Below are 288,358 nucleotides of genomic sequence, written 5' to 3'. Positions count from 1 at the left end.
GTTAAAAATGTGCTCTGCATGTGGTGTCATGCGGTGTGTACAGCATGTGTTATTACAGTGGCGCTTGGGGGGGGGTTACTGACAATGTTGAAGTAGACGGGTGTGCGATTTTGTTATGGTACATAGAACAACGCATGTCTAATAGATAGCGGTCACGTGACTTTTCCCGCCATCTTTTTTCTCCATCAAAAACGGTAAAAAACACATTTAAATCTCCTTCTTCACAACCACTAGGTAAAATAATTTAATATGGCATTTTATAATCTATATATGACACACAGTTTGTTTGAATTGTTAAGATTGGTCACATGGTTTGGCCGCCAACAAAATCAGATAAGTCACGTGGTTTGGAAGCCATCTTGGATTTTCTTTAAAATTGAACAAACGTTTGGGCATTTGTCTCTTAAAGGTGCTTCACCCGATTTACTGGATGTTTTGATATTTAACATGTCTGGCCATAGCTTCATATGAAAAAAATAATATAATTTTGATCTGTCACGTGATTTGACCGCAATCTTGTGCAATTACATGTGTTGTGTCCGATTTGACTAAAATTGTGTATGTCAATTCTACTCCAGAGTCGCATTCTTTCCCCTGAATGTCAAATGGCTAGGTCGTGTGGCTACGCGCCCATGGGGTGGGGGCTTCTAACCTCATTAATATGCATAACTGTTATATCTTAAGCACTGTTGTAGTTAGGAAGATGAAACCTGCTGAATTATGATGACGTTAAACAAGAGATTTGAATAAAATTACAGATGACCATAAACGGTCATGTGAACTCATTAATATGCATAACTGCTATATCTTAAGCACTGTTGCAGAACGAGACATGCAACCAGTGATATAATGAAGGCATCAAAGAAAAGATGTAACTGACATAAGAGAATACCATTTATGATTATGTAACCTCATTAATATGCATTAGCACATGGCTCATTATTATTCTGAAAAGCACATTTTGATAACTAAACCAGGTAAATACATTAAACCAACTGTATGTTATTTTGACCTCATCAGACAGATCATTCAAACCATCCTAATGGCAATTCAGTGACATTGTCTGACGGGGATAGTTTTTTAGACAAATTGTTTATATCTGTTTATATATTTTCGAAAATTTGCCCCTCAAAAAGCGTTTCAGAGGGTCTAGATCTCAAATCGCGCCCCTCATGCAAAATTTCGTGCCACCGCCTCTGTAATTTCTCATATACAGAATCATTGTTGCTCTATCGTGCAGTGTTTACCGACGAAACAATCATAATATTATTACTTTACACATATAGTAACCGTCATTGGTGACGACACCGAATGGTCGTTTCTCTCCACCCAGGTCTTACCGCTACATACTTAAAAATTATTGAATTTCTGTCTTGATGAAAATATGGTAATAATTAAACGCACGTGAAAAGACTACATACCTGAAATTAAATTCAGTTGCCTTATGATCGTATTAGGAGAGAAAACATCAACCGCAAAGAAGCATGGCTCGGCACACCAAACTGAGTTTGATCCTATAATAAATTAAGGATCACTACGTACCTATATGAAGTTGTGTTACGGTTATACGATACTATATATTCAGCATTTCCCTTTACAGATTTCGAATAATTCAAATGAATCTGAATTAAATATATATTTTTTTAATTTAGAAATCTCATAAATATTTATAGGCGGTATTTCTAAACGGAAATCTGTCACGTGGGCGTTTAATTTGTGGTAATCTGTGAACCATTATACTCTACACCAGCTGCCTCGGTCAGTTAATTCAGCTTCGCTACCGGAAAATATACTCCATCATTGCTATATGCATGTACGTGTTATGTGTTCGCACAGCGGCCACTTTTGCGGGAAACAGGAAATTCCCCTAAGCGTGCACTTTCAGTTCTTCAGACAATGATGCCTGGTAAAGGAATCATAACTGACTAAAAGCCCGCGTCAGTTTCGGAATAAAAAAAAGTGTTTGTAATCACAATAACAATATATATTACTTTACATGACATTGAAACACAGCTGAACAAAAATAAAAGCTTGAACCACAGTCTCTCTAACTATGATAGAGGAGATGTGCTTGAAAATAATGTTTTTTATACATGTACCTGTCCATGTGGGTAAACTCTACGTTTGTACTGGGATGCCACACGTACAATGCAATACCAAGTTAAATTAACAAACATAATCACAACTGGCATAAATATACAATGGTTAACGATATATCTATTGCATGGGTGGTTCTTTTGGAAGAGGTGGAAACGGTTATGTAACAGGCATAGCGTGGAGGAACTCCAGTGTGGATTTGACACTGGTACTAGTATGGTGGTCAGTAACACCGTGGATATGTCAATTGCATAAGAAGATCACATCGAGTAAAACTTGGAATACATACACTTGTTGGCTACTTTGATAGCAATGGTGGTTCGGTAGTTAGGTGATTTCTGTAACTCTGTAAAACGTCGCTATGTTAGTACATGTAGTTGCTAACTTCTCTTGATGCAATCCAGAGTTAGTGGGACCAGCGCAATATAAACGTGATCCTGATAATTGGATTGTGTTTCCCGAGTTTTCAAATAATAGAAGCTGACATTTTTGGACTAACGTTATGTAATTGGAACAAAAGACAAAAGTATTAGATGGATTACAAAAGAGGCTATAGTTAATATGGGCAAATGATTTGTTTGAGCCATTGGTAAATTTCTGTAATTGATTTTGCTGTGACAATGTATACATGTATGAACAATTATGTGAATATGGTGTTGTGAGTTATAGGAAGTAGGTGATGTCTTAAGTCTATTGGTTATGTCATTTCAATCAAGAGGGGGAGGTTAAAGTACTTGATCGGAAAGACTGATTACATTTGTTTTTTGGCAATGAATGGCTTATTTGTACTTGACTGTGTCCCAACCCCACCCGATTTGGCCAGTTGCTATGAGACATCACTAGTTGACTAGTTGGAAGACAACCATGTAAAAATAGTGTGAATAAAATAATCGTTTGTAATGAACAAGGAAATAATAAAGTTCTTATTTTTTATCTTAACCAACAATAAACAACAAGTAAAATAATTGCCAAGTTTAGCAATAGGAAATACTGTAACAGGTTGAATTATCTCGCCTGGAGGAAAATAAAAAACAAGTGGTAAGGATTATATAATTGTAATGAATGATTTGAGTAAGGTGTTGAGTAGAGGAATGTTCAATAGGAAGAACATTGTTGAAATAGATAATGCTTTGGAAATGATTGTACTTTCCATAAATAAATCTTGAGTCACATTGTAAATACCTGGCGAGAGAATGCGGAAAGCACTACCATGCATTCAGGCATTCTTTCATTGAAGATAACACAGGTAATATGTACATTCATATTATAATGAGGTAAATTAGTGTGTCATGATTAAATATGGTACGATGTGCATAAAACGACTCATGGTGCAAAATCACATTAGTGTTGATGGAAGACCCAAATGATAGGTATCACCACCGACAACCAATTTGGTAGTAGTCATATTGCCGAATATACTATATCTTGTTGTTTTCAATAAGTATATGTGCAGCAACAATAAACTGTACAAAACCAGTAGTTAACTGTTTACAACATTGTACAAGACATACCTCTTTACTTTTAGGCTATTGTATGTTGGTGCAAAGTGACTATATGGAATGTAATTGTACTTCATAGGAACATCATTGATAATATCAATCTCATCAGACTGATATAACCCAGAAAAGTAATGAATTTATCACATGGCAATGGCAATGTGCCATCTGACATATAACCGGAGTGAATTGACCATGTGCAAAATTAGCATTGTTGGTTTGCATAAGACAGCCCACACACATGCTATAAGGAGTACAATCCTTGTATCACCAATGACAGGGCTGTAAATGAGTCAATATCAAACCAGAAACATGTAACTGCATGGACCTGTTTGTACAGAATACCAGTTCATTCCTCATTTATGTGGACCATGTTAAAAAATTCTCAAACCATTATGAGGCCAATGAGAAACAAATTTGGTGTTTCCAGTATTAGGGTAAAAAATAATGGGTAATTAGGCAGGAATTTTATTGTCTTAGATTTATTTTACATGTCTATACATGACAGTCTATACCAAATACAATCATTTTAAACAATTGTGTTTTTTTACATGATGATATTAATATCAATTTTTGTTCATTTTAGAAAAAGGTAACTCATTTCCATAAAAATAAAATTTAGCCTTAATAACAAATGACAACACATGTCATTGTTTAAGGTTGAGGTGAGTGGCATGAACTGTTTGTCGGTGGCACCATTTCAAGTATGGCAGCTGGCGACAGCAAAACGTTCACTGATATACATGTTTATGTAGACATCGGCGCAAGGAATTGACCCCTATCAGTTTTTGCCTAATAAATGACAGTTATTTACATTCCTGCTGTGGCCATTTACCTACAATAGCAAAATCACAAGCATGATAAGAGCATTTTTGATGTACATAATGCAGCTCTTGCTGTTTCTTGCGTGTGACAAAAATCCACCTAAATCACAAGAAAATTGTAGTGGGCCAAGCAATGGTCATTGAAAAATTAAGAATGAGTACAGCCAGCCATGCCAATGTGGTGAATGAAATGCAATTTCTTGCATGACTTTCTGCTCAATATTATACAGTGTGTGGTAGCCTATGCCGAATAATCAATGGCGTGGTCACAAATTAGCATGAATGATTAATCATGATCACATACTTCATATACATTATAACATTACATTAATGGACAAAGACTATAAATCATATCAATGCCCTAGACATGGCTACATCCGAGGTCATCATTTTGCCATTCTTGCAATTTCAGTATTGCTGGCTGCATAGACCAGACTATTAATGTACAAGTATTTACACATATATTTTGGTTTCATATGCTTTTTTATTGAGATGCATCGTGACAACCATGGCCGTGAAGGTCCGGTAGGTTGGGTAATTGTTACTAGTCGCACCGTGCATGTGCACATCACACAAATCATATGAGTTCACAGGCCATAGGCCTAGTAAATCGCTGTCATCATTTATGTACGATGCAATATTTGGCGATTTATTTTCGGCCATTAAATTCCCTGATTCATGACATCATGTGCCAATAAATCCTGAAAATGTGTCGTTTAGCGATGAGTCGTTTAGTTCAAAACATTGAATGATCATAGCATGGTGTGCAGAGTTTTAGAGGTAAAGCAATTGTTAAGAATATATTAAAATTTGTGGAAAAGGGCAAGAGCTCTTACCTTTAGTACAATGTCAGTACGGCGAAAGATGCGTGTACGCGTACTGTAGACAATTTCCATGACGCTGCATTGCATGCGTAGAGTCGACGTCAAGATTTTTGCGTATCAATTTTTCTGCACTTTTTTCAACAAATAATTCATTTTTTTCTTCTGGGAAAACGTCGTCAACCTTATTTTATTAACCTGAACTTTGTCCTGACAGCGCAAATTATACCCAAATAAGCGTCTTTGGTTTATTTCTGGCACCCAAAATTGATTCTCGGCTCAGTTCTAATTACGCGTTTAGGAATACCGGGTGATCCAAAATTGACCTCGCACGAAAATACTGCCGCCTACGGCGGGTCCCGGGATCACTGCGTCTAGTTGAAATTGGAGAGATACTGGATTGTTCGAGTTGCAAATATCGAGTTACGAAAACATCGAGTTACCACGCCTGCTTGTGCAAAACAACGACCAAATTATAACCTGATTTTCAGTTAAACTTCGAGTTACGAGAAAAGTAAATTGCTAATGTTATTCAACATCCACATTATTAACTCGAACTTTAATTAACAGTTATCCGAAATTCGAGTTACGGGCAACATAAATGTGTTGTCTTGTTTAACTTTTTAGGCAAATTCAACTCCAAGTTCGGTTAACAGATAATTTCGAGTTACTAAAAGTGTACGTTCAACAAAAACAAAAATATATATTGCCCGTAAGTTTTGCTAACGGTTAATTGAACATCGAGTTACAATTATGCTGTTACTGAGAACTGGAAATTCTCACATCGCATTTTAATTACAAACATTTATCTTATGGCAATCTCGACAGTGACAGCTACGTCACAGATCTTGAGAGACACAATATTATATGACTTTATTTATAATATGACAAACTAATATATATGCATCGCGGTACTATACATAAAGTAATTGACAAGTGGCTTTCGCGATTAGTGGCTAGTGTGGGTAGCTTTTGCTGTCACTGGTTCTTTCATATGAGTTGAGAATTAATGTTTTACGTGTCATGAACAACTGGTGAGCTGTTAATTTGTTCTGATGATTTGTGTAGTTGTTCTGGAATGAGTTCCTAAATAAGACCCATGCTCTGATATTGCCAATATTTTCTTACTTCGACCATAAACTATTTATAGAATGGGATTTGCATCACTTGTCATACTGCTTAATTAGTATTATAAGTAATTATTACTATTACTATAAGTAATGATCATATGGGTGTTGCAGAAGAAGAGTTGAATATTCTTTATTGAAATTAATACCAGTGATCCCAGTATAATTTTTTAATATAGAGAAAAAATTATAGTATGAAACAAATGTATAACTCACTTCAGCAATAAAGAAGCATATCTACATGTATATTTTTAAGTATTACTAATGGATTGCAATACAAAAAATTAAAACTGAAAGAATTTACAATATAAAATATTCCATCAGTATCACTTTAGTGCTGTGAATGTTCTGATATCATTTGCTTGAATTTGTAAACAATGAAAGATGTATATTAAAGGAGAAAATATGAACTATTTTTGATAAATTGAGATAATATGGCAAAGCGATCTGGTTTGATTGGAACGTCCATAGCTGTAATAGCTGCACCCATAGCAGCAATGAATAGATATAAATAAGTCTTGTCATGAGCAGAAATATTGCATGATTATTTGTATACAATGTAAATGCATTTTTAAAAAAATTAAATAGGAAATCTGCTTCCAACTCTTCATGATAGATAAATTGAGTTGGATAGTTAGGAAAGCATTAAAATATACACATTTATTTTTATTTCAAGTTTTTGATGAAGATATTTTTTTCTATCCCTAAATTGAAATAGGCGACAAATTTATGAAGGTGTATATGGTCATTGTTTTCAAATGACAAAACATGGAATACTTAGAGGTTGATTGTAGTAAGAATGTTGATATGGTTAAAAGTAGATAAGATGAGCATGCAGATAAGTTGTTTATTACTTATAGAATGAGATGCATATGGGATATGTAATAGGATGCAAAAATGATACACACTAAATTAGAAATGCAAGGAAGAGAAAATGTGTATAAGGTAACTGTATAGTTAATTAATGTCGTTATGCTGCCATCAATCTGTGGAGATAAACACTGGCAATAAAATTAAAAACGTATAAAAAAAAACATGAAATTAGTTTATGTGATGAAGAGTGAGCATGTACCAGATTCTGCAGGATTGAATTCTGCCAGGTCCAATGAATCCAAAGAACTATCTGATTGACTCACTTCTGAATTTGAAGAAGCATCACTTAAGTATCCGAAGTATCTGAGTGATGAAATTGGCAGAGTGCCTGGCAGCTGAGTTTGATAACAATCCGATTTGTTTGATTTGTCTGATTGAATTGTTCGATTGATTGTCAGAATGATTTTTTGGAGAGAAATGTGGTTGCTTTTATTTGATTAATGAAAATAGACCAAATTAACGACATATAAACAAATCAACAAATTCACACGATTAATTTGGGATAGATAATCCCGTAAAAATGAAAAGGGGCCGTGCCCGACATATGATGTTCATACTTAAGTCTCAAATAGTGTTAACAAAACGCTTCACAGTCTGGTGAAATTCACTGAATTCGCGAGATCATTTTGGGTGGGATACTTGGAGACATTTCCGCAGTACATCATGACTTAAACCACAGAGAGGAAAAACAGACATTTCTCCATCTGGTGATTTCGGTCTCTGCTCGCCACCTTGTGGTCATGAATTATCACAGAACGTTCGAAAATGTCAAGACGAAAGTAAAAACTGAATGTTGTAAAGGAAGACAACTTACCTGAAATAACAAAAGAAACTTAACACTGCATCTACGACAAAAATGAATGTTCGCTTAGAAAAAGACAATACAATAGAGAGTAATCTGGCGTGAATCAAGTTGATTTAAATATCATTTAATTGCAATAAAAGATTACAGAAATTCGCGTTTTATCACTGTTTTAGCTGATGAGCAACGTTCATTTTTGTCTTCCAATTAAAGATAGCGATTTCAATAAAGAGTGATAGTCCCACCGATGGAAACGGGTTTGTGTACCGTGATGTAAAATTTCCAGTAGACAAATAAAACTAGCAATAAACAAACACGTGATAACCTGACACGTGATCAGGTTTTCCACAGAGGGCATAAATGTTACGTGAATGTAAAGTTACAACAAAAATAAATGCAGTTCGAAAATTGGACAGTTACTTCTTTTAATGTATTATTTGATTACACACAACTAATATGCGTTCACTATGTTAGGCAATCAACAAAAATGTATTTGCGCCAAAGACGTTTAAGATCTTCACCTTTACATAGCATAAGCATACACTGGGCAAAATCGTTGGTATACGGCGGGTACATTAGCGTATTCGCACGCGTATATTTCCGATATTCGAAGATATACGTTGGTCGGCGCACACGTGCATTCAACGTATGTACGGGGAATACGCAACGTATATTCACACATTCGGAACATACTGATACGTAAATATACACAGCAGTATATTTACGCAGACCGGAAGTATACAGTGCGCACATTAACGTACACCTAATGCATAACAATGCTGTCTAACGTATTCCTACGTATACGTAGCGTATACGGTCACGCAATAAACCAGTGCACACAATTAACATCGGCGTAGATCTACGTATATTTTGCGTATACTCGGCATATTTAAAGCGCATGCTATTGGCTGATTTTTCAGGAACATTTGCATACAGGTCACATATTTTAGGTCATGCTTCATTTCCGGTTAATCATTCACGTAGTAATTTGGTTCTTGGGCGCCGCACGTGCTTGTATTTTTTCTAGGTACTAGTATTTTGTTTACAACAATACCTGTTACAGTCATATACTCGTAAAGATAAAGAAATGGTTATTGCCACACCCATGGCCATCCCAGTGATCAGACTTTTTTTTTTTATGAACACAGGACCAGCAACGAGGCATTAACCCTTTCTTTATCTGTAAGTTACAAGTGACTGTTCTCCCGTGACTTGCATCAGACTAGATCGCATACCTCGGGAAATTAAACGTGGGAGGTGATTCACAATGACATATTTGGCCACTCGATGTTCAACACAAGTAGGATCGGGGAAACGTGAACAGTTCATAATCGGAAATAACGTTTACAGTAGATCTACGGTCAACGATAACACATTGCAACTAATGCAATTTCGCGTTAATTAATATTGAGGAGTTGTTTTGGGGTAATTGCAAAGGAGGGAATAAAAGACATACATTTGTGATTCAAGTGATTTAGTATTTATTTGTAATAACAATACACACACTTACAAGTACACAAATCTTCCTCGACATACATAAATAAATCATATGGGGTCTTAATTCCAATTTAATTGAAGGTGAAAAATAAGTTCATTTAGTGGACTTCTTTAGCAGAAATAACGAAATTCAACAATTAATGCATTTAAAGTCAAGTAATTTATAAATTCAATGAAACAAAAGAAACAAGTCATTGTCAATGACACGTCCCCGTTCCGTTCATATTTGAGTGACATATACATTCAAAGCAGATCATGACCGAAATGCACCTGCATATGTACAACACATTGTGCTAAATCTGAACAAAATCCATCCATGCATGACTGAGATCCGGTTCTGGAATTGTGAAAATACGTGATTTTGATGCATTTTCGGCCTTAAAATGGCCATCATTCTGCTATTGTTAAGCAGATCATGAAACAAATGCACATATCTATTTGTGACATGATGTACCATGTGTGTGTGAAGTTTGAACTTGATCAATCCAGACATGTCTTGGATACGGATCCAGAACTGAATTCTTTAACAAAATGGCCGCCAGTCGGCCATTTTGAACTTGATCCGAAAAAAAAGACGTGCATCAAGGTCCTATTATGTTTAATGTATGTACCAAATTTGAACAAAATCCATCCATGCATGACTGAGATCCGGTTCTGGAATTGTGAAAATACGTGATTTTGATGCATTTTCGGCCTTAAAATGGCCATCATTCCGCTATTGTTAAGCAGATCATGAAACAAATGCACATATCTATTTGTGACATGATGTACCATGTGTGTGTGAAGTTTGAACTTGATCAATCCAGACATGTCTTGGATACGGATCCAGAACTGAATTCTTTAACAAAATGGCCGCCAGTCGGCCATTTCGAACTTGATCCGAAAAAAAAAGACGTGCATCAAGGTCCTATTATGCTTAATGTATGTACCAAATTTGAACAAAATCCATCCATGCATAACTGAGATACGGGTCCGGAATGGTAAAAATGTGCGATTTCAATGCATTTTCGGCCTTAAAGCGGCCCCCATTTGGCTATCGTTAATGAGATCATGAAACAAATGCACATACATATTTGTGACATGATGTACCTTGTGTGTGTGAAGTTTGAACTTGATCAATCCAGACATGTCTCGGATACGGATCCAGAACTGAATTCTTTAAAACAAAATGGCCGCCAGTCGGCTATTTCGAACTTGATGCGAAAAAAAAATGACGTGCATCAAGGTCCTATTATGTTTAATGTATGTACCAAATTTGAATGAAATCTGTCCATGCATAACTGAGATACGGGTCCGGAATGGTGAAAATGTGCGATTTCAATGCATTTTCGGCCTTAAAGCGGCCCCCATTTGGCTATCGTTAATGAGATCATGAAACAAATGCACATACATATTTGTGACATGATGTACCTTGTGTGTGTGAAGTTTGAACTTGATCAATCCAGACATGTCTCAGATACGGATCCAGAACTGAATTCTTTAAAACAAAATGGCCGCCAGTCGGCTATTTCGAACTTGATCCGAAAAAAAAATGACGTGCATCAAGGTCCTATTATGTTTAATGTATGTACCAAATTTGAATGAAATCCGTCCATGCATAACTGAGATCCGGGTCCGGAATGGTGAAAATGTGCGATTTCAATGCATTTTCGGCCTTAAAGTGGCCGCCATTTGGCTATCGTTAATGAGATCATGAAACAAATGCACATACATATTTGTGACATGATGTACCTTGTGTGTGTGAAGTTTGAACTCGATCAATCCAAGCATGTCTCAGATACGGATCCAGAACTGAATTCTTTAAAACAAAATGGCCGCCAGTCAGCCATTTCGAACCCGATCCAAAAAAAAAATGACGTGCATCAAGGTCCTATTATGTTTAATGTATGTACCAAATTTGAACAAAATCCGTCCATGCATAACTGAGATCCGGGTCCGGAATGGTGAAAATGTGTGATTTTGATGCATTTTCGGCCTTAAAATGGCCGCTATTCGGCTATCGTTAATCGGATCATGAAAAAAATGCATGTGCATATGTCCCATATAATGTGTGATGTATGAGTGAAGTTTGAACTTAATCGGTCCATGCATGTTCGAGATACAGGTGATCACGGACGCACGGACGCACGGACGCACGGACGCACACAGGGCAAAACATAAGTCCCCGTTTTCGGACTGCGTCCGAACGGGGACTAATAAAATTCCAGTTATAAGCTAAAAATATTGAAAGGGTTTGGGTTTGGGTAGGAATCAGAAAAAAATCACGCTGGTCATCAAAACTTAGGGCAATCACGTGGGGTTTGACAGATACATGGTGGTCCTACTTATTTCTGGAGCATGCGGATCGGTTGCCTCCTTGCCACTCGGTTGTCTTAATCCAAAATCAAGTCGTTCAGTGCCATGACCTGAATGTCGGAGACCTCACAATGAACATTCCTTTCCGATCTTCTTCGCCGTCTTCCTCATCTGACATCATAATGTCCACAACTTTCGTCACCATCTCCCACATCTCTTGTTCTTCCTCTTTAACTTCTTTTCCCGACATTCCGTCAGCTGCAATGATAGAAATGTTATTTATAACTAACACTATATTTATTATTACTGCTATTTTAACAAGCTTGAATAAAACGAATTCAAAATTATAAAAACTATAAATTAACACTTACTCATCTCCTCCTTGGTTCTTTATTTGTTTTTTCCAAGCTATATAAAACTAATCTCGTCTTTCTCTGTCATTTTCTGGTAACAGTACCTAATATAGAATATGTAACAGTTTAATTGAGATTTGTCAAGCAAATTTGAATAGGAAAAGGTGTTGTATTATAATGTTTGGTGACCTGGACAGTTTTTACTCAATATATTACCGACTCAACAGTGGGCAATGAGATTCAAACCTACCTCCCGCTCGAAATCAAAACGTGCTAATCATTGTAGTAATAACTTATGTATTTTATATTTAAAATTATAGGGGTGAAATATTTGTTAAGAAAACGCAAGCCAATCACCAAGAATAAAAAATGCACGCGAGCTGTAGCTGGAACAAACGTTGAAAAAATATAAATAAGACAGCGTGAAAAAAAATTAATTGCAATGGTCATATCCCGTGATTTCAAATGTTTGCCTCAAATATTATGCCACATAAAACTGTTGTTAAAATGCAAGTTGGTATGAAGTATTAGTTAGTGCTATATGACTACATCCACCCACACTTGCTTACAGGAAGTCAGTAGAAGACAAAAGATTTTGTTGTTAGTGTGGGGAAACGTTGGTCAGCGTGGGGGGGGGGGGGGGCAGAGGTGTTAATCCGAAAGTTCATTGTCTGTTCTTGTTTGTGATTGGTTCAGGCAACGTTTCGAGGATCGCGTCGTAGCTTCTTCGTTGGTAGTGGGAGCGTGTAAATGGCGAGAGCCGGGTTACCAGGAAAGTTGGGTTACCGCTATCGCCATTTATACACTACCATATTAAAACAAGAGACTGTATGCAAGTCTAACGCCCACTTTACACTAGCCTGTATCGGTTAATTGCTGAACAGCCTGAGCCCTTTGTCAATTTGAGTAGAGCCCTTTGAAAACAATGAAGGATCAGACAAAAGCATGGAACAACGGACATCATATGGTATAACCAGGCAAACATGAATTACTAGTAATTTGGGTGAAGAGGTCAATTAATTAGATCGGACATCAATTTTCGACTTTCGCATACTTACGTTTTTTCTGACACATAAAATAAAATTGCGTATATACAGGCTGTAATCAAAATCGATCCACTGAATACAAGTTATAATAGTTACAATGAAATGGTATGAACTAAGTGTGAAAAATTGAACAGTGACTTTTCTATGCGTGTTTGAAATGACACAGCTAGACACGCTACATCGACTGAAAGTTAAACACAACTTACACAAATACTGCAGGGTCAATCCGGACACGCTGATTTTCAGAACTTCTAAAAGGGTTGATATCATTCTCTTGTGGTGACTTGGTGTCGGTTTTTAAAATAGCACGCTTTTTTCTGTCTGTTTTGATGTAGCCATGACTTCCTTGCGCAAACGATTTACTGTTGTAACAAAAGATCGCATAATGTTGGTGATCCGAGATGCTTGAAGACTGTGGGCGAGATTTATCAAAACTTCCGAATAAACTTTGACTTGGTGAAGATGAGATAGGGATTGAGATCAGCCTGAACGCTGAACGTCAGACAATTGACAACTACGATGGAAATGGGACATCTTGTTCCTGGATTAATGCAACAATTACGTAACTGATTTCAAAAGGGCTCATCACTTCAGTCACGTTAGCGTATAGCATTTTGTTAGTAGGGGTGTGCGATTGCGAAATTCGACATTTCACAGTTTCATCATGTTCGATTATTATTTTATTTCCACCAGTAATATAGATATTTGTTATTTTACTATTCTGTACGTACTAAAAACGTAGTGTTTAATTTGTTAGTGACGACGGTTCCAACTCAGCCCATAATGATAACGTCCAACTAGTGTATTGCGCCCTCATTATTTTGGACAGTGTTCTACGGACGCCTGTTCGCGCAAAGAATTGTGAGACACTCTACCACAAAGATGAAATGAAAATATATACCCGAACGAGAGAATGCACCATTGGAGTATCTCTCACGTACACCATAGACTATGGAAAACGGAAAATTTCTAGTAAAATGTATTTAGGAATTCAAATGATAGTAAGAGACAAACATTTATTTAAATTTATAAATGAAACCTGATAACAAAATACAAGTTTACAGACAGATTCGGAAAAGGATCGTCGTGACCCAAGTATAAATAGGCTTCTAAACAATATGAATTATTTCTTTGCAATTCTCGCTGCAGTAAACAGTAGATGTATGTGGCTATGAATATCACTGCAGTAATTCAATGTTGTATTTATGACAATAATTAAAGTTAAAATTAAGATTTTGTTGAATAAAGGTACAAACAAAAATGAACCGGTAAACCGTTGCGCTGCTAAGCATGAATAATTAACTGATGTCAATCGATGTCACGTGAATGCACTAAAACATAAATCGTCAGTCTAGTTTTCACAAACATTTACACAGTTCCTAATATGTTGCCAAGTACCACATAGTAGGTTCAACCATAGACTGTCTATGGTTCAACGAAGACAATGAGAATTGTGTTCGCAAATCTGAAACGTCACTGCAAAGAGTACTAGCCAGAAATATCCATAGTTGTTTGAAATGAAAATGCGATGTTTAGCGTTGTTCACTGTATGTGTTCCGAGTGTATGTGGTGATATCACAGTCACTCTACTAGTAGAGTGACTGTGGTGATATAGATCGTATTCTGAAAATAACGCAACGTACGATGGTAAATGGAATATAAATGAAACTCCGTAATCAAACGATCCCTAGAAATGGCGATGACTGCAAATTCGACCAATTTTGTTACATGTGTCTCAGTGAGAATTCATTTCACTTTCTTGGTATGGACTTTGTGGCTATTCTTACCAAAATGCCGATCGGCCAACATTCACGTGTACGAGACCACAAGCCGGCCCCGAGAAACACGCACACGAATCGAATGGAAAGTATTTTAACACTCGCCAAAATATTCACACCTGTATTGTTCGCATTCATTCAGGCTTGCGAATGATATTGCAATTAATCAACGTATACTCTATTGTGCAATTTCCTGTCTTGTGTTCGAATTCACCAGTGTATAGTGAGACAAATGAAGACGTCACGTTAATATCAAAGCGATGGTACACTTCAGTCAGGAAATGTTTTTTTGTTTTATTTAGAAATTAGTAACAACCGTTTCTAAATTGTACCTGTACATAGCCATTTCTCAATTACATGTACTCGGCAAAACAGGAGACGTTTTTAGATCGATTCAAGACGCCATGCGAGTCGACAGTTCCGGTAACTATTTATTATAAGTACTGGCGGCCGCGATCCCAAATAAAACCGCACAGTATTCTCCACGTATGCGTAAATATACAGACTTCGTAAAACAACGTTAATTGTACTACGAGAATGCATGTAAAATACGTACGTATACGCTGCCTGCCACCCAAGGCGGGCATGTGTGAAAGAAACCATAAAAATACGTAGCGCATATGTACGTATATTCCACGATTTGTATACGTAATCATATCTGCGTATACTAAACGTATACCGTGAATATACACAAAATTTATATCTGCGTATACAATCGTATATCAACGATTTTGCCCAGTGATAGTTTTCACCCTCGCTTACTTGAAGTTAAATATGTTTGGGGTCAAAAGCATTATCGCCGCTGTAAATACTAATAGTCTCTCACTTATTGAGTATTATCACTGATCTTTTGTCGCCCAAGTAATTCACGTCCCAAATGTTGGTTTCTCGGGCGCTTTTAACCAATAAGCTATGGCTGCTTCAATAGTCGAGTTTTGGAAGCTTTTACAGCTGCTTTCTGTTGTTCCCACATCAATTGTCGCGGGCTGTGCTCTGGGAATTGTTCACTGATATTGTCACTGTGTTGGTCAATGAATTCACCAAAGGAACTGGACATGTTTCCATCAAGAGTTTCACCAGTGTTTATAATAGCGTTTTGAATTACCTCACAAAAATGTGATATTTATTTCTTTTCAGAATTTTTTTCTTATTTTTCCTGATGCTGTTTGTTTGTTTGTCAAATGGTCATTACGAGTTTTTTTCAGAACATGACAAGCCAGATTCTCGCAGATATATCTGCCTGGCAATGTTGACAGACAGTTCCAGAATATGTTATTAGCAATTGACACTTAATATGCCTTACGGTCACAAATGAACTTATTTTTGGATCTCTAAATATCCATCGATTAGTCTCATTCAGCTGCCACCTAATTCGCCTTTCTTGTTATATTAATGTCAATTAAATTCTTTGAATGGCTCCATTCCTAACATGTCAATGGGAGAATAAGACAAAATGTCTCACTCAAAATGTATCGTTCGTGATTTTATCCAATCTTAAATACAATTTTCAGTACTGGTATATTTAATCAAAGACACTAGAATATACAGGGACAAACAACTGCAGTCTTTTCTTCGACATTATGCCCCTTCGCGATTTAAATACGATTTCGAACGTTCGACATGCAAGATTAGGTTTGAATATACCTAGACAAGTTGCTTCACAGATATACACAGACTAAAGAAATTTTAATTACGTTTTTCTATGGATGATTTCCTAAACAGGGACATACCTGGAAAATAATCGATTACCAGTAGAACATGAACCAGTAGAACTTGAACATCATATTATCAAAAAGAGTTACAAATCTGCTCTACGCCACAGTCTTACCTAAACTATTTACATGAAATACTCGGAAATTGAGACGACGCAGGTTCCCAGTTGCTTTCTAATAGAACGTAACGCAAATAAAGTTATAGTTGTGCTATAATTAATTGCGAAAGATCATTTTATTCTCATTGATGTTTGCCGCAGATGCCTGTATTCTCTAGTGTGGTTGCTTTAATGTACTGATGTAAAATAGTTTACAATTCCTGAGACCACCTAGATACTAATTCGGGACAAATATAAGAAAGTAAGAGGTACACTTCTTGATAGATTACAGGGGGAGGACTGTGAACGCCTTCTTTGTATAACCGCGTTGATGAAACCACTAAATCCCAGGGATCAAGGAACAGTACACCAATACCACCAAATACGTAACGGGCCATCCTGTTCATATCGTAGAAAAGCCAGTTACTGCTGTGGACTGATCGCACAAGCTCGCGATTTTTCACTGGATGTGCTAATTTTATAATCACTTTTGTATTAGGACATCTTTCTCTCAGTCTCAACACTGCTAATTTAGCACGGTATATCCTCTCAAGGTACGCTCTTTCGGACCACAAGGCATAGTGATAAAAAAAGTTTAAGACCACCACGAGTTCTTTGGATCGACAGTCTTGTTGTCCAAATTTGTCAAGTAAGTCACTTTCTAGTATTCGCAATCGATCTGCTGTTTTTCCGATTCGTGGACACACGAAATTATTTTCGAGTCCTTCGTAATTAAATAACTCCTTGAATGAAGTAACTAACTGGCCAATAGTAGAGTCACCGCTGACTATAAATAACTTATTTTGTAGACATTTTGAGGCTTCGGGTTTTGTCCATTGCTGACTTCTACAAACAAGTGGAATGAACGTATATCTGTTTTTCCAGTAGCCATCAGTGATTGGAATCGGCATGTCAGGACCACATGGAGGAGGTTTTGGAGGTTGTATTGAAGAATCTAGAAAGTTGACAGTGGGAGACGTGTTTTAATTATTGCAATCTATTACCCAATATCGTGGTGGTGTTTAATAGAAAACAGACATCTCTTTATACATTTTCAGACTCCTATGCCGTCATATAACTTGTCTATTTGAAACAAAACATAATTTTTAGAATATTCAGAAGAAATTGTGGTGGCCCGATGCTATTCTAAAAGTCAATGACCATGCTTACAACCAAACGTTGTAAATTTAACCTCTATAAAAAACGCTATTATTATCAATTTAATACATTTTTAATTTAAACAGTCATTACAGAGTAATTCAATTGATGGCATAACATGTTTCTCTATGTATATTGTTATTTATTTAACTAATATTGTATTACTCGGCTAAGAACTAGAACATACATTGCCCGTTTTCAGTGAAACCAAACAATTAAAAACATGTTCGGAATGAATAAAACAGTGTCTTTGTGGTTGTAATCGCATTCATATTATCTCAGTATGGCCAAACACTTTGTACTAGACGTCACATTGACACAATTGCACTACTCTTTTCTAAATAATACTCTAACATAAACATTGGAAAAAGCAATTTGATTGTGATAGGTAGACGCAGCATTATGATAAGTGGTTGTCAGAACGACATATCAACATAGAATTATTCACGCCGGGCGTATTCATTCACGTTCATACCTCCACTACTCACCTGTAATCTTTATTTTCATTGGCATGCCTTCAAGAAGTGTGTTGTGGTACGGGCTGCATACATAAATTTAAAACAAATTATTAAAAACCGTTCAGAATAACACTAATGTAGTTGCTGTTATTTCAAATTAAGTGGTGTTTTCTGGTGCAAATAAGTAAATGAATGCAAGGTAGCGCAGTAAGATGGACAGATCTCGAGTACAGTCACTCGGGTAAGCCATAAACAGTAATCATTACAGTTCTATGGTGCAACTACTAAAAAATAATATTCCCCATTACCGGAAATAGGAGATATTATCATCAAATAGGAAGCAAACTGAAAAAGAGACAGCATCATGAATTTCCAGCTGTTGTTTCACTTGCATTTTCTTTCAGGAGTCAGACGGATCTCTGATTCATTGTCAGTCTAACACATATCAGAAATACTTACTCAATTCACATTTTACCAAATTTGTTATTACAAATACTAATATAATTACTAAAGAGGGACAATTGAATATTGTTTCGATATCTGACATGCAATGAGATGAAGGATACCGATTTGTTCAAGCTATGTAGATTCTGTAAAAAGAAGCATAGCATATAATACTCATAAACAAAATTTATAGTTTCTTGTTCAATAATTATTATATAATTATATAATTAATTATTATTATAACATATTGATACAAACTAATTGACGCTGCTGGTTGGATGAAAGCATCGTTCACAAATATATTATATTTTTTAACAATAAGCAAAACTAAATTGTTTCCCAGTGAATAACAAACACATTCACTTGAGGCTGGACATTGACGTTATCAATCCGATATAATATATTCAGGTGAGGCCTACCCATGTCACATGTTCATCAAATGTCACACTGTAGGGCCGCTGGCAGTGCTAGGAAACACGTCTTTTAAATGATAAAGTCCCGTTATTGTGCTTGCTTATTTGCATAACAGTGTGCGATTAATCTCTCATAACGGAATTTCCATTTACACTTCTTAGTGTTACAAAAGTTAGGCATAATTATTCTGCGATATTTGTGAAGAATTGTGTGTACAAAAGGAATCACAAACAGTATGTGATACTGTTAGGTAAGCTTAAAAATGAATTAGTGGCATTACCTTTGAAACATGTGGGCATCGTGCCTCATCACACTCGCGGCAAATTTATCTAAATCTTCGACGTACGAAATCATGTTCTTCAATTCCTCGCAACTGAACTGGTTGAGTTTATTGCAAATTAGCGAGGTTTTACCCAAGGAGTTTGTATTGACGTACTCGCATTTGTTAGACCAAACCCCTTCATTTGCCATAAAACATTGTGTTTCCCCAGATCGTGAACCATTTGTGTATTTTGCAGTGATGGGAAAGATCATTTCTTTTGTTTTTATCGCGTTTCTCAAAAATGTAATTGCTTCTCTCGTGAATTCAAGTGCGATGATCACCTCTGCAATTCCAGGCCATGGTGCATAGAAAAATACAGAGTAGGTTCCATTCCCATAGTCTGCCACACGACCTGCTGTACTTGCCGAAAACTGCCGATTCATCATGGTTGCCGTAAACGTGTCGCCACCCCTGTCTCGTTTACGACCATTTTCATCATATGTCTCGATAATAATATGTATGGATTGTCCCTTCTGTATTTTATCGTCATTTTTATAAAACATAACCCTGAAAAAGAATCACAGCAGTGTGAGTGAGAAATACATGACGTGTTTTTGAAAAATGTTTAAACAAAAGTATTATTGTAATATTTTTACAAGTCATATATTGCTACCGGCCATTTTTTAGAGACTGTGTGACTTATATAAAAAAAACTAGAAATGTATATTACATTTAAATGTTAAGAGAATATTCGCCATGATGGCGTACTAACCACTAAGTAAAGACAAATTATTTGAACAATATCGGTCAAAGTATGTCTTTGAATAATCGTCGTTGAATAATCATACTCGAAGGTGATAATATGTCATCCTTTATCGTTCCAGGGTTTGCTATTTTCTAATTCACTAATGACACCAACAAATGTCTCTGTCTAGTTATAAAGTTGTTATAATACTTTTTCAAAAAACAATTATATCATAGATTCTAAATTTGATTCATTCATTCCTATGACCCATACTTGACCATATTTTTTACCTTAATTTTTTCTCCTAAATTTTTTTATTATTTGATATGCCTAAAATTGTTCTGTATAAGCACGTGTTCGTAAAATGTTCCTTAAATTACTTCATGCGATAAATCCTCCAATTCGTGAACAATAACTAGTCCATATTTAATTTGCTCTAATTGTTTTTTTTTTATTTAGGCAACTCTTGTTTATGATTAGGGAGATGGCCTTTTCTACAATTACATTTGCTTATTCTTACTGTACCAGAAACATTAAACTTTGGATTTTGTTATTCATGTTTCAAGCCGTGAAGTTAAAAAGGGTAGATTAATTTTATTATCACTTGTACGCCAGCTGAAAAGTGTCCCAGAAAATATCTTTGTACAATCAAAATTTTTTATTACCTTGTTTGTTTCACCGATGTTAATCCCAGCGTACCATTTCCAATATCGAAATATTTCTCACTGTGAAATATATTGACGTTGTGTTCTCTGTTACTGTATTCCCAATCTAGCTCATTGACTACGCCGATCCACTCCATTCCAAAGCGGTTGTAATTATTGTAGGGAAATACTATTTTAGCTTCATCTGTTACAGGTTCCTTCCTGGTTGCATGTGGTTCAGTTGTAATATTTTTATGACGACTGTTTGTGTTATTATATGTGTATACACTAATCGTCGATAGGTTGTGTCCAGTGCCACTTACTGAAGATGCGTTAACGTCGTTCTTAAAAACAGCCTCACTATTATGTCTTTCACTAATGTTATTATAGTTGTAGACACGAATCGCCGATATGTTGTGCCCAATTCCATTCACTGAAGATGCGTTAACGTCATTCATCAATACAGCCTCATTGTTACGTCTTTCACTACATTTATGATCACTGTACATTGACATGTTCTTGCCACTAAATTCCTGATAATAACAATGTATATGTATATATATTGTATGTAGCTTTACAAAACAGTATGGATTAAAAAAATATATTGGAATATTTCAGGACATGTTCGTACTCACAGTAAACGATATCACAACACCAACAATTACCCCTGTTACGAAAGTAAAATACAATCGTATTGTCATCTTGTTTGGTTTGTTTTTCACTGATTTTTTCAGCGTATCTGGAAATGAACGAAATACACACTATGATTATTTTTTTACATAAAAAGCCAAGTGCACAAAAATAATGCTTTATGGTTATTTGCATTCTATGTTGGAATATAATAGTGTGTCTGTATTATGCTGTGTGCCTTGCATTGTACGCCTGCAACGGTAGACCTTTCAGCGTAAAATTAAACTATTCTCAATAGCATACATCAGCCGGTGATTGAATACAGTGGCACACTCTTCAATCTGAATGTTTGTCAACCCTCGAAATGCATTCGGGCATACAGCTCTAATTGATGTACGTATTTTTGTTATGGCAGAGAACATTGTTTTAGAAATCAACGTTTCTGCAAACATAAAAATCCTTGTATAAAACCCGCAATGCCAAAATACGAGTGCGAATTATCTTCACTGCTCGATGTATATATAATTACTGCACGCCAGTTCCAGGACGCATTTGTATTAAGAATGTTTTGGGGTGCTGTATCACATTTACAAATATTTTTAATGCTTTAAAGGTATTTCTATGTCCGAATTATATTCAAAATAAAGAATACCACCGCCAATTATACAGAATCCACACGATTGTTTGCGTGTGTCGTGGATTAGGCAAATTTTGTGGTATATCCACCTTCACTGGTGTTTTTTTTAGTATAATATATTTCATCCAAACTGTACAACCAAATGCACAGACATTTAGTTTGTAGTATGTATCAGCAATGCACAAACATCGCCAAGCCTGAGCGAATTAAACTCTACATTGTACTACAATACAGCTTTTGCTTGAACCCATGTGAAGCTGCTTGCAGCTTTAGCTTAAACCCTTCATTCCTCCCGTTCTTTCAGTCCATACAAAATGCGATGTACATGGTATGCAATACGATGTTGATGTGATGATTATTTTGATCGTTATAAACAGTATCAATAACATAATGGGTTAGCGTGTATTGACGACATTGTGTGGTTTGTATGCACTGGCATTACATTGTATGTAAGCAGTAGTCTGAGTCAGTGTTGTCCTCAGTATACTCTATCTGAAAAGCAAGAGATATGATTTTGGCGTCGTATTGGTGAATGTATAGCATGATAGAAGACGTCATGATATCGTTTGGATATTTAATTAAGCACCATATTTTAACCACAGAATACATACCGGTTATGCATGGCATTATAATCGCGATGATAGGACATTTATGTAATCGGAATATAGTGGGTGATAGGGACATTCCATTTAAACATAATAATAAGGTGTATGTGGTCATGTTAGACAAATATGTGTAAGGGATATGGTAAGAGTTGAACTTGGACATGAATTCATAGTATTTAACAGCAACACCTGCTCAAGCGACAGACGGCCATAGTGCGTCTACCATCGTCAATAGTAAGTCTGTTCTTGTTTTATTATAAGCAATCGTCATGAGAGCGACTACAGTGAGATAACATGTATATATAGCGAAGTTTCACAATGGCGTCCCGCAATGGTCGGTACAATTTTTTATTTTTTATTACATGATATGGTAAGCGTGACTGATAATTCAGTCATTGTCTACCCTGGAATATTATTTCAACAAATTAATGATAATAATTTAACTTCGAATGTTTGCATGGAGTAAGTTGTTCATCAACTCTTGCGTGGCGCCATGTGTGTCTTCCTGCTATGGTTAATTCAGTTCTCAGGTGGGTCAATAACACGCTCAGCTGCGCTAAGTCGCCAAACATTACATGTTACATGTTATGACGCCACTGGTGGGATTATTGTGTCGACATGTTAAATATATGCAGAGCGGATTTTAATAAAGAAGCTCCACTTTTTAAGGGAATAAGCAACATAATTGTATTTTTATATAACATTTAACATCAGTCTTGATTATACTTTTCGAGAAGTGGCGTGAATTATGCATAAATGAAAAAATAGATTAATTTGATTGATTAACATGAATACCATTTAGTATAGGAATTATTGGGAAAATTTGTTTTTGTTGAAATTTCCCTTTATTATTAGTTTTTTGGATTGGTTGTTATAGATCTAATAATTTTAAAAGGGCTGTGGTCGTCGCGCCACGTTCTGTTAGTTATCGGACTCATAACGACGTACACAACGCGTGTAAAAAACATTGTTTTTAGATAAAATTCGAACACGCGCTAGCTGGCTATGTACATCAGCTGACTGCCAATGCTGTCAAAGAAATATTACGTAAACATCACGTGTAAGAAGTGTCCCAGGATCTGGATGGTGCATGTCAACAATGGTCCGATGTTATTGAGTTAGTGGTGTCGACATTTAAGCGCGAGAATTGAGTTCCAGGCAATGATTCTGGTAAGGAATTAATGTTCAATACATACCTATATAGACACATATAAAGCTGCTGTTGAGGTAATACGATGATATACATTCAGCTTTTCCCCTAGGAGTTTTCAATAATTCAAATGAGTTAGGCGAGGTTACGAGAACGAAAAATGTGTAACGTGGGCGTCTACATGGTGTTAATCTGTTAACAGTTATACACCACCCCAGCTGCCTCGCCCAGTTAGTTCCGCTTCGCTACCAGTAAATATTTTCCACAATTGCTACATGCATGTATGTGGCATGCGTTCGCACAGTGACTACTTTCGCGGAAAACAGGAGTTTCCCTTTAGCGTGCACTTTCAGTTCCTCAGACAACGTTTCCAGATAAAGAAATCTTAACGGATTAAAAGCCTGTCGTCAGTCACGGTACAAACCCTTTAATAATAAAGAAACAGAAAAGCGAACAAAGTTTCAGAAAAAACTGTTTGTAATCACATTAACAATATTTAATACTTTTACAATAAATCTAATAAATATGACACCGTAAATTAGTTTCATGACATTGAAACACAGCTGAACAAAAATAAACGCTTGAACCACAGTCTCTCTAAATATTATAGAGGAGCTGTGCTTGAACACAATGATTTTCATACGTGTAACATGTGGGCAACCTCCATGTTTGTACTGGGATACCCCATGTGCAAAGTAACACAAAGTAAAATTAACAAACATAATCACAACTCGCACAAGAAAACTGGTGATGGTTGTGAAACATAACTGCCTCAGCACAAGACTGATGTGTAATGGAAAGGAATGTAAAGTGAAATGTATTGTAGTGTTAGCTCTGCGTAATTCACAATATTTCTTTTAACCTTCAGTGAAAGACAATGTTGGAGTTGACTTAAATGACTGGTAGAAGCAATATATTTTTCCCAGTTAGAATTACCAGACATGCAATCGAGGCATTGTGGGATATCGAAATATGAAATAAGCAAGTGACTTAGATATAGTTGGAATTGAAGCAAAGGATTAGCCTATTAATCCATGAAATATAGTCTCACATATCTGAACAAATCATCCTGTCTTATTGTGTGGGGGGGGGGGGGGTTGTCATGTACATAACATTTATAAAAAGCACAGTGCTGAGATTCACTTCGAGTATGCCTGAAATAAAATCTTACAATCGCAGGTGAGTTGTCAAGATGCTTGATGACAGTTGAAATGTACCGAGATTTAACAATTCCATGAGAACATCACGATGTTCTTTTAACACATAAAACGGGTGTGCATGAGTTTCGATACGCATACAAGGACCTGTATATATTTTGACAATAAACCCCTCCTTCACATTGTGCAAATACCTGAAACCTTCCTGACAGTAACATGTACATCGGTAATGTGATGGTGACACTTCAGTCGGTCCACAAATTCCATCAATAATGTTGGGCCACGACAAGCTTGTATTATGATATTGTAACATGGTCTGCAACAGGAGGTTTTAAAATGATGTCTATTCTACTCAAACCTTCACTGTTGGACACTTTCAAAAACAATGTCTCTTCAAGTGTAATCGTTGTACAAACCCGAATGAAAAGTTCGGAGTCACGGCGAATACTTTAGTCACCTCTCTAAAAACGTTTCAACCAGCCCAGGCCAATCATTAATGCGTGATGTAATCACTCTGGACAATGATATTGAACTTTGATAAAGCAGCGGGTTTCTCTTCATAACCTAGACAAGTATGTCCATTGTTTCACAATTGTTTCACTTATTACTCTCACCATGCAATTCCTCATAGTACTTTCGCAAACACAGCGACGATCACCAACATAAATACAAATAACCCTCGCTCCTGGGAGCTGAAGAATAAATGTACAATGATTAACAATATTTATTGCATAGGTGGGAGCACTGAAGACTGTTGATTTGGAAGAGGTGGAAATGATGTAACTTGGGGAACTCATAGGAACCGTAGCCGATGCAGTGTTTTTTTACGCTGGGATTGGAAGGTAGCCAGTAACACCATTGTATAAGGAGATTGCATCGAATAAAACTGGGGATACGTACATTTGTTGGCAATTGTGGTAGCAATGGGAATTCGGTAGTTGGCTGGTCTCTGTAATTTCCATTGTAAAGCGTCGACATGTCAGTACATTTAGTGGCTATAGTCTCCTAACGTAATCTTGTTTAACTAGTAGGGATGCTGAACTGTACGAGTAACGGACATCGAAATACAAACATCGAGTTACGAAAACATCGAGTTACAAAAATTACCAAAATATAACCTGAAATTCAATTAAAATTTACCAAACTTCGAGTTACGGAAATAATAAATTGCTAAAGTTATTTAACGTCCACATTTAGTAACTCGAACCTTAATTAACCGTTAACAAAACTTCGAGTAACAGGCAACATAAACGTTTTATGTTTCCGTAACTGGAAATTCGGTTGAAATTTGAGTTATTATATTGAACGTTAAACAAAGCAACACTATATATAAGAAATTGTAGTATGAAACAAATGTATAACTCATCCTCATCAATAAAATAAAGAAGCTATATAAATATATATATATTAATTATTATTATTGGATTGCAATACAAATTGCAATACAAATTATAATTGAAAGAAATTGTAATATAAAATATTCCATCATTGACACCTCAGTGCTGTGAATGTTTTGATGACATTTGCTTGAATCTGTAAACAATGAAAGATATGTAATTATGTAATAGAGAAGAAAACGTGACATTTATTTTGATAAATCAAGAAATATGGCAATGCGTTCTGGTTTGATTTAAGAGATAACAATTAGTGTGTTCAAGACTCTTTTGGATTAAATCCCCGAGGTCCGATGAATCCAAAGAATTATGTTATTGATTCAATACTTGCTGAATTTTAAGAAGCATCGCCCTTGATTGGAGCTGAATTTAGACAAGTATGCGAATATTACAGAAGTATATGATTTATGGAATTGGTAGAGTGACTAGCAGCTGAGTTTTGATAACTATAAGATTTGTTTGAATTGTATAATTCTGGCTTTTTTGAAGAGAAATGTGATTGTTTTTGTTTGATTTGGGAAAATAAAATGTGTTTGTGCTGAATCATATAAATGACCAAACAAACGAAATATCAAATCAACGAATTCACGCGATTTTGGGGAGGGATCCTGTGAGAAATTCCGGCAATACATGACTTGAAGTAATAGTTTGACGCCTTTCTGTAATGTATTGATTTTTCAAACACGTAAACGTTAATCAGGACAGTGCCCGACACATGGTGTCCATCCAGTGCTTAAATCAAGGGTGTTAAAACGGGCATTTCGCTTTGGTGGACATGGTGATATTCTAAAAAACATCTGGTGCTTAAACCTCAAATGAAAAAAAAACACGGACATTTCTTCGTTTGTTGAACATTGTGAAAATATATTTCGGCTTTTGCTCGTCACCAGGTGGTCTTATTCTAGAAACGTTCGAAAATGTTAAGACGAAAGTTAAAATTTGTTTATAAAGAATGACAAAACAAACTTGATACTGCTCTGCAGTCAGTGTTAAAAGGAATGTAGATCTCAAAAGAGAAAATATATTAAGACTGATTAAAGAAGGTTCGCTTGGAAAAAGAGTTGTGTGGCGTTCATCCAGTTGATACTAATATCTGTCGAATGCAATGGAAGATTCCAGAAATTCGAGTTTTATCACAGAGTAGGCCAATGAGAAACGTGCTTTTCGTCTACCATTTTATGATAAATAAAGAATGATGATAAAGGATGATACACTGTAAATCTAAGTGTTTTAAATTATGACAAATGTTTGTCCCCTCTTTAAAATCACTTTAAGGTAGAGATGCAGTTTACTTGACAGGTATTTTAATTAGTTAATTAGGAAACCAAGATGACCTCCCTTGTCCACAAAACTATATATTTTCGGAAAGCTTATTGTATGAATTTTAAAATGTTGTTAATATTTTTTTATGGACACTGTAGTTTGAAATATGCACAAAAATGTGCTTTTTTGGTCAAAAGTAATTTAAAAAAAATTAGCTTCTAAACCATGCTTCTTTTTCCTGTCAAAATTGGTTTAAGGGTACACCTGTCCACTATGAAGAAAGTGCCGTCTTGAAAACTGTCTACCAGTTGTCAATTTTGTAGGGTAGCAGCTCAAATTTCACTACTTCAAGTTTATGCGTAAATTAACACCCAGGCTAGTTGTCTGCACGATTGTTGTAACACTGTTCAACCAAAAACAATGCCCCGACGGCGTTTTGAAGATAAACACATTGTCAATCATTTGTGAAAATTTCAAACAAAAGGTCAAAGCGTCTAGGAGCTTTTTTTTAAAGTTCTGGGATGTGCACTAAAGAGAAGCTGAGATAATTGCTAATTTGCATAACAATTCACTCAGTAAGAAGTTTGCTAATGCTCATAATTAAAATGGCTGTAGCAGTTCAAAATTTAAATGTATTATCGTTTTGTTAAAATTTAAATATAGTGCATAATATGGAGATCCGTCATTTCTTTATTCACCATGTTTCTTTTCTATTATTTATGTACAGCCTTGCTAAATCTTGCTAAGCATTCAAAAGAGACAATGTTTGCACCTGTTATCTATATTTTAAAATCATTTTTTGAGTATGTTCCACTATTCACAATTCTACAAAATTTTAACAGTTTATAGCCAAGACTGTTTGGATAATAAAAAGCGAAAAAAAAAATTCACTCCCAAATGCCCACGAACCTGCATCTCTACCTTAAGTGATTTATAATTAAATACATTAAGTGTTTTTCTTAAAATCGCAAATGAATAATTTTACAACACTACTATTTTTGGGATAAAACATTTTTACTGTTTTTTGATAAAACATTCAAAGTATTCATTAGCTTGTCTCCATTTTACAAATACTTAAAGGTTTATAATATGCATAATTTCGAGAAGTGTATATTATGAAAACACTTTTATTGTAACATTTCAGGAATGTTTTTGCACATAACACATTATTCAAAATGTTTCTATTATACTAGACACACATTTTGCAAAGTGTTTCCACCAGGAACATGTATAAAAGTTTTGAATATCACAACACTTTTAAAAGAAATTTCACGAGACACACATTTTGGAAAGTGTTTCCACTAGCAATATGTATTAAAAATGTTTATCCTCGAAAAACTTTGAAAAGTTAAACACAAACTGAATATTAAGTGCTCGTAACAGAGACACATTATAAAATGTATTTTCACTGAAAGCATGGTAAAAAATCAATAACATTATAATTTTTGAAAAAGATATTATCAATCGCATGAAGAAGAGTCCTTGACTTATAAATGAATAAGTGTATAAGTGAAATTTAAACCTTTCGTGAACCTGTAGCTATAATACCCAATATTTGTGGTACATGTATTTTAAAACTATATTTACCTATTATACCAGAGTTCTTCTAGAGGACGAGGGGTTCTGAACCAACAACAACCTATATTAACAGGACAACATTAATTCCGAATATCAACAGTATCATCTTGTCCGCTCCGATCGTTTCTCTTAAAATCTGAAAACTAAAATATAATCAAATTCTCATGAGCAATATTTAATTAATTATCATTGTTTTTTGAACAATGTGATATTTAATTTGTGATAATGGTCGTTCACCAAAACCGTTAGGCCACGGGGTACTTAATTTACCACGTGTTCCGATTTCTAGTCGCAATTAGGTTGATAACACCATAAAGATTGGTGCTTAATATTTGCATAAAGTTGGATGCATTAATCCACAAATGTTCTATCAATAAACACTTCAGTGACACATTTATATCCCCTTTGAAAAATATGTATTTTTGTGTGTTCACAATGTGCTTAATTTTCATTAAAAAACGTTTTAATAACTCTTTAAAACACTTTTCTATAAAAACTAAAACACTACTGTTTTGATAGAAAATACAAGTGCTTTATGATATAATACACATGTTTTTAACCACAACGTGTGTTTTCAATTAAAACGGTGTGTTTTACTGAAAAACATTAAAATGCTTCCAAGATTTACAGTGTAGTCCCACCAATAGAAACTGGGTTGTGTCACATGATGTAAAATTCCCAGTTATGTAGACCAAGCAAAATAGTCTTGTTTATTGAAACACTTGAAATTTGTTCTAGTCAATCATATTCATAAAGTTTATAATGTGTTGTAAAATATATAATAGTGATTTTCACGATTTTTCTTAAAAGAGATTTTTTAATGAAATAGTATTCACCTTCCACTTTATTATTTATTATAAACACAATTCGCATATCCTGTTTCCTGTTATGCTCGATTGGGGAGAGACAATTTACCGCGACCCCAAACATATTTTACTTTTAGTAAGCGTGAGTGAAAACCGTGTTTATGCTATGAGAAAATGAATGTACAAATACATTTCTTTATTGTCCAACATGGCGAACGCAATTCAATACACGTGATTCTCCCGACTAAGGTTAAAATGTTCTAGTTGTCTCTGGTGTGGAAAAAGTCAAGGATATATAAAAATGGCGACAATGGGCAAAAACATTGTTACTGTAAAGGAGTTAATTATTCACTGGGTTTTAATTTTGCTTATTTCGCTGTCTGGAAAATATGGGCTAATTTAAAACCCAGTGAATATATAAAATTTAGCATAGAACACATTATCTAAATGATAAAACTGTGAATTTAAAACCCACTGAATATGCCTGAAATGGCAAATCAGCAAATTTTAAACCCAGTGAAAATTAGTCATTTTACAGTATTCAAAATACATTCCCGGCGTGTTAATGTTTGAATAAAAATGTATAATTTGTGTCTAATGTTGTCTAGGATACCTACGTAATTGGGATCAAAACGTTATCGGCAAGTTTCCAGGGACGGCATTGACGAGCACCAAAACGTAATAGAAGGCAAATAAAAAAGCGAAGCATAAAAACTGTTTCAAATCTTAGCATAAAGTACGGGACTACCGTACCCTCGACGGGAATGGAAATTACTCGCATTTGAGGGTGTCATAATAAGCAAGGGTGAAAAACGTGTTTATGCTATGAAAAAGTGAAGACATTGAACGTACATTATGTATTTTAGTACAATTTTTTTTTGATTGCGTAGTGCATTTAGGTGCATGTGCTGCAAGATAGAATGTAAATACCTAAAACAAATATTCCTTACATTAATAGAGAATTGCCAAATATTCTCCCGGTCTCTTGACATGCGATCTGCATGACCATAAACTTGTGTAAGCTGTCATTTTGTTTTACCCTTCTGAATTTCCGAGCATTTGGCTTAAGACTTCTCAGATTCTGAAATTCCAACACCACCGATAGAGCCTTCTCTAAAAGTGGATAATTTCCCATGATGCTTAGCACTTAGCTGCCGTGCCATGCATACGATTTTTTACGATTCCTATAAATTTGCATATCTCGACATTTCGCTTTCGAAAACAACATTTAATTATGTAAGACATGATGTCAGTACCAAAAGCAATCCTCTTGAATAATTAATAAATAAAACAAATTTGACTAAATTTAGAATATATTAAAACGTGCGATGCTTTAACATCCGAGAAGGTAACCTGATAAAGATCTCCGTCCAGCAATGCGTAATTCTCACTTTGCGACGAAATTCGAATCTTCGAGGGAGGTACATTTCCTTTCACTTTATGCACGTGACGTAATGTCAGATCGTCGTTTAATGGAATGTCAGAATGCCGCCTGTCGATGATATTAAAAACAAGTACCCCACGAAGATTAGGGGCTTGGCGAGTAGTAGTCACAGTCGTCATGCGTCGTCATGAGGTATTCTCTGAGGTGTACAATACATGTTAAAGTAACAAATATTTGTTGACACATAAATCGACCACGCATTATGATGTTAAAAAAGCTTGTCTAAGGGTACCTCGATCCGTTCACAGTGCCAGTTATAGGAACTGTTCTTCGTCGTGACGAAAACGACAATTGGCGATTCTAGTGTAATTCCTCTGAAGAAACACAATCGCTCCTAATTTTATGTATTGTATGTATGTATTGTTCAATTCCATGATTGACAAAAGATGACACAATGAATAAAGTTTTGCTAAACCTTCCGACTTGCTTGATTATTCTTGATTAAATCGACGCGTTGACAAATAAAGTAAAAGATTATTGCTTAAACTCTCGTGGCAAGAATACAAAATGTTTTATCATTAGTTCTTAATAAATGTGTAATGCACCACAGAGTGTACATTCTGCCGCATACTAGGCAAACGGGGTGACCGCCGAGTGTTGCAAAGATCGCTAATTTTCAATCGTGCATATATATATATATATTTAATATTATTTTGTCACAAATGCATGTTTTAGTAAATTCGAGTTTTAATAATGTTCAAATAATAGGAAACAATCTAAATGTACAAGTCATTGCTTAAAAACTGTTAAGATAACATTCCGTACTAGGGGTACTATGACGTCATATATACTGTGTAAGCAAATATTCCCGATCTATTATATGACGTGACCCATGGAATTGGCAGCCGATCGTGTTTCATTGCTCGCACCCGATAAGTGTTGTAATAAAAATGTTCAATTAACTCAGCAAATGCATTCAGTGTTTTCTGTCGATTTTCATTAATGCCCGGGGATCTTTCCACTAAAAGTCTGGCACGCATCTTAGGTACGTTAATTGACATCTTTAACTATCTAACTTCGTCACAGCAAAGTTTCATTGGAAACAAACACAAATACCACTTATTTAAGTTTCTTGATAACAGAAATTAAAATACGCTGTCTCTGTCTACGTCACATTCGTCACAGTGTTGCACGCTGCTTCTTTTTGGGGTCCATCAAGTGGTTGATTGGTTCATACGACCGTTTGAACCAATTCAATTAAGATATCTTAAGCTGAGTAATGCATCTAGCTATGAACACATAGCTGTTCCAGTACCTGATTAGAACTTATATAAATTTGGGGGGGGTCAAACCAGAAAAGGATGTGATATCATGTAAATCATATAAATAAATTATTATTATTATTATGACTATAATTTTTCATAAACAAAAATGCGGTATTCGTTAGATAAAAAATCATAATCACGCATGTGCATCGATTGTTATTGTACGTACCAAAAAACAAGTGCGCATGCATATAAGAGAATTTCATTGTTTTATCAAATGAATACTGAGATTTGTGCTACAAGAATAGCATTTTCATAATTAATTATAGTACAATGTATTTATTTATTTACATTCAGTTTCAGACAATTTTATAAATTACATGTTCTCAAAATACACGTCCATATTGCATCCATAGTTTCATTTGTTACGTAAATTAGTGCGAGCTTAACAATTATACAATCGTTGTCTATACTACACAGGCACTGTGTATAATTACATTTCCACCATCACTCCCCTCCCGCATGTGTGTATTCACAAACATAATTTTGAAAAACTTATTTAGCAATTCTCGTCGCAATTGTCATTAAGTTTGTTGTTGGGCATAAACAATCTTGCCCAATTATCCAAGCTATACAGTAAACAACACAAGAAAAATTATTTGTCTGTGAAAGACCAAGTTACCAATTTTTGAAGATCATTCTGAAAATTCATGGTGATGTTTTGTTGTCTTTTATTTATACTTATGAATAGAACTTAGAGGGCGGTGTTTCTCTATGACCTACGTATCATAGTCGTTAATATTAAAATGGAAGTCATCGCCCCTGCATTTATATCAGTTCTTATTTTATCACACTCGAATATTAATTTAATTTTAATAAATTATACTTAGATACCGCTAATTTAGTAATAATGAAACCAAGCAACAAACTTTATCATGCCAAAAGTGTACGACTGCACCGAGACTATTGGGATGCATTATAGGAGTGCCGTACGGTAATTGTTCCGCCAATTTTGGTGCATAATCATATATTTGTCAGGATTATACTTTGCGAGATAACTGTGAAATTTGACCTCGAGTGTATAGATTAAAGACACCTTTTGTTTTACTCCTAATTCAGTCAGTTTGGTTCATGGGAACTTGTATATTATATTCGGATAGATTTGCCATCACACGTTTAACAAATTGTATCAACACACCACCAACCCACATGCCACACCAACCACACCCACAGACGGTTATTTGAATAAAGTAATACTAACGATATTTCATTTGTGAACGCGCGGTTTAAGAACTCTGGACACACATACATACATATATTTTAGGTGAGCGCCGAAGGGGTGGACGGAATTAGGTATCAGATCAATTGAATAAGTAAACATTACTAAATAAATATTTGTATTATTTTGAAAACAGTATGAGGTTATAAGAGGATACTGCAAAGTATGCACGAAGGCAATACAGCTTGACCATCGACCAACACGTATCGGAGGTCGATGCAACCATGTACTGTCTTCTCTTAACCTTATTAATATACATCTTTTCCACCGAGGAATACATCATGGAAATGCCGAAATCCAAAATGTTCAGAAGAAATTTGGCAAACTCCTTATTGTGGGGTCCGGTCAAACCCTGGGGGCAGCCATGTTTATTTTTTATTATTAAAGGATGCTTACGCGCGTAATTGTTCCGTATTCATAATTCGTGTTTCCTAATATGGTAGGATGGAAATACCCAGTGCAATACCGCAAAATTACGGCACGCTGTAACTTGTGGCATTACGGTGACAGATGTATAATAATATATTTTATTGATATCATTTTTATTATTAATTAATGGTATGTATATAGTGGCACCGGCTTATTACAAAGTAAGTTCACTTATCTTCTTGTCTTCCATGTTCTTACTACTATACACCTATAAATCCATCTGAAATTCTTGCGAGAGTTCTGGTGTATCAGTTCCGATTTCCATTAACTTCTTGTGTCCAGTGGTACCAATTGTAGTTTAGTCATAATTTCTTGTTTCCAATAATGTTATGGTTTATCCAGTGTATATCTAAATGGTCTATCTATTTCTTTTGTTTGACCACATATACGAATAGCATGGGTTAAACAGAAGGAATGTGCACAGCACATCACTCCACCACCCCTAGCATTAGTGGTTTCTCCAACTTGCAGTACTTAGTATTTGCATATTACGTCACCACTCACAATTGTTATGGAGTTCACTAACCTCATCTTACGCATTACTGTAACGTTTTCTACAGCTTTGACACCTTTTAAAAGTTAGTATATAAGAACTGTTTTAGCTATGATTGTCGCCTTGATTTCAGTTTCAAGTATGTTGTGTAACACTGATGATATCCCAGTAATTTTAACCAAACTTGATTCACTTTATTGTACTTTATCTATTTGCTTTCATTTTTTCTGAATGCGTTAAGGTTGAAAACGATACCAACTTAAACAACACTAATCAGACGTTGTAACCTTTGTTTTTTACCTTTCCTTATTTCCCTTATTTCCTTATTCAGCATAGACTGAATATCCATCGATTAGTCTCATGTAGTTGACACCTATTTCGCCCTCCGTGTCATATCAATGTCAATATAATTTTCTTCGAATGGCTACACTCTTGACGTTGGAACATTTGAATGAGAACATGTATCGTTCAAAATAAATCGTTCGTGATTTTATGCAAAGCTTGGATACATTTTTTAGTAATGGTATATTTAATCTAAGACAATAGAACAAACAGGGACAGACAGCTGCAGTCTTTTCCTCAACACTATGACCCTTCGCGATTTAAATACGATTTCGAACGTTCAACATGCAAGATTAGGTTTGAATATACCTAGACAGGTTGCTTCACAGATATACACAGACTAAAGAAATTTTAAATTCTCTTTTCAATTGATGAATTCCTAAACAATGACATACCTGACAAATACACGATTACCAGTAGAACATGAACCAATAGAATTTTAACATCATGTTATCAAAAAGAGTTACAAATCTGCTCTACGCCCCACTTTCATCTAAACTATTTACATAAATTACTCGGAAATTGAGACGACGCAGGTTCCCAGATGCTTTCTAATAAAACGTAACGCAAACAAAAGTCATTTTATTTTCATTGATGTTTGCCGCAGATGCCCGTATTCTCTAGTGATGTAGCTTTAATCTACTGATGTAAAATAGTTTACAATTCCTGAGACCACCTAGATACTAATTCGGGACAAATATAAGAAAGTAAGAGGTACAATTCCTGATAGATTACAGGAGGAGGACTATGGACATCTTCTTTGTATAACCGCGTTGACGAGGCTACTAAATCCCAGAGATCAAGAAACCGTACTCCAATACCACCAAATACGTAACGGACCATTCTGTTCATATCGTAGAAAAGCCAGTTACTGCTGTGAACTGATCGCACAAGCTCACGATTTTTCACTGGATGTGCTAATTTTATAATCACTTTTGTATTGGGACATCTTTCTCTCAGTCTCAACACTGCTAATTTAGCACGGTATATCCTCTCAAGGTACGCTCTTGTTGACCACAAATTATAATGATAAGCAAAGTTTAAAACTACTACGAGTTCTTTGGATCGACAGTCTTGTTGTCCAAATTTGTCAAGTAAGTCACTCTCTAGTATTCGCACTCGATCTGCTACTGTTCCAATTCGTGGACACACAAAATTATTTTCAAATCCTTCGTAATTAAACAACTCCTTGAATGATGTAACTAACTGTCCAATAGTAGAGTCACCGCTGACTATAAATAACTTATTTTGTAGACACTTTGAGGCTTCGGGTTTTGTCCATTGCTGACTTCTACAAACAAGTGGAATGAACGTATCTCTGTTTTTCCAGTAGCCATCAGTGATTGGAATCGGCATGTCAGGACCACATGGAGGAGGTCTTGGAGGTGTTATTGCAGAATCTAGAAAGTTGACAATGGTAGACCTGTTTTAATTAATGCACTCTATCACACAATATTGAGGTGGTATTTAATAGATGACAAAATCTAATTACATGTCCCAGTTTCCTATCTCTTCATATAACAGAACAAACATATTTTTTAGAATATTCAGAAGAAATCATGGTGTTCCCAAACTAACTGTCCTTGTAGAATGCTATTCCAAAATTCAATGATAATGCTTACAACCAAACGTTGTAAAGTATTGTTGCATTTTTAATTTTAAACTGTCATTACAGAGTAATTTAATTTACTACTATCGTGACATGACGTGTTTATGTGTATATAATGCCAGTTATTTAACTAATATTTTATTCGACTAAGACCTAGAACATGCATTGTCCTTTTTGAATAAAACGGAACAATTAAAAAAAGTCGGAATGAACAAAACAGCTTCGTAGTGATTGTAATAATATATTTGTCAATCGCATTCATATTATCTCAGTATGACTATGTTAATACTATGCATAACCTTGAAATATTACTCTAACATAAACATTAGAAAATACTACTTGATTTTTTGATAAGCCAGAAGCAGCATTATGAAGAATGGTCGTCATGGCGACTATCAACATAAATGACGAGCATTTTAGAATGTTTACGATGTGTACGTATTCATTCACGTCGATAAATCCACTACTCACCTGTAATTGTTATTTTCATTGGCATGCCTTTAAGAAGTGTGTTGTGATACGGGCTGCATAAATAAATTTAAAACAAAATATGAAAACGTGTTCCGACTAACATGTAGTTGATGTAATTTAAAATTATGTGTTCTGATGCAAATAAGTAAATGAATGCAAGGTAGCGCCGTAAGATGGTCAGATCTACGGTACAGCCACTCAGGTAAGTCATTCTAGTACTATGGTGTGCAACTACTAGAAAACAGTATTCCTCAATACCGGAAATAAGAGATAATATCACTAAATACTGTACAAAACAAACTGAAAAAGAGACATGACATGCAACGAGATGAAGGAATCCGATTTATTAAAGCTATGTAGATTTCTGTAAAACGATACATAGCATATATCATTATTATTGAATATCACCAGACATTGACGTTATCAATCCGATATAATATATCCAGGCGAGGCCTACCCACGTAACGTGTTCATCAAATGTCACACTGTAGGGCCACTAGCAGCTGCTACGAAACACATCTTTTAAATGATAAAGTCCCGTTATTTTGCTTGCTTATTTGCATAACAGTGTGCAATTAATCTCTCGTAAAGACATTTCCATTTACACTTCATAGTGTTGCAAAAGTTATTCATAATTTTGCTGCGATATTTATGAAGAATTTTGTGTACAAATTGAATCACAAACAATTATGTGATACTGTTAGGCGAGCTTAAGAAAATGAAATAGTAACATTACCTTTGAAACATGTGGGCATCGTGACTCAACACACTCGTGGCAAATTCATCTAAATCCTTGGCGTAAGAAATCATGTTATTCAATTCCTCGCAACTGAACTGCCCAAGTTTATTGCAAATTAGCGAGGTTTTACCCAAAGAGTTCGTATTTACGTACTCGCATTTGTTAGACCAAACCCCTTCATTTGCCACAAAACATTGTGTTTCCCCGGATCGTGAACCATTTGTGTATATTGCAGTGATGGGTAAGATCATTTCTCTCGTTTTTACGGTGTTTTTCAAAAAGCTGATTGCTTCTCTCGTAAATTCAAGTGCGATGATCACCTCTGCAATTCCAGGCCATGGTGCATAGAAAAATACAGAGTAGGTTCCATTTCCATAGTCTGCCACACGGCCTGCTGTACTTGCCGAAAACTGCCGATTCATCATGGTTGCCGTAAACGTGTCGCCACCTCTGTCTCGTTTACGACCATTTTCATCATATGTCTCGACAATAATATGTATGGTTTGTCCCTTCTCTATTTTATCGTTATTTTTGTAAAACATAACCCTGAAAAAGAGTGAAAAACATGACGTGTTTCTGAAATATTTTTAAACTAATGCACTTTTTAAATATTTTTTCAAGTCATTGTTACCACCCAGTGTTTAGAGACTGTGTGAATTATAAACAACGTAATTGTATATTACACTTAAATGAATATTCGCCATGATAACGTAAAAACAAACTCGGTAGAAATGGTATAACCATCATAGCGACCAGTCAGCCATTTTGAATCGAATCATGAAGCTGACTGACGTGCATCAAAATCATCATATGTGGCGTCCATACCAAGTTTTCATCAAAACAACTAAAAGGCATGCATGACGGACGACACATTCAACTGTTGTTTTGAGAACTAAAATGGTCACATGCCAGTCGCCGAAATAAGAAATAAATAAACATTTATATGCATAATAATAATAACATTGTACTTTTGGAACAAAACCTAGATATTATACAACTTTCTATTTGGTGATTTTTAATGATGAATTTCGACAGTGATTATAAATGAAGAGAGATTTTCAAGTAATATTGCGCTAATAAAATGCATATAAATTAATTATGTTATTTGTTGTCATTATTTATGGTGCATTTAATGGTGACTACTATTGGTACAAATAATGTTTACTGCGTGTTTTTTAAGTAAGGTTTAATGATGATTGTAAATGGAAAGTGGATTGTTCAAGTAGTATAGCGGTAATGGAAAGATCGCTATAGTTTACTATATGTCTTTGTATTATTTATATTGCGTTTAATAGTTTAAGCGTTTATTTTTCATAAGTAAAAGTAATTTCAATATAAGAATGGCATGACAAATTTATGTACGTATGTATAACTCCATGTAATGAGAGTGTTACATTTTCGTTATTATAAAACTATTATTTGTTAACTAATCATACTCGAAGGTAATAATGTTTCATTCTTTAATTTCGTTCTAGCGTTTGTTATTTTCTAATTCACTAATGAAACCAAAAAAAGTCCCTGTCTAGTTATAAACTTGTTATAATGCTTCCTCAAAACCATGTATATTATAGATTCTAAATGTGTTTCATTGATTCCTATGAGTTGAGCTTATCATTGTAGTCTTTCTATTTTACTTGACAATTTCTTTAACCATATATTTTCTTTTCTCCTAATTTGTTTATTTTATAGGCCCACTTTGTGTCTGTATACGCACTTGCTCGTAAAATGTCCCTTTAATTATTTCATCCGATAAACCCTCCAATGCGTGAACAATAGCTAGTTAATATATAATTTGCATTGTTTTATTTTAAGCACTGGCCTTTTCTACTGTTATATTTTCTTATTCCCGCTTTATCAATTAAACATTACACTTTGAATTTTGTTATTTGTGTTTCTCAACGTTTTATTCAGTTTCAAGTCAAGAGCGGTAGATTAATTGAAATTATGTTATTATAATTTGTACGACACCTGATAAGTATACCTGTCGATATCGTTGTTCTATAAAAATCTTAAATTACCGTGTCTGATTCACTGATGTTAAACCCAAAGAACCATTTCCAATATCGAGATATTTCTCACTGTGAGATACGTTGATGTTGTGTTCTCTGTTAGTGTATTCCCAATCTAGCTCATTAACCACGCCGATCCACTCCATGCTAAAGCGGTTGTAGTCGTTGTAGGGACATAATATTTTAGTTTCATCTTTTACAGGTTCCTTACTTGTTGCCTGTTTATCAGTTGTAATATTTCCCTGGCGATTATTTGTGTTATTACACGTGTTCACAATAATTGTCGATATGTTGTGTCCAATGCCGCTCACTGAAGATGCGTTCACATCGTTCATTAATACAGCCTCAATATTACGTCCTTCACTTGTGTAGACACGAATCGTCGATATGTTGTGTCCATTCACTGAAGATGCGTTAACGTCACTCATCAATACAGTCTCACTGTTGCGCCTTTCACTGCATTTGTGATCATTGTACAATGGCATTATCTTGCCGCTAAATTCCTGATAATGTATATATATATATCGTATGTATTATTACTAAACAAGAAATAAATTTAAAACAAATTATTAAAAAAGCGTTCCGACTAACACTAATGTCACACAGTAGTTGATGTAATTTCAAATTAAGTATTCTCGTGCAAATAATAAACAAATGCAAGGTAGCGCCGTAAGATGGTCAGATCTAGGGTACAGCCACTCAGGTAAGTCATTATAGTACTATGGTGCAACTACTAGAAAATAATATTCCCCAATACCGGAAATAGAAGATAATATCATCAAATAGGAAACAAATTGAAAAAGAGACATGGCATTGTCAATTTCCAGCTCTTGTTTCACTTGTATTGCCTTTTGGAAACAGACAGATCTCTGATTCATTGTCAGTCTAATACAGTGGAGGTAACATTAAATACGAGAGCGATAAAGTAATAACTTGTAACTCGAGTTAAATATATTACATATTAATAAAATATTTTGCAATATGTCAGAACATATCAGTACTCACTGTAAACGATATTACAACACCAACAATTACCCCAATTACGAAAGTAAAAAATAATCGTATTGTCCTCATTGCTGGTTTGTCTTTTACTGATATGTTCATCGTATCTGCAAATAAACGAAATACACACAATGTCAGCATTCTTTATTTTATGTTTTTGTCATATTACCTTAGACCCTGCAAATGGGATGTGCATGGAGTCATGGAAAGAAACGGTTTGCATAGCCGTGTGATAACTGCCATGAGATGATTGACAGGTCATACTTGTTTTCAACTCTGGAAGGACAGTTGGAATTTACCAAGTGTGCTTGTGATCTACATAATAAAGGGTGTTTACAACTTTGAAAGGAGAATTGGAATCTACCATGTGTGATATTATTTAAATAACAAAGGATGTTTATGATCTACTGAGTTGCCTACGTGACACAGCTGTATCAAGATCACATTCTGATTGGCTCATATGGGAACCCAGGTGGTGTGACTGAATCATGCCTATAAATTGGAAAGACTGAAGACAGTTGGGGTCCATCATTTCAACTTGGTATCCCGTGTGTGCTGATACGATATTGTGTAACATGAGATACAAGCTACAACCCTCATTCTGTATGAACTGCTCTGCGATCTCCTGCTTTCAGCGGTTCCCTCCAGAATACCAGCGTTCCTCTGCAAGCAAGACTCCTCTATTTCATCGTTGCTGTATTGCAGAAGCCATTGACTGTCACCCACTTCCATATCCTGAATTGTGAGTTATCACCAATGTAATCTTCCTTAGGCAATCCCCCATTTTAGTGAATTTATTCATTGTATTTTTCTGTATTTTTCTAGTGGCTCACAACTGTCATCAGTCTAGCGTACTTATAGGCATAAATGGCCCAGATTCAGGACACACCACCTGGGTTTCCACATGAGCCAATCAGAATGTGCTCTTACTGGCTGCTGTCTCACAAGTCAGTAGATCGTAAACATCCTTTGTTATGTAAATCATAAGCACACCTGGTAGATTCCAATTGTCCTTTCAGAGTTGTAAACAAGTATGACTTGTCAATCACCTTTATCGCAGTTATCACACGGCTGTGAAGTTTCCCACGATTCCATGCACACTTCTATTTGCAGGGTTTGAGGTAATATGACAAAAACATGTAGTGTCATGCGGCGTGTGTACTGCGCGTATGATAACATTGGCGCTTTTTGGGATAGTCACATTGTTTAAGTATTACACGTATGCGCCGCTATTTTGACTTCCATTTTCACGGTCAAGTCGATCTTTTTTACCTTTAATTTTAACATTTTCAGCCATTTTTACACAAATTTAGGCCATTTCTGGCGACAACGCGTCCTCCTCGTCAATTTTTTTAGGACCGGTTTATCAATGGTAGCACTTTCTCATTTTAATATATATAAGCGAGCGCCATGAGAGCAACTACATCGAGATAACATGTATATACATTAGAAAATGTTTAAAAATATATATATATCCTGTGAGTTTTAAAATGGCGTTCCTCAATGGCCGGCACCAATTGTTTTTCTTTTTTTTATTACATAAAATGGAAAGCGTGACAGATAATTCAGACATTGTCTGCCCGGGAATAGTTTTTTTGACAAAATGTTAATATTTTAACTCCTAATGTTCATCAACAGTCATCATGTGGTTCTACCTGTTATGGTTAAGTCAGTTCTCATGTGGGTCAATAACCCACTCAGCTGAGCTCAGTCGCCAGACATTACATGTTACATATTAGGACGCCACTAATGGCATTATTGTGTCGACATGTTAAATATATACAGAGCGGATTTTATATGTTATATGGGAATAAGCAACATCATTGTTTTTCTTTATGAATGTTTGACTATTTAATTTAATATAATATACGTGTCAAAGTTCTGATCGCTCTATTCCGGGATACATTTAAGTACATTTAATTAGTTGAGAATGAGGTTACTGTTAACATAGGCAGATTTGGATTATACTTTGCGTGGAGTAGCATAAATCAGGCATGAATATGGCATAGATTAATTTTTCGAAAACATGAATACCATATAGTATAGGAATTATTGGGAAATTTGTTTCTGTGGAAATTTCCCTTTATTATTAGCTTCCCGGAGTGATAGTTATAGCTCTAATAAAGGGGTGGGGGTCTTCGCGCCGCGTTCTGTTCGATATGGGACTCATAGCGACTTACACAACGCGTGTAAAATACATTGTTTATTTACATGTAATTCGGACACGCGCTGCGCGACGACCACCGCCCTTTAACGACAAAAAAAACTTCGTCCCTCGTCATATCGTCCCTAGTTGATATCGCAGTCAATGTTGCCGAATAACTTACCGTTACATCGCTATTTTGCATTTATTATTACTATTACCACCCTATATGATGTAATAGGGTGTGTTTTTGTAAACTTCAAGGGATGGGTGTTTCTTTAAAATTCAGTTTCCCGGCTCGTGATTATCACCAAAAGTAGGGGCCATGCATACCCGGGTATAATTAATAAAATATATCAATGTCCTTCACTAGGAGGGAGCTAGGGTCTGCACTGACAAGGCTTGCCAGAACGATATTCTCTCCCAACATGATTCCCTCGCATTTCCATTTTTCGGTTTTTGGTTTGCACTGAAGTTCTGTATGAAATGCTATGTTAGCTACAGGTACCATGGACGCCAATAACCGTTGACATCGAAAGCTAGTTTGTCATATAAACAGATTGAAACATTGTTGCTCTTTGTAAAACTCGCGCAGTGTTTATCGACGAAACAATCATAATATTATTACTTTAAACTTACTGTAACCGTCATTGGTGACGACACCAAATAAAAATATGGTAATACTTGAGCGTGCGTGAAAAGACTACATACCTCCTGAATCACATACATTCTGAAATTAAATCCAGTTGTCTTATGATCGTATTAAGAGAGAAAACATCAACCGCAAACAAGCATGCCTCGAAACACATTTGATCCTAGCAAGGAATGGTCAATATATGCCGATATGGAGATAAATGTAGTTGTTGTTGTTACGATAATATACATTCACTCTTTCCTTCTTACTGATTTCAAATGATTCAAATGAGTCCGACTTAAATATTTTTTTAATTTAGGAATCTCATGAATATTTATAGGCGGTATTGCTAGAACGGAACATGTGTCACGTGGGTGTCAAAATTGTGTTAATCTGTGAACCGTTATTCCCTACCCCAGCTGCCTCGGACAGTTATTTCCGCTTCACTACCGTACAATAGACTCCATAATTGCTACAGGCATGCGCGTGTCATGGGTTCGAGCATGGGCAGTGGCCGCTTTTGTACAAAGCAGGAGCTTCCCCCGAAGTGTGCACTTTCAGTTACAACGTTTCCTGGTATAAAAGGAATCTTAACGTACTAAACGCATGTCGTCAGTCACGGTACACACCACCTAATAAACTATAAACGAGCTAAGTTTCAGGGGGGAAGTGTTTGTGTTAACATTAACAATGTGTAACAAGTGGGAAATTTGATTCCCTGAAATTCAAGCTGTTTCTGAACTTGGTTAGCCATGAGAGATCTTGTCCTTTGTTGATTAAAGTGGGGGAGTCATCACCTGCGCATGCGGTGTCGTTGTTTACAAACACACATTTACCCATGAGCCTAAAACATTAAAAAAACCTGCAGCCCCACGGACAAGTGGCAATCCTTTTTTTTAAAAAAAAACCTCATTTATTAGAATATCCGCATGAAGTTACACGTTATCATTACAGCAAGGAAAAATAATCATTTTTGTTGTCCAGGTTATACAATGGATTCTATAATTAATATATCATGAGTATTTTTGTAAAGTGTATCATTATGTATTATCGGTAAAATATGCACACCATTAAAATGATAAAACCCTCAAATGCAACCATAATACACATACAAATAAAGTGTTTTTGGATTAGTTAAAAATTTGTCAACATGCTGTGACATTATATTTAATTGGTGGTGGGAATTGCCAAGCCAGTTTATAAAATTGTGAACAAATATTTTTGTAAATAACACTGATCGTTAAATACACCTATTATTGTTGCTGATAGAATATTTTATATTGCAATTTCTTAATTTTATTTTGCTGTATTGCAAAACATTAGGTATATATATATATATAATAAAATCACTGTCTGTTATATAACATACATAACATGTGATATAGGATTACATACAGATTTATTTATTTCAATGCTGAGAAGTAATTATACATATGTTTCAAACTATAATTTCTAATCTATATTGGAAAATTGTTCTGCAGATTATTAATTTCAATAAACAGTATTTAACTATCTTCCTGCAACAGCAATAAGATCATTACTAATAGTATGTCACTAAGCAGTTTGACAAAAATGCGTGATGCAAAGCTCATTCTATAAATGGTCAAATATATCTCGGTCGAAGTACGAAACTAGGGGCAATATCAGATCACGGGTCTTATTTAGGAACTCCTGACAAAGCAACTGCACAAATTATAAGGTCAAATTAACAGCTCCTAAGGATGATATTCGCAGATTAACACGAGTTGTTAATGGTATCATAAAAATTAATTCTGAACTCTGGTGAAAGGACCAATTACTGTGACAAAGGCCTACTCACTGCGAAAGCACCTCACCGCGAAAGCCACTCACCGCGAAGCTACTACTTAATAAATGAAATAAATTTGACTAAATTTAGAATAATTTGAATACATGCGATGATTTACATCCGAGGAGTGAACCTGATAAAGATAGTCCGTCAACCAATACGTAATTCTTACTTCGTGGAGAAATTCGAGTCTACGAGGGAGACACATTCCCTTCACTTTATGCATAGACGCGTAACGTATTGTCAGATGGTCGTTTAATGGAATGTCAGAATGCCGCCTGTCACCGGCATTATTAAAAACAAGGACCACCCCCCCTAAAGATTATGGGCATAGCGTGTAGTAGTCCCAGTCGTCATGAAGCGTCGTGTTCGACGAGGTATCCACTGAGGCTTACAACACATGTTACAGTAACAAATACAAATATTTGTTGACACATAATTCGTCCGAGCACTATGATGTTTAAAAAAAGCTGGCCCAAGTGTACCTCGATCCGCCCACAGTGTCTGTCATTGTGGAGGAACTGTGCTCCACCGCGGCGAACACGGCAATTAACGATTCTAGTTGCTTTGACGAAACACAATCGTTTCAAATTTCATGTATTGTAACATTTCAGTTCCATGATTGGCAAAAGATGGCATAAATGATAAAGTTTTGATAATCCGTTCCGACCTGCTACATTATTCTGGATTAAATCAACACGTCGACAAATGTGCCAAATAATGAGTTTTTCTCGATACAGTAAAAGAATTTCACTCAAACGTTCGTGGCAAGAATACAATATGTGTTATTATTAGTCTGTAATTAATGTGTAATGCACCATATACAGTAGTTTACATTCTGTCGCATACTAGACAGACGGGGTGGTCGCTATTTTTTTTTCAATCGTGCTATATATATATATTTATTTAATATTATTTTGTCATAAATGTATGTTTTAGTTAATTCGCGTTTTAATAATGTTCATTTCAAAGGAAACAACCTCAGCGTACGAGTCATTGCTTAAAAACTGTTAAGATAAGATCCCGTACTAGGGGGTACTATGACGTCATATATACTGTGTAAGCAAATATTTCCGATCTACTAGTATTATATGACGCGACCCATGGAGTAGGCAGCCGATCGCGTTCCATTGCTCGTACCCCGATAAGTGTTGTAATAAGAATTTTCAATTAATTCAGTAAATGCATCCGATGTTTTCTGTCAATTTCCATTAACGGCCGGAGATTGTTCCACTGAAAGTCGCATCCTTGAATAAAAAAAATACCGCGTAATTAGTGGTAAATATTTTGCTCGAACACGTTAATTGACATCTTCAACTATATAGCTTCGTCACATCAAAACTTTATTGGAAAAAAATAACAAATAGTCCTTATTTAGGTTTCTCAATAGAAAAAATTAAATTACGGTTTCTCTTGCTACGCCACTTTCGTCACGTTCTGGCACGCTGCTTCTTTTTGGGATTCATCGGTTGGTTCATATGTTTGAAGCAATTCAATCAAGTATCTATGAATACATAGCTGTTTCATTGCCTGATTAGGACTTATAAAAATATAACGAAAAAAACCTAACCGGAAGAGGGGTGTCATGTCATAAAAATCATATTAAAAAAAATATTATTATGACTATGATTTATCATGAACAAAAATGCGGTATTCGTAAGATGAAAAATCATAATCACGCATGTGTATCGATTGTTATTGTACGTACCAAAAAACAAGTGCGCATGCGTATTAGAGAATTTCATTGTTTTATCGAATGAATACTGAGATTTGTTCTACAAGAATGGCATTTTCATGATTAATTATAGTACAATGTATTTATTTACATTCAGTATCAGACAATTTTACAAATTACATGTTCTTGTCCATATTGAATCTTTAATAACCTATACATGCATGAACACTACTTTTTTGAATTATTTAAATTAGTTTGAGATTAACAATTATAAAATCGTTGTATATACTATACAGGTAATGTCTGTATATGATTGCATTTCTATCACCTCTCCCCTCCCGCATGTGTTTATTCACCAAGATAATCTTCAAAACATTATTTAGCAATCTCGTCGCAGTTGTCATTAAGTGTGTTGTTGGCCAAAATCAATCTTGCGCAATTGTCATTCAGTGCCGGTCGTTGACCAAACTATACAGTAAACAGCAGCAGAACGATTATTTGGCTGTGAAAGTCAAAGTAGTGTAACAAAAGGGAAAAAATGCTTTTTAGAGATCATTCTGAAAATTCATGGTGATGTTTTGTCGATTAGAACTTAGAGGGCGGTGTTTCTGTACGGCCATATACATATCATAGTCGTTAATATTGAAATTCAAATGGAAGTCATCGCCCCTGCATCGCACTCGAATTTTAATTTTATTTTAATAAATTATATTTAGATACCGCTAATTTATTAAGAATTAAAAGCACCAACATGGTGGTTCTCCAAACAGTGTCATGACAAAAGCGTACGACTGCACCGAGACTATTGGGATGCATAATGAGAGTGACGTACGGTAATGTTTCCCTCCAATTCGATGACTTGAGTTGACTTTTGCGCTTAAAGGGTCAAAGGTTACGATAGCTTGATTCTACACATAGTTGCACATGTTTATTTCAGTTATATAAGCATGGCAGGATCACTCACACTAAAATACAATTACATATTTAACCTTCCTTTTAAGAACTAGATTTGAAAAACCGAGATTGCATGACGTCATAACCGCCTGCGTTATGTACATTTTTATTTCCATTGCATAAAAACCAAGTTATTGTTTTGAAAAACATGAATATATAAACAATTTAACATTCGTCACATTTTCTATATGACGGGTTTTCTTATGTTTAAAGGTTGGGGGCGCTGTTGTAATTTTCAGCTACGTGTGACATTTTTTTAAGATGGTTTTCCCGACACTCGTCACAGCGCAGCAGTGCAGTGTAGACTAATATTACCATTTTGAGAAACACGCTGCAAAGCATTTCAGCATTTGCGTGCGGTCAAAGGTCACTCTTAGATCAATTGTTGAAATTGAAAGTGGATAGTAAAGCAATCATTTTACGGATATCACTGAGTACGCGACGGGGATTTTCAACCGACTATCATCGATTCACGAAGGAGTTTAACATAAAAAAAACTGTCTCGGGACTTCGATAGTTTGCCGATACTCGTTACTCCAATAGGGTGTACATGTAAACACGCGTGACTCAGCGTCAGTTTGTGTAAAGAACTGCGGTGTGGCGGTCAACTCTCATCGCGTCTACTCGTGTCATTCGGATATACTATCCCTTCTCTCTCCACGCAGCCGTTCATAACCATAATCGGCAACTATCGGCGGGTACGGTATCAGCGCTGTGTAGTCAATTGATTTTTATTTCTACTACAAAGGAGCCAGGGGGATTTTTTTTACTGCTATATGCTGTGTAACGTCGTGCCCATTCATATCGCTGAATGCCCAGGAATTCACCGCACTGTGTGGTTTATGTAAACCTTAATACCGTTGTTATACGGATCGATCAACAACATTGACACACTCTCTCTCTTACTGCATATCGCGTTCTTGGCGTCATCGGGAACATGCCACCTCCAATATTGGAATCAATGGACTGTAGAAACGCAATTTTTACGTGTGTTCTGCTGCTCTTCGCATCGTACACCCCAGGTGAGTACACCATTTTCTAATCACGACGCTCTTTCTCAGCAGCAACGCCGATATATTTTGTTTGTTTTTTGGCTCTTGCTATTGTCGTTGAACAGACGTATATATTGTATTCGCATCAGTCCCCCACGTTGCACCGTCATTGTGTTTTTCAACCCTGCTCCAACCCAAGTTAAATAGGAATCTACGCAACCACTTGAAACAATGATCCGTGACTCGAAAAGGACGTCTTAAATTTAACACAACCACGTCTCGTTGTTAGAATAATCCTACTACTCTACTTCTATGCTCTGTTTTGTATCTAAACGAAAACGACGCACTTTACATGTCAATATTACACTGTTTTGTCACGGTTCTCACGTTCGTCTTTTCAAATTTGACTGCAAATATCATTTTGCTTAAGTTCGCTAAGACGATACTCTGAGATAGGGGTATGTTCTATTTGGGAGCCGAACTCATAATTATAATCTCTTTTTCATGGTTATATTAATAGTGTTCAACGTTTATAATGTGTTCAAGTTACGTAAATATATTCACCATTCAAAGCTTGTATTATTTTTTCTGTCAGCTTATGACCCCTTTTTTAACTTAATGTCGTGTATAATTTTGTGAAAACAAAATATTTTTATTTTTTTAATTATTTAAAAAAACATTCCTATACAAAATTAAATAAGTAGTTTTGAAGTGAATAGACATTTCTAGATTTTTGATGAAGAAGTCTCTAACCAAACCAGAGTCGTGTGTGTGAATGACGTTTGGAATATGGAAACTGCGGGTTTCTGCTACACAGTTATCTCTCAAGTAATCGCGCCCTGCACCCCCCCCCCCTCCCCAATCCGTACACAGCACTAAACGACTGTTCTACATTTGGTATTTACCCACCAAGTCGTGATGTAACTCGATGGATATTTAGACATTTTGGTCATATTAGTCGAGACTGAATAAAATGGCGACGCTGGTGACATACTCGGACAAAATACCACGGGTCACTGAAACCCGCAAATTTCGATTGACTCAAATGTGAATCGGAGAATCGAAAAACCGTTCTTGTATTCTATGTCATAATTTACAACGGAACACATGTAAAGCTCACACGCACCACTTCATTCATCAAATAACACTCGTCACATCGAAGTCAGTTGAATGCATTACTGGTGCGTCTGACATTTCAGCGGAAATCGGCATTTTGTGCACGAGTTAAATAGTCAGCAGCGATCATGATAATTACTTGATTAGATCTAAGTGGCAATGTACACTGTTCCTTGCAACATTGGACAATTAAAGCTGTCACGCGGAGCTTCCGCCCAAAGTGTGAGATGTACATGGTACTAGTACTCTCTTACGCCAGCCGCCTTCAGTTTGCAAACACAACGCCTACTCACGGCCACGCTGAAAGGGTTCACTGCAAGTCGCTATAGATTACAATGATTTTTATCGTGCAACCGACCAATTTGGGATTGTATTTGTTCTTTTATTAGTTGCTTATTGTGCAGTATTTTGATACCAGTATAGTGTATTCCATATTTATTCAGCGTGTGACGTCACAGATGATTCATTGGCACTACGAATACGGTGTACATTTGCTTTTACTTGCGGGGGGGGGGGGCTTTTCACGAAGGCTTCAATATTCCCGCCAATATCTAGGCAACGGTGAAACACCGAGGCCGCACATGAACTAAATTGACTACGATAGAAAGATTTAATAACATAGTTTGAACCGGACTAGATACTTTATTTACACTTCTAGCTAGGAAAGAATTAGTAAAAATAAAATTAATCCCAGGTAAAATAAAGTATTTTACAGTAATAGTATTGTATTTTCTCAGTTTATATGTGACAGTATTGAAATGTAATTCTTAGCTGCACGTATAAATATTATATATGAAATATGCGTTGGCAGATTAACACACATTTCAAATTGAATATAAAAAAAATCGAAATCCTCCACACGCGTACCAACACTAATACATGCATATAGGTTTCACGTCACACATGGTATCTGAGGGCGCGCGGGGTAACATACGTAAATGACATGACGTAATGTAATTTTGAACTATTTTCAGACGTCAATGCTTGTATATCAAACTCTTCTGTTAAATATGATAGTCAGAATAATCAAACTATTTCTAGGTTTCTTGTGGACTCTTACGATGTTGGGCCAATACGCCGCACCCGCACGCTCGCACTTATCAACTACAGAGTTGTGCAATAGTAGCTAAAGTCAGACTGTCAAACCACGGTGTGTTTTAGTGTTTGCAAGACTGTGATCTACGAACTAGCCCAACAAGATGGCGGATTTGACGACGTGCTCCGACGAACATGTCACGTGATATAAACAGGCCAATGGCACTGTGAAGAGAATTTCAATGAAAACCCGAAGGTTCTTGACTAACAGTTGTTCTGTAGATAGAGAATACTCGTAGTCTACTGAGGCTATTTTTCTGACGTCAAAGTGCTATTTGATTTTAAAACTCAAAACAGATTAATATTTGTCAGTCGTGTATACACCAATCGTTTTTATTTTGCGTAAAATAAAACAAAGTTATTCATGCCTTTACATTATCCGCTCAGAGTGTCTATTAGCGCCGTGAGCCGGAGATCACTACTCGCCTATTGTTTACGAACACATAGTACTAGTACATGACATTGACTGCGCTGAGTGAAATGCGGTGTTTATGTTTAGCTGTAACGTATACACGTGAAATGCGACACGTCTCCGTGTATGAGAAACCGGTGGAAATCAAAATAAACTCGTGGCAAGTTGAAGTGTATCGTACAGGGCGAAGAAAGACGACTCGTTGGGTCTTATTTCAATATTACTCACGCGTCGTTTCGTGGTTTAATGCTTCGCGTATCAAGGTTACACACTACCTTTAGAAGCTGCCATGTTTTCTGTTTCGAATATCACCTGTAGTGACAACATAGAGGGTTATGTTCAACATACATTCAACAGTTATGATGGCGAATGTAATCGTGGTTCCAGTGTCCCAGGCATGGCATGTAAGCCCTGATTTGGCCGGTACTTTTCTAAAAGCATTGCAGAGCTTTTTTGTTATTCTGTTCAGAACGTTGGAAACCCTCTAGCCACCGAGAACAATGCTATAAGGTAACGATATCACCAAATAACGATTATATTCATCCCGCTGCATTCGTTGTATTGGCTGGCGGAGTCTTGTGTCGTTTTTCCTAATCTTTCCAGAATTTGGTTGGGTTTTGAGGGGGTGAATTACGCGTATAGGTTGGACCCCCCCCCCCCCACGACTCACTTTCATTCGTTAGCCCCAGTAGTGCACTATATATGGTGCGACGTTTTGTCACGTTGATGGGAATCGGAGGGCAGTCCAACACTTTTGTTTTAGTTGGATGCATGCATATTACCTGGAAAGGAAATGAATGAATAATGTTGAGAGAAAATTGTAAATTATCTACAGCACCTGAAATGGTAATGAACATCGGCTCAAAACATTCATCTAAGCGAGTACCGTGTTGCAGTCTATGATCTCATTGAAGTTCTCTATTTTTTGTAAGCTATTTAGTTGTTGAAGTATCACGACATGTAACACTTGTCCCGAGGATTGTGTGTCCTGGCGTATCTGTGACCATAAATCCCTCTCGCACTTTTATGATTTGAGTTTAATCCAGATTCCACACTATACAATACGTGCTGGTGTGTGTTTTAGCTGTTTCCTGTCACAACCCCCCCCCCCTCTTCCAACAAACACACGCGACATTGGTGTGTTATAAAAGAAGTTACTCGGAGACCAGCGGAAGGAAACTAGCCGACACCTAGCCTGACAAGTTGTCACGGCAACTTGTCAGGCTCGCCGATACCGAGTAAGAAGAGAAACGCAAACTGTTTTAAATCAGCGTAAATAGCGTTTATTGGACAATTTTTAAGCCAAAATGTTTCTATTTTCTAGACAGGGTCGGCAGTAGTGGCAGACATGAGTTAAAGAAAGAGGTAATGCGAATACAATGAAATCGTCTGGGAGATTTAAATACATGTAACATATATTACCGTGACAGGAACCGGATTCAGCCACCCCCTCCCAGTTGGGTGACCTCATAATTTAAAAATAAGAATGGCGTCTTTTTTTTTTTAAAGCATACCTCCATGCTTACATGTACATGTACATTTGTAAAGATGCATTCTGTTCACATGATTTGTGTCATAATATGTGTCTGTATTGATTGCATCACATCGTGTCAGTGTGAGGCCCATGCGTGATATGACAGTTTAAATTGAAAGCCTGACGTGGCATAACATCTGCCATCACTGCGAGACAGAGTTAAAATGTATCCATGGGCAATCAAAAGCTCGGATATTCACACTGCTTATTTGTACCCGACTGCATAATACAGCGATCTCTTATTGTTGCATTCCAAATTATTCCAATCGTGTTTCGTATGTGTTACGATGACTCACTGCTGATCCGGACTCACGCCTCGGAGATTTCCGGAAGTTGTGACATAATATCCGGTTAGTGGTGATGCTCATCTTTTCGAACTGTCTTCCATATATGGTATTTTCTCAAAAAAATAGCTGGTAATTCTGTATTTGATCTTCGAAGAGCATGCACATCGTGACACACATTATATATTTGTATCGGCAATCACCCGTTTTTATTTCTTTCGAGTACAAATACCCCGGGATCCAATCGGTGGTGTTTTTTTCATTATTACCCACAGCGAAATGTCACAACTTTAATAGTTAGTTGCCACTGCGTCGGTGGCCATTTTGCCGATTTGAGCTAATTTACAATTTCGTTTTGCGTTCCACATATTGTAGTTTTTATGTTGGTATAGGTAGGACATATGATTGTTCTGCAATATCCGGTCTAAAACCTCATTCTACAGAATATACCCGACCCGGAAAAATCAAAACATTTAATTAATTAACATTTAATTTAGAGAAAACACTGACTGAGTCTTCCGGGTATGCCAGTTTCAGTCCATAAATTCGAAAAGATGCTATATCGATCTGTTCGATCATGGTTCGATTTGCCCCGTATGTGCTCGGTTCAGGTGGGAAAATAACAAGATCTTTCACTGCCAAACCCCTTTCTTGTTTTAAAAAGTACTCTCTTTTGGGTTTTCGCGGACTTCGAAAAATATACCTCTTTCTCCGCATTATCCCTTGACCAGCAAAGTGCCCCGCGGTTTGTACTTGTCCAAAGAATTCGCCAATAAAAGGTAGTCATAGCCAACCTATATTGTCCACGCTACATGTCACCATGGTGGCCAAATCAAAGTGTTGACCAGGCTGTCTTCACTCAACAGTCACTTAACCGTGACTAGACCGGGTTTTCTGTTATTTGCTGTTTCGCAAACCAAAAAGACAAATAAGGTCATTCGATTAACAATTGTTAAAGGTCCTCTGCTGTTGTAATGACAAGCACTATTGTTCTGAAGTCGATATTTGGTCCTATATTGTTCGCTATTGTTCTATTGTCAGAGACACAAACTGAAGTTCGAACGCACAGCGCAGTTGACATCCAGGTATTTTTACACCCACTAGTATCGTTGTTCTTTCGAAAACCATGATTACGTCGTACTCGAGTTCTTACTCATTAAGCTATCCAAACGATTTCATCTCGTTAACTTATAAAATTGATTGAAGTTCATCGAATAGTCAGATTTACAGAATCTATAAAGAATAGAATACTCATTTTGGCCAACATTCACCAAAAAACGTCTACGGAGTCCCTAATGATTTATTTGAAGGCTGTTCGACCAAAATTCACATGATGTAATCAATATTATTAATATCTAAATATATTTCATTTTGAGGGCGATGCTGCTTGACCTCATCGATAGCATTTCGTAATCAAAAACCGTCTGTATGACAGTCATTGACTTTTGACCTTAGACCTGGACCCCATACCGTTAAGTCAAGATATCATTGCATTCTCGATCGCTGAATATGTAAGTTCCGATTGTGCTGACATCCGAAACCGTTACAAGTATATTCCTAAGTCGCCACCATGCCGTGTTGGTGCGATGAGTAATTGGCATTTCGTCACATTCAATAATTTACAAATATTTAATTAATTAAAGCAATATCTTTACGTGAGAGTATTGAATTCGACGTTATCAATGTTCAGGGTTACTAAGAAACAGTCATTATAAGGGATCGACCATTTTTTTTCTGACGGGGGAGCTAGTTTAAAATTAAGAAAACTAAAACATTCAAGTTATCATGCACATTTGCCATTCTAATCAGAACAACGATGACTCCAGTGAAGAAACCAGCTGTCCAATCAGAATTAATCTTTCAACGTCACACATGTATGCAACTTCCGGGTCATCGATCTCTGCTTACTAAAGTTTAATAATACGAACTACAGTCTAGAAAATTATAATTGTGACAATTGTTTGTTTTTTCGTATTTTTTTCAATTTTAACCAAGACCCCTGGTCAATAGGAAACAATTATAGATAAATACAAAAAACACGAAATGATGCTGTACTAATCATATGATGGTGCCAAAAGACGCTCGGTCGCTTTAGTTACGAAGTCCGATTATATTTCAGATTATATTTGAACAACTTTATTCGATGTGACACAGGGACTGTGATTATTTTAATTTGGTTGAAGACTAGAAGTGATTTTTTCTCAAAAATTTAACTCGTGACTCGTGCCTATTTTCCCATTTAGCGTCTAGTTCCCATGCCTCTTTGCGGGGTTTATAACCGGAAGTTCGTCGACCCTCCGTTTACAAGTGTTAGTGTGTCATGTATTATTTTATGTGTCCCAAAATTTACTTTAATGTCATATTATAAGTATACTATCGCCCTACAAATCCATTCCCACCACAAACCATTTATATAAATATTTATTAATTCGACAATTTAATTTGACTTTCTACTGCGCATTCCCTTTGATAGGCCGGTTTATAAATATTTACAAACATTTCAAACAAAATGGTAATATTTAAGATTTTCGTGTGTATGAGACTACATCTATAGATTATGTTCTCAATTGTCCGTTATTTGTAAACATATTTTGCGTAATGATTCACGGTAAAATTCAACCTTGGATGCAAACGACCCCCGATATATCGTTGAGAACGACAGAGGCACAGGACTTGTTCTTCCTTCCCAGTATGTCTTCGAACAAATATAGATCTCAGACGTAAACTGCCGGCGAGATCTCGTTGAGAACGAGAGGATCACGAGACTTGTAGTGTTCCTTTCTCTCCCGTCATTCACTGTTAAAAACATGGTTATATAGACCTAATTAGCGGTGTAGCGAATATAAACGCGATAACAGGAGTAAAAGAAAAAATATTTGAATTTGCGTCTAATATCTATATTTGTTGAAGAACACATTGGAAAGAAAGAACAAGTCCCACCGTACGTCTCTCATTCTTAACGAGATGTGAATGTGTTCAATTGGATGTCCCTTGATTATCTTTATTTCATGGCATAAACTCACGACAATTAGTGAATGCATGTTATGCCTTCGACTAAATGCGCATATTTCGTGTACTGAATGTTATTATTACATGCTTTTATCCTCATTGATTGGGTTCATGTTGCCATTATATTAACAAGTTGTAATGTATTTTGAAAAAAATATCAATCAGTTAATCTATTGCGTAATTCATTTTGTAGTGAGGTTAAATGCACCATAAATCACCTATGATTCCCTGACAACTACCACGTGATTACTTCCGAACCAATCGAATAACTCGCATAAAGTTGTAGTGCTATCGTTTCCTCGCCTTCGTTCACGATAGCGCGGGTGCTACTCGCTATTATTGGAAGTTTCACAAAGCCGAAATATTATTGTTGTTGTTTCTCTTTTAGGTTTTAGTGATATAGTGAAATAGTGATTTTCTCACAATCCAATGCGCTCTTCCAATACATGTATGAGGTTTGATCTGGGCGCGACTTGCATTAATTACCGCCGGTGACTCGCCGGTGACTCCTTCAAGTTCATTCGATAAATCACCTAAAAACACCTAATTAAAGCTCAGTTTGTATTCGTTCATCTGTGCAACAGTCAAATTCGCCATCTTTGTTTATATGAGACCATATATCTCGCGCATGCGTGGCGCGATGACTATCGCCCTTTAAGTAATATTATGCGATTGTTAATTGTCGTAGTTTTAACTCTATAACTGCATCCTGTCTGATAAGGGTTTGTGCTCTCACCTAGCTAACACGGCAAAATTGAGCTTGGCGCTACCGCCGTTGTTTGCATAGAGAGGAAAAACTACGGGTTGAACATTTTCAACAATTGAAAAAAAAAATGCTTAGGAAACAATCTTGGAAACAAATCCTGCAGTGATCACTACACAAATTTGCACGCGTAAATCTTATTACTGTAAATTTTTCATAAGAACAAAATAAAAGTGTTGTTTTCTATTGGTTCACCCCTAATCACTAATTCACACGGCAACGTATTTTTTGAACTAAACTGTTTTCAATCACGGGAACAGTGGGCAAGTATCGTCTCACTCAGTGGCTCACGCTCTAGACAACAGTTGCATGTATATGGTCTTTTGACCAGGACTGTGAATTTACAACCCCAGTCAGTTTATACCATTGAACGATGATTTAATTTTAACTACGGCTGCATGTTGTGTTAGACACGGTGTTCTCGTCTCGTGGTTATAAATGGTAATATGAATATGTAAAAGAAACAAACTTTAAAGCGGGGGGATTGTCGCCTGCGCACGCGCGGGAATTGAGTTTTAAGCGACGATAACAACACACGCAAAAAACGCAAAGGCTCATGGGCTTGTCTGTAAACAATTACACGCTATGGCCATCTGACGCATGCGCAGGTGACGACTCCCCCCCCCCCCCCGCTTTAAATAAAATAAACAAATAACAGGGTGCTTAGTTTTAACCAGGGTAAACGGAAGTGTGCTCTGGTTTAGTCACAAAATCTCAAACATATCATTTAGTCTAAAATGAAATAACTGCGTCTTGCTTATAGATTTCTACATAGTAAACGCACATCGTTTTTATGTGGTTTCACGTAATTATAATGTTTCTACGTATATATTGTCAATATACTTGTGTGTTATCGTCACGGTATGGAGAAAGCAAGTCCGTCATAACGCGATCAGAGCTAGACATGTTTCACCTGAAGAGTCGATGTGTGGCTCCGAGCGACCACAGTCACTGTGGAGCGATATAAAGACTGGAACCATGGCAACAAATCTCGTTCGAAGTCAAACAAGTCACTTGATAGCACAATCCGCAAATACATGTAATATACACATAAGCCATTTGTGTGGGTGAGACGATGTTACATTATGATCGTTTTGTTCAAAGGTGCATGTAGCCGTCCGCCCCTGCGAAATAGATTCACAATCCTAAGTTGTAAAGTGCAGAATAATAACAGACGAGAGATTAATGTGAAAATGTTCAAAACATAGTAGACGTTCAAGAAATAATCACATGAAGTGACGTCATAGAACCATGCCAGCATGTTAGTTGTCATCCGGTGTATGTCAAACTTGAGGCACATGTACATTAATGTCATTCTCAAAATGTGTTTTCGTTGATAAACATTTCAAGTCGACTGACCTATGACCTCTGGGGAAACCTTTAGATGAATTCCCAGTGCTTATCAAACGCCACACTTATCATCGTCCCCAGACGTTTACATTCAACAACACTCGTGATGATCTGAGTCACTTTACTTTCAATTGCAGTGGGATCTAAAACGTTATCTCAAGCTTTAGTATGAATTATTCAATACAATTTACGAGAGTCGAACGATAATGTCGTTATCTTATTATGAAGGGTAGCCTGGTCCCCTCGGAATGGTAATTTCAAAAGGCTGATTAGCTCAAGAAAAAGAAACGCTCTCAGATGTCGATTCCCATGGGTTGGTGTAACTATATATTCATTAAATCAATCGGTTCAGTAACAATTGCGAACTATTCAACACCTGCGCATGTGTCAAAGTCGACGTAAATTTGTTTGTGTGGTTATAGTTGTCCTGCATTTAATAGGGATCGACCATTAGAAACAATGGGGGTGACAAGCTAAACACTGCAAGGTGTTGCAGGGAAAACATGTTGGAACATTCGAGAGCAATATGAATGTTCAGAAATGACACTGCGAAAAAAAAATGCACTGTCATGCTCTTGCAGCCACCAGCATTACTTTAAATCGGGGGAGTCGTCACCTGCGCGTGCGTCAGATGGCCATAGCGTGTCATTGTTTACAAATAAGCGTCTACCCATGAGCCTTTGCGTTTTAAGCGTGTGTTGTTATCGTTGTTTGGGACTCAATTCCCGCGCGTGCTCAGGTGACGACATTCCCGCTTTTAAGTGTTGGTGCACATATGCTTTACTAGCTACACGATCATAACAGGTTACAACTTGAAATGTGCATTTCATTGGAAATGAAACATCTTTTGAAATTTACAAACCTGAAAATCGAATAGACATGGGAATACATACAAAGAATATTGTTTCTAGTTTGTATCTGATTCTAGTTAAGGACGAGAATTGTCTAATTCAAAATCGGAAAGACTGCTTATAATGAACATCCAATGTACTTTGTGGCACAGAAATAAATTGTCGTCAAAGAAAGTCTTTAAGCTCTGCCGTCCAATATTTTCGACTTCTTCTTCAAAACGGTGAGCCTCATTGCCCCTATTTTTATTGACGGGACTTTAATCAGATTTGATCATTTTGTGACGATACCTAGTTTTAGTGAATATTTATGTAATTATTGGTAAAAATGATATTTTCGACTTCTTCTTGGAAATGGCAAGCCCAAATGCTTCGATATTCTATATGTAGACACCTTGGTCGGACATTATGTTCACTTTTTTTCTCTAATTTTAGAGAATACTTTTTGTTATTTTTTGTAAAAATGCTATTTTCGATTTTTTTTAATATGTATAGCCACATTGCTTTGATATTTGATATACAGACATCTTTTCATCTCGTGACAAGTTTAATTTTAGTGAATATTTTTGGTATAATGGTATAAAATGTTATTTTCGACTACTTCGTTGCAATAGCTGTCCAAATTTTTCTCATATTTATATGCAGACATAATGAGTGGACCTCTGGCAGATTTTTCCATTTCGCGACGATAATTTTTTTTTTAAAATTTATTTCGTATTTGATAAAAAATAAAACTGTTATTCTTAAATATATCTATTTACAATGCATGCAGCGGAGATATATCATTCCACAGGCAATCGATTGATAGACTGGTTCATTGATTGATGAGGTATATGGTTCAATGCACTTTTTACATTCGAAGCTGACTTCATAATGCAAATCTATTATATTCTATAATGAGAATCGACTTATGCCTTCGTCACAAACATTTTTTGGAGGTTTCACCGCCAAGATGAAACATGATACTATAATGACGTATCAAACCCAAATACATATTAATATCATAATTTATTTAATAATGCAAATATTAAGACGATGGGACTCGACTATTCATGGATGACGTTTATGAAATAATAACACGTTCCGCGAAAAATAAAATTGAAAATAATTCAATTACTCCACTAATTAGCTGCTCGATGACGTCACGCATATGAAGGTGTCATGCCTTGTAACAACCAATTACAAATTCGTTTACAAAACATTTCCTTCCATGCAGTTAACGTTGTACGCAAAGAGGGTGACTTATTACGAAACATGCCGAACACCAAGTCGGTACTATTTTCGATCGCCCGTCATCGGACATTGTGTGTCCGTAATTGATCTTAGACTCAGTATCCCGTCATACCCTAGGCGTATCCAGGACATTGTCGCCACATATCAGTCTCACTTCAGTCCTTCTAATGCCTCTACAGAAGCGGCGCTACGAAATTGTGTATGGAGGGGCGAGATCTGCTCACCATCCCTCGTGCCCAACTTAAAGGCGCGACTTTCTGAAAAGAGGACCGGGGGCACGCTCCCCCTTTAAAAAAATTGAAATCTGGACCCTCTGAAACGCTATTTCCTGCATTTTGAGGGGCAAATTTTGCTGACACAAAAGGTTTCAGCTTGATTTTAGGGGCGACGTTTTCGAGGGCCCCTGTGCCCCCCCCCCCCTCCGTGCCGCCGCCACTGCTGCAGCGCACATCTTGGTAGGCGCGAAACTGTCCATATTTTATGAAAAATCTATTCGTACTATTGTTCATTTCAGAAATTAGAATCTTATGTTAAGCAATAGGTCACGGTTAAAAACCGGAACGCGTAATAGCAACAATCTGACTCGACAATATGTCGTCTGCTCGATTGATCATTTTTAACAGTGTCGTTATAACACGGTGAATTAGGGCAGTGAACTATAGACATTGATCCCCGAGTGGAACGCTCCCTACATGTGTTTAAAACATTACTGTGCTGAATTTACAAGTGTATATTACATTATGAAAAGGAAATGTGTCCGGAATGTAATACTATTCACATGGGTGCAACAAAACCGCGCGTATCATCACGGGAGGGGGTCAGGTTAGAGTTGAATTTATACCAGAACTATAACAGGCTAGCATGGATCACGTGACCAGATTTGTCTGGAGCACGCGTAGTGGAATCACAGCAGCGAGGCTGGCAGTTTTGACTGCCGACACCGGTTAAGGGAAATGACCGTAACCGTGACGACATGCAAAAATGTCTACCCTACGCCTACCACAGTTAATTTTGTTCATCTCTCAATACTTTCAAACGATTTGAGAGATGATTCATAAAGTAGAAACGCATTTTGATATAATCACTCCATCGGCTCCATTTTTTGACAGAAATAATTCAATTAAATGTGGATACGAGGGTTGACGATTATCGAATATTTATTCTAATGTGTTGTTTCCTATGTAATTGTAACTGACATTTAGTGGTTGTTTTTTTTTCACATTTGACCACGAACTGTTGTCCATTAATTTGGGTCAGTCAGATCATGGAACTAATACAAAATTAGATGCAAGATACAAAGTCTGATGTGAGTAGAACTTTACTAGCCGCACCGTAATTGGTTAAAATTCTCACGTGGTACAACTTACGTATTGTGCCGAAATGCATTGTGGGAAACGCGAACGAAAACAAATGCCAGTCCAATTTTGTTCTTGTACTTGCTGGAAGAAATGTAATGTCGTGATAAACAATAAAATCGACGTCACGAATGAAATGTAAAATCTTTATCTTTAGGCTTGTCTTTGTTTTAATCCGGCGTAGTTACATACTTTGGAAAACGAGCCAATAAATCGCGTATGTTTATTTAAACTATACTGGTTTCAACTTGAAGTACAGCTGTAAATATTAAAAAATGTCAATAAAGAATTTGATGGTTCCTTTATTCAAGACTGGCGGTAATTTTATTTTCTCCGAGTCGACATCCGGTGGTTGGTGAGGAAGTTGATATGTTTTGTAGACATGCGTAAGTACATTGCTAAACTGGAAAATAGTTTCGGTAAATAGGATAATATAATTTTTGTTATAGTTGAAAGTTGAAAATGTCTGTCGTTGTTGTTCTTGTTGTAGTCGTCGTTTCCGGTGTTATTATTTTCTTGTGGTTAAAATAAATTAAACGTGTTTTATCCTAATTCTTTCAAACTTGGAAATCTGTCCTATTAATATTTTTGGAAGGGTCGAATCTACGATAAATTATTTTATTTAGGTTTTTGGGGATGTGTTTTAGGTCAATGAAATGTCAACTTTTCACAAAATAATGCTTTGAACAACTATAAAGAAAAGGCAAATGTATTTACATGTTGAAAACAAACAATAGAGATCACAACTATTGGCACTTATAAGATATATACGGAAAGCTTTAGAAATTAAAAAAGAAAAAATCACTCAGTGAAGAAATTCCATTTCCGTTTTCTGTTCTATTCTATTCTATTCTATTCTATTCTATTCTATTCTATTGATTTCGCCTAAAATACTATCGAAGTCACGGTATTTTTATAAGTTGGTGTGCAAAAGTTTACTTCTGTTAAATGACCTCTCAAAAAGTGTCTGGATTGTTGTTAAATAGCGGGACGTCGGACAGCAATGTGTCTCAACGAACGTTTAAGATTAGTGATACCCAGCCAAGCGTTATTACTGTGGAAAGCAATCTGTGCTCTTGTGTTTTGTATTTTTTATATAATTCAACTTTTTTTTTTTTTTTTTTGTATTTTCGAAAATTTGAGCTAATCTTCTGTAAACAAACACGAAGTATTGATTTTACGTGAAGTCGGTAATAAAATATGCATGGTACGACTACGACTATTTGAAGTTCATGACCGTATGCATGTGATATTCAATTCGATTACGTCATCAATATTTAGGCGCGTTCAAAGTTCGCTCATAACGCAGCACGGTCACTAAATTGGTACCAAACGACAATTTGTTGGCAGTACTTCAAATGATTTAGACATGGAGAACTATTTTATTGATCTCGTGCAGGAACACAAGCTCTATACTAATCATGATGAAATGGCGAATGTAATGACGTACCCGGACAAAGAATACTAGGTGTTGCTGGAACTCGCGAATGAGCCATTCCAGCACTTACTTATAAATGGTTGAGTTCATGTACAGTTACGTAACATAACACGTGGTTAATTAGATTGTTATACATGCCATCATATATTTTAATAAATTTTAAAGCGGGGGAATCGTCATCTGCGCATGCGTCGGATGTCCATAGCGTGTCATTGTCTACAAACAAGCGTGTATCCACGAGCCTTTGCGTAATTAGTGTATGTTGTTATCGTCGCTTGGGACTCAATTCCCGCGCGTGCGCAGGTGACGACCCTCCCGCTTTAACGCAGTACAAGTTAGTCTATTTCGTTTCAAACAATGAACTCGCAAATGATGACAGATGTCTTCCTGCGGCAGAATAAAAAATTACATTATGAAATCACGAGATGCGTTTGATTCTATATTAATGCTGTGCTTCTCACCCAATTTAAATTCATGATATATACGTGTTTGATTTATTTGCTAGGGATACAATAATAAAATTAAAGTAAGTATCGTCGCTGAAAACGATTGGTGACTGACGCCAACAACTGTTCGACAGACTACATGGTGTCATTAATATTGAAACGTTCCGTAAAACGACACCAAACTATGCATTTGTTCCACTTAGTATATTTAAAACGAAATGAAATAAAAACATCGCAGAGCTTGAGGGTGAGCGATGACGTAAACCTTTCATTTAAGAACACCAGGGGGCTTAACATTGTGTTTTTAGAATTTACGATATCGATCGCAGCGCATATATTGGAGTGGGGTTTCATTACATAGCCATGGAAAGAAATTATAACTGTCGCTCCTCGCACGAAACGTGCTGACACGTATAACGAGACGAACAGCCAAGCTATGCCGCGATGTCGGTATGCGGTCTCATGTTGGCGGAAATCACTTGATGAAACAATATTGCGTTATTGGAAAACAAGATGTGTGTCCGTCAATTTTAAATGTAATTAATATCGCCACGTGTATGTGCAATCTAGGTCTATGTGTATGGTTGACAATATAATGGCAGCCTTGTAAGCACGTTTAAGGTTTAAAGATGGTCTGTGACGTTTCTCAGAATATACCTTTTTCGTTAAAATGGCAGCCGGGTGCGAGAGAGCCGCGCGATTATTTACAGCCTTACCAACCGACAAGTACTGTTCCATTCTCTATCGTCCACTGCGACAACTGTGGCAACGATACACATATGACGATGATAATAATAATTGCTATATTGAAATTATGTCCATTTGTTGTTATGGTATTGATTGCGAGTCATCGTGCACGTGAACGGCAAAAAATATTTTTTTTTTTTTTTTTCACGTCAATATAGCATTGCAAGAAAATACCGGTTACAGTAGTACATGAATGTGCGTCGCTGACGATGATTTGCATTCATTTCATTCTTTATTACAGCATCCGACCATATATCACTTCCCTCCATCATCATGTCATATTAATATCAATCAGTATATGTTCTCTTAAATTCACCACCGAGGGTGTGATTTCGGTTCGTGACGAGCGTTCAGGCAGTAAATCTCGGCACGTATCGAGTTTCGGTCCCAAGCATTTACCTGTTCACACACAAGCTTCGGCACTTGCCGACTCGGTTCCGAGTCTCGGCACGTACCGAAATCGATGACGTGAACGTCACTAATGTCGTGCAACTGTGTTGATTATGTAGCTCATTAATATAGCACTACGCCCCAACATATACTAGTAATCTTCGCTGATAGACGGCTACAGATCAAAACGATGTCGACGCTTTGAACGACATTCTTGTCACCCACTAACGCGTAAAAGCGCCACGTCACTAGAGGGCGTAGTTTATTGGGTATAAATTTACGGTGTCTATATTGCTTCGACGCCCGTCACTCAAAATGTGAATAAAACTATGCCACAACCACACAGAGTTGTCTATTTGAACGACATTGCACATACATATCTGCGTCATCTTGATATCGATCAATCATCGTCGCTAGAGGGCGTCTTTATTTCAAAGATATGTTTCCCCTATACCTGTAGACGAATCCCACGGGCTACGCTATGATCTTTGTTTGTCCTGTATTATTTGTTCGATTTCACGCATAACGCGGAATATCGCAAAGAACGCAAAAGGTTTATTATTGGAACTTTTTTCGCTATGAACTTTTGAAAATACTGCCCAATCGTTCACGCAGTTACTCTATCACAGACTGTGTCGTTTCATATTTAGGATTCGCATTCCCTGATATGGTAGGATGCAGATATCCCGGCTTGCAATACCGCAAAGTTATCGTACACTTTTGGTGATATGGTAACCCAGTGTTTGGTTGGTGTGGCTTGTTAGCTTGTGTATATATATATACACATGGGTCTGGTAGTGTCGCTTATGTGTGGGCTTCGAATACGAACACAACGTTCAGCACCATCAATGAGGTTTAATTGACAAACCTCATTGACGGTGCTGAACGTCACTTACACAAACGTAAATTGCAATTGACCTCAATGTGGTGACGCATTGGCTGTGGAATACGGAAAAAAGGATCGAAACATGCGCACTGCGTACACAATATGTTAATAAATGTTAACGAGGTTGTACATATCAAGAGGGCACAATTGAGGAAGCCATTTTCGATATTGTACAACAAATATGGTCGGTAATGTGGGCCAGTGCTGTCTGACAAGAATGGTGATTGATCGTCTAAGAGTAGGTTAGCTTGAAGCAAATAATCTGATATACAAATATGGACGTGTTTTTTTCAGTATTTTTGACAATCCCGATAAAACAGATATTGGACGGTGGCTCGCTACATCGCCATGACTACCACTTCCTTTATATGTCGGACGAACTCTTGCGCATCTGAAAACGATTACGGTTAAACAGAAAGCGAAATACTCAAATTGAAAAGACGAGTAAGGCTTTCCGAATTAACATGCGCGCCAACTCTCAAAAGCGGACAGTTTACATTGTCCAGTGGACCTTGCCTTTAAATAAATAAAATAACACAAACTCCTTCTTAACAGAGGTTACAACGCAAGGAGTGCGTTCGTTTTAGAATTATTAAAAAAATCACGTAAAATCAAGTAACTGTTCAATAACCGTGTATATAAACTACATTGCATTATGGGTAATTTATCTCGCTCCATATTGAATGATAGGAGGGTTAGCTCCAAAAGTTCTCGTCTGCTCAAAAATTTAATTTCTATATGGCACCGTAATGTTTTACACCAATTGCAAATTCTCCGTTCTTCGATAACGATTGGTTAAAGTTAAACACGTGACCGATAAATTTATGCAACTAATCTTGTTAGCAAATCTGTACGATCCATATACAAGTTGTTTTCCCGCCAACAGAACGACTAACTTCAGTCACGATTAGCGAAACTATGAGTAAAGTACAAATATCACAGCGGTGTTTGCAGTTCCTTAATTGCACTTGAATCTAAAGTGGCCCTCTAAAGATACATCCATTTAATACTTTGCTCGAAACTTGCTTTACAAAACGAGAGTCTGTCAGAAAGTGGGTAAAATATCAAGCGAATCAAAATGGCCACCAACCAAAAATGTTCTATAACGTTTTCGTTATTACCACGAGCTCATGTCATGTGCAGACGAGTAATATAAATAACCTTTATGTTATATCAGTTATAAAATGCGTGAAGTATTATTTCCGTAATTTAGTATCGAAAAGATTCTAATCACAATAGTCTACGAATCGAGTGGTGGTTGTCGCTCAGCGCGTGTTCGAATTTCACGTAAGCAAACGGTTTATTTTACACGCGTTGTGTACGCCGCTCTGGGTGCCAGGTCGAACAGGACGCGGCGCGACGACCACCGCCTTTAATCTCAATAGGTGATTTTCCGTACAACTGCGAGATCTCGCGAGATGCATGAAAGACGCGCATCGAACGTCTGCCGCAAAAATCGAACGATTTGATTTTGAACTCGAATTTCTTTATCACATCGACCGGCCGATCATTGACAGAAGAATATTGCATTCGAATATCCTCACTTAATCGAAATTGCCTATCATCAAATGTGTGCAGCACATTATTGACATGGAAATGTCCCCCAAAATACTTTCGCGTTTGTCGAATCTCAGGCGATGTTTGACGCCACTACGACCTTAGTTTGTCCTGTTTTTACGTCGATTTCACGCATAACGTGTGATTCTCGTAGTGAACAGAAAATGATCTATTGTGCGTGAGTTCAGTCCAGTCCAAAATATATGAGGTTATACATTATTTTATGACGCTCATGTTTTATAAGTATTAAAAAGAAAGTTGATCACTTTTTTGTTGTAGAAATTAATATGTACGCAGTGTATGCATACATGTTACTCTTTCCAGCGTGTGTGCGAAGGAGCTGGTTGTGACCCATGACTATATTGATTTTATAATAGGTGTATTGTCGACACAACAAACCCATTCTCTTGTTTTGTTTTTTTATAAATATTTATAAATGGGAGTTAAATCCAATCAGCCTATCAAGGGGCGCAGTACACAGTGACGTCATTTAAAAATGTTCCAATATAATTTCATTGGCAAATAGAAACCTTCCGTTTCAGTTTGAACTGTGGTTATTTCACCATAGTCGTGTCATGTGCTCAAATTTCATTGTCGATTTATTTCAAATGAAATGTCACTAATTTATTTCATCGTTTTACAGGGCCAGTGTTATTGTTTTAACACTCGAACTCATAGTATTTATAATAGTGCCCTACTGCCCTTTAAAGTTGTTGTTTTCGGATATTAAGATTTTATCGAAACATGCGTACAAAAACGTAAATAAACGATAAAGCATTGTTGACCACCGATATGGAGCACTGACTCAGAAGAACGGCATGATAATTCCCTCGTTTTAATATGCATCACATGTGACAAACAAGGTCACATAAATTGACTTTTAAATAGAAATAATTTGAGGTATTAGAAAAATTCGGACGTGTTTATAACCACTTCTGAATGCATTCTGGTTATTGACTTTCCTGTGGGGCTCACATCCGGGGTTTTGTTTTTGCGTCACCGCACATGAAGTCGCCACGATAAAGATTCTGTTTTAAAAGAAAAACATAACAGGGTCTCTTTGATTGATAGTTACGTGGTCAGTGAAGTTCTTATCCAAGCTTCGACACACAAATGAAATGATAACCACCCGTGTATTAAAAACGACTGTGTGATACAATTGGTGTTTATTCCGCCTGTGATGTCGTTACGGGGTCAGGATAGATCACGGGATCCCAGGGAGTTGTACGTTCTTCAGTAGCTCGGATTACTGAAATCCGGGGTGGAATTTATTATCCCCTGCTTCCAATTTAAGAATTTATTGAAGAAAAAATAGTTTGCCACGAGGAGGGACGGGTAAAAAAAATCGAAATTATCTTATCTGACTGGGGGACTATTTGGAAAGAATTTCAGCAAGTTCATAACCTGGAACTTGTGACGTCAAACCGAATTAGCAGGCACTGTATTGCAGCAATTTTCAGTGGTGAAATTTACTTCCCTCTTTGTATTGTATGCAACACATAAAACCGATTATTGTGATCCCCATAAAAATGATAAAACCAGTTAGTTTGGCAACAAATCCTTAGAGTACGGAATCAATCCTTAACCTTTCAGAAACAATGCCAACGTAATGTCTATTTTTATTGTTACTTCTAAATTCAATTTCATGATTGGATACGATTTCTCATGAACTGTACGACATCCAAAGTCATTACAATGCGTACAGAGGTCAGTGAGAGGTTTTATATATATCACACAAAGCATATGAATGCCAATATAAGCTGTCAGCGTCGGATTGAATTGCGGGATACTTGTGTTGACACATGTTTTAACTTTCGCGTAGCGCTCACTGTTCCCCCACCTTCCGCGTTTTTTTTTTTTTTTTTTTTTTTTTTTTTTTTTTTTTTCATTTTTCTCTTTCACTTTTACTTTTTCTCTAATAATTCACGGGACAAACTGATGGTTGAACGCATATACGGGTCAAATGCGATCCACGGCGCCATTGTGATGATTCCTTTGTTAGAGTTGGATAGAATGAAAACAATTATTGGCTCGGCAATGTAACACAGATATAGGTTTCTAATGTTTCTCTACCGGTATGGTAACAACAAGTAGAACGTCACTGCGAGAGGTCAAATAACGGACATTGGTTGAGGTCTGACAGAAGTCGTTGTTCAAGGTACTGTGCGAACAGCACATGGTCCCAGACAGCGTGATTAAGTTAAAAATATATTTCTGCCCACTTCCATATTAAAGCGCATTTTAACGCAACGTATATGTATAGTTAATGTGCTTTTCTGTAGTGATTTCACTTTTAAACTTCGACACATTCGTTCCCACCAGCGGAAATTATCATTTCATTTGTTAGTGTATTGATTAGTGTATTAGTAAACACCAATACACATTTTTAAGCAGTCATCCTTTAGTTCCTATGGTAACAAGACTTATTCATACCTCCACGTTTTCTTCAAGACCATATAGTGAAAATATATATAAGAATGTCACTTGTGTCTGTTTTAAATTATTATAAAGTTATTTTTATTTTTACTGAAATGATGCTTTAATTTCATTAGAAGGACTGTGCTTTAATAACCTCGTATGAAAATTGTTTCAACAGTATTCTCCGCAAATAAATTTCGTATTTATCAAGACAATTTTAAAACCGATTATGGTTGACCGCCATTATCTGTTAATAAACTGAATGCCGTTAAAGTGTCGTCACGTGACCTACCATGAAACATCAATTAGCTCAACCAGAATATTGTCTCATGTGACAGTCGTCCATAATCCGTGGTGTCTCGACATGGTTGTGACGTCATCGGACGACTCTCCAGACGGAAATGAAATCAGAAAAAAGTGTTTCCTTCAATCGTTAAATTATGGTTTCAGGACTGTTTTTTGACAGATGACATTTCTCGACAGGCTGTTGTCAGCCTTAAACCAATCTGTCGGACTATGCTACTCCCAGCGTTAAGCTTAAGACGTCGATCCCAACGCTATCGACGTGCTCTCCATACAAACACATATAGGGAATGACGTCATCTAACTTATATAACGTATACATGATTAATGTATAAATTGCCAAATAGTTATGCATATCTGGCCCTTTGGTGCTTGGATATTTCTTTTTATTGGGTGAATATATTTGCATAACTTACCAAAGTGTCGATATAATTTTAAAAAATTCTTATTTAATAAATACAATATTGAACATTGCGTTTATAAAACCGTCCCGAAAATACGAATGTTCCGATGCGCGTTACATGGGAATGGTAGAAGCATTTTCATTTAATCTAAGTAGATGTTATTCTAAAATTTAAATACAGGCTTTAAATACATCAAATATTTTACTGTCTCTAACGAAAGTATCCTTGGCCTACTGTGCACTTAAAATTGATTGGAAATCAGGTCACGTGCTGAAGGTCGGATTAAGCCTGAAAGTAGAAATCTGACGGTTTAATCTCTGCTCCCGTGTTATTGTATTTATTACGAACAAATCTGTCACGATCTCTTAAATCACATCCGCTTAAAATAAACCAAGTCTAATTTCCTGCATTTTTAGAGCTTTCAAGGTGGGATCTAATATAAAGGCATCGACTGTCAATTATTTCATTCGGGGGTATCATTCATGGCGAGTTCGGTTTCCCATCCTTAGAAACTATGCCGACATTGTAATTTGTTGAAGCTGTGTGGACTGCGATTAATACGGACAGTCCCCTTCTCCGGGCCAGCTCAAACAGACTTTAGACAATTTTACCGGAGGGGGTTAATGTCGTATCACCTATTTCGCTCTTTTTAAGTAACTACCCGTCCCAATCATCAAATCATCTGATCAAATTGATTTTTTTACACGCCGCGACAGACATTGTATATTTTGTTTCAACTATGCGATGATGTTTACGTTGCATTCACGGCTGATTACTCGGTGTTTATTTGGCTGTGGCGCACATTTGGCATTGAAATTGGATCTAGCCCACTCGTATGTAGTTGACATTCTGACATATAGTGTGTTCTTGCCTTTCTGTTTGGCGATGTAAACAATTTCTTCCAGTCTATCACATGACAATACTACTGTAAAGCACTATGTTTTCACTTGGAATTTGAATTTGAAAACTTTCCATTAATTAAAAATGTTAGAAAAATGCCACGGCTTTCCACTATAGATAATTGACATCACAATAAGAAAAAATGCAGAAACGTTGCTTTATATCTTTTCCATGTGTGTGATGAAACAAAACAAAAAATATTTTTGCTGATGGAATGAATCAGTGGAAATACAATCCAGTGAAAATATAGTTTACACTCAACTCCAAAATAAAAAATAAAATTCATACAAAACAGCCTATGTTTTGATGATGTCCTTTCAGCGAAAATTAATAGTAGTTCCAGTTAAAATAAAGTATTTTACAGTAGTTAAAACTTAGTCGCACGTGGCCGCTGAGACGTCAGGGAAGGGAAGTAGAACAAAGAATGAGAATGGATGGACCAATCAGAACGCCGAAACCATTACTAGTGAACGGTCTCTCGTGGCTTGGTGCGTCATGACACTTGAGGCGGGAAACAGCGCCTAAAGTGTATTCCAGGAGGGTGGCACGAGAGAGCGCTGTCCGGTAAGGATTGAGCTTTTCGAAGACAGTCTTCCGTAAGCGCCCTTTTTACTGATAGATAAAATCATTTCAGTGATTTATTTACAAACTAATGCTCAGCGAAACTTCAAAACATCACACAGAAATATACATGCCCTAAAGTTGTGTTTATTGCAAAATAATCAAGTTTGAAGACACAAGTTTCTTCAAGTTGCTGGAGTGTGTTATACGCGTGATTTTATTTTGTTCAAAGTTGATCTATTTCAAACTGCGCATGCATTCACACTAATTCGTTATTTTGTCACTGGTAAAATTTATTGGAACTTGAAACATTATGCGCAATTTTGAGCAATATTACTAGAGTAAAAAGTCAGCATGTCTCTGCATTCTCCATGAATTGCTTAAGGTGATATAATCAAATTTTTGCACAGTTTTACCGACATATTCTTGATGTACATTTACCTTGATTGGACCTCTAATCGTGACGTAAGAGAAACTCTCTACTAATTCACAGACATATTCTATATCTGGAGATGATGAATCCAAAACTTGGCTATTATTAAACTTATCTTTATCAGTGATAAGATCATATGTATGCACTTATTATATGAGTAGCGTTCACGCACAGCTCCTTAGCACGGGCTAAAAGGTCAAATACCTTAGCCTGTGCTAAGAAAACGTACGTGAACGCTTAGCACGGGCTAAGAAATACTAAGTACGGATTAAATCTGGTCCGGTCTAAATTCTTAGCTCAGGCTAAGCGTCCAAAACGCCATTGTATTCAATGTTCATTTGGAACATTTACTAATATATTCCTCACTATTCATGTCGGTATGCCATTTCTAACATGACAATCAACGCGAGTACATCTAGAGAATATTGTTCTTGAGAAAAAAAAAATAACTGACGATGGCTAGTTCTCGTCATTCTATAATATACTTTCTGAATTTGGTTTGGCATTGTTTAATAACCGTAGAACTCACATTCATACCTTCCTAGTTACTTTACTGAGTAATTCTAGTTACAATTTTAGTGTATTCTTACCAAATATGTGCGTTCCCTAGCCCGTGCTAACTTTGTGTAGCATGAATTGGTGTATGTTAAAGCGGGGGAGTCGTCACCTGCGCATGCGTAAGATGGCCATAGCGTGTCATTGTTTATAAACAAGCGTCTACCCATGAGCCTTTTGCGTTTTTAGCGTGTGTTGTTATCATCGGTTAGGACTCAATTCCCGCGCGTGCGCAGGTGACGATCCTTCTGCTTTAATTATGTTTTGTCTGTTTCAGTATGTTCTTCAGCGCGAGCTGCCGAGACTTTATTCAACGATATATTGCTGCATTCCAGCTACCACAACAAAATCCGACCAGTGGCCAACGCCTCTGATATGTTAACAGTTTATCTTGGGCTGTCTATTTCACAACTCATTGAAATAGTAAGTATATTGTGCGTTATGTAACAAAGTTGTTGATTGGGTAGAAGACACTGATTTTGTTAACGGGTATGTAATGGGGGCCATTGATTGGATACGAAACTTGATAATGTACCATGATGTAATATTGTCAGTGTGTCTCGTATACTGCCATCAACGGTGTGATACTGTCACGTAGGCCAACTCGAAACCCTCACCAGGATGATCTGGTAAGTGCATTCATTACCATCATGTATGGAAATCAGTTTACCGGTATATTGAAAAAATAAAAATTGTATGAGTGAAAAAAAAATTACCGAAAAATTTCAATTTCAATATTTTTCAAGTGAAAATGTTGTTCACAGCTCACAAAGATTTCTTATCTCATACGGTGAGCTGATGTTTGCTCTCCAAAATTTAGCTCACCGGGCCACTAATTCGATTCCGTTCGTTCTCAAATATGCCAATATTATATTTTTATTTCGCATAGCCCAACAGCTAACTGCTGGACAGTCTGTTCCCATGGTTATGATGCATCCCCAAAATTATAAAACAAAGTACTAGTAATGCCGCACTACTTATTAGATTGTGTAGTGTGTGTAATTACTGTCTGTCGATATTTACTGCTTTCGTTGATTACAAAAATGGCTAGAACATCTGTGAATGCATTAATGAAGTAATCACACATCTACAGACGGCGGTTTAATTATCCTAATGGCTGCAGGATTAGGGGTCACTTACTCTCAGGAGGGGGACACGCACTTTCAAGTTGTTGCACACGCACACCGCGGCCCGCAGATGTCGTGAAAAGTCGTGCGTGTGTTGACCTGTCAATCTTATACCGCACACCAAATACTCTTTTGATTTTGTTTTCAACCCCAGAAATCAATTGACACTACCCTGAGTGATATGAGACGCCAGCCGTGTTATATCCAAGCGGCGAGTTGGGCCCCAATATATGTATCGCTGTGATTATGACTTTCTTCACGTGATTTAATATTTGTCGTGTTAATGAATATTTTCTCGACATATAGCAGTCTACTGTTTCTCAGAATACGGTATACCGTTATTTTTTACCCAATGGGCAGTAAACTTTGAAATCGGTTCGTATCAATCAACGTTACAAATTATGCAAAAAATGCATAGCTATGACCACGGGCGATTGATTTTACCACATTGTATTTAATCACGAATAATGGCAATATAATATTAGAAAAGGAGGAGCAGGTGATGCAAAAATATACTAACCTAATAAAGAAAACTACGATTTTATTCGACAGTAATTATATTCACAGCATTCCTGCATCAAGCGCTCGTGACTTTAGACTCCAATCAGAGGGGTGTTATTTAGAATCGCGTCGGTTCATGTTGTTGTCATGATGGCCTCTTCATTCCTCCGTGCTTCTATCTCCCAGGGGTGAGATTGGGTACCTGGTAGGGTAGCGATTGATATGCATGTGCATAGCTCAGATACGCCTTGAGCTCCACATGATGAATACTCCCCAGGGAGTTGACTCATCAAGGCTCAACGACCTGAAGATAATAATCTTAAGTGCTGACGCATTATAATAATTATTAAAACGATCTCATTATGATTTTATCACAAAATCAATATAGCATATATAGGTCAAACGCTAATTTATCCCAATTGCTGAATTTTACAAACGTTTTTTTTTTTTTTACGAATGAAAAAAATAAGTACGGTTACAGCGACACGGGTTACAGAGCGGTGGTCGTCGCGCAGCGCGTGTTTGAATTTTATGTGAACAAACAAAGTATTTTACACGCGTCGTGTACTTCGATGTGAGACCCATATGCGAACAGGACGCGACTCGACGACCACCGACCTTTAACATCGCCATTGCGGTCGTGACCATATTATTTGCCGAGAATGGCCCACGAGAACAAGGAGTTAGGTCACGTACATTGTTTTAATGTTTGTTATTCCCTCTTCAGGACGAAACTGAGCAGGTTATGGTAAGCAGCGTTTGGCTCAAACAGGTGAGTGCGTCACTACCATATATGGTAATCATTTACATAACATCTGCATAATAATCATTACATCACGCATCAACCACGTGAAGACATCGTGGTTCATCTGCTCATCCAGCGAACCAGTAAACATCACGAATTGCTAATTTGAAATAAACTCAATAAACACGTGGCAGGAAGCGTTGTATGACTGTGTGTTGTATTTTTGTTTTTGCAAATTGATGGCCTGAATAGTTGCGATTTAAATTACAAATTGCATTTTTCTTTTTTCTAAATGTAATTACAAGGTTGAACTGAGATCTTTGAATTCTATTTGAGGTAGTTAGTTTCCCGCCCAGACGACAATTATACTTCGTGATATAGTAGGGCGGGATAGATTATCGGGTTTGACCCCATCCTTTACTGGGTCAAATTACAGATGGACAGATATTTAGCGGTTCCTTTGCTTGCAATGGGTGATCACAATTCGGTATTCGGTGGAATAACGGCAGCAACGATGCTTTTGACTCGTTTATAGACTACATTATTTTTACTTATAAAAATATAACAAATTGTGGAAAATATAAAAATGTTTGTTTTTATGTCACTTCGGTATGATTTCTTCAATATTACAATTGTGACCAGAAGGCAAGATAGTCTCGACATGCCATATGAAAGTCCGGTGTCCGGCATCTACGCCCCCCCCCCCTCCCCCAATAATGAAATCTGGAAAAATGTGTTGTTTGAAACTACGTCTATATCAGTTAACTTTTGCCAATTTACGTATATCGACTTAAAGTTACGCCAGTCGTAGGTCTGCGTCTTCAGTGAGGTCGTTTGAAAACTAGAGTTATGTACGTTTTCAAAATGACGCCAAGATATGAGAGTTAGGCTGGAACAGCTGTCCATCCCCATTTCCGCTCTCACTAAATAAAGCCATCAATAACCATGTCGTTAAAACAAAATGCGATGTTGATATCATTTGAGATGGTGTGAAAGATCTTAGCCTAGCAGCTGCTTGCTGAGAAATGTCGGAATGCAGCCATGGAGATTATAAAATTACATTGTCGCTTTACCATCCTTTTAGCTGCAAAAATGATGTTTACAGCATCGATGGAATATTTCCAGTATGTCATTGACTGGGAAACGTCATAAAGTAACACTTTGATTCATAGCCCCATTATTACTGGATCGTTAAATTATCATCACCAGTAGTATGCCCTCAGCGACAGTAAAATGATTTTGTAATGAAGTGCGTGCGGACTAAACCAGGCTATGCTGTCGCTTTTAGCTCCGCTGTCAATAGTCGAGCGGAGCCGATCATATCATATCACTGATTTCCGTTGTCGCCCGTCGTCGTCAACTGTACATTTCGACATTTTCAAAAACATCAGCTGTCTGTGTTTCATAATCACTGCAAATGTACCTTGGGTGGTTCTCTATTAGATTTGTTCATTTTCGGACGTTATATATATATTTTTTAATTGTTGGTGAAATATTTTCGACTTCATTTTGAAAATGACTATTCCAAATGCTTTGATATTTTATATGTAGACGCTCTGTAAGATTCGATCATTTAGTGAAGATACCTTTAATTATCTAAATTTAGTCAATATTTTCAGTAAAAAAAGCTTGTTTTGTGTTAAGAGCTTTTGCCGTTTATTCATAGCTCCACCTGGTGATCCAGTTTAGCGTCCACAACCCTGTATCAGAAACAACTCGAGCAGTTCTTACAATGTGTATCATAACCGACCATCATAACCACACAACTTTCCACGAAATAGCGCCGCCTAGCGACAAAACACTACTGTATGTCGTTCACAATTGCTTGCCTGTTCGTACATGTATTTCTTCATTTAGAATGTATCTCGGAAACAGGTGTTTAAATGACGGCCGAATTTGGACTTTTTTGAGATTTTTTTGGTATTTTTTTCTCATTGTTTTTCCAAATATGTGTTTGTTTATTTTTCATACACTTTGTTTTTACTTGAATTTATCTGTTGGTAGTTTTGAGAATCGCGAAACCCACAATACAAAATAAGTTGTACGTGATAATTATACAAAATAATTAACAAATAAAATAAAACATATAAACTAACAAAAAGCATATGCCGTACAAAAAAATCAGATTTTAATCTGTTTTCCCTGTGAAAGGCCTTCTTCATGTTCGAAGATCGCTAGAGGGCGCAATATATTGGATAAGTGTATGACGTTAATTTCTGTTTTCACTACTAGAGATGGAACGACTACAGACTGAGATGGGACCCAGCACGTTACGATAACATCAAGTCGTTGAATATTCCTATTCCGATTCTGTGGAGGCCCGATATTACACTATATAACACGTAAGTCACAAAATAAGTTTCCAACTACGGACGGATTGGCGGACTGACCCACAAATAGCCAGTAGCGTGACGGGGATATGAAAAACGAATAGCTGTGACACCGCTTAAGAAAACATGATCAGCCAATCAACGAGCACAATGCACAATGACGTCGTTTGAAAACGTTCCATTATTATTCAATTGGCCAATAGAAACCTCTCGTTTCAATTTGAATTGTGAGATATTTCAATATTTATAAAGATGAAGGGAATGCCTTTGTTGCGCCGACAGTACAGTACCCAACATACTCGTAGTCAAATCCATAAGAGAAAGATTTATTCACGATATAGTATACAGGAAGTAATGGCATGTGTTTCTAAGCACATTCTACTCCACGTGTTGAACCAGCTAGGTGTCTTTCCGAGTCACAGTCGCATTGTTTGAGGGCTACATCAGACAAATGACATTGATACCATCTAAGATAATATATGTAACAATGTTAGCTCATTATAACTGCAACTTTTGAATGTTAAAGCGGAGGGGTCGTCACCTGCGCACGCGTGGGAATTGAGTCCCAACCGAAGATAACAACACGTGCTTGAAACGCAAAGGCTCATGGGTGGACGCTTATTTGTAAACAATGACACGCTATGGCCATCTGCCGCATGCGCGGGTGACGATACCCCCGCTTTAAGCGTGCTTAAAATAGCAGAATTCCAACACTTATTATCTATATTATTATTTGTTTAGAGCTGATGGGGAGTACGATGTATTGGTCCCCAATAAAGCATTGGTAACCTACGATGGCACAGTGAAATGGAGTCCACCTGCTGTGTACAAAAGTGTATGCAAGATATGGAGCAAAGACTTTCCTTTCGACGAGCAAAAGTGCGTCATGAAATTTGGATCGTGGACTTATAACCACGATTTTCTGGATCTGCGGCCCATGGATAACCAGGTGGACCAGGCAGACTATTGGGCTAACGGCGAATGGTACATCGTGGAAACGCCTGTAGAGCGGAATGTCATTCGTTATGCTTGCTGCACAGATCAGTACGTCGATATTACGTTTGCGTTCATTCTTCACCGAAATCCTTTGTTTTATGTCGTCACGCTCGTCGTACCGTGTCTTTTGATAGCCTTTTCCACACTACTCGTGTTTTATCTTCCAACTGACGCACAGGAACGCATCACGCTCAGTATTTCCATCCTTATTGCTGTCATCGTGTTTCTTTTGTTGATTCCGTCTCTGCTGCCACCAACGTCCGATCAGGTGCCCTTGGTTGGACGATTTATCCTGTTCACTCTCTGTATGAGCATTGCCTCTTTACTGGGGACTATTTTAGTCATCCACGTCCACTATCGCACAGCCGATACACACGTGATGCCTCGCTGGATGCGCGTGGTTTTTATTATCTACATGCCTCGCATTTTGAGAGTGGAACGACCGACAAGCAAAGAGGATTACGAAAACTACACCAAAGAAAGACGACAAGAGAAACTCAAGCAAGGCTATATGAACAACAGTCAGATTTGGACAAATTATTCAAACGGGCGGATTTATCATTCAAGGAAATCGTTGGGTAAACAGGCTGCTAGGTTTATTGTTGAGGCTGTCAGTCCGTCATTACTAGAAGAGATCGAATGGCGGGAAGGCGGGTGTGGCGACGACCACCCAGAAACCTTACAACAGGCTCAAAGCCAGATACCGTTGCCGAGCCACTACATCCGGGCAATTGATTGTATACATTATATTGTAAGTCATTTAAAGAAGGCAGACGAGGAGGAACAGGTGAGCGAACGAAGATTTATCTTTTTTTTTTTAATTTCTAAATTAAATTTCAATATGGTAATTTTGGCAACATATCACGAGAGTTTTCAGGTTTCTGACAGTACATTTAATAATTAGTATCATAATTTTCGGGATTTCCGCTTCATTTTAAAGTTAGCGATAAAAGGTTTACCGCCATGGGTTTCAGACAGCTGAAATAATTAGGACACTCAATTTTAAAGGGACGTGAGCTTGGCTTTTGTCAATAATATTCTTTTTCGCAATTTATTTCAACGTGACAGCTGAAAATGGTCGATTATTTTCCGGCTATTTACATGCCATTATTACAAATATATGTGCCAGATGACATGTGTTTACCCATTTAGTGCTACAAAGGTAATTTTTACTCAGTGTTACATAGAATATATTGATGATACTTTGTCTAAATACCCTGTATTTGAACCCTAGAAATACCAGTATGATATTTTACTGTTTAATAATGCCCGTTCTCTAGGCGTATTTTGAACGGCACAGCGCTGAAAGTTTGACAACAAAAGGCTACCCTGTGATTCTTATTCCTAACCACCAGTGATTCATGTCCCAAATGGGAAAGTAGAAATAACACCATACTTAAATTAACATTCGTCAAATGAAATTCGTAAGAAAACAAAACGTATGATTGGCAAATATTCGACAAATATATTGCAATGCACCGAAACAATACACAAGAACATGGCAATTAGTACATAATCACAGGGATTGAAATAGAATTTTTTCCCTGCTTGCACAGTGTGCATGTTGAATTTGAAATCTACTTGCACTAACTTGTTGTGAAATGCACTACTTTTAAAGTTTAAATAAAATTTACAGGTTATCGATTCATGCGATCATGAAAGAATTTTCTTTTTTTCCAGTTGTCTTACAATGTTGGTTGAACTTAATTTAGGCTTAGTGAAAACGATGAGAAAATGTTAATTTCTAAATGCACAGCGTGCACATTATATTTTGAGTTTACTTGCACTAGCTAATAATCTATGTGCATAGTGCAGTGTGCACCAGAGTATTTCGACCCCTGTAATCTAACTGAACATATATATGGACAGTTTGAATGGATGCACTCTGGATGTATAAGGTAATAGACCATTTTCCGTTCACTGCGAGAATCACGCGTTATGCGTGAAATCGAACGTAAAAACAGGACAAACAAAGGTCATAGCATCGTAGTGGCGTCAAACATCGCGTGAGATTCGACAAACGCGAAAGTATTTTGGGGGACATTTCCATGTCAATAATGTGCTGTACACATTTGATGATAGGCAATTTCGATTAAAAGAAGATAATCGAATGCAATATTCCTCTGTCAAAGATCGGCTGGTCGATGTGAGCTACGAAATAAAGAAATTAGAGTTCAAAATCAAATCGTTCGATTTTTGCACCAGACGTTCGACGCGCGTCTTTCATGCATCTCGCGAGATCTCGCAGTTGTATGGAAAATCACCTATTTATTTTCACTTGGAATTTATTTTTTGTTGAAAGGAATGAATCAGTGAAATACAATCCAATCAAAAGACTTTTTTACTATATTTTACAATCAACTCGTCAAAAATTAGTGAAAATAAACTTCATACAAAACAGTCAAAAATGTCTTTTCAGCGAAAATTAATTCCAGCTGAAATTAAGTAATTTACACTAATTTGAAATTATATGTTAATTTTATTCCAGATATCTGACGACTGGAAATTTGTTGCCCTGGTGATGGATCGTATGTTACTGTGGCTGTTTTTTATCGTTCTTATTATTATGACGACAGCAACGTTCATGGCACCGGTAACATTCTGGGAAAGTGAAAACACGCATCGTATACCAAGAATAGAAAAACCAATAACAATCAGTTCTGCGGGCTTCAGCGATTACATCGCGTAACGATCACGTGACAACAAAATGGACCAATGCGGAGTTCGTTCAGAACGGTATATCTACTGTAACAGACTTATATGCAATAATCCGTGCTACGTGTATGTGTAATATTTAAACATTTTCTTATATATATATATATATATATATATATGCATTACTAACAAAAAATAAATACATTATGTAGTTTAAAAAAGGGGTCGATATGGAGAAGGTTTAATACTTTTATGAAAAGAAAATGAAAAGTATTTTGTAAATTGTCAGCGGTATTTAATTTCACTATTTTTTTTATGGAAACCATTCATCTGTCAATATCTGGACAAGTATTATATCACTATAGCAATCATTTTAAATTAAGAGTACATGAAATTATCGTTTTGATATTTTATGAGTAAAAGAACATGAGGAATTCGGTTCCAGAACAGGTGTTTGAGTAGAATTGAGTTGAATGTGGCTACTCACAAAACTATAAAGTGGTGTGCATGAACACTTTTTTATTAACTCTGCTGTCGACAAAGTTGAGTGGAGATGTTTATAATACTCTTCCGTCGTCCGTAGGCGTCAAATTTCTTCAAAACTTCTTCAAAAAACGTCAGCTGTACGTATTTCACGCTCACTACAAATGTACCTAGGCTGGTTCTCTCTCAGATTTGTTTATTTTGTGACGATACCTTCAATTAATTTTTTTTTTTCATTTTTGGTTTAAAATGTTATCTTTAACTTCTTTTTGAAAACGGCTGATATTTTATATGTATGTGACCTCAGTCAGATTTGTTCATTTTGTTACGATGACCAATTTTAGTGAATTATTTTGTCATTTTTGTTAAAAAAATGTTTGTTTTTTTCGATTTGAAAATGTCTCGCCCAATTACTTTATATGTGGGCACTTCGGGTGACCCTCGCACACATTACGTTACTTATCTAATATCACTGACATGTGAATGTTCCATTGTGAGATTGATTTGATTCATTCTGCTATCAGATTATTTCATTTAGTGTCGATAACTTCATTTTTTCATTTTACTGATTATTCTTGTCAACTCGTTAAAGGGTGGCGGTCGTCGCTCCGCGTCCTGTTTCATATGGGACTCGTAGCGACGTACATAATGCGTATAAAATACATTGTCTGTTTACATGAAATTCGAACACGCGCTGTGCGACGACCACCGCCCTGCATCTGAATCAGCGGAGCTTTACAAGCCGACAGGCTGTTTGTTTTTCACGTCTTCTTGATTCTTAATTTGAAAATTATTTATGAATGACTAATTATTATATTCACTGGAATACCTTGAACTGCTGTCATATACCTATTTTTTATGTTGGCGGCGCTGTTTCAAGTAACTGGAAATTGGAACATTGGTGGCAATGTTTTTTGGGCAGCTGTATGTATGAGGATCAGATAACGAATTATTGTAATGTCCCCTAACTAAATTAGGCCCACTTTACATTACACTTTTCGTGACAGCGGGAACCTGTGTAAAGGGAATTCCCACTGTCGTAGTTCCGCTGTCTTCAAATTTTCTCCCGACAACTCCAAAGTGGTCGCCCGAAAGCTCAGCGGGAGTCCTTGACAACTTGAAAGTACGTATAAAAAGAACGCGTCGGGCTCAGGACAGTAGGAGGTCAGGGTTTAGGTGATTATCATAAATCGCACGCTAATTGGTATATACAGTGAGACAAAAAACATGGCGGGGAGGAAAGAAGGCACTGGACGCTGTAGTGTCGGGACGACAGTGGGAATTTTCGCCGCTGTCGCGAAAAGCGTAATGTAAAGTGGGCCTTGTTGATGTAAAACATGGTGATATAACTATACTCCCGGAGAGATGTCGGTTCGTTTGCTGGTCCAATGACGTTACACGTAAATGGCCGCCAAGATCTCACTGAGAGCAATAGAGCCACGAGACATTTTTTTTGTTCTTCAAATTGTGCGCCATTCTTTGCCTTCATTGCGTCTACTGTTCCACTGATCTGTTCAACCTTGACATTCTACCTAATGGTAGGATGAAATGGAACACTATTTTACAGGCAAAAGAAGTCTCGTGACTCTCGAGACTTTGGCGGCCTTTTGTGTATACGTTCTGTTTTCAAAGTGAAAGCTGGTTCAATTCATATTTATTGTATGAAGTGTCAGATATTCCATTTTACATTTTAATAAATTGAGCAATAAATAAGAAAACCACAATGCAGTCATAACCGTCTTACATCATTTGAAATAACACGTAAGTTTGTGTTTCTGTGTCACGTGGGGTGTTTGTCTGATTACGTCATAAATATCTGCCATTTTATCGTCCTTGTTCGCAGTTGGTTACTACAAAACAAATAAAAATTCAAAGTACATATTTGATATATTTGCAGGTTAATGTCCAAATTATAGTACCCTTAACTTCTGGAAATGTGGGATCGATTTGTGGAAATGTTCGTAAACAAGAGGCGGTGATGGTGAGCGTTGTGCACGAACTTCAAACAAGCCTGCAGCGTCACTGACGTAATCGAATAGCATATCACGGGCATTTCATGAACCCCCTTTCATACCATTACAGATATCAGTGCATCTGTTTCGTATCTGACACCCAGAAACGCTTGTCCATCAACACGCCTAAAATAATGTATAGAAATGCATTTAAATTTGTCCCTAGGGTTACAAGCCATCTTTCGAACACAAAATACAATGGAATGACCACTTATGCCGGAGGGAAGAACTCCACATTCACTTATTCCCCGCAATAGTTGGTAAAAATAAAATCACTTAAAGTATTATAGTGCTTAGTAATACGAGTCCATTCACGCACCATTTATTGCATATGAAAAATTTCAGATTTGTTTTTTAGGGGGATTTTGGTGTAACCTTTTCAGTAAATTTAAAGAAATCTAGAGAAATCCAAATAGATTGGACACCAGGAGAGAATTGTTGGGGTACATGTAGACTGGCCCAGTCATGGCAATGTTATTGTTTTATATGATAATTCCCTTAGAACGAGTTTGTAGAATCTTCCAGGTTGTTTTAATAACAAAAACTATTAAATTGCCACGCCTGGCCCAGTCTAGGGTACTTCCTTAAACTGGTGTCTATCAGAAACATAACGTGATAACAGACTACATGTGCATAGCCATTGATAGGCATTTCTTGATTTCCAATAATGCCCTCCAGCCATGACAAAGACAACACATCATTCATCAATACTGCCCTCTAGCCATGACAAAGACAACACATCGTTCATCAATACTGCCCTCTAGCCATGACAAAGACAACACATCGTTTATCGATACTGCCCTCTAGCCATGACAAAGACAACACATCAATCATCGATACTGCCCTCTAGCCATGACAAAGACAACACATCAATCATCGATACTGCCCTCTAGCCATGACAAAGACAACACATCAATCATCGATACTGCCCTCTAGCCATGACAAAGACAACACATCAATCATCGATACTGCCCTCTAGCCATGACAAAGACAACACATCAATCATCGATACTGCCCTCTAGCCGTGACAAAGACAACACATCAATCATCGATACTGCCCTCTAGCCATGACAAAGACAACACATCAATCATCGATACTGCCCTCTAGCCGTGACAAAGACAACACATCAATCATCGATACTGCCCTTTAGCCATGACAAAGACAACACATCATTCATCAATACTGCCGTCTAGCCATGACAAAGACAACACGTCGATCATCGATACTGCCCTCTAGCCATGACAAAGACAACACGTCGATCATCGATACTGCCCTCTAGCCATGACAAAGACAACACATCATTCATCAATACTGCCCTCTAGCCAAGACAAAGACAACACATCAATCATCGATACTGCCCTCTAGCCATGACAAAGACAACACATCGATCACTGATAGTGCCCTCTAGCCATGACAAAGACAACACATCGATCATTGATACTGCCCTCTAGCCAAGACAAAGACAACACATCGATCATCGATACTGCCCTCTAGCTAAGACAAAGCCAACACATCGATCACCGATAGTGCCCTCTAGCCATGACAAAGACAACACATCAATCATCGATACTGTCCTCGAGCAATGACAAAGACAACACATCAATCATCGATACTGCCCTCTAGCCAAGACAAGGACAACACATCGATCATCGATATTGCCCTCTAGCCATGACAAAGACAACACATCAATCATCGATACTGCCCTCTAGCCATGACAAAGACAATACATCAATCATCGATACTGCCTTCTAGCCATGACAAAGACAATACATCAATCATCGATACTGCCCTCTAGCCAAGACAAGGACAACACATCGATCATCGATACTGCCCTCTAGCCATGACAAAGACAACACATCGTTCATCGATACTGCCCTCTAGCCATGACAAAGACAACACATCGTTCATCGATACTGCCTTCTAGCCATGACAAAGACATCACATCAATCACCGATACTGCCCTCTAGCCACGACAAAGACAACACATCGATCATGAATACTGCCCTCTAGCAATGACAAAGACAACACATCAATTACAGATACTGCCCTCTAGCCATGACAAAGACAACACATCGATCATCGATACTGCCCTCTAGCCATGACAAAGACAACAAATCGATCATCGATACTGCCCTCTAGCCATGACAAAGACAACACATCATTCATCAATACTGCCCTCTAGCCATGACAAAGACAACACATGGATCATCGATACTGCCCTCTAGCCATGACAAAGACAACACATCGATCACCGATAGTGCCCTCTAGCCATGACAAAGACAACACATCGATCATCGATACTGCTCTCTAGCCAAGACAAAGACAACACATCGATCATCGATACTGCCCTCTAGCTAAGACAAAGACAACACATCGATCACCGATAGTGCCCTCTAGCCATGACAAAGACAACACATCAATCATCGATACTGTCCTCGAGCAATGACAAAGACAACACATCAATCATCGATACTGCCCTCTAGCCAAGACAAGGACAACACATCGATCATCGATACTGCCCTCTAGCCATGACAAAGACAATACATCAATCATCGATACTGCCCTCTAGCCAAGACAAGGACAACACATCGATCATCGATACTGCCCTCTAGCCATGACAAAGACAACACATCGTTCATCGATACTGCCCTCTAGCCATGACAAAGACATCACATCAATCACCGATACTGCCCTCTAGCCACGACAAAGACAACACATCGATCATGAATACTGCCATCTAGCCATGACAAAGACAACACATCAATTACAGATACTGCCCTCTAGCCATGACAAAGACAACACATCGATCATCGATACTGCCCTCTAGCCATGACAAAGACAACAAATCGATCATCGATACTGCCATCCAGCCATGACAAAGACAACACATCGATCATCGATACTGCCCTCTAGCCATGACAAATAGAAGGACTGTGCTCTGTGCTATGTTTATTTTTTGCCGGATTTCTATCCAACCATAGACCTTAAAAAACAGGGACATGCAACTGCGGTATTTTCTTAGATGTAATGTTGGTTATAATCCGTGAATTGGACTTCAGTTTTAATCTGTTTGTTCTACTTCCTGATGCCACACGATACCACAAAAACACGCAAAATCTCGTGTTTTTAGAAACTTGCCATCACGCAAATATGCAAAACCTGGCTTTGATCTACTCTCTAGTACGTCCATGGTCCACCATACTCGTATGTCTCTTGTGGTTAACGGGTTTATGGAGTAAATAGTGTTATCACAGTCAATCTCTATTGGAGAGATAAAATTATCCACAAAACAAGGAAGATGACATTATCCTCGAGTGACCCGAACAACAAAAGGATTAATATTGTCGCATACGACTTGTTTACCACTTCCGTGTGACTGAGAATGTTCTAGAACCGTACTGTGTCTGGGTGGAATTTTTAGAAGTTGGTTGAATAGGTAATAGGACACTGTAGAAGGCAATAGAAGGTAATGGAACATTCTAGAAATTTGTAGTAAGTTCCAGACTCATTATGTATGCTGATGTAATGGTCTATTTATAGACAGTGTGGGTATATATAGGGGAGTTGTTCAGCACTGAGATCAGATCGGAGATCTCGTTGAATTGTATTGGAGTTTAAGCATCTAGTTATTGGAGTAGTGGAGTTTTACCGCGTTATTGTACTTGATGTTTGCAGAGTATAATAATACCAGTACCAGTTGAAACCTCATCTGTTGGCTCCGTATTCGTATTTTATCATCGCCGCCAGGGAAGTCTTTGTGTTACTGTTGCCATTTTGGTATTTGAACCATCACACCTGTACTAAACCAATTACGGTAATATTACGTTGCGTGTGACAAATATATCCGAGTTGTCCGAAGATCAAAGGATATTATCTCTCAGTGGTTCAAATAATACCGGTAATAATACGTAGTTATGCAGTGACTTTTAAAATACTGATAATTTTTGGTCTAGTTATGCTGTTTTGATTATTTTCACTTTTTCTGCCGGTGAAGTTAATTGTTCATGGTCATGTTGCTAGAAGTACTGTTAAAAACGAAAACTACCTTACTATCATGGCAGCGAGTCCCGAAGAGGAGGGGCAACTTGGGTGAAATTCGGTTACCTAACCTTGAAAATAGTTTTTATACCTAAGCGCGGTTTTTGAATGTTAAATAAATAAAATATCTTTTACACATACATGTAATAGTGTCAAAACATACCCTAAAATAAAGGCTACATAAACATGTGAACTAGTATTCGATTTGTTGGACAAAAAACGAACAGAACGTGCAGCGAGATGATTGACAGAAAAACGTGTCACAGTTTTATTTTTGCTATTGAGAATCCTTTTTGATTATTTTCAACATATTTTTGTTGTTGCATACCAAACTTTCAGTCGAGTTCCCCTTCCCAGGAGCAACTGAGATTGCAATGAAGAGGTATTGTGCATGGGGCAACAATATCCCTTGGTTTTATGGTTAAGTTTGGAAGCAAGTTTTCCTTTCAGTCAAAAATCAAAATCTTAAAAAACACTACAAACAGAAGCCATGACGCCCAGGGCTATGCATTATTTACACCCCTACAAATGCTAAATACGTAATTATGGGTAATTGATATGCAGCCAGTTTTGGTATTAATAGGTAACCAATAGTCACAACCAGTTGTGCAATTAACGATTATTAATATGCACAGTCAGTTAATATGTAATCAATATGCAGTGAGTTGTGCTTTTTAAGAGGAACCGAGGGTGTAATTAGTATGCTAATCCGGCCCACGCCAGTAACATCATGGCGGGGTGTTCTGGGAAATGTGCCAGTCACGATGTTTGCATAATATCAAAAGCAATCAGACTTGCAGGTTTCAACAAGAAAATATCAGTTTTTACCAAAAATTACAAAAATTGTCATCAAAATTAGAGTATTGCAGATATCATTATGAAATGAACAAATCTAAGACAGGTCTACCCAAGGTACATACAATCCAAATGTCAAGTCGACGGCGGAGCTAAAAAATAGGCCGTTGGCGTACCTTGAAAATGAAATGAAAAAAAAAAAACATTTTTATAAAACGATAGTTTGATTTCAAAAAAAAAATCTCAACAACGATTCAAAAACAACAACAAACAAACAAGAAAACAAAATACAGCATGTTTTGTCGATCTAAGAAAGGAATTTGGCAGTGGTTGCCATAATGACCTTTATTCAAAACATAAAAAATACATTATCACAGGAAAAAATGTTTACAGCAATGTTAAATATAAAGATAAACCAGACGCGGGATTAACTACTATTTTTTTCTATCGATATCTAGTGTCAAACAAAGTTGCAAACCTAGCAGATAGTTTTGATGTACACAGTTGTGATTCACCTCGATTATTTGATTCAAATTAGATATCGCTTTATTCTGGCGAAATGGTCGTTTTATCAAAATCAAAAATAAGTTTATGACAGCAGGTGTAATTTTTTTCGCGTCTTCTCTGTACAATTTTTTTAATGTGCCAATATCTCTCTCTGCAATTTTTTTTAAACAAATCTTCCAGTTTTTAAATGATCGACCACTAATCTACTGCTTAATATATCAATTTACAAGAACAGTGATTTACCGTAATTGTTTCTGCAGTTCGACCAGTTGTGTGCTGATGGTGTACACGGACCGAGGATGATATATCAGTACCAACATTAGTTTTATCTTAATGTAGCCTCTGAAGTAATTCACAATATCTATTTGACCAGTGATCACCAAGGGGATAGCTGACACATCAAATACACCACATTGTAGATTCTGCGATGTATTTCTGGTAAAGACGCAGTGTGTTTTCATTTTTGCTTGGATTTAAACCTTATTCATGAGCAAAGTATCTCTTCGAAGAGATGTTCAACACCACATTGCATTTTTCCCGAGTGGTATGCCTACAAGCTACCTCACATGAAAACATTGATATGATGAATCGCCTCGCACATAAATGTTCATATCTGGATTTATATAAATACTAAACCATACAGGAATTAAATATACAAAAAAAAATGCCTTCCAGTGTCTGTAAAAATACTATTTTATCTTTTAAGTTAAAAGTGGAGAAATCAATAGCAGAATTCGCCAAGTGTTGGATTGTTCACCCATCATCACGTGAGCTGGGATTAGACCGTCGTTAGACAGGTTAGTTTTACCCTACTGGCGGCCATTTTTTATTTATGCAAATAAAATGGATGTTCCAATAATCACACAATTGATTCAAGAGGCATCCCAATAAATCACCTAAATGTTAATTAGAGATGGGGATATACTGTTAATTAGAGATGGGGATATACTGTTAATTAGAGATGGGGATATACTGTTAATTAGAGATGGAGATATACTGTTCTATACTATTATGGTGGCCATTTTGGAATAACGCAAATTAGAAAAAGTACCCAAGATTTAGGAAAGGTATTTTCTTAGATATCAAAACATTTGTTATTGACTCTAAACCAGATTCAGATTAAACATTCAATTTGAATGCCAGGCTAGGAGTGATATTAATGGGTAATTAATATGCAAAATCAGTTGTGATATTACCATTACAACATGATCTTGCCAAAGAAAACCACTTGAATTTTCTGAAAAGGTCATTTTCGGTAGTCGAAAAATAATTTCACAATTGGTTGTGATTTTACCATGCAAACTCTACTCAGTGTAATAGTCACATACAGCAGAGGTCAATGTGCATTGACCTAACACATTTATCACATGGCAATCACATGACTTGACTTGTTGACTAATTAGAATCCTGGATTAGCTGTGGATTATAAGTCATAATTCACTACTGAGAGACAAATTACACAAAAAAATTCAACTTTTTAGCAACAAAGTTTATTAAGGTGAGATAGTGATAAATATCATACATTCAGAAATCGAATGAAATTGTTTTTTTTATCCAGATATTGAACAAAACTCACTGTGGCATTACAACGAGCAAAACTGAATTAGTCAACAGAAACACTTTCGATTTTACTCGTAGTTGGAGAATTTGACTTTTTTTGGTTTAGAAAACAAGAAATCACCTAGTAGAGAACGTTTTCACCAGTTCATCTTAACGGAATGTTATCCAGCATCCCAAACATTATGTTTTTTTGAGAACATTACGGAGCATTACCTCCAACTTTGAAGCAACAAAATAAGTTTTTAAATTTCTTTCCCCGTTTTTGTTACGGTGGAGAGTCACTTCATAGCGTCGTTAGCTAATGCTATGTAACATTTGCGACTATCAATATCACTTGAAAACATTTAATTGCCTGAATGAAAACACATTCAACCACACATTCAAGTTTGGAATCAAAATAGCAAATATGTTAATGTACTGTAAAAGGGTTAACTATTAAAATTATTACTGGGTTTTAATTTTGCTTATTTCACTTACTGGAAAATGCGCTAAATTAAAACCCAGTGAATATATAAAATTTAGCATAGAACACATTATCTAAATGATAAAAACGTGAATTTAAAACCCACCGAACTTGCCTGAAATGGTGAATCAGAGAAATTTAAACCCAGTGAAAATTAGTCTTTTTACAGTAGTTGATATTAGCGCCCTCTGACATCACAACAATAAAAAAAATCCTAATCTGAACACTAGAGGGCAGTATAAACTCAGCTGAAACATTTTCTTTCGATTCAAGTCTGATGTAATTTAGAATGACACACTATTCTACTCGCTGAAACTCAAATCAGAGAACACAAACAAATACTTTCAAAATATATTTATTGAAACCTGCAGAATTGCATATTTGTAAGTGAAAATATAATAAAAAAATAAAAACAGTAAAATGACAATTTAAAGTATTTAAAAGTTAACTATCAGATGAGCAGAGATACAAAGAATAAAAAAAGTACAATGTTAAAAAAAAGTGTTACATTGTTTTATATTTTAAGTATACACCAGGTCATTTAAGACAATCTACAATGTTTATTATTGGTACACAAAATGACAATTGTGTATCTTTTGCAAAACCTGTCATGCAGATTTGCGCATTTATCATATTCATACAACTGCATTCACGCAGACTAACTATCAAATTCATTCATTCAACTATTGAATTCATGTCACCATACTACCGCATTCACGCTGCCCGTTATCGAATCGAATGTGATCGGTGGGCGATGCAGTAATGATGAATGCATGTCACGATCAATGTAAAATTGACAAAAAATTTGACAAGAATCGAAAACAATAACAAGCTCTGCAAAAGTAGTACCGGGGGTATGTAGTTTGTCAGTTAAGAAAATGGAACGCTACTGTGGATTGCTTTAGTTTCACTCGAGTTTTATTTATCTGAAAAAACAAACTTTTCACTGATCTGAATTCAAACAAATTCTAAGTGAAAATAAATTATTCCACAGTATGTTCAACAAAGATTCAAATAAGATTATTCGCATACTAAATTGATCCATTTTAAAGTGGTCCCTAACAAGAATCTGTGAACCTGCAAAATGACCATGAGGGCGCTATTCTGATACCAGTTAGCGTTCTTCCCCGTTGAAATGATCATTTGCAGAATGTACCAATTTGATGGTATGTGTAGAATAAAAAAAAATTCACGATTGCATAGACAAAGTGATTTTAACAAAACTTGTAAATAAGTTCAGTTTTTATAGAAAAACAACATTTCAGACTTTTTCAAAAGGGTTCAGGTGTTCAAAAGTTATTTGTTCATATGCATATGAAACTAAAATAACAACCCAATAGGCCATTTTCCGTTTACTACCAGATCACGCATAATGTGTGCGGAAAGAGAACATCTGCTGCAAAAATTGCATGATTTGATTTTGAATATGAATTTTGTTTATAATTCAATGTCAAAATGCAGACCATCATCAAATGAGTATAGCACATATAAAGCATGGAAATACCTCAAACCACATTTGTTGTAATCCACGCAGTGTTTGTTTGTATGTCCTTTGTTCAATTTCACGCTTATTACGGGTTCTTGTAGTGAAATAGAAATGGTCTATTCATTATACCCCAAGCCAATTATATTTTTTAGATATACTTCTGGAAAAATCTTTTTAAACTACTCAAAATGCAAATCACTATCTATAAAAGAAAAATTTTGTTAACCATGTGTATATCCATAAAAAAAGTAAATTTTGTGTGACCTATTATACTTGTAGGAGGTCAAAGGTGAAAGGTCATAACTTGTTAGCAGTTAAAATGTGACTATAATTTGTGTGCGTCTTTACTTTTCTCCTTTTTATCGACAGATTTTCCCATTTTAAAGTTCTCAACAGGAATTTCTTTTTCCGATAGTTTCATCATTTTGTCTTCTTTTCCTCCGGGAATTTCCTTCTTCAGGTCTTTTTCTTTCTTTTCTGCCTCTATTATTTTGCCCTCAACTTCCTCCTCTAAGAATTCATCGACATTGTCCTCAGTTAGTTTACGGATATACTCCTTGAACTCATCTTCCGTCATTTCATCTGGTAAGTCTTTTGCTGTCAAGTCAGATAGAAATTGAAAAATATAATGCAAACTGTTGAAGACTGTGGCCACATGTGATCCCTGGTCAATCAGAATTTTATGGTTGCCAGTGGATCTGCTGCCCTTGCTGTCAAGTCAGATAGAACTGTTATAATTTTGCTTTAGATAATTTTTATGAATCTGTGTAAAACGTGAAACTGAAGCGAGACAGGAATGCAGTAATTAATTAGAGAATTCTTTAATATTTCCCACAATTCATAGCATGAAATATCACTGAGTGGCAAATACCTGGGTCATAATCTTCCTTTTCTTTCTCATTTATTTCATCTTTGGAAGTTTTAGCAAGACTAGGATCCTCATCATCACACACCATAGCGGTGCACACCCAGTTACCGCAGGCGCATACACTGTAGCAAAATAAAACACATCAATAATATAAAAAAATGGACGGAAAGTTGGGTCGGCAGTTGATATGTAAATTAGGCAATTCCTGCACGATTGAGAGGTCATTGAACTTTGCAACTTTCATCAGGTCTTAAACTGTTCTATATATGGAGAATTTTAGGTAATCTCTTCAGATTCATTGATGTTAGCATCTGGCAAGGATAGCATAGTTTCTTCTGGAATTTCTCCAATTTTTGTTAATAATATTGACAATATATAACTTTTGTCATAAAACATGTTCTATTAGGGGAAATTGGATAGAATCTGTTGCAGCATGGGACAATAACACTTCTTCTGTCACTTTTGATTATTCAAATTCCAGTTTTGTGTTCTTTGCATAATTATCATTATTAATAATGCAGGGTTCTGCCCAGCCTGATTTGAGTGGCGGTCACTAATTAATATTCATGAGATAATTAATATTCATTTTTCCATTCCACTGGCTAAGATTTAACTACTTTAACAAGAACAATAGAATGATGGTCCAGTGGACGACATTCTGTGTGTAGCATAAACAAAAAGAATAGTGCCAGTCGCCAACTTTTTGTCCTCAGGGTCGGAAATTCTGATCAGCATGGGCAGATCCCTTATAATGCCTAAAATAAGCGATGATATGTTGCTAGGCAATAACGCCACCAGGCAGCATTTGTTTCATATCTTTTTTCATATTTTTTGAATCTCTGAAATACTCAACCAAAAGTATTCTTGGGTTAACACATAAACATGAATAGAGTAGAACATAGGTTGTTCATGCTTTACAAATGCAAACAACACCTAGACAAAAAATTTGTTTTACGGTACTTATTTTTATGAATTTTTGTATTAATATATATATATATCTTCACAAAAGTAAAATGGGCTCAATAATCATCTGAAATAAAAAACTGTGAAAAAAACACAACTCGTAGTTGTTTGAATGTTGGTTGCACTAGTTCCTCCATACATCTACCGTAGAATAATTGTTGCTGTTTTTTTCGCTGTTTTAATTTTCGGGTTTTTCCATGGAGTTCATTTTCAATGATCTTTATGTAAAACATAGGAAAATAGGTATATTCGCTGGATTTTATTCTCACTGAATAAAAAATAGCAAAAATAGAGAAAATAAAGTATTTTACAGTACTAGTAAAATACACTCAAATTAAACTCAGCTAACACTAGACAGCAGAAATAGAATTACTCACCAACTGTTACAATTAACTTTGGTTTCTGCTCCATCTTTGTAATTCTCATCTTCTAGAGAACAACCTAAAGGGATGAAGGATAAAGTAGAGCAAATTGTGGATAAACAGAGGTTTTTCTAGAAAAAAACTGCAAGAGCACTGCAATTTAGCGACACCACCAAGTGAGAGAGATAGGGTTCTCTCTACCAGGGTGTGGAGTTTTTGATAATTCTAAATTAAAATGGAGCATTCTATGGCTTCCTTGGGGTCAAAACAGGTCACAGTTGAAGACTGTGGCCACATGTGATCCCTGGTCAATCAGAATTTTATGGTTGCCAGAGGATCTGCTCCCCAGAGTAAGGGGGCACATGGCCATGGCATGAGGGCGCTGCGCCCCTGTTCCCTTGTTTAAAAAATCCCTGAATAATGATGTACTAAATTGGACTAATATCTGTGTATCGTGTGTGAGCTGGTTTTATTTTAATCATTGCATAGCAGTCTTCCAGTGTGAGATGTTTTGTTACATTTGTAAGTTCATACTTATAAGCAATTGGATATTAACACAGTGACTGCTATCGGTTTTCAGTCCACAAAAATGCTCCAACAAATATTTTACAGTTTACACCATCTCCATGACTACTTACTTCTATATGGTGGACTGAATTCAGGGTTCATACAGTTCTGGAACTCTTCCAGGTTGAGTGCCCAGTCTGCATCATCATCACTGATATCTATGAGTGCATCAACACACAATCCTCTGAAAAAAAAACACAACATTATAATTCAGCGATCTAGTCATGGGCGCATTTTTATATTTTGTATTTACCAATACACGTAGTACAAAACTTTATGCATTTTGCGAGGTATCAACTGAACAAAAGACATGTTCCTGTGGTACAATGGCTTAAACCTTGGCAATTGAAGGGGTTTATAATGTCATGAGAAGGCATCGTATTGGAATGGCTTTAACTTTGGACTCGCAATCAGAGGGTTCCTGATTTGAATCTGGCCAGTTTTTGATGTTGTGTTCTTTGGCAATGCACTTTACTCCTGTGCTTCTTTTGACCTTAGAGTGAGTGGTTGTGTAGTGATTGCTACATGTGTACTCAGCTTTGATGTACCATGAACTGTTCAGGCTGTAAACTCAGCAGGAAGTTGAAGATGGTTTACGGATTGATTCGTATGGTAGTAAAGTAAAGAGTTTATCAGAGTTTTTTTCTGAGATATGACGCTATATTACATGGCCACGCTGCATATCATTCACAGTTGCGACGTTCAGTGTGTATAATATTACGAACTGATATTAGATGTTAACTAACTGCACGAACGAGTGATTCATATATATGTAATGCAAAGATGTGAACATTTCGCTATCTGGTCATACTTCTAGGATTATGAGAAGACCACATCATTTCCATGGCAACAGCACTCACCTTAAAATTGCATTTTCACCTTCACTGTTGTGTGTTACGTTGCTAACTGTTTCATTTCCTTCAACAAAATGTAGCAATTCGTTGGAATCCAACTTTCCATCGCTGGTCTCGTCATATTTCTGAAAAAAAACAATTATCAGAAAATGGTAACTTGACCTAAACATGCTCCATTAGAGAGGGTGAGCGATGTAATAAAAGACAACCAGACATACATCAAAAAACATCTGTATGATGTCTTTATAACTACGACCATCAGTGAACCAGCCTGCGGGGATCTCCTGTTGTATCATCCAATCAATAAGTTTCTGACGTAGTATATCTCTATCACTCTGGAAACAGACCACAGGTTTTACAGTTTCTGGCGTCGGCGATGGCATGGCTGAAAGACATCAGGCAGTTATTCAGTATTAAACAAAGAATAATACAAACATATACATTCTTTATACTGTCAGCACACTTTTGTTTGAATTCATTGACTATGTACTGTAATTAACGGTAACGATGGTATATAAGGATTTAAGAGTTCTATGGATTCAGTTGTGATTGAGGTTCCGGGAACTTACGGTGTTTCCAAATTGCAGGTGAAATTTTCTGTTTGATGGACTATATTACAGAATCATTTTCCATTAAGATTAACTTAATATGCACACTGGATTATTTTGAACAATTTCACTGGGTTTTAATTTCACAAACTTGGCAGAGAAAAAGTGAGTTCTATTGTTATTTTACATGTTTAATTTTAACGAATTTACTTATCAGCAAAAATAATTAAATTAAAATCAGTGAATAATTAATGCATTTACAGTATTTAACTCAATTGTGTCTGAGTGATTTTGAATATTTAATACGTACCAGTACTCCCTAGAGTTCAAGACAGGATTTATTGTAGAGTACACATATATCAACTTACTCAATAAACAGTAAAATACATTCATCAGTAAAACTTGCAAATTTTACAACATTTCGATTTAGTTTTTAGCCAAGTTACTTAAAATTGAATAAGCGAATAACTCATTCAGCGAACCTAGCTTGAGAATTGTTCTCAATGGTCAGCCATTCATAAATAAATAATTCTAACTTGAACAATACTCAACCAGCATATTCTGATTTGCTAACTTTAATGAACATGTAATTCTGATTGGTCAAATTAATTAAATACATCCATCTGATTGGACAGAAGGATTAAATACACTACTATGATTGGCTAGTATAAATTCATCATTCTGAATGGCTGATTTTACTCACAAGCACAAAGTCCATCATGTTGTATGTGTATTTTAATTCCTTCAATACAGGCTTCACGATGTAACTCACAATGGTTGTCATACGATTTGCCGTTGGTTCCACAAACAGGATGTGAGTGAGACACGCATTCCTAAAAAGAGAAAATAAATGCATTAATACTACTATCAAGGCTTTGACAAATCAACCATGCGAAAATATGTACATTTCTGCCTTGAAACTTTCATATGATAATTACAACTTAAAGGGAGAGGTCACACAGGATGACCTGGCTTCCTTTATTTTCATAACAACTTTTTAAGTGTGTTGGCTACTGTTAAAACTTATCACCAGACTTCCAGAACTTTTACCAAATGGTTATATTTTATGCTGTTGATCACAAAATCCAGATTCAAAAAGTATGGTTACCTAAATTGTGTCCAACAACCATAAAATTTTTATTTTTGTGAATAGCATTGGTTTTTATGGTAAAAATATCTCATCAGAATGTTTGAGTACCAATGAGTGCAGACATCATATGCAGTAATAACATGAGTACATGTATCTAACATTTTGGAATATTTGACGAATATTATATATTATTTATGAATTAAATTTCTATGGAGATAATGCCAAAAAATCCCATTGTTGTGAACAAATTTTTTTTATTTATAATAAAATAATAACATACACAGAAAACAGACTTACAAAAGAAAATACAGAATACAAAGCCAGTATGCAAACATTTGTGGTCAGACAGACTTACTCTCATACAGATGCATGTAGGTTCCCCGTCTTCGTCAGCTACGCACTCTCGTCCTGCTCCACACTGAACCTTTTCACGTTCACACACTAATTGTTCTATAAAAAAGAGAAAAATTTATATTTTTTAAATTGTCATGATTTGATTCAAATTCTGAGAATTATTTCATCCATAATGCACCATTTTCTGTTCATTGGGAGATTTCAAAATATGGGTGAATTCAAACATTTGATAATTAGCAGAAATACTGTAAAATACTTTATTTCAGCTGGAATTAATTTACGCTGAAAAGACGTTTTGGGGTGTTTTGTATGGAATTTATTTTCACTGATTTTTGACGAGTTGAATGTAAAATGTAGGAAAAAAGGTATAATCGCCGGATTTTATTTTCACTGACTTATTCCTTTAATTTCAAGCGAAAATAAAATATTCTACAGTACTTATTTTATTTTTATGCAAAAATTCAAACTTAAAATCCGGACAAACACACTTGCTATACACAAATGGGGATTTTAAAGAAGTAAAGATATCACAACACCATATTCCCTTCTTGTAGATTGACATTGAGCTATAAAATACAGAAATTCAAGTTCAAAATCAAATCATTTGATTTTTACAGCAAACATTTGGTTTGCACCTTTTACGCAAAACGCGAAATCATGTAGTGAGCAGAAAACCATGTATTTCAAGCCATTTCACTTCACTGTGTAAGTAACATGTTTGTTTCACCTGTGAGGGCAGTATTCATGCTTATACTTACTACCGGTAGTATATACAGGCTTGGCAGGAGGTGCAAGTACATCATCTGACTTTTTCTGCAAATTAAAATAAACACAATTAAAATCAACATTCAACATTTTGCATATTTATATGTATATATTTCTTGGTTAATTTTGGACAAAATAAACATAACTTCTAATACTGTAAAATACTTTATTTTCATTTAGATTTTTTTTGCTATTTTTGCTGAAGGAATGATTCAGTGAGAATAAAATCCAGCAAATATACATTTTTTTCTATGATTTACATTCAACTCAAAAAAAATCAGTGAAAATAAATAATTACAAAACACCCAAAAAGTCTTTCCAGCGAAAATTAATTCCAGCTAAAATAAAGTATTTTACAGTAAATGAGTTAAAAAAGTCGAAAATAGCATTTTTGACCAAAAATGACAAAAATATTTGCTATAAATAAGACAATTGAACATATCCACACGAAATGAACAAATCTGAGAGAGAACCACCCAAGGTACCTTCCTAGAAAGTTCCACAGCTATACAGTTTGTAGTTTTTAAGAAGAAGTCGAAAATGTAAAGTTGACGACGGCGACAACGACGATGGACGCCGACGGACAATCAGTAATACTATAAGCTCCGCTCGACTTCGTCGACAGCAGAGCTAAAAATACAAAACAAAATTGTGTGTTGGGTTTAGGGTTTCCTCAAGCAAATTTGACATTCAGGAACTTTGCTTTTTTGTTAAAGTATGATGAATAATGCAGAAAGCTGCATAAATAACAACATTTTACTGTGATGTCACCGGAAAAGTTGTGCACAAATGAGGTTTGAGGTAAAGTAATAGTTACAGCCATGAACATATTTACAATTATACTGCATTTGAAATAACTGCATAGTGTGCAGAGGATAGACAAATAGATCATTGGAGTATAACTGGGCAAGGATTTTCCTAGCTTGATTAGAGTACCAATTTCTCATTAATATTCATGACTTTATCAATATTCATGAATGATTAATATTCATGATTGTCATCTTTGTATCTTAGTATTAGTTGTTATTTAACTACTTTAATTAAATTAATCTGCTTTGATAAAATAAAGATTGGATTCAATATTTTTCGCAATCTCATCTAAGATACATATCCTGAGATCTCTATCCTGACAGGTTTTGTTTTAAAGCATGTCATTAGTTACAGCAGGTACAATAATTTTATCTCTTTTCGAATTGTAATTGAACGCTAATCAGTCACTAGTCAGTCGAGTGAGATTAAAATAAAAACACATTAGGTTGCGGACACTGTAGATTGATTTTGAACAGTACGTCAATTTCCATTCATGTTCTGTTTCGTGTATTTTTTTTTTTTACATCGTGTTAATTTGTGTGTTAAAATAAGACAAGGATTGTCTACTGACACCCATCTTGTTAAAATGACGTCAACAATTTACAGGTACAGTGGCCCTCGCTAAGTCGGGATCCAAGCAAAAAACGTGACTTATTGAGAGTCGCGAATTACCAAGGGGTCTCGTGAAAGGAGGTTTATGCATTGAGAATGGATAAAAAGCACATACATTTTGTTTGTATACACACATGGGTTTATTCATAGCATGTTTTTTTTGTTGAACAACATCACAGCGTCCATGTCCACATGGATTCAACCCATTGCAGTGAGTTTTATGGAGCTATATCAAACGGGGCTTGCCGAGAAGTACGTAAAGTCGCAACTTCATACTCCTGTCGACACCTTGTGTCAGGCCACCGTCACGCCATTAGATATTAAGTTGTCTCCTCTAGCTCTTTAATGGCCAATTAAATACTTGATGCAATGAAACAGTAATTCTTTTACTTCAAAACTGCCTTCAAAACACAACAGAATTTTTTGGGACCATCCAACTACCCGCGACTTCGCCGAAAACATGACTTACTGAGACACGACTTAGCGAGGGGCCACTGCAATATAAACAATAGAATTTTATCGAGTGGCAACTTTTGTTCTGTTCGGAAATTATAAGTGGCCGACACCAGAAAGCATGGTCAGAATCCTGGTAGGATAAAAAATGTAAAGCCTGTGAGCGTATAGAAAAGCTTTCAGCAGGTAATGTTAATGAAATTAAAACATTTCTAGAATTTGTTATCCTGATTCCACGATGAGAAGGAGAAACGTTTGTTATAGATGCACTTTCCCTGGTACACAGGTGTGCAATTAGCAGGTGACAGACAAGGTAATTAAAATCAACTCCCTAAGGTGCTGTTAATATTCCCAGACCACTTAAGTTATTAATAAAATTAAATGAAATAATAAGTTCATATTTCAGTCTGACAATTGATTCATCGTTCTCTTTCAGCTCAAAACAGAGAGACGAGACTTACTGCCACAGCTGGAATTCATTTGTAATTATTATTCTGTTTTTTTTTTTTTGTTTTTTTTTTATTTATTTATTGTTATTTCATAAAAATAATAAAATACACACACAAATAATAAAACAAAAAAAACACGGAAAACAAAAAAAAACATGAAAGAGAAGAAAAATGACATATGTTCATAGTAGCTGATCTAATATACTCCAATATAATCTGAAAGCGTTTGATTTTACATTGTATATCCTTATTTTGTACATATCTATTTTCTTTTGGTATGCTAAAACTGTTATTTTAAACTGTTCTCATTTTCGAGAGATGAATTTTTTTTACAAATTCATGAGTAACTGAAAGTCTGTACTAGTGTAATTGTTATTGCAGTTTCTAGATAGAAATAAAAAGACTCAACAATCATTAATGTTTTTTTTTGTCTGATGCTGATTAATAGAAGTGAAAATTTGACTGTTCTCAGCTCATCATTTTTCAAACCTTTTTATGAACATAATCCATTCTACATAGCAGAAAACTATCATCACACTAGAAACTCATTGAAGTAATTAATCTAGAAGTAATTAAACAACTTCTTTATTCCAAGTCCCTGACCAAATTTTGCGATAATTTCACCATGGAAACCAGTGGAAAGAATATGGCAGTCAGAAATTTACTAAAATGATTTATTGAAGATGTTTTTGAAGATTATTTTATGATTCATCCAAATTCCAATAATTTAAAACAAGAAAGTTGGTACAGCAGCGGTATTGCGTCTTACACATTTGACAAATTCATTCGGAAATAAAGACCCAGCATTGTCCATTAATTTGTGTGTTATAAATCCCCACTATCAGAATTAGAGGTTTTTATGATGTTATAGTTTTACAATATCTAACAGTAATATAAACCTCTGTTCACAAGTAAAATCAATTTAAAAATTTAACTAAATTATCAAAAATTTGTAAATAATTTATTATAAATTTTTTATGAATAATTTAAACAATAATTAATTTCCCACAGCATCATATTGTGGAGTTTACCCTCACAAATATTATAGAAAATTTTTATCCAATATCCTGTGGGGAATTCATTATTATTCATTATTTATAATAAATTGTCATAAATTATTTAAGCAAAATGTGAGATAGACGGCTAATCTGCATATAATTAGCTAACAAGTCATTAAAAATGACACAGTCCCTGTTAAATTTTTGAAAGTTGTCTTTGTGCTCGTCATATTAAAGCGAAGGGGTTGTCGCGAGCGTGTCCTTGAAACTTGAGTCCCAAGTGGCATATACAACAGATTGTTTGTTTACATCAAAACACGTGTTCCGTGTAGTAGTAATATGGCCAAAAATAAAAACAGCTGTTATTCGGCCATCTTTGATCTGATTATGAAACAAACTGACATGTATGATGTATGTGTCAAATAGGAATGAAAATGGTACATAAATTGTGGAAATATAGTAGTAAGGCCAAAAAGTCAGTTGGCTGTCAATCGGCCATCCTTGATCAGATTTGGAACAAATTGTCATGGACATGTATCTTAACATGTATTAAGTATGTGCCAAATTTGAATGAAAACTGACAAAGCACGTCCAAGGTACCGCATATAAAAAACAAAACAAGATGCCTGCCAGTCCTCAATCTGTGATCCAATTGCGAAAGTAATCGTCATGGACATGTATCCTAAAATGTATAATCTATGTACCAAGTTTGAATTAAAACTGACAAAGCAAAATACAACATTTTCAAAAAACAAGATGGCTGCCAGTCGGCCATTTTGAATCAAATTGCTAAACCACTGCATGTGCATATGTCCCACATAAGGTACTAGGCAAATGCAAAGAATGAACTGAATTGGTCCAAAGGATTCTGAAATATGACTCTGGACAGATTGACACACAGACGGACGGACAGACGGACGGACGGTCGAAGGACATGTATCTCTAACATGTATACCAAGTTTGAATGAAAACTGACAAAGCATGTCCAAAATACAACATTTTCAAAAAACAAAATGGCTGCCAGTCGGCCATTTTGAATTGAATCGCTAAACCACTGCATGTGCATATGTCGCACATAAAGTACTAGGCACATGCGAAGAATGATCGGGATTGGTCCAAAGGATTCAGAGATATGACTCCGGACGGGCGCACGGACGAAGACCAAATTATAAGTCCCCATTTTCGGACTTTATCCGAACGGGGACTAAAAAATGTGTAATGTAAATTCCTAGATAATTTGAGGAAAGAAACAACAGTAGATAGGTGAAACACCGAAAACTACTTGTGAACAAGTCATTGAAAATGACACAGTCCCCGTTAAGTTCTCTTTGTGCTCATCATATTAAAGCGGAGGGATTGTCGCGAGTGTGTCCTTGAAACTTGAGTTCCAAGTGGCGTATACAACAGATTGTTTATTTACATCAAAACACGTGGTTCGTGTCATAGTAATATGGCCAAAATAAAAACAGCCGTTATTCAGCCATCTTTGATCTGATTATGAAGCACACTGATATGTATGATGTATGTGCCAAATACGAATGAAAATGGTACATAAATTGTGGAAATATAGTAGTAAGGCCAAAAAGTCAGATGGCTGTCAATCGGCCATCCTTGACCAGATTTTGAAACAAATTGTCATGGACATGCATCTTAACATGTATAAAGTACATGTACATTGTATGTGCCAAATTTTAATGAAAACTGACAGAGCACGTCCAAGATACTACATAAAAAAACAAAAACAAGATGCCTGCCAGTCAACCATCTTTGATCCAATTGCGAAATAAATCGCCATGGACATGTATCCTAACATGTATAATCTATGTACCAAGTTTGAATGACAACTGACAAAGCATGTCCAAAATACAGCATTTTCAAAAACCAAGATGGCTGCCAGTCGGCCATTTTGAATCAAATCGCTAAACCACTGCATGTGCATATGTCCCACATAAGGTACTAGGCACATGCAAAGAATGAACGGAATCGGTCCACAGGATTCTGAAATATGACGTTGGATAGACTGACGCACGGACAGACGGACGGTCGGACGGACAGACTCAGGAACTCACGGACGGTCGGGGACAAGTATCCTAACATTTATGATCTATGTACTAAATTTGAATGAAAACTGACAAAGCATGTCCAAAATACGACATTTTCAAAAAACAAGATGGCTGCCAGTCGACCATCTTTGATCCAATTGTGAAATAAATCATCATGGACATGTATCCTAACATGTATAATCTATGTACCAAGTTTGAATGAAAACTGACAAAGCATGTCCAAAATACAACATTTTCAAAAAACAAGATGGCTGCCAGTCGGCCATTTTGAATCAAATCGCTAAACCACTACATGTGCATATGTCCCGCATAAAGTACTAGGCACATGCAAAGAATGAACGGGATCGGTCCAAGGGATTCTGAGATATGACTCCGGACGGACACACGGACGCACGGACACACGAACGGACGGAGACCGAATTATAAGTCCCCGTTTTCGGACTTCGTCCGAACGGGGACTAAAAACAGTACTGGCACACTGAATTATTTTGTCTTATGCATGACCCATGTGGAACCATAAAGGTCACACATCCTGGTACTTATGTAGAACCCCTAAAGGTCACACATCCTGGTACTTATGTAGAACCCCTAAAGGTCACACATCCTGGTACTTATGTAGAACCCCTAAAGGTCACACATCCTGGTACTTTATGCAGAGCCCCTAAAGATCACACATCCTGGTAATTTATGCAGAGCCCCTAAAGGTCACACATCCTGGTACTTATGTAGAACCCATAAAGGTCACACATCCTGGTACTTTATGCAGAGCCCCTAAAGGTCACACATCCTGGTACTTTATGCAGAGCCCCTAAAGGTCACCCATCCTGGTATTTTCTTGTAACAAACATTTAATATATTAAACATTGATTTTTAGTCATGTTTAAACTTTTTTGAACTTTAATAACAAATGAAAGATATTAGAAAACCAAGTAGCACAATTATTTTAATTCAGACATCAATATTATGATTTAAACTTTTCTGCATCTAAATAAGAGTACAACTCATGTTTTCGTAATCGATGAAGTCTATTCAAGCTAAAAATGTGATATTACAACCATGAAAAGTTTTAAATAATTCTTCAAACATCAGTTTATCACAAAAAAATGATTAATTTCCTGCTTAAAGTAAACAAAATAAATTGGTACAATCGAGCTTTTTGATTGGCTAACTTATCAGATCAAAGGATGTATAAAACATGGCGGATATCGTTCCGCATCGAGTGTTCATATGCAACTGAAAACATTCTCCTTCAATAAAATGAAGTTGAATTTTACTTGCATTTCATAGCAAACCAACGAAATTTTTTTTTGTATTTTATTATAATCACGGCTGATTAGTTATCAACATTTCAACTCTATAACAAGTAATGTATTCGCTTTTGAAATGACTGGATTACATTATTGTGATCATTTGTTAATAAGCATTTTTTTACTTGTCGATACCAGCTAAATTAAAGCCAATGCACATTACATTTTTTTGCATAGTATTTTTTTGTTATTAAGTAGAAATACAAAAAAACCTTAAATATTTCATTTGTGACACCTATTTTGAATCTAATTCACTCGTGCCTGACATTTCAAATATGGTGATCCCTTAATGAGAATACTTATGGTAACCCTGGTCCACACTGAGATATGGCCTAAATTTTTACTCAAAGATTTGTAGGAGGAGATACATTTGGCGCAAAGGTAGGAAACAATCAGTTTTTTTGGCTATTGCCATGAAAATGGTGGGGCAGGAATTTGTTCAGATTTTTCCACCTTACTAGAGTGCAGGTGTGACTTGCCTCTCAAGTTTTAACATAATCACCCCAGCCAAAAATAAACCACAAAAGACCTAATACGTATGTGTTGACAGACACACAAACAGACAAGTGGACGGACGTAGTGATTATAAGGGCAATCCTAGCTTGAATACGTCTCTCCCCAGTACTCAACTTGCCGACACAACTTGATTTTTGGAATTCCATTGTGAATGAAGATCCTTACAAAATCCCCTCTGCTAAAGGGCACACTGCTGGAATGTGTCATTTGCAGAGCTGATACGTCTGTGAGGATGCAATGAATCACCAAAGCTGAGATCTAATACAACTAGAGCCAGCTGAGTCAGCAAGTTATTGACCACACACACACACACACGAACAGATGTGGACATAATGACATGAATTATTTTTATTTCACTTGAATAATACTAAAAATAAATTAGCAAAACAATATCCTGTAAAATTTTGCCACAAATACAACGTGTCTGTTGAAGTAAATGAAATGCAGAATTAAAATAAAATGATTTTTTAATTCAGGAGAAAAATTCCTATAAAAATAATATACAGCATCACTTTATTTTATATTCCTGACAAAGATCAAATTTATATGCATATAGTGAATACATGTAGTGTTAATTTTGTTTTTAATAATCATTTTTATTAGATTATAAATATAATTATGCTAAAAAAAAGATTTTGTTTCTTGTCCTAGGAAGAATTGCTGATAGTTTAATTTTTTTTTCAATCTTTTTTTTATTTATTTTTGTATTAAGATTACTTAATACCATAACAACAAGATATAAGTTCAACATTTATTAAACAATATTTTTGATAACATGTATTAAGGTTTGATTTGGAGCAACAAAACACTTTCTGAAACAGAAAACAAAACATTTTTTAATTCTACCATATGTGGTGCACTTCACCAGCATCCACAATTGGCCAAAAAAATATGCAGGTTTTAAACAGATACGTATGTTGACAAAAAACAAAACCTATTTTTGTCTGGCCTTATATACAGTTTCTATCTATTCCTACATACTGATGCATCATGGGTAGAAGACAGTTTTGGGTAAACTTGATTTAAAACCCAAAAACATTATTCTGGGCATTTTGTTTTTTAAAATCAATGCTCATATTCTTTTTAATTTTAATTTTGAAACACAATACAAATTATTTTATTTTTCCATGGAAATTATATTTTTTCAAATATTTTTAACTGACACCAGAAACATTCATCAGACATAGTTTCCCTAACACGGCCTCAGGTTTGTTTCCTTTTACCTACCCAGGATAAATATTATAGTGCATTCATTAGCAGACAGTTTTATAAACACTGCATCAAGTTTCTACTCTAAAAATCATTAAGGTGAGTCAGTCTAATTGATTAGGTAATCCACTGAAATTATAATGGAGGTATATGAAGTTATTGCTTTAGCTTTTATATAGTAAGTCCTGATAAGACAGTGCAACAGTACTGCCAATATAATACTGTGGAATACTTTATTTTCACTGGAATTAATTTTTGCTGAAAAGGTTTTTTGGGCATTTTTTATGGAATTTATTTTCACTGATTTTTGATGAGTTTAATGTGAAATATAGGAAAAAAAGTATATTTGCTGGATTTTATTTTCATGGAATCATCCCTTCAGCGAAAATAAATTCCAAGCGAAAATAAAGTATTCTACAGTATTCTAATTAGATACCCGGTACTGTAAACTGCCTAAATTTTGCAAGTGATAATTTTTTATGAATTACACATGGTAATGTATTGTGGAATTTCTAGCAGTGACAATTATGCTGTTTACTATATTTTCAAATATGGGACCCTTTTCTGTTTTTCTGCTTCCAAAGCTGTTTATTAAACTCTATCATTAAATCTCTATAAACTGTTGTAACATATTTGTTTTTTTAAGCTGATGTAAAGGGAAAGCACATATTCAATGAGAACACACTAAGAGTGTGTTTACATAATTAACCCTACATTAAGGAGGGTCAGTCCTGTTTAAATAATTACAATATATGCAATCATGAATGTAAACTTATTCAGGAGAGTACATACAGTCATGAACCTTAATTCCATGATACTGTGAACCACTTTAATTTTGTGAGTAATAATTTTTTGCGAATTTAGCGTGTCAGGGACTTTTATGAAATTTTGTCTTCAAGAATGCCATCAAAATGTAAAAATTTCTAGCAGTGAAAATTAATCGGTTTATTAGTATGGATTAATATAATTGGTAAATGTAATTTACCCCAGACGTTAACATCCATGAATTGTTTACATGACTTCCTTCCTATGTTTTGTCTGTGTACCCCGATAGCTATATCCGACTTCTTGAATTTCTATCCAATTACCGATCAGAGACCCCTTGTACAATACGAACATGAAACCAACTCATTGTAGTTTCTCATAATGACGATGATAGAATTTTAACTCCAAGCATAATTGGTGTTGTAGGCATCACTGTGTTAATTAATTTATCATCTTAGAACCACAGACACATAAATAATTTCTAATCAGTGTACACATCAGTTCACAATGAACCAAACAATTTTCTGTCTGGTACTTAATATTTAATTAAGTATTTAATTTCACAACCAGGGATTTGTTTAAACAAGGGAACAGGGGTGCAGCGCCCTCATGCCATGGCCATGTGCCCCCTTACCCTGGGGAGCAGATCCACTGGCAACCATAAAATTCTGATTGACCAGGGATCACATGTGGCCAGAGTCTTCAACTGTGACCTGTCTGATAGTAATTTGGCCACAAGGAAGCCATAGAATGCTCCATTTTAACTTATCACACCCTGGTAGGGAGAACCCTATCTCCCCCACTTGGTGGCTCTGCTGAATTGCAGTGCTCCCTCTTGCAATTTTTTTCTAGAAAAACTGACTACTGTAAAATACTTATTTTAGCTGGAATTAATTTTTGCTGAAAAGACTTTTTGAATGTTTTGTATGGAATTTATTTTCACAGAATTTAAAAGCCAGTGAATAATTATCTCACCTCCCCTGATATACTGTAAAACATGTTTAAAAAGCGGCATGCAATTTAAGCGAATTGTCGTAAAATGACGTAATAGCGAAATGTTGATTTAGCAAATCTCTCTTGTCATTGTTGATTTCTTTGTTTGGCGGCCATTTTGAATTGATAATAAAGTCATTAGCGAATCAGTTCTCTCGCTAAAATCGTGAAAAAAGACATGCTCGCGAAAAAGACATAAGGTAGATATTGGCTGTTGCTGATAATGATTGCATTTGAAGAAAAGTGCAGACTCAGACTGTAAAACGGGACTATTTTGTGAATTTGTGATGAAAAGAGGAAAGTGCTGGTGAAAAGGTTAAACTATACAAATCAGCATGCAATTCACATCTTATTTTATTTTACTGTATAACAATCAAATGCACCAAGTTGCGAAAATATTGATTTTTTTGTACTGAAATTAAAAGGATATATAGAAGAACATAACCACTACATCACAAGCAGAGGATTGAAAAATAGTTTTTTGCAATTTGATTTGTGAATCTGCATTTCGTGTTAATTGGGTAGTTTATCGGTGATTTGTACATTTTATTAACTGGAAGGTCATCAGACAACACTTCGTAACTGTTACGAGAACTACACCTAATCCAACTATTATAAGAGAGATTAACCTAATCCATAATCCACTTGGGATTATCGCAAAATCTAATTTATCACAACAAGAGACACATGACTTGGGTACCAGCTGGTAAAGTGTCTTTTCAAAATCAGCAGCCTCATTAGAATTCCATATATACAATTTGATAAATGACATTATTGCTTCATTAAATACACCTTTCAGATGAGTCTTACCGAGAGAGCAATTTGTGACGTGGTAAAGCGAAAGAAGTAATGGCAATCACATCATTATGTTGTGATCTATTGTTGCTTATCAATAAAGAAATAAAGTTTCTGAGAAATTCAAACGAACTTGCACGATTAGCAGCACACACGTACTTACGTAAATTAGTTATATTTATGATCGTAATAATTCATATTTTAATGAATATGTATACAATTATTGTAATTATTAGTTTACTGTAGAATTCTTTATTTTCGATTGGAATTAATTTTCGCTATTTTCACTGAAGGAATTATTCAGTAAAAATAAAATCCAGCAAATATACTTTTTTGTGTATATTTTACATTCAAATTGTCAAAAATCAATGAAAATAAAATCCATAGAAAACACTCAAAAAGTGTTTTCAGTGAAAATTAATTCCATCTAAAATAAAGTATTTCACAGTATGTTATGTTTCAATACACAGAGCAGGGTTTGCGCAAGTGTCTCGGCAAGACGAGTCCCACTTACAAAATTTTAAGAAATTGAAATTTGACCCTTTATAACTTTATTAGAGATTTGAACCCGGCTTGCCTGAAAAACTGGGTCCCTCTTCAATAATTGGAGTCTGGGAAGCAAAATATGGGGTTAACGCAATCCCTGCAGAGGATACACAGAGTAAACTAAATTGCTGTCATTCTTACTTCTTTGCATCTCTCCTATGTTATACTAATAGAACTGATTAGTTGCTAAATGTTTTTTTTTGGGTTTAAAAAAATATCCTGAGCAATATCCAGCACACCTAGGAAACTAATACTTGCTCTATTAGTAGCATAGACATTTACCTTAATGCCATGGATTTTATAGATAATAGTATGGAATCAGAATATAGAATTTTTCTATATTTTACATTTAACTAAAGTTGAAAACTCCCAAAAAGGTGAAAATTAATTCCAGCTAAAATAAAGTACTGTAGAATACTTTATTTTCGCTTGGAATTTATTTTTGCTGTTTTCGCTGAAGGGATGATTTCATGAAAATAAAATCCAGCGAATATACTTTTTTTCCTATATTTCACATTAAACTCATCAAAAATCAGTGAAAATAAATTCCATACAAAATGCCCAAAAAGCCTTTTCAGCGAAAATTAATTCCAACGAAAATAAAGTATTCCACAGTATTCTTTTGATGAATGATCACACCTTTTCAACACACCTTCATCAACCAAACAGAACACAAGTTCAAATTACAATTAGATAACAAGACACTGATCAGACACCTTTATCTTCTCAATCAATGTTCCCACGACAACAAAACCACCTACAATACAGCTCTTTGTAACTATTGGTCTATTATGTCCATCCAGTGGGTCTTTAAAGTTGTTTTTATCTGCAAAGGTCAGCCCTTCAACAAAGGTCAATAGAGCTAGATCACATACAGAGTGTACTGTTTGTTCTCAAGGCTGACAAGAATTTCCTGTATAAATTTAATGTCGATGACGTTATAAAAGTTTGACCCCACTTAAAGAAAGAAGAAAAAAAATATATTACATCTTGGAATCTCCTAGCAAAGTTCAGTGACCCTTTCATTCTCAATAGTTTTCTACTGCCACATTTTTTATGAGTTCTGTTTTTAAGTTCTGATTTCAAGTGAAATATATTTCAAAATTTTGGCGGGAAAAATGATGGTATTCAAAAAATAAACGAAGCATTTTAAATTATATCAACCATCATAAAAGATGATCTTTGCTCAGAAAAACGTCAAGACAACATTTAGTGATTTGAGTAGTTATTTCTCAAAATTAAATTATACAAATACAATACCTATGACTGAACCTGAACATACTCAATAAGGCAAATAAAATTAATGGTGTGCAAACATACAGTGAGTACCAATTCCTGTCTCACAATGTGTGACAACAAATTCCCTGTCTCATTTTGTGTTACATTTGTTTTTTTTCTTTACGCCAACACAATAACATGTGATAGAGTAAAAGAGTAACAGATGTGAAAACATTATACTAACATAGTTATAAAATAATACTTACGTGCGCTTAAAAACAGGTGAGAACATGTTGCGTTGACATAAAAACACTTAGATATGGCAGAGTTGGGAGGGGGCAACACTGGGTAGCATTTGCAAAAGATGCAGTAAGTGCATTGGCATTTTAACTAAATTGATAGCCTTAGTTAACTGTATTAATGTTTATCTTATTGCACAGTAAGTAGGCTCGCAATGTGTGTTGAATTTTAAAGCAGTTTAGATAGTTGTATTGAACTGTAGACATAGTTTAAACTCAAAATAGATTCCAAAATACCGGTAGATCTCTAAAACAAGTTTAGCTCAATGTTCATATATTATTGAATTGTTATTATTGCTCGTTTGAAGAAGTACACACAAGACAGAGTATAAGGTCAAACGAAATATTGACTATCCATGATTCGTTGCCATTGTTCGCATTACTCAGTGGTCACCATATTTACGCCTCCTGTACGAATTATCACTGTTAATGCAAGATTATGAGATCCTTACAACTTATGTCAATGTAAATTTTTCTAGTGAGAACACGGACTACTTTTTCTAGTGAGAACACGGACTACTTTTTCTAGTGAGAACACGGACTACTTTTTCTAGTGAGAACACAAACTACTTTTTCTAGTGAGAACACGGACTACTTTTTCGAGTGAGAACACGGACTACTTTTTCTAGTGAGAACACGGACTACTTTTTCGAGTGAGAACACGGACTACTTTTTCGAGTGAGAACACGGACTACTTTTTCTAGTGAGAACATGGACTACTTTTTCTAGTGAGAACACGGACTACTTTTTCGAGTGAGAACACGGACCACTTTTTCTAGTGAGAACATGGACTACTTTTTCAAAATGTACTATCCGACTACCTAGTTCTGTTTAATATATACATGACACAAACAATTGATGACTAAAAACATTCACCTATACATGAATGAATTACCCCCCCCCCCCACACACACACACACCTGTATGGATGATTCCTTATCACCCATGTTAATGAGTGTTCTAATTGACAATCATCTAAGCCAATCACAACGTCTCTTCATCTGACCTCTGATCGAGAAGACGTCGGCTGATTGTAGCAGCCGTTTTTTTTTTAATTCTACGACTAGTACGAGTTACTTTTTAAGTCTATTTACAACGACTACAAAAAACTCAAATTTCAACATGCAGCCATGTTGGGTCTGCAATGTGAGCTTTACCATGTTGACCTCATTATGCACGTATTTCCGCGCCCACCTCATTATAATATGTGCATCATGAATATTTAATAGCAATGAATTTCCTGCAAAATAAACCAGTCGGGGTGACTTCACGCTAACACTTTCATTTCGCGAATTTTTTTATTTTATTAAAACTGAAAAAACAAACTAATCATCCCGACTCCGCCAGTCTACAAATTTGGTACAGAAAAACATTACTATTGCATCTTAAAAAATGTCAGTTGAGTTGACGTATTTGAATAATTTAAAAGCAATGTTGGATTCCTCACTGAAACAACTTGTGATGTTGAGGATTAGAAGAAGAACACTGTAGGTAATCAAGAACCCCCCTCCAAATGAAATGGATGATCCCTAATTGGTGGACACTTCTGCTAACCATACCAGTAAACCACTAATTGCACAGTAAATGGACTTCTACATATTTAATGGGGGCCATTATCAACTACCAATAGTCTGCTGGCATTGTAGTAGCAATAGACACTTCTTAAGTGCAATTAATTTCTTTACATGTCCAGTTTATCCTGACATATAAGGCAATCAGAGTCACTCATCAATGAGCACAGGCCATAAAAACAAAACTTGCGTTTCACAGGCTTCTGTAATTTGAAATCCTTAACTCTGGAATTTATTCCCATCCAGTTCACTGGAGGGTTAAATTTGCCAAAATAAAAGAGAAATTAGCTTTTTATACATGGATTCATGCAACAAATTACTGACTGAAGAGAATGGCAGGATGCAGAGACATTCAGACTGGATGTGAAAACGGCGATAGAATACAAACACATGCATTATATACGGATTTTGTACTGCACTAAGTACTATTTTTGGTTGGCATGACAACACAGACATTGAGTAATATGTACATTTATAAAAAAGTAAAACAACATATTTTTAATCAGATTGGTATATATTTTAGTGCTGTACTGTAAGGTACTTTTATTTCAGTATTTTTTCTGAAGGGCTGGTCCAGTGAAATTAAAATCCAGCGAATATACTTTTTTCATATATTTTACAGTCAACTCAACATACATCAGTGAAAATGAATTCCATACAAAACACACAAAAAAGCAAAATTAATTGCAGCTGAAAAAAGGATTTTAGAGTAAATCAAAATAGGGGAGGTTAACATCTTCCAATTCTGGTTAAATTATAACTATTAAGCAATTTGTTTTTCACCCCCCCCCCCTTTTCATTATATGCCAGGAGTGCGGTTTTTATAAACAGGCACTAACGATTTTCTTTAATTATATCGTATCAGCCATGCTTGGGTAATAAAACTAGATGAAACTACGAAGTACCAAGTCGATAAACTACATCCTTTCAGAAAAATATTTGCTTTTTTACTCCCGACAAAGAAACACAGGAAATGGATAAGTGCTTCAATGATGTCGATATTAAGCAATTCAAACTCCTACATGCGATCTGAGATGGAAACCAAAACTGACAAATCACAGAGCTGTGTTAGTATCAATATTGTAAAAGTTACCGGTGACATTTTTATTAAAAATTCACGCCACGCGACTTTCAAGAAAACTTTGCGACAAAACCTAGAAACATTGAAATATTTAGTTTACGATCGGACCACCGATGATGACCCAATTCTATCTAATCTGAAGACTGTGACCTAAATATACCGTACTGTATCGTAGGTCGTCTGAAACGGCGACCTAACAATTGGGAAACAAATGAATCCCGCTGAGAAATCAGTGGCAAGTCCAGCTGTAGTCAGCGCTTGTCCATACCTTCACGTACGTTACTTACCCCCTTCTTGTTGTGAGATTTCGCATCGCCTGACCCGCTAACAACCACTAGAATCACGGCAAAAGACAACAATCCCAAGAATACGCGAGCCTGTAAAAGACAAATAAGAGACACCGGTTAGCACCAAGTGAGACAACTGTAGTTGTTAGACTAATCAGTTGAGACATTACAGAAAAGAACGAAATTAAACGTACCATCTTGGTATCAAGGAGTCCCAGTACTGTATTGTTGATCGCCGGACGATCCACAGACCCAATGCTGGTTTTAATATCACTTTGCTTCCTCCCTCCGGAAATACAATATAAAATAATAATTACTTAATGAAGGAATCAAATATATATTAACTATTAAGACAAATACCCATATTATAAATTTATAATTATCTTTATATAAAGTTGATAATTAAATAAAATTTTGTTTTGTTTATGGTTCACTTTAAAATCAAACATGGACTAGGAGGACTGACATTAGATGGCACAACTCGCCTGAGGGCGCTCATATATCTGCAACGGTTCATTACCAAGAAAGCCGTGCCTGAAGTAAATGTTGTGGAATTCCAGCGCACCGGGGGACCGAAGATTGAAGGTGGAACAGGGGTCGCGGGAAAATAACACCAACTTTCTTTTTGTGCTTTATGCATAAACTGTTTACTCAATATTAAATTATGATTATCCTCCCGGTCGTCGTGGAGACAAGTTTACCCCCACGCAATCTGATTAAAATCTCATGTAGTGTACGGGCTTTAATTATTTTGGCTATAAACTTATTTTAATTTAATTTTTTATTACTTTTGTTATTAATGCCTTTTAAAATTATTATTTTATTTTGATTTTGAGATTTTTTTTTTAATTCCGCCCTACCTACATCTGATCCGACGCCTATGTAACGAGATTTCAACGAGACCCACTATCGACGATTTTAGTCAACGAATCACAGACCTCCTTCTATAGCGCACATGGTGACGTCACCGGGCAAACACACTCAAATAAAATGGCGGATTATACCGACGTTAGCGACCGAGAATAACATGGCTTTTCGGTAAGTTTATCATTGTCAAATGCAACGAAAGTCATTTTTATGTTATTATTGTGGCTCGAATGGTTCGAGTTTAGATCGTTATTTTGCGTAGTTATTCTGGGAGTGACGATTTTAGTTCCACCGAACACCGGTGTCTTTTCCAGTCGCTTGCCCTGGAGACGGGTGATGTTTTGTTGACGATCGGACCAAAATCGTCTACGATATTGAAGCCGTAGCTGTAAATATTCATCAAAATGTATCAACATTTTGTACATTATACAATAACAATAAAGTAATTAAGCTGATTTGGGCTGGAATAAAATATTTTTTATTTGGAACACATCGCAATTGATCAGGAAATACTTGTTTGCTCCAATTTTCTGCGTCGATGCCGTGGGCCGGTGACCGTTATACAATGTAAAATCAGTTTGCATTGTTTACTATAGCTGTTTACAGTGTTCTAATCATTACGATTTACTTATTTTTTTGCTTCCATTCTAGATAATTATGCTCAGTGTTTGATGTAAAATTGAAGCGATGACTGAATGAACGAACCTTCAAGTTGGCTGGCGAAGATGTATCTGGAAGTGTACACATTTGTTGGAAGTGAAAAAAGTATTCAATGTAATGTCAATAATTGTAAAATGCTGTGGAATTTCTTTTGTAAATAAAAATATACTAGCAATTTTCTATTAATGGTTTATTCAAGTGGGCAAAATATAATGTACAGAAAGATTACCCGTAGAGTATCGCTACACTGAAAAGTAGCCAACCGACAGCCTGTATAAAAGGGGGGCTGTGATTGGCTGTTACTTACGCGAGATTTGAACGGGACTTACATAGGCGTCGGATCAGATGTATGTAGGGCGGAATTAAAAAAAAAAACACAAAATCAAAATCAAAGTAAAATAATAATAAAATAAAAAGGAATTAATAACAAAAGTAATAACAAATTAAATTAAAATAAGTTTATAGCCAAAATAATTAAAGCCCGTACACTACATCAGATTTTAATCAGATTGACCCCCACGTTGACACTGTGACAACTGATTTGTCGTGTTATTGTTATGCATAAGTACCGTCCGTCAACACATGCAACTTGAGTTCGTGTTAATTGTCGGCGAGTGCATGTGTGGCTTGGTATTTGGAGTACTAGCACTAGTAAGTGATTTCTGGGACACTATGTGTTTATTAAACAGTAGAATAACACCACATATAATATGAATCTAGTGACTGTTTTACGGGAGTTGTGTCCAATTTCAGAAACTAGTAATGCAGTCCGTTGATCGTTTTCACTGGGTAGTCGGGTTTCTGACAGCTGCTCTATCAAATCGGGGTTGTTTAGACCACTTCGCTTACAATATTTAGAAGTTTACGTTTCAGTAAAGGACCTACACACCATGTCAGAGCGTACTTGGATCATTTAATAATCATGTACAAGTGCAGTTAAATGCTCCATACTTAGTTAATTGAAGTTCTTTGATGCTTGCCGAATGCTTCATTGGATTCTGACTCTCAGTTCAATGATAGTTCACCTAATTCTTTTCTACAGTCTACATTTGTGGAGAATTGATTCAATCCTAGAATATGTCTACAAAATTTCAGATGTTTTTTTTTTTCAATTGTTGTTGTGTCCCACTTATTATTTTCTAGAATTTCAAAACACCGTGTATCTGATCCGTATAATAATATTGGTTTTAAACAAGTCCTAAATAGGTGTATTAGGTGTTTTGCAGTCAATTCCTTTGGTATTGGTTTTAACATTGTATACATAGACCTGGTGGCTTTGTCTGCCAAGTTATTTTATTGTGTCACTAATTTGCCATTAGTCTAAGATTGTATAGTTACACCATGGACATACTAACACCGTGCAGTGAAATTGGAAGATATAATATTTTTTCACGTGATGTACACAGCCATTTTAATGACGACATGGCGCTTCCAATTACGTTGATCTTGTTGTATCGTGTTTTATCTCACCGTCTCTCAACGGTTGAGGGTCGGTGTTTATCTGTATGTTTGTTGGTAAGACCGTAACGTCCATGGTCAGACAAGGATTGAAGTGGATTTTAACACATTATAACACCAAAAGTAAACATTCTCGAGTGTTTTTTAATCCTCTTAACTCAGTGGTTCATCTTGTGTTAATGCGTCCATGGTTACGCTATAGACCTTATGGTCCATGATTACACCATAGACCTTGTTCAAATTATTGCGTTTACTAAATAATTTGGGTATTTTAGTTTGATTACTTGCTTTAAAAAAAGTAGAAAATTTGAATTTTTTAAACTATTTGGAAACGTGTATTACATATTCATGACCGTCGCTTCAGTAGTCACGCAGAGAAACTCACGCGTTTTGCGCGATTTCACAAGTGCGGCCGACAGTACAAATAAACAGATGGTTGTTTATTCGTTAATAGGATTGTGAGATTATTTGGAGGATTGTAACCCAGGTTAAAACAAAAAAAAATGATGTAGTTGCCTGTCCCTCTCTTTCTAAGGTCTATGATTACACTAAGATAGCTATATGAGAGAACACAATTCACGTGCGGATTTAGGGGAGGCGCGCCAGCCCCCCCCCTTCAGCCCGCAAAAAATGAAAAATCGATTGACAAACCCAGCCCACGTCAATAAGAGCGTCCTTCTTACCGAATTTCTGGGTCCGCCAGTGCAATTACACGTAATGTGATGGAATGTAAATGTGTCACTATTTCTCAAGCGCCCTTTTTTAGCTCCGCTGTCGACTTTGTCGAGCGAAGCTTATCATATGAATGATTGTCCGTCGTCGTCGTCCGTCGTCCGTGTCAATGTTTTACTTTTTCGACTTCTTCTTGAAAACTACAAGCCTGAATGCTTTGATACTTGGTGTATATGTACCTTGGGTAGACCTCTCTTAGGTTTGTTCATTTCATGTTGATATCTTCAATTCTCTAATTTTGGTGAATATTTTTGTCATTTCAGGTAAAAAGTGATATTTTCGACTTCTTGTTAAAAACCGCAAGTGTAATTGCTTTGATATTACATATATAGGTACTACATGTGGACCTCTCTCAGATTTGTTCATTTTGTAATGATATCTTTAATTCTCTAATTTTGGTGAATATTTTTGTCATTTTTGGTAAAAAGTGATATTTTCGACTTCTTGTTAAAAACCGCAAGTGCAATTGCTTTGATATTACATATATAGGTACTCTATGTGTACCTCTCTCAGATTTGTTCATTTCGTGATGATATCTTCGATTCTTTAATTTTGGTGAATATTTTTGTCATTTTTGGTAGAAAGTGATATTTTCGACTTCTTGTTAAAAACTGCTTTGATACTATACATATGGTTCATTTTCTAATGATGTCTTCAGTTCTTTAATTGAAATGTGCATTGCTACTAGCGGAGCTATCTCAGCCGATAGGCTGCTTGTTTAATAATTATAATTTTGGTTTGCAATAAATTTACTTCGAGTTTTCATTTTTGGCAACATTTCTTTGAAATGTTCATTGAATGCTGTAGACCTTTATTTGTTTGTGATATTAAGATAATATTTTCTGCATAAAACAGAGAATTAACTTTATTATTATTTTGTTGAACATGATTGATTGCGTGGAATCATCTTTCAGTGAATTAGTTAGATCATTGACATAATTATTGAAGAACACGTGACTCATATCAAATTTTACACCTGTATGTAGTTTGCTCACTATTCGTATTATGTAGTCGTGATATTTTATTTATTCTATGTTTTTTTTTCGACTTTCAAAAATAAATGTAACTATCACACTGGGGATCTGTCAAATCTACTTCGTTAGATCTTCTTGTTTCAAATTCATACAAAGAGAGATAAGGCGGAGATGATGGGGTCTGGGTTTTGAAATACAATTCTTTGTCACAAAATAATGGCTCATCAATGGTGTTAACAAGTAGTGAATTCCCATGCCGAAAAAAATCTCTGTAAACGTTTAACACGCCAAGAAAAACAAAACAAAACAAAACAAAACAAAACAAAACAACCAGCAGTATTTTGATAACATCTTACGATTACGAATAGACTAGACACCGTCTATTATGAGACTAGTGAATCGGTGTGAAGAGCTGTGGATGAGTCTTGCGCACGGGTCAGTCTGCGCATGCGAGTTCCCATGGTAATGTTCTGAAGTCATGGAGACAACCAGTGATGTCATGGGATTGTTTTCCGTCTACGTATTACGTAGCAATTCACCAGGCCAGTCTTGAGTGCACTGGGAAGTCACTCTGAATGACTGGATTCCAGATTAAATTACAAATTAATTATAGCTATATACAACTTTAACGAACTTGACTTAATGTATGAATTCGCAAAATACATAGCTAAAGTGCCAACAAACTCATTGTATACTGTATTTTAAATTACCTACATCTTTAATTAGTAAAATTACAGATTAGCTAAAATAGTTTTACAGTATATTGCAATGGATTGATTTTGTGTTCACAGTAAAGAACGCTAGTAGTCGCACAACGTCTTCAATATGAAACATAGATAAATAGACAGCACGAGAAAACCGAATATATTGCTTGTTCACACGATATTCAAACACGCGCTGCGCCACGAACATTTGCTAAAAACAGGGTGAAAATATATATTATCACAATATTCTGTTTCAAAAATGTTGGGGAGTCGTCATCTGCGCATGCGCCATACTGTCATAGCGTATCATTTTTTTATAAACGCGCGTCTACCCATGAGCCTTCGCGTTTTTTAGCGTGCGTTGACAACCCGATACAAATCGTGGTCTTAAAGAAAGCAAATAACACCGAATAAACGGCAAGGTAAAGACTATGTCTAATTATAGTAAATACGTACTGCGTGCGTGACTCGAACCGGCGCTCGCGTACGGCACCTAATCGCCTAGCTTCACGCCACTACACGTCTTCCCCTCGGCCAAGAATGTTATGGCTAGAGTTTAAAACAAAAATTGCAAGCATTGTTTTACTTTGTTTGTTTTACAGATACAGTATTATCATATTTATCTATAAAGGTATCCCAATGTTACCTTTTTTTCTCACATATGATCTTATATATCAAATTCGCAAAATATATATGAAAGAATTCAAAGTTTTCACGGAACTGTATTAAGCAACCTCAAAACATCTGGGGTACATTTACATTGACTTGATAATTGCTCAGTATATATATGGCGTAAATGTTAGCAAAAAATATTGCACTGTGTGGCTTGTAGTCAAGTTCCGAAAACTAGTCTTCCAGATGACGCTTATATACACCCTTACCGCAACATTATTAGTATATAAAAAAAGAACATGCTTTGTCTAAAGACTTTTGAAAGCTGTTGGTAATATTAACAGCAAGATATAGTAAACGTAATTATTATAATGACTTGTTATTGCTCGTACAAATTACTCGATACACGTCGTTACATTGGGTAAAAGCGACAATGTAACAATTTACAACCCAGGTAAAAAATGACGGCGCTATTGCACAAATCATATTTGGTGAGATGTCAAACCCGGATCGTGTTTGAAATAATAATATTACGACACTCTCTATAACTAACTACTATAAGGAATATATTTTCGAAAATGTACGATATAGGAAAATATAAAAGTTAAAAAAGAAGAGAGAAGTTCCTGGAAATGTCGAGAATAACCTTAAAATGGTATTTTTATGCTCCAGCAGGGTTAGATGTGTTTGTACATGAGTTCTTCAACGTTTACTGAAGACAGGTGCGGGGCCCGGGACCGCGCTACATTTTCGCGGAGTAGTGCGCCCTCTGGTGTTTAAACACACACGATTTAAGATGGCTGCCTCCATGTGAACTTTGTGGAAACGTGCAAGTTTGATCATTTGACTGTTTCCGACTTTCCTGTGCACCTAGTCTTCTATTTATGAGGTCAACTAATCCCGTAAAGCAGGAACTTTATTCTCGACCTGTCACCGGCGATTGCAAAACGTTTACGAACTTGTAACACTTGTGTTTTGATTTATTCGTGGAATAATGGAGGCGCATATCTGCAGACTACATTCTCTTGTGAAGCTGCCCCGTACAGTAATAACTCAAATTCGTCATTATAAACCACGTAAAATAGAAGAAATCCGCACGAGAAAAATACGAAATCCGAGTGTATCCCAGATGAACGCCAGGTAAACAACTGATCATTTACCATTGCAGGGACTATTATATTCTATACGATGAGAATTGGTCTATTTTTACTGTGATGGAAAGACTTTCTATTAAATGTACTCTCACTTCTAATCCCAACTTTAAATCGACCCCCTACCCTCTATTGTCTCCTCAAATTTATAGTATATGCCCATCTTGAGGACTAAGTATCGTTATCTAGAGGGGCATATACATGTACAACTGAATTGGGGGGGGGGGAGGGTACATTAGAAAGTCTTTCCGTTATGTGATATTTATTTCTCTTTATTTTAATATCTGTAAATTAAGTAAATTCTCCCCTCTCCCTTTTGAATCGTTCGCCCATAAACTAAATATAAATTAAAATTATTTAGTGAATATTTTGGGTTACATTTTATTTTATAATATCACCATTTACTATTTATTTTAAATGCTCTTTTGTGGAAGTGAGTTGACTCGTTGCCTCAGAAACCCAGTGAAATGTTAGCTTATATGTATAAAAGTTACACGACCACTGCTGTATTGCGAATAGATGTTAATAGTACAAAGAATTGGTGATTTGATTTAATTTTTGATGACAAAACTCACTGAAACTGTAAACTGAATTTGTATTTTTTGAAATTAAAGCAGTTTAAAGTATACCGGTACATGTACCCGGTACAGCATGTTTAAAATATATTGTTTTCATAAAATAGCACAATGACTATGCTATTCCATGAAGGGAGCCACGACGCCTCTCATGTGGCTACTTAAGCCTCGTAACCTTATTTTCTTTTGTTTCAATCTAGTTAATCCCGATGAGGACATTGTCTAGCTCATCTTTGATGTTGATGATAGTTTGCCATTGTTCACGCAAGTAACTAGTTAGTGGAATATGATATAACCTCGCCGATTTTTAACGTGATAAATATATGCGCATTATGAAACTACGGTCATCATACATGCGCATCGGGTTGTTTAGTTGTGAAAGGTCAAAATACGCATTTCACAACCGGAAATTCAACAGATGAACGTTTGATTTCACAGATTTCACATGTTTGCATTATTAGCAATTGTAACAAAATTTTGAGCGTCTACAACAAAAATTCCTGAGAATATTATCGCAGAGAAAGTGTCTAGGCATGCCCTTCTTTCGATACTATCTATTCTGGTGCCTGGTGGTCGAAAACTTCAAATAGTTTTGGGCGTCAAACTGATGATGGTACCACTGAATAATGCAATCATAATGGTCACAGGCAATCATTGATTACGTCTCATCACCGTTCAGTGTTCTCCACAAGGGGTTTTAGGCGGGTGGCCCGCCCACCAAGTTTTACGGCCGCCTAGGAACTCTCAACACCCGCCCACCAACGTAGATCCAGCTGAAATTATTTGTAAAAAGCTTGCATTGTTCTTCCCAAGCCTAAACAAAAGAGTAGTTGCCCAACCCTTTATTTTGCTATTGTTTCAAAAGTCCAGACATAAACAATGACCACTGGAAGTCTGCAAGCAGTAATCAAGTGTATTCATGGCAATGTGTCAATCGCCTGAATTCATTGTCAGAGGACCGAAACAGGAAAACAAAGTCAGTGGAAAACAAAGGATTTTTTTCGTTAGCGTGCCACAAATAAAAATGTTATGGGTTTTGCTTTGACAAATCGTCCGTTTTGGCTTCGGGGACAAATCACCTCGTATATTTTCTACATTATAACTCAATTATGTTTTGTACTTGCTGTTGAACAAGAACAATTTGCGAACGTATAAATCATCGATTTCAAACTTTCTGCATTTCGTAAATATTGATAGTGACCAATCAGTTTGTATTTCAAAAAATTTGTAACATGTTTCAATTAAATTAAAAAGAAAATAGTAAATAACTTAGTGACATAAATGCTAGAATGTTGTATGTAAATGACATGCAAATTAATATGCAAATTTATGCTAATTAGGCCGCCCACCAGCTATTTTGGATTGTGGAAAACACTGCCGTTACAAATACAAAAAGATTCACGATAGTTCATCAGTTCTTCTTCAATCGATGGAAACAATAACAATGTCCAACTGGACATCATTTCCAATCTTGTGCATGCGCAGTTCGTCTGTTGCTACCGAACATGCTCCGAATATTACCGAATGCTCGAGATTAGCGTAACCCATTGTAAGAAACTGCCAAGAGCTAACAACAACCAATGTTTGTGAACAAACATTGACAATCGCTCATAGGGTAAAGCTAAAACAATAGCATCGTGGCTTCTTCCGTTAGTACTTTCCATGGCTATTCTAAGACTGATTGTTTTCATTACAGAATAATTGGTGTTGAGGAAAAACGTGAAAAAACCATATTAGATGAACCACCTTTACACCCAAAAAATGCTCCATTGGAAGAGAGACCAAACTATAATGAAGAGCCGTGTTATACATATCACAGTAAAATAAGAGTTTTGGAAGGTGCTAAGCAAGCACTGTGGCTGACCAAGTCTAAGATGATGGCAGAGGAGGTGAGGCCATTTGAAGTATATTTTCTGTGTTCCTAAGACATACACCACTATATCATGTATTTCTTTGGGTTGTGCAAACTGCTATGGAACGCCGGTCAATGAGCCGCCTCTTCACACTAATGTTTATACACAGAACTTGAGATAATGTTTTTTACAGTTTAAGTTGCCTTTTAATCACATATTTTAGTGAAATATTGATGTCATACATAATTCTATCTGGAACAGCAGAAACTAAGTCATAATAATGATACTAAAATTTGTGTTTGAAGTTCAAAATTTCCCATGTAATTTCAGGTTTCAACTAACTTGATATAGAACATCTTTAAACGTAATGAGATCACGCGCAGAATGCCTTCAGGAGCAGGAACTAGCAGCGTAAACTGATTGCATATTTATGCAATTTTATGGCCAGTTTATTTCTATAATGTCTCTAAGTTTCCTTTATTTTTTATTTAGTAAAGAAATCACTGAAACGATTTATTATATCCGTAAAATATTCCCGGCACTCCTTGCGCGATATGCATCAGACCGGTGTTGAAAGAACGCCGACCTGCAGCATCAATGTTCTGAGACCCTATTACTTTTGTGTGACCACTTAATTAATTATACATGTACATTGTATAAACAAACAATTTTTTAGTTGAATCGATGGTGATGACAGTGTCAAGTTTTACTCTATTTATTTACATGTTGTCTTTTAGATGCCGGAAAGACTGCAACTGTTGGCTGACATTGTGGATATGCCAAATATGGAAGATGAAGTTTTGCGATCTGTTAAGAAGTGTCGCATATTTGATGATCCAAAATCATTTAAAATACATCCAGAAAGATTCAGGTACTAAGGGGTCTTTTTTATTCAAGTACTGTGGAATACTTTATTTTCGCTGGAATTAATTTTCGCTGAAAAGGCTATTTGGGCGTTTTGCTTGGAATTTATTTTCACTGATTTTTGATGAGATTAATGTGAAATATAGAAAAAAAAGTATATTCGCTGGATTTTATTTTCACGAAATCATCCCTTCAGCGAAAATAGCAAAAATAAATTCCAAGCGAAAATAAAGTATTCTACAGTAAGCTATAAAGTGGTCTTTAGTGTGTTATAAGATAAACTAAGGAGTCTTTTTAATATGAGATTTAGGTAACCTAGGGATATTCACCAATTATGGTACTGGTATTCCGGTGACCTAAGTGCTCTTTGAATTAACTTCATAGAACAATATACTTTTATAGTATGCTGTATAACTACATAGAAAATATAATACAATCAATGTCATTTGATTACTTGTTTTTGACATTGTTTGTGTATCTGGTGACATGTAATCTGTGCACTGTTTGATTTCAGTTTCACTCAGTTGATGGCTTTCCTACACCTGTGTACCAAGATAACGCCGCAATATCCCAAGTTACTACAACGGAGCATTGGGCAGGACTACCACCTAAGTGCACCGTTTCAACGAGGTATGATTTCTTCTTGATTGTACACCAAACATTGAATGCAGTGACATTACATATTTACCTGTATTTAAATTTGCTGTGAGCTTCTAGCTGATAAGCAATTTTCAAGACCCCTTAAGTTCATACATCCTGGTACTTTTGTTAGTATGGCAACATGAGAAACATGCATAATTTGGACATTTCAATGTGTTTTTATGTTCCTAACAGTATTATTTCACTCTAGTAGCTAAAACAAAGTCAAATCTTTGAAATTGTGATGAAATATCAATAAAATAAATTTATTTTTGATTTTCAAACCAATGGAAATACCTGGATGTGTGACCTTTGGAAGTTATGGAAGTGACCTACCGGTATTATACTTAATGAGCACCATAAGTTGTTGCTTACATTCATTCAAGTAACCTAAGTTTTTTACCCAAGCTGCTGTTATATTCAGATAACTTAAGGTGACCACTCAAGTTGCTGTTATATTAGGTAACCTAAAAAATCTTTTTTTCTACTCAGGTAAAGATCGTATCAAGATTAGAGGAAGATCAGGTTCAATTATCACATCCAAATATCCTCTGTTGCCATTAGCAACAGATGAAGAAATCCAAGATACAGCATCATTTGAGTTGGAGTCATTGCATCCCATAGCAGGCACGATAGATTTGTTACCTTCAAATCTTTACAAATGGGATAAAAATTCAACAGGTATGGCTGCGTTTATTATATCTAGATTATATTTTAGATACTACTTTAAAGCGAGAGGGTCGTCACCTGCGCACACACAGAAATTGAGTCCCATGCGACGATAACAACACACCCTAAAAACGCAAAGGATCATGGGTGGAATCTTGTTTGTAAACAATGTCAACTTCCCCGCTTTAAAATAAAAATAAAAAGATTATTATATTTAATGCTTTTTCAACAAGATCATCATTGTGATCTTATGTTTATAGTTTAAATTCAATCTTTTTATTTAAGACGACTGCTTTCTTGAATTCTTTTTGGTTTTAATGACTGATTTTGTTCAAACTTCATTAATTGGTGTTATGATGTTCATTTGTATGTTATTTTCCCTGCAATCAATGGTTATTAGAAAGTGTCCATTACCATTCCTTTGATAAACCTGCGTACTGTCATTTTTAGCTTTTTTTGACTGTCAACAATATGTTAATGCCTTAATGTTGTCTGCTGTATCTCCGCCCGTCTGTGAAGGAAATTTGTGAATGCAATATCTCAAGATAAAACTGAGCAGTCAAACATGAGACAATGACCTGTAAAACTATGTAACAATTTGCATATGAATAAAATGTACATTTTATTGATAATAACAAAACTATTGCTTAGATTCACACAAAACTTGAATCATATACTATGGATCAATTGAAATAGAAAGAAATGGAAATCAAACTGGATATTTTCTCCTTCACAACAACATCAAAATCCATACATCACTTATTAGCTTAATACTGACATTGTTATATTCGCTACATATTGTTATATTGTATGCACATTATTGGTACTTTTCTAGAATTTCTCATGTTTCATTAGGCTCTTCGTAATAGACATTTGAAGGTCACACGTCTTGGCACTTTCTGACCTTTGGAGGTCACACATCCTGGCACTTTCTGACCCCTGAAGGTCACACATTCTGGCTTTTTCTGACCCTCTGAAGGTCACACATCCTGGCACTTTTAGGGATGTTGTCCGAAAGCAGCAATAAATTCCAATATTATATGTCTGTTTTTGATGCTTGCCTGCATTTGTTTTTCAATATTTTCAAGAAAATTCATACTTATATTGTATTTGCACCCCCTCAAAGTACCAGGATTTGTGACCCTTTTGGGGTCATGCATAAGGCAATAGATTTTTATCAGGGTGTGATAGCTGTTCATCATTTTTTTCAGGTTTTTTCGATGGTTATCCTTATCCACATGCCAATTTATTATTGGTATTGAATAAAAACAGTTGGATGCCACAGCATTTAGACGCTCAACTGATCTTCTATGCTTTCGCTAACTGTCTTGTCAGAGCTAACAAACAGTATGGAGTCCATGTAAGTCTAATCTCATGTCAATTAAATCTAGAGGGTAATATGGCATTGTAATGACATAGTGGAGGGCAATTTGACAGTGCAGTAACATGGAGGGCATTATGACAGTGTAATGACATGATGGAGGGCAATATGGCAGTAATTACATGGAAGGCAATAGAACAGTGAAATGACAAGGTGGAGGGCAACATGGCAGTTTAATGACATGGTGAAGGGCAATATGACAGTGTAGTAACACGGAGAGCAATATGGCAGTGTAATGACATGATTGAGGGCAATATGGCAGTATAATGACATGGTGAGTGGCAATATGGCTGTGAAATGACATGATGAAGGGCAATATGGCAACATTTTAGAGGGCAAAATGGCAGTGTGATGACATAGTGGAGGGCAATATGGCAGTTAAATGACATGGTGGAGGGCAATATTACAGCGTAATAAAATGGAGGGCAATATGAAAGTGTAATGACATGAAGGGCAAGTGTGATGAAGTAGTACAGTAATTCTGTTTGTCAACAAGTTCGCCATCATTTTATTTGATGTGATTTTTTTAACATGCCTCAACTATTTCTAATGACACTGCTTTCCCAAATATGATTATTCTTTAGAGCGAAGTTGAAAAGTTGGACAGTCCTTTTGTGACCCATGCTATCGGTACTAATGGTAGAAGGTGGTCATTTGTGAGTTTTCAACTGAATACAACAAGTCTATCTTCCAACGATGGAATCAAGAACATGGTGTGGTTGGACAGTAATTGTTTTCTCTACCAAACAATCACAAAAAAAACTCTAGAAGTCGATACACTGGATGTGAATGTTTTCAGAAAACTTCTTGCATGTTATGTTGACGGAGCTGTCTGAATCTAGTTCTTGTCAGTTTAGTTGTGGCGTGAAAATAACAAGAATCTTGTAAATATGTTCCCACGCTCCTTGTTTTTGGGGAGCATCTGCTAGTGTTCCCAAGAAGTAAATTTGGTGACATGAAATATTTTGATTTCTGCTTAAAACCAACTCAGATTATGTGTATTTGAATAGAAAATGCATGAAATTATCTGAGCTGTTAAATGTTTTGAGAAACTTGTGTCGGCAAAATAGGATTTAACAAAACACAGTCCGTGAGATTTTGTAATCATTTTATCAACAATAAACGTGAGCTGGACAAACTAAATTAAATGAATTGTCAGGTTGGTTGTGAGAATCTGCAAGAATAGAGAGCAATTTATTAAGATTTGTTAGTTGCTGATACCTTGAAATTACAACATTACAACAGCACCCTCTATGGTGAAATGTGATTTTTTAAAATTTTTTAATTCATAATTTAAATTAAAATGTGTATTTTCACGAGATTGCGAGCTCTTTAAGTTAAATTAGGATTATATTAATTCATGCATTGATGTTGCATATAGCTATTACAATGCTTTTTTACGGAATTGAGGTACATAATACAGATGGCAACGACTGGGAGCATGACATGAGTTCTTTAATTATTTCCCATGATGCTTAGAGAGAGAGGTCACGGGGTATAAACATTGAGTACAGGAAGCAGCACTGATACAAGTACTATACACAACAAGCTCTATTTCTCCTAGGTTCAATTACATGATACCACAAGAGCATTATTCAACAAGGCCCACTTTTGAGGGTGATAAAACAAAAAGTGGATTAAGAGTTTTCATTTGTTCTGGCAGCTGCAAAAACCCAGAAAACTACTTACCGCTTACCATTGACCTCCACTTGATAAGCAGAGCAGAGCATTCCATTCTGTAAACAGGTGGTGAAAGTTATTAGCAAGGAGAACAGAACCTTATACAGAAGGGGTAGATGCAACGGTTTTTATAACATTTTTCATACTCCCTGTAATCAATAGTTCACTAAATCCAGCCTTGCTCAAACTTACTAATGTAAAAAATACTCTGGACTTGCCTTCTCACTGAATCATCGCTACTGCTTGCTGAGTGAAGACCACTGACAGAACTACCCAACAACTGAGGTGAAAATGTTACCAATGCGAATATAACAGTAAAAACATTATTTGATTAATCATAGGATTATTCATAGGCGATAAACTGGTCGCAAATTATGTGCATAAACAGTGCTCCAGTATGCAAATAAATATTGGGACATATGCACAGCCTGAAATGAATACATGAAACACAAAATCAGATTTATTACACTTGTGTCATGCTAATGTTTCTCTCCAAAAGGATGGAGACTGTTGCGCAGATCAACAAGTACAAACTGAGACATTACCAAGCTTTAATTAGGTATTTTTTAGTCGAAGGAGTCACCGGCAGTAATTAGTGCAATTCAAACCTCATACTTGTGATTCCATTAGAAGAGCGCATTGAATTGTGGGTAAACAACACAAATGTCTTACATGCACAGCATGACGACCACCACCTTTTAAAAAGCCACTGGCCCAGAGTAATATGTATACCTTCCTTTTTTTGTTGATTCATTTGGTGCGCGTCCTCAGTGATAACATATTTCAAACATAATACTCGCTCCTTGCAATGCATTCAACACAAATTTGGATGTCACTTTGACAGTTACTTAACTTACAAATGATTACTAGGATACATGAATATGAATCAAAACTGTTAATTGCTTGAGGAAAAACATTCTATATTCTTACACATTATGTAGGCTATGGCATCCCAGGCGATCAAATGCTTTGTGGTTTATTTGTTTCTACATTTTTCAGCTTCAGTTTCACCTGGTTTTGCATACCTACGAGCAACAACTGCAACAGCCTTCTTGTGTCTCTCCGATAATATATAACCAGACACTAGTGTCCTTTTCAAATTCATACAACCAGTAACCAAAGTGCCGGTTTCATACTCTGTATACTTATTGGGAGAAGTTACATATTTGTTTGTTGACAGCCAGGGGGCCGTACACACTTAGACAAAACATTTTTGAAATAAGAGCATCAGGGGTCGTGAATTACCCACAGAAAATCTTTCTTCCACGATTCTTGAAACTTCCATTCATGTTTCTCAGCATCATACACTTTGTTTTTTTCTGTAGACAGCTTGATATTTAAATATGGCAACAAGTTTGCAATCGACTAATACCCCTACCATTTTTAGTGACGTTGTGCTACACAAGATCACGAACCCTTAAATCAATGCAGCAGATGGAATAGCGCCACCAATTTTGCAATTCGCAACCCCCCCCCCCCCCCCAGCTGATTTTAACAATAGACACTTCTGAATTTTAAGCATTGTAATTTTCTTTTAAACGCCAGAATGATGAATTCTGTCCTTTTTAACACTTGTGTGAAAGTCGTGTCAGGACAGTAATCATAACATTTTTAAAATAGCAAGACACTCTGACCAGCTTTTTAATAAAGTTACTGACTGACCTGGCACAAAAATAGCTGGCCTCTGATCCCTGGGGTGGTGCGAGTTTTGCACACTGTGGTGTCGACTGCAGCTCTGAGACACCACACAATACATTTCCAGTGATTATACATGCACGCATGTATCAGATGGTACCATCTGGTTGGTTACATAGGCCTTACGTAGCATTGCTCATGCTAGACAATGTGTACATGGATAAGAGAACTTAAAACCACTGATCCATATGACCTAAACATTAAAGAAAATGTGAGATGAAGTATGCCCTCTTCTCTTTACTTCACTTCTCTTGTTTTTTATTGCATAAACAAAAGTAGCCATCTCTTCTTTTTTGAGTTGAGAACTTCCATCCATCAGCTGCCTCCTGCCATTATTTTTATTCCTGATAAAGGATAGGCTTTGCCATCTGAAATGTTGTGCTGTTTTTTAATAGTAATTTTTAGCTTGTATTTTTATCAGCTATGGCTACTATTGTCTTTTTAACCTGGTTTCCAGTGTTTGTCTTGTTTTTATGATAAATGAGTTTTGAGGGATACATTTTGACAAAACCTCACTGAACCAACCATCGTCTAAGGGTTATTTTTGGTATGCCACAGGGTAGCTGGGGTGTGGTTTAACTTAACCTCTTTTCTGGTGTTGCCCTCAGCGATTCATGGCCAAAAAACCCTCAGTGTTATCAGTTATCCATCATTGAACAGATTTCACAGCTAACCATTAGTGATCAGGTCAGGTATCTGGGTGGGGGGTGGTGGAGTTACTAATTCAAGATAAAACTCTGACAAATACAGGTGAATTTCATACCACACACGCATTAAAAGACAAATGAAAATAACACCATTTGTGATTGATACATAGTTACAATTATTTAATGCACTTATGTACTTCCTTAGAACATAAAACTGACAGAAAAAAAATATTTGTCTACGACGAATCCATGTAAAAGTAAGGACTACCACGAAGAAGTAAATACTCCTAAGTTTTTGCAAGTTTATGGCCGACAGACAGCCACCTATTTCTGTCAACTGCTTCCCTGGGAAGTTTCTTACTGTACATACAGTCAATTAAAAGAGTCATTATTAAAAACCCATGAATATTCTAAAAACATTAAACACTGAAATGTCATTGGTTACTTCTTTTCTCCAATTAAAAAATCAGTAATCAGTGTGTTGGTTTGGTAATTATTTACTCTGCATTTAAAATATTGGTTACGTTTGGCTTGGAGTTCAGTTAAGAGTGGCCCAGGGAAATGGCAACAGAATTTCTCCCCCCAAAAACAAATTAAAGAAAATAATTATTTAAAAAAAAAAAGTGGCATTTCATTCATATATTACAGACTATATTCCCTGAACCACACTCTGAGATTACCAAAATCTATCACGAAAAATGTACAACTATTACATCTACCCCCTTCCGATTTATACCTGCCCACCCCCATCTTAAAGTATTTTGATCAAGATCATGAAAACATGGTTGATTCCATTGTTGGAAAAAGAGGTGCGGAGGCTCAGTAATAGCTGCAATGAGTTTTTCAAAATCTGAAAGGTTGCATGCAGCCTTATTGTCAATAATGGGCTGTGGATTTCTTTTTTGGTCTTGAAAACGAAAACACTATTCTAACATTTACAGGGAATTTAATATTTTTGATGAATTCTCATTTTTCTTCAGAAATATTTTCAATAATATATCACAGGAAAATATTGCTACATCTTGCTAGAATGTTTTATATTACAATTTCTGAACAATAAAATAACCCGGAAGAAGTCCACAGTCCGTCCACAACACAAAAATAATATCCTGATAAACAATTCCTGTCGTAAAGGCAGTCAAAAATAAAATACAATGTTACTCAAAAATACAGAACCCATACGTTTTTTATGGTCATGGTATTTTCTTTTTAAAAAAAAAAAATGCGTTAACAGTGTGAAATCAGACAGAAGTAGCAGGAGCAACATGTACAAAACTCAAAATGCATGGCAAGGGTGGAAATGGAAAGGGGAGTAAAGAATAGGCAGACAAACAGATTAAGGGAGTAAAGAAACAGGAAACAATCAGACATTTATATTACATCACAGATTGTTACTATTTATCCCCTGAAAACACGAGCACAAGTTCAGTCATGAGCACAGGAAACGAGAGTCTTCGTATATCTACAAAGGGGAGGCGACTCTTGCGTCCGTAGAACACGCGGTATATCATTCGCACATATTACTCAGTTCATGTGCGCAACATCATCGTTTTTAGTTTTTTATACAATAATCCCTGCCATGGCAACAACAACAACAATGTTAAGTCAATTTCTTTGATTCAGTTTTCACGTTAATTAAGATCCTGATGGGGCAGCGGTGGCACCCGCTGACGAAACATCTCCTCCCGAAGAAGCATTCGGTACATCACTGGTGCTACCTGCGGGCATCGATCCCTGTACATGATGTTGACCATGTGCTGGTATAAGAATAGCGTTTAACGACGGTTGAATTTGTAACTCTGAAAAGCAAACACAGGATGAAGATGTGTTAAAACGATTTACTGTGTCCGACTTTAATTTTAGCAGGGTTCTATTCTCCCATTAAATGCACTAAAATTAATGCCCAGAAAATGTCAACATTACTAGTAAACTATTTATCTTGTTTGTTATTATTAATATATGCCATGATTTTTTTTTTATTATAATTTGTTGCAACATTTGCAGGCACTGAAGTCACTGCCTTTCGTGCAAACGGCAAGTGCACACCAGTGTCCCAAACGACTTGATTTGTTTACCGAAAGGTGTTTCCAGTAATTAACCTTTGTTTTTTTCAACGTAATTTACTTTTCAACCAAGTTTTGTGAGTGTCATTTGAACAACATTCAGGTCAATAGCAGCGTCTTTGATTATATTATACCCTGAAAGGGGTGTCATTTTATATAATTCAGAAAGTCAAAAACAAATTATTTTGAACATAAAACAGCATGTAAACCGCTGTACAATGTCAGACTAGCAATGGTGTTCTACATCCAATTGTGGATAGGTAAATTGAGGAACCCAGAAGTTGTCTAAGTGTAGGGTAACAATTTGAAAATCAACACGAAGCAAATACGCTGAACGAAACTGATGCAAAAGTGGTGAATTGCTTGTAACTGTACAAGGTTATGGGGTGAACAGTTTTGACCCTGAAAACAACAACCTGACTTGTAATATTTGAGCAACTACTCACCATGTTGTGTGAAATTGAACAGCGGCGGTAACTCTCGACCACTTGGTAATCTTGTATTAGGATCTCGGAGTTCATCAAAAAATGCATGTGCGCAAGCCTCCATGGGTGAAATCCTGGCAGACGGTGTGTACTCCAGCAGTCTACCACAAAGTGCAATTGCTTCTGGTGGTGTGCGTGGACGAAAAACCTAAAAACAAAAGCAGATATCAAACAACAATGCCGTTGGGTGTTGCATGATCATCAGATCTATAATAATGGGCTCGAAAGTTAGTTAAAAACTGGTATTGTGCATTAATTATACACTGGGTTTTAAGTTCCCTATTTCATGAATTTAAAACCCAGTGTATATGTTCAAAATATTAAAATAGTGAAGTTAAATGCCAGTGAAAATAAATGTTTTTTACAGTAGCATAAAAGCTGGTTCTATCCTGTGCAGCCCCTTATTATCCAGGCTACGCTCTGCACCATTCTCTACAGAACAGACGTGATCTCATGACGTGATTAGCGCCCTCTACATGAGACGCATTAAAACTCTGCCACCTCTTACAACACCTGACGCATTACGTATGAAAATAAAATTAGTCAACCAATCACTGAGTGTTTTACCAAAACAGTATCAATTATTCTACACACATAGTTTGTAACACAGAATCTGATTTGTTAAGCCAATATTTCCATACGTAACAAGTCAGATGTAGTTGGAGGAGGCCCAGAGATAACCAGAATGATGTTCCTCTTACCACCACCACCATATTCTCCGTAAGGTGTGAAATATGTAATGAATCAGCTGGCTGAGCTTTCCATTCATGTGGCTTGGCAGCACAGCTGTATGGCAGACAGAGTGTGCAATCTAAATGTGACGGCAGTTAGACATGAACGTGGTGATAAAGTTAGTCATTTTATTTTTACAAACAAGAGCACAAGAACATCCATTTGGAGGCAAGACCACGAGATTTCAACTTCCTGGATAATTTTTGTTTGTTTTTGATACAAGTGGTTTTAACTTTAAGTACAGCAAGCGCAACAATTACCCGAGAGATCTACATTCCTGAAAATGTTCCGAATTGCAAAATAACCTAAGATATTAGGCAAGACTTTTATTATTCCTTGTTTCGTGAACCCGCCGAATGAATAGGAGCCGAAAATGAAATAAAAATAAAATTTTATTTCAGCGTAATTTCTCATGCCGACTGGTAAGTGCAAAAAATTGCTAAAAAAATATTATTTTTATCTTCATTTTTTTTTCCGCTCGCCGCATAACAAATCCAAGTAGCATTTTCGTCGGAGTATCATGATCAAAGTACTGAAGTCTCGCGCAGATAAAAAACAAGGTTATACATGGAATAAAATTTTATTTCATTTCTTCTCTTCGATCAGTGATCTCACTTACAATTTTCTGAGAATCACACAAATCAAATGGAAAAAAAGAACAAATTTTATTATTTTCCCACCCTCCTCAAAAAAATTGCCCTATAAAAACTCGAGAAACAAGAAATAAAAAAAGTCTAGCCTTATTAGCAAAATGTAGAAGCAAAGAAGCGAAAACACCAAAAATATGTGCATTTCATCTCATAAAGCGGCAATGTGTTGAAAGATAATATTTGATCATTCAAAGTATCCAGTGTCTAACACTTGATGTTTCTATCTAGAATTACAACTGTATATTGTATACTGTATACTGTCTCCGCACCAGATTACTTATCCAATTTATGATGGTCTTGTGCTCTTTATAAGCTCAACCAAGTACATACATATTTTCAAACCTTTGTTTTGCGTCTACACCTACGTAAGGGAATTGACAGAATACTCACACCTACCTTGGGCCAGGGATGAGGCTTAATTTGTGGAAATTTAAATTCTTGATAATTAGGATTCATTTCTCGTATTTGTTCCCGTGATGGCGTGCCCAGAACTTTGATTATTTCAACCAGTTGGTCTACCCCGCTGTCGCCAGGGAAAATTGGTTGACCTAGCAACAATTCCGCTAAAACGCATCCTGCCGACCAAACATCTGTGGAGAGAGAAAGGTGTACATTGTTGGAAACAAATGATTTAGAGAATTGGTAGTTGGCATGCATAATTTAAATGTGAAAGTTTAAATCAGATTTTAGGATATTGATATTTAACGATTTTTCCCCCCCCGTTTATTTCGGCTATCAAATAATGTTTTCAGCAGGGGGTGCATCAACTGTAATGAAGTAATGAAAATTTTCAATAGACCATTTTCCGTTCACTGCAAGAATCACGCGTTATGCGTGAAATCGAACGTAAAAACAGGACAAACAAAGGTCATAGCGTCGTAGTCGCGTCAAACATCGCGTGGGATTCGACAAACGCGAAAGTATTTCGGGGACATTTCCATGCTTAATAATGTGCTGTCCACATTTGATGATAGGCAATTTCGATTAAGTAAGGGTATTCGGAAGCGATATTCCTCTGTCGAAGATCGGCCGGTCAATGTAAGCTGCGAAATAAAGAAATTCGAGTTCAAAATCAAATCGCTCGATTTTTGCGACAGACGTTCGACGCGCGTCTTTCATGCATCTCGCGAGATCTCGCAATTGTTCGGAAAATCACCTATTGCAATCTTTGTATTTCATGAGCAGTGTATTATACAGCATATATTAATCATGACAATTATTTTTATGACATACCAATATTTGATGTGTAGTCAGTAGCACCAAATATGAGTTCAGGAGCACGGTAGTACCGTGAACAAATATAAGACACATTGGGTTCACCCCGTACTAACTGCTTCGCACTGAAATAGAAAACGATACGACACACTTGCGTGTTACTAAGTTGTGTTGTGGAATTGGATAATAAGTCATACTCTGAATAGACTTGTATGACTCGATTATCAATGCTTCCTTTCACCTCATTTCACCTCACATCATGAGGGATGATGGGCAATGGATCAGTGTAATCTACCAAGATAATCCAAAACCCTTGTGCAAATTTACATTAACGATCATCCTGTACAGCTGTCATTAAAGGGGAACCTTCCAAGCCCAGGGATTGCACCAAAGAATCATGGGATACTATTGCTTATGTTGTTTACAATGTTAATCTATCTTTTATTGTAATTTTAATCCAGAAAGTAAATTTGTTATGAGTTTAGGCTTAACTGGAAGTGCCCCTTTAAAGAGCGACTCCACAATACCAGAGATTACACTGGAAAAAACTTTCCTCTCCTTTTCTACACTAGAAGCTATAGCTTGTGAGCCACTCACAAAACAATGCTGATTTACAGCTTTGTGGCTAACATGAAAGTTGTCACCTTTGCACACCAAGTTCCTTTTTTAAGCAATCACATCACCACCTACAATCCCACAGCAGGTTCTTCTCAGCGAGTACATACGTAAGTGTGTCCTTTTTGGCAATTCAACATTATGCCATTCGTTTCATATCTATTGTCATATCTATCTATCCTCCAGTTGCCAAGTGGCACAAAGGGCCTAGCTGAATGTCTCCATTCTGTCCTATCAGTTGCTGTAACTCTGGCTGTGAAATGCTCCTACTTTTTAGAGCATAGAGTGTATATTTTCAGAGTTGAATTAAATTTGAGTCTTCAATTTCTGGTAGTTTATCAGGGTAGGCTGGGGGGCTACTGACATCTGGAACTGGCCATCTGATATTGTGTTTCTTGTACTGCAGCCGTTTTGAATTGACAGATTAATTGTGTAGCAATACTACCAGCATTCTAAATATCAAACAGTTAATTCCATGGTACAGTACATGGTAGAGCAATGTACCAACTACAAATTTCCAAGCTTGAACTTCACGGAGGCATCATAAAACATGACCTTAACTGCCCAATGAGTTTGCCTTGGTTTCCTTTGATATTTCCTACGTCATTCATATATACAAATTTTTTTAATAAATTTCTGCCTAGAAATAGCCCTGAGTATTCACGACAATATAAAAACTACCCAAATTCACATGTCAATACAAATTATTTAAATCATGGTCATTTGATGGTTGGTAAATAAACTCATTCATCGACATTATATGAGCATGATTCAACTAGTATTTGTAACAAGAGTACAGCTCAGCTGTTACCAACACACATTTCAATTAAAGAACTGAAGATATCGTTAGGAAATGAACAATATGTATAGTATCGAAGCAATCAGACTTGCTGTTTTCAACAAGAATTAAAAAATATCACTTTTTACCAAAAATGACAAAGATATTCATCAAAATTAGAGAATTAAAGATATCATCATGAAATGAACAAATCTGAGAGAGGTTACCCAAGGTACATTCTCACCAAGTATCGAAGCATTCAGGCTTGTACTTTTTAAAGAAGAAGTTGAAAAAGTAAAAAGTTGATGTCGACGAACAATCACTCATATGATAAGCTCCGCTCAACGAAGACGACAGCGAAGCTAAAAAAAAAAAGCGCTATTCTTACCTGCCAAAATCACAAAGCTTAAGTACCGCAGATTCCGGATCCAGTAAGAGGTTTTGAGGTTTGATATCTCGATGACATATACCTAATGCGTGGATATAAGCTAAACTTCGAAATAGTTGATACATGTATAACTAAGAAGAGAAAAGGAGAAAAGAAAAATAACATTCACATAAATCACAACAGGTATTTTACAAAAACGCAGCTACACTTGAGTCAAGATACAAGATAAACTGAAAGTAATGATACTGTGTTAACAGAAAATATTTACAAGCAGACTTAATCTAAGTTTTATGAACCAAAGTGATGTTTCAGTTGCACCCCATTTTTTCCGTGCAAACTAAGCTAAAAGAGCGCCCTCACAGGAAAGGAAGCATCAAACTTGGCAATCAGACTGCCATCAGATAATTTTTTTTTTTTTTTTTCTGCACAAATAAAAGAAGATACGACTCGAAAATTACATTGGATTGGTAGGAGAAAACAAATTATCTGACCCAATCATCACCTGTGCCTTGCAAAATTAAAGTTATGGTCATCGTGTAAAATAGTAAAACTGTATTTGCTCTATCAGTAGTGTATGCGCTTACATATTTACATTGGAATTTCTAAAGAACTTTAAAATAAGTCATATTTCAATCATTCAGTATGAATCAAATGCAATATTTAAGTTTATATTGTTAACCTGACAGGTGATTTCTACAATTATCTGTCCAAGTGGGAATCTGCTTGACAGGTGGATAAGCTTTAATTTCAACCATGCGATATATGAAATTAGCCTCACGAGCATATTTGACTTTACATACAGCATGTGTAAGCATCATCATCATGTATTCGCATTCATTATTCATCAAATTAAATTTAATAAACACATGTTTTCACCATGCTGAATTTCTCAGATAAAAACCAGAACTGCAGGGAAATCTGAGAAGACGCTGATTACTTCTTCACTATTATCTGTAAAATGTGCGTAAAACTCACCTTGACATATAGTATTGGTATAGTCTGTTTATTTTTGCTATAATGCCGCGCTACTCGATACACAGTCTCTGGAACATAATCCAAAACTAAATTCAAATATACTTCATCTTTCTGCAAAAAAAAAATAGTAAAGAATTGTTGATAAAAATGAAGCGAACAAAGAACGAACAGCTGGGGTACAATATGGTATTAAAGATAAAAGCAAAAACAATTACAAGTATTGTCACCAAGGACACATCATATTAAACTCTGACCATGACCAAAATATTCATTTCTGTAAACCTTGACCATTTATTATTCAATACACTGAGCGATTTTTTTTCTAACGACATCAATAACATACGGGGAAAACTCCCAGAATGCAATTTTTTGTTTACAGAATATGTCAATTTAATGGGAGAGGGCGAGTCGTGGGATTGGGGGATACAGTCTGTGAGACAAGATTAATTTCAATAGAAACTGATTTTAGTTTTTTAACCATACATGCCGTGAAACAGCAGCCAATTTCTGCAAATTGTGTATAAATTCAAGACAATTTTATTAAGTCCAATTTTCCTCCCAACAGAGACTTACCAAAATGTCAAAATTTTTCAAGGTCGGCTTTACTTTCACTATGAGGTTTATTTGTTTATTGTAAACATAAGCTGCATTGATCGCAGGATGACTATGTCACCCAGATATTTTTATTTTAATGTGAAAGACACATCAGCAACATACCTAATTATTCCAATTTACATTTCTATGAAATTCCTGTATCTGGCTGTGCTGGGCTTCCGCTAAGGGTTAAAATAGTTTCAGCCACAGTTGCTACTACAGAATTGTTTCACCTATGGTAGAGCAAAATCTGATAGTGGTGTCACTTTTTGTTTCGTTTGGTCATTTTGGGATAGGTGTCATAACAATAATAACAACCCTCTCTGTTTAACCCTTCTCTTGCCGATTTTACGCCAATTGAAAACATGTTTTTATAATTACTCAATCAGAAGTGCATCTCTGATAGAATCGTATGTAAACAATCAATTGAGTACTATTGTAAAATACTTTATTTTAACAGGAATTAATTTTCGCTGAACAGAATTTTTAGTACAGAATTTATTTTCACTGATTTTCGGTGAGATGAATGTAAAACATAGGACGCCAAAATATTTAAAAAAACTTTTTCGGATGGGCAAATTTACGGCAGAATCCGGTACATAGAATGATACAGTTGAGTGCAGAGACTAAAATCTACTCACCTTTTCACCGCTAGAATAGAAGAAAAATCGGAGTCTAACAATATTACAGTGATCCAATTTCCGCATTATCTGGAGTTCTCGATTCTAGTGAGGAATGAAAAGAAATATTACAAATCTAACAAAAACAAATCAGGGATTGTACAACAAAGAGGCATCAAGGGTTAACTGTCTTAAGTGCTTGAGTTTTCCTTGGTGCCTTTGTAAAAATACAGTAAATTAATTTATTTTCACTATTCTGATGTTTTGAGCAATTTCACTGGATTTAAAAACTCACAAACTTGGCAGGGAAACATGCAGTATTATAGTTATCCTACAAGTTCATGTTAATTTAATTTAGTGAATGCATTTGCAGTATTTTATATATTATGCCTACAGGCTAAATTTGTTCAAATTTTGTCTTGAACAGAGTGTTCTTCGAAAATCTTGCAAGTCCTGTAGCATTATGAATGGTACTTACAAAGCTCTAAATTCACTGAAATATCGTGAGTCAAATAAAAATTTTCACAATTTCCGTTTATCATATTCAGTATTAGCAAAATTGTGTGACATCAGAATACCAAGCTGACTCACATATCACAAGTTCTCAATACACAAATTACATATGAAATCTACCAAAAAAGTTGCACAGAATACACTATAAAATGGTATTACAATTCAGATTTGATAAATCTATGAGAGTAATACTGAGAAAGTTTGGAAAGTTAGTTACAAGCATGTTCCTTGATACAAAAAAAAATGCTATGTTTTGTCTGTGCTCTCTTCTATCACAGCAATTACGGTATCTACGTAAATAAACAGAAATTGTATCAAAATTTAGAGTTGAATGGAGTGGGGGGTTAATTTATTTAAATATATGGAGAAACTGTTATTTTCCCAATACAGTGAAACCTGCATGTTTATGACGATTAGCCCTATCCAGCCATGCCCTCCCCAGCATTGCCCAGCCCCACTCAACCCAACATTGCCCTGCCCAGTCTTGTCCAGCATTGCCCAGCCCTTCCCCACGCAACCCAACATTGCCCTGCCCAGTCTTGCCCAGCATTGCCCAGCCCTTCCCTACTCAACCCAACATTGCCCTGCCCAGTCTTGCCCAGCATTGCCCAGCCCTTCCCTACTCAACCCAACATAGCCCTGCCCAGTCTTGCCCAGCATTGCCCAGCCCTTCCCTACTCAACCCAACATAGCCCTGCCCTATGCAGCCCAGTCAGAGTTCTTCACATTAGTATACATCATTTTAACCATGGATATACCTCCGTCATCTATATAAGCACATGCACAAATACAGTACATGTCTTCACAGCAAACTACATTTTATGAGTAACCATCCTATCTACAAACTGGGCACTGAAAACAGAGAAGTTGTTGGTATTCCCATCATTATCGTGGAGCTACAACCTTTTCAAAACCATACCCAGTTAGAATCCAAAGAGAAAATGTTATACATTATAAATAAACTACTCAGAAAAGATGATCAGTTACAAGATGACGTGAATCAAGGAGAATTACTGAGCCGATACAATCTACATTGCGACTGAAACAAACTGAGATAGTTCTGTTTTACTGGGTAGTTGATTTATTCAGAATTGAAAAAACAAAGGCTATACCAACCATATTTAGTAATATCTGACTACGCGACACAACTAATAAATTGTGTTAGTGATTATATCGATTTAAATTCTCGTCGATATCACCTGGACAGTAACAGACCAATCAATGGCACTACAACTACTGTGGAGTACTGATACTATAGACACCCTAAAGGTACAAGCATGGACATCAATATTCCCACATCATAGTCAATAATACATTGGGTTTCATCTAAGGCCAATAATCAAAAAGGATTACTGATTTGTTGATGGCCCTGATAAATAACCACAGTGAAGACTGTGAATGAGAGGTCACCTTGGCAGCACCTTGATATAGGTATCAACAATTTTAGCTATTTTCGATGAAATAATTTTTCCTGAGTTTACATTTGTGCTTGTGTAATTTTGTTGCATGCATATGTGGAAGGAGCAATATCACTGAAATTCATAAATTAGATCGATAGGATGGAAATGAAAAGTGAAAAAAGAGTCATTTATAAGTACTTGTACAAGCGTAATAGGTAGGAATAAAAAATAAATAAATAAACTGTAACTGATGCCGAGCAACAAGACATTATTCAAACAGTTTGAGGTGAAACTGCTTATAAAACATTGACCTGTGTGGTTTAGCGGCACCAGCCTATCAGGTCAATAACATCAACTCTGACTGCAACAAGAATTCAACATAAAATACAGTGGAACAATTGGGACAATGAAGCAATATTTGCAACAGAGATATCAACCAGCAAGTTGCATAATTCTAAAAACGAAACAACCATCCCAAGCATAAAAAACAAACAAAAAAATATTTCTGTATGTGTAAGCCATATAATACCGGACACAAAACACTATAGACGATTCTATTATCAAATGTTGTTACATGACAACAGCTGCAATGGTATTATCATTTGCAATAATTCTTCTGAATTATTCCACTATTAGACTGCTATTAAATCTTACAGTCCCGAGACTGTAGAGGTATTACTATTACATCATCTTGTTTCCAAGACTAAGATTCAAAGTTGACGAACAAAATTGTTTACAATGAATAGCCATCTCACTAAAGATAGTGCCTGCTCCGAGATGCATCAAAGAATTGTTCATAATTCAAATTTAGAAATTTATATAAAAGTATTGTTCATAGTAATTTTTGTTTTCGTTGAAGAAATGGCACATCAACAGGTGACTTTATCTTATTTTAGATATGGATGCATTAAACATCACAACAAACAACATTTCTATCCTACACCAAAAAAGGAGAAAGCAAAAATACAACTGCATTTAAAAAATGCTGTCAGTAAGAGCACTATCCTTTTACCGATGCAACTTTACGGAAACCTTGGTTACAGTCTCAAGATGAAGTATGACGCAGAACCAGAAGAATTATATTCGTAAAGCAGTCACGATAATGATAATTGTCATATAATCTGCCCAGTCCTGAATATGAAAAGTACTTATAATAATGTCAGACAATGTGTATGATTGATAGATGTGTTGGCTAATGGATTATAATAAATAGATCACTTTTAGGTAATCTTGTCACAAGCGGACGAGACTAAAGAAAAGTCTAGAAACTAATTTTTTATGCAAAACAACTCCTCACACACAGTCTGTATCGAAATTATTGTTTGATCATCAATGAATAGAAATTAATGATATAATTTGGATAATTTATGCTGTTTGCTTGATAAGGCACATTTTGATTGGTTGACAAATCTGGTGAGAGCTCCCAGCATTCAAAGTTCTATACATAATCAAGTCAGAAGTTAGAAGGTCCGAGGAGATGAAAGAAAAAGATAAACGCAGCCTACACAACACACCACGCAATACAAGAAATGTTAGTTTACACAGGTCTATCTAAACATACACCAATAGCATTTCAGTAGGAAACAGGACAATTGGTTAATGTTTGGCGCAAGAACAGAAGAAACACTAGAATGGTAAATGATGCAAGCCCAATAGATAAACAGAAGTAGAAACATGCTATAAGTCACAAGCTAATTTGAAGAGATGAGATGAGACATAGATTGGTGGAAGGCATGATACATTCATGATACTGTAAAATACTTTATTTATGCTTGGAATTAATTTTCACTGAAGGAATGATTCCGTGAAAATAAAATCCAGCGAATATACCTTTTTTTCTATATTTCACATTCAACTAAATATAGTATTTTACAGTAATCTGGATTACCCTGAGAACAAGCAGATGGATTACAATGGTTTGGGGTCAAATGGTTCAAGGACATCATCTGAGGAGAACACAGTGATTAAAGAAACTGATATTCCAGAGAATCTCTGAACACAACAACAATCACTGTGTGGAGCCGTTAACTCAGATTTTCACTATACCATTATCATTTACACCAAAGCAATATTACTACCAAATTTTGCCTTACAAATTTGTACCCCTTCAACTCCAACGTTCAAGCCCTAAACCACCATGCTTAAAAAGCACGGGCAGAAGACTAGCTAGGAAATACTAAACCAACACTTACTTTAAATCGCTTATCTTGTAATACTTTCTTAATAGCAACTAATTCAGCAGTGTCGCATAATTTTGCCTGATAAACTACCCCAAATGAACCATTGCCGATAGCTTTAGTATCTGTATACGAGACTTCTTGTGGCCGATCAGGTCCAGCGCCAGGAGTTGCTACGACTGTCGTTACTTTGCTACCGTCTTTATCACCTGTCAACAAATCACAGCAAAAAATTATAAATTAATATTTCTCAAGTTGGCAATGGATCAGTAATAATTACAATATACCTATTTTGCATATCAATAACTCCTTGTTGCCCATTTCAGCTGACTCGAAGAGTCTAGCGGTTCAAGGTGAGCACTGTAGTAAGGAAAAAAGTAGTCATTGAGCCAAAATGGTCATACAACCATTTTGGTTAGTCAGCCATTTTTGTAAAAAATAAAAATAATCTGGATATAAAGGATTACTCCTCACGTGAGCACTGCGTTTATGCGTTGCAAAAGGGATGTAAACAACAGTCTAGCGAAACTGGTCAAAACTAAACACTGCGTAGAAGTGAAAGTCATTTACCTCTGATAAAAATATATGTGCAACATATTTAGTATTTCACACATGTGTTAAAGTCATCTATAGATGTAATAACACCGCTGTGTCTACTATCAAGGGATAAGTACACAGACACACTCATCAAATCAGTATGAACACAGAATTTCACCAGTTTCAGTACATTTAAAAAGACGTTCTGACCAAATTTAAAACAATGTCAGTTTTTGCATACTTTCATAATTACAGGTACCTGTCACCAGATTTCAATCAGGAAACAAGAGTCTGCTTTAACAATTGGCTTCTGTGGTGAAAATAATATTCCCATTTTGAAATTCTGCTTGCTGACAAGAACTGAAAATGTAATATCCATATTTGCACTAAATAGTAATGCCTCAAAGGGGTGATTCTGTCGTTAAAATAAGTAATTTTTGATTTACACAAAGATGTGCTTATATCAGAACAAATACAGTATTGTTAATGATAATTAAGGCTAATAGGATGCAAACTTAGAAAAAAAAATAGATTTAACTTAATAAGTATTTAGTATGATAATATTTTTTCATGATAAGGAATAAAAAAATTTACCCAGAATACGATGAACATGACAATTTTGAATTTGGGATTGGATTCTCATTAGCTGGGTTTCCAATTTAGCAGGGGAATTAGCTGGTGTTATTAAAAGCTAATTCCACCACCGTTTATATTATAAGTGAGTAATGGCCAGATAATAGATTACCCCTCATTGGTTAGCCAACCATGACAGGGAACAATCCAGCCAATAGAAAACAACCTTGCATGGAGAGTTTACTTTAACACCACTTTGTCAAGCAAAACCAAAAAAGTCCCATCAATCCACACCAATAACAAGTAGCAAACAGTTCTGTGACACGCTTATTCGGACATTAACAATACTGAATTGTTTAATAGATTGACACAAGAGGCAAAGGATTGACACACAACAATGAATTCCACAAATTGAAAACACTCAACTCCTCTAAATATAACATGTACCAGTGCACTTAATGACCTTGCCAAGTCATAAATCCATTCCAATAAATTTTCAGAATCCAAAAGCATTATTTTTCACTGACAATTGAATTCACTATTATGATATTTTGAGCATATTCTACATGTTTTAAATTAAAAAAAAAAATCCAAGAAAACATTGAGTCCTATTGTATTTTTACATATTCACATGAATTTTTGAAGGTTTCACCAATTTGGTTTCATTAAGCAAAAATAGTGAATTTGAAGCCAAATGAGAAATTATAGCATTAGCAATATATTCCTGTAATGGCACATTATGCAGAATTATAAGAGGGACTCATCTACAATTTCTATATACACAACATGAAAAAACGCATGAAATATTAAAGCAGAGGATTTTTCACTGGGGGAGGGGAAGGTCGGGAGACTAATGTGAAATGTTGTCCTTGTAAACAGTCTCTTATTATGAAATCGTGCACATCTCTAATGAGAACAATTTTTACAGTGGTCCCCCATAGTATGGCATGGCATTACTAGGTCATACAATCCTTGTATAGTATCCTGTTAACTATCAGTCTTGGAACGTTCACACATGCCTTCATGTACCATCTTTACAAAAATGTAGAACTGTGACACTCAATGTCTGTAGTGCGTTCACAGGTGACAACTGGCACAGTTTTCATGCTTGCCGCAGGGCCAGTAAGTCAGTGTGAAGTTAATAACAAAATCAAAACGCTATTCAGTGCAGTCACAGTTCTCGCAAACACCTTGATGCAACTGCGCGAGAGAAAGATGGGAAGAGCGGGGCCTGATTACTGCACTGGTTGAACCAATATTATTCACATCACATAAGACAGTGCTGACTAAATTGTTCAACAGCAGCAAATTGGTTATCAAACTAACTAGTCTTGTACAATGCTCTGAGGTGTTTACAGCTGGTAAAGTCTAATGAAATCTCAGTCTAAAATACTGTTAACATACAATGTTATACATCTGTCATCGTAACGGCATGAGTTAAAGCATGCTGTAATTTTGTGATATTGCGCTGGGTATTTTCATCCTACCACATAAAGAAATGTGAATTCCAAATAGAACAATTATGTACATAAGCGTCCTCTAATAATAAAAACAAACATGGCTGCCCCCAGAGTTTGACCGGACCCCATATAAAGAAGCTAAATCTATTCTAAACTTTTTATATTTCGGCATTCCCATGACGTATCCTTGGGCGGAAAAGATGTATAATAATAAGGTTATTACGATGATACCTCAGAGTATGCACTCAGACAGTACATAGACGCATAAACTTCTGCTGCGCGTCTTCTACAGACTTTTTGGTATTGTCTTCTACAGACTTTTCGGTATCCTCCTAACAACCTCATATTATATGAATTCACTATTACTACTGTTCAGAGAGACATCAAAAAGGAAATATGCACGTCCTGCTATACATCAGCAGCTGGCACACTGAAGAAAACAGCAAACATTGACAAATTCAATGATATGTATTAGCATAAGGGTGTTAAATTTTTTCGAAATAAAATAAAAGAAATGCTGATTTGTTCAATTTTATTCATGGTGTTCCAACTCATGAATATTGAAACAAGTGTCAAATCGCTGTATTTTTACTTGTTTGACATAGCCTTGTAGGTTTTTTAATATAAGTAAATCAAACCACAGTGATATTGTTTTTTTGTTTTTTTTAAAACAGACAAACGGAAAAAAAGGCCACAATGTAAGAAGGGTAATAGTATCAATAAACATCAATGACCATTTTATCACAGCAATACATCATTTTCACTTCATGCATGTAATAGAATGTGCACCTCATTTAATAAAATATCCAAAGCAGTACAATTTAGCAGCATTTTACACAATCTAGTTTCAGTCTCATTTAAATGTTTATTTCACTGCCTTTATTTCTGTTGACATTACCAATGACGTAGAATGTGTCCTAAAGTGACCTTTCTCAATCAGCAGCCGCCATTGCCATGGCAACATGGTGACAAACTTGTGCTGTTTCTACTTATAGAATCTCGTAATCCACACAAAGATGTACCGACTGTGGCGGCTTATTTCCGTGACCTTGAGAGTTGGAGTAATGAGTCTCACTCAATAGCAGCCTGCAAAATCTAATTGCTTCACTTGGCTATGTCAATTGACATTACTGAATGTTCTTATGACTCATTGGTAAGTAATCAAGTCTGCATCAGTCATATTAATTATAGCCTGGAACAGTCTAATAAACAACACAGCAATAAATGAAGGATTTTTAACACAGAGGAAATAAAAAAAATTATTTCCCACATATTCATCAGAGAGGCCGTACTTATGACCTTAAACTAAAAAATTAAATAAAACTCTGAAACACACTTGAGACAAATCAGACTTCATTTTTTAAGAGAGTATAACTCTCCAACATCAATAACCAGACGAGCTAACTTAACTTCCCAATTCAATTGCGTTCAGGAGAGTCATTTTTAAGTGCCAGGACATGTTCAAATGGCAAGGCATAGAGAAAGATGTCACAATTCTATAGTGCGATCCTAGGAATTGAAAACCGACTCTTTGTAAGCTCAACTGTTATTAATTATTGAGACTGATTTTAAATCCTGGTTGATTTATGTATTCAAAGTCCTGTGAAGGATTGATAATGGACCCTAGCAATGGCTCTCAGTTCCTTTTAAGTCAAGCTGCTGTAAATATGTATGGAGATTTTGTCAACTAAAGGACAAAATACCCAAACAGGAAATGCACAACCAATATAAGATGAAAACTGGGTCACCTGACAAAAGGATTTGATAGACTAAACTGTCTAAGCATATAACAAATGTGTCTGACACCATGACACAAATATTACTACTAATATGAGCATGGTTCAGAGTGTACAGAGTACCCTTAAAAAATAAGTACGTCTCAAAAACAAGCTGACGCTTTGGTAACATCGAAGCCATAACATATTGAGAGCAATACAGCAAGTTAATAATAAACGGGGACATTACCATCAAGAGACTTCATGATCCAGTCCAGATGAGAGTTGAACTGCTTATGGAATCTGTAAGACACATACCAAGCACTGACTTGGCACAGAGTCAACAAGACCACTGTTTGTTTCATAAAGAGATGATAGGCATGTGGTGCCCATGTGGACAAGAGTACTTGACACAGTCTATTGTGCACTTCCCAGACTTGACCTTGTCTTTAGCACAGACATTTAAAACAGCATTGCATAAAGGGATGCCAGGGCAACTAATATGGGGACATTCAACATATAACATCTCAATCTGCATGTCAGGCAACTTAGCTGATAATCAATAGTGCATTTCCTATTTGTGTTTCTCAACACATGGGCAATCTATCATCACAAGTATCGCATAAAAACACTAGTATTTACAGTAGTCATCTACATCCAATTTGGGGCTAGGCATGACCTATGCTAAATTTGACCAGAATTCCAAGGGAGTGGTTTACATATACTAACAGTGAAACATCAAAGAAACAAAGCTCTATTGTTGGAGTCTATTATGCAATTACACATTTCTACATTCCCCAGACAACACGACACGCATGGCTATATTCAACTCAGAGGTGGACTTTCAAAAGTAAAGCCATACACTTTCTGGTGTTCATGATGTAATTCTATGAGTCACTGAGACCCCCCCCCCTCCTCCCCAGAGATTTTTGAAACTGTTCCACAACTCATGTAAAAAATATGCATCACCAAATTGAATGACAGTATTCTTACCATATGATACATGCTGGCAGATTAACATTATGTCCATACATTTGTCTGCCATTTTCTATCGCAACCTAGGCAACAAGCTACTAGCATATAATATTTCATGTCAAAAGGCTACCTTTTTTACTCTTTCATGCCATGTACTGGCTGTTTTATTTAATTGATGGTTTGTCCAACTAGAGAAACATATTCACGTGAATCAATGAAATCAGTTCACACCTCCAGCTAAGAGAGGAGTAGTGACTGATATCTAGTAATACTACAGCACAAAGCAAAAAAAATCCACAATTCACTAATGACAACATTTCTATTCTGAGATTCAGAAACATTAGCAACATCTATTGAGACTGGAAAAAGATACAGTTACTTGAGGAAACTTCTTCAAATTCATGAGAGACAAATCATCAGAGAAAATTGCTACAATTTAGCCTTGATTATACATGCTGACAGGAGATCGTCTGCTCTCCAACCATTCCTATTCAGCACGTTAAACCTGCATTCTGCGAGTATGGAACAGCGGTTTTCGCCATTTGTACAAATTCTCATCGATTCACCTATGATTTATGACCAATTTTCTCAAAACAAATTTGACTAAAAATCATCTATTATCAAATTCACTAACATTACTAGCAGTGAAAAAATAAATCGTTTACAGCTAAATTCTTAGGGATGAAAAATCAATACCACTATAACAGTTACACTCGGTAAAAGACTATTGGTGTTTTGGAACTATCATTCAGCTCTCTGTTGGTTTTGTACAAATTTTAAATATTTTCTGAATGCTTATCTTCACATGATATGCTTTATGGCCCAGTTTTATACCTGATAGCAGCATGGGTGTCGCTAAATAATGGTCTGATGACATCATTCATTGCTGGTAAAATACTTGAATGGGTTGAGAATATATGGTTGAAGCACAAAAAAATGTTACATGCAACCAAAATCCAGCATGTTGAAACATTGTACTGAGTTTTAACAAAACCAGGCAAGCCATCTCAGAGAAACAGTTGTTAAATTGACAAGCATCTGAAACCCAGTATGTATGATCTGGATAGAAAGCTTTTGTTTAATCTGTGAGAAATGATTATGGACACATTTACAGACGGCGATTTTAGGATTTCAGACCGAAAAACTTGTTATTCAACTAACTTGATCAGGTCACACAACTTATGGTATTACCAATGAGTATAGTATTTTTGTGTAAACTTTGTGTAAATGTGAGGAATCGGTAATAACAAAAACAAAATGGCTGCCAGTTGGCCATTTTTGTTTGAATTCACACTTTTACCACACTTAGAAACCCTGTTTTAATAATTAAAACATGAAGAAACCAAATTAGAATGAGTACCATAAAACCTGTATTAGAAGCCACAGTCCTAAAAAAAGTCGCACCCATTTTTTGTGTGAACAATTGAGACACAAAAAATTCACATTTCTCATATATGTGCGGATGTTTTAATAGAGGCCACATACCCTCTGTTGAATTGTACCATTTTAATAGAAGCTGCGGCTTCTAAAACAGATTGTACAGTAAGTATTAAAATAAAGTCAATATTATAAGTACTAAAACCATGGGGAAGAAAACAAGGTACTGTATTAGCTTTATTAGTAGCATACACAATTATGTAAATTACCAAGGTATTTTTAAGTATACAACAACAACAAAAAATGTTTTTTGGTTCTATTTGAGATGTGCTTCCGATTGAACGGTCCTTTTTTTGGAAAAAGTCAATACAATTACAATTTGCGTTTACAACTGTTATCACCCTTGTGATTATGTATGTCGAGGCACCTTTTTTTGAATGTGGGGGGCGAAGATTTTATGTAAATGTCAACAAATCGAGGGACAACCTTTCTTTGAAATCTAGACCCTCTGAAACGATGTTTCCATCACATGACTCCTCCGCATATTGTAAAGGTTCAGAGGAGTTCACAACTTGGAAGTGTAGAAGGTTTCGGAGCCTTTCACAGAAGGGCCGCACGATGTGCATTTCTACAGACATTTGCGGTGGATTTTAGTGACAAATATAGATAGATGAGTGTTTCACCTTATTTTATCGCCCCCATGATCTATTTTTTTTTGGGGGCGACCGTCCCCACCGCCACTGGTATGTAAATTGTGGTTAATAACTCTACTGCAAGTGTCTATCTGCTAAATTACTGCATCTGTTTTTTTAAAATATTTATTTCTGAACATGATCAATTCTGTTAACAATTTTATAACTGGTTTCAGTGATCAATATGCACACCTTATGTTAAATTCCAATAGACAAACTTAAACAACCATGGAAACCTAACTGAAGGTCATTTCATTCCCAGAAACTAATTAATTCCAGCTGAGTACTTTAGACCATTTCACTGTTTGCATGTTTTCTGGTATTGGGTAAAAAGCACTATTTCACTCATGTTTAATTTTCACATATTTAACCATATTCCCTGGATTATTAGACTCACAGATTTTCCAGCGAGACAATAAAATTTAACGTAATATTCTATTTGACTGACTTCAATTGTCGGCAAAAATATAATAATAACTGTCAGAAACAACTTGTAGACTTGCATGGTTATATACACATATTAGTTGTGTTTGCGCACAGCTCATTAGCATGGGCAAGGAGGTTTAAAACCTTAACCAGTGCTAAGAAAACATACAGGAAACAAAGCACGAGATAAGAAACGGGTACAGGTTATATCTGATCCGTTTTTAAGACCAGATCCAGATCTTTAGCATGACCTAATGAAGAGTGTGTGTGTGAACGCTTAGCTCAGGCTAGGGGCCAAAAACACCACGGTATTCAATGTCCATTGGGAACATTTACTATTATTATATTCATAACTACTCATTTCGGTATGCCATTTCAGATACGACAGTGCACGAGTATCTAGGGGACATTGAAAAAAATTATCTGACGATGAGACTCTGAACTACAATCTGCACTTTCTAAATATTCTTTCCTGGTATTGTTTTAAAACCATAGTACCTAGTTACTGTAATGAGTAATCTTAGTTAAAAGGACTTGAGATTTGTATTCTTATCAAGTTTTGGCGTTCCTTAAATCATGCTAAGTGCCGTTTCCTCGCATGCATGAAGGCAATCAGGTCTGGCCGATATGCAAACATACGAGATTAGTTTAAATCTTAACCCATACTTTATGTAGCCTGAATAAGACTGTAATAAGTACCAAACAGCCATCTTTTTTTTGTAAGGATTTTTAATACTTCAAAATGACACATTCACTCAGTGACAAAGTTGTGGTGTGATATAGTAATCTGGCGTACTAGTTCGAAATAGGATGAATAGAGCACCGGATTTGATGACATATCTCAACAAATATATCACGCGACACTGAAAACCTTAAAATGATTTATTATCAATAGAGCGAAGTTGAATAGATAGCTTTTTCTTAGTATCGTTCAATAAAAAAAAATTTACTCAGGGGGAAAAGTTCATTGACACGCAACAACATTAAATGAACATTTTACACGTCTATTAATGAATTATTAACAGAAGAGAGCAAAGAAACAAATACTTGTTGGTAATACTTAGGCCAAGGACAAAAATTGTTTCCGATAATTCTAACTAGTTTTATTTTACTGTCGATGTTGAAAACAGAACTGAGGAAAATCACAATTATGATAAACTTGGTTGAAATTCTTTCTCATCTTAAAACTGAAATAAATAACTTGTAAAAATGTAAACACCCAGTATTTTAATAGGCTGTTAATGGAAACACAGAATATTTTTCTCTTGGCCGTATTAAAATGTAGGGCAGGGACAATGTCCTATTGTATCTAGAGCAAAAAAAAATAATTGATCACTGTCCTGCCAGAACAGGACAGCTGTTCACGAATAACAGTATATTCTGGCTGTCTGCAATTTAACAAATCCTTCCGAATTATTCTAGCATATAGCATCATCTTTGAACAGCATTATTTTTTTGAGTTAATATTTTGGCATATTTTAATACATTCTTTTACACATTTTTTTTTTTATTAATTTTGAACTAAATTCACAGAATCGATTGCTGGTTTTGATAAAAATTAAAAAAAAAAAAATTAGATGGGACTAATGAATAATTTGTCAACAGTGATAAAAATTTATTGTCATTCAAGTGGTTAATATTTACTTGCATTTGTCTAGATGCAATTACAATTTCAGAAAAATTTGTGATTTTTAACAAACCAATAATTTCAGCGAATCAAAATCGTAGCCCATATAATAACAATTACAACAACGTGTTATTCTATTGGTGTCTCTATAAAATCATAACATCTCTACTTGTATTAATTTGTTGACCAATACAGATTCCATGACAATAAAATAAACATTTCAAACCTGTGTTAGCGGCCAATCATCTCTACAGAAACTACTTGCCTATATAGTGACAAATTTTAGGCAGTTTCAAGGCATAACGTATGAGCAGCTTGTGTACTATAGTTGTGTTCATGTTACACAAAGTACGGGCTAAAATTTAAGCTGATTTAGGCTTATCTAGCATATTTGTATCTCGGCTAGACCCAATTGCGTCCACGCACAGGGAGGGCCAGTCGTTAGCACGGGTTAAGGGGTGTCATCAGTCGGTGACCTTTGGCAAGCCACTATTTATGAACGAAAAATGGATGACAAGCGCGAGGTTCTATTTCTGCTGCTGACATATTTCGTTCTAATTTTGAAGTGACATGCACAGGAACGCGAGAGAAGACAGACCCAACTTATTTGGATGCACAGAAACAGTATACAACGGCGCAACAGAATTTGGATATATTTGATCCCGTGCATAATGTTAACACCCAAAGGTCGCTGCAGAGGGCGCTTACCATTCGTGCACACTTTGTTAGCTCATGCTAAGGGTCTAGACCGCGTCTTAAACTCTGATCAGATTTAACCCGTACTTAGCATTCCTTAGCCCGTGCTAAGCGTTCACGCACGTTTTCTTAGCACGGGCTAAGGAAATTGACCTCTTAGCCCGTGCTAAGGAGCTGTGCGTGAGCGCAACTAATGACAACCAGTCTTTAATATGTGACTACCCATTCACCAATATTTTTGCAAATTCACCTCTGTTTAGACACCGAAATAATAATTAGCATTCTGTTTATAGAGCAATTTTTAATCTCCTTAAGTTAAACTAATTTTATTCTGATTGTGATCAACTCAAGTAACAGTACCAACTAATTATTTTCTCACTGGATATACTTGTCAAATATAGAGTTGGCGATCCAATAAAAAAACAATCCAACCTCCATATAATCAACAATTTTATGGGAACCCTGGATAGTGGCAATCCACAGGTTTTACTGTAAAACACATATTGTATATACATTTGAAGTACAATTGTAATGATGTGAGCACCAAATGATCAGTGTCAGTCTTGTAATTTCATTGAGAATATTTCGCGAAAACATTTGAGAGAGATTGTGCTAAATGTGCTGCATTTATATGAAAATACATCCATGATTCAAGATGCAGTGGCAATGTTTTTCAGTGATAAATTGGCCTTAAAAACGAGTCAGATTTAATCTATACTTAAGGTATTGACCTCTTAGCCCATACGAAGGAACTGTGCGTGAACACTACTACTGGAGATGCTCTTCAAATAGGGCAAATATGGTACATCAAATGCAATGAACAAAAGAATTTAACACTATTGACAAAAAAACCATAGGTCAACGTTATCAAACGCACTGAATTGACCTCTGACCCCAATCATTTTCTAATCACAGGAGGGAGAAGAAAACATAGACAACATGAATGTAACACCAGCAAAACTGCCATTTATGACAGGAAGTCCACTCACACCACTCCAAAGATGTAAAAGGTGACCATTTCAAGGTTGCTGACATGAATGACCCTGTGTTATCAACAATCAGATAACATAGCTCTTAGCAGGTCAAAATAATTACACAGTAGGCATATACAGCACCCTGCATGTCATCAAACTTAAATCATCTAAGAAATGTTGGAGGGGGGAAGGGATAAAACCAATATAAAGCATCATGAACAAATATGTTTTGTGAACATGGCACACTGTATAAAATGAATAGAAATAAATTCATAAATATGGTAACTTGATAAGATTAGGCCGAGAAAAAAAAACATGACAACTGGATGCCCCATACTCGGAAGAAAATAATTATCAGTGATCTGTTTGCCACATAAACTGTGAGCAGCCGAAACTTCTTTTTCCCACCAACATGCAGTAACCACCAGTTCAAACATCGCTTTTAATCAATATGCTGTATGTTTTTATTTCACGAAAAATCACCACCACCAAGGAGTAGCTCTACCGGACCAGCTGTTTTTACTGCATACAAGATATATTGAGATATATGGGTAGAAATATCTGAAAACACAACAGCAAATAACTAACACATGTATTCCGTCATCTTGTAAAGGAAGGAAATGAAACATCCACTGCAATACACATGTACCACAGGTCAATGTGGACCACAGGACTCTGAACTTGACATTCAAATTATATTGTCCTATCATGGAGCCATGGCATCACATGAAAAACACAGCTGACATAAAGTAATACACAGACCAAGCTAGCTGTTTTTATACCCTAACACAGCTATCAAATAATCCCCAATCATCTGAACCTCAATTAACCAGGTTTCTAATTACCCACATTGTTATTCATACTTCCACAAGGAATTCAGTCTTAGTTAGATAATTATTTATCCAAACAAATGTAATGCAACCTGCCCAGGAGATCGGACAGTTCAGATCTGAAGTTTGAGGAATTTTTTTTCTTGTAACCTTTTCACCACCAGACTTTCTTACCTAAATTTGTCTGCATTCCTTAAGTTATATTCTTTAATATTTCTGGAAATGAACCCAAATTTTGGAAACAAGACAAAATTTGAGTCATTTTCTAATTTTTACCTAATAAACTTAAAGATTATTTTTTCTCATTGTAACTTGCTTATTTTGTATTCAGAGCATGAACAGGTTTGTTTTCAATCATTGTAATCCCTTCAACATCCCTTCAGTGTCTGAAATTTAAATCTTCCTGGGTTATTGACCAGTTATTCACGAGCAGTCGCATAATAGTCCCTGTTAGATATTGTTGTCAACTTTAGATGTGAACCACAGTTATGAAGACTTATGAAGGGAAAGCCAGCAGCATAATGCATACATGTCAGGTAAATATCAAGCTCAGTGAGCAGATTATTCGTAAAAGTGGAATGCTCAATAACCTTGTGTAACCCATAAAGCCAAGTAAAACAACTTCTTATACATGTGAAATACAGGACAGGACTTGTGCATAATGCAATACAAATCCATATAAGCACATAGGTTTCTATTCATGTTACTTGGAGATTATATTAATCTCATAGGCGGTCATTTCACATGGCATTGCATAATCACAACACACGACCAGTATTTGTCACTGGAATGTCTGTCCACCGTTCATGTCAAGCAATTGATCAGCGAGACTAATTAGAATCTATTTTTTTTTTTATTTTCTTCACATGATCAAATTATAATTTGATATAAAATTTACTTTTTATCTTGCAACATGAACAAATTTGCCAAACACACCGACCACGAAATGTTTGTGGTTCCACCCCAAGTGATGTTCAATGATAAGCAATGTATACCCACAGACAATGCAAACAAGTGCTGCATGCATGTACAACAAAAGCAGAATCACCAATCACAAGTTGGTCTAGGGTTGCATGATTATACATGTAAAACCTTTCATTTTGTTTTTGAATTTCGCCTATTTCTGATAGATTGGAAATTAGATGAAATAGGTCAGTTAGAAGGTGATGGTACTATTTCAAGTCTGAAAAGATCAGTTGTCGCGTCTAATTTAACGAAATTTAATTCATAGCTGATCAACTAAAACCAATCACACAAGACACGAAAATCAACAAAGCAGCCTTTATTTTCAGAAAGTCAGGCCCGTCATCTGAATTTCACAGCAGTGGCAGTGTCTGGTCTACCTCCCAAGTCTCATCACTTCATCCCATTGGGTTAATTCTCCCATCAATTGAGATTCAAATAGAGTAACAAAAAAACTCATCTGGGAATATATTTCCATCAATATTCTATACGTTATGAAGTTGACCCAAATCAGTTCACAAATATTGACAAGTATTATTCGCCGATTTAAAATATCCAATTTTCAAGAACTAGACGTGATCAGGATATATTTGCAATCCATACACGCATTGAGCATTTGCTATTGCCAGATACAGACAGCAACGATATTCGCTGCATCAGTTGAGCAACGAAAATGCTTGAACACAAGGTACATTTTAACAACAACACCAGCAGCTGCTGACTTCCAAGTGAACACGCTGCTTCCTGCATTAGTGTTAGGGCATGAGATTATATTATCTTGTGCCTGATAGTTCTAACGATAAAACTGTAGACAGTCAGCCATGTAGAAAAGCTTTGGAAGTAGAAAAACGTTAAGAGTACATGGTAGAGAAAAAAAATAAGCCAGAGAGGTGATGCGTTAAACATAAAAGTCACACAAGTACAAGACAGTCTGTGGAGAAGAACGTAGGGTTCAGAGTTCAAATATCAAATCAGAGACCTCTGCTTTCTCTGTCATTGTAGTAAATTTCAGAATAACTATCTCAAGATAAATTAACATTATGATGTACCGTATTTGCTCCATTAGAAGCACCACATCGACAATAGAAGTGCATATAAACCACAAATCTAGTTGTAAACTGAAACATAAAATATTACCTATTTAGACCTCATAAACACATCCGTAATTTACGTAAGCACATTTGCTACTAATTGAGCAAATATAAGAAATATTCGTTATTTATTGCTTTTTGTTTTTAACTATTACTACTGACACTCAAAAAAAAAATGCACACAGCATCCAGCAGTGTCATAGGAAAACCCAGCAAGCCAACATTTGTCATTTCAGAGGACACAAACACAACAAAAGTCTGAGTGAATGCAGTAATTTGCATAATTTTGCATAATACTATGGGAGTACAGGACCCAACCAGTACGCTTGGCAACCAATAATCATAATTTCAATTGAACCATAATGTTGCTAACTGAACTCCAAGAGAGCATTTATATAAACTCCTGACAACTGCAAAACCATCCGAAAAAAGCACAATAAAAAACTTGCATGTTTTGAGATGCATATTCTTATCTGAGAGCAATATGGTCATGTTAATTTACGACTATATTATAGAATCTGGAGACAAAACACAAAGCAAGAAAAGTCAATAAAAAACACCCATAAATATTGATTACATTATAGCCAACAATTTAACTATTTTACGCAGCCAATCACGATTTGTGTAAGTGAGGTACTAAAACCATTTGCACTAAGATAAAATTACTTAAGACACACAGTAAGGTAGAACCACTAACCCTTTTTTCCAAATGTTGTTTTAGACATCTGCCTAGTTTCCAGACACAATGATTGAGAGGATCCCCAATTTTTTAATGAGACAGCGTCCTATTTGTATTTGTTAAATGCACACAACGAGTGTCAATTCCTCTGTTTTCTCAATGAGCCTTTAAAAATGCAATCCATTTCACTTGGCTGCTTAAAGGGCCAGTCATTGTGCAAGTGCCAATTCTGTGCAATGAATCAATGGTAGACAGGTTGTGTATGTCAAATGGAACCCATACCAAATAGGATACCGTGCAATGATTGCAGAGAATGACTTTTAGAATGTTATCATTCAAATCAAATCTAGCACTAACAGTTTACATAAGCATGCAACCACATGGGAGTGCAGCAGTTCCAAGACACACAAGAAAGCAGGTCAGTGGTAACTATGTTTTTTTGAAATGTACCATATTCTCACCACAGTTGTTTCTATCATGTTTGGGAAAAAAGTATTTATAAAACTCTTATCAATTGCAAGATATCTGATAAACATGGTTTACCCAATGCACTTTTATAACACGGCAACTGATGCCGACTATTAGCGTTCCAAGCTTTACTTTGAAACTGATGGAACATATTGTTACATAAAGCACGACTTGGAACACAAATTAGTCAGCAATGGCCACTGCATGATAAAAACAAAATACAGAGCCTACACTGCCAGCAAAATTTATCATCCATTTCCAAGAAATGTTGACAATTAGGTTTTAACAAAAATTGTCTAAACCCCCTGTTATCAGTAATACTCAATCAACCATAGAACCATGGAAAGATAGGAGCAAACATGTTCCAGATCGTAGCTTTGCTGTATGGTTAAAGCAATGTAGAAACAAAAACATCAGCAGTTTTCAAATTTTGTATAAAATATGGATGCCATATTGTTTATGAACACAAAGTAAACCTCCATATAAAGCCTTGGCATTTTTATCCTATATTGCCATATAAAGCAAGGTTAAGATGACTTGGTAACATCAATTTTGAAGTTTATCTACCCTAGATGAGGGCAATAAGATAAAAATAGCATTGTAATCTCACCATTTGACAATATGTATTCTTCTCTCAACCAGACTGAACAAGTGTAACAAACAAAAACTAGGCTAATTAAATTATAAGCCTATTGTTTTTTCTCACTGAATACATTAGCCATTCACAGTTAAAATATCAACAGGGAATGTTTCAGTCACATCTCCGAGTCCTCAAAAATGTGTTGAAAAAACAGTGTTTTGAATTACACTAGTGGAACAAATGGTGAAAAAAAGGACAAACCTGCGACACCGTCGTTACATAAGTCATTGTAGTTGGAGAGGGGGAATTTACGGTCCACGTGTCCCTTTCAAGTTGCCACGCCAGAGTACCATTAAAATGACTAAAAATTATATAAATTCGAATCGCTGTGTCATGTACTGTCCAAAAGATACGCGCATATGTTCGATTATCTCACATACGCTGGGGTCATGACAGACTTGAAGGTAAGCTCCAATGATCTCGATCAAGAGCTATTGGGATTTCCCGACCAACAAACTTTCAACTCTGCGCATTTTACGCCCAGTTTTACTGCCAATCGTACTTACTTAACACACTCAATCTTGCAATAATGGATATGTTAAGTGAACGATGCTGTAGGAAAGATCTGCGATCAGAGCTCCTCATCGAATGCGTTCTATATGACCACGGTATTTTCCGTGGGGCCACTATCATGGCCGACACCAGAGCTGGCAGAGGTCATGGCCGACATTTGCAATATACTTACGTGAAATTTTCATACCACCATAGGACGATGACGACGATTTATTGCCCTCGGCGAATGACGTGGTCCTTGGTCGTCCACTCATAATGTATTACGCGACGTTTTAGAATTTTTCAGGTCGTTTTCGTGCGATCTAACGCTTACATCGTAGGCAAGATCAGGGTGTCTTTTACAGATTCCACCTCGTTAGAAGGCAAACAGAGAGTTCAACTGAATGAGTTCCAGTGCAAAATTCGCCTCAAATAGTACCACAGACAGCTAAAATAGTCAACCCACGTATTCTTTAAAACACGGAGATCCTAATACATATGTAAAACAGTGATCGGGGTTAAACTCCGACTATTTTGACCAGGAAATCACAGTATTGTTGGCTGTTTGGTCCGAGTTTCTCGTTGCCAATTGCTGTCAACTAACTGCACAATACTTATCTGACGATTATGTTCGGCAAAACTCGTCAACTCTTCGGTTTTTCTGCCGACCAATCAGATAGCGCGTTTCTGCAACCGATTCGTATCGAAGGATGTCGATCGTTGCTCGGGCGAAAAACATCTTTCCGCGAAGCACGAGCTACCCGCAAAGTGGTGACGTCAGGACATAGCGGGGTCACGAGAAGGTACGCAAATAGATGACGTATTTCACATGGCGGCTACCCAGAGGTACTGATATGGTGTTCCTCGTTATATGCCGGGGTTATATGATCAATAACCCGACCTCATTAGTCTGATATTTGGTTCAGTTTCGTGGAGACTTTTTGACACGCTTTCGAGGAATACTGTTTTCGGTGTAAAAGAACGAGTGTTGATAAATTCAGTGAAAAGGCTCTTGACAAAAAAACCTGTCGCATGAGGTCTCTCTTTTTTTTACCTCTTCCAATGTACAGTGTACCGGAACTTGAAGACAAATAGTCTTCACGATATTTTCACCCCATACCATAATATATCTTGACAGTATTAGTTGAAAGTGTGATGACATAGCTCAATATTAGTCTAAATATAAATGGGGAATTTAAATTAGAAATTGTAAAAAAAATAATTGAGATGGTTGAATACAGTCTTTTTTATATGTTGTGAATAGACTTTATTTCTATCAAAATGATATTACTGTACATGTATGCGATTTTCAGAGTTAATTCATTTAAAGGGTGGCAGTCGTCGTGCCCCGTCCTGTTCGATATGGGACTCGTAGTGACTTATACAACACGTGTAAAATACATTATTTATTTACATGGAATTAGAACGCGCTCTGCGCGACAACCACTGCCCTTTAAGTTGATGGGGGAAAAAGTGAAACACAACCTGTTCAATTAGAAAAATTTTGAACTACATTTTGAAAAAATCAAGAATGGGGCTATTTGTGAAAATATTACAGTTTAAGGAAATTATCCTATGCTAACATATGGGCGATAGAACATGTTCTCACAAGAAAGCGTGTGTATGTCCACTTCAAATTATCATGTTAGGAAACTAATAATAATATGATAATAATTGTTTATTGCATCTTTAGAAATGTACATTTCTTTCAGTATTGAGCAAGTCTAATAATAAGGCAAACTTGTGCCTGGATGTTATTTCCATCTAATTGAATAACTTGACTACAAATCCTGATATTTTTGTCAAGAGATGCCTTTTTCCACATGGCATTTAGCACTAAATTGAAGACAGTTGATTGCTTTATGCTTTGGTTAACATTTTTAATATTCATAAAAAACAATATAAAAAAGTCACCACAGAAAAAATAAATTAAGTAACATGTTTATTGCATTGCTGATGATGCACTTTTTAATACAATTTTTTTTCAGTCCTGCTTGAATTTGTTATGGAGCCAAGACGATCCAAGAGGCAACGTGTTGCTACGAAGAGGTACGACCAGATACAATTAGAAGAACCCATGGTTTCAAAATCATTCTGGAGTGTGGTTGAAAAGCGACAATTATTAAATGCATTAAACAGGTACAGTAGATAGCGAGATGATAATAATTTTTCGCTGTGGTTAAAGGGGGATCGATATTGGACAACAAATCTAAAAGATGAGGCCCAAAAGAAAGCTTTTGCTTCTCGCTCTCAGGGAAATAAAAAGAAGTGATGCCATTTTAATTTAATAAGGACTCTCAAGCCAAATTAAAGATTCTAAGTCATGTTCGTCATACTTTCATTAAAATGAGTTCGTACTATCAAAAAATCAAATATGCCGAACAAAAAAAACAAGGTTCACCAGAAGATTTTTATGGAAAATTGTATAGTAACATCAGTCAAAAAGTTTATAAAAAGAGGTAAATTCAAGAAAACAGCACAGATGCTCAACTATGAGACAATTCTGAGAAACCAAATTTATATATGCTACACATGTAGGGGTAATGTTGTGTTATGTTTATGAGTCACAACAACTAGCCCAAAATAGTTGTTTGACTGTTTTCACATATTGTTATTGCCAGGCATTGAAAATGTCTGGATATTCACTACAGAGAATATAAAATGGGAGATTATCTCCCATAATGCATATGCAGTAAGACGTTCAGTTGTGCAAAATTCAAATTCGGCTTGAACTGCCTCAATACCACAACAAGATACAAGTTGTAAAACAATTTTTTTTAATATATGCATTAAAGGCTTCTCTAATACAGAAAAAAAATTTCCCACTGTTCTTTTTTTTTTTTGGGGGGGGGGGGCTAACATTTACCATAGATTGTCCCAGCCATGGTAGTTTTGTTTTATATGATATGATATATATGATATGACTGGTCTGTTCTGTGACACACTACTTTGTCACCACATTTTCAAGTGTTTTAATATACTAATGTGTATTATCACTAGTATGCTGCCAACCAATGAGAAAAGATTTTTGATCTGACTGAAAAATTGTTCTACACAGATATAAGATATGCAAAATTTGTTGTCTTTTGGAATTGTCTTTACTTTTCTTCAGAAGATTGCGACAAAAATTGTTGGAGTAAAACTGAAAACTAACTCAAAATCTTTTCATTGGCTCCAAAATTAGAGTTCATTTCCATATTGAAATACAGAAAAATTTTAGTGAGAAAATTTGGCAGTGAAAAGGTTAAATCGGGTTCATGGAATATAAGAATCCGATATTTGTATGTGACACTACTAGACAGGTGTACTTTATTTATATACAGGGTCTTTAATTTATTCATGAGTATCAATTGAGACTTTAGTCCTTTAGGTCTATACTTACGTTTCCACACATCTAAAAAACGCCGGTGTTAATACTGCTTTTTTGTTGTGCAAATATTAGATAATCTGCTGAATTGTTTGCTCCAGTTCACAATGCGCCCGTTCCACAGCGCATACAGAGTGTGATATAGAGGGTAACACATGACAACCATGTGATATAGAGGGTAACACATGACAACCATGTGATATAGAGGGTAACACATGACAACCATGTGATATAGAGGGTAACACATGACAACCATGTGATATAGAGGGTAACACATGACAACCATGTGATATAGAGGGTAACACATGACAACCATGGGATATGGAGGGTAACACGTGACAACCATGTGATATGGAGGGTAACACGTGACAACCATGTGATATGGAGGGTAACACGTGACAACCATTTGATATGGAGGGTAACACGTGACAGCCATGTGATATAGAGGATAACACATGACAACCATGCGATATAGAGGATAACACATGACAACCATGCGATATAGAGGGTAACACGTGACAACCATGTGGTATAGAGGGTAACACATGACAACCATGTGATATAGAGGGTAACACGTGACAACCATGTGATATAGAGTGTAACACATGACAACCATGTGATATAGAGGGTAACACATGACAACCATGGGATATGGAGGGTAACACGTGACAACCATGTGATATGGAGGGTAACACGTGACAACCATGTGATATGGAGGGTAACACGTGACAACCATGTGATATAGAGGGTAACACGTGACAACCATGTGATATGGAGGGTAACACGTGACAACCATGTGATATAGAGGGTAACACGTGACAACCATGTGATATAGAGGGTAACACGTGACAACCATGTGATATGGAGGGTAACACGTGACAGCCATGTGATATATAGGATAACACATGACAACCATGCGATATAGAGGGTAACACATGACAACCATGTGATATAGAGGGTAAAACGTGACAACCATGTGATATAGAGGGTAACACGTGACAACCATGTGATATAGAGGGTAACACGTGACAACCATGTGATATAGAGGGTAACACATGACAACCATGCGATATAGAGGGTAACACGTGACAACCATGCGATATAAAGGTTAACACATGACAACCATGCGATATAGAGGGTAACACATGACAACCATGCGATATAGAGGGTAACACATGACAACCATGTGATATAGAGGGTAACACATGACAACCATGTGATATAGAGGGTAACACGTGACAACCATGTGATATAGAGGGTAACACGTGACAACCATGTGATATGGAGGGTAACACGTGACAACCATGTGATATGGAGGGTAACGCGTGACAACCATGTGATATGGAGGGTAACACGTGACAACCATGTGATATGGAGGGTAACACGTGACAACCATGTGATATGGAGGGTAACACGTGACAACCATGTGATATGGAGGGTAACACGTGACAACCATGGGATATGGAGGGTAACACGTGACAACCATGGGATATGGAGGGTAACACGTGACAACCATGGGATATGGAGGGTAACACGTGACAACCATGCGATATAAAGGTTAACACATGACAACCATGCGATATAGAGGGTAACACATGACAACCATGCGATATAGAGGGTAACACATGACAACCATGTGATATAGAGGGTAACACATGACAACCATGTGATATAGAGGGTAACACGTGACAACCATGTGATATAGAGGGTAACACGTGACAACCATGTGATATGGAGGGTAACACGTGACAACCATGTGATATGGAGGGTAACGCGTGACAACCATGTGATATGGAGGGTAACACGTGACAACCATGTGATATGGAGGGTAACACGTGACAACCATGTGATATGGAGGGTAACACGTGACAACCATGTGATATGGAGGGTAACACGTGACAACCATGGGATATGGAGGGTAACACGTGACAACCATGGGATATGGAGGGTAACACGTGACAACCATGGGATATGGAGGGTAACACGTGACAACCATGGGATATGGAGGGTAACACGTGACAACCATGGGATATGGAGGGTAACACGTGACAACCATGTGATATAGAGGGTAACACATGACAACCATGGGATATAGAGGATAACACATGACAACCATGGGATATGACGTCATTTTAATTAGGTCGAATAACATGATCTCTCGTAAATATACATAGGATTATTGCAGACTGCATGGTTTGATGGTGTGTCTCAAGATTGTTAGTACATGTAGCTGGTTAGACTATAGAGAATATTCTTGTATTCGTAACATGAGTGTATGTTGAACGCTAGTTCATGCTAAACAAAAACACTGGGAAGATCACTATGACCTCACTGAACCAGAAAATGTTTTCTGCACTTTATTCAGATCATTGTGACAGTTACATCATTAATCTTGTTCTCGCATTTTTCATGCTAAACATTCCACAGACAGCGAAGCGAACAACTCCTTCCCACAATTTCACTTAAAAGCTGACCTACTTTTTTGTGTTAGGCAATGTTACTATTCATCAGATTTGCTGAATATTATCTAAAATATATAAATAAATAAATAAATAAATTACTAATTATTGTCAGTTGAATATTGATGACAGTAGCATATTTGGAATAAAAAAGCAATGTCATGGATTTGGGTGTAAAATGTCTGATTTTGTATTTATTGAGCACACCAATAATGGTAGCAATCAGTCAAGGTTCTTGGGTGGTTTGTATGCTGTAATATTCCTGTTGTCATTATTCAAAGAGTACATAAACCTTACTCGGATGGTCTGGTTTAAACAACATACACCAAGACAACTCCACTATAAACAATGACTGTTGCTAACAAAAATAAATTTCAACAAAGTTAGCTTCCTGTCAAAGCTATTATAAGATGCATACAGGCAAATTTGGATTAATTGGGATAAAAAAAAAGTACCAAGTGATTGGAAGAAAGGCCTAATAGTGAAATTAGCTAAGAAAGTTGACCTGGCTGACTGCGGAAACTGGAGGGCTATTACATCACTACCAATTGCAAGCAAAATCGTAGGCTGAATCCTTATCAACAGAATCAAAATAGGAATTGATATGAAGCCAAGACCAGAGCAAGCAGGTTTCAGAGAAGAAAAAAGCACAACTGAGCATTATGTCTGTCACATGAGAGTAATAATTATGTGGCACTAATGTTGACAATGACTTGTTATAATTTATTTTTGAATCTATGAACTTTATTAATCACCCAGCATCTAATTAACTTTACTTTGAATATCCATAAACCTTATTAATTACTATATTTCAGATGAGTGTAATAATTATGTGGCACTAATGTTGACAATGACTGGTTATAATTTATTTTTGAATCTATGAACTTTATTAATCACCCAGCATCTAATTAACTTTACTTTGAATATCCATAAACCTTATTAATTACTATATTTCAGATGAGTGTAATAATTATGTGGCACTAATGTTGACAATGACTGGTTATAATTTATTTTTGAATCTATGAACTTTATTAATCACCCAGCATCTAATTAACTTTACTTTGAATATCCATAAACCTTATTAGTTACTATATTTCAGAATAGAAAACAATGAAGACTATGAAGGACTGTCAAAATATGTAAAAAAGAAATCTCCGGATGAGATCAAAGCATATCTGAACTGTGTAAGGAGGAAAAAGAAAAGTAAGTTGTTTCCATGACAATATATTTTAGATGCAAATGGCCACCATTGACTGTTTCAATAAATTGCCATGGTTACATATGTCAGGGCAAGGGTGGATCTTATTTCTACCTCTGTCATGTGATGTATTTGACAGCATAAATACACAGTTAAGGTGTAGCATATATACATATAATCCAATCTCTGATTGGTCTAACTGTTAGGTCTTAGGGTTGGGTAGCCAATCAGGTACAATCTTGTAAGTAGCTTCTTTCTTCTGTCTTTCTGCTCACTTAACAAAAATATACTCCAGTACATTTACTATATGATAAAACTGACCAGCGGAGAATAAAAAAAGCACTAATATGGAGAATATAAAACAGAACATTTCGGGTTCAAGCCTTCCTCAGCAAGTGGACACAAGACAGAAAAACACCTCACTATAAAGCATACAAACACAATAAAGAGCCAATCAAGGCAAAGGAAATGAGGTGAATTATTTTTATTTTACTGTACGATTGCTATTTTACCCTTTACCCTTTGAAAACCACCCAATCATGCAAGACATGCGAGTACCAAAGGTCACAAACTTGAATAATAATGAATTACATACCCATATTAGTAAATTGGTGGGCGATTACAATGCAACAAGATCATGCATTTGCTATTGTTGTATTTCTTGATGTTACATTTCCAAAGTCGTAGTAAATCAATTACTGTAGCTGTGTTGAGATTATTGTGTCGGTAGATAGATAAAACATCTTGAAACTGGAGGCTTTTCGTTGTTGGAGTAAAAATCAGTCACCAGCACATTACTCATCAGGAGGTGAATGAATTTGGTGTCAGTACTTTGTCGCATCAAAAAAAACTGTAACACGCGTTTGTGAGGGCAATAGCGCGATTTGTTGCCTGCCCAAGGGCTGGTGGTCATGACCATATTATTGATGATGTCAGAGCCGAAGGCGAGCGCATCATCAATATTATGGTCATGACCAACAGTCTGGGGGCAGGCGGAAATCATGATATTAGCAGAATGACCATGTGTTATTTATTTTATCACATTGAACCAGACATCCACCATACACAACTGCACCTAACATACATCTCTCACACTTGCTCTCCCACAAAATAACAACACTTATATTCGAAGTATGCAATATTTTTTTTCATGTATTATAACAAGTGACATATCACTCAATAACATACATTCATACATAAATTGTACATGCATTGTTCACTGAAGAAAAAATATGTAATATCCATTTTATTCAATGTCATGTGACTTGGTCTCAACCAATCACAATGTGTGTAACAACAGTGAGATGTGATAAATGATAACAGCTCATTGTCATAGGCGTCAGTAACTATGAAAAACATAAATTAGACTCTTATTTAGGTACCAGGAAAGATTGAAATGTTTGATAAATGACGCCTAATTTAGAATATTTATCCTGCTAACAAAACTTCTGCATGCTCTAATGACAATTAAACAAATTCCTTAACAAAAACTAAGTTTGGTTTTTAAAATAAACATGCACACTAATTATGCTTGGAAAAATTTCTCTTTCAATCCCTGCCATGTGGGGATAAAATAAGTCACATGCTTGTGAGATGAAAGTCGCATGATTGTGGGATGAAAGTCGCATGATTGTGGGATGAAAGTCACATGATTGTGGGATGAAAGTCACATGATTGTGGGATGAAAGTCACATGATTGCAGGATGAAAGTCTCATGATTGCGGGATGAAAGTCTCATGATTGCGGGATGAAAGTCTCATGATTGGGGGATGAAAGTCACATGATGGCAGAATGAAAGTCGCATGATTGCGGGATGAAAGTCTCATGATTGCGGGATGAAAGTCACATGATTGCAGAATGAAAGTCACATGATTGTGGGATGAAAGTCGCATGATTGTGGGATGAAAGTCGCATGATGGCAGGATGAAAGTCGCATGATTGTGGGATGAAAGTCGCATGATTGTGGGATGAAAGTCACATGATTGTGGGATGAAAGTCACATGATTGTGGGATGAAAATCTCATGATTGCGGGATGAAAGTCTCATGATTGCGGGATGAAAATCTCATGATTGCGGGATGAAAGTCACATGATTGCGGGATGAAAGTCTCATGATTGCGGGATTAAAGTCACATGATTGCGGGATTAAAGTCACATGATGGCAAAATGAAAGTCACATGATTGCGAAATGAAAGTCACATGATTGCGAAATGAAAGTCACATGATTGTGGGATGAAAGTCGCATGATTGTGGGATGAAAGTCACATGATGGCAGAATGAAAGTCACATGATTGCGAAATGAAAGTCACATGATTGTGGGATGAAAGTCACATGATTGTGGGATGAAAGTCACATGATTGTGGGATGAAAGTCACATGATTGTGGGATGAAAGTCTCAGGATTGCGGGATGAAAGTCTCATGATTGCGGGATGAAAGTCTCATGATTGCGGGATGAAAGTCTCATGATTGCGAGATTAAAGTCACATGATGGCGGAATGAAAGTCACATGATGGCGGAATGAAAGTCACATGATTGCGAAATGAAAGTCACATGATTGCGAAATGAAAGTCACATGATTGCGAAATGAAAGTCACATGATGGCAGAATGAAAGTCACATGATTGCGAAATGAAAGTCACATGATTGCGAAATGAAAGTCACATGATTGCAAAATGAAAGTCACATGATTGTGGGATGAAAGTCGCATGATTGTGGGATGAAAGTCACATGATTGCGAAATGAAAGTCACATTATTGTGGGATGAAAGTCACATGATTGTGGGATGAAAGTCACATGATTGTGGGATGAAAGTCACATGATTGTGGGATGAAAGTCGCATGATTGTGGGATGAAAGTCGCATGATGGCAGAATGAAAGTCGCATGATTGCGGGATGAAAGTCACATGATTGCGAAATGAAAGTCACATGATTGCGAAATGAAAGTCACATGATTGCGAAATGAAAGTCACATGATTGCGAAATGAAAGTCACATGATTGTGGGATGAAAGTTGCATGATTGTGGGATGAAAGTCACATGATTGCGAAATGAAAGTCACATTATTGTGGGATGAAAGTCAAATGATTGTGGGATGAAAGTCACATGATTGTGGGATGAAAGTCACATGATTGTGGGATGAAAGTCGCATGATGGCAGAATGAAAGTCGCATGATGGCAGAATGAAAGTCGCATGATTGCGGGATGAAAGTCACATGATGGCAGAATGAAAGTCACATGATTGTGGGATGAAAATCACATGATGGCAGAATGAAAGTCACATGATGGCAGAATGAAAGTCACATGATTGCGGGATGAAGGTCACATGATTGCGGGATGAAGGTCACATGATTGCGGGATGAAAGTCACATGATGGCAGAATGAAAGTCACATGATGGCAGGATGAAAGTCACATGGCAGAATGAAAGTCACATGATTGTGAAATGAAAGTCACATGATTGCGAAATGAAAGTCGCATGATTGTGGGATGAAAGTCACATGATTGCGAAATGAAAGTCACATGATTGTGGGATGAAAGTCACATGATTGTGGGATGAAAGTCGCATGATTGTGGGATGAAAGTCACATGATGGCAGAATGAAAGTCACATGATTGCGGGATGAAAGTCACATGATGGCAGAATGAAAGTCACATGATTGTGGGATGAAAATCACATGATTGTGGGATGAAAGTCACATGATGGCAGAATGAAAGTCACATGATTGCGGGATGAAAGTCATGATTGCGGGATGAAAGTCGCATGATTGCGGGATGAAAGTCACATGATGGCAGAATGAAAGTCACATGATGGCAGGATGAAAGTCACATGGCAGAATGAAAGTCACATGATTGTGGGATGAAAGTCGCATGATTGTGGGATAAAAATCGCATGATTGTGGGATGAAAGTCACATGATTGTGGGATGAAAGTCACATGATTGTGGGATGAAAGTCACATGATTGTGGGATGAAAGTCACATGATTGTGGGATGAAAGTCGCATGATTGTGGGATGAAAGTCGCATGCTTGTGGGTTGAAAGTCACATGATGGCAGACTGAAAGTCACATGATTGCGAAATGAAAGTCACATGATTGCGAAATGAAAGTCACATGATTGTGGGATGAAAGTCACATGATTGTGGGATGAAAGTCACATGATGGCAGGATGAAAGTCTCATGATTGTGGGAGGAAAGTCTCATGATTGCCGGATGAAAGTCACACGATGGCAGCATGAAAGTCACACGATTGCGAAATGAAAGTCACATGATTGCGGAATGAAAGTCACATGATTGCGGAATGAAAGTCACATGATTGCGGAATGAAAGTCACATGATGGCAGGATGAAAGTCACATGATGGCAGGATGAAAGTCTCATGATGGCAGGATGAAAGTCTCATGATGGCAGGATGAAAGTCTCATGATGGCAGGATGAAAGTCGCATGATGGCAGAATGAAAGTCTCATTATTTCAGAATGAAAGTCGCATGATTGCGGGATGAAAGTCTCATGCTTGTGGCATGAAAGTCGCATCCTGCGGGATGAAAGTCTCATACTTGCGGGATGAAACTCACATGCTTGCGGGATGAAAGTTACATGCTTGCTGGATGAAAGTCGCATGATTGTGGGATGAAAGTCGCATGCTTGTGGGATGAAAGTCTCATATTGTCAGATGAAGGTCACATGATTGCCTTTAAATCAAAGAATCTGGGCTGTATTCGAGATACTGACAATAGCATTTTGAAAAAATTGAAGATGTTGCAATATAATACTGCCTATGACTGTGGATACCATTGTACTAATTCTTTGTTGTTCCCTTTTGTTTCAGCGTCTGTTGGAAGTAGTCATAAAAGTACAGTCACTGGCCCTCTACAGGTAATGAACACTATAAACTGCAACCACCTCATGCAACTGTGTGTGATTGCACATGATTATCCAGACAGTCACAAACTAGATTTTATCTATGCAGGCCTATGAAAATCTGAATGGTGAATGTTGCCCAAATATTCCATAGTACATAATCAACTTTGTTTTGATAGGCTACAAAGACAGCCAAGCTCTTCCAACTGTGAGGTTGCTTTTTTTAATAATTCTAAAGTTGTGTATCCATGGTGATTGAATTCACCATCAAGTAATTTTGAACTATGCATTAGTAATTTTGGATTATGTGTCATGCAGTAACAGTGACCTGAATAAATCCAATACATTTCCATACTACACCGTGTGAGCCATACTACACCCTGTGAGCCACACTACACCCTGTGAGCCACACTACACCCTGTGAGCCACACTACACCCTGTGAGCCACACTACACCCAGTGAGCCGCACTACACCCTGTGAGCCGCACTACACCCTGTGAGCCACACTACACCCTGTGAGCCGCACTACACCCTGTGAGCCGCACTACACCCTGTGAGCCGCACTACGCCCTGTGAGCCGCACTACGCCCTGTGAGCCGCACTACGCCCTGTGAGCTGCACTACGCCCTGTGAGCCGCACTACGCCCTGTGAGCCATATACTATGCCCTGTGAGCCATACACTGCACCCTGTGAGCCATACACTGCACCCTGTGAGCCATACACTGCACCCTGTGAGCCACACACTGCGCCCTGTGAGCCATACACTGCACCCTGTGAGCCACACACTGCGCCCTGTGAGCCATACACTGCGCCCTGTGAGCCATACACTGCGCCCTGTGAGCCATACACTGCGCCCTGTGAGCCACACACTGCGCCCTGTGAGCCACACACTGCACCCTGTGAGTCATACACTGCACCCTGTGAGCCATACACTGCGCCCTGTGAGCCATACACTGCACCCTGTGTGCCATACACTGCACCCTGTGAGCCATACTACGCCCTGTGAGCCATACTACGCCCTGTGAGCCATACTACGCCCTGTGCGCCATACTATGCCCTGTGAGCCATACTACGCCCTGTGAGCCATACTACGCCCTGTGAGCCCATACTACACCCTGTGAGCCGTACTACACCCTGTGAGCCGTCCTATGCCCTGTGAGCCTTACTACACCCTGTACGCCATACTACACCCTGTGAGCCTTACTACACCCTGTGCACCATACTACGCCCTGTGCACCATACTACGCCCTGTGAGCCGCACTATGCCCTGTGAGCCACACTACGCCCTGTGAGACATACACTGCGCCCTGTGAGCCATACACTGCGCCCTGTGAGCCATACACTGCGCCCTGTGAGCCATACACTGTGCCCTGTGAGCCATACACTGTGCCCTGTGAGCCATACTGCGCCCTGTGAGCCATACTACACCCTGTGAGCCGTACTAGGCCCTGTGAGCCGTACTACACCCTGTGAGCCATACTATACCCTGTGAGCCATACTATACCCTGTGAGCCATACTATACCCTGTGAGCCATACTATACCCTGTGAGCCCATACTACGCCCTGTGAGCCTTACTACGCCCTGTGAGCCTTACTACGCCCTGTGAGCCGTACTACGCCCTGTGAGCCTTACTACACCCTGTGAGCCGTACTACACCCTGTGAGCCGTACTACACCCTGTGAGCCGTACTACACCCTGTGAGCCGTACTACACCCTGTGAGCCATACTATACCCTGTGAGCCATACTATACCCTGTGAGCCATACTATACCCTGTGAGCCATACTATGCCCTGAGCCATACTATGCCCTGTGAGCCATACTATGCCCTGTGAGCCATACTATGCCCTGTGAGCCGTACTACATCCTGTGAGCCGTACTACACCCTGTGAGCCGTACTACACCCTGTGAGCCGTACTACACCCTGTGAGCCGTACTACACCCTGTGAGCCGTACTACACCCTGTGAGCCGTACCACACCCTGTGAGCCGTACCACACCCTGTGAGCCATACCACACCCTGTGAGCCACACCACACCCTGTGAGCCACACCACACCCTGTGAGCCACACCACACCCTGTGAGCCACACTACACCCTGTGAGCCACACTACACCCTGTGAGTCGCACTACACCCTGTGAGCCGCACTACACCCTGTGAGCTGTACTACACCATGCGAGCCACACTACACCATGCGAGCCACACTACACCCTGCGAGCCACACTACACCCTGCGAGCCACACTACACCCTGCGAGCCACACTACACCCTGCGAGCCACACTACACCCTGCAAGCCACACTACACTCTGCGAGCCACACTACACCCTGCGAGCCACACTACACCCTGCGAGCCACACTACACCCTGCGAGCCACACTACACCCTGCGAGCCACACTACACCCTGCGAGCCGTACTACACCCTGTTAGCCGTACTACACCCTGTGAGCCGTACTACACCATGCGAGCCACACTACACCATGCGAGCCACACTACACCCTGCGAGCCACACTACACCCTGCGAGCCACACTACACTCTGCGAGCCACACTACACCCTGCGAGCCACACTACACCCTGCGAGCCACACTACACCCTGCGAGCCATACTACATCCTGTGAGCGGCAAATCTGATTTGGTACTTGCACGCAATGTAAAATTGTGACAGCAGCATCTAGTCACCTTCTAAAATACCAAACCATAACTTGTTTAATGAAAACTGTGATCATTCAGAATATTCTTGCTATATACCCCGAGTTCCATGCATTCACTGATATGCGCTTTCATTTTAGATTGCATTGACGGTTTTCTCTCTTTCTATTTCTCCCAACCTTACAGTGGCTATGCAATGCATGTTCTACATTGAACTGCAAATATTGCTTGTTGATTTACTGTTAGATGAAGACCAGTGAAAAAACTAAAAAATTGTTGCTATAAATGTGCCTCTATAACCATAAGTACATTGATGGGCCCAAAAATTAATTATTTGTTTAATCGCAGTCAGTAAACTGGCTGCAATACACTTTCAGGTAAAGACCCTATGCAAATAAATGAACATTGTCAGGACACACACACTTAAATAATGGTTCTAATATTGGTTCTCCGGTGAAACAGTTGAAATCCATTTATGTGATTAATCAAAATTCACGGTAGTGTGATATCATATTTATTTACTTGCGTGAAATTTATATTTTATCTCCCAAACATGAAAAACTCGCATAAAAAACTCATAAAAATGAACAATAATACTAGTACATGGTCACCAAAATGTTATCCTCTATTTAAAATACAATACAAAACAATGTTTATTTTAAGTAGACTTGAATGGCCAAATTTTGTCTCAAAATTTCATTTAAGTGTCTACTAATATATATGTGTTTAAATATCCTATTAACTACATTTTCGCAAAAGCAAACTTATAATTTCAAGTTATACCAAAATACATGTCGGATGATAATTTACAAATAGAAAAGCAGCAGTAGAAAAAATCAAACTGTCCTCATTAATTCTTAATTTTTATTCCAAGTACTTAACCCACTGTTGTGCAAACACATTATTTGCATTGGCCAAGATCTCAAAAATAAACGGTAGCAGTGTTTCGTGAAACTATAGATAAAGAAGAAAAAATGATTTATTCCAACCATTCAGAAAATTTTTAATTTGGTTAAACTTGAAATAAAGTTAATAAAAATACAATAAGGTTTCAATAATAAAATATAAAATGAGAACTGATAAGATAACAAATTATTTTGTTTATATGCTTACTGCTGGTGATGTGTTGAAGTGGAAATAACATACTCAACTGTAAAGTCCAAAATACAAGTCATGTAGGGAAAGTCGAGAACAGAAAACCAAAGGCTGCGCAATTGACAAAAAGAAAAAAAAAACGACAAGTACACTACATAATCAAAGCAATGAGAGAGAGGTGCAGTACATTTGCTCTGGACTGTTAGGAGCACATGTGCTTACCCAAATTACAGAGGTGTTATAAATAACTGATTCAGTATACAACAAAGGTGATTGTTGGTTAAAATGTGTTTCTATTAGAGATGTGCTTCTAATAGAGCATCTCAGGAGTATGGACTCCATGGTATACAGGAAGTGATGTCAGGTGTTTTGACCAGAGCGAGTACATCCTCCGTGCCCTACATGTGAAATCCACCATGTATTAAAGTTGTGACCGGTTACTGGTGGCATAGTGGTTGTCGCATCAGACTCATGACCCCTACCTTGGGTAAACAAAAAAACAGAAAAACTTTAAAAAAAAAACGTCAAATAATTTAAATAATGCCAAATAATGCCACAGACTCAATGGGAAGGCCAATTCCATTGGCTGAGATTCATTCACTAATGAACGCGACTTTGGGGCAACCTTGGATAAGGTCCGCAGGTACTTGTGTTCGACCGAGCCTAGTTGATGCCAGGATAGCGCATTAAAATTGCCATTTGACAGAGAGATGGCCACACGGCCCTGTCATGTAGTCCCAAACATGAATGACTTCTGTGGCAAAAATGCACTATGTGTCAGCACTTGCAATTTGCACATACAAAAATAATGTCAGGAGAGACAACAGTGACACTCAATGTCCGGAACTGTCGCACAAAAAAATTATAAAACAAAAACGTTATTCAGAACTGAGAATGCACTTTCAGTCGTATTCTTTTATTTCTTTCAGAAATGGATGTCACTATGTCAATGTCTATGTGATGATTATGATGAAGCTAATAAGACAGACTTGGGAAAGGTGAGTGGTAACTTTGATGAATATAACTCAGTTGAGTTATGAGCATGGCATCCCTTAGACTTGACATCACATAATTTGTTACATTTACATGTCACTATATCTGCTGTGCCTTCCTAAATGTCATGTCGTGTCGTGTCGTGTCGTGTCGTGTTGTGTCGTGTCGTGTTGTGTCGCGTCGCATCGCGTCGCATCGTGCTTTGCCGATATGTGTCATGTCATGCCATCCTTGTCTTCACACTCACTTGGCAACATCATCATAATAAATTTGAACATCATATATTATGATGTTATTACGAAAATACCTCAAAGTATGCACGAAGACAGTACAGTGGGAGTATCGACCGTCGCGCAGCGGAGGGCGGTGTGCGGTGTACTGTCTGAGTGCATACTTTGAGCTATTCTCGTAATAACCTTATTATTACACATCTTTTCCCTCCAATGATACATCATGGGAATGCCGAAATCCAAAAAGTTTAGAACAGAATCAGCGAACTTCTTTGTGTGAACTCCGGTCAAACTCTGGCGGCAGCCATGTTTGTTTTTATTATAAGAGGACGCTTATGCTCGTAATCATTCCATATTTGGAATTCACATTTCCTAATATGGTAGGATGAAAATACCCCATAAAATGCCGCAAAATTACAACACGCTGTAACTTATGGCATTACAGTGACAGATGTATAATAATATATTACGAGTTCAAGAGAAGACATTAAAAAAACAATTTGATGAATACAAAATATTTGAAATTAGAAATAACAATAACATGAACGGACATTTTACTTTTACTTTAGTTTTATATGTATTGTACTTTATTACAAACATTTTATTATCCCTTGTTTCGCAAACCCGCCGAATGAACAGGAGCCGAAAATTAAATAAAAATAAAATTTTATTTCAACATAATTTCTCCCGCCCGCCGAGTAAGTGCAAAAAAATGCTAAAAAAATATTACCCGCCGCATAACCAATCCAAGTTGCATTTTTGTGGGAGTATCATGATCAAAGTACTGAAGTCTCGCACAGATGAGAAACAAGGTTATACCAGAGGTACATTACTTGGGGTTTGCAACGCGCATAGTACTGTATGGTGACATCATGTCAAGATCCCATTCAAGTCTCATCTCGTAGATAGCGAGACTGGTGCTACGACCTTCTGACATGACATAGGCGGTTTGTAATAAAACAATAAAACATGTATTACCACATTCATAGTGAAAAAATGTAATACATCGAAAATGTACAGAAAATATAGTTATCGTAATCCGTCACATCGTGAACAGCTATTTTGATCCACCTGGACATCCCAGTATCCTAGTTACCTCGGGCATGCGCATTCGAATTTTTCTAAGTTGGAACGTTTATGTGAGAGCGAGATTGAAACAGGATCTTGGTATCATGTCATCGTAGTTGCAAACCCCAAGTAATGTACCTCTGGTTATACATAGAATAAAATTTTATTTAATTTCTTCTCTCCGATCAATGATCTCACTTACAATTCTTTGAAAATCACACAAATCTAATGGAAAAAAGAATTAATTTAATTTTTTTTTCCCGCCCTCCTCAAAAAAATTGCCTTATAAAAACTCAAGAAACAAGGAATAAAAAAAGTCTAGCCTAAGGATGCCATAAATTCATTATTATATCATATTATTATACATCTGTCACCGTAACAGTGTGCTGTAATTTTGCGGTATTTTACGGGGTATTTTCATCCTACCATAATAGGAAATGCGAATTCCAAATATGGAATTATTACGCGCGTAAGCGTCCTCTAATAATAAAAACAAACATGGCTGCCACCAGAATTTAACAGGACTCCATACAAAGAAGTTCGCTGATTCTGTTCTAAACTTTTTTGATTTTGGCATTCCCATGATGTATCCTTGGAAGGAAAAGATGTATAATAATAAGGTTATTACGAAGATACCTCAAAGTATGCACGAAGACAGTACGCTGTCGCATCGACCTCAGCTGCACGTCAGTCGATACTGCCGCTGCACTGTCTTTGTGCATACTTTGAGGTATCTTCGTAATAACCTCATATTATTATGTGGTAACAGAAACCTACAGTATATGTTTGTCAATATATACTCCTTCATTTTTCTTCTTGGACAGTACATGATTGCATTAGCCTCAACCATCTGTTGGTCAATACTTCATTCTTACTTTGCGATATTCTAGTGATGAACTCCTATCATATTTTGCAGGTGATGGCAATTGCTGCATTAGAAGCTAAAAAAGATCAGGAAGAAGACTTGTCTCTACCAAACCCAAGTTACGATAAAATCTATGAATTCTTAAGTTGTTTACTCTTAGGCAAGGATCCACCCAATTTATCACCAATAGGTGAGTTGTAATACAACTAATTTGCATTTCCTAATATGGTAGGATGAAAATACCCCGTAAAATACCGCAAAATTACGACACGCTGTAACTTATGGTGTTACGATGACAGATGTATAATAATGTATATTATTGAAAAGAACACACCACTTTAGTGTGTACTGTTTTATTTGTGGGGGATGATACGTTGCGATTATGGAATATAATGAAAATTAGTATGCAAAATTATGTGTTACACAAGCAGCACCAATCACGACTTGTGATAAATTTATCAGATAACAGAAAGTACACTGGCAATCCAGAGATTTACACGATATAACACAAATTGTAAGAATGATACAGAACTGACAGTATGCCCTTGAGCTATTTTTACTATTGGTATTTTTGGATTATGTGTCATGCAGTAACAGTGACCTGAATAAATCCAATACTTTTTCATACTACACCCTGTGAGCCATACTACACCCTGTGAGCCATACTACACCCTGTGAGCCATACTACACCCTGTGAGCCATACTACACCCTGTGAGCCATACTACACCCTGTGAGCCATACTACACCCTGTGAGCCATACTACACCCTGTGAGCCATACTACACCCTGTGAGCCATACTACACCCTGTGAGCCACACTACACCCTGTGAGCCGTACTACACCCTGTGAGCCGTACTACACCCTGTGAGCCGTACTACACCCTGTGAGCCGTACTACACCCTGTGAGCCGTACTACACCCTGTGAGCCACACTACACCCTGTGAGCCACACTACACCCTGTGAGCCATACTACACCCTGTGAGCCACACTACACCCTGTGAGCCGTACTACACCCTGTGAGCCGTACTACACCCTGTGAGCCATACTACACCCTGTGAGCCATACTACACCCTGTGAGCCATACTACACCCTGTGAGCCATACTACACCCTGTGAGCGGCAAATCTGATTTGGTACTTGCATGGATAACTGGATAAATGCTTGGTCGTGTAAGAAAATTAGTGGTAAAGCTTCTAATTGGATGAATATAAAAATTGAAACAAAAGAACACACTGCGGTGGTTTCTACCACGTTTGCATTCATGTTGTCGTTGTCAGAATCTTATTAAACTTGTATAAAACGAAATGAATAAAACACTTAACAAATATTGCATATGTTTCAAGTATGATAATTTGCAGAAACATGTAAATGAAATTACTCTAACAAAATTTGCATGAACTTTGTGAATCGATGACAATTTTGTAGCCATGACAATTTCTCGGAAGTCTTGTGACGTGCGCCAACTTGGGGTATGTAGGGGTATACTTACATGCAAGTGCTGATCACCCCATCCTTGACCAAGTGGTTCTTTCCTGAACACAGTCTGTTATGAGTCATATGATGCTTTCAGACCAGGTCATGTATAGCACATACCTCTACACATGCTGCCTTGCATGATGGGTGTTTCCCTCAAAGGCTAGGCCCACTGCCGAAACAGTGGATTGGTGTCAGGAAGGGCATCCGGCCAATTATCTCATGCTCCAAAAAAAACCTTAAATGGCAGTCACAACCATTATTGCCACTAGTTTAAGGTGAATCCGGCCACCCTCGTCTTCGGGGACCAAACCGGATTTAAAACTCTGGACTACTACTACTCTTGTGACACCTAATGTCAGCTACTGTCTTGATATTTTGTCTTCTTCTTGAATAGTCAAATTGTTATTTCTAGCTGTAAAAATTAAGCATATTTTATACAGTATTGCCCAATAACTGTTGTCATGTATGCCCGCGATGTAACAGTGACTGTCGTCGCTAATTCCTTCTGTCCACAAACATTCAATTTATATGACCTTTGTGTTGCAAACAACAGTCAATCAGAGACCCCAGATAATACATATGTTTGAAGACCATTATTTGAACAATTGTGCAAAATATACTGATTGTACTGACGATTTGAACTAATTTTTCAAGTTTGCAATATTGGCCATATTTGTGATTAATAATTAATTTTTGTTATTTCAAAATATGTTATGACTTGTATATGCTATAATATAATTATAATTTTATTCACCAAACCATCAGCGGGTTCAGTGTGGTAAATAAAAAGTATTACAAGACTAGGACAATTCTAAATACAATACAATACAATACAATACAATACAATACAATACAATAATAGAAAATAAGAATAAAATAAAGACTGAGTTAAAAAAAATAAATGTTAAAAACAATTACGAGAATGAATTCAATTGAGACAAAAACTGATCTAAATAAAGTAATTATAGTAATTCAAATATAGTAATTTTTCGTTGCCATTTCAGCTGTTATTTCTCATTAAATTATTACTACAAGCAGGGAAAAGATGTATAATTATATGATAAGGTTATCATGAGAATACCGCAAAGTATGCACTTAGGCAGTACAGTGCAAAACATTCTTCGTTGTCATTTCAGCTGTTATCTATCATTACATTATTACTACAAGCAGGGAAAAGATGTATAATTATATGATAAGGTTATCATGAGAATACCGCAAAGTATGCACTTAGGCAGTACAGTGCAAAACATTCTTCGTTGCCATTTCAGCTGTTATCTATCATTACATTATTACTACAAGCAGGGAAAAGATGTATAATTATATGATAAGGTTATCATGAGAATACTGCAAAGTATGCACTTAGGCAGTACAGTGCAAAACATTCTTCGTTGCCATTTCAACTGTTAACTATCATTACATTATTACTACAAGCAGGGAAAAGATGTATAATTATATAGTGAGGTTATCATGAGAATACCGCAAAGTATATACTTAGGCAGTACAGTGCAAAACATTCTTCGTTGCCATTTCAGCTGTTATCTATCATTACATTATTACTACAAGCAGGGAAAAGATGTATAATTATATGATAAGGTTATCATGAGAATACCGCAAAGTATGCACTTAGGCAGTACAGTGCAAAACATTCTTCGTTGCCATTTCAGCTGTTATCTATCATTACATTATTACTACAAGCAGGGAAAAGATGTATAATTATATAGTGAGGTTATCATGAGAATACCGCAAAGTATGCACACAGGCAAAACGGTAATGCATCAACCACTGGTAGGCGCTGGTTGATACAATCACCGTACTACTTTGCACATAAATTGTGGTATTTTGTAAATACAGTTAGTGTGGAGTGGCATTACAGAGTATGTACGTTATATTCCCAAGATATGGAATGCAAATTCGTTGTAAAAACATTTCACTAAGTTTCATGATCTTGCTTAGTTGTTATTTTTAGCTTAATACACCAAGATGTATAATAAGATTACATTCACATGTATATCAACTCTAGATACGATGACATTTGTTGATACTTTTAATAATAATAATATAATAATCTGTTTTTTATACAAATAAAATAAATTGCCATTTATTAATATTCTCTCATAAAGCAATTTTCATCATTTAAAAAACATTCGACTTTTTGAGTGCCAAAGTTAGTGTTTCTCACCAATCACAAATTTTTTTAGAAGGTTTCCGAATTTTTTGATAGAGATCTGTAGGAAATTGTATCAATCTGGTCCAAAAATATTAACAAAATCATAAAAAGTATACAATAAAAATTGGCAAAATATTGAACCAACATTTTAGCATGAAAAATTAATTCAGAAAGCTGTGTGCAAGGCTTTCTAAAACTGTAATGTTAAAGCGCAGTGGTCGTCGTGCAGCGCATGTTCGAATTTCATGTAAATAAACAATGTATTTTACACGCGTTGTATACGTCGCTATGAGTCCCATATCGAACAGGACGCGGCACGACTTCTTTAACATGGTTTATAGTGCACTGTCAAATTTTTTTGCACATTTACAGAAAAGTAAATTCAAAAAGACTATCACCTGCTGCCATATTGTGTTTTGGAGGCTATTGAGGGGAAAAAACCCCAATACACTGATAAAACTGTAGATTAATGGACATATGCCCTTCTGACAATTAATAGTTTATGCTTTTTATCTCTACAGATTCTTGGCTAGTGACTGATCTTCTTGAAAACCTGGAATCCAACATCAAAAATGCCGACACAAGAGAACAGCAAATTTTTTTACGGAAAAGGCACAAATTTTTAACTCATAAATTCAAAACTGGAAAAAACTTGAAATTAGATGAAGAGGCTGAACAACCTGTGGGTGAGTAGGGCGCCCTCTATTTTATGGGGTTTTTGACATCCATCATTGAGGGCGCTGTTTAGAGAAATACAGTACTGTAAAATACTTTATTTGGAATTTTCGCTGACGGAATGATTCAGTAAAAATAAAATCCAGCGATATACCTTTTTTCCTATATTTCACATTCAACTTGTCAAAATCAGTGAAAATAAATTCTATACAAAACACCAAAAAATTAATTAATTTCAGCAAAAATTAATTCCAGCTAAAATAAAGTATTTTACAGGATTTCCTTAATTGGAAAGTCGTCGATAGATAATTTTGTCAATCAAAAATTACATTTACAGTAAAATATGAAGTTATTCACAAATACTGGAATTTACATCTGAGTGCATCTCACAAAGGTATTGTCCGAGACGTGAATGCAAATCTTTGTGTTTTTTCAGATGCTTCAAACACGCCAACAGACACTGCAGCATCGTCCAGTACAGCGGCATTTGCAGACACCTTTTCAGACTTTTGTTCGGTAAATTTGAGATTACTATCAGACATAGCAACAGCATTCATGCCAAGAATGGTTACAACTGCTGACTCTGATCGATCAGCCTCATCATCAAGCGACAGGGTAAATGCCACATCTACATCAGGATTGCCTCCTACAATGCCAGGAAGTGAAACTAGCTCAACATCTACAGCCACAAATTCACTCAGGAACACAGACCAAGAATCTGGGTCTTCAAATACTCCACCTCCTGGTTTAGGATCACTGAACCCTTTTGGCATTCCAATAAAAATGTTGCATTGCTTAAAAAAGTGAAATGTAGACAGATTAATTATATTAATTAACATGCAAATTTGTTTATTTTAAAATTGTTATATCGCACGTAACTTGTTTCATTCTCTTTTTTACCTTGCCCGTACCATCAAAGATGGAAGGGAAAGGTATATTAAGGGAAAAATTTTGTCCGGCGTTGTCGTTGTTGTCGTTGTCGTCGTCGTCGTTATTAATTGTTATTGTGTGCATAATAACTTTACTAATTCTATTCTGAACTTTATCAAACTTGGTCACCTTATTCATCAGTATAAAGTCTTCCCTGAGTTTGAACAGATGTCCTGTATGAAAATATCATGCGAAAATTGAGAAAATCTGATAAAATATTTTGACTGTTTCTACTTGACTGATCACTGGTGATACACATCAAAGGTCACTGATCTCAGTGGAAATATGCATTGTTGTATGTGTCCAATGAAGCAAATGATTTATCTTGTAATAATGTCCTTGGTAATGTATCTCAGAATCCCATACTGGGTTTCAAATCCAACTCATGGAGAGATTGCAGTCTGATACACATTTGCAAACCTACCAATAAAATCTTTACAGAAAACAAAATCTGTTTAGTTCAAAGTTATCAAATCAAAAACAATACATAAAAAATACATTAAAAGCAAAACATTTCATCCACATTTTAAAAAGAAAATTATTCTAAAATGTATGTATTCTGTATTTGACAAACAGTTCATTCGACAAATGAAAACTCACAGGAATATGTTTCAGCTATTAGAACAGAATGATAGTTTTTATAATACTAGTTTAAAAAACGCACTTCAAAGATTGCAGTGGTTGAAGATGTAGATTCTCAGGAGGCAACAGTACTGTTGACTTCTCCCTCCACTGGACACCAAGCAACTAACTATTTAAGTTGATTTGCATACAAAGCAGAGCTTGCAACATGATAGCTATTCATAAAGGGTGTTTTTTTTTACTTTTCATATAATACTGTAGTCACACATGAGGCAGTTCATATTTGTCTCAGTGAATCATTAATTTTTGACAGACACCTGTACAAAATACTTGGACTAAAGCCAACTAAAATTTTCTGTTATCTTGCATGTTTTATGAATCTAAATGCAGCACTTTTTTTTTGCAATGAGACATTTGTTTTTATACTAAAATATCTGAATTACTTTGACTAAAGCTGGAAATTATGTCCCTTAAAATAATTAAACAAATAAGGCACCAATGTTTTTGTAAGATATTTACATCTTTTAAGGACATTCGGTAGACTGATTCCCCACTGTTGGTTCAACCCCAAAACTTGTTTGTATTCAAAATTAATTATGACAATGCATATTTATATTGAATCAAACTATGATAAAGGGAATTATATTATATAACAAAGGGCAAGGTCACCATAGTTCAACTATGTTTTAGTCCTCGTTTGGACACAGTCTTATATAAGACCGAATCTTATAGATTGACTTCTTTGCCTCCCTGCGTCCGTACCTATATCTTAGACATGCTTGATCCGATTCCATCAAACTTCACATATGCACATCAATTAGTTACTCGATCTGATTCAAGATGGCCGAAGGGCGATCATTTTTGGACTGAAAAATCAAGCATTCCTCAGCTGTTTACAGAAGATTTTGTTCAAACTTAGTATATACATTAGACATTGTAGGACCATTGGACATTATACCTTGATGCACATAATATTTTTTTTTAGATCAGATTCGAAATGGTTGCCTGGTGGCCATTTTGATTTAATCTAGTGCCATATTTCTGACGTGCTTTGACTGTTAATGTTCAAATTTTATGTATTTAATATAACATCATAGATATACAGATGTATTCAAAATGGCCGACTGGTGGTGATTTTGTTTCAATTATTGCTATTCCAGAGCAATATCTCTCAATATGGACATGTACTTGTTTGATGATCAGATTTATGTACATTCACTAACAAAATTACTATAAATTTGATAACAGGGATTGTGCCATACATTGCTTGTTTTGTTATGGACATAAATAAAGCATTACAGATTTTTCTTTTGTGTAGCGAAGTATATATATTGGGGTTCCTCTGAAGTAGTTTTCATGGAAACAACTTAGTGATTTGAAATTTAACAAAATGTTGCTGAACTATTTGAACCGGACAAAAAAACAGACTAAAATGTTTACAAAATAAAAATAGTTCAGTAGCCAATGGAAATGCCATGTTCATTTGCATATCAACCGTGAAAATACCGTAAACATTATTGCATAGGTGATATGCAAATTAGTTTTAGTCAAAATAAGTGACAGCCTAAAAATACCATTGCTGTTGTTCAAATTTCATTTCACTCGACAAGTATATTTATGTACCCCAAAGGGAAAATATCGTACTTATAAATATTGTTTATTTCTGCTATGTTTTGAAAAACTGTTCTCCTGAAGGCAATACTTTATCTTAGAGCTCATTTGCATATGAAATAGAAATACCGATTTTTTTTTTGAGGACATATCAAAATAAACTGCAGTACATATGCAATAAATAGGTGGTATGTGACAATGCGCAGACTTTTAGTTTTAATTAAAATCTGTGCATACTAATTACCAGATTTGCATAATAATTAGTTTCCAGCATTTCAATATCTGAAGTACTTATTTCAATGAATCTTGGTACTTATGCGAAGGTCTAATTAGTTTTGGGTTTTATATACATCCATTATAATTACCTAGTTTGCATAATAATTTACTTGTTAGCCCATTTCTGATATCTCAAAAAAACAGATTTAAATTGAGTTGGACATGCTCTTGAATTAGACTGTAAACCACAGATGTATATTCAACTGTGTTTTTTGTAAGTATTTTATAGATTTTGATAATATGGCCCACACTGTTTTTATCTTGTGCATCTCAAATAGCAAACAAATATTAGTTGCCAAGCGTTTTTTTTCTCTCGGCACACAGTTCTTTCTAAGCTTTCTTTGATACTCGACTTTGGTGTTCGTTTTACATTTAGGCAGTAAAATCGCTAGAATGCATAAATTTATAAAAGAATCTGTATTTATGCCTGTTGAACATCCTGGTATTTTTGGGGGTACTGAATTTTTTAATTTTCAACTCGGGTATGCAATGCACACAATGGAGAGGTTTTGCGCTTAGTTGCATCTGTTGTGTGACTGTTCCACTGATATCTCAAGAACCAATTGCCAAATTTTAATGAAACTTGGTACATAGACTAGGTGCTCCAGGTTAATGCTTAGACCTGATTCGTTTTTTGATGAAATTCATGCATATTAATTACCTTATTTGCATATTAACCAATTTTAAACCTGTCAGTTGCTACTCGTGTACCATTTAACTGATTTCAATGAAACTTGGTAGATAGATGTTCTGGAACCTGATTATCTTTTGGTTGCAATCCATGTATATTAATTAGTTAATTTGCATATTAATTAGCCAATATTTAACTTTTCCATCAATATCTCAACCAGTCCTCAGATTCAATGAACCTCTGCACATAGATGCTGAGAAATAAGACATATACCTGTTAAGTTTAGGGTTAAATTTTGTGCATTCTAATTACCTAATAATATTGACTAATTATAATCCTTATTTCTACTTCATGCCTCCAATACCCATCTGAGCTTTTTTTGTTTCCTCCAAAAGCAAGTAGTTCGGTAATTAAGAATTTCAAAATATGTATTTCCTGTTCTAAATACATTTTGCACAGCATTTTTGACAAAATAAAAACATGAGTGAAAAAGCAAAATTTGTTTTCTAAGTACCGGTATAAGTTATCTTCATATTATGTCTAGTTCATGCTTGATTGAACAAACACAAATTTACAGACACTTGTGGTTTGATCCAAGATGACCATTTTAATACATTTAGTACAAAATACATGATTACAGTATTTCTACAAAGACGTAAATATCGTAAAAATGTTAAAATTACATGAAAAGTTTCACAAATGGTGCGTTTGGGTGTGTTTTAATTTGTTTTCAAACGCTGTACTCCATTCTAGACCAACAAAAAAACTCGAGAAAAATGTTTTCCTTCAATATGTATTTGGATCGGGCTAGGTTATAGATTGAAAATATTTATATTGTTATGTTTTGCATTGGTGGAGAAAATATGGATTTTTATGCCATAATTGTTGGCTCTGAATTGTTAACCTTTTTACCACTACCACCCATTTTTCATCTAATTCACAAAATAGGTCTGCACTTTCCTTCAGAAGACTGGGACAAAAATACCCCATTTGTTTTTAATAAAAACTGAAAATTCACTTAAATTTTGACTGTTGGCTACAAAATTTGGGTTAATTTCCAGAAATATTGAAAAATGTAAGAAAAGAGTGCATAAAAATTGGGAAATCCTGGTGGAGAAAAGGTTAATGCAGTATTCTATGTCTTTGATTATAATTTTTTAAAAACATGCAAAATGCATGCTTGCCAACTCAATTTATAAATATTCACAGAGCAGATGGATTAAGATATCCATTAAATAGAAACAATTTTTTTTTGGCCGATCAAAAGTTAAATTCAAAATCCTTTACAGATTATGACTTTTAGCTCGTCTGCATTTTGGAAATTTAGTGAATTTCAACCAATTTGGTTGAAACAATACAGCTTAAATTTACATTTCTTATTTGCAAATCTGTAAGCTACATTTCCTTGACCAATATACTATTGAATGAATAATGAGACATTAGCAGAATATTAATTTAATCGAGTTGCGTAATTTGAGCTAGATTTGTAAACAAACACCGAGTAGGAGACCTTGTTTGACCATGATGGATGGTTACATTGTATATATGCTTGTCTAAAAGATGAAGACCCTTAGTCCTCGAAATAAAATGGTTAGGAGAGTTAGGGAAGGGTATCCACTTTTAATTAAAAAAATAGAACATTTGAACACATTGTATGTTTTTAGCTTGTTCTTGGAGTGATTGTTTTACATATTTGCCAAGTAGAAATGCAACTTTCAAGACAAAAATTCAGCTTTAGAACTAATTTGACATCAGAGTTGCTTTATTGCCGAGTGTTGGAGAGTAATATAGGAGATCATACAAACAGTTGATTCTTTCAATAATTGGTGCCTGTGGAAGATTTGTGCCATCTGCTGGCATTGCTCGATATCAACCAAAGACTTGTTTGTGATGACAGGTTGTACAGTGGTCATGAAGAAGTTTATAATGCCCATTCGTATATTAAAAAGGTCCCTTAAGTGCATACCATGAAGTGTTCTTTGATAACTCCCCTAGTGAAAACATGAATGGCCAATCAATTACTAAGCGAAGAACAGTAGAAAAGAAAATTGAAGAATGCAAAGAATCTTTGTAGGCTTGATAAGTAAACCATTTTTTGTGTAAATTGTACTGAATGATCATTGTATCCCCATGGTCTTATTTACTGCACTTGAGGTTTCAAGAAATATACTGTATCGTATTTCAACAATAAAAACTGAATGAAAAAGTTCTGGTCATTTGCTTAGTAGTTTAACTGTCATTAAAATTGTGTTTTGATTTTCTACGAAAAATGACTTTTTCCTTCCTACTTTTTAGGATTCTGACAAAAATGTACGCACAATTTTATCATGCAATGACCAGAAACATACTACAAATATATACAGAGTGTAAATACATTTAATATGTAACCTCAATGACAGGCACAACATATCAAAGTTACACCACACAGAATATCAGATTTTAGAAACTCGCAAAACCCTGGCCCATGTAAATGCTTCGAATTCATAACCCTAAGCAATGTATAATAAATACCTCAAATACATTACTCTGGGCCATGTATTTTGAATAGTTCACATAACATTGGGTACTATTGGACATTGAATACTTCTTTGGATATTACCCTGGATCATGCAAATGTGCATTGAATACCTCATATACATTACCTTGGCCCATGTAATTTAAATACTTCAAATTCATAACCGCAGGCAATGTATATTAAATGCCTCAAATGCATTATGTTTTTTAAAAGGTTCAAATAACCTATAGATACAACAAAACAAAAAATACATAAGATGATTATTTTACATTCATGGTAGAAAAATGCATTAATTAGGAATAACAAACAGATTACCTTATGATAGGTCTCCACAGACATAAATTACTGAAACATTTGTGGTCAGAAAATGTAATTATAAAAATGTCACAAACGTTAAATTCCCTGAACCATTTTAAACTTCATATACTTATTACATAATAAGCGAGATTGTACAATCTCAATAATAATGTTACCTTATAAAGATTATGCCACGTATACAACTATTTCTTTGTAATGAATTGTTTCAATATTTGGCATTCCTGTTCTGTGTAGTATTTAACTACTTCACCAAAACTATGTTCATAATATATGCATTTTTTTTAAATGATGTGTAAATTATCTCCATATAATAGTAAAAGAGTGCTATAAATAAATGTAAATCTTTTCCCCGACATAAAGCTTTATCTCTTTGATTTGATGTATTTATGAGTAAAAAATTCAAAGAATAGTTCATTATAAAGTAAATGAGAATTGTGCCAAAATATTTATAGAAATAGTACAATGCGAAAATCTTGAATATGTAAAAAATAACACCTTTTTTTAAACATGCTGGACCATTTGCATTTGAAGGACCATTTGTAATGGGTACACACTTCCGACTAACGGATTCTTATGAACAGTTATCAGGCGTGTGACATACTATTGAACATTTTCTGGTAGTCACTTGTAGAATATAATGCGGCGTATAACTCAAATTAATGGCACTGGCAACTGTAATGTACATATACACCCATTGAAATACCAACAAGACCAATGTACACAGCAGCATCACGTTTTCTAGTGAGTTAAACAATTTATTCAAGGACCTCATTCAACATTAAAGTATATGACTGGTAAAAAAAAAACGAATAAAGAATACCTTGTAATTTCCTCGCGAATATAGTTAATGAAAGGATTATGCGTATGTTAGTCGTCGCTTTTATATTCACTGTTATGATAGTTGCTAATATAATTGTATTTAATGACATGTTATATCTTAATATGTTATAACAATTTAATTTGGACCTCAGTATATGTTGAAAATTATAGTATTGCATGTTTTTAATCACTGTGGACATACTCAAACAATAATCGATACATGTCTTTCTCATCAGTTGAGCAAAATAGGGAATGTGTCCAGATGATGTAAAAGTGGTAAATTTAAAATTTACGAATGAATCACCAGATGATTACTCAGATAAAGATTTCAATTTGAAGAAAGAATCATCTGAGAAATATTTGAACTGTTCGATTTCGATCAAGAATTAATGTCACCTTATTGTCTGAAAAGCAAATGAAACTACATTTTTTCGTAGTTGTTGCTTGGAATTACTTGAATCCATCATATTACAATGTTACCTAGAACTTTCCCTAAAGTGTGACACTAATGTTACTCAAACGTCAAGTATGTTTGCTATGTGGAAATAAAATTGAACCGAGCGATTATATTGGTTGAATTATTAATGAGTTGATTTGCAATCTCGCGCTCGAAATGGACAGTTAACAATATCGCTTGTGTGGCAGTAACAATTTACGAGAGTATCAGCGACTTTCGCGAATGCTGTGCAATAATTGGATCGCTGAAATTGCTAGCTGGAAAAATTAAGCGGCTTCCACGATATATTGCAAACATATTTGACGTTAGGGTAGTGATAGCGATCACATAAGAGAAAGTTCTGAGGCAATGATAATGGGTGATCAATGTCATAATGTTTCAAATAATCAACCAGTAAGTATACAAAAATAAACTCCTAATATCGTGAAAATTTGGAATAATTTGTCATGAATCCCTGTTCGAATTGTATAAATAACACGAAGGTTCTAAAAATTGTCTAGTTGACATAGTTTGGGCTTGAAAATAAAAGTTTCTCAACTCCCAAAAAATTGAAAAATAAACCCAAGAACTTTTGTCTCAACCCTAACGTTACACTATCAGGAACATTTACAATTCCCTTAAAATAAACTGTTTGAAATTAGAATAGAAGTGTAGCCAAAATACCGTGTACAACCGCATGTAAAAAGACAGTGTTAAACTGTCAAAGTAATTTGCCTTTAATTCATTCAATACCAACATCGATTGCAAAAATATACATCTTGGGTTTTAATATAACATCAGGATGGATTCAACACAGTGACTTAGTAGGTAGAACTTACTGACTTTCTCCATAAATATAAATAGTTTAATATATAGATTTCATTTATACACCTGTAAATAAATAACAATAACAAGTCAATATCATCATTTCGAACATGTTCAGACAAAGTAAGTGAAGATTATGGAGCGACGTTAACTTGTTGATATTAGTTCTTGCATATGCCGGGGAGGGACGAATTATGTATTTTTTCTTACAACAAAAGCCAGAATTTGAAGACATTTCACGCCAATGATTTTTAACTTTAACGTTGGGTGAACGGCTTGTTGTCATGTGTTTATCATATCCATGTTCACGTTCATTTTGAGAGTTGGTTTTCGAAGAACAATGACACTAATTTGCTTATAACGAGTACTACACATGTATAAACGTTATTCGGGAAAAACATGTTTTATAGAGTTAATATTTAATAAAGATAAATATTTAGCAAAAACCAACCAACCTTATTTAGTTATTTCTTTACTTTTCCTTGACACTCAACTGCTCCTTTTTCGTCTGCGTGAGAAAGATGGTGAAAACATTTCCTAATTAAGTCGTTTATCTACACAAAACGGGAAACTATTTTCGAGTCCATAAACCCAGAAGAAACTGACAATTGTATTTTATTCATTCTATGAAATATTTTATCATATTTACATGAGAAACACTTGAAATTAGGGATAAAGAAATTTTCAAATATTAGTTCAATTCTTTATCAAATCTTGTATCTATTTGCATTAACCCGGCCTTTCAAATAGCATGGGTGGTCATCAAATCTTGTATCTATTTGCATTAACCCGGCCTTTCAAATAGCATGGATGGTCATCAAATCTTGTATCTATTTGCATTAACCCGGCCTTTCAAATAGCATGGATGGTCATCAAATCTTGTATCTATTTGCATTAACCCGGCCTTTCAAATAGCATGGGTGGTCATCAAATCTTGTATCTATTTGCATTAACCCGGCCTTTCAAATAGCATGGATGGTCATCAAATCCTGTATCTATTTGCATTAACCCGGCCTTTCAAATAGCATGGGTGGTCATCAAATCTTGTATCTATTTGCATTAACCCGGCCTTTCAAATAGCATGGGTGGTCATCAAATCTTGTATCTATTTGCATTTACCCGGCCTTTCAAATAGCATGGGTGGTCATCAAATCTTGTATCTATTTGCATTAACCCGGCCTTTCAAATAGCATGGATGGTCATCAAATCTTGTATCTATTTGCATTTACCCGGCCTTTCAAATAGCATGGGTGGTCATCAAATCTTGTATCTATTTGCATTTACCCGGCCTTTCAAATAGCATGGATGGTCATCAAATCTTGTATCTATTTGCATTAACCCGGCCTTTCAAATATCATGGATGGTCATCAAATCTTGTATCTATTTGCATTTACCCGGCCTTTCAAATAGCATGGGTGGTCATCAAATCTTGTATCTATTTGCATTTACCCGGCCTTTCAAATAGCATGGGTGGTCATCAAATCTTGTATCTATTTGCATTAACCCGGCCTTTCAAATAGCATGGGTGGTCTGACACTTATGGGACAATACTAATGACAGTGACAGATTTTCTTCGGATACGTCCAGAAAATAGTGTTTGTTATATATAATATTCGAATAAAGACGGCGTGTCAGATAGGATTCGACGGTATATGTTTGTCATAGTATAATTGTTTTCCAATGACATGTTATTCAATTGAATGAACACAGTCACGTTATAAAAATTGTAATCAGAGATAATACTTTATTTCTGTATGTACTAGTCTGAGATGTTTTCTAATGACATGTTATTTAATGGTTTGTGTAACATAACATGGTCACTTTATTGCCTGCATTTCATCATCCATAACATATGTATTAGAAACTGTAGCTTGGGAAACCTTTCTAGATTCTGAAATGGTGGGATATGTTACTAGACCATCGCATAGATGGAGTAACAATTATGGTAGTGGGCATTAATAAGGTTCAGGTCGAGTTATATGTTATATTCACGTTTTTATTATTGAGGGTTAATGCCATAAGAATACAGAAAAGAAAAAACACATCGGCACTGGACGATTTTTCGAGAAAGTTTGCATTTTTGCACCGGTTTCCATGATGAAATTATTTCTTTATATTATAAATCTTCGCTCGATGACATGGGATGAACATGTTGTATAATGTTATTGATATAATTTCTAATAAAAAATTACATTTAGTTTAGTGAGTTCACAAATGGAAGTTATATTCATGAGTTGACAATGATGTAACTGAAATCTGAAATCATACCTGGTTTCTGCTTGTTTCAGCTGGCTGGTCCTGGTCATCTTTCAGCTTCATCTCCTCGTAGTGCTCTTGCGCATCTCGCAATGGATTAACCATGACAACATCAATCTCCGAGAATAACTGATTTACAACGAAACAGAATAGGATATATGGATACGTTAACTTATTCAAATCATGTATAAAGTAAGCAAGAAGGGTGTGATGACATTTTTGTAATAATTGGACAGTATATGTTATTATAAACATAATAGTCTCAAGACCTTAATAAAGTTATATGAATAATCTCAAATTGCATATTCAGGCCATCAAATATACCTTGAGACTCAAATACAACAACAGTTTTCACAGATTATTAAATCTTACACGTATACACCTCAAATTGGATCCTTTTCATTGCTCATTTTCTAACCCACGCAATAAATGCCACAATAAACTGCCCATTTATGGTGTGTCAGTGTGCCGTAGTAAGCCTGTCTGCAAGTGGTGAAGGCTCTTGTCGTAATGACAAGTTGGGACCCGTGTTGCATGTTATAGTTTATATGTTAGTCTGCATCTAGAAAACGGAAATAATATATTTAACGCACATAATCATAATTAATTAATTTAAATAAAGGTCACGTACCTTAGCAACAGCTTCAAACATTGGAATGAGTACAAATTTGATAAACCCGATTTGGGCAGTGGGTTTGGTCACCTTGTCACGATCCATGAAAGGAGCTACAGGCAATCCTTCTGATTTTTCGCGGTCGCTCTGAAAGGGAATTGTGTAATATTGAGATGGATATCGCTAACCAATAATATATATATAACAAATCATAGATCATATATATAGTATATCTGTCATATAAGAACTATTAGCACTTTGAATGCCAACGTCTACTTTTGCCATTTTCCACAAAATAAACACATTTTTTTCAAAAATTTGGTTAAAAATGCAGCCAACTGGAAATTATGCTTATTCGTATTTTTAAGTCTGTATAAAGTTTGTAAATAAGTTATTTAGTTAAATCTGCGTCATATTCGATAGGGGTTCCTCATAACGTATACAATATGTGTAAAATTCATTGTTTATTTACACGAACAATTCTAACGGATAGAATGATAAGATGGCAGAGTTGATGACGTAGTCAGACAAAGATATTACCCGATACGGAAATCTGTGATTTGTTAACATCAAATTAACATAATGGCAGCTGAGTGTTACCTGCATGAAGTATTCTTCCAGTAGACAGTCAACCCAAGGTTCAGATATCGCCATGGGTCTAACCTCGTTAGATATGTCACAACATTTGATAAGAACCATCTTCAACTGCAAGAAATGAACAACGTACGAATGTTATTATGGTTGGAGATTTGTACTAATGAACCTTAGATGAAAATGGCCACCGAGATCTCGCTGAGAGCGAGAGAGCCGCGAGACTTATTTTGTGTACATTCTTCTTCATTATCGGACCATTAGCTGTTTCTTAACCTATATGAACATGGTATTTTTGACGGATGACGAGAGAGCATGATTTGGAAATATATGAGATATTAACATGTTGTTTACTTACTGAATTTAGGTGGTCTTCATTGGAAAAGTTAAAACCATTTTCAACCTTTGTTTTAAACGAGTCGACTATTTCACTATGCCTTGCCATATCTGTGGCTAGTATTAACATAATCATTCCCTGTAATAGAAATAATCAGCCCTTCAATACATGGTGTTCGCCATTTAAATATAAACCGTCTCGATACAGTGTATTTCATGAAGGCGTGAATGTTTTATATAAAATCTTGGTAAATCTTTTAGAAATTTCAAATGATTTTGAAACCAATTTAATTAATCGCAAATCTCTAGCGTGGCAGTATGGTGACAGAGGAATGATCGATGAATGAAAAATGCAAAAAAACTCATGGGTAATGTTCCTATTTACGTTTTCACCGAAGTCAGAGATACAACAGAGTATAGCGCAAAGACTTATAGCAAGGAGATTGCAATTACACGTCACAGAAACACCTCGTCACTAGACTTATGGGAACGATGTGTTACGAGATCTTACTAAAAATTGAAATTACGTAATCATAACGTCATCCAGACATCTTCGCCAGCCAAGATCCATTTATTCACCCGAAGCCTCAACATTAACCCTTGGCAAATTTCCCCACAATTCACTGTATGTCGCACGCCCTCAAACGATCATAAGACTCACTTGGGCTCATTTGCATCACCCAATCAGAACTCACGATAGAAACGACACATTACTTGGTAAAATCATGGTAAAGTTAAAATGGTGGAATATAGAATTGAACGTGTTGCTAGCTTTTTCTCTGTGAACGAGCTTACACTGACAGGTGGCGCCAGCTCCTTGCTAATTATTTCACCTCCATGACAGTCATAAATATGTTATAGTTTTTGTTATCTATTTGATATGTTTATTTATTTATTTGTCCTAAATGAACGTCTTCATGGATTAGGCAATGTTTAGTGACGTCACCAAACCCACGTGACTCACCTGTCTGATTCTTTTGAATAAATCAGCATCAACATTAGAGAATATGTTACATTCGGGTTGGGTCATGACTTGAAACGCCACGGCACAATGGTGATTCTCCAGTGGGGAGATGTCGTTGTATCGAACAGCTAAATCTGTCCTGGCATTGATCTGATATCTACAGAAACAAATATTAATGATTATTAATTATGATTATTAATATTACGAAATGAATATTAGTACTTCATTTGACCCTCTTCTGCTTTACTTGTGATGTGTGTGATTAGTGAGTTCGAAGCAATGGTATCGATGAAGATATGTACTCGTTATAGCCATGGAAGGTACCTTCTATGTTATAACAAACATCGTGACGTCGAGCAGTAAAAGTGTCACCTGGTGAAAGGTCTCGATCGTGCAGTGTGTATACTTAAAGCGGGGAAGTCGTCACCTACGCATGCGTCAGGTGGCCATAGCGTGTCATTGTTTACAAACAAGCCTATCCATGAGCCTTTGCGTTCTTAGCGTGTGTTGTTATCATCGCTTGGGACTCAATTCTCACGTGTGCGCAGGTGACGACTCTACCGCTTTAACATCAATGTTTTCAAAATGATATTCGACAAATATATTTGTTCAAGTATATCATGACCAGTGTAGCTCACATTCCAGATATTTATGTTCTATTCAACATAAAATAAATTCATTGCAAGTTTAATAAGGTCATACTATCGACAAAATAATCCTATTCATTTTATCTTTATAAATATTTATAAATTTTAATGGAGATTGAATCCTCCACCGAGCGTGATTCACAATGACGTCATTAGAAAAAGTACCAATGTGATTATATCGGTCAACTGAAAGTTTCAGTTTAAATTATGATATTTATAAATATTTATAAAAATGAAAGGGACCATGGCTTGTATAGTCGATACTACATTCAAATAATGAAATAATAACTGAGTAGGGTAAATAAAAAAAGACACAATAGCCCTATAAATTAGATTCTCTAGGAGGACAGACATTAACAAGTGGAAACAATGCAGTGACTACAAGCATCACGGTTAATCTTGATATACACATAGACACTGAAATAAATTAACATATAATTTATATAAAATTCCATTGAAATTAAATGCAGCTGAAAACTTCGGTCACTTGCAAAATATATAGGAGATGGTATACCAGACCTAAAACTAACGATGTAAACCGTCGATCATTTATTGAACTCGATCGAAGCATAAGGTAGATCGGCGTTTATATAAAATGGCAGCTAAAAAGTTGATTTAGTCAAAATGATTAGACATACCCATTAGTTTTAACCAAAATTATTCGTTTCTAATGAAGTGCACGTCATCCAATCAGACTATTCGTTTCTGTGCCATACATGTCAACTAATCAGATTATTCGTTTCTATTCACGTGTGTCGCGTACATCATCCAATCAGATTATTCGTTTCTGTGCCATACATGTCAACTAATCAGATTATTCGTTTCTATTCACGTGTGTCACGTACATCATCCAATCAGACTATTCGTTTCTGTGCCATACATGTCAACTAATCCAATCAAACTATTTGTCTCTACTCACGCACGTTATCCAATCTGAATATTCGTTTCTACACATGCATTGTGACATACATATCGACTAATCAGATTATTCGTTTCTATTTACGTGTGTCGCGCACATCATCCAATCAGATTATTCGTTTCTGTGCCATACATGTCAACTAATCAGATTATTCGTTTCTATTTACGTGTGTCGCGCAAATCATCCAATCAAATTATTCGTTTCTGTGCCATACATGTCAACTAATCAGATTATTTATTTCTATTTACGTGTGTCGCGTACATCATCCAATCAGATTATTCGTTTCTGTGCCATACATGTCAACTAATCAGATTATTCGTTTCTATTTACGTGTGTCGCGCAAATCATCCAATCAAATTATTTCTACTCACGTGTTGTTGTATCCTGGATGATCCAAATCGTGGCAGATGCACGCGGTTAACAGAATCACAATATCCAGCGGTGCCATCTTTGATTGCAAGTTACACAGGTTGATCATGCCGTACATCATTTGTGACACACAGAAACAATGTCTGAAGTTATGGAATGGATTGTTGCGGTAATTTTCCTGCACACACAGCTGTAACAATGAATGTAGTGATTCAAATATGCCGATTTGACGTTTGGAGTTGTTCTTTTTCAAAATACAACACACGTTTTAAATGGCGCCCTCTAGCGACGTAGCGCGTCTGTGAAGTCAAAATGACGTAGGCGATATCGTTCAAATGAATAACCGTGATTGGTTACATAGACTTAAGATATATCAAATTTCTAAAAACAGTATTTTTTTTTATTGATGACGATCACAAATCATGGCGCCCAGTACAACTATTAACGTCACAGAATTTCTTCGTCGTTAGAGGGCGTGTCGCCTTGAAGGAACTATGTGTTATGTTACTGAATCTTTCTTTGACAGGCCCACCTGAGGCGATCAGCCACCAACCAACACCACTATATCATTGATTCTAAAAATACGTTACTTACCAACCACCGTTTCAACACGATGGGATTCATGTTAAATTCTTGTACAAGACCAAGTTCATGGTACATATGCTCCAATAAACTTAGCATCTAAAATACAAAGATTTGTTCAAGTTACTAATAAAATAGCATATTTGGAAACCTGAATTCCAAATAAGAAACGACGCTATTTTAAAGATGGCGCTTGTGTTTTTATAACTAAGTGCAGCTACTTTCCCTGTTAAGAAAGGCGAATTTCAAATAAAGAACGATTACGTGTTATTTCCATGATGGCGCACTACAGCAAGATACTGTAAAATACTTTATTTTCATTGGATTATATTTTTCGCTATTTTCACTGAATCACAGCTTTCCAGCAAATATACTATTTTTGTTATATTTTGCATTTAACTTGTCAAAAATTAGTGAAAATAAATTCCATACAAAACACCCCAAAAAGTCGTCCGTCGAATTCAGCGAAAATTAATTCAAGCTAAAATATTTTACAGTACATTGTAATTCCATTAATTTTCACAATCTTGCTATACACTAATAGATATACACACTCCGTTTTATGAAGGGGTAAATGTTTTTTAGATATAAAATTTTCATAAATTTCAAATGACAGCTGGAATTTGACCAATCACACCACCTTATCAAATGCATGGCAGTGTGAATCATTGTTTTATATAAATCTTATAAATGTCTATTAAACCCGTAAGTATAATGGTAATCATATTATTACCCTCATTGTGTTTCCCCGGACATAGACTATTTTCCCAGAAGTCCAAGGTACGGCGTTTCGCATCATGCACGCGCCGTATACCGGATATGGGGTGCAACGTGAACTTGCACGTGTGATATTATGCTTGAATGTAGATAGTACCAATCGACGTGACAAAGTAACAATTCCCTTTTACCGAATATTAGCAGACTGACTTATTTGTCTTTGTCACCCTAAAACAGGTAGGTTTCTTGCTTGCATCTCCGTCTCACTACTTCCGGAAAAGTGGTCTATCCTCTAGGGCGGAGCTACGTCTCAAGACGGTCCACGTTGCTAAGACGCGCACCACTGTACCATGTATTTCTATGGGATCTGTGCGCGCTGCTGAGGAACGCGGAACGCCGGTGAAAATTCGAGAAAACAACAGGAACTCAACTTTGAAGTAATCCTAAACAATCAAATTTACATGAGTTACACACGTAGGGGTAATCTTGTTACACTGTTCAGGGGAGTCTCAACAACCATCCCAAAGTACCGTTTTCTGAGAGTTTTCGGCCTTTGTTTTCACCGTGATGGGTGCCAGGCGGTGAAAATGCTCGGATGTTCGCCCCCGAGGATACATCACAAATAGAAGAAAATGCCCTCAGGCGGCCGGAATACTCACTTCGTTAGATTCCCAGTGCCATATGTCGAATGTTGGTTTCTTCAAGTAGTCAATGGTTTCTTGAGACAAAGTGTACTAAGCAAGCCCAACAACAGAACAATATAGGTTATAAAAAATACATGTGTTAAAGTGGTTAAAACAGAAATAACAAAATGAAAATGGTGTTCTTTTTCTATAAATCACGCCATCTAGTGACAAAGATTTTTTATGACATTAATGGGGGGGCACAAAAGCTGTTCAAATCGTCAAATCTTCATTGAAGGAGATTGCGCTTTCGACAGATGTTTCCATATTTAGACGATAAACCACTACACAACTAAACCCAGTGGTCGTCGACATTGCCTTCATCCTTATCACGGTTACTTGTAACCGTGTCGACATTTTAATGTCACAGTAACCTTCATCACTAGATTTATAGCTAGCGTGTGTACATGATCCCCACTCATAGAATACGATATTCCAACACACTGGACCATGTACCGTCAGACGACATTAATTTCTGATAAATGACATATTTCATAATAAGAGAAATCTGATTAAAATGAGCTCCACTGGTTTTTCGGTTTCCCTGGTTTCTCCCATTGCAGTTGGCGAGAGGTCTGTTTTTGGGTTACTGACAAAACATAAAGATGACACAAATCGTTTGTACACAACATCTTGTTTTAATCAGATTGTGACAAGGGTGGAGTGTTTCAGCCAAAACCTGCCCTCAACGGCAAAGTAATTCGATCTATTTGTTTTTGCGATCAAAAATACATATAATTTGTCGATAATTTGGCATGTAATTTCGATCTGAACATAAAAAAACACTCATCACTGCCGTATACACGTGAGCTATTTCTCGCACACTTCCACAAACAGTACATGACCGTTGAGGGGGTAAACCCTGTCTTACCTTGGGATATTTGGGAACATCCCGTTTCAGGTTCAACTTCTTGACATCCATGCCATATGCGCTGCAGGAGTTACAAAGTTTGATATATGTGCTGTCAATATAGTAATACAGTGGAATAGTGCGTTGTTAGTTGGGGAGGGGTGGTTATCAAGGGACGGTGCTGCTACATTCATACATGTGAATTTGAAAGCTTAAAGCGAGGGAGTTGTCACCTGCGCATGCGGCAGACGGCCATATGGCGTCGTTGTTTACGAACACGCGTCTACCCTTTAGCCTTTGTGTTTTAGCGTGCGTTGTTATCGTCGCTTGGGACTCAATTCCCGCGCGTGCGCAGGTGACGACCCCTGTGCTTTAAATTATTAGTTTCAGATGGGGTACATATACACACAATGACAACACAGGACTGAGAGAGATTGCCTTTAAATTACGCATGCTAGTGTCATGGCGTATTTAACGTTGAGCATACAACTTATAAATCAGCTATTTTTACTATTACATTTTATATTCTGGCGTATTACAATGTTCTTTCATTCAAGGTTACTAGTAACCGTGTTCTATTACATTACCAAGCGTGATAGTTATACTACCAAGCATAATAAATATACTACGAAGCGTGGTAAATATACCACCAATCATAATGTATATACTACGAAGCGTGGTAAATATACCACCAAGTATATCAAATATACTACCAAACGTGATATATATACTACCAAGCATAACAAATATACTACGAAGGTTGTAAATATACCACCAAGCATAGTAAATATGCCACGAAGCGTGATAGATATATTACCAAGCATAATAAATATACTACGAAGCGTGGTAATACACCACCAAGCAAAATAAATATACTACGAAGCGTGGTAAATATACCACCAAGCATAATAAATATACTACCAAACGTGATATATATACTACCAATCAAAATAAATATACTACGAAGCGTGATAAATGTACCACCAAGCATAATAAATATACTACAAAGCGTGATAGATATACTACCAAGCATAATGTATATACTACAAAGCGTGGTAAATACACCTACAAACATAATAAATATACTACAAAACGTGATAAATCTACTACCAAGCATAATAAATATACTATGAAGCGTGGTAAATAGACCACCAAGCATAATGAATATACTACAAAGCGTGATAGATATACTACCAAGCATAATAAATATACTACGAAGCGTAATAGATATATTACCAAGCATAATAAATATACTGCCAAACGTGATAAATATACTACCAAGCAAAATAAATATACTACCAAACGTGACATATATACTACCAAGCATAATGAATATACTACAAAGGTGGTAAATACACAACCAAGCAAAATAAATATACTACCAAACGTGATATATATATACCACCAAGCATAATAAATATATTCGAAGTGTGATCGATATAATTCCAAGCATAATAAATATACTACGAAGCGTGGTAAATATACTACCAAGCAAAATAAATATACTACGAAGCGTGGTAAATACACAACCAAGCAAAATAAATATACTACGAAGCGTGGTAAATATACTACCAAGCAAAATAAATATACTACCAAACGTGATAAATATACCACCAAGCATAATAAATATACTACAATGCGTAATGGATATACCACCAAGCATAATACATATACTACGAAGCGTGGTAAATATACTACCAAGCATAATAAATATACTACCAAACGTGATATATATATACCACCAAGCATAATAAATATATTCGAAGTGTGATCGATATAATTCCAAGCATAATAAATATACTACGAAGCGTGGTAAATACACCACCAAGCATAATAAATATACTACGAAGCGTGGTAAATATACCACCAAGCATAATAAATTTACTGCAGAACGTGATAAATATACTACCAAGCAAAATAAATATACTACAAAGCGTGATAACTATATTTCAAAGCATAATAATTATATACACACACACACACACACACACAAAAGTATCAAGGGCCACAACGGCACACAAACTTCGTCAATCAATTCTGTACTTCGTGATCTGCACCGTAGCAAAGTTGAACGATGGTGCATAAACAGTGAAAGAGTTATAGTCGCAGTGACGTAGAAATGACATGTTGGTTATTGGAAGCAACATCCTCCGAATGACACCGTTTCGCTAAAGTTGGCCATTCGTAACCGGCCCACGAACCCGTGGGTTAATGTTGAGGCTTCGGCTGAATACATGGTCCTTGGCTGGCGAAGATATGGAAGCAAAGGCCTTGCTTTATTTGACGGTGTATTCGTTTATTGTATAGAATGTAACACATTTGTAAAAATCCTCATCTCTGAGGATGCCACTTGGATAGGGTTAAATATCAAACAGATTAAAAGTTATAGATAAATGTGTTACTTTGAGTTTTATCATACATATCGATACAAATTAGGGGGTACGAGTATTCGTTTGATAGATTAATGTAAACGTTATTGCGCATGCGCGTCGAATTATTTGCATGTGCAGGCAAAATAGGGCGAAACCATTTGCATTTTACGTCATTTCCTCGAAAGAATACTGCTATGTTTTTTACCAAGCAATTGTTTTTATTTTAAGTTAAAACGAAATTTAAAAAAAAATTATATATGCTCAATTGCACTAAAAATCACCCACATTGTCTCTTTGAATGGGCGGGGAGAATGAAGTTGTGGGGTGTCTGAATATGCCGAAATAATTCTCGTTTTGAATCTCAATTAGGGTGTAGTTTCACGAGGTACAAACCTAAGTTGAAAATAATCATGCTGTGGCTTGATAGCCACCACAGAAAGCAAAGCTCTGTATTTTCGGGAGTCCGCTGCCTGTCCTAGGCACCGACGATAACTCTCGCGTCGCGTGTGTTGCATTACCTAGATAGCTACAAACCTAATAATTCTTGTCTGAGTACACACACTTAAACAAACAAGCTTAATGAAAATCATACTAACAGGGTCTGTTACATCATTGTTATGCTAATAAGATTCGCATGCCGTATTAATGTATTTATTTTATTGAAATGAAATGAAAATTTGCCATGCCATTTATCGTGATGCACAGAGAGCGGATACTATACTGTCCGGGTTTCACGAACGTGATTTAAAGCGTAACCTTCCGCGATTAAAGAGGAAGGGCGAATATAGAACTATAATATCTGTATTTCGCTCCAAGACAAAATTCGATTTTGTTGTGTGGTGTCCCGATGTATGGATTTGTTTCGGAAATGCTAGGCTTTCGCTTCAGGGAGGCACAATTAACAAGATCGACAATCGTTCTACTAAGTAGATATGGCGCCTGAATTCAAATCGAATTTGGTATGTACATGTGCTCGGATAGGAGTGTCACGGTTGTGAAACCCAGGTATCAATACGCTGACATCTTACGCATGCGTAATACTATATATTCTTTTTTTGAGTACTAGTACTCTGACTCCAAACTGAGAGGGCGTAATTTGCCATGCCATGTTAAGATGCACAGACAGCAATGCCACTTACTCGGCCATTGACGTTGCAGAGGTCGCAGACAACCTTTTCTCTGAAGAACTGTGAACAAGAACATGACACAGAAACGTACAACATATTGAAGTTAGTTACTAAAACCTTGATTATTATTTTTAATTTAAAAACGCAAAAGTATGACCACTGGACGTGTAAACGCCATGGATATTAATCAATTTGCTTGTTTTTAAAACTAAAATCAAGGTTTTCACATAACCAATTAGACGTTTTTTAAGTAAAATTGGACAAACATAGAATTTAGAAGACAGGCAGAAAAGTGAAAAATGGAGTTGTGATGAGTTAGTATAGCGATAAGTGGTCAGATTTATATTAGAAAGCAGAAACGCCACAGAAACATACACAAACGAACACATAGTGGTAGTATAAATGAATAATCGCTTTCCATTGTACCGTCTTTTTGTTTCAGTCCATTCACTATGTGACTCGCAACATATTATTACTACATCTAAATACGGTGAAAATATGGCTATTTTAGGAATGCAATGCGGAAAATATTTAATAGGCGTTTAAGTGAGAATTGCGAATTCTTACTTTCAAGCATAGACCCTAATTCACCATAATTTCTTTGTAAACCATGTATTACTAGTATTTATAGGAACATGGGCGTCTACACATTTCTGAGCTGGTGTACAGTTTACTATGGTGTTATGTGTCACGGCGCACGTATACACATTAAAGCGGGAGAGTCGTCACCTGCGCATGCGTCAGATGGCCATAGCGTGTCATTGTTTACAAACAAGCGTCTACCCATGAGCCCTTGCGTTATCAGCGTGTGATGTTATCGTCGCTTGGGACTCAATTCCCACGCGTGCACAGGTGACGACCATCTCGCTTTAACCGTCGTTACTCATAAACGGTTAACTCATAGTGGCGTCCAGTGATGTCATTTCCAAAAAAAAACGAAAATCCCGCATTCTTCGAAAGCCTTGTTACTAAGGTTACCTACTTTTCATAGTGAATTAGACGACAGAAAACAATAACAACACCCCATAATCCAGGTGTTTATATTTCACTCAGAAATTAGAATGCTGCATCAAACTATACTGCTCTCGAGACTTCGACTTTTCGTCTGAGGTCAGAATTCAGACTAGCCTGCCGAGTCGCGTGAGTTGCGCCCTCCGCGAGCGCAAGAGATCATTTGCCCAACGTTTTGCACAATCGCACAAATTAGTGGAGTCTGATGCCGTTCGGCCGGCGAGGGCGCTACTACACCAACATTTCAGGCTAAATTCAGACGATTATCGATTGAATGTCCAGTTTTGGTCAACACATATTTTTAAATACAAAGTGATAAACAAATACAGGAATGTGCGCCCTCTATTGCGAGGATACTTGATGTGTGTGCTCTACCATATGTGAAAACAAGTACCACCCATCAGTGCTTTAGCAACCCACGATTCGAATCAATGGCAGCAGCAATCAGTACTAAAAACTTACTCCTATGTCCACTCACAGTTACTCAAAGATACTGCGATTTTAAAGAAAGGCGTGACATTATAAGGAATTGGGAAGTGCAAAAAACAAATCAAATTATGAAAAATGGTGTTGACAAAATCGTCGCAACTGTCATGTTTTTTTTAGCCGTGGGTAAGAATTGAATATGACGTCATACATAGACGAGTGACGCATGTTCGTACATATTTATACTGCATGGTAGCCACAATGTCGAATTAAAGAGTTGTTTGCACTTATGTTTAGGGAATATTATTATCCACAGTATCTTTTTTTGAATGAATTGGTTTTGTATTTTGGCACATAAAATTAATCACGTCACCTTCTTGCGTTGTGATTGGTTGACACGATTTTGTCAGAGAGTGAGGTTATTAAGCCTTACTACGTAAGACTTACTTTTTAGCGGCCAGTATCTGGTCTTTGATATTTGTTAACTCCAGCTTACACTTCTCTATTTCCACTGCTTTCAGTCCTTCCACTGTGAAGAAACATTTATTCGAATTTAGATAAAATTCGTCCTCTGTTAATATTTGTGTACATATAAACATAGCCTGACTAGGTCGCGTGAGTTGCGCCCTCCGCAGTGCTCCAAACCCAACGAGGGCCGTGGCCGTGATTGGCTAGTCCCCGCCTCAAGTGTCATGGCGTATTCGCAAAGGACGCCGGGAACCAGCGAATGGCCGTGATCGATAGACCGAAGGTGCAATACAACCACGTCAATAGAAACAACAGACGACAATATAAACAATTACAAAAAAGAGTGCAAACATGTTTCAGATGATCATTATTGTCGCATTACGCTTTTGTGCCGAAATGTGCTTTTATGGAATTATTATAAACCGAATCGTTACTTACCTTCAACCCTCTTTTCCACGGCGGTTAATCGTCTGCTCACTTCTTCTTTCAACTCGGTAACTTTAAACGCCCTAGCGGAAAGATAGAAGCAGATTGTTAGTCATCATTCGCAGCCTCACCCGCAGTCCACCTACTATCACTATAGGTGGGGTTTCGGTGTCACGTGACAAGTGTTTCCCAGTACATCTTCAGATCCACCATTTTCGTGCTAATCGTGCTATAACTAGTAAAACGCGAACGAGGCTACGTAAGTTGACGTAATAAGACAGACGATCATGTGCTCAGAAACCCGCAGACGATAAATGCATTTCCGGGTATCAACATGATCGGACCTATATGATCACTGCTACGCGGTCACTGAAAACATTTTGAAGTGGACATTTTGTTTTTGTATTTAGTAAATACACATCCTGCCTCCTTACTTGTTGAACTGCTCAGCAACTTGCGCCATAATAGACTGAATGACGTCATCTTCACCTAAAATGAAACAAATAAAAATACGGGTTGTGATTTCAACAATTTATACTCCTAAACGCGAAGCACGATTAATTTAAAAATAATTTCCCTAATTATGCATTTGTAAGTCGCGTGCTCAAGTTTTATCTAAGTCTTCGCGCGATCTCACGACACATGTGAGATCTTCATCGCATATTCCCGGAAGTTGCAACCTCAGCTATCCATCGCATATTTTGCTCTTTGAACGCCAAAGCCAACTACCACAATTAAATCTGGCCCGGGTAATTATTTCAACAATTTAGCACAAGACTTGTAGCGAGTATCATGTCTATTTAGTTCAAATTCAACAAAGAAATTGTCGAAAAATACAGAAAATCTGTAAAATGTTACGCCAATAATGTGAGGTTATAATATAAAGTCACGTGGTGCTGATGGCTTAGTAGGAACACAACATTTATAACCACGTGCGGTGACATGCGACGAAGATCTCACTGAAACAACGCAATGTCAACTCGCATACGTTTCGAGATTTCGAGCGAAAGAGGGTGGAAGAACTGAAAAACAATTGTTTCAAACGACACAAAAATAAAAAAAATCTTCTTATCATTGAATTTTATTTCTCGTTAAGCTATCTAGTGAACTCTATAAATCGAGCATTGCTGCTCGGAGGCAATTTTGTAATGCAGAGTTATCTCATGGTAACATGTACTTTCATCGCGTTATTTTAGTGAGAACTTCGTGAAGTAACACTACGGATACGCACGCCCTTTTCTGAATGTACATTTGATGACAAGTGCATTATGGGAGCCTCCAAACGTCACGGTACGGGAAAAGTGAATATGAAATTACACACCACATAAATTTACACGTGACTGGCGTGACGTCATTAAATTCTCACCTAGGTCATTTTGCATTTGACCAGTGTACGAGTTAGAGACATTGTTCCCTGTCCTATTCGACTCTGAAATAAAAATCCAATGAATAATCCTGGAATTATGTGTTCGTTTGGTAAGCCATTTTTTACTAAGATTAAAAGATTAGGTGCCATTAGTCATTTATTTCACATGCAGCTCTGTATAGCGTAACTAAAAATGACGTCACTAAAAATTACATAATGTGATTAATTATTTATTCATGAGACTTTCAAAACATAAACACAACCGAAAACAACTGTTGTGCCCGGCGTGGAGATAGTTCACTAAGGGTTTAGTTCAGGCAATATACTTGCACGTGATTCACAACAAATCACCGAAAATCCACAGCAAAGTAATGTAGTTGAAATTGAAGTTATCGTGTGCACATAATGGTCGCACCTGTCCTCGCGCTATTTTTTGAAAGATCTCGCGATGTGCGTCGGTTTAACTACAACGCCCCTATGACGTCGGTTTAACTACAGCGCCCCCTATGATAGAGGGACTTTAATACAACTTCTTTATAACGAGCAGCAATGATTCGATACAAGAGCGAACCAGTTGAATGTTTAAGCAGTTTTCATAATTTGTGCATATTTATAGTAGACCATTAACGCACACCTCAATTTTGAAATATTGATAGTTTTTTTATTTATTTATATATTTAACAAATAACCATGGAAACGCTGCCAAACACAAAAATAAAGGCCCGCTCTTCAGCGCAATGGCGTACCTGAGCTGTGCCTGAGCTTTCTTTGCAACGTTCCGTAGAATCTCGGGGATTAGCAGGGGAATTCTGTCGAAACTATCCCAATAAATCAAAGAAATGACAAAAAAAAGTGAAATCATAATAATCTGTTCGTCTTTCGTCTATTTTTGAGTATCACCGTATTCGTGCGTTACGAATACACGGTGGGGAATCCCTAATTGGCGGTCTACATTCAAGTATTCTACTCTTTGAGATTTTCTCCGTAATTGCAGTGAACACAATTATTTAGACATTATTATCAGATTTCTTGTGATTCCCTGTTTCATTCAAATAAATACATAGTTGTTTTCTTCTAAGAAATTGTCGATACTTATGTACGTTGTCAGTAATTCAGTCAGTTGTCTTTCGAAACAACCTTGCTTTCTCGTACCAAGTATAGATATAGAATACATTTTATAAAGTATGTTTCAAATGTATTTAAAAAAAACGTTTTTACACAACAAATTCACATTGTTTATACGTCAGTAATTTTGTTATGATTTCTAGTGAAATTGCAACATTGTAACAATATTTCAACACCACAACCGTGTTCATCCCCGTGTGCATCCCCGTGTGCAACACCGTGTGCATCCCTATGTTCATCCCCGTGTGCATCCCCGTGTGCATCCCTGTGTGTATCCCTGTGTTCATCCCCGTGTGCATCACCGTGTGTATCCCCGTGTTCATCCACGTTTTCATCCCTGTGTTCATCTCCGTGTGCATCCCCATGTGCATCCCCAAATGCATCCCCGTGTGCATCACCGTGTGCATCCCTGTGTGCATCCCCATGTTCATCACCGTGTGCATCACCGTGTGCATCCCCGTGTGCATCCCCGTGTGCATCCCCATGTGCATCCCCATGTTCATCCCCATGTGCATCCCCGTTTTCATCTCCGTGTGCATCACCGTGTGCATCACCGTATGCATCCCCGTGTGCATCCCCGTGTGCACCCCCGTGTTCATCCCTGCGTGCATCCCCATGTTCATCCCCGTGTGCATCCCTGTGTTCATTCCCATGTACATCCCCGTGTTCATCCCCGTGTTAATCCCCGTGTTCATCCCCGCGTTTATCCCCGTGTTCATCCCTGCGTGCATCCCCGTGTGCATCCCCGTGTGCATCCCTGTGTTCATTCCCGTGTTCATCCCCATGTGCATCCCTGGGTTCATTCCCGTGTTCATCCCCGTGTGCATCCCCGTGTTCATCCCTGTGTGCATCCCTGTGTGCATCCCTGTGTTCATCCCTGTGTGCATCCCTGTGTTCATCCCCGAGTTCATCCCCATGTGCATCCCCGTGTTCATCCTCGTGTTCACCCCTGCGTGCATCCCCATGTGCATCCCCATGTGTATCCCTATGTTCATCCCCGTGTTCATCCCTGTGTGCATCCCTGTGTTCATCCCCGTGTGCATCCCCGTGTGCATCCCTGTGTGCATCCCCATGTGCATCCCCGTGTTCATCCCCGTGTGCATCCCCGTGTTCATCCCCATGTGCATCCTCGTGTTCATCCCCGTGTGCACCCCCGTGTGCATCTCCGTGTTCATCCCCATGTGCATCCCCGTGTTTATCCATGTGTGCATCCCCGTGTTCATCCCCGTGTTCATCCCTGTGTGCATCCCCGTGTGCATCCTCGTGGTCATCCCAGTGTTCATCCCCGTGTGCATCCCCGTGTTCATCCCTATGTGCATCCCTGTGTGCATCCCCGAGTTCATCCCCGTGTGCATCCCTGTGTGCATCCATGTGTTCATCCCGTGTGCATCCCCGTGTGCATCCCCGTCTGCATCCCTGTGTTCATTCCTGTGTTCATCCCCGTGTGCATCCCCATGTTCATCCTCGTGTGCATCCTCGTGTTCATCCTCGTGTGCATCCCTGTGTGCATCCCCGTATTCATCCCCGTTTGCATTCCCGTGTTCATCCGCGTGTGCATTCCCGTGTGCATCCCTGTGTTCATCCCTGTGTGCATCCCGTGTTCATCCCCATGTTCATCTCTGTGTGCTTCCCCGTGTTCATCCCTGCGTGCATCCCCATGTGCATCCCCGTGTGCATCCCTGTGTTCATCCCCATGTGTATCCCCATGTTCATCCCCGTGTTCATCCCCGTGTGCATCCCTGTGTTCATCCCCGTGTGCATCCCTGTGTGCATCCCTGTGTTAATCCCCGTGTGCATCCCCGTGTGCATCCCCGTGTGCACCCCCGCGTTCATCCTCGTGTTCATCCTCGTGTGCATCTCTGTGTTCATCCTCGTGTTCATCCATGCGTGCATCCCAGTGTGCATCCCCGTGTGCATCCCCGTGTTCATCCCCGTGTTCATCCCCCTGTTCATCCCCGTGTTCATCCCCGTATTCATCCCCGTGTGCATCCCGGTGTGCATCCTGTGTGCATCCTTGTGTTCATCCCTGTGTGCATCTCCGTGTTCATCCTCGTGTTCACCCCTGTGTGCATCCCTGTGTGCATCCCCGTGGGCATCCCCGTGTTCATCCCCGTGTTCATCCCCGTATTCATCCCCGTGTGCATTCCGGTGTGCATCCTGTGTGCATCCCCGTGTTCATCTCCGTGTTCATCCTCGTGTGCATCCCCATGTGCATCCCCGTGTTCATCCTCTTGTTCATCCCTGTGTGTATCCCCGTGTGCATCCCCATGTGCATCCTCGTGTTCATCCCCGTGTGCACCCCCGTGTGCATCTCCGTGTTCATCCCCATGTGCATCCCCGTGTCCATCCCTGTGTGCATCCCCGTGTGCATCCCTGTGTGCATCCCCGTGTTCATCCCTGTGTGCATCCCCGTGTGCATCTCCGTGTTCATCCCCATGTGCATCCCCGTGTTCATCCCTGTGTGCATCCCCGTGTTCATCCCATGTGCATCCTTGTGTGCATCCTCGTGTTCATCCCCGTGTGCATCCCTGTGTGCATCCCCGTGTTCATCCCCTTGTGCATCCCTGTGTGCATCCCTGTGTGCATCCCCGAGTTCATCCCTGTGTGCATCCCCGTGTTCATCCCTGTATGCATCCCCGTGTTCATCCCTGTGTTCATCCCCATGTGCATCCCCGTGTTCATCCCTGTGTGCATCCTCGTGTGCATCCTCGTGTTCATCTCCGTGTGCATTCCTGTGTGCATCCCCGTATTCATTCCCGTGTGCATTCCCGTGTTCATCCCCGTGTGCATTTCCGTGTGCATCCCCGTGTTCATCCCCGTGTTCATCTCCGTGTGCTTCCCCGTGTGCATGCCCATGCTATACGCGTAGTTGATTGTCAAATATCTTGCACGATATTTTTATTTTAGAATATAACCTTGTGTTAAAGTCGGCTACATTAGTACTCTGAATTTCATTTTACACGCACGATAGAAACTCTTGTCGCATTTACAAGAATTCGTATTGCATTATTACAAGCAATAATGGGACATTATATCATACAATCAATACCACTTAACACTATAATGCTTATAATGGATATGGAACCAATTTAAGCATCGTTCTTTGGCTGGCGATTGTAGATAGTTCTTACCTCGTTCTTGAATAATGACCTTGTAAGGATTACTGAAATGAATAATAAAACAACGAAATGAAGTCATCGTTTGCTGCCTTATGTTGTGTGGTTGTTGCTTTACGCTATGCTATGCTATGCTATGCTATGCTATGCTATGCTATGCTATGCTACGCTATGCTACGCTACGCTACGCTACGCTACGCTACGCTACGCTACGCTACGCTACTCTACGCTACGCTACGCTATGCTATGCTATGCTATGCTATGCTATGCTATGCTATGCTACGCTACGCCACGCCACACCACGCCACGCCACGCCAAACCAAACTACGTCATGCAATGCCATGCTACATTACGCTATGCTATGCTGCACAACTAGTTTCTTCTTACCTTTGGGTATTTACTGGCATTGTTGAGGATATTGACACTAATGCTCCTGTTCCATCTTGCAGAGTCACAGTTCTCCACCTAGTTGTAACAAAATAAATAAATAATTAATTAATTAACAAATCAAGTATACGAATATTACATTAGGTACAAGTAACTAGTTGTACAATTATCTATTTAACAATCTTATATACAGGACATTGGACGCATGAGTTATTTCGTTCTGTTATCAGCGTCTTACTGGTCAACCCATTATGTTATCTAGGTACGTCGGACAAAAGAAGGGGAGGTGCCCGGGGGCTCACTTGTATCATTGCGAGACATCAACTTTTGGTGAAAATCATGGTCTGGGGACCAAACAAATTTGCAAGAAAACCCCGACCCAACAAACAAATTTCGAGAAAAACTCAACTTTATTACGTGTTCACTAGTTCTAAATCCATGCCACATACCACACATTATAAAGGCGGCAAAAATATTACCCCTTTGAGAGAGATAAGGGTGGGACCAACGATGTAGCTCGTCCATATCACCCCTTAACAATTGAGAAGCAATAGAGAGTATTGGCGGTTGTACACGTGGTTTCAAGATGGAAAGCGGTAGTACAATTTGAATTCCAAATGTGACGGCGTTTGCAATCATGTTTGCAAGTAGACCACTCCCACAGAGAAATGAAACCGCAAACTAAATACCGCCATCATTGGGCTATTTTTATAACAAATACAATTAATGTTCATGACTGTGAGAATCAAAGAGTGGAAAAAATATTTTCTCACGATTTAATTATTGAAAATTATGGACATAAAAACGAAAACGTTAACAATTAGTTGCATCACCAAGTCAACGCATCCGTAACCTTGGTAACATTTGTACGAAATGACAACATACTATGCAAGTTTTCACAATTATCTCAATTATCTCCATGGCAACTGAATATAAAGAGTGAAGAATGAAGGAGCCAGTTTCAAATTCCCTGGATGCGTCGCTTCACGCAGATCCGGGAAATATCATTTCACGGAACTTTGTTTGCCACCCATAATTCATCGCGATCATTTAATGTAGTAGTAGGGAAGTCTATTTGGCGCAAATTTGATCAAATATCATTAAAAGAAAAGCAAATTTGTTCAACGTTCCCTCAAGTTCCCATATACCGCGCGATTTCACGAATGCTACGAACTCCCATAGTTGTTGTTTTTTCGCGGTGAAGTGAACCGTAAAGTACATAATGTCACAGTACTATTGTTGCATCTTAATTAGCAATTATTTTTTCAAAATAGAAAGTGAACAAAACGCGGCGCCTAGCGATGTCTCTAAAATTGAGGGAACGTTTTAGAGTACTTTTTCAAGTGAAATGTTGGCAGTAAAATGCATTACTATACATTCTTAACCCCGGATTCGTACTTTCACTAACATGTTATCACACGTGTCTTGTAAAAATGTGCGCGTCACAGCTTTAGACTGAAAAAGAAAAAGTCAAAAAAAGTCACAGATTTGAAACGACAATTTTACAATAATAACAAGAAAGCCACAAGAGAAGAGAGCTCTCCGAAATCTTTATTAAAACCACTGGCTGAACGCTCATATCTGCAATAGTGCTCCAGATATGGTAGTTATGCATTCTTGATAAGGTCGCACGATATAATGGTTATTAAATATGTTAATCAGATCATGAGCCCTGTATTTTCGAAAAATACCTTGACGAATGTTTATCTGCAATAGCATAGTATTTGAATGATGTCACATGGTCTGTAATGCTCTAGATATAACAGTTATTCATTTTTAAATGGATCACGTGATTATTATGGTCATAAGGTAATTGAACATGTTGAATATTTTCAAAAAAGCCCTGGACGAAAGTCACTATCTGAAATAGTGCTGGAAGTATGATAGTTATATAGTTTTAATGATGTCATCTGACCATATATGGTCATTAAATATGTTGATCAGATCTAGTCTATCTCTAATATATCACTGTGCGAATGTCTCCGCTATCTGCAACAGTGCCCTCACTATGACTACATACGGGCATACACAGACATACGGACGAACGTACGGACGGGTGCTGGTGACCACTATATCCCCGCCTACACAACATGCCGGGGATAATAAAAAAAAATGAGTGCGCTTCGATTTTGAAAACAATTTTTTTTTGGCCTAATTATAGATATGTAAAAGGTCCCCTAATATGTTTACAATTATTATGCCTGTAGCACATCTAACGCATGTACGTCTAATAATGAAATATTCCCAGAGAAATTAATTTTTCTAGTTTCTTTCGATAAATAGAAGAAATGTCAAGAGTCTGCAAGCCTGAAGCTGCAAGGAATGCTGCGCCTTACACAAACGCCATTCAAGACAAATTAAAAATATCAAAACATATTACTGTTGTTCCTGTGACACTCAAATTTTTTTTTTAGAAAGTTCTGACATTTTGAAGATTTGTAGTGTAGCAATCAGTTTTCAGCAACGAACTGTTTTTTTGGAAGGGCAGTAGATCCCTCCTATTCGTAAACCGGTCACTCCAAAAGCCTATCCTACAAACCCGGCAACATGAGCTTCTACACTCTGGGCATGTTAGTTGTTTTCGATCACTTCGCTTATCATGATGATGAACGCTGACGGCAATACTAATACCGAGATTAAAGGGAACCGTGACTATTGTGCCATTAATATACCACCCCCATACAAGCATACATACATACATACAGCCCGGAATATATGCGACATTCAAGTCACTATACGTTACTACATTAATGCCTAACTATAAATGTACTACGAGTAACATCTCGCCATACGCCTAATTACGAAGCTAGTAACATCTCTGCAGTGTTACACTCACCATACGCCTAATTACGATGCTAGTAACAACTCGACAGTGTTACATTCGCCATACGCCTAACTACTATGCTAGTAATATCTCTGCAGTGTTACACTCACCATACGCCTAACTACGATGCTAGTAACATCTCGACAATATTACATTCGCCATACGCCTAACTACGATGCTAGTAACATCTCTGCAGTGTTACATTCGCCATACGCCTAACTACGATGCTAGTAACATCTCGACAGTGTTACATTCGCCATACGCCTAACTACGATGCTAGTAACATCTCGACAATATTACATTCGCCATACGCATAATTGCGATGCTAGTAACATCTCTGCAGTGTTACACTCACCATACGCCTAACTACGATGCTAGTAACATCTCGGCATTGTTACATTCGCCATACGCCTAACTACGATGCTAGTAACATCTCGACAATATTACATTCGCCATACGCATAATTGCGATGCTAGTAACATCTCTGCAGTGTTACACTCACCATACGCCTAACTACGATGCTAGTAACATCTCGACAGTGTTACATTCGCCATACGCCTAACTACGATGCTAGTAACATCTCGACAATATTACATTCGCCATACGCATAATTGCGATGCTAGTAACATCTCTGCAGTGTTACACTCACCATACGCCTAACTACGATGCTAGTAACATCTCGACAGTGTTACATTCGCCATACGCCTAACTACGATGCTAGTAACATCTCTGCAGTGTTACATTCACCATACGCCTAACTACGATGCTAGTAACATCTCGACAGTGTTACACTCACCATACGCCTAATTACGATGCTAGTAACATCTCTGCAGTGTTACACTCACCATACGCCTAATTACGATGCTAGTAACAACTCGACAGTGCTACATTCGCCATACGCCTAACTACGATGCTAGTAACATCTCGGCATTGTTAAACACACCATACGCCTAACTACGATGCTAGTAATAACTCTGCATTGTCCGTGGTGTTTCACTCGCACGATTACTATTTGATTCATGATAATAGTTTAGAATCTAATTGCGGCGTTCCACTCGGTATATACGACTGCACCAATGTGTAGCTTCAATGCTAGTAATATCACTGTGACGTTAAAGTTGCACTCAATATCAGTCACTTCACTAAGATGTAACATCTGATTCTTTAATTTGGTTTTAGATTCTATGTGGCGTTTCATTCGCTATTTACCACTACACTGATGCCTAGATTTGATGCTAGTAATATCTCCGCGGTGTTTCACTCGCTATACTCCACTAACGCCGAGGTAGATATTGCCATGAATGAAATAGGACACTCTCGTCGTACTCCCCTTATCGAGACTAACCAGCAACGCATGTCACGGTTTGATAGATGGTTCGAAGACCAGTTTAGTGATTACAACACGACTATTTGCAAACGAGGATGAGGGTGGACCAACATGGCGGAATTGATGACGTACTTAACAGAAATATCACGTGAAACCAAAACCAGCGTACTGTAATAGTCTATTCAGTTTGAGACACTTTCTTGGAAATCGTCCAAGAAACACAGATGCAAAAATAAGCAAATAACTGGTAGAGCGTGATGAGCACAATTTATGTTGCATTTCATACCGCTTTCAGTGTGTTCGCGATATTTCACAAATGTTCATCCTGAATGTCTTTTAATAGTGAGCACGTTCGTGGTGGTGGGTCAACAGGACGATGGGTGGTCGATTCGTCCCACAATTATATTCGCCTCAAAATTAATTTATTAGATTTATTACATGGAAATCGACATCACCCTGCACAAGATCGTAAAGCTGACAAATACCTAAATGGACGAATTTGAACTGGAACAAATTGATTGTGATTCAACAGGCCATAACAGTCCCTCATCAGGAACTGTAAACAGGCAAATCATTGGCTAAGTGATTTAATCAAATTTGTGAAATGTCAGTTAATTGTTCAGTAGGAATATGTGATAGATATGAGTGGATGGTGACTTGTTATTGTTATCGAACATGTAGACACCCCAGTCTTTGTTGTTAGCAAATCATAATTACTGCATTAATTGTAAGCTGTAATAGCCGGAGACTCGTCACTCACTGGCAGCTAAGTTTGTGAGAAGGCCAGAGAACTTGAAAGTCAGGCGACTAATAAGTAGATTGTGTCAAATACATTGTTTCCATCTTCACTGACTATAAATTTCATGTGATATACTCATACAAATCTTCATATTTTATCAATACGCACAACGGTTCCCGGATTCCTCGTGAAGTGAGATAGGCTGTGTCATATGACAGTAACAAACGAGCGCTATTCCCCTGGCACACACATTGCTTAGAACGCTGTGCAACAACAACTAGATTCCAGGAAACCAGTGTTCTGCGGTCTCTATGCTGATTGCCTGTAAAGCATTCGCGTGAAGTAGTCGGCCTTGGAAGCCGGGGGGGTTACACATTCACCACATTAGCTTTAGTTTTTGACCGAGCATGTTTTTTTCTTGTTTTTGTACGCAAATCTTTGTAAACAGAGACGAATTTAGGAGGAGTGCCAGTTCAAAACCCTACATACCCCATACTAAAATACGACAATGGAGTCATTGACACTGTAATATGGTATTGATATGTTCGCGTAAAAAGCACTGCGGCAATGGCCATGCAGTATCTGTTACAAGAGGGGCAACGCGTTATATATCAATGTGTGATCGCCGTCCATCATCTGAAAATGTTTCCTTCAGAGACTGTGTCGCTATGGTAACTTAGTTGTTGCCCAACAATGTACCGATATCACGGGTGTAAGTTTTCTATATTCTGTGTTGGTGTACGCATTTGACGGTGATTTATCAATAAATAAAAACGCCGTTCGAGCCTACTGCGCATGTCGCATTTGAATTCAGGGTACGTACTCTTAACTCAATGTGCCGCACAGTTTCATAGCTCATTATTGAATCTTATCAATATAGTTTTATCTAAAAGTTGTATTTAAAGCGCGGTGGTCGTCATTGTAAATAAACAATGTATTTTACACGCGTTGTATACGTCGCTATGAGTCCCATATCCAACAGGACGCAGCGCGACGGCCACCGCCCTTTAAGCTTAACGTGTTACAGTTTTCACGACGCACTAACAGTTTGGCTGCATTAGTACTATACAGTCATCATTAAAGTTGTAGGCGTCCTCGATTAATAAGCAAGGCACGCATACTCGGATCACACTGCTAAGTGATTTTCTAGCACTCGCCATATAATTCCTTATATTTAAACTGAGCAGTGACCGCAAGCAGGGAAAGCAATTTGCACAATGTTAATATCATGCCCAATGCATCTGACAAGGTCGTTCGATAAAATCATTCATACAAACAAAGAGGTAAAATGCACGATTCAAAGAGAGCGCACATGCTGCATTTCCTTTAAACTATATGAACTTACAGTCTCGTGGCATCGGCGGCGAGATTCGAATCAGGGGCTGTGAATGGATTTACATCCGGTGAAGTGAATGGATTCACATTCTGACACTGGTCAAACCATTTGACTACTACGGTAAAGAAAGGTTACATCAAGTCTCAGAAGTGTGTTCGGTTACAAACAACTATAATTTATAGCACAACACGGGTATAGTTGTCACAAATCATTAGAAAATTCGGATGAATACTACTTATTTTGAAATATTGCTTTAAACAGATTCATATGAAAATTGTTTTTAAAAAGTCCATTTTTTAATTTCCATATTTTAATTATTATTATTCATGTTTATTTATGACTACTTAACTTGCCGTTATTAGGTTTTAACTGCGATGGAATATAAATATACCAAAAAAACTTAATAGCGGCAAACCCAAAAATTATGCATAAAAGACAAAAATAACATGTTTTGAAAAATCATGATATTCTTTCGCCTCTATTTATTAGGTGGAATGCCCACGCAAGACCTTAATACAGTATCGTTAATCAGTAAGTTCTTTTGAGATAGTCACGCTGACTACATACCCAACGGTGCATACCTATGAACAAAACACCATATTTTTCTCCCGCATTATTCTTGTTCAGTCGTTGTTATCAATGATCCATGGCACAGTCTGACTTCTTTCAAAAACTAACATCTACATAATTTGTTTTCATATTTTCCAGTGGTCTATTCGGTAAAAAAAAATAACCAAAACAGAAAAAAGTAGATACAAATAGACAAAATGCTGCTAATTAAAAAAATCGTTTATTGTCCTTCAAGAAATATCTCATTATTAAATTGGCGGGAAAATCCTGAAATATTTGCAGACTACAATTCATTATTGTTCTAAATGTCAACTCCTGCTGCATGAGCGCATTCACTAAAACATTTTCAGCTGTATTCCTGAACTGACATATAAATCACAATCGATAACTTTCGCTTCAATAAACATGGAATAAACAAACCACAATATGTCGAGCTGATGTTAAAGCGGGAGGGTCGTCACCTGCGCACGCGCGAGAATTGAGTTCCAAGCGACGATAACAAAACACGCTAAAAACGCAAACGCTCATGGGTAGACGCTTGTTTGTAAACAATGACACGCTATGGCCATCTGACGCATGCGCAGGTGCCGCCCCCGCTTTAAATATGTTTAGTGGTTAATAAATGACTATAATATCACAGTGATAAGAAGACACTGATGTTACTTGTTCTTCCTAAGAAAAAATATTAAATAATAGCGGATTGGAGTGAGTATTCCTATAGCTTCATTGAAGTCTTAGGACTACTTTTTGAAATATTTGATGGTGCGATTACGTTGCGGGGAATAATTACAGATTCGCCTGGGATTCACAATTGTTCCCGAATTATTGCAGACTGCAGCGATTCGGGACATAAGCGAATCGCTGTGAATCCATGAACATCTGAAAACTATTCGAAAGGCAAATTCAAAACATACAACCAAATCGGAAGCCCAAACGATTACCAGCATTTGGGCGGGCAAAAAAAGTCGTTGTAAAAAGTTAGTAAATATTTCCCACAATTCGCACAAATTCAGACCATCAAATACTTCACATAGCAATTAGCAATATCGTAAAGACGTCGTTTCCCGTGGTAAGTAAAAGTGTCGTAAACACTCATGATCAATCGGTTTATCAAATTGTCCAATGATTCGAGGGTAGAGCACGAGGCAAGCGACGTGACGTACAGTCTTATGCAAATGAGTAGTTGTGAATACGTCACGCTGTGGCAAGTTATCATTTGACAGTGCTTGAACGTGTGACACATTAGGAATCATTCAGGGAAGCTTCCACGTGCTATCCAAACTGGCAAGGTACTTCCATGGCCACAGGCACCAAAACGGTTAAGAGAGTGGTAGTTGTTCTTCATAAACGTAAATGTTATGACACTGTGGTTTGCAAAGCAATTAAAGTGGGGAGTCGTCACCTGCGCGTGCCGCGTGCACAGGTGACGGTCCCTTCCGCTAAAAATTGGTAAGAACACAAATGCGGTAGCATGTTCATTCTGCGCAAATGCAAACAACACCTAGACAGCTGATGTTTACTCATTCGATGCCACAAAGACAATTTCTGCTCAGTATTGGGCTAAGAAATATAAAATAATTGGTACAAATGCAGCAGCTGAAGCCCCTTTTATATAGATATTTGTATGCGGGAAAGACTGAGACAGAACTATTTTGACTGTGCTTAAACATTATCAAACATGGAAATTATTCTTGTTGTCAGATTTCGTTGAGAACTGATCTATTTTCGTCAATAGACCTTCTTCGCAAATGGTAGCTGAGATCTCGTTGAGAGCGAGACCGATACGAGACTGTAGCATACGACTTATTTACCACTCCCGTGTCACTGAGAATGTTCTAAAACTGTACTGTGTCTGGGTGGAATATTCTAGATTTTGTTTAGAAACTGGTTGAATAGGTAATAGAACACTGTAGGAGGCAATATAAGGTAATGGAACATTCTAGAAATTTATAGTAAATTCCAGACTCATTATGTATGCTGATGTAATGGTCTATTTATAGACAGTGTGGGTATATATAGGGGAGTTGTTCAGCACTGAGTTCAGATCGGAAATCTCGTTGAATTGTATTGGAGTTTAAGCATCTAGTTATTGGAGTAGTGGAGTTTTACCGCGTTATTGTACTTGATGTTTGCAGAGTATAATAATACCAGTACCAGTTGAAACCTCATCTGTTGGCTCCGTGTTCGTGTTTTATCATCGCCGCCAGGGAAGTCTTTCTGTTACTGTTGCCATTTTGGTATTTGAACCATCACACCTGTACTATACCAATTACGGTAATATTACGTTGCGTGTGACAGAGACTTGTTTTTGCCCCTCGAGTAGTGTTCCATTCCATTATCGCATTCGCGGTTCCAAATACTTTGATCACCTGGGCCAGTGGAACAATAAACGCTAAAGAAGGGGGGAATTTGAAAAGTTTGAGAACACAGTACAGAAAAAATGTCCTCACAACAACAACAAAAACTTAAATGTGAAGGATTTAATAACAGACGACTTCAAAAGTAACAAATTGGCAAATTCCATCTTATTGTCGGTGGCAGTATTATATTTGAAAGCCGGTGTCCGTTCAACCTTTGTCATATAGCTTCCGAGTCTGTATTTGCATTGCTGACATTTGAAATACTAGTAAGAAAGAAATATGCAAACTAGTGCACATGTCAGCTTAAAAATGAAGACCCACCATGCACGATATTATGAGCATATACACAAACTTTTGGGCGATGACGATTTTACAAGATATATTCACACTTTTCTATTTAAATTCCCTTTTCAATTACCCCATGCAAGCTGTATAATATTCGAGGACAGTCGATGAAATCGTTGCTCGTAATCACTACCATCCGTGCCGCTGTAAGCAGTCTGAGAAGCGCGTCATCGGGTCGATACCAATCTGCGCATGCGCATCAGATCGAAAGGTAATCGGCGGATCTCGATATTGGTAGTCAGATAGCAAAAAATCAATTTAAGAGAAAGTCGAGTAGCCTGATCTGTAAGTCGGTTTTCTTTTTTTTAATTGCATTTTCGTCTTCCCCAAGTGTCCACTGGCATTCTGGCGTCATGATGTCGTCTCCAAGTTACCGTCGCCGTTCACGTGACCAAATCTTACTCGAGGTAATGATTACCCTACACTGAGTGCTTATGAGCATGTATCAATTTATAAGAAAATCGATCAATAAAACACAGTGAAATGGTATATTATGTATGTTTTGGGAATGTTATCATTGTTTCCTATATAAATGGCATTTCTACAAAATTATGATATGTTCTTTTTGATGTCTAAAAGTATTTTAAAAAATTAAAATATTTTTAGTAGGTTTTCTATAAAATCGCTGCTAAATGGTATTTTATGGATATTATTTTACCGTTTTCACAAAAAAACAGAGTGACAGTGAACCAAAACCATGCACATGATGTTAAACAATACTAACATGATTAATTGTAGACAGATTTTAATGAAGCAATATTGTCACTTCTATATTCGATAGAACGTGCGCACATGTTAAAAAAAAACTCACGAGTAGCAATCTTAAAAATATAAGGGTATGAATTTTCTTAAAGCGCGGTAGTCGTCACGCTGCGCATGTGCGACATTTGTGTTGATAAACATTGATTTTCCCACAATTGCCTAATTAAAGCTTGGAAACGTGTCAGTTCGTACTTGTTGATCTGCGTAACAGTCAAACTCGCCACTTTTGTTTATATAAGACCCATATATCTCGCACATGCGCAGCGCGACGACTACCGCGCTTTAAAATAACAATCTTATTTTAGGCGCAAGCATAGCAGTATGTGACATTAATAATTAATGCGCATGCGTCTCGGATTTACATATTCTCGAGGCGGAGATACGTCACAGAGTGTTCAACGTTGCTAAGACGCTATGGGCTCTGCGCGCTGCTGTGGAACGACGGTCGAAGAGCCGGTGAAAATAGCCAAATTCGAGAAAACAGCATACACTCCATTCTGATGTAATCCCGAGCAACCAAATTTATATATGTATATTTAAACACGCTCAAAATATTGAAAGTTCGCCACATCGTTTTTGTTTTTACATGGGTGAAGCATTTATCACTAAAGTGTTGCATAATTATAGATTTTGACACATGTCATCAACTTGAACTTTTGGTTATTTTTACCAAGTACGGAACACACTTTGTGACAACCAAGAATAACCACATTTAACTACACATGACTTTTATCACTATAGGTAACCGAACAAATTTTCTTAGATATGATGAAACTCAAAGTTCCACCACAGGAAACTATGGTGAAATTGATGTTTGACTCATTGTGTGTGTGTGTGTGTGTGTCCGGGGACCATATTTTTTCAGTTGTTCAGTGAACAACAGAATAATGCCGGTAAAAATCAATGAATTTTGGTGATATGTTTCGATAGAAGCCAACTACCTAAAATTGAAGCAGCGAGGTAACCCAAACCTCGCTTGTATAAAAACCAAATCAATTACTATAGCGTCGACCTATATGTAAACCAATAATGTGGGAATCGGAGCTGAAGGGAATGACAAGAAGATTGCTCTTGCTCTTTTCATATCGATTTCAGTTTCGAATTTTGTAAACGTTCTTTCCGATATTGATCCTAGTTATATCTACTCGTATTCAATTACCTGTAGTATTTTCGTTACTTCCCAGCTCTTTTTTAGATGAAAGTACATTTAACTGTGTAAACGAACTACCCACAAACGTGCGTCATAGATTCGGCAACTGTAAAACGCTATGTATCACAAAGGTGGGCCAATCACGTCACAGCGGTAGACCACATAATGTAACTACATCACAGGTTTGGTGGAACATATAAGGCAAATACGTCACCCTCATAAAAAAATATTAGCATACAGTATATTCAATGCTATAACATGTCTACTACCTGTCATTGTTCGCTTACTTGACACAAGATTATTAGCAGAACATTTTACTTTTTTTTTTACTTAATTTTACAAGAAACCGGTGCAATGAGGGCATTTCATTCAGGCAGCCTGAGATTTAGATTTTCTTTTCTTTTTAGTGATGGAAAATGAACAATACTCTTGGGAGAGAAACATCCATGTTAATAAGAAAATTATCTTTCCCAGCCAAGGTACATTTATTCCATCGTCGCATCAGAACGGCCACGAATGGCCGACTTCAAGCGATACCGCGGCGCGAATCGGAGGATGTAAAAAAATCACGAATAAATTATATAAATATTACACATATCATCGTGTTGTTAACGCGCGATCCACAGCTGTAATATCTCAAAATGCTGAAGTTACCAAGCTGCGTTGAAATGCAATGACTGTGTGCTGGCATTCGGTTGGCCACTTGACTGCTAAACTAATTAATACAGGCTAAGGGGCCTTACCTTCCGGTGCCAGCAGCTGATTGAAGGAGCTCTTGTATATCACGTGAACTGCAATGGCTGCTGAACACAATCTGTAACAAATAAAATCAGAGGAAACTAGAATGAAAAATGTGACAACAAGTCTGTAATGTTGGCCATGCCGCAATAATATACGAGGCAGACACTTTGCGCGGGGTATAAACTGAGATTAACACTCAGAAATATATTGCATACGTCAGATCACAGTCTCTCAACAAAGTATCCTGGGTTAAATGACATCATGAATATATGCTAATTTTATGTTAATGAGAAACAAAACATTCGTAAGACGCCTAGTAAATCCCAGACGTTCTTATCTATCGAATAAACATCCAGCGGAAGCATAGCCAGCATAGTACAAAGGGAAGATTTTCGCTTCTCAACCGTTTGTTGAGGGACTATAATCGGATCTCATATAATGTAGTGATCTGCATGTTAAAGCGGGAGGGTCGTCACCTTCGTACGCGCGGGAATTGAGTCCCACTCCCTAAAACGCAAAGACTCATGGGTAGACGCTTGTTTGTGACCATTGACAGGCTATGGCCATCTGACGCATGCGCAGGTGACGACTCCCCCGCTTTAAAGAGTTAACGAGGCATGCATGTACACTAGATGCATTTTCAGTTGAGTCGAAGCATATATGCAAGGTAGAATTTGACAAGCCAAAGAAAAAAACAAAGTCAACAAACAAACAAGCTGCTCTCTTTAGATCCCTTTCTAGACATTTTTGCTCAAAAATTTACCATATTCAAGAAACATATGCTAAAAATAAACCACTTTTGATGACACATATGTATACTGCTTTTCAATTGAAGTACTCCCAGTGATGTATGTGTGACACTATTATCTGATGATTCTGTCATTTTTTGAATGGATATTCGTTGTAAAATGAGTCATCTTTTGAAATTTGGTCTTACTGCGTAAATGCACAATACAAGATGCCAGCATCGGTAAAAGTACATATCCTCGGGCGGACATCCGGGCATTTTCACCGCTTGGCAGCCCTGGCGGTGAAAACAAAGGCCAAAAACTCGCAAAAAACAGTACTTTGGGATGGTTGTTGTGACTCCCCTGAACAGTGTAACAAGATTAGCCCTATGTGTGTAACATATATAAATTTGGTTGTTCAGGATTACTTCAAAGTTGAGTTTGTGTTGTTTTCTCGAATTTTCACCGGCTCGACCGGCGTTCCACAGCAGCGCGAAAAGAGCCCATAGAAATGCATGTACAGTGGTGTGCGTCTTAGCAACGTGGAACGTCTTGTGACGTAGCTCCGCCCCCGAGGATACACTCGAAACTCGTGAAGTGTAACTGCTGATATGATCGTTATCCACAACAGGATGTCAACGCAATGAGTAACAAATTACAAAAGTCAACTTTTCTCACAAATTTTAAACCCAAAAAATTTTTTCTCATAATTTCACGAAACTTTTGATCAAACTTGAAGCCAATATACAATTATGTAAATTCTGTTAAAAAACTACCAACAAATATAGAAAATAATACATGAAAACAGGCAAAAAGTTGAACCAAAATTCCGTCCAGTCGAGAAAAACTACGGCGCTCTGTTTATGTTGAAAGTGGTTAGAAGCAATAATATTTTTTCATATTTATATATTTATTTATAGTTATGTCATTTTTATGATGGGCCGGTGGCCTATATAGCAATACACTTTATTTTCATGTATTATTGGATATCACGTGACGTTAGCGGCTTTTATTCTGAAATTGATACAGTGTCGTGTTTTTCAACGTTCCAAGGATTCTGCCGATTAATAAGCACACGGCAACAAAGCAGAATGTTTACTTTGAATGAAATAGACATCCACACAAACATTAGAACGCATCTTCCTCATTAAGCAAATTAGTTCTGACTAGTTCACAACGGTATGGACTAGTAGATGACACGTTTCACATGTCCCGGCTTTAGCACCAGTGCACTTATTTCCAAGTCGAGCCCAAAATAGTGGTTAACTCTAGATACTCACACTGTATTCCTATATAGACAATTCTAAAGCACGTTATGAATAGTTAAAGCGGGGAGTCGTCACCTGCGCATGCGTCATATGGCCATAGCGAGTCACCTTTACAAACAAGCGTCTATCTATGAGCCTTTGCGTTTAGCGTGTGTATTTATCGTCGCTTGGGACTCAATTCCCGCGCGTGCGCAGGTGACGACCCTCCTGTATTAACATAACGGGCACGTACTTATTTTGATATCATTTACCGCACTAAATGATGTTGCTAGGTAACTATGAATAGAATAGAAGGTAATGTATTGGCTACGCTACTGCTTCCATTGAACGGGTCGTAATAGTACAATCATGTTATTATTCAAACAAATATGATCCATTATAGTGAACATTACGGATTGTGTGACTGACAAGAACTAATTATTTTTAATCATCGCGCATTGGACTCATATGGCCACTGAAGACCGACAATTCTATATTCATCATCCGGCATACTTCCATCCACACTGAGAAACCGAGCATATGAAATCAAACTGAGCATGCGCAGACAAGTTAGTTATATAACTCCTGCTGGAGGTTTGTCCAACCAAAGACTATAGAGAAGATAGTCTTTGGCCCAACTTTGATTTATGGCCCAACAAATTAGTTTGTAAATTAGGTTTTACTTTATATCTTAGACTATCTGACACGAGTGTTTGGCCGAATGTTTATACATATGTTGGCCGGGATTAGTCCACTGAAGCAGCTGTTATAAAAGTTCAAAGCGGGAGGGTCGTCAACTGCGCACGCGCGGGAATTGAGTCCCAAGCGATGATAACAACAAACGATAAGCAACAAACGCAAAGGCTCGTGGGTAGACTCTTGTTTGTAAACAATGACACGCTATGGCCACCTGACGCATGCGTACGTGACGACTCCCCCGCTTTAATGATGTTCATAGATGATACGATAATATATAGGCTGTAAAGTAGTTAATTTAGTGTTTGTGGTCGTTTATTAATTGTTTTTGAGACTGAAATGATTTCACTTTTTACGAGGTTATAGTTCTCATTTCTATTTTTCACGAGGTATTTTCATTTTTGTTTTTTGTGTGTTTTTTTTTTCTTTCGAGATTTGAGGGGAGAGCAAGATTCATTCGTATTGAGTTGTCTTTTAATACTACCCCCGAATGCACTTTAATGAGTACTATCGACAGGGAATGCAATACCCCCTCTAGTTGTTAACACAAGTTCGTGCGTATTTTTTTTCTTTTCACAAAGAGACGAACCGGGTAAAATATATTTCTCGGTCCGATGCCCGTTTGAATTCATCAGAATAGTAAATAAAATCAGTGCTAGCTTGTCCTCTACGTGCGGACGACTACTTCGAAAAGGTAGAACCATTGACGAAGCTTCGCCATGGTCGCCAGTATCTAGGCAACGAAAAAAACGAACGTGCAAATTGTGATACTAGTACTTAGGTAGCTTTCCGACTATAATGAACTAGAGAAGCATTTTCATTTCGCTTCTTTTATGAAAAAAGTCGCTAAACGGATCCCATCTCAGAAATACAATACACGAACTACTGATAGGTTGATTACAGTGACAGCAACTAAGGAAACGGTCGTGAAATGCGCGTGACTACTCATCTGTTGTCATGGGGATAAACCAAATGATAGCAAAGCGAGAAGATACATATATCGAATTCACCTATCGTGATGACGATCTTGTGAAGAGCCGATATAAACATGGCAATATATTGCAGATAGATGTTTCGGACGAATAAATTAATTTTTCACTGAATATATACATTGTATATTACTTTTTTTAAGACCGGTGCGTAGTCGATGCTTGTTGCCCTGGAAGCGTTTGGTTCTGAAAATCAACGCAGATACACTGTCGGTATAAGTCGCGCCCTCTGACGACGAAGTGCATCTATGACGTCAAAATAGCGTAGATGGATGTAAGCTCGTAACTTCATGTAGACCAGGGTTTGGCTGTGTGGACGTTCGTCATTCAGAGCATAGCAAATCAACCAAAAACATGATTTTCCACAGATCATAGAACCGTGACGCCACCCCTTGCTCATATTTACGTCACGGTAGCACTTTATCGCTGGAGGGCATACTCGACACGGAGTATCGTGTATTTTAAGGTCTATGGTGTAATTAGCTAGGAATTAACTCTGTTAGAAAACATCACGGTCTCCAAGCTGACTCACTGACTAAACAATTTATTTGCTGTAATCATTTGCCACAGTTGAAATTAACTCTTACTCGGTATTACATAGTATAAAAAATCAAAATCAATGACAAGAATCTTGAATGCTGGCAGCAGAAACCTTTTTAATTCTTAGAATGTCACATTCTTCCCGCCAATATTATCACAATGAAATATTTTTTGCTATAATATTTTTGCCAATTTCCACTGGCTTAATCAAATTTGATGAATAAATGTGAAAAAAATTAACCTGATTTATTTAAAAAAGAAATGATACAGTCTAGCACAACGCAGTCACGTGTTTCCGTCGCTATGACAATTATTCAGGAAATTGGAACAACAACATTTAGGTAGGTAGGGCACACGAAACCGATAAACCATTCCGTGTTATTCAAATGTTCATAGCCGTAATAATATATTGGACCTGTTTCAATTTAATTATATTTCGTTTAAATTATAGCGCAATATAGTCTCATTAATCAGTGGGATTTATATCGTTGGTAAAAATTGGGTTAATGTATCGCGAGGTATCATCGATCTTTACATGGGGCATATAATTAATGACTTAGGGGGTCAGTTAAAACAACTTGAAGATTACATATATTTCATTGCAAACCAAAAAAGTAAAATTATTTGCATCAAACCATGGCTGAATAATAAGATATGCTGTTTAACCGGATAATAGTGTGTGTACATCTACAGTTACGAGATGTTTTGACTAGTATTTTTTTCTGTGTCCCTAACACGTACCGCTCGTTCAATGTTGTTGTTATTTCTTTTCATTAATTAAAGCCTAAATTATAGTTGAACCATTGGTCCAAAAAAAAAAAAAGCTGAGGTGGACGAACATTCAGAGAACTATAGAATTACAATTCTCAGGCTGAAAATTACAAAAATCTGTTAAATATTTAGGTGGTCGTTTTTTATGGAAAAATAATCGGGTAATTTTTGTGAGATATGGTCACGTGTTTTGCCATGATAACGATTTGGGATATTAGAATAAATAGATTGTCAGATTTAGGTAGGTAGGTCACACGAAAACGATAAACCGTTCAGTGTTATTAAAATATTCACAGCCGTAATAATATATTGGACCTGTCTCGATTTAATTATATTTCCTTTAAATTATAGAGTAATATAGTCTATTAATCAGTGGGATTTATGTCGGTGGAAGAAATTGGGTTAACATATGGTATATCGATGTTTACATGGGGCATGTAATTGCTGACTTAGGGGGTCACTTGCAAAAAACAAGTGTTTTAGTAAAAATAGCATGCTAGCTAAAAAGACATGTTTCACAGTATTTTGTCACATCACCCGGATTGATAAATGAGTTGTGAGCATATTACGTTTCAATAACACAGCGTGATTGGTTAAGTGATGTGCACCGTTCATGTAAACTGTGCCCTCTAGCGACGAAACGAGTCTATGACGCCACACAGACGTAGATGCAGGGCAAGATCGTCAAACGATAACGGTGCTTGTTTTTGTAGTCATTATTTTTCATCAATGAACAACTGTAGATCAAATTACTAGCGGTGTGAACGACCTTCGTGTCGCCAATTTACGTCACTGGTGTTCGTTGTGGCTAGGGGGTCTTACTGTATGGAACACAGATTATACGGCACAAGGCGATTTTCTGTCATGAGTGCTTCAGTACCGCGAACGTATAATGTTTGTGCATCAACTGAGGACCAATTAGCGTTTTCCGAGGCCGGGCTGTGTTTGTTAATATTCGTGTTGTATTACATTTCAATTGACATCATCAGAACTATCGGTTGGTTTACGTTACGACCCGCTAAGGAACAACAAAAGTTCAATGTAGGGTAAACAACTTAATTCCTTTAGTTTTTCCCCCCCCTACCCCCACTGAAACTTAATTGATAAATATTGATCATAGAGTCAGACTACATTTACCATTAAATACAAATTGATAATCGGGCAGTAGTATGGCATAGCAGTTGGTTGTCAGGTGGGTGTTAACAGACTTTCAAATGCGCCAATAACAAAGAAAAACACGTATTACACTCGGACCATTTTCTCGTCTTGGATGTTTTTTTTTTTCATTTTCTGTTATTTTTGTCCATGATTGGATAGAAAGGATAGAAAAAAACGAATACAGATACTCCAAGATTTGTTGGACTTCATTAAAATAAAATCGATTGTAGGATGGCAAATTCGGGGAGGACGTTTCTTTTCTTTTCGTCCCTCATATACACATTACCCGGTCATAAAAACTGTACCCTCTCATCAGAAATCTTCCACCAGCCGCTGGTATGTGTTTCGCGCGAGGACCTCTAATGTAGAAAGCAGCATCGGCAAAGCATCAGTTTAGTGACTTCTTCACCACTAGTTCCTTCTTTTCATCACAAATTCACAAAATAGTCCCAAAAAGGCATTTATAATCTACATTTCCATTCAGAAGATTGGGACAAAAAAGTCAAATGTTTTGAGTAACTACAAATTGGCTCAAATTGTGTCCATTTGCTCAAAAATTAGGGCTCATTTTCAGACATATTGAAGAGTAAAAAAAAAATGGTGCTGAAAAATTTGGGCGAGAAAGTCTGGTGGTTAAAAATAATGTCCTTCGCTGATGTCATTGTTATAAGATAACTGTGACTGGTTATTTGACAGTCCAAAAATAAACTTATATATATATATAATCCTGATATCTTTCACGTGTGATTCTTTCAGTGCCCATCGGGGATTATATATATATATATATTATAAATAGTACACAACAATTCAATAAGTTACAATCTAATTGATCAAAGTTATGGGATCTTTATTGTTTGAGTACTGTAACTCACGTCGTGTAAACGATCATGGAGGCATGCAGACTTTGCAATTCAAACCACTAATGAGGAAATTACCCAAGGGCTGACTATTAACTGGTACATTAGTGGGCGTCCTTACAGGCGAATCTCATGCTATGCAGAGATAATTATAAAATAATGAACCCGCTAACAATGAAAGAAACTGTTGATCACTCAGCCTGGCATAATTGCCGCGATGCCTATAGTTACCCAGAGTGCAGCGCGATAACGCGAGATTATACGCCCCACGGGATTACAATGATAGTACTCAGCGTTACAGCGTTATGTTTCACTTCGTTTACTGTGAATATCCAAGGAAAGCAGTCTTCTAGAAGAGTTTACAAAAAGTCACTTTTGTTATTCGATTTATTATGAAATGTTCTCACGTCAGTTGCTCTATTCAAGGTTATGAGGTAAACCAAGCTGTGGCTGTTCTACCGACACTTTTAAAATGGGTTTCAGGGCAGATAATTCACAGCATCGGAAATTCTGCCACCGATCTTGGTCTGTGTAATACACAATGTTACTTTGGCTCGTTCTTTTCAAATAACGTACTAGTAAATGCTGAAAGCTTTACTTTTTTTTGAACCCGCAAGCTGTTCGAGGATTACACCCCGTGGCGATTTAGTCAGCGATTTGGATTAATTTGGATATATTGTTCGGTTAAATCTATAAACACCACGACGGGGTTTTTATACATAATTCGTGTGTTGCTAGCGTAAAGTCCGACGTGAGTGACAGTACATACGCAGAAACAGCATTTATTTAAATCAAAAAGATGGTTTTCTAAGCAGACTGTGCCTTGAACACATATACCTCCCGCATTGTCATATAGCACGGGCTATAGAATACATTTAATGGATGTCCTTAGATATATTTACTATGCTTGTCACAATGACAGATACCTCAATTTGATAAAAAAAAATGAAAACTGGGAGCAGTGTTTGTTCATTGGTTCAGAACCCTGATGAAAAATGCCTACAGCTACATACAGTTCTAAACAAATTGGATTTCATATTTAAAGAGAAAATACTTTTTGGAAGACATGCATAGATTGGTTCATATAGGTTCTTGAAGCATGATGGGACCCGATAACGAATGGGACCGTGATTGTTTTTTTTTTCGCGCGATCATAATGAGCTCCGTTCTTTTGATGACGTTGCGGACTAATACGAAATAAATTAACCCGCAAGTCTTGGCGAAAAAAGAACAATAGCAGTGATTGGTCATTTTTTCAACCGTGATTGCAGTTTATACTTTATATCTTCGACGCAAATGGGGATTAGCTCTCATGGAGATCCGTGATACTTATCGTTGAAACCAAGATAAGCCATAGGTGCTGACAGATATTTTATTATTAATTTAGTACGCAGTCACTGATTGGTTGACCTCCGTCTGCGTGGAAAACGCCGTAATGTTCTATTTCCGGTAGTTTTGTTCTAGTTTTAGACCGTGCTTAACTGTGGGTCAGTTAGTTCATCATGTTTTATGGCATTCTACAAGTTATCAGAAATTTACACTTTCGTTTGAAGTGTTTCGTTCGCCAATAAATGAAGTTTATGTTAACAAGTGATTCGTGAGAGTTCAAGTTGTTCTGCTGAAATCCTAACTCAAGTTGGGATGTGGCCGGCCGAACCCAAGCACAATACTTGATGAAATTGGAACGTTTTCAAATGACGTTGTGATTGTGCTCGTTGATTAGCTGCAGTGGTTTGATTCAACTGATATTAAAGGTTTCTAGTCGTCGCGCCGCGCATGTGCCGCATTTGTGTTGATAAACATTGATTTCCCACAATCCAATGCCCTTTTTTCCATGGAAATCAAGAGTACGAGTTTTGACCTGAGCGCAACACTAATAGGTGATTTTCCGTACAATTGCGAGATCTTGCGAGATGCATGAAAGACGCGCGTCGAACATCTGCCGCAAAAATCGAACGATTTGATTTTGAACTAGAATTTCTTTATTTCGTAGCTTACATTGACCGGCCGATCTTCGACAGAGGAATATTGCTTCCGAATACCCTTACTTAATCGAAATTACCTATCATCAAATGTGGACAGCCCATTATTAAGCATGGAAATGTCCCCGAAATACTTTCGCGTTTGTCGAATCTCACGCGATGTTTGACGCCACTACGACGCTATGACCTTTGTTTGTCCTGTTTTTACGTTCGATTTCACGCATAACGCGTGATTCTCGCAGTGAACGGAAAATGGTCTATTACTGCCAGTGACTCCCTCGATACATTCCAGTCACCAAAGAAATTACATAGTTAAAAGCTTAGTAACGTCTCAGTGTGTACTCTTTGGTCTGCGCAAAAGTCGCCATCTTTGCTCATAAGTGTCTTGCACATGCGTAGTGCGACGACAGCTGCCATTAACATTTATAAATATTTATAAAGATGAATGAAAGTCTTTGTTGCGCCGAGAGTACTACATGTGTGCAAATATTACAAATAATCTCGGACATTGACCACAATTATCCAGTGCAACCAATCTCATATATGCATGTATAGCCTGGTTACAAGACGACTGCCCCGCTGGTTACACAATCGCCACTTACGTTTCACCTTTCTACTCCTCGTTCTCCTCCATGGTTAGTGAGCTGATTAATCTTAATATGGTAATGATAGCTGCCATGGCGACGAAAGAGTGACCGTCAATAACGTTGAAAAAAATTAAAGGTATAATAAGCAAAAAAAAAAACAGGCAACAGTTCCGGATATTGAATGTCACAGTTGTTTTTCAGTTGCTGACTTTTATGAGAATATTGCAAGCGTGAGTCCTGGCATACAGTGCAATATGCAGAATCCCAGCAGTATGTCTAGACACTAGAGGACTGTGGGTGACCAGCGGAAACCACACAAAGCGTCACGGTACGATAAACGTGACAAATCCGTTTGTTTGGTAATTCTAGTCTCATACAAAATCAACGACACAGTTCAGTAACACGATTCATAAAGGGCACCTGTGCAGTAATCAATACTATTGGACAGTACTACTTAAAATCTGCGAATATTTTGAGCATGTGAGAGGAAAGGAAACTAGTTTATTAGATTGAAGAGGGTACTTGATCTGGGCGTTCTTTCTACCGCCGAACATCCTCTTAACCCCTCTCACCCAACCTTTCACACTCAAATCACTCACATCCCTCCCTAGAAAAAGTGTATTTTTGTGAGGAAAAAAAAACGACTTCAGTTCAATAAATGCCTTAGTAACCAATGCTGACATTTCAATTTATATTGCTTGAGTTATTGAACATAGATTTTCACAAAACTTCACATTATCAAGAGACCATTAATATGACTCAGTAGTTTTTTTTTCTGCTGACAGTTTCCTCAATTTTCTAGTCTAAGGAGTGGTCCAATAGAAAAAATGTGCAAAATATCTTCCTCCACCTTATTTCGTGTTTCTTAGTTTTTTCCTATGATAAATTTCTGTAATATATTTTTACTATGTTGTAGGAGTGCAGAGTTTGTGTAGTGTTAATGGACCCTGCACGATTTTTTCCAGGATTTTTTCTGTGCATTTTTTTCCGTTTTTCGATTCTTTCATCGCCCAAAGTTTCTAATAATAGGCTATACAATTCGACTTTATGTTGCCATAGTCAGTGATGGGTATTTTAACAAGTAATTGGCCGCATGTGTTGATTTTGTAATGTAGGTATCAAGGAAGGCATAAAATGTTCATGAAGAATGTGAGACGCCTTTCCGTTCACTTATCGGCAGATGAAGAACCAATACCGGTTATTCGGGTCACCTCGGTATTTTACGACATATCTCGGGTCACCTCGGTATTCTACGACATATCTCGGGTCACCTCGGTATTCTACGACATATCTCGGGAGCAGCCGAGATAAGGAAACATGAAACCGTCACAGTCGTGTTCGCAATATGTGTCAACAAACAGTGTATTTTACACGAGTTTTATATATTACTTGAAATCCATACCGAACAGGAAATTCATGACGACCGAGTCACTTTAGACAAAGGCAAACGGTATTTCGAATGGAATAAAGAATGGTGAGCGTCCAGTAAGCATATCAACGAAAACCCTGACGAAACGTGTGACTTGCATTGTTTAATTGAAAGAAACGACGCAATATGCATCCCGAGCGAGCCCCGCCTCTGTACGCGAATCAAATGATCACTGGTAGGATAGTGGTTGTCGCATCAGACTCATGATCGGTAGACCCAAGTTCAAATCCTACATTAGGCTGAACATCAAAGGGTCGACCCTTACCCTGGGTGAGTGTGCCACACAACCCTGTCATGTAGTCCCAAACATGAATATGACTTCTGTGGCAAAATGCACTATCACTATGTCTCGTCACTAGCACTTGCAATTTGCACATACAAAAAAAGGTCAGGAGAGACAACAGTGATACCCAATGTCCGGAACTGTCGCCTGGCACAAAAAAAATATTTAAAAAAAAAAAAAAAAAAGATCAGTGTATTTTTTCCTGATCACGACGCATACTAAAACGTCGACACAATCGATGACAAGGTCTAAACAGCGGCAGTTTTAAGTACGATGATATACATAAACTCAATGCAAACGTGCGCGCCAGTAGACAGTTACGCTAACGGCCCCAGGCTGTAGACATAAATAACATAAATCGATAGTTGACGTATCCATATATTTAGACAAAGCCATTGATGTAATTCCTACAGCTATATGAATTTAATGGATACAATTCTCTTGGATTGATAATGCTATTATGAAATAAGTACTTTATAGATAGTACGCCGAGAGTGGAGATTGTAAATCGGCCAACTACAGTTTATAAACATATTTATAACAATTTGTAAATATCGATCATCAGCTTTCATTCAAATTCAAATATTTAATAATGACTGGCTCGACAGCTCCACATGTCTTCAGGTGACGTAAATACTGCGAATGTACATTTATTCTAAATGAAGAGCTTGCTGCTTGTATGATGTCACTTGCGCACGCGTCAGATGGCCATAGCGAGTCATTGTTTACGAACAAGCGTCTACCCATAAGCCTTTGCGTTTTAGCGTGTGTTGTTATCGTCGCTTGGGACTCAATTCCCGCGCGTGCGCAAGTGACGACCCTCCCGCTTTAATGTTAATTAAAACTCGCGATGTTGTCGGCATATCGTTTCTGGATTGGTAAATCTGAATTCTGCCAGTCATTTTTATTTATAAAACTTTATATTTATAAACCGTTTATAACATCTCCGGCTTTATGCTATTTCATTTATAAAACAACTGTGATACTCAAGCTGGTAAGTAGGGTGTATATCATTATAAATAAAATAAGATGATTTTTTTAAGGTCGTTAATTCATTTACTAATTTTTATTTTTGTCATTTCATTGTTTGTTTATTAATACTGTTATACCAATTTGTTGCCTAACTGTTGTTCCTCAACTAAGATCGTGTAGCTTAATTGACCATTAGTTGAGACTTGTATTAGCAAATCAAGTTAGATAGTGAAGACTAACGCCAGGATGCCTTCACTATAAAATATGTTTGTTTGAATTGAGTTCTTGCCTTAGGTATTCACACAGCACAATCCACATATGGTAAGGCGACGAGTTTGATGTACTCTTTGAACAACATTTGCACAATCTGGCAATTTCATAATTTAAATGCTTGTGAGATTATAATTTTATCATAAAGAAAAATGCATTTGCAAGACACACAACAGTATTCAATTTTAAAACCACTAATACGCATGCGTAGTGAAGAATTTCATAGTTACATCGAACGAAAAGTTACATGTGTGCTACAAGACAGCGTTTTGACGTGGAGATAATTCCTAGTCTAATGTATCTATCTATATACAGTGTCAAACAACAATACTGAAATATAACCGCAATATGGTTTCTCTCAGACTGGGATATGTTGTATGGTATAAATGAAGCCATTGTGGTTGTTAATGACCAACCCAGGATAACATGTGTAATATTGATATTTAAAATATAATGTCAATAATATAAGTGGTTTGCATTACAATAAATGTAACTTCAAAAAAATAGTTTAAACCACAAAGTCAGCTGGTACTTTGGAACAAGTACATACATGTATTGAAAGGTCATTTGTTTGGTCACAGTCCCTCTATCCCTCTATCTATAGAGGGACTGTGGTTTGGTTATTGGAGCGGATTGGTCGTCACCTGCGCACGCGCGGGAATTGAATCCCAAGCGACAAATACAGCGCACGATAAAAACGAAAAGGCTTATGGGTAACTTTCACGGCAGATGGGTTGGTACTATGAGGAAAGACCATAATATGCATTCGAATTAGCAGATCATTGGTGTGACAGCAACATTTTTGTTTTTTGGAAGAAAGCCAAGAAGGGATTTTGATAAGATTTGTTGCTATGTATTGTTGTTATTATCTTGTACTATGCTCCGTTTACATATGATATTATATTTAAATATTTCACTAACTAAAGCCATTCTGTTAGTGTGGATTATGGGATTATGTGTGTTATTATGGTGTTTTGATATGCGTTGTTAACTAATAATTAACTAGACAATAATAAAGTGCGGTGATCGTAATGCAGTGCGTTCGGAATTATGTCGAACTCCCAATTATATCCCTGTGTTTTAGCAATGTTTGAAAATTTGAACCAGTTTACTACTCACTCTATATGTATCAGTCCGCTAATTATATTATATTCATAAACCCAAAGATTGTGCTTACTTTGGTATCATATAAAATAAAACGGTTGGAATCACAATCATGTCAGGTTGAAATACAAGCCTGTAGATTGAAATATAAGCATGTCAATCTGAAATACGTGCATGTCAGCTTGAAATATAAGCATGCACATTAAAAAAACAAGCATGTCAGTTTGAAATACAAGCCTGTAGATTGAAATATAGCCATGTCAATCTGAAATACGTGCATGTCAGCTTGAAATATAAGCATGCACATTAAAATACAAGCATGCCAGTTTGAAATACGAGCATGTGAATTGAAATATAAGCATGTCAAACGCTGTTTTCATAGAAAACTTCAATAAATCTCGTCTTGAATTCTGCTTCGAATGCGAGTTGAACTCAATTAACAGATAGTCATTCTGGCTACCGCGAGCGTCAGCCAAAAATGTGCACATAATAGCTAGTTTTTTTAGAATTTTAGAAAATAATGAAAAAAAAGTTAAATTCTCATCATGAATTGAATTATCATTTCAGAATAAAAATGAAAAAACCGCCCACGCATTTCGATTTTAGAAAATAAATTTACCAGAAACACTTGTTCAGCCTAATCAACAACAAAACAATTAAAATACGACAGACCACATCACGTTGATTACATGCAGTGAACGATAAAAAAACTCTATTTATAAAATGGCTGGTTGACAGTTGTTATGACTACAAATGGTGGCATAGAAATACGTCATTGTCATTTGCAATATATATTGACGTATATATTTGTATATTCGTGTCAACAGTTTTGTCGAGGGGGTGTCGCTCTCCCCAATTACCAATTACGGGCTCGGGTAGCTTCGCATGGGTCCGTACCGAATACGACGCGCCGTGGCGCTAAAAGACGTTCGCGTCATACCTCGAATACAGTGCGTCTGTTCGATTCGGCAGTAACCAAGTGACTTCGAAACTTCCGGGGTCGACACGTTTTGTGTTCCGCAGTACAAACCACGCACAGTGAACGATGTTTTGCGCTGAATGGCAATATAAAACGCAATGAACCGTCATAACAGCCATCACAGAAGTAGAATCTTGTCTGTAATTCTGTGTATTTTCAACTAATGAAATTATAGAAATTCAGTATTTTACTTTTTTTTTGACGTTAAATGTCGTATATTTTACACGTCACTGGGACACATCAACTCATCAAAATGTGTGGAATACTGCTTGACCAATATTTTTCCGGGAAAATATTTTTTTATTCAGCAATCTATTTTTTCTGTATTTGTTCAGTTATGGGACCAAGTTATGATCATTTCCATTTATTTTTCTGTCCACTTTAAATCCGTTAACCTAATACTTTTATTATGCATTAATAATATGGTGAGATTATTTTTATGTTACGTTTTTTAGCGACTAAACCGAATGGAACTCTCTCTAAGTTATAATAAGATTGACATTTGCACTTACTCATATATTTCAACATATTTTGAACAACCTCTTACAAATTGATACTTGATGAAACACACTCGGAAGAACGTCGATTAGTTCTTCGCTTGAGTTGTGCAAATGCGACTACGTCGACCTTTTCCCGTGATGCAATGCGCGAAACCCTGAGAAAACGTTCCAAAGACGCGCACGTTTTGTATTCGAGGTACTGAGAATAGACCCCCCCCCGCGTCTATACATGCTTTAGGTTTTTAGGAACAGGGACAGGGAAAGGGGTGAGAGGTGACCAACCAGTTTGTCTCTACTACTTTCATCTTTAAATTGACATAGACCTATATGAACGTTTACAACAGCTTATAACGATACCGTTTCATTGGGCTGCGCCCGTTGACAAAGACTAGAAGAAAATGCCAGTCACATCTGGCGGCGTGTCCCTTCTGTGGCCATTTAGACAGACTGTTTGTGTGATACACAGGCGATATTTACCAAAGCCGATAAGTGCGAATTGCATTAATACCCAGGAAAATAATATGGAAACGGCAACAACAACCTCGGAAACGACAAAAAAAAAGATTTATATATTGATATGTTAATGCCAAGATAATAACCTACTGTCATGCTGAATTAGAAATTAGCACGTGATCGCACGTGATCGGGTTCACACTAAACTATAAAATAGAAGTCCAATGATAAATCGAGTAACGATTAACAGTACATAAGAATTAGCCAGTTTTTGGTTGATTAGTCAGTTTGAGTGAATTAGTCAGTTGTGGTTTGTTAGTCGGTTTTGGTTGATTAGTTAGCCGTTGTTGATTACTCGGGTGTGGTTAATTGGTAAGCAGTGGTTGAATAGTTATGTGGTTAATTAGTCAGCTGTGGTTGAAGTGGTATGCGGTTAATTATTAGCTGTGGTTGAACACCGATTTCCGTTATTGTTGCCCCCTTGTTATTAGAAAATATAGTTTTTTAGCCATCGGTTTCGGGGTGCATTGGTAACATAATAACCAGTTTTGAAGTGAATTCAGACCGTGGCCGTTTCACAACCCGTGATAGTCATCACAAGGCATGAGCGTTGTGCACGGAGAAGTTGAAGTTGGGGAATTTGACAGGACGTTTCAAAAATATGCGGCGTTATATCCTACACGCGTTTCAGTCGATATCTGAAACTACTTCGAATTAATATAATTTTTAATGATAATTTAAGAAATATTGTGTTAAATCAATATTGTGTTAGGGTATTTTGTGATACTTGGCAATGACGGCAAAAGTTCAATCTGCTTGTATGCTCCAATCAGATTGCCGGAATTTTTATTTCATAGTATGGAGATATAGAAAACTGCTACATTGCTTTATTACACCGAACTGTCATGGTGTATGGGATATATACACTTATTACATTGCTTTATTACACCGAACTGTCATGGTATATGGGATATATACACTTATTACACTGCTTTATTACACTGAACTGCAATGATATATGGGATGAAGACAATTATTACACTGCTTTATTACACCGAACTGTCATGGTATATGGGATATATACACTTATTACACTGCTTTATTACACTGAACTGCCATGATATATGGGATAAAGACAATTATTACACTGCTTTATTATACTGAACTACCATGATATATGGGATAACGGATATGTCTTACGGATAATCATAACCCCCCATTGTTATCGATGCACATTATCGAACACAAATCATAATAATTATATTGACATTTATACTAAATTTGCTTTGAATTCACATGACAGTCTTCCCACAGTTTATTTCTATATAGGAAATATAAAAAAAGATTAAAAGCATAACAGTCACCCTTGGTAAAAGAGCTTCTCGTTCTTCGTGAATAATTGTTGAATGTTGGCGTTTATACGGTGGCGTCCAACCGATTTGTGAGCCCTGCGGCAAAACAGGGGTGTCACTTTACGGCATGTCAATTACCTATTTGCGATGGATCAGTGGTCGCCATTTTATTTATTTTCCGCGACACGGTACGGTATTGGTTCAAGTTGTTTTCTCTTTTCTGTGTCTTAAAAAGGTGATTAGACCCCTGGAGGTTAGCGTTGGATTGCAATTAAACACGATATCAGATAATCATTGGTTGTGTAGTTTGTTCCGTTTCATGTATAATTCATTTATATACTCAATATTTTTGTCGAGTACAAATATTGATATTTTTTAATATCGAAAGTCGTATTCTATGTTTGTCCTTATACATTGTATATTATTTTCATAATTCTATGTCGTTATAAAATGAAGCTAGTCAATAACAGCAGACGAATATTTGCTACCAAATCTCAAACGGTCAAACCAACAACCGCTTTATTCACCCCAGCACTGTACATTGGTGCACCCGGGTGGTCAACGTCTACGTCATTCGATTTCAGTGAAATCAATAATTGAATTGGGATGTGCCCGGGTTTTTAGGTGATTAGCGGCAATTTTATTGGGTATTACCATACGTACGTACGACTGAAACTAATAAGAAAAATATTATGCTTTGATCAAAGGGGCAATTAACAATGCTGATATCACGATATCTAATAATGATAAAGAAGATGGGAAGAGGAGGGGAATAAGGAGGAGAGAAAAAAACAATCTTCAAAACGTCGCCGTGATTAGCCAACAGACCCAATGCGCGCATATTTGAGTTAAGTTCACGACCGAAATATGAATAGAAAACATAAACACTAATTAGAAAGAGTCAATTGTTGTTAAAGGACAACGTTCTTTATATTGTGTTTAGACCGTATTGAATAAAAAAAATGAGAGTCACATTTTGGAATAACGACGCAATATAATTGACTTCCGTTCGTATTTGTTCGCTCGAGCGAGCATTGTACATGAAACGTCAACAATGCTAATAGCCACGTCAGTGCGCAAAGTAGAGGCAACATTTTTTCCGGTAACTGATTTGTTTTCTTCAAAAAGGGTGGATTATGATGCATTTTAATCTCAGTCGATATCTAAAAAAAGAAACATCTGAAAACTAGCAGATTTCAAATGAAAGCTACTCACATGATTGAGTCTGTCGGGCGTGTAAAGTCGGACAGTGCGTGTCGGGGAACTTGAATGCACAGTCGTACTGTGTGCGTCGGGGCGTGTACAGTCGGACTGTGTGCGTCGGGGCGTGTACAGTCGGACTGTGTGCGTCGGGGCGTGTTCAGTCGGATGGTGTGTGTCGGGGAACTTGAATGCACAGTCGGACTGTGTGCGTCGGGGCGTGTACAGTCGGACTGTGTGCGTCTGGGCGTGTTCAGTCGGATGGTGTGTGTCGGGGAATGCACAGTCTGACAGTGAATGTCGGCCGTGTACTGTCGGACAGTATGTTTTGTGTAATGCACAGTCGGACAGTATGTTTCGGGACGTGTACAGTCGGACAGTGTGTGACGGGACGTGTACAGTCGGACAGTATGTTTCGGGACGTGTACTGTCGGACAGTATGTGTCGGGTAATGCACAGTTGGACAGTATGTTTCGAGACGTGTACAGTCGGACAGTGTGTGACGGGACGTTTACAGTCGAACAGTGTGTGACGGGACGTTTACAGTTGGACAGTATGTGTCGGGTAATGCACAGTCGGACAGTATGTTTTGAGACGTGTACAGTCGGACAGTATGTTTCGAGACGTGTACAGTCGGACAGTGTGTGACGGGACGTTTACAGTCGAACAGTGTGTGTTACTACGGAGATCTAAAGAACACAGTCGGAAAAGTGTTATTGCTGGGAGCTTACATCGATTTCTTACTCGGACGTCCAAACTGTTACAATAAGAACTAACGTCAACAAATCTAATTTGCATTAGTCCTTATTCTTGGAAAATCATTAATTATCTTGTCTTGGTAACTGTTACGTGACGCTTGAAACGTGTTTTCTGGAAACAAATAGCTCAGATGTATGCTTTCTTGACACGAATTGTCCGATGTGTGTGGTACCGTGACGATTGGGCTGTGCCATTCAGCGTGGGGTGAAAGGGCTGTACCATTCAATCGTAAGTACGAGTGAGCTGTATCCTTTAGTTGTAGGTGCGAATTGGCTACTTTGCCGTGCAGTCGTAGGCGAGACCCAGGGTGCGACTGAGCTGTACCATTCAGCCATTGGACCGACAGGGCTGTCCAGTCATAGCACAGGGAGCCCAGGAACTATGATCAACGGTACGCACTCCCTATGAGCGGGGGGGGGGTATCGGCTAGTATCTAGTGTAAGAAATAGACAAGGGATGAAGGCTCCAGCCAGCTCACATTTTTTAAACTCGAAAAAATAAACGAAAAGAATGAAAAATAAAATCTAAACAAAATACCAGGTTGAAGAATATTAGTTGCTCCTTCGAATTTCGCCAAAGCCTTACCTACATTTTACCCATATCTGCAGAAAAAATCAAGAAAACTACACAAATTGGCTCCATTTAGGAATTCCTAACGGTTTGTCCGAACGCATGACACCGTTGGAGGCGTGGCCTGTTCAGCATTTGTCAACAACCAATCACAAGACTGGTTACGAACCAGTTGAGCAAGGCTAACCGAGTCGTGACCTCGATGTGGTTCGTCCCTTGTCTATTTCTTACACTAGATACCAGCCGATACCCCCCCCCCCCCCCGCTCATAGAGACTGCGTATTACAGTTGATTATAGTTCCTGGGCTCCCTGTGGTCATAGTGCGACTGGGCTGTATCATTCAGTATTAGGTTCGTCTCGGATGTGCCGATCAATCGTAAGGGAATGACTATTTATTATTTCTAAGGGGGGTCGGGCAATTCTCGGTGAATCAATTGACCTCCCCCTCTTTTTGTAAAAGAGGGTGCTTTCCTTTAGAAAAAAAAATGTGTAACCCCCCTTCAGCCTTGATAAAAAGTCACTGCCCCCTTTGGCTTTTTAAAATATGCTGACCCCCCCCCCCCTCAGGAATAAGAAATGGTCATTCCCTAAGTGCGACTGGTCTGTGCCACCCAGTGGCATTTATAGCTGGACTGTGCAATCAGCCAGTAATACGGCGGCTGTAAGTCAAATCAAAATGAGGAACCATGATTGGTTATCATTGCTGGAACCCCACTTTTATGTGCTTCAACTCTTTTTAAAAATGTGTAAATATGCATGCGTTCCGTGGGCGCGTACGTGGTGTATATCATTATAATGTATCAATTGTTGATTAACTTACAGCTGCATGTGGATTTAATTTAAAGCCGAGTGGTCCTCACCTGCGCACGCGCGGAAATTGAGTCCAAAGCGACGATAACAACGCACGCTAAAAACGCAAAGGCTCATGGGTAGACGCTTCTTTGTGAACAACGACACGCAGGTGATGAATCCCCCGCTTTAACGGAGAATATTGTTATTATTATTCAATTCAATAAACGATGTGTAGAAGTGTACTCACCAAGTCGAGTAGGGTTATTCTGAAGTGCAACAGTTGTCCCACCGCGTCTTGTTCGACATGCGCGCATGCGACGTATGCAACGCGTGCAATTCACATTTGTTTACACGTAGCTTGCACTGCACGATGACCACCGCCCTCGCTCATTTTGTGGCCACGATCGATGTGCTTTTTGGCTTATCCATCAAATTCCCGGATAGGTCAATAAGTCTCGCGTGAATAACGTGAATCAACACTTGCCTCTAAATACTGAGAGTGAATTCACGATGGTGATTAAAAGCGATGTGGGTAGATGTTTCATTCGTTTCGTTTTAATTATGACCACCACTGTACAAGTCATTCGAAAATAATATATCTATATATATATCCAAGCTCACTGTAACCGCGCCATGAAACGATACGTCTGGACGAGGCCTGGGCAGTCTCATAATAATGGCACCGCTTATCTTTTCTGAGACAACAGAGACAACATACTTTTCATGAAGGGAGCAAGATGGCCAATATTAAACGAAAACGTGACAGTAGTGTGAAAAATCATACATTCTTATCGTGAGATAATCCTGTTGGATGACGCACATGTAAGATGACACATGAATAGATCGCCCATGGTGACGGCTTGCTCGACTCGTCCTTGTTATTTGGATCAGGTATTAATCGGAAATTGAGATTTATTTAATCAAACATTACAACGCTGTATTAAAAAGAGCTGGATAACTGATGTTCTTACGGAAGGATACTCCCTTCTCGATTTGAATGGTCACCCCTTAATCCGTTTCAAGAGAACATTTTTGATCATTGTTCAAACCGGCCCATGTGTAAGCCGGAAACCTGTTTAAGCCGACCGCTGTGTAAACCGAGAATGATAAATACTGTAACTTTGTTTCAGTTCCTGCAATTAAAGCGGGGGAGTCGTCACCTGCGCATGCGTCAGATGGCCATAGCGTGTCATTGTTTACAAACAAGCGTCTACCCACGAGCCTATGCGTTTTAGCGTGTGTTGTTATCGTCGCTTGGGTCTCAATTCCCGCGCATGCGCAGGTGACGACCCTCCCGCTTTAAGATTTGCTTCATAAAACTTCAGTCTAAGTCGTCTGGATGCCGAACACCTCTGAACCAAAATTCCGCGTTCTCCGACGGTGTACGGGTTGCACAAGTTGCACGCAGTACAAGTCTGAACTACTAGTAGATTCGCGCATTTCTCCACAGACTTTATTTATTTATAGATCCAACATAATTCCATCTACTACAAAACACGTCTTTTTAAGATTTCCATTAAATAAGTTGACATTAAATTGATGTATGCATACAGTTATTCGTTAACATGGGAATGGCGGCAGATGTTAGTAGTCTGTCAGTTTTATTTTATTTTAATAGATACGACAAATCCCGGCCTGGTTCATTCGTCATTACATATAAAGCGGTGAACGCATGATGTCACGATTATCAGAGAAGAGAGTCCATTTTGAAATCAACTTCCTGCAACAGAGAATTCGCTGCGTCTAAGTGTGTGTCACGGGGATTGCATAAAGTTGGGTTGGTTGCGCCAACATTTTCGCCGAGCAACTACAAATTAATTTGTTCAGTGTTACAAATGCGATAAATACTCTCCACATTTGGGGTTCAGTCGATTTAAGTGGTCTATTTTTTTAGCTGTTCAAGTTGTAATGAATGATACGTACATTCCGCGAATTGTGTTCACACTTTCGTTTATATTGTGAAGTGGTCGTGCACATCTTTTATTTTTCATTTCCACCAACAGCAGTTGTTTCTACAAAATCCAGCCTCCTTCTCTGTTTTTAAAAGAATCTCTTATTATTATGTCAAAGGTGTAGCTTTCACGCAGTAATCACGTGACAACTGGCGTCTTACATATCGCGGTGACCCCGAGGCTTCCGCGGCAGTAATTGGTTTACTAATTAACCACATGTTATATCAGATATCATTCTAATTAGCTTGGTCATCGTACACAGCGAGTAATTATCTACATATAAACCGATCAGTGTTATCCCAAGTAATTACCATTACAGTGTGGATGAAAGTCACGTGATTTTACGCGATTTTTTTTATAAGTTTACGTGAGCCTATTTACAATACACCTTGAGGTATATTCCGTACTTCGAGGCTCGAAGCCAGGTGACTAGAAGGAAAGTCTTGTGCCAGTGTTCTGGTGACGACATATGAGGATATAAATGACAGATGCGTACAACAATCGGAGAGGGAGAATAACAAGGATAATATAGGACTGAAAAAATGTGAGATTATTTTGTAGCTTATCAAATACTTCCTTTATGGCATTTAGTCAACGAACGTTATCTTCGCACAAGGAAGTAACAAAGATACTCCTGACATATATAATTCTATGATATATGGCAAGACCTAGTAAAACTCTTATAAGTTATAAAGTGCTTATCGTTCATAGACAAATAGACACATGGACGCATCTGAATTATTCAGTTTTTGAATGTCTGGCGAATAAATAATTCAAATGTACTATTAATTTAGGAATATACTAGTATTTAAGTGAAACATTGCCTTGCACTCACTAGACACGCCATTCCCAAATTCAACTTTCAGCTTGCCGTGCCATGACATACATGCACGTGCGTGCAGCCAAAACAGTGGCACATAGAGTGACGTTCTACTGTGTTTTTAATACCTTCACATTAAAGCGCGGTGGTCGTCGTGCAGCGCGTGTTCGAATTTCATGGAAACAAACAATGTATTTTACACCCGTTGAGTCCCATATCGAACAGGACGCGCCACGTCGAATGACGCCCTTTAAGAGACGCCCGTTATCACGATCTGTATCTATTAAACGTGTTTTACTTTCCAATAAGTTTTGAACAGATAAGCATACCATGGGTATACACTGTCGAAAGGATTACATTATCTTGGCGACTTTAATCTATTCCAATCTCGCCAATTAGTTGTGCATGTGCTATGTCTTCTCACCGCTGTCTCTGTTATAATTCCCAATAACCGCACAGGAAATGTCCACCATCTGTCATTTATGATTTGACGCTGCTTTTACGTCAATATCCTTTACGTGTGTTCTAGAACACTGAATACTCATTTAATAATGTGAGCATGACACTATGAATTACAAATAACTGCGATTAGATTAGAAATGTAGATTTTATTAAAATTGTTTTTATGTTCAGGACATAGAATGTCACTGTTGTCTCTCCTGACGTTATTGTATATGCAAATGCTAGTGCTGACATATAGTGCATTAATTTTTTCATGTGAAAGGGATATGCGGCCATCTTCCTATCAAATGGCAATTTTAATGCGCTATCCTTGCGTCAACTAGACCCTGTCAAACACAAGCACCTGCGGTCCATAACCAAGGTTCCCCCAAAGACGCATTCTTGGCCAGTGGAATGGGTCTGATGCGACAACCACTAGACTACCGGTGATTTATTTATTTACAAATCATTGTTTTCATAATTGCAATACACAAATGCGACAACAAAAATAACGGATGTCAGATACACAGTGACTATACTGAGAAGACAGAATTGGTTTTAATATATTTAAGTAACGGCTATGATAATTGGAACTGCAATACGTCCCTCTCTGAGTTAAGGACATTCGACGATATGTGTATGGTTTGTACCGTGTTTCGTCGCGGTGTGTCAAATTATGATTAAATGTAGTCGGGATGCATATATAAGTACATTGATACCGATTTGTGTTCGTGCTTGTTCGATTTCTTAACGTGTTTGCTGTCCCTTTTACGGCTGACAAGTCAAGTACATGCTTGTTTTAGTAAATCGTATCGGTGTCATTAGAAATTAAATGCCGTAAAATGGTGACTAGCACCCGCCTTGATATTACGGAAGCATTCATGGTAGACTAATCATAGCACGGGGACACATTGAATGTCACGGCTGAATTTGCAATTGAGTATATACTATCCGTTGTAGCCGAGGTTAAGATAATATATACTTTATTCATTTCATAACACCACATTGGATCCGTGCCACTATACTGACGTTATAATGTTGTCATTTTCAGATAATAAACTTATAAGTATACAATTTTAATTAGGGTTTTGATTTAAAGGAGAAAAAATAAACAATTAACTTATCGTCGTCCCCTAATGAGCTCATTAAGTATCGTTGCCTAGCAGAAAACTAAATTAAATTTTAATGGATCGTGACAACTATGGTTCTGTCTTCAAGTAGATTCCCCGACCTATTGTGACTCGGCTCCTTCAAAAATTCAGCGTCGCCGCCGTTTTGCTCTAAGCGTTGACATGTTGTTATCAGTACATTCCTTTCGTAATGGGTTAACAGAAGTAGGTATATACAATGCAAGTAACTTAGACTACGTTCTTCTAATTTAAATTTACGTACGTCACATATAACTCAGATTTTAACAAATTGGAGAATCGTTTGTTTTGTTCCTGGGTGCATGTTGATGTACCCACAATACCGAGCACGTATACATAAATATGAAATAATTGTACGTAATCATAATTCAAAATATGTATGTTGTGTGCGATTAAAAGTTCCATGTTACTAGTAGACGATGGCGTGTGACTGGTGAAGTATGTCAACGTTCGCTTTGAGAACAAACACGCAGTTTTTTTTTTTAATAATGTTTCTGTGCCAGGCGACAGTTGAATGTCACTGTTGTCTCTCCTGACTTTTTTTCTATTTTGTAAGTGCGAATTGCAAGTGCAAGTGCAGACACATTTTGCCACAGAAGTCATATTCATGTTTGGGACTACCTGACAGGGCTGTGTGGCTATCTCCGTATCAAATGGCAATTTTAATGCGGTCGAACACAAGCACCAACGGACCTTAACCAAGGTTCCCCCAAAGTCGCATTCGTTAGTGAATGCCAGTGGAATGGGCCTTCCCATTGAGTCTGTGGCACACTCACTCAGGGTAGGGGTCGACCATGTTGATGCTCAGCCTAAGGTAGGATTTAAACTTGGGTCTACCGATTATGAGTCTGATGCGACAACCACTGAGCTAGCAGCTATCCACGTCGCCTCAGAGTTATAACTGGAGACTAATATTACTCCCACCTTCGCTCTTCGCTGACAATTAAAATACAATATGACCCGATCTTGATTCAATAATTGATTTGATAAGCCTGCCCATTACTTGAACAGATTAATTAATAACCCGTCAACGTTCCACTGTATCTGAAGGCATTGGAGGAGTCCATAGGGCATGTAAACCGACAGATCGTCAACATATTTAGTAATTAAACCCTTCAACATGCATATGGTAGTTTATTTTACGATGACTTTTTTTCAAAACAACCGGAACCGGTCGTCTTGGTGAGATCGGCTTCGCGTTACAGAGGAGCGTGCAATGTAAATGTTATCACCGATAAAACATGCCGTGACAGTTAATCGCGACGACTAAACAGTATCTCCGCGAACACATTGACATCTCGTACATGTACTTATCATATCACCGGGCTGTTATTCATCTGGGCAGGCGATAAAAACAATACATTTCGATACTGGCATCCGAGGGGAGCTGACAGATTGTACGATGAATACGAACACAACGCGCATTGAACTAAACGAGAACGACAGTCTAGGCAGTTCATCCACCCTTCCACCATCACTTCACAATAATAAAACACGGGATTGGATTCAAACCCCGATACGTTTCAACGACCAACATTTGGTGCTTGATGGCAATACGACACGGTCGCGGCAAGACTGCACTCCTTGCGTAAGCGTGTTTACAGCAAAATTGAAATAACGTACCTTCTGTGGCTTGCCCTTTACGTCCAGGTATATGGTTTTAGACATATCGTGCGAGGCACCGTTCCCCATGTTGATGCCTTGATTCAGTCAGCGATAAGTCCGCTATTTGTCTCGTAGAATCGGTACAACTCCCCTCCACTGATTTCCTTCCGTGTCGTCTTTACTTGCCACGACGCGCGATTCGATATCTCATAGAACAGATGCTTCTACTCGATGACAGCGCTAACTCTATTACGTTCACGGCAAAGATGGTCTTCACACGTGATACTGGTGTGTGAGAATTGACTCAGTCTCACTGAAAAGATGATAACTCCATGGAAACAACGCCGATGCCACTGATAAACACAACGACAAAACGGCAAGGGCTTTACAACGCTGGTGACGTCACACCCCCTGCTGACCGTATCGGTGATTCTAACGAAGCCACTCACAATGCAGGATGTGTGTTCAGTCATCGGTTGCTAGGCGACGAAGCGAATTATTGAGCTTCATCACAGATTGGAAGATCATCTTTAATTTTTGAGAGGTGTTTTTCGAAGTGTTTAATACACCGCAGCATAGATATGCCAAAGCGTGTACCTAAGTACGGTCGAAATCAGACTCGCCTTCGCGTGCGTCTGTTTACCACATTGACAGTGTACATATGAGTTACCATAACAACAAGGAGATCTTAGCCAAACATGGAAGGGTCACTGCCGTAGTAAAGGTTATAAGGACAACTGTTAATGTTTGGAACTCGCTAAAGTTGTCCCCCTGTTCACCCAACCTGGGGATATACCGATTACATTTTGTTCTATTTGCTCCACCATCTGACCAAAAAGTCAGAGGTCGTCATCGTGTTTTTCCCGGGATATACTTTACCACCAAGTTTGCAATTATATATAATCGTCGGTCTCATCTTCGCAAATGTGTACAAATTAACCGAAACCAACTGTAGCGAAGAGTAATTGTTCCTCCGAAATTAATTGCGGATAACATCACTTGTTGTCTCCATAGTGACTAGTTTAGGCAGTCAGTACTCAAGATTGGGCCGGGACCTTTAATGTCATTATGAAGTTGGTTTAGCCTGCGTAATAGTCAAGCGTTCAACTGCACAGGATATGAATTAACACCACGTGACTGAGTGGTATTAAGAATGCGAAGACATTAATGACGTCAAGTCAAGATACGTGTGAAAGTGGACCACACCTGCTGTCCAAAACAATCATGGTGATAGTATTAGTAAGCTGCTGTAAATTAGTATAGTACGGCTTAAGTATTAGCCGGATTTTATTTTTGCTTATTTCGCTGATCTTACTTGAATATTCAAACCTAATAATAGAATGTATTGTCTCCTTTACCAGCAGTGACTTTAGATATATGTATTTGTATAAATAATAATATTGTAACACAAATAGTGTCATTGTTTCACCATTCTAGGCACTGAAAATGTGTAATGTTTCTTATTAACCTTTGAACAATTATACATTTTTTGAAATATGATTGCTATAACTGTATAGCTGATTTGCGTTGTGGTTCATGCAAACAGTTTTGATGTACAGTCACAACATATGCAATATACTTAATGCGAATGGTCGCCGAGGTCTCGCAGAGAGCGAGACATTCACGTGACTCGTTTTGCTCTCAAATAGTGTTCAATTTTCTACCGTCATCGTGCTCACGATTCTTCAGGCTTATGTTACCATGGTATTAGGGAAAGTCGATGCGATAACATGAGAGAATAGAAAATTATTTGAGTGGTAAAAAAAAGTCTCATGTTTTTCTTTCAGCGAGATCTCGGTAGCCGTTTAAGTCGGACATTTATTCAGCGAAATTATGGAAACCAAATACGTTGTATACAAAAAGTGTATTTTTAATTTAATGTAAAGATCGGCATATGCTGTAATTGTACCGACATGTATCGCCATGCAGCGCGTGTACGCATTTTGTGTGAACTAACAATGACTTTTATTTACGTGCGTTGTATACGTTACATGGAACCCTTTGGTGTGCCAATTTCCATTTGTTGTGCTATTGAAACGAAATTTGAAGATCATATTTCAGTCTTTTAGAATTGTGCTGCCCTGAGAGACATTTTGTATTCCACTTTTTTTTCAGATACGTTCCATGATATCGGCGACATGAAAATGTCATTTTTGATATTATGATTATGATCACGTGATTTTTGTTCACATTTCTGTCTTCTGGATTTTGTATTTCTGTAAAGAAAGACAGACGAATTACTATATATGGCGTATGCCGAAAAGCGCACAATATATCACATTGGTATTGGCTTAGATATACACAATATATCACGTTTGAACAAGGTACACAAAAAGTATCACATTGGTCTTCAAACAGATAACTAAATATTCACGATATATCCCATTGATAGGTAACTAAATATACACGATATATCGCAATGATAGTTAACTAAATATACACGATATAGCGCATTGATAGTTAACTTAATATACTCGATATATCGCATTAATAGTTAACTAAATATACACGATATGTCGTATTGATAGTTAACTAAATATACACGATATAACGCATTGATAGTTAACTAAATATACACGATATATCGCACTGATAGTTAACTAAATATACACGATATAGCGCATTGATAGTTAACTTAATATACTCGATATATCGCATTAATAGTTAACTAAATATACACGATGTATCGCATTGATTGTTAACTAAATATAAATTATATATCGCATTGATAGTTAACTAAATATACACGATAGATCGCAATGATAGTTAACTTAATATACACATTATATCGCATTGATAGTTAACTAAATACACACGATATATCGCATTGATAGTTAACTAAATATACACGATATATCGCATTGATAGTTAACTAAATATACACGATATATCGCATTGATAGTTAACTAAATATACACGATATATCCCATTGATAGGTAACTAAATATACACGATATATCGCATTGATAGTTAACTAAATATACACGATATATCGCATTGATAGTTAACTAAATATACACGATATATCGCATTGATAGTTAACTTAATATACACAGTATATCGCATTGATAGTTAACTAAATATACACGATATATCCCATTGATAGTTAACTAAATATATACGATATATCGCATTGATAGTTAACTAAATATACACGATATATCCCATTGATAGTTAACTAAATATATACGATATATCGCATTGATAGTTAACTAAATATACACGATATATCCCATTGATAGGTAACTAAATATACACGATATATCCCATTGATAGTTAACTAAATATATACGATATATCGCATTGATAGTTAACTAAATATACACGATATATCCCATTGATAGTTAACTTAATATACACAGTATATCGCATTAATAGTTAACTAAATATACACGATATATCGCATTAATAGTTAACTAAATATACACGATATATCGCATTGATAGTTAGCTAAATACACACGATATATCGCATTGATAGTTAACTAAATATATACAATATATCACATTGGTCTTGAACTAATTATTCACGATTGGTTTTGAACATAACATACACGATGCATTGTGTTTTATCACACTGGCCTTAGTATAAATATACGTGACGTATCTCATGGGGATTGGACTAACTATGAACGATAAATGGTAATCTCGGAGGCGGACATCCGGACATTTTCATCGCATGGCAACCATTACGGTGAAAACAAAGGCCAGACAAATCTCAGAAAACGGTACTTTGGGATGGTTGTTGAGACTCCCATGAACAGTGTAACAAGATTACCCCTGCGTGTGTAACACATATAAATTTGATTGTTCAGGATTACTTCAAAGTTGAGTTCATGTTGTTTTCTCGAATTTTCACCGGCGTTCCGCGTTCCTCAGCAGCGCGCGCAGAGCCCATAGAAATACGTGGTACTGTGGAGCAACGTGGAACGTCTTGTGACGTAGCTCCACCCCGAGGATTAGCTTGATATCGCCCTTGTAATCCACGCGATATTTATTCCAAGGCGCTGATTATGGTAGATTAGCTGCAATTTTCAATTTCCCTCTTCTGTAATTGTCGTCTGCTCATCACACAACTAACTCGTCGCTGTATAGGTCAGATCGTCGTGCATGTATACTGCGCTGCCATGGTTTCACTCTCTGTTCCTGTTCTTATTAAAATAATACCTGCTGGTTGTACTTTGTATGTATAAGCCTATGAGTGGTAATGTGTTTCCGGATATAGGGCGTTACTGTCGTTAGGAGATGGAGATTGTCCATATCTTGTATGGTGAAATGAAAATGTTGGCTCTGATGATCAAGGTAGATGGTTTCACATAAGTAAAATTAATGTTATTTTGTTTATTTTTACACATGTGACATAAAATAAAACGATTTGAGTTTTTAATGACGAAATATATTTTTGTTTGTTGAAAGCGCTCTATCTAATCATGATGGAAAACTATCATCACCCTGGAAACTTATTTATTATTAAATTATGTGCCATTATTTTTAAATGTTTTCACAATAATAATATTAATAATAATATATTATATATGATTTTTTCATCCAACGTCACCTAGCAACATTTTGCGACATGAAGAAATAATCGCACCACTGAAACATGTGTGAAAATTCGAATTTTGCCATTTTCTATGATGTCCACGTGATTCGTTATTGCATGGGGTACCATACTTGAGACTGTAACTCCCGAGGTGCTACTTTTGGAACGTCATGCAGCGTTTATACCAACGATCATAATGTAATATATCGATAATGACTGCAAGCACATTAAATTCAAGCATTAAAACATAATACTAATATGTCCAGATACAGATTAAAAGGCGGCAGTCGTCGCGCCGCGTTCTGTTTGATATGGGACTCATAGCGACGCACACAAAGCGTGAAAATACATTGTTTATTTACATGAAATTCGAACACGCGCTGCGCGACGACCACCGCGCTTTAACTGATTATATTCACATTTTCAGGGGAAAACAGTCTAATGAAGATTCTGTATGTATGTATGATTACGTCATTGCTCTAATTTACCCAGAATTCAATGCAAATAAACAAAATCTTTACTACATCGCACGTCTTTGTCAAAGCGCGGTGGTCGTCGCGCAGCGCGTGTTCGAATTTCATGTAAATAAACAATGTATTTTACACGCGTTGTATACGTCGCTATGAGTCCTATATCAAACAGGACGCGGCGCGACGACTACCTCCCTATAATGTTATACCTACATGGAGATAGCAGCCAATGTCGAACATATTATCGATAAATTGCGTCATACCATTTTGTCCAGGATGTGCTTCCGTCTTCAAACAATATGAATCCAAAGATTGTATGTATGTATGTATTTATTTGAGATACCAGCATGTTTGCCCAATTACAGGCACTCATAGAATTCAAATACACAAATATTTACAAAAATATAATAACCCAGTGCTCAACTTATGGCATTTAAAACAGATGTCTTAAAAGAAGATAGACTCGTACATCGAGGGGTAAAAGCATATTTTCTGAGATTACTATGACAAAGAGGCAGTTTGAAAGGATGCACGGAGCGGAGATTTCTGGAAGTAGCATGAAAAGGAATGTTGGAAATAGTGTAGGGAGAATCAAAAATATTATTAAGTCATTTATACAAAAAGACGAAGTCAAGGAAATTTCTACGATTCTCAAGTGACAATAATCTAAAATGGACCCGCTCAACTTTACCAACCAGGTATTTTTGATGTTGTGACCAGATTTGGGTACAGTATTCGAGACGACTTCTAATTAGCGAAATATACAAACTGCGTAGATATGTAATACTGGTAAATTGTCTACATGTGCGCTTTATTAGACCTACCAGATTTCAAATTTCCATGTGAAAGCTGGCCATCTGGTAATAAATTGTTTCAAATTGTAACCGGATTGTTTACATGCCTCAGTATTGGGTTACCAGATTGAAGACATTATAACCCCTGAAGTGACGCGCAGTGTTTGTATCTCCTGTTAGATTTTTAATTGAAAAAACATTACTGATTCCCAGATTGGCATAAATTCTGCATTGAAAATAACCCTGATATCACACCAGTGTATAGTCACATCTTCAAATAAAAAAAATATAAATATTTACATGATCTCTGACAAATAATTGTAATTATCCCACAGTATATACATTGCTGTTAAAATGTAAAACAGTGATTTAAATCACGTTAAATAAACCATAAATTGTATTTAACATTGTCTTCTCATTTACATATACAATAGCATTTGCATACAATCTAGTATTTTTTTCATTTTCAGTATAAACTCATAGTAATGAAAGAAAAACGGACATGGCATTTAATCTTTGTATCATCCTGAACATTCTTCCATATATAGTCATACATTGATGTCTCTTATGATAACATAGCCATCATCCTTTCTGATGTCTTTATAAATACCATAGTTGCTATGACGATATTGATAATTGAAATCAGGCACAATTACTGAATAGGTCTTTGTTATTGTAGGCAATCTCAATGTTAAATTCGTCGGCTTTAATCCCGTGGGGTTATAAATGTTAAAACTTGGATATTCTAGCTTTGATCCAATCTGATTAGAATGTAGTAGGTAGGTAGATGTAGGTATTTGCAACATTTTTTTTTATTTTTTATTTTATTTATTTCTATTTTTGTTTATTTATAGATATTTTTGTTGTTGCTCTTCCAGTTGGGTTTATATTGACAATTCGTGCGAGTAATGACCCTCTTCTTTAACTTAATACTGTCTTAAATTTTCCGTAATTAATGGACGTCAGAAACGTCAGGGCATGCTAATTTATTTAACCGGTTTGTTTATACCATTTATCACATATTATATATTCCACAAAGTAAAAGTACATTTTCTGTCATTAATTGTGCGAATTGTATGCAAATTCATAATTTTACCAGAAATCGAAGTGTCGTTACAACAAAGAGAGAAAAATAAAAAGAATGCACTGTACACTAATGCCAAAAATAAAATAAAAAGTTAACTGGAAGAAAACACTTTTTTTCAGACCTGCATTTCTGTTTTAATTGGTTGTTGAATGTTACACAGCTGCAAACTTAGGGATATGTTATGGGAGTGGCGGATCAATTGCAAGGTTTTCACTAGAAGCAAATTTGGAGGCCGTTGCGAATATTATATACGTCATTTCCTACGGGTAGTCTGTGACTTATACTCGTGTATGCTTCACACTTATTTACGTTTTGTGCACGTGCAGGTAACTAGTTTGCAATAGCATTTGAAGATAAAATCACGGTGTTGTTCGGAACATACGTGTACGTGGCCTTATTAATAAAACAACTTACGGGGAACATTGTCACCTCAGATCGCGAGCTAGTACTGAGCAATGAGTTTCTTAACAGACATTCGCATCGCGATTGCTTGGCAAAAAATGTAACCTAATGACATCACGATATTATTGACATACACTTCTGAAATCAGAGGTTTTTTCACCTTTTTCCGTATTTATAATCTATATAATACCAATTCAAAATTGTATTTGTGGAACTTTAGTATTATCATTAAATATTTAATTCAAGTATTTGACATGTGAAATAAGTATATTTTAGCAGATTTATAAGTATTATTATTTACATTATTCATTTGCCTGTCACGTTAATTTTAAAGCGGGAGGGTCGTCACCTGCGCACGATAACAACACACCCTAAACACGCAAAGGCTCGTGGGTAGACGTTTGTTTGTAAACAATGACACGCTATGGCCAACTGTCGCATGCGCAGGTGACAACTCCCTTGCTTTAAGATAAATATATGTCTGGAGTAAGTCACACCATAGCCCTGGAAAACATAGAGCTGGTTCTTTATTCTTTACATCGTACTAAATAAATAATAACTTAATGTATATTAACCTATAATAATGATAACACGAAGAAGATAACATATAATCCCCAATTTCGCTCAAATTTCCGCAACTCTAATTGAACGACCAGTCCCACAGAGTTTTTAATCTCGGGGTCACTATCGTAAGAACTTACCAACGGATATGCGAGACACCCAAGGGGTCTAGCAATTATGTCTCATATTGGGAAAGATATCAAAGAGATCGTCTTGCTGTTGGTATGTGTGTGATACATCTATTTTTTTCTGTTATTAGAGGTGTGATTTTCTTGTAAATTTCAAGTTGTTTCAATGGGGTATTCTTTTAAATTTGATGCAAAGAGTTTTTGTCTTGGAATCTTTTTCAAGGGGTTCGATTAATAATTACCCCCAAAATTCAAAATTTAAAATAACTACATAATAATGCCTTTCCGTTATTTAGACCACCCAATGTTACCTTCATTCTCGGGCCGCTCAAGGTTATATGTGGTCCCTTGTTGGAATCACTCAGCAATAATATTATCTCCGCCATTCCTGGGGTTGTTCAGCGATAACCTCCCCCTGTTATTGGAACCACACAGAGATAATATTATCTGCCCCAGTTATTGTGGCAACATGGGGATAATATTATCTTCCCCTGTTTTTAGGACAACCCAGGGATAATAACATCTCCCTTAAGCTTGTTACTGGGACTCAGGATGATATTATCTCCCATGTTCTTGGAACCACTCAGGAATAATATTATCTCCCCAGTTCTCAAGTTCCCGTGGTGACCATTACTGAGAAAGCAGAGATAATATTATCTCATTTTTTCTTGGCAATACATGGAACCAGCGAGCTGTTATTCTTTCTCCGGTGATGTTCAGTTCATGGGAGTAATGGCTTAATATTCATATTAATATGAATATACCGTACATTAATATATTATTAATTAATTCTTTATAATTTGATGCAAAGAGTGTTTGTCTTGGAATTTTTTTCAAGGGGTTCGATTAATAATTACCCCCAAAATTCAAAATTTAAAATAACTACATAATAATGCCTTTGTGATATTAAGACCACCCAATGTTACCCTCATTCTCGGGCCGCTCAAGGTTATATGTGGTTCCTTGTTGGAATCACTCAGCAATAATATTATCTCCGCCATTCCTGGGGTTGTTCAGCGATAACCTCCCCCTGTTATTGGAACCACTCAGAGATAATAGTATCTGCTCCAGTTATTGTGGCAACATGGGGATAATATTATCTTCCCCTGTTTTTAGGACAACCCAGGGATAATAACATCTCCCTTAAGCTTGTTACTATGACTCAGGGTGATTAATTTTAATTATTTAATATATTATATTAATATACCGTTAGGGGGCGCATTGGTGCTGTCATGGTGCCCCAGTTTGGCAACAGGTAAACTATTGAAAATTCGTCGTACAAGAACATTGTTTTTGTCGCGAATCAATGATTAATCAATTGAATAATTTTGCCGTCAATTGATTTGAAAAGTTGTCATTCATCTATTTAAAAGAAAGAAATGTGAATCAAACATATCGTGTTTTATTTAGGGTATTCCACTTATTCTGAATTAATAGAGAAATGACATTTTTTATTGCCATCAACCAGACTCCCTAACTTTCAGTTAGACATCTATTTTACTGTGAGGTCAACGTAGACCGAAAGGGTTCAGGTTGTTGATGGATACAGGGAAGGTAGAATATTCTCCGTAACTGATATCGATAAATTAAGCAACAGCGGCGACACAGAAGGAGGAGGGAGAGACAGCCGCCCCTCGAAAACATGTTGGGAGGGGCGTCTCCCCTCCAAAATCAAGTTGAAACCCTTTATGACACAATATTTGCCTTCAAAATGTAGGAAATAGCGTTTCAGAGGGTCTAGATTTCAAAATGTTTAATGGGGGAACATGCCCTGGACCCCCTAGTAAGGTTGGTAAGCAGATCTCGCCCCCTCCCCATGCAAACTTTCGTGCCGCCGTCTCTGAACGATTATTGTTTTGGAGATGATTGGCTCACCGTGACCAAATAAGTGTACAGACTCGATGTATGCAAGATAGTCAATTAGTCGTTACATATACACTAACGCATTAGCTCCGCTGTTAGTGACCCCGTTTCTTGACATACGTTGACGGACGGTATGTGTATGGGTCTAATTTGTATATGCCCATGCAGCTGACGACCTGCTAGGCAATAATTAAAAACTAAGGTAGAATGATATAGTTTAATATTTTACTGTACGTACTGACTTTCAGATTCGTACCCAGCATATTGTTTTTGTGATGTAGCCAGTCACGATGAGAAGTGACTCCCTGTATACGTATATGTTTAGAGCGATGTGTGTAAGCATCATCTTCTCTGTATGTATTACACGGGGAATAATGTGGCATTGTTCGATTACATCTCAGATCACATTCAAGTTCAAAGGTCATGACCACTTCAGATAACATTCTTTGGTTACTAATTACTATACATTACTAATAATAATAATTTTATTCAACACGAAAAACATACTACAGGAGTTGTTTTTATGGTTGTATAAACAAAAGAAAAAAACAAAACAAAAAATTAGGAACAAATAAGAACAAGGTTAAACTAGAAACTACGTATAAACAAAAATGTATTACTTAAAGGACGAATAAAAGCTACTATAAAGCCAGAATACTACTTAGTTTGGTGGAGCTGTTACATGTATAATTCATCTCTAATTTTCATACCTGACTGGATAAATTGTGCAACATCGATAGAGCAGTTCTTCATAATTTTAATAAATTGAACTTCAGGGGGCAATGTGTCGAATTCTTTAATTTTATTTTTACTCTGTAATATAAGTCTTTTACGACATTCACTATAATTTCTACATTCCATCATGAAATGATATTCACTCTCAATTACATTACAGGTTTTGCATTTACGTTCTGCCCTTGGTATCCGTCTATGTCTGCCAGTCTCTATTAGCAACTTATGATCTGAGATCCTGTATTTGCATAAAAGTTATCTCAGTTTAATATTGCTGATCTCTGTTAAATAATTTTCTATTTTAAATTCAAGTTTAAATTTTCTGTATTTGTCTCACCTTTTATTCTTAGGTCATTAAATAGTTCACATTTCCACTGTTCTGTGTATTTTTCTTTAAGTAAGACAATCTCCCAAGCTCTCCTGAAATGTCCAATTTAATTACGCTTTTACTGATGCTTAATAAGAATCTACAGAAGGAAAAATTGACAGTTTCAATAATATTACTTTTGGTTATCTCTTCCCCCAAAACTTGGCACCCATAATTTAAAATCGGAGTGATTAATTTATCAAAAAGATTTAAGGCCGTTTTAAACGTGTAACTTGACACAGAAACCTGCATTTTCTTGAGTGCAAACAACACTTTCAATGCCTTTTCCTTAAGTGTATTGCATGTCGCCTTAAACATTCCATTAGGAGTAAAAATAATCCCAAGATAGTTGAAATTGCCAACTACTACAACTTCTGAACCGCCATAATAAATATTCTCAATAATAATGCGATTTCTCTGATTAAAAACCACCATTTTGGTTTTATATAATCTAACTAAGAGTTGCCACCTATTGCTGTAATCTTCCAGGTTATCTAGGTAACCCTGCATTCCTTCCCGAGTTTGAGATAAAATGAGTAGATCATCAGCAAATAAGATAGAATTATTTTCTGATCATTAATTTCTGGCGGACTAGCATTTTTATTGCTCAGATTTTCTGGCAGGTCATTTACAATAGACTGAACAGAGTTGGGCTAAGGTTGCACCTTTGTTTTACTTCTGTGAATGTCTGGAATTCTTTATTCAGTCCCCTAATTGTTTTAACTTCATATGGAATTTTAGTGTACATGCTTTTAATTAAATTATAAAAAATACCTGTGACGCCATATTGTTGTAGTTTCCAATATAAACCTTTACGCCACATGCTGTCGAATGCTTTTCTATAATCTACAAAACAGGCATAAATTTTTCTGTTTTTGGATTGCCTCTGACAATCTTGGTAAAGATATTTATCAACAACAGTCTGTTGTTCTTCTATGTTTACGAAACCCAAACTGAGATGGCGAATAGAGGTGTTGTTTCTTCAAATATTCTAATAATCTAATTTTTAACCTTTCTTATGTAATGGGATAAGAATACTACTCTTCCATGATGATGGAAATTTACCAGATCTTAAAATTTGATTGAAAACTGTTGTAATTGGTTGAAGTAGAACATTCTTCCCATACCTAATTAATTCATTGAGAATCTTGTCCTCACCTGGTGACTTGTTTAATTTTAATTTCTTTACAGCAACTTTGGTTTCATCAATTGTTATTGGTTTATTTAAATCTTTGTTAATTATTTCATTTCTTTGCATCTGGTCGATTTCTCCCTCAATTTTATTTTTAAAGCTTTTATCATAGCTGCCATTTGTTTGTACACTGTTTTTAAAGTGAGTGTACCATTCATTGGCACTAACTGTATCATTTTTACTACTTAATACATCAAATTTTGATAAATTTCTGATTTTCTGCCAGTATATTTTAGGATTAGCTTCCTGTGAAATGATATCATTCCAAAGTTCTTGTTTATACATTTTTTTGCTAATTTTTAAGGTTTATTATTTGTTTTTTTTCCTGGCTAACATAAACTGCCCTCGAACATAACAATTATTTGGGTTTTTTTTCCAATAATTTGGCACACTCTTTAAACTGCTTTCTAACTCTCCAGCAGTCACCATTAAACCATTTTTGCCGTTTTGTAACACTTTTATCAATTTTTCACGACGAGTATTAAACTTGACAGTTTTTAAAGAATTGTCAGCAGCTGTGCAAATAATATCTTTAAGCTCAGATACTGCATTCTCAATGTGTTTTTTTTATCGCTAAATGAAACTATTCTGCACTCTGCAATGACTCCTGGTATTTAACAATGGAATCTTCATTCACTGGTAACAATTCAAATTCAATCTTATCGACATAGTATCAAAGGTAACCAATTAGATCATCTGAATATTCTAATAAGGGTATTCTAGACGTGTTAAAATATCCAATCTCAATGTATATTGCCAGGTTTGTTATACTTGTCACAGGTCTCACTGGCGGTGGGGGCCGGAACAGTGATTTGCGTATTTTGAGTGCAGTGTTTAAGCAATTTACGGGAAAACACACACACAAGAGTTCGAGTAACTGTGGTTGCTGATAATAATCTCGGATCGTTATTTTCATTTAGCCTAAGTAACAACAGATCATAGAGAGGTGAAAGACACAACTTTCAATAGGGATGCATAACTTTGTCATACATGAAAATTTCTAACAAAAGTTTGCAAAAATGACTCTATGCGCGTTTACCTATAACTCATATCAAATTTAAATTCTTGAGTAAATAATATTAAGAAACAATCAATCCTAACAAAACTATACAGGCATAATGCCAAGGTGCTCATGTTTCAAACAAGATATTAATTAAATAAGGATGGCAATATTAAATGACAGGATTACGATGGATATTTTGAGTCAATACAAAAATCTTACCTAAGTAACAACAGATCATAGAGAGGTGAAAGGTCACACAAGCAAGACAGTGCAATTGACCTGTGAGGGCGCTAATCCAAAATAGTTAGGCAAATGCCCTGTTAATGAATACACAAGGTTTCTGGATAAGGTTTCTGGATATAAACAAATACAATTAGTGTTAACAAAGGGGGGATATATTTGAGGTTCAAAGAACCTGGGTCACATACTAATAGCAGGTAATTTCTATCATCGTAGTAGAACGGGTGTTCAATCCGATGACATCGTGGCCGATGACGTCACACATTTAGTTGTTTCGGATTGCTATCAACCAGACCCCCTAGCTTTCAGTTAGGCATTCATTTTACTGAGAGAAATGAAGCAATAATGACAGTGGCGGCGGCACAGGGGGCAGATGGGCAGTCGCCCCCTCGAAAAAATGTTAGGGGGCGTCGCCCCTCCAAAATCGAGCTGTAACCCTTTATGACAGCAAAATTTGCTCCCCAAAATACAGGAAATAGCGTTTCAGAGGGTCTAGATTTCAACATTTTTAATGACCTCTTAGTAAGGTTGGTGAGCAGATCTCGCCCCCTCCCCATACTAACTGTCGTTCTGCCGTCTCTGAACGATTATTGTTTTGGAGATGATTGGCTCACCGTGACCAAATAAGTGTACAGGCTCGATGTATGAGAGATAGTCAATTAGTCGTTAAATATACACTAACGCATTAGCTCCGCTGTTACTGACCCCGTTACTTGACATACGTTGACGGACTGTATGTGTAGGGTTCTAATTTTTATATGCCAATGCAGCTAACGACCTGCTCGGCAATAATTAAAAACTAAGTTAGAATGATATAGTTTAATATTTTACTGTACGTACTGAGTTTCAGTTTCGTACCCAGCATATTGTTTATGTGATGTAACCAGTCACGGTGAGAAGTGACTCCCTGTATACGTATATATTTAGGGAAATGTATGTATGCATCACCTTCTCTGTATGTAATACAGGGGAAATAATAATAATAATAATAATAATAATAATAATAATAATAATGGCATGTCCAAATTATAAACAGCAAAGCAAAACGATAAATTTATTTTTATAATACGTTTTTGCAGTACACGTATTAGCCTGACATGTGGGCGTGAGTGGCGCCTTCGTCGGCCGAACGGCATCACTTGGGTTTGGAGTACCGCGAATGGCGCAAGTCACGTGATCTTGTCAGGATATACACAGATCAATTGGGCACAATTTATTAAAATTGTCTTCAAATAAGACAGTAGTACCACATGCCAGGATTATAATTATAGATATATTTTCGTATGTCGCGTTGCTGTGCGTGTATACCGATTCAGTACATACACGACCGTCGGTTCGAGTACATGTTTACTTTATTTACTTTGTCGTGTACTCGTTATTATTTACTTGCTATACCGATAGAGGGCGCATTGGTTCTGTCCTGACGCGCCAGTATGGCAATACGTAAAATAATTGAAAATTCGTCGAACAAGAACATTGTTTTTGTAGTGAATCAATAATTAATCAGTTGAATAACTTTTCTGGAAATTTGTTTGAAAGGTTGTCATTCATCTATTTAAAAGAGAGACATGTGAGCCAAATGAAAGACATATCGTGTTTTATTTAGCATTGTATTGGGAATTCCACTTATTCTGAATTAATAGAGAAATGAGCAAGTGCTGTGGAATAATGTGTATCCAAAGAATGATATCTGAAGTGATAATGACTTTTGAACTTGAATGTGACCTGAGATATTGTAGACAGGCGATGTGTCATTGTTCGATTAAATCTCAGATCACATCAAGTTCAAAGGATCAATACTACTTCAGATAACATTCTTTGCTCACCAATTACCATCCCCATGCAAACTGTCGTTCTGCCGTCTCTGAACGATTACAGGGAAGATTGAATATTCTCCGATATCGAGAAATGAAGCAATAACGACAGTGGTGGCGGCACAGGGGGCAGAGGGGGGCAGTCGTCCCCTCGAAAAAAAAAGTGGGGGCGTATCCCCTCCAAAGTCGAGCTGAAACCTTTTTATGACAGCAAAATTTAACCTCAAAATGTAGGAAATAGCGTTTCAGAGGGTCTAGATTTCAAAATGTTTAAGGGGAAGCATGCCTCCGGATCCCCTAGTAAGGTTGCTCAGCAGATCTCGCCCCCTCCTCTCCATGCAAACTTTCGTGCCGCCGTCTCTGAACATTATTGTTTTGGAGATGATTGGCTCACCGTGACCAAATAAGTGTACAGGCTCGATGTATGCAAGATAGTCAATTAGTCGTTACATACACACTAACGCATTAGCTCCGCTGTTAGTGACCCCGTTACTTGACATGCGTTGACGACGGTATGTATAGGGGTCTAATTTTTATATGCCGATGCAGCTGACGACCTGCTCGGCAATAATTAATAACTAAGTTAGAATGACAGAGTTCGATATTTTACTATACGTACCCATTTTAGATTCGTACCCAGCATGTTGTTTCTGTGATGTAACCAGCCACGGTGAGAAGTGACTCACTGTATACGTATATATTTAGTGCGATATGTGTACTAGTAAGCATCATCTTTTCTCGCATGGCTCTGCTGAAGATGTGATTATTTGTTGTTGCATCCGCGTTTTTTGGTATATTCTCCATCATTGCTAAATAGGGCAATTTTTTGGAATGTGTGTAATACTCCGTAACAAATGTGCAGATTGGTTGGCAAACAATGAAGACAAGATGCCAATGTGTTCTATACGAATCGGATACTGGATACTATGATCCAGAACTGCAGAAACAAATGAGGGGATTGGTGAATTTTCAAACATTCTATGCTAATAAATAAAATACATGCATGCGACTAACACCGAATAACTTAGACCCAAAGAAGTCCTGTGGCTGGGATAACTTGCCACCTATAGTTTTAATTGATGCAGCAGATATTATTGCTCATCCCTTGACACATATTATTAACAGCTTTTTTTCCTCTGGTACATTTCCCAATATGTTGAAAGTTGCCAAGGTAACACCAATTTTTAAGAAAGGTGAAAAGCAGGATGCTAGTAATTATAGACCTATTCCAGTATTACGTCTTTTTAGTAAAATTTTAGAAACCATTGTAAATCAGCAATTTGCTACTTATCTTGAAAAATATAATATACTTCGCAAACATCAATACGGATTCAGGAAAAAAGCATAACACAAAACTGTCCCTAGTTAATTCGGTGAATCATTTGTTACGTAATATTGACCAGGAAAAGCCCATGGTCGGTATATTTATAGATTTCAGCAAAGCCTTTGATACGATCAATCACAATTTTTTGTTATCAAAGTTAGAACTTTACGGATTTAGGGGGCTCTCACTTCAATGAGTCAAAGATTTACATAAACTATCTTCCCAATTCGACTATTTTTTTTTAATTTTCGCCTCTTTGCAATGACATTTATTTAAAAAATTTAAAATCCTTGATATCTATAAAATGCACAAATTAGTCACCTGTACTAATTCTGCCCATAATATTATTGACTATTTCAAACCTATCCATCATTCAAATCAAACCAGATAAGCAAAGCAAAATCTTTTTGTTGAATTTACCCGTACAACATTTGGCCAGTTTTCGATGACATACTCAGATGCAAAAATATGGAATAAAATTCCGGCTAAAATTAGGTCAATTATCTCACGCAGCTCGTTCAAAAAATGATTAAACAATTATTATTGACAGAAAACTAGACACATATGATTTTGTTTGCCAAGTTGTTTATTTATTCATTGTTTTAACCTGATTTATTTTTCCAAAACTTATTTTCTTAGACTTAGAAGTTCTGTATGGCATCAGGTTGGTTTTGGCGGTACCACTTTCGCGGATGCCCTGCGGTGTTTGGTGCTGGTGGTGGTGTCGGCAAAGCGTGATGCCATACAGACATATTTGTTCATTTATTGATTAATAAGTTATATATGTTTATTCGTCACCAATTTGTATTAACTTTCATATTCATTTGTTTAATTATTTATTAATTTGGTTAGTTAATCTTCATATTAATATACTTATTTTTGGCCCTCTACTAAATACATTATAATTTACTTCCAATGTATATAGGAACTCAGACTAGACTAGCAGTAAGCTATTTTCTGATTTCCTTTTTACCCAATATATATATGTATTTGTTCTTACCATTTGTTTTTCTTCCTATTTGTTTTCTGTGTGGCTTACTTTTGTTATTTTTTTTCAGTGTTTCTTATTGTTATTATTATAATTGGGTATATAAATAAAAAATACATCAATAATGGATGTTAATGGGTGTTTATGGAGAATTTGGTAGATTACCACTGGATACGTATGGACGGTATGTGTTGGGGTCGAATTTTTATATGCCGATGCAGCTGACGACCTGCTCGGCAATAATTAAAATAATGTTAGAAATTATACGGGTGTCAAGCTGAAGATTTGTACTCGGAATTATAGCAATAATACTACAAACACTTTTTTTTTGTATTTAAAACAAAAATATTTTTTTTTTTGATCTTTCTATTTGGTGTTAGTCGCATGCATGTATTTTTTTATTTATTACCTTACACTGTTTGAAAATTCACCAAATCCCTTCATTTTTTCAGCAGTTCTGGATCGTAGTATCCAGCATCTGATTCAAAGTATCCGATTCTTATAGAACACATTGGCATCTTGTCTTTATTGTTTGCCAACTAATCTGCACATTTGTTAAGGAGTATTACACGTGACACATTCCAAGAAAATGCCCTATCTGATGATGGAGAATCTACCAAAAAACGCGAATGCAGACGGATGACCAACAACAAATAATCACATGTTCGGCCGAGCCATGCGATGATGCTCACATACATCGCCCTAAATATATATATAAATAGAGGAAATCACCTTCAAACCGTGCCTGGCTACATTTCAAAAACAAGAATGCTGGGTACGAAACTGAAACTGGGTACGTACAGTAAAATATCAAACTGAATCATTCTAACTTAGTTTTTAATTATTGCCGAGCAGGTCGTCAGCTGCATCGGCATATAAAAATTCGACCCCTACACATACCGTCCGTCAACGTATGTCAAGTAACGGGGTCACTAACAGCGGAGCTAATGCGTTAGTGTATATGTATCGACTAATTGACTATCTTGCATACATCGAGCCTGTACACTTATTTGGTCACGGTGAGCCAATCATCTCCAAAACAATAATCGTTCAGAGACAGCGGCACGAAAGTTTGCATGGGGAGGGGGCGAGATCTGCTCACCAACCTTACTACGGGGTCCTTGAACATTTTGAAATCTAGACCCACTGAAACGCTATTTCCTGCATTTTGAGGGGCAAATTTTTTCTGTCATAAAAAGTTTTAGTACGGTTTTGGAGGGGCGACTCCACCAACATTTCTTTCGAGGGGGCAACTGCCTCCTCTTGCCCCCCCCATGTGCCACCGCCATTGTCGTTATTGCTTCATTGAGAATATTCTACCTTCCCTGTATCCATGAACAACCTGAAAACTGTCGGTCTACGTTTATCTCACAATAAAACGAATGTCTAACTGAAAGTTGGGGGTGTGGTTGGTGGCAATAAAACAACAACATCTAAATGTGTGACGTCATAGGTTATTGCTTCATTTCTCGATATCAGAGAATATTATACCTTCCCTGTATTCATCAACAACCTGAAAACTTTCGGTATACCTTGACCTCACCGTAAAATGAATGTATAACTGGAGGTTAGGGGGTCTGGTTGGTAGCAATCCGAAACAACTAAATGTATGACGTCATCGGCCACGATGTAATCGGATTGAACACCCGTTTTACTACGATGATAGAAATTACCTGCTATTAGTATAACAAACTCGGCAATATACATTGAGATTGCATATTTTAACATGTCTAGAATACCCTTATTAGAATATTCAGATGATCTAATTGGTGACCTTAGATACGATGTCGATTATATTTAATTGTTAGTGGTGTAAAGTAATTAGTAACCAAAGAATGTTATCTGAAGTGGTAATGACCTTTTGAACTTGAATGTGATCTGAGATTTAATCGAACAATGACACATCGCCTGAGTCGTCCACAATATCTCAGGTCACATTCAAGTTCAAAATTCATTATCACTTCAGATATTCTTTGGACACACATTATTCCACGCCACTTGTTCATTTCTCTCTTAATTCGGACGAAGTGGAAAAAAACATGATACGCATTTCGTTTGGTTCACACGTCTCTTTTAAATAGATGAATGACAACTTTTCAAACAAATTTCCAGCAAAGTATTTCAAATGATTAATCATTGATTCGCGACAAAAAAAAATTGTTTTTGTTCGACGAATTTTCAATAGTTTACGTATTGCCTTTCGAGAGCGTCAGGACAGAACCAATGCGCCCCTATCGGTATAGCAAGTAAATAACAACGAGAACACGACAAAGTAAATAAAGTTATACCACTTTTGGTCACGTGCATCATTGTTCTCGCCAACGATTTATTCTTGCAAACAGGGTGAATTTATATGCAAATTGTAAAAAGCAACGCATTCGCAAATATGCAAAGTGTAAACGGTCACACTTTCATTCATATGCAAAGTGTAAATGCTACACTTTGTATCAAAAGTGTAGCGTTTACAATTAACATATCAATAGAAGTGTAACCGTTTACAATTTGCATATCAATCAAAACATTACTGTTTAAAATTTGCATTACAAATTAAACAAAGTATATGCATTTAATCACACAAATCACAATGAGGGTGCAAATCGCACTAATTTAATTATACTTCCTATGGAAAAAAAAGTACTACAACACTACAATTCAATATTGACACATTTGTTTCCGTCCTGGATCTTAATTTTAATTTGTTTAGAACAACAATCATTTGAACGACACATTTCTCTGAATTCTGCATGTGATGTTGCAGTCACTGGTTCAGGCGGTGGCTGTTCATATCTTTCAACCTTAGGCTTGTGTACGGAATCGGAATCGTCAATTACGATGGCTGAAGTACTTGCTTTCGGTAGTGGAGGTTGGAGAGCATCAGATACGATTTTCTGAAGAGAGTTACTTGTTCGTTTATATGTTCTCAACCCATCATCCGATCTGTGACCAGTGCGTTCTTTGATTAGTTGCTCATCAAAGCCTTTCATACAACGAAGTCGCCGCAGTAACCTAAAAGTACGAAAAGAATGACTTGAGAAGTAAATATACCGACATTTATTTGCATCGCGTTTGAAATACGTTTTCACAATGTACAATATTTGTTTTCAATCGGCGAAATTCAAACACATTTGAACCCATCCCAAGATCCCACCCACCCCAGAATCACTTGAGACAAACTTACCTTACCCGAGTGTCCAGTATGATACCCATCTAATCCAGCCAGATCACACATTCTTTTTGGATATTGTCGTAAAGTATTTACTCCAATCTTCTGTTTAGAAAATTTGAGCCCTCCGCTGGGCGTCAGTAGAAGGGACCTTTCGGTGGAATACATTGCAAATAACGTTTCAACAACTGAACAACACAACGCGTGTTGGAAGGATCGCCGTATTGGCGCACATTTTTATACGGGATTTTCCGCGAGTAATACAGTCCTCCTTGATTATTTTTATACGGTCTACCATTAAATTCAATATAGTCAGCTTGATTGTCTGATCCTTGTACGAACTGTTCGGCTGTAAGGTTACTATGTTCGTCGACTGCTCGGAGAGCGAACACTTTACACACATAAAAGTAGACCGCATAACTCAAATTTGTAGCAGACTCTATGGGGAAAAAACCTTATCCCACAATTTGTTTTCATCATCATCTGTGCATGGTTCAGCTTGACGTTTAATAACACCTATTCCCCGTCTGTCTATGCTCTTCATTACACCGTCCAGGGTGTGATGGAATTCCATAAATTCCCGAGCATGTGTTGGATACAAAAAGCACAAGTCAACTCTTTTGCATTCGTCACGTAAATATCTCTGAATTGCGCTACAAAGCACACGCAGGCTATTAGATGGATATTCTGTTCCGTCTTGTCGACGAGCCTCGAGAACAAAGCGACACAACCAAAATGAAAGTTCACGTACACCAAGTTCGCTGCATAATCTGGGAACAAGTGTGAACACGTCACTACTGCTTACCCCGTGCTTCTCGACTCGTTCATTTCTGGCTCGGCCCCATTCATCCCACACAGACACTCCCCAGTTAGTACATCTACGCGTGTTTTTTGGCACTCGCGAATTCTGAATGGCAGCTATCTGTTCATTGTCTACAGGTAAACCGAAACGTTGACGTTCTTGTTGTTTTGTTAACTTAAAATCTTCTTTTTCGTCGTATTGAGAGCAAAATCTCTCAATGTCATCGTTGTACTCCGAATCGGAGATGTCACTGTATTCGACCATCACTGAGCGCTGCCTGCATTCGAAATGACAAGACCATGTTTTGACACGTGGAAAATTCAAATGTATTCAAAATATTGACCAACGAGTGGAATTTATTTGAAAAGACCATTCAGCAAATAAGGCTTATTGGTCATATCACTTAACATCAATCATATTCGATGAACGCAGATGAGCTTTACTAATTTGAATCTCAAAGAGCATTCTCATGCAAATTTGAAGTGGCACAATCACACGCACAACCGAAACAGTCACTAAAAATCTCTTGCAATTTAATCGTTTTATGCATGGGGATGCGTGGTATAAGCCGTTAATCGCAACTCGTTGACAAAAACTGTGGCCTTTATAGTTATAAACGCACTCCAACTCGTGCGATTAACTAAACTAAACACGTACTCGAACCGATGGTCGTGTATGTACTGAATCGGTATACACGCACAGCAACGCGACATACGGAAATATAATTATAATTATGCTATGTGGTGCTGCTGTCTTGTTTAAAAACAATTTTAATAAATTGTGTCGTATTGATCTGTGTACAGCCTGACAAGATCGCGTGACTTGCGCCATTCCCGGTACTCCAAACCCAAGTGATGCCGTTCGGCCGACGAAGGCGCCACTCACGCCCACATGTCAGGCTGATACGTATACTGCGAAGACTTATTATATAAATAAATTTATCGTTTTGCTTTGCTGTTCATATTTTGGGCATGACATTATTATTGTTGTTTTTATTATTATTATTATTTCCGCTGTAAGACGATGATGCTTACACACATCGCCCTAAATACATATATCATACAGGAGGTCACTTTTACTGTGGCTGGCTACATCACAGAAACAATATGCTGATACGAAACTGAAACGTACAGTAAAATATCGAACTCTATCATTCTAACTTAGTTTTTAATTATTGCCTAGCAGGTCGTCAGCTGCATCGGCATATAAAAATTAGACCCCTACACATACCGTCCGTCAACGTATGTCAAGTAACGGGGTCACTAACAGCGGAGCTAATGCGTTAGTGTATATGTAACGACTAATTGACTATCTTGCATACATCGAGTCTGTACACTTATTTGGTCACGGTGAGCCAATCATCTCCAAAACAATAATCGTTCAGAGATGGCGGCACGAAAGTTTGCATGGGGAGGGGGCGAGATCTGCTTTCCAAACTTACTAGTGGGTCCGGGGGGCATGCTCCCCCTTAAACAATTTTGAAATCTATACCTTCTGAAACGCCATTTCCTGCAATTTGAGGGGAAAATTTTGCTATCATGAAGGGTTTCAGCTCGATTTTGGAGGGGCGACGCCCCGAACATTTTTTTTCGAGGGGGAAAATGTCCCCTCTGTCCCCTGTGCCACCGCCACTGTCGTTATTGCTTCATTTATCGACATCAGAGAATATTCAACCTTCCCTGTATTCATCGACAACTTGAAAACTGTCAGTCTACGTTGACCTCACTGTAGAGTGAATATCTTACTGAAAGTTAGGGGGTATGGTTGGTGGCAATAAAAGGAGATTTAGAAGATTTTTGATGTAGCTGATGTTCATTCAAGGACATACCAATACGCAATAATACGTATATCGCAAAAATCTATATTTCTCTAACAGCATTTTATTCCGGATCTAGCTCCGTAACTATTAAAAATTAATCAAATCCGTTACAAAAGCACTGATTCGGTAGAATTTTGGTTTTTATTTGGTGTTAGTCACATGCATGTATTTTTATGTATTGCCTTACACTGCTTGAAAATTCACCAAATCCCCAAATTTAATTGTTATAGTGGTGTATAGTAATTAGTAACCAAAGAATGTTTTCTGAAGTGGTAATGACCTTTTGAACTTGAATGTGATCTGAGATTTAATCGAACAATGACACATCGTCTGTCTACAATATCTCACATTCAAAAGTCATTAACACTTCAGATATCATTCTTTGGGTACACATTATTCCACACCACTTGTTCATTTCTCTATTAATTCAGAATAAACGGAATACCCAAGAAAATGCTAAATAAAACACGATACGTCTTTCATTTGGTTCACATGTCTCTCTTTTAAATAGATGAATGACAACTTTTCAAACAAATTTCCAACAAAGTTATTCTAAACATTAATCAATGATTCGCGACAAAAAAAGTTGTTCTTGTTCGATGAATTTTCAATAGTTTTTCGTATTGCCATACGAGAGCGTCAGGAAAGAACCAATGCGCCCCCTATCGGTATAGCAAGTAAATAACAACGAGAACACGACAAAGTAAATAAAGTATACATGTACTCGAACCGACGGTCGTGTATGTACTGAATCGGTATACACGTACAGCAACGCGATATACGAAAATCTATCTACGGTATAATTATACTCCTGCTATGTGGTACTACTGTCTTATTTGAAGACAATTTTAAATGGCGGCAGTCGTCGCGCCGCATCCTGTTTGATGTGAGACTCATAGCGACGTATACAACGCGTGTAAAATACATGAAATTCGAACACGCGATGCGCGACGACCACTGCGCTTTAATAAATTGTTACCGACAAGCTATATCGCTAAATACATATTTTTTTCCCGGTACCCACCGTTAACCAACATATTTCAAGTAAAGGAGGTATCGCGTTAGTATATTTGTGTCACCATAACTGGCAGTTCAATTATTACAGCCGCGCGGTGAACTAATTAAATGCGTTAATTTTTCCAGTTCAAAATTATGACAGTAACTATGTTCGTTATCCCAATACTATGTAATACAAATTCCGCGCGGGGGATCTTATAGGTAAATGTACAATCATAGCATTAATAGGTAATCGTCAATATTTCACAATACGTCTACGGAAGCGTAGTATGTGACGCCCTAGTTCTCTGTGAAAAGCAATGAGGCAAGTGTGCAGGCATAGCATTAATAGGTAATCGCCAATATCTCACAATATGTCTACGGAAGCGTAGTATGTGACGCCCTAGTTCTCTGTGAAAAGCAATGAGGCAAGTGTGCAGGCATAGCATTAATAGGTAATCGCCAATATTTCACAACATGTCTACGGAAGCGTAGTATGTGACGCCCTAGTTCTCTGTGAAAAGCAATGAGGAAAGTGTGCAGGCATAGCATTAATAGGTAATCGCCAATATCTCACAACATGTCTACGGAAGAGTAGTATGTGACGACCTAGGTCTCTGCGAAAAGCAATGAGGCAAGTGTGCAGGCATAGCATTAATAGGTAATCGCCAATATCTCACAATACGTCTACGGAAGCGTAGTATGTGACGCCCTAGTTCTCTGCGAAAAGCAATGAGGCAAATGTGCAGACATAGCATTAATAGGTAATCGTCAATATTTCACAATATGTCTCCGGAAGCGAAGTATGTGACGCCCTAGTTCTCTGTGAAAAGCAATGAGGCAAGTGTACAGGCATAGCATTAATAGGTAATCGCCAATATTTCACAATATGTCTACGGAAGCGTAGTATGTGACGCCCTAGTTCTCTGCGAAAAGCAATGAGGCAAGTGTACAGGCATAGCATTAATAGGTAATCGCCAATATTTCACAATATGTCTCCGGAAGCGAAGTATGTGACGCCCTAGTTCTCTGTGAAAAGCAATGAGGCAAGTGTACAGGCATAGCATTAATAGGTAATCGCCAATATTTCACAATATGTCTACGGAAGCGTAGTATGTGACGCCCTAGTTCTCTGTGTAAAGCAATGAGGCAAGTGTGCAGGCATAGCATTAATAGGCAATCGCCAATATTTCACAATATGTCTACGGAAGCGTGGTATATGACGCCCTAGTTCTCTGCTAAAAATAATGAGGCAAGTGTGCAGGCATAGCATTAATAGGTAATCGCCAATATCTCACAATACGTCTCCGGAAGCGTAGTATGTGACGCCCTAGTTCTCTGCGAAAAGCAATGAGGCAAGTGTGCAGGCATAGCATTAATAGGTAATCGCCAATATTTCACAATACGTCTACGGAAGCGTAGAATGTGACGCCCTAGTTCTCTGCAAAAAGCAATGATTGACAAGGCTATTAGTCTAAGAAATAAATTCTGTTTCCAGAACAAAATTCCACTTCCGAACATCAAAACTAGGAGTATTTTAGAAAGAAAGATTGATCAGGATAAGTTTACATCTACATCAACAAATGTTGAAATGTCTTAATTGCTTTACTGGAAATAATGCTTTTTAACCCCAATGTTTTGTTTGTGCTTCATACCATTTATCCGGTCGCACGAAAACGTGCCAAGATAATAACTTATAATTTGTAGCCTTGGAAATGCCAATTTTCATATTTATTCAGTCCACCACCTTTCAGAAAAATCATTACTTCGGTTTCAGAAATAATAATTTTCAAATTCCATTTAATAGACTAAGTATAAAAAGACAGATTGTTCAATAAACGTTGCAATCCAATTGCATAAGATTATCTTTTTTGTGTTGTTTGATGAGTTCACTGTAACCAATTGTTTGCACCTTTTAAACTATTGTGATGATTTTTCGATGAAGACATTATATATATACTAACGCGTTAGCTCCGCTGTTAGTGACCCTGTTATTTGACATACGTTGACGGACGGTATGTGTAGGGGTCGAATTTTTGTATGCCGATGCAGCTGACGACCTGCTCGGCAATAATTAAAATAATGTTAGAAGTTATCCTTACTAGTACTGGTGTTAAAGGGTGGTAGCCGTCGCGCCACGCATGTGCGAGATATATGGGTCTGATATAAACAATGTTGGCGCCTTTGACTGTTGCGCCGTTCAACGAGTATTTTCAGTTGATTGGAGGGTATCGAAGGAGTCGCCAGCGGTAATTAGTGCAAGTCGCGCCCAGGTCAAACCTCATACTTGTGATTTCCATTAGAAGAGCGCATTCCGCTATGGGAAAAAATCAATGTTTATCCACACAAATGTCGCACATGCGCAGCGCGACGACCACCGCCCTTTAAGCTGAAGTTCGTCTAAACAATTATGATGGGACGTTTAATAACCAATGCAATTTCAAAAGGATTCCCAGACAAACTTGCATTTGAACTTTTTTCGGGGGTATTATATTGTCTCCAGTGAACACAATGATCGTGTGTTGGTCAAAACTCATAGCCAAAATAAATGTGAACACAATGATCGTGTGTTGGTCAAAACTCATAGCCAAAATAAATGTGAACACAATGATCGTGTGTTGGTCAAAACTCATAGCCAAAATAAATGTGAACACAATGATCGTGTGTTGGTCAAAACTCATAGCCAAAATAAATGTGAACACAATGATCGTGTGTTGGTCAAAACTCATAGCCAAAATAAATGTGAACACAATGATCGTGTGTTGGTCAAAACTCATAGCCAAAATAAATGTGAACACAATGATCGTGTGTTGGTCAAAACTCATAGCCAAAATAAATGTGAACACAATGATCGTGTGTTGGTCAAAACTCATAGCCAAAATAAATGTGAACAATATGATCGTGTGTTGGTCAAAACTCATAGCCAAAATAAATGTGAACAATATGATCGTGTGTTGGTCAAAACTCATAGCCAAAATAAATGTGAACACAATGATCGTGTGTTGGTCAAAATTCATAGCAAAAATAAATGTGAACACAATGATCGTGTGTTGGTCAAAATTCATAGCCAAAATAAATGTGAACACAATGATCGTGTGTTGGTCAAAACTCATAGCCAAAATAAATGTGAACACAATGATCGTGTGTTGGTCAAAACTCATAGCCAAAATAAATGTGAACAATATGTTAAAAAGATGAATCTGTAATAAAAAAAATACTTAAGATTTTGCAAATATCGTCATCATATGTTAATATCGAATTTTTGGTGCAGTACTTTTCTGCACAAAGTTAAAACATATGTAGATCTATCAATACACTAGAAAACACAGACCTCCACCAATCATCTGGTGTTAGTCGCATGGATATATCATTTATTACCTTACAGTGCTTGAGAATTCACCGACCCCCTCATTTTCCCTGTTGTGGGTTATAGTTTTTTATTGTCTTTGCAGTAGGTTGTCATTGTCTTTACATTTTTATATTGTCTTTGCATTAGTTTGGCATTGTATTGGCATTTGTATATTGTCTTTACATTAGTTTGTTATTGTCTTTGCATTTGCATATTGTCTTGGCATTTGTTTGACATTTTTATATTGTTTTTGCATTAGGTTGTCATTGTCTTGGCATTTGTATATTGTTTTGTATTAGTTTGTCATATTTTGACATTTTTATATTGTTTTTGCATTAGGTTGTCATTGTCTTTACATTTTTATATTGTCTTTGTAATAGGTTGCCATTGTCTTGACATTTTTATATTGTTTTTGCATTAGTTTGGCATTGTCTTGGCATTTGTATATTGTCTTGGCATTAGTTTGTCATATTTTGACATTTTTATATTGTTTTTGCATTAGTTTGGCATTGTCTTGGCATTTGTATATTGTCTTTGCATTAATTTGGAATTGTATTGACATTTGTATATTGTCTTGGCATTTGTTTGACATTTTTATATTGTTTTTGCATTAGGTTGTCATTGTCTTGGCATTTGTATATTATTTTGTATTAGTTTGTCATATTTTGACATTTTTATATTGTTTTTGCATTAGGTTGTCATTGTCTTGGCATTTGTATATTGTCTTTGTATTAGGTTGCCATTGTCTTGGCATTTGTTTGGCATTTTTATATTGTTTTTGCATTAGATTGTCATTGTCTTGGCATTTGTATATTGTCTTTGTATTAGGTTGCCATTGTCTTGGCATTTGCATATTGTCTTGGCATTTGTTTGGCATTTTTATATTGTTTTTGCATTAGATTGTCATTGTCTTGGCATTTGTATATTGTCTTTGCGTTAGTTTGTCATATTTTGACATTTTTATATTGTTTTTGCATTAGGTTGTCATTGTCTTGGCATTTGTATATTGTCTTTGTATTAGGTTGCCATTGTCTTGGCATTTGCATATTGTCTTGGCATTTGTTTGACATTTTTATATTGTCTTTGCATTAGCTTGGCATTGTATTGACATTTGTATATTCTCTTTGCATTAGATTGTCATTGTCTTTGCATTTGCATATTGTCTTGGCATTAGTTTGGCATTGTATTGACATTTGTATATTGTCTTTGCATTAGGTTGTCATTGTCTTGGCATTTGTATATTCTCTTTGCATTAGGTTGTCATTGTATTGACATTTGTATATTCTCTTTGCATTAGCTTGGCATTGTATTGACATTTGTATATTCTCTTTGCATTAGATTGTCATTGTCTTGGCATTTGCATATTGTCTTGGCATTAGTTTGGCATTGTATTGACATTTGTATATTGTCTTTGTGTTAGATTGCCATTGTCTTGGCATTTGTATATTCTCTTTGCATTAGGTTGTCATTGTCTTGGCATTTGCATATTGTCTTGGCATTTGTTTGTCATTTTTATATTGTCTTTGTATTAAGTTGTCATTGTCTTGGCATTTGTATATTGTTTTGTATTAGTTTGTCATATTTTGACATTTTTATATTGTTTTTGCATTAGGTTGTCATTGTCTTGGCATTTGTATATTGTCTTTGTATTAGGTTGCCATTGTCTTGGCATTTGCATATTGTCTTGGCATTTGTTTGACATTTGTATATTGTCTTTGCATTAGCTTGGCATTGTATTGACATTTGTATATTCTCTTTGCATTAGATTGTCATTGTCTTGGCATTTGCATATTGTCTTGGCATTAGTTTGGCATTGTATTGACATTTGTATATTGTTTTTGCATTAGTTTGACATTATTTGACATTGTTATATTGTTTTTGCATTAGTTTGGCATTGTCTTGACATTTGTATATTCTCTTTGCATTAGTTTGGCATTGTATTGACATTTGTATATTCTCTTTGCATTAGGTTGTCATTGTCTTGGCATGTGTATATTGTCTTTGCATAAAAAGACCACAAAGACATCGATACAATGTAAGCGTAGGAATAGGGAACGACGCGTTTTATGCTAATTAGTCATGAGTGTACATGAAAAATAATATCATTGGTTCACACCGCAATTACGAAATTATCTATTGGTTGTTTATTGAAACTTGACGTTGAAACCACGACAACAACCGAGCACAAAGCTTGTCCTCCACGAAGTCGCATGTTGTGACGACGCGTATCCATGGGAAACCGAACGCGAAGTCGCCTGTTTTTGTCAGTAAGACGCCGAATGTTGAATACAGCGCCATGACGCTCTCAATTAAATTATTCAATTTAACTGAAGTCAAATACAGCTTTTCTTAGCACGATCACGCATGGGTTCGTAGGAACGCCATAGAAGGTCGGCTTCAGTGAAACCGTGCAAATCAGATAATGGTATTTCTCTGTTTGTTAGCAACATTAATGGAATGTTTTTTCTGAAATTTAATCCTCGGCACCACCTTTTCAAATTTAAACCAACAGATGTTATGTCACGTCATATCTTCACTGACAAAAACACGCGATTTCGCGTTTCATTACCATAGAAACACCTCACAACACGTGAATTCGTGGTCATTTACCATGGAAACGCACTAGAGCACGCGCCGCTGTGATTTGATTGTGTCGACTGTGAATACAGGTTCATCATGATGTAAATTGGAAATTCTGTCAAGGTATAATGGTTAGGCGACAGCCGTATAAAAGAACCTTGGCTGGCGAAGATGTTTTAACCATGGAACTAACACACGTTATACTCTCTCTTAAACCATGGAACTATAAACTATGGTTTATAGTTCCATGCTTAAACCATGGAGGTAAAAAAAGGAGCAGTGACGGAAAATAAGCCTATTATTAACTTCAATTGTTTATTGTTAAGTTATGCCTTTGTACTCCTGCTGGTATTTGAACTCAATTGCGCAGATCGTAAATAAGGTCGTTACTCACGCGCAGCGACTTTTGTTCAAGAAGTCGGCATTCACACCGGAAACTAGACAGTTGGGCATTTAATCCTGTTTGTAGTTGAAGATTGACTATATTTTATACTCTCTGACGAGTCGGCTTTTGAAACACTTTATTTATATGATTCACAAAATTCCACAAAATATTAAACTTTTTGTAGAATCTTCGCATCCTTGGCATTTGAAAACCACTGTCAAATCCGGCGTGCGATGGCGAGCGGTTGTCGAAAATCGCGATTATTGGTGCGATGCTATAGTTTTTGCAGTCTACACTCGTAATGAAACAATTCCACTGTACAGTCGTTTTCGTCACGTGCTTTCTGTTTGTTTTCCACCATGTATACAAAAGGACTACTGCTGCCAGTTCATTTTCAACTACTGCCAAGTCTGCCGATTATTCCGCTGACAAATCTTCAACTACATCGCAAATTTCTAAGGGAACTCGTTACTCTGGTTCTACACATGCGCAGTTCATTCAGATAATTTCCAAAGTTTGTCGAAATACTCCGATTCGCGTAATTCCCATTTAAGGGATTAAACAGATAATAGGAACACATATGCCACATTGTTTGCTAGACAAATAATCGCCAACTATTATAGTACCTCAGATTAGTAATACTAGTCTGAGATAGTACACAAAAGAAAACAATGGGCGTCACTGCTCCTTTTTTTACCTCAAGGCTTGGACCTAATAAATGTACCTAGTGTGCGGAGACTGCATTGTAAGCGTCAAGTTTATGTTGAAAATATTTAAAAAAAATAAAGGTTTAATAACTAATACACGAATTGCATATTTCATGGTTGCTACGTTAATGAGACGATCGGAGTCCATGATGTTATAAACCATATTTTATATAACATCGATTCTTCAACATGTTTCCATATATCACATATGACTTCAAAGCTCTTTTAGATCACCATTTGATACGATAAACTATCAGCCCCAAAACACTTATTCCTGTAAAAATGAATTGAATAAACAACCTAGATCAACAACAATGCTATTTATTTGCATACTATGATTTCTCAAGTTTATTTTAATTATTGCCGAGCCGGTCGTCAGCTGTTTTTATTGATATTATTTCCCCTGTAATACATACAGAGAAGATGATGCTTACACACATCGCCTTAAATATATATCATACAGGGGGTCACTTCTCGACGTGGCTAGCTATATCACAGAAACAACATGCTGGGTACAAATCTCAAACAAAGTACCTACAGAAAAACATAAAACTGTATCATTCTAACTTAGATTTTAATTATTGCCTAGCAGGTCGTCAACTGCATCGGCATATAAAAATTCGACCCCTACACATACCGTCCGTCAACGTATGTCAAGTAACGGGGTCACTAACAGCGGAGCTAATGCGTTAGTGTATATGTAGAAAATAAGCAGGTTATCTTTACATATATGGAAGCTGAATACAAATTTGGTCACGGTGAGTCAATTATCGCCAAAACAATAATCGTTTTATTTTTATTTTAAACAATGGCAATAGATTATAAACTAATCCAATATGTCAATTACTTAATTTTCATTCCATTGTGACTCATCTGACTAAATAACGGCTATAAATATTAGGTAAAACTGAATTGGAAAATATATGAAAAAGTCTATATGCAAATTGAGTTGAACAGCGCCTACAACGGTGAGATTTTCAAGTTTCCAGCGTGCCGGCCGCGCAACTGATCATTTCAAATGACGTATAGCGATTATAGCTATAGCTATCTGTTTTTTTAGTTTTCTTTGTGATCACATAAAAGAAAAATAATTCGAACTAATTCAAAATACACAGTGTTGGTGAAAAGGCGGGCGTCGTTCTTGGACTCCAGTCTCACTACTTCAGGAAAGTTGAAAATTGAAAAGTTGAATTAAAAATCAAATATTATTTATTGAAGAGATATTCATGAAAGTTACTTAAAGGCAAAAAATATGCGATATACAAAAATGTATTTATATAAATAATTTCAACATTCAGCGCTCTTGAAAGCCGAAATCGTATTAGCAGCGCCCTCAGCTTTAAGCACGCCACGTATACATTATGCTCCTCTCATACTGATAGACTGCTAATTTTTCCTGGAGGGGTCTTTAAGACGTTTCATAATTGTTTCATGGCGTAACCGCGTTCATTTTCGGAACGGCAATTTAAGACCAGTTACCAATAGAGCAGTGATACATCAATAAAGATCATTCATAACTTTCTTCACAATCGAGCATGACCGTCAAGTATGTATTTATATTTTATAATTCCTTCAGAAATTACTGTCACAGCGGGAGGGTCGTCACCTGCGCACGCGCGTGAATTGAGTCCCAGGCGACGATAACACACACTAAAAACGCAAAGGCTCATGGGTAGACACTTGTTTGTAAACAATGACACGCTATGGCCATCTGACGCTGCTCAGGTGATGACACCCCCGTTTTGTTGGTATCGTCTAGCTACGGACGACTGCCGTGATGTTTATACATGACGCATGCGCACTACTCTCACAGAGTTGTAAGCTTTTTTTGTTTGTGCACAGGGAGTTGAACAAACTTATGTATTTTAATAAATTATTAAATAATAAAATGTTATATAACTTTTCTTTTACCACCCCCTCATAGTCTTTTACCCCCCTTATTTATACCACTCTTTCCTTTATTACAACTTTGTTACGCGCTAATGTGATATGAAAATGTTAACGCGCGTTGTAGACACACCATATTATAGTAAATTATCTATAGTTTTGTATGAATGCGAAGTTTGGGAATTTTGTTCTGGCAACAAAATTCAATCCGTTCAAAACATGTACGGATGACTTCTAACAGTATTTTAAATGATTATTTCCGAGCATTTTCGTCAAGCTGCGTTGGCGAATGCAAATTGTATCACTGCTCTACTTGTATACTAATAAATTGCCGTTCCGAAAATGAACGTGGTTACGCCATGAAACGTCTTAAAGACCCCTCCAGGAAAAATTAGCAGTCTACCAGTATGAGAGGAGCATAATGTATACGTGGCGTGCTTAACGCTGAGGGCGCTGCTAATACGATTTCAGCTTTGAGCGCTGAATGTTGAAAATTATTTATATAAATAAATAAATACATTTTTGTATATTGCTGTCGCATACGACTTATTTACCACTTCTGTGTCACTGAGAATGTTCTAGAACCGTACTGTGTCTGGGTGGAATATTCTAGATTTTTTTTTAGAAACTGGTTGAATAGGTACTAGAACACTGTAGGAGGCAATAGAAGGTAATGGAACATTCTAGAAATTTGTAGTAAGTTCTAGACTCATTATGTATGCTGATGTAATGGTCTATTTATAGACAGTGGGGGTATATATATAGGGGAGTTGTTCAGCACTGAGTTCAGATCGGAGATCTCGTTGAATTGTATTGGAGTTTAAGTATCTACTTATTGGAGTAGTGGAGTTTTACCGCGTTATTGTACTTGATGTTTGCAGAGTATAATAATACCAGTACCAGTTGAATCCTCATATCTGTTGGCTCCGTGTTCGTATGTTATCATCGCCGCCAGGGAAGTCTTTCTGTTACTGTTGCCATTTTGGTATTTGAACCATCACACCTGTACTATACCAATTACAGTAATATTACGTTGCGTGTGACAATCGCATATTTCTTGTCAATAATATTACTGATTTAACACGTTAACCTTTGCAGACTTGATTTTCAATTCAACTTTTCAATTTTCAACTTTCCCGGAAGTGCAAAACGACGCCTGCTTTTCATGGTTAAAATACTAGTATAAACAAATCAGTCTGTTGATATTCGATTAAAGTAAATTTGTATTTTGAATTAGTTCGAATTCATTTTTTCTTTCTATGTGATCACAAAGACAACTAAAAAAAAATGCTATAATCGCTATACGTCATTTGAAATGTTTGCGCCGCCGGCACGCTGGAAACTTGGAAATCTCACCGTTGTAGGCGCTGTTCAACGAAAATTTGCATATAG

General features: G+C 36.9%; 8 protein-coding genes, 1 long non-coding RNA gene and 1 pseudogene across 11 annotated transcripts; 4 read left to right on the top strand and 6 right to left on the bottom strand.

Annotated features, from left to right (window-relative positions):
• Positions 1-16,479: 16,479 nt before the first annotated feature.
• Positions 16,480-21,654, bottom strand: LOC102803836 (NXPE family member 4-like). Its single transcript, XM_006813462.3, has 5 exons — positions 21,580-21,654; positions 20,966-21,477; positions 19,574-20,122; positions 18,466-18,518; positions 16,480-17,774 (listed from the first exon to the last, which is right to left on the bottom strand). Exons 1-5 carry the CDS (start codon positions 21,643-21,645, stop codon positions 17,032-17,034), a joined length of 1,923 nt encoding a protein of 640 aa, XP_006813525.3. The 5' UTR covers positions 21,646-21,654; the 3' UTR covers positions 16,480-17,031.
• A 14,359-nt stretch (positions 21,655-36,013) lies between these two features.
• On the bottom strand, positions 36,014-38,600 carry LOC146745895 (NXPE family member 4-like). Its single transcript, XM_085498799.1, has 3 exons — positions 38,173-38,600; positions 37,437-37,489; positions 36,014-36,756 (listed from the first exon to the last, which is right to left on the bottom strand). The coding sequence occupies exons 1-3, from the start codon at positions 38,598-38,600 to the stop codon at positions 36,014-36,016; spliced, it is 1,224 nt and encodes a 407-aa protein (XP_085354925.1).
• A 10,480-nt stretch (positions 38,601-49,080) lies between these two features.
• LOC100370261 (neuronal acetylcholine receptor subunit alpha-3-like) lies at positions 49,081-83,983 on the top strand. The gene is made up of 6 exons (XM_078010360.2): positions 49,081-49,421; positions 73,706-73,851; positions 75,784-75,828; positions 78,034-78,143; positions 78,873-79,914; positions 81,616-83,983. The coding sequence occupies exons 1-6, from the start codon at positions 49,337-49,339 to the stop codon at positions 81,814-81,816; spliced, it is 1,629 nt and encodes a 542-aa protein (XP_077866486.2). The 5' UTR covers positions 49,081-49,336; the 3' UTR covers positions 81,817-83,983.
• Positions 83,984-91,983: 8,000 nt separating this feature from the next.
• Positions 91,984-115,709, bottom strand: fstl1 (follistatin-like 1). Its single transcript, NM_001164960.1, is given in 11 exon segments — positions 91,984-93,724; positions 93,999-94,117; positions 95,336-95,399; positions 95,959-96,071; positions 96,748-96,866; positions 96,960-97,126; positions 97,993-98,122; positions 98,735-98,829; positions 99,492-99,546; positions 115,471-115,560; positions 115,665-115,709. Coding segments are annotated over 11 exon segments (1,227 nt in total). The 5' UTR covers positions 115,668-115,709; the 3' UTR covers positions 91,984-93,452.
• A 608-nt stretch (positions 115,710-116,317) lies between these two features.
• Positions 116,318-117,172, top strand: LOC146745894 (uncharacterized). Its single transcript, XR_014929547.1, has 2 exons — positions 116,318-116,508; positions 116,989-117,172. It is a non-coding gene; the product is annotated as an uncharacterized LOC146745894 (long non-coding RNA).
• Positions 117,173-122,288: 5,116 nt separating this feature from the next.
• LOC100369966 (large ribosomal subunit protein mL37-like) lies at positions 122,289-129,594 on the top strand. Its single transcript, XM_002736001.4, has 7 exons — positions 122,289-122,617; positions 124,900-125,092; positions 125,794-125,927; positions 126,435-126,550; positions 127,052-127,240; positions 128,440-128,588; positions 129,194-129,594. The coding sequence occupies exons 1-7, from the start codon at positions 122,472-122,474 to the stop codon at positions 129,443-129,445; spliced, it is 1,179 nt and encodes a 392-aa protein (XP_002736047.1). The 5' UTR covers positions 122,289-122,471; the 3' UTR covers positions 129,446-129,594.
• A 3,189-nt stretch (positions 129,595-132,783) lies between these two features.
• On the bottom strand, positions 132,784-162,646 carry gsk3b (glycogen synthase kinase 3 beta). Of its 2 annotated transcripts, none has more exon segments than NM_001165026.1 (9): positions 132,784-134,430; positions 135,141-135,327; positions 136,958-137,151; positions 137,795-137,901; positions 139,558-139,688; positions 140,533-140,643; positions 141,768-141,851; positions 145,852-146,045; positions 162,245-162,646. In NM_001165026.1, coding segments are annotated over 9 exon segments (1,254 nt in total). In that variant the 5' UTR covers positions 162,327-162,646; the 3' UTR covers positions 132,784-134,266.
• Positions 162,647-162,781: 135 nt separating this feature from the next.
• LOC100370413 (uncharacterized) lies at positions 162,782-191,374 on the top strand. Of its 2 annotated transcripts, none has more exons than XM_002736004.4 (8): positions 162,782-162,854; positions 164,040-164,190; positions 168,977-169,080; positions 173,895-173,941; positions 178,595-178,663; positions 180,873-181,011; positions 184,985-185,149; positions 185,575-191,374. In XM_002736004.4, the coding sequence occupies exons 2-8, from the start codon at positions 164,057-164,059 to the stop codon at positions 185,943-185,945; spliced, it is 1,029 nt and encodes a 342-aa protein (XP_002736050.3). In that variant the 5' UTR covers positions 162,782-162,854; positions 164,040-164,056; the 3' UTR covers positions 185,946-191,374. The 2 variants fall into 2 exon arrangements, with proteins under 2 accessions (XP_002736050.3, XP_077866487.2); XM_078010361.2 differs by having other exon boundaries at positions 162,812-162,897.
• Positions 191,375-191,526: 152 nt separating this feature from the next.
• LOC100370560 (high affinity cGMP-specific 3',5'-cyclic phosphodiesterase 9A-like) lies at positions 191,527-254,119 on the bottom strand. The gene is made up of 18 exons (XM_078010362.2): positions 253,790-254,119; positions 227,589-227,659; positions 215,433-215,510; positions 215,061-215,092; positions 209,873-209,927; positions 209,451-209,521; positions 208,992-209,073; positions 203,630-203,690; positions 202,735-202,809; positions 201,371-201,457; positions 200,779-200,966; positions 198,842-198,998; positions 197,900-198,016; positions 197,551-197,655; positions 196,969-197,097; positions 196,350-196,466; positions 194,537-194,589; positions 191,527-194,147 (listed from the first exon to the last, which is right to left on the bottom strand). Exons 1-17 carry the CDS (start codon positions 253,856-253,858, stop codon positions 194,554-194,556), a joined length of 1,530 nt encoding a protein of 509 aa, XP_077866488.1. The 5' UTR covers positions 253,859-254,119; the 3' UTR covers positions 191,527-194,147; positions 194,537-194,553.
• A 19,742-nt stretch (positions 254,120-273,861) lies between these two features.
• On the bottom strand, positions 273,862-275,507 carry LOC146745893 (uncharacterized; annotated as a pseudogene).
• Positions 275,508-288,358: the final 12,851 nt, after the last annotated feature.

This window comes from Saccoglossus kowalevskii, chromosome 5, assembly GCF_978046115.1.
Source record: "Saccoglossus kowalevskii chromosome 5, keSacKowa6.1, whole genome shotgun sequence".
Taxonomy (NCBI): domain Eukaryota; kingdom Metazoa; phylum Hemichordata; class Enteropneusta; family Harrimaniidae; genus Saccoglossus; species Saccoglossus kowalevskii.
This window is presented reverse-complemented; position numbering and strand designations above follow the sequence as displayed.

What these genes read in the sequence shown, in the direction of transcription:
- LOC102803836 (XM_006813462.3), bottom strand. Translation starts at nt 21,645, where the DNA reads ATGACAATACGATTGTATTTTACTTTCGTAACAGGGGTAATTGTTGGT. An exon ending in GTGTTGTGATATCGTTTACT is followed by an intron (nt 21,478 to 21,579) that starts GTGAGTACGAAC and finishes TGTTATTATCAG; the next exon opens with GAATTTAGTGGCAAGAACAT. An exon ending in GATGCCCACATGTTTCAAAG is followed by an intron (nt 18,519 to 19,573) that starts GTAATGCCACTA and finishes TTATGTATGCAG; the next exon opens with CCCGTACCACAACACACTTC.
- LOC100370413 (XM_078010361.2), top strand. Translation starts at nt 162,867, where the DNA reads ATGACGTATTTCACATGGCGGCTACCCAGAG. An exon ending in CACATGGCGGCTACCCAGAG is followed by an intron (nt 162,898 to 164,039) that starts GTACTGATATGG and finishes ATTTTTTTTCAG; the next exon opens with TCCTGCTTGAATTTGTTATG. An exon ending in ACCCAATTTATCACCAATAG is followed by an intron (nt 181,012 to 184,984) that starts GTGAGTTGTAAT and finishes TTATCTCTACAG; the next exon opens with ATTCTTGGCTAGTGACTGAT.
- LOC146745895 (XM_085498799.1), bottom strand. Translation starts at nt 38,600, where the DNA reads ATGATGAATCGGCAGTTTTCGGCAAGTACAGCAGGCCGTGTGGCAGAC. An exon ending in GATGCCCACATGTTTCAAAG is followed by an intron (nt 37,490 to 38,172) that starts GTAATGTTACTA and finishes TTATTTATGCAG; the next exon opens with CCCGTATCACAACACACTTC. An exon ending in AATGAAAATAACAATTACAG is followed by an intron (nt 36,757 to 37,436) that starts GTGAGTAGTGGA and finishes TCAACTTTCTAG; the next exon opens with ATTCTGCAATAACACCTCCA.
- LOC100370261 (XM_078010360.2), top strand. Translation starts at nt 49,337, where the DNA reads ATGCCACCTCCAATATTGGAATCAATGGACTGTAGAAACGCAATTTTT. An exon ending in GCAGCGTTTGGCTCAAACAG is followed by an intron (nt 75,829 to 78,033) that starts GTGAGTGCGTCA and finishes TTTCACTACTAG; the next exon opens with AGATGGAACGACTACAGACT. An exon ending in AGGCAGACGAGGAGGAACAG is followed by an intron (nt 79,915 to 81,615) that starts GTGAGCGAACGA and finishes ATTTTATTCCAG; the next exon opens with ATATCTGACGACTGGAAATT.
- LOC100370560 (XM_078010362.2), bottom strand. Translation starts at nt 253,858, where the DNA reads ATGGGGAACGGTGCCTCGCACGATATGTCTAAAACCATATACCTGGAC. An exon ending in TCAGCTGCTGGCACCGGAAG is followed by an intron (nt 215,511 to 227,588) that starts GTAAGGCCCCTT and finishes TGTTACAACTAG; the next exon opens with GTGGAGAACTGTGACTCTGC. An exon ending in TATTCAAAAGAATCAGACAG is followed by an intron (nt 198,017 to 198,841) that starts GTGAGTCACGTG and finishes TTTCTATTACAG; the next exon opens with GGAATGATTATGTTAATACT.
- LOC100369966 (XM_002736001.4), top strand. Translation starts at nt 122,472, where the DNA reads ATGGAGGCGCATATCTGCAGACTACATTCTCTTGTGAAGCTGCCCCGT. An exon ending in GTATCCCAGATGAACGCCAG is followed by an intron (nt 122,618 to 124,899) that starts GTAAACAACTGA and finishes TTTTCATTACAG; the next exon opens with AATAATTGGTGTTGAGGAAA. An exon ending in ACAAACAGTATGGAGTCCAT is followed by an intron (nt 128,589 to 129,193) that starts GTAAGTCTAATC and finishes ATTATTCTTTAG; the next exon opens with AGCGAAGTTGAAAAGTTGGA.
- gsk3b (XM_085498695.1), bottom strand. Translation starts at nt 162,326, where the DNA reads ATGAGTGGACGACCAAGGACCACGTCATTCGCCGAGGGCAATAAATCG. An exon ending in TGGTGGTATGAAAATTTCAC is followed by an intron (nt 146,046 to 162,244) that starts GTAAGTATATTG and finishes ATTTGTTGACAG; the next exon opens with GTGATAAAGACGGTAGCAAA. An exon ending in TACCAATACTATATGTCAAG is followed by an intron (nt 139,689 to 140,532) that starts GTGAGTTTTACG and finishes TTCTCTTCTTAG; the next exon opens with TTATACATGTATCAACTATT.